The 271,376-nt window shown below is 41.7% G+C and overlaps 7 protein-coding genes, 3 long non-coding RNA genes and 4 pseudogenes across 16 annotated transcripts; 5 read left to right on the top strand and 9 right to left on the bottom strand.

Annotated features, from left to right (window-relative positions):
- Positions 1-9,487: 9,487 nt before the first annotated feature.
- Positions 9,488-27,504, bottom strand: SESN2 (sestrin 2). Its single transcript, XM_033114834.1, has 10 exons — positions 27,027-27,504; positions 20,001-20,063; positions 17,776-17,973; positions 17,202-17,384; positions 16,879-17,091; positions 16,203-16,353; positions 15,578-15,696; positions 15,021-15,211; positions 11,993-12,137; positions 9,488-11,348 (listed from the first exon to the last, which is right to left on the bottom strand). Exons 1-10 carry the CDS (start codon positions 27,123-27,125, stop codon positions 11,262-11,264), a joined length of 1,449 nt encoding a protein of 482 aa, XP_032970725.1. The 5' UTR covers positions 27,126-27,504; the 3' UTR covers positions 9,488-11,261.
- Positions 27,505-27,621: 117 nt separating this feature from the next.
- LOC117027432 (uncharacterized) lies at positions 27,622-37,109 on the top strand. 2 transcript variants are annotated; one of them, XR_004423915.1, is made up of 3 exons: positions 27,622-27,820; positions 32,400-32,505; positions 36,949-37,109. It is a non-coding gene; the product is annotated as an uncharacterized LOC117027432 (long non-coding RNA). The 2 variants fall into 2 exon arrangements; XR_004423916.1 differs by lacking the exon at positions 36,949-37,109 and adding an exon at positions 33,069-33,621.
- A 5,625-nt stretch (positions 37,110-42,734) lies between these two features.
- ATP5IF1 (ATP synthase inhibitory factor subunit 1) lies at positions 42,735-44,753 on the bottom strand. The gene is made up of 3 exons (XM_033113281.1): positions 44,575-44,753; positions 44,390-44,481; positions 42,735-42,999 (listed from the first exon to the last, which is right to left on the bottom strand). Exons 1-3 carry the CDS (start codon positions 44,659-44,661, stop codon positions 42,852-42,854), a joined length of 327 nt encoding a protein of 108 aa, XP_032969172.1. The 5' UTR covers positions 44,662-44,753; the 3' UTR covers positions 42,735-42,851.
- Positions 44,754-47,022: 2,269 nt separating this feature from the next.
- Positions 47,023-71,020, top strand: DNAJC8 (DnaJ heat shock protein family (Hsp40) member C8). The gene is made up of 9 exons (XM_033115559.1): positions 47,023-47,131; positions 49,761-49,862; positions 57,736-57,792; positions 61,350-61,416; positions 61,936-62,030; positions 63,587-63,658; positions 67,093-67,184; positions 68,159-68,234; positions 70,201-71,020. The coding sequence occupies exons 1-9, from the start codon at positions 47,054-47,056 to the stop codon at positions 70,321-70,323; spliced, it is 762 nt and encodes a 253-aa protein (XP_032971450.1). The 5' UTR covers positions 47,023-47,053; the 3' UTR covers positions 70,324-71,020.
- A 3,912-nt stretch (positions 71,021-74,932) lies between these two features.
- On the top strand, positions 74,933-111,715 carry PTAFR (platelet activating factor receptor). Of its 4 annotated transcripts, XR_004423971.1 has the most exons (4): positions 74,933-75,006; positions 75,867-75,974; positions 104,339-105,771; positions 111,585-111,715. XR_004423971.1 is itself a non-coding variant. In XM_033115964.1 (3 exons), the coding sequence occupies exons 2-3, from the start codon at positions 75,901-75,903 to the stop codon at positions 105,411-105,413; spliced, it is 1,149 nt and encodes a 382-aa protein (XP_032971855.1). In that variant the 5' UTR covers positions 74,933-75,006; positions 75,867-75,900; the 3' UTR covers positions 105,414-107,439. The 4 variants fall into 4 exon arrangements, 3 of the variants coding, with proteins under 3 accessions (XP_032971855.1, XP_032971856.1, XP_032971857.1); XM_033115964.1 differs by lacking the exon at positions 111,585-111,715 and having other exon boundaries at positions 104,339-107,439; XM_033115965.1 differs by lacking the exons at positions 74,933-75,006; positions 75,867-75,974; positions 111,585-111,715 and adding an exon at positions 85,717-86,338 and having other exon boundaries at positions 104,339-107,439.
- A 2,795-nt stretch (positions 111,716-114,510) lies between these two features.
- Positions 114,511-115,122, bottom strand: LOC117026784 (60S ribosomal protein L15-like; annotated as a pseudogene).
- Positions 115,123-125,840: 10,718 nt separating this feature from the next.
- Positions 125,841-126,604, bottom strand: LOC117027703 (60S ribosomal protein L7a-like; annotated as a pseudogene).
- A 20,174-nt stretch (positions 126,605-146,778) lies between these two features.
- Positions 146,779-236,050, top strand: EYA3 (EYA transcriptional coactivator and phosphatase 3). Of its 2 annotated transcripts, XM_033113237.1 has the most exons (18): positions 146,779-146,940; positions 174,726-174,826; positions 181,424-181,467; positions 185,559-185,638; positions 190,306-190,372; positions 192,878-193,014; positions 199,338-199,475; positions 205,034-205,119; positions 208,076-208,259; positions 210,471-210,610; positions 215,357-215,440; positions 216,719-216,808; positions 219,050-219,108; positions 221,358-221,518; positions 223,592-223,706; positions 224,709-224,830; positions 228,875-228,975; positions 232,311-236,050. In XM_033113237.1, exons 2-18 carry the CDS (start codon positions 174,794-174,796, stop codon positions 232,389-232,391), a joined length of 1,722 nt encoding a protein of 573 aa, XP_032969128.1. In that variant the 5' UTR covers positions 146,779-146,940; positions 174,726-174,793; the 3' UTR covers positions 232,392-236,050. The 2 variants fall into 2 exon arrangements, with proteins under 2 accessions (XP_032969128.1, XP_032969129.1); XM_033113238.1 differs by lacking the exon at positions 199,338-199,475 and having other exon boundaries at positions 146,781-146,940.
- Positions 153,483-154,497, bottom strand: LOC117026783 (centromere protein N-like; annotated as a pseudogene).
- Positions 179,465-180,167, bottom strand: LOC117026485 (proteasome activator complex subunit 2-like; annotated as a pseudogene).
- LOC117026487 (uncharacterized) lies at positions 201,842-221,352 on the bottom strand. The gene is made up of 3 exons (XR_004423784.1): positions 221,255-221,352; positions 219,015-219,165; positions 201,842-201,888 (listed from the first exon to the last, which is right to left on the bottom strand). It is a non-coding gene; the product is annotated as an uncharacterized LOC117026487 (long non-coding RNA).
- On the bottom strand, positions 221,379-245,737 carry XKR8 (XK related 8). Of its 2 annotated transcripts, XR_004423782.1 has the most exons (5): positions 245,347-245,737; positions 242,212-242,408; positions 239,059-239,917; positions 222,219-222,322; positions 221,379-221,468 (listed from the first exon to the last, which is right to left on the bottom strand). XR_004423782.1 is itself a non-coding variant. In XM_033113240.1 (3 exons), the coding sequence occupies exons 1-3, from the start codon at positions 245,637-245,639 to the stop codon at positions 239,229-239,231; spliced, it is 1,179 nt and encodes a 392-aa protein (XP_032969131.1). In that variant the 5' UTR covers positions 245,640-245,737; the 3' UTR covers positions 238,390-239,228. The 2 variants fall into 2 exon arrangements, 1 of the variants encoding a protein (XP_032969131.1); XM_033113240.1 differs by lacking the exons at positions 221,379-221,468; positions 222,219-222,322 and having other exon boundaries at positions 238,390-239,917.
- Positions 245,738-246,284: 547 nt separating this feature from the next.
- SMPDL3B (sphingomyelin phosphodiesterase acid like 3B) lies at positions 246,285-265,373 on the bottom strand. Its single transcript, XM_033113239.1, has 8 exons — positions 265,143-265,373; positions 258,770-258,983; positions 255,415-255,512; positions 252,023-252,166; positions 250,845-251,011; positions 249,548-249,728; positions 249,329-249,462; positions 246,285-246,875 (listed from the first exon to the last, which is right to left on the bottom strand). Exons 1-8 carry the CDS (start codon positions 265,219-265,221, stop codon positions 246,510-246,512), a joined length of 1,383 nt encoding a protein of 460 aa, XP_032969130.1. The 5' UTR covers positions 265,222-265,373; the 3' UTR covers positions 246,285-246,509.
- On the top strand, positions 246,727-263,027 carry LOC117026486 (uncharacterized). Its single transcript, XR_004423783.1, has 3 exons — positions 246,727-246,860; positions 254,925-255,087; positions 262,259-263,027. It is a non-coding gene; the product is annotated as an uncharacterized LOC117026486 (long non-coding RNA).
- Positions 265,374-271,376: the final 6,003 nt, after the last annotated feature.

Raw genomic sequence — 271,376 nt, 5'->3', positions numbered from 1 at the left:
TTTAATTGAATATACTTCACAACATACTGTGGATGGGTAAAACAGATTGTAAAACGGACTGTTTAATATGTTGCCATTTTGTTAGCATATTTAAGCGTAGAAGGAAGATCTAGAAGGTAAATTTTACAAAAAATAAATGAGTACTCTCTAGGGGTGGATTATTAGCAACTTTTATTTTTATTTTCTTCTTTCTACTTAGCTATATTTTCTGATTTTTCTATAATGAACAGAAAACATCTCTGTTTTTTTCCTGTCTGGTTAGACAAAGGAATGGAATTTACTTACAGGAAATACATGCAATAAAATAAGAAGCAATACATTAAAAATTTAAATATTAGGGACAGCATGGAACAGATTAAAGAAATCAGAAATAAACTCACACTGTTTAGTTGATTGATTTTCAACCAGGGTAACAAAACAAATGGAGAAAGGGTAGTCTTTTCAATAGACGGTACTAGAACAACTGAATATTTGAAGGAGAAAAATGAACCTCTATTATTACCTCGCACCATACACAAAACTTAACGTGAAATGAATCATGGATCTAAATTAAATTAAAATTTTTTGCGGACAAAAACCCACAAGAGGACATACCGGTATCTATACCTTGAGTTAGGCAAGATTTCTTAGAACACAAAAAACCTGAACTACAAAACAATTGATATATTGAACTCCATCAAAATTAAAATCTTCTGCTCTTCTAGAGAATGAAAAGGCAAGCCATAGTCTAGGAGAAAATGTTTGCAAGGATAAATCCAGAATATCTAGAATACATAAATAACTCACTACTTAATAATAAGGAAACAACCCAATAAAGAAAGTCAGCAGAAGATTTATAAAGACCATTTCAACAGATATACAAACTATACAAATGGCCAACAAGTGCATGAAAAGATAGTCAAGATCATTAGTCATCACAGAAATACAAATTAAAAATCACGAGGTACCGCTACATACCCGTGACAACGGCTAAAGGAAAAAGGATGACAATACCATATACTAAGAAGGATACAAAGCAACTGGAACTCCTACCGTGTTTCCCCGAAAATAAGACCTAGCCGGACAATCAGCTCTAATGCGTCTTTTGGAGCAAAAGTTAATATAAGAGCGGGTCTAATATTAAATTTTGCTCCAAAAGATGCATTAAAGCTGATTGTCCGGCTAGGTCTTATTTTTGGGGAAACAGGGCATGTGTTGCTGATGGAACTGCAAAATGATACAGCCACTTTGGAAAACGACTTGGAAATTTTTTGTAAAATTAAATATACACTTACCACATGTCCCAATAATTTCACTCTTATGTTTTTGCTTAAGAGAAAGGAAAACCTATGTTCACACAAATAGCAGCTTTATTCATAATAGCCAAAATTGCAAACAACTCAAATGTCCATCAACTGGAGAGTTGATGTACCCACACAATAATATTCTACTCAGTAATAAAAAGGAGTGAAATACTGATACACTCAACATGATGAATCTCAAAAGCATTATGCTAACTGGAAGAAGCCAGCCACAAAAGATTTCACAATGCATACTTCCATTTATATGAAATTCTAGCAAAGTCAAAACTACAGTGACAAAGCAGATCAGTGGTTGCTAGAGAATGGTGTTGGGGGAAGGAACGGACAGTAAAGACGCCCAAGAAAATTTTGAGGGAGATTAAAATATTCCATATCATGATTGTGGTGATTGTTACATGACTCTATACATTGGTCAAAACTCAATGAACTGTACACTTAAAATGGGTAAATTTTACTGTATGCAAATTATACCTCAATAAGGCTCACTGTAAATTTTTTGATGCCACAGCAAGCCTATTAGAATGGTAAAATGAAAAAGACCAACTGTATCAAGTGTTGAAGAGGATGTCGAGCAACTGGTGCTCCCACATATTGTTGGTGAGAGTGTAAAATGGTACAACTACTTTAGAAAACCGTTTGGCAATTTTTTTGCAAAGTTGCACATACATGTCATTCAACCCAACAATTCCACTTCTAGGTATCTACCCAAGAGAAATGCAAATATATGTCCTCAAAAACACTTATAACTGAATATTCATAGCAGCTTAATTTAAATAGCACCAAACCAGAAATAAGCCAAATGTTAACTAACTGGTGAACACAGCAACAACTTGTGATATATTCACACAATGAAATAGCTAGTACTTTGTCACTGTGTGAGGGATATAAATGATAAATGTCTAACTATTACATTGTTTTGTGCACCTGAAACTAATAAAAAAAAATAAAAGAAAGAAAAAAGAAATAGCTAGTACTCAGCTACAAAAAGAAGGACCTAGTGATCTAGGGAACTCATGAATAAACTTTTAAAACTTTATATTGAGCAAAAGAAACCATACACAAAAAGTACATACTTGGGTCAATATATGGTGATGGAAAGAGAACTGACTGGGTAGTGAGCACACAATGTGATATATAGATGATATATTACAGAATTTTACACTTGAAACCTATATAATTTTACTAACCATTGTAACCCCAATAAATTTTAATTCTAAAAAAGTGCATACTTTATAATTCTATTTATAGAATTATAGAACAGGCAATTCTAATCTGTACTTGATTGAATGCAAAATGAAAAGAAATGGCAAAATTGATACATCAAAGATATTTAAGCAGGAGAATTACATATACATGACTGTGTTTGAGGAGATGACTTAAAACTTGTTTGAAAAAAACCAAACAAAAACAAAAACAAAAAAAACCCCAAAACTTGTTTGATATGAATTAAAACAATGAGAAGATGATTTTGTTTTCTTTCTCATATAATTTGTTGATTTTTTGCATTTAAAAAAGTGCTTAAAAAGTTGCTGTAATTTAGCCCAATAAGATGGTCTAGGTATTGTTTCAGCATTAACTATCTTAAATTTAGACTAAGCAGTTTTCTGCTGGTTTATTATTTCTTTGTTTGATATAATGATTGTGTTACTATTCAACAAGAGACCCCAAAACAGAACTTTATCATTTCCCCCCATTTCTTCCTTAAGATGACATCTCTTTGAAATTTCAGAATCATTTTTAATTTGTGTATCATGAAATTAAAAGAAGAAATCAGAAAAATTGGATGACTATTGATCCCTAATTCTTTCTTTTCAAATGCCTTTTCTTTAGAAATACTTAAATTAGATAAAAATATCGCCTTATATATGTCATCATCTCGCAAGAAACAATCAGGTTATCACGTACCAAACTCTCTTCAAGAAATGAACAAATGATTATTATTCTTTTCTTCAATTAGTTGTCAATTTATTTGATGACTGCTGTATTCATTAGTAAATGCCCTAGAACGAAAATATTGTCTAAAGCCTAGTTAAGTAACACATTTCGTTGCATTTGTTTTTGTTCTGATTTTTAAATGCAAAACTTTGTGATTTGCTAATAAATAAATGAGTGATTAACAACAACAACAACAAACTAACCTGTCGTGACAAAGCAGAGAGCTTTGTCTGGGGGACACAGAAAGGAGGCTTGGGGGTTCACTGCAAAGAGCTATCAGGGAATTTGGAGTCCAGGTGGTGGTTGCTTAGGTATGTACTTCTGTCAAAACTCATAGAACTGTGTGCATTTAAAACACATGCTTTTTTGTTGTATGAAAATTATTTTTCAATTAGACTGATTTGAAAACAAAAATAAATCAGGGCAGGGAAAGGCACATTAGAGGAGAATATCTACTTCAGGGGGAAGAAAGTAAAACTCAGAGAGGCTGGAGGGTCCTGTGTTGATTGGTTTGTAACTTTGTCTCTGAGCTTCGTTTCCCCCAAATCTGCCCTCTCTTTAAGGCCTACCTGAAATGCCACCGCTTCTAGGAAACTTCCCTGGCTTCCCCAGCTCGCAACAATTTGTCTTTGAAGTCAATGTTAATTCTGTATATTAAATTAAAAATCCTCCATAAACAAATATAGTGCTTTCAGTTTATTACATGCTTTCAGTCTATTATTTCAGCTGACTCTTGCCTTACCCACCAGTCAGCACAAGGATTACTCTTCCCACTTTAGAGATGAAGAAACTAAGGCTCAGGAAAGGAAGTAACTTACCTAAATCTTACAGCCACAAGTTGGAACAGAGCCTGCATGAGTACCCGAGCCTCCAGGGCTCCTTCCCCTGGACTACAGCAGAGGGGTATGTGGAAATAGTACTGGCCAAAGAATTCAGAGCCCTGCTAATTCGCTTGGGGAATTCCTGGGCAATATTAATATTGCTAGACCTCAGCTGCCACAGGTATAAAATGGGTAAACCCTGCCCTGCCTATGTCCCTGGGTTGCAGTTAGGATTGCCTGGAATAGTCTCTGCTTGATAAATAAGTGACCAATTAATATTTAGTGTAACTAACAAGTATTTATTGAGCTCTTACCCGCACTATGGTAGACACTGTGGATACAACAGTAAACAAGGAGACAGGCAAGAAACAAATAAAGGTTAGGAAAGGTGCTAAATAGAAAAGAAATGGGAAGGGATGGAACTAGGTTGAAAACCAGGGATCAGGTCAGAACTCTAATGAGATGAATTAAAGGTGAGAAACTGAAGGTTTAGAAGGAGCTAGTCTCACACAGGTCTTGGAGAAGAGCATTCCAGGTGGTGGGTGTTCTATATGTTATTTTTCATTTCACAACTCCCATTTCACCAATGTGGAAACTGAGGCTGTTAGTCTAAGGAAATGACATTTCCCCAATCCCTGTCTTCCGCCAAAGGGAGGAACTAAATTAAGTAAACAGGCACTCTAAGCATTTTCTCATTTGATTCTGACAACAATAATTTTTGATGGTAATGCTCCCATTTTATAGATGAGTAAATTAAAGACAGTTATCAAAGGTCATATAGATACTTGATTCTGTTTATTTATACTCTGCCTCATTCCAGATGGACTTGCACTTGGATTTGAGCCTCGGATGTCTGGTTCCAAAGTCCAAGCTCTTTCCCTGACACCAGACTGACGACACCAGACTGACGCAGAGCATCTGAGAGCTGGCGACGTAACACCCAGCCAGCCAGGGAAAGACAGCCAGAGCAGAGGCCGAATCCAAACGGTGGGGAGTCCGCTGCTTCGGGGACACCACCACCTTGACCCAGCACTAGACCAGGCATCCTGTGGATACAAACATATATCCCACGCTTATTTTATTTAATCAGCCCCTACTACATGCCAGGTCATGCTGTAGGCTCTAGAGATAAAGCAGTGAACACGCTTTATCTAGAGACAAAAACCTCTGCCTTCGGGAGCTTGGAATCGAATGGAAAGATGAGTGAGCCACACAAATGATTATGCTGTTAGACAAAAACTGCCTTGGAAAAACAAAAATACTTGGTAAACTTTAGGTCAAAGGAGGAAGAAGTATGCTCAGGGTGGGGGTGGGGAGCTGGAGGACATTTTTTGGATGAGAGATTTTTTGAGTCCAGGTTAAATAAATTATGCCCACCTATCAAAGGGAGGTAACAGCAGGCTCTACTATGTACATGGGGCTGTTGTCAGGATTAAATGAGGTCATGAGGTCATGCCTGTGACGAACTTAGTGGAGTATCTGGCACGTAGGAAGTCCTAAGTAAGTCCTACTACCGTCTCCACTCCTAATAAACAGTATCTGTTGTCTTAGTCAGCTTGGGCTGCTATAACAAAAGTATCTTAGACTGAGTGGCTTAAACAACAGAAATTTATTTCTCACAGTTCTGGAGGCTGGGAAGTCCAAGATCAAGGAACCAGCTAATTCAGTTCCTGATGACAGCCCTTATCTTGGTTATGTCCTCACATGGCGGGGGTGGGGGTGGGGGTTGGTGGGGGGGAGAGACAGCGCACGCTCTCTTCTGTCTCTTCTTATAAGGGCACTAATCCCATCATGAGGGCACCACGATTATGACCTAATCACCTCCCAAAGGCCTTGTCTCCAAATACCATCACACTGGGAATTAGGGTTTCAACACATGAACTTGAGGGGGATACAAATACTCAGTCCATAGCATCTATTTTGTAATAAACAACAAGATCTTTGAAGACGTCTCACTGCCTATGGGATAAAGTCCAATGTTCTTCAGATGTCCTGCAAGGCTGTGCCAGATCTGCCCTGGGCTTCCTTCTTAGCCCCACCCTTCTTCACATTCTCCCTCTGTCCCTACCAGGCTGCCTTCTCCTTCCTGCTTCGAATCTCCCATGCTGTTTCCTCTACCACAAATCTTTGTTCCACACTCTTTAGTCCCCTTCCAGCCTTGATCAATCCTTTACATCCGGGGTATTTCTCTGGAAACTCTGAAAGTAAGTGTGGGCGTCCCCTGCTGCACTTGCATAAAAAACTCCCTGTGCTTTTTATTCCCCCCAGGACTCATCACAAGTAGTTGTGTGATGTTCGTCTTTTCCACTGAACTTTAAGGCCCATGAGGGCCAGAACTGTGTCTGTCTCCTTCACTGCTGTACTGTTAGCATCTAGCAGTGTCTGCGACAAAGTAAGCGCTTGATAATGATGATGTTAACAAAGAAAACTCTTTGAAACATCAAAAATGTGAAATGTGAGTTTCAATACTCAGAATGGGGACAGAAGCTCAAGGCTTCCCACAACGGGAACCAGCAGTGTGGTCAGAGATGATTCAGACATGAGGGGAAAGAATTTCTGGTGCTATAACCAGCTGAGATAAGGTTTTTCTGACGACCAGGGTCATCACACGCAGGCTGAATTGAGAGGAGATGGAGCACTCAGGCGGTGTACTTAAGTGATTCGCCCAAGGTCCCTAGCCATGGGAGTGAGAACCTCTCCTGGCCCTTTCAGCCTTGCAGCTGTTGCTTCCAACCTCAGGAAGAAACAGTCGAGACAGGAAGCTATAGGACTCAAGGAGGTGACAAACTATGAAAGGAATCTGAACGTTCAGGCTTGTGAGACCTCAAGCAAGTCATTTCCCCTCTCTGGTCTTTATTTTCTCCATCTGTAATAAGAGAGTGTCTTGGGTCAAGTACCTTGGTAAGCAGACTCTGGGATGGGAGTTTGCATACAGGAGGTTGATTGGGGATCAATATCACAGGACAGTAAGCGCACGGCTGGGCAGAAGAAATTGGGCTGCAATGCTGGCCTCGGCTGATCCGAAAGGGAGAACTAGAGCTGGGAAAATCCTTTAGAGTTGTTTCAAATGGAGGCAAAGGGGCCAGGCCTTTGTACACTCCTGTCCCATTAACCAGTCATTGGAGGTAGACTGCCTGCAATGGGTGTAACCATGAGCTAGGTAGCTGCCTTCCACCCAGGGAGGGACTCAGCTGAGATCTTTCCCAGTTGAGTGGGGGTGTGGGGAGGAATAAGAGCCACAGTCTGGATTACACACCACAGCATTCATGACAGAGGAATGTAGACAAGCAGTGTTCTAACTGATCCATGGAGCCCTTGGGCTCCAAGGTGTTCAGTGGGTGGGAAACTGTTCTTCTTGTGTTTAAGTTTCTGCAAAAGTCCAACATATGTATTTCCTGGGAAGAAAAAGCTCTGCTGCTCGGTTGTAAACACTTTTACAGCACCTCCTATTTCTCCTTTGAGGTGCCGATCACAATTACAATTTAAATAATTAGTTGTGTAGTGACCTAATGTCTGTCTCCTCCACTAAATAATAAATGCTAAGAGGGCGGAACCATGCCTGGCTTGTTCACTGCTGTGTCCAAGGCATTTATGTATTAGGTGCACATCTGGTGCGTGAAAGCATGGCCTTCGCATCAGAACCAGGGAAGCCGTTAAAGGTGCAAATTTCTGAGCTCTGCCCCCAACCACTGGTCCTCTAGGAGATTCTAAGGCACAGAAAGTTTGTGAGCCACCTCTTCCTTCCACCTGTCCTAGGACTCTGGTGAAACTTGCTGGAAGAGACTCACCCAGCTTGTTTCTACCCATTCTCAGAAGTCCTCAATCCAAGCATGGCTTCAAAAGCCAAACAAAGAATCTAGCCAGCAGCAACCTTCTGCAAACTCCAACCTGGGTAGATGTGCAAAGGACCTGGATTGCGGGCTGCAGAAATCTAAAACAGATTCATTAGATCCAAGCTGGAGCCACGAGTTTTCAATTCCACGTGCGAATTGACTAACAGGATAAGGGAAAAAAAAAAGCAGACTGAGGGCCTAGGGAGTTTGAGGACAAAAGCAGTGCTCGGAAATCTGACTCACAATCATTCAAACCCTGTTTCTTGATGTCGGGCAGATATCTATATACTGAATGGCTCACTAGTGCTAGATGCTAGGTACCTGAATTGTGCCAAGTGCTTTTCATGTATTAATCTGCACAACCCTCCTCTAACCCTAGGTAGTAATTCCATTACATAGAGAAGGAAATTGAGAACGGATAATTAAAGTAACTTGCTTATGGTCACACACATTAAATGTCAAAGCTGTAATTTGAACCCAAGTCTCTTGAGTTGGTGTCCCTAGACTCCACTGAGGTTCCTTTCAACATCTATTAAATGGGACCACTCCCTTCTCACAGGCTTGTTGTGAAGATTATGAGTTTAAATTTGAAAATTTGGCAACAGTTACTCAATAATGCTACCTAGAAAGGAAATGAAAACATTTTGCCTGTTTCTGCGGGAGAGGAAACTCAAGGCACTGTGATGGTGAGTCAGGACCAGAATCCAAGTTTTGTACTCTAAGGGTCTGATTTCTCTCACACCCTCTCAAATGACTCTAGAAGAAGGGACAAATGTATTGGGAATACTGCAAAAATGAAGAGGGTAGAGGTTAAAGGGGACATGGAGTCAGTCAGAGGTGGCTTCCTGGAAGAGGCTGTTTTCATTTTGTGACGGCAGTTAGAGCAAGCAGGGAATCACAAAAGGGCTTAGCTTACTCATGATGTGGTTTTCCTATGCTTACTAGAGTTCTTGGTGCCCAGAGAAGTTCAGAAGCTTGACCAAGATCACACAGCTACTAAATGGACAGGCATATGGGCGTTGGGGTAGGGGGGTCACATCTAACTAGCCAGTCCTTATGACTGGTCTGTCTCCTTGATACTAGAAAGGGAAGGATGAGAAGCAGGCAAGCATAATGTGGTGGGGCAGTGGATGAGGGTGGTCTCCCCAGATTCTCAGACTCTGCCACAGGGGGAGCCCAGTAGTGGGAAGACCAACCAAGGCTTCAGGGTCAAGCAGACCAGCTGGAATCCTGACTCCAACTATTATATGGCCTCAGCAATGTCACTTTACCTCTGAGTTTCCATTCTCTTGCAGGATTGCTGCACATTCAGAGAAATGGCTTCCAAATAGACTCCAGAGCCAGGCTTAGTGAGAAAAATAACATGGCCATTATTTTTCAGTAGTGCCTGGCCTGCCACAAATGGGTGAAGGGGCTGGATACCAAGGGATAGAAGTAGAATTTCAATGCCAACCACTCCCAATCCTGCAGGCACTAGGCACAAGTGCCCAGGACTGGAGCTAGCAGGTCAGGTCCATGATGCAATCACAGCTTCCTGCTTATGCTAAGAGGTGAACCATGACCCTTAGGAAATGGAAAAACAGCCCATTAACAAAAGTACAAAACAAAACCTCGGTGAACCTTTATTTCTCATCATACGGAACTGATAGCAAAGCCAAAGACTTATGCACTTGAACACTGAATACCTCCCACCCCCGGGACATTTACAGAGGCATCATGTCCCCTCTAGAATCCAAATCCCAAGGCTGGGGCCTCTTTCCTCCAGCCTAGTTTCATTGCAGGGAGGGCTTTGAGGCCTGAGGGGGTGCCAGTGGCTTCCCCATGCCTGCATGGGTATGAAATGTGACACACTGACCAGGCTCCTCTTCTGCCCCACCCCAGAGGAGGGTTAGAAGCAAGCAGCATCTTGGCTCTTGCCTTTCTTCAGTCACCTCCAAACTGGTCAGAGAGGAGGCACATACTGCTGGAAGAAGGGAAGTCATAATTCACAGCTTGTTTGCTATAGAAAGTGCCTGGGATCAGTCCTTGGCTGCTTCTGCCTCTAAACAATCCACCTAAAGTAGAGGAGAGGAGACAGAAACTGGATGGTCCTTGGAAGGTAGCCAGGAGAGACCAACTGCAAGTGGCGGGACGGGGGTGTGTGTGGGGGGTGGAGAGTGGGGTGGGTGTCCCCAGAGGTCTTCAAGATCCCACAGATTTGCAATTCACAGCTGGCAGGTTGGCCTGAGAAACCCAGGGTGAAGACTCAGATGTCAGAAACTTAGCCCCGCCCCTCAGGCTGCAAATGCGGAAATAGAGGTCAACGAGGTTTGGCAAAGCAACCATGGACACCTGGCCAGTGGAATGGCCCAAACAAGAACCCTGGGGTCTCCTGCCTCGCCCACTGGGCCACATGCCACCTAGAAAGGCTCAACATTTAGACAAACATCTGCAGTAGCCATGGGAGACAGCAGGGTGGGGTGCTGGGCAGGTGCAGCTCTGGAGAGAACAGACTGCTTCCTGTCTCCTCCCCCTCCAAGGCATTGACTGTGGCTCTGGGGGGGAGGTCCTGAAGAGGTTTGAACTTCACCCATGAAGGACCGAAATACAGAGAATTTATAATCTAATACTCCCTACTCTTTAGAAGGCAAAGCGTTCAACAGACCCAAATTCTGTAGAGATAATCTACTTTTTTTGATGTGCTTGGTCCTGTCTTTCCTGGGATCTCATACCACCAGGAATGGGGCAAACGGGTAAGAGGACAAAAGAGGTCCCAGAAAGTGAAGTAGGATTGGGGCAATTAGAAAACAAGGCTGCCTGACAGAACAAGTGTTGGGAGAGCTGGATGCACAGACCAGCTGTGACCCTGATTTTCACATTGATGGGTGAATGGCAGGTGAGAGGTAATGAAATCGGAATGAGGGAGGAGCAAAGGAAAGCTGCTTGGAGTGTCAGTCCCTGGAGGTGTTTGCCCCTCTTCCTGGGGGGCCAGCCAGGGACCTTCCCAGCCCAGGAAGGCCACAGTATTTGTGGTGCCTGGGGCCCAGCCTGCTGGCACACAAGTCCAAGCTCAGCGCATTTTCCTTCCTGTGTCCTCTGCGCCTCTGGGATCAGGGGCAGGAAGGGCATGGCTCGTGGGAATCTGTTAGTCCTCTTCTAATTTCCAGGGGCAAAGCTGAGATCCTAGAGATCCTCTCCATTCCAGTAAGAAAAAGGAGAGTGTGACTTGGGGTGTAGGGGGCTGCACATCACACAAAAGCCCACCCCCAGAGTGCGGTGAGTGGGCGTTGAGACAGAAAGGGGATCGGGTCTGTCTCCAGACAGAAAAGTCCTTGCAGGGAAGGAGGATGTCTCCAGGGTCAGCTGCTCCAGGCCCAGGTCCTATGCAGGAGTCAGGTCATGTAGCGGGTGATGGCACGCAGGGCGTAGAGCAGGGCCGCTTGCATGCGGGCCTCCAGGAGCAGCAAGTTCACGTGGACCTGGGGCACAGATGAGGGCTTGTTGGCATCTGATGTCAGTCCTCGACATCCCCATCCCTCCCAGACTGCCACCATCCCTGACCACTCACCTCACCCTTTCTCTTCCCTATACAGATGCCCTGCCCTTTCCTGAGGCTCTGTCTGAGTAGTCAGGTACAAAGAGTGCTGAAGAATTTCAAGCACATTCATCCCAATCATGACTAATCTCTTTATCCCCCAAAGCTAAAAATAAGAGCTACCACTGGGCACCTGTGTGGGATCAGAGATTTACCTTCATGTTCTCACTTCATCTTCCCAGCAACCTTGAAATGCAGGCAATATTTACTTCCATTGTAAAGTTAAAAAGCTCAGGGAGGCAAAATGCCTCGCCCAAGGTCACACTGCTATTGAGTTATAGTGTTATGATTTGAACCCAGGTCTTCCTGGCTGCCACTGAGGACCCTGGGAAGCACATTTCCGTTTTATCAGTGAGTAAATTGAGTCTGACATCCCACAGTGGACCCAGGACAACATGCCCAGGTGTCCCACCTGACAGCACAGACTCAGTCTGGGCTACCTCATCATTGGGTCCTGAGCCCTTGGCGCCTTCCACTGGCCAGGCTTGTCTAGTTCCACCCTTTCCCTACCCACCCCCTGGGACTTACCTTCTCTGAGTGGCGGAAGTGCCTCCAGAAGAGGCTGTACATTCTTCGGGTGGTCTTCTCTGGGTAGCAGGCCACCGTCTTGATATAGACCTTGAGGTTCCGCTCTAGGAGCTGGTTTACCTCTCCGTAGTCATAGTCGTCATATCTGGATGGAAAGGCCCCCAAGGCATTACTCACCCTCAGCTCCCAGAAGTAGCTCTTCTCCCCCAGCCCCACCCTATAGGAGGAGGAACAGAGGGGCAAGAAAAGGCAGAAAGTAGGAAGCAACTAAAAGCTCGGTTCTTCTTAGAAAAATAGCTGATGTCATATGTCACAGGCCACCGGGGACCATGCCAAGGGACGCAGAGAACAAGCATGCTTTACTGAGTACCAACTGCACACCCTGTGAACATGTACTCACGGAACCTTAGAACTCCTAGTACACTACTGCAGACAAAACCATAGTATACAGTACACTGTCATACCGCAGCCTCATTTTAAAGATGAAACTGAGATTCAGAGAAGTGAAGTCACTTGCCCTAGGTCACACAGCTGGGAAGGGGATGCAAAGCCTGGCTCCAAGGTCACATTCACTACTTAAAGTCAAGGCTGTGGAAGATGGAGCAGGAGGTCAGTGCAAATATTTACCCTGGAGAAGGAAGAGGGAAAGGGCAAAAAGGAACTGGTACTCATTTTACAGATGGGCAAACTGCGGCAATTAGCTTGTTCAAAGTCAAACACCAAGTTGGTGACCAGCACAGAAGCTACTTTGTGACTCCCCAGTCTAGAGAGCCAGTGAGTGATCACAGATCAGCGTGGATGGGGAAGACTGGTTGAAACCTGGGGGACAGACTTGGTAGACAAAGGCATAGGATGAAGGACCATGTTGGAGAGTGGAGGAGCCTGGACCTGAGAGCTGGCCAGGAACTAGCTGCTGTCTAACATGCCCATCCATCCTCACTCAGCCTCCCCTGCATTAGAAACCTGCCAATGACCAGCAAGATGGTAGTCCATTAAGTACAGTTCAGTCCACCCAGTGAAATATGGCTTATAACTAGTAATGCACTGAAATACACATTTGTACCTTTTTAAAAATTAGGGGATTTTTTTTTTGATGCTTGGAATAAACTGTTAAATGAGAAAAGCAAGAAAAAAATCAAGTGTTCACGAAAATATGTTCACGTTTGATTACATGAGTAAAATATGTGAAATGAGTAGGCAAGAAAATCTTGTTTTTGTAAAATTATTTGTTTTGATTATTTGTGATGGAAAAAAACAGGAAAGAAATACTTGACAATAATAAGAGCTGGTGGAATCATGGAAATTTTGATTTCCTTCTTTTTGTTATCTGTTGTTTCTTTTCAACTTTTATTTATTTTTAAGTGTTTTTCCAGGACCCATCAGCTCCAAGTCAAGTAGTTGTTTCACTCTAGTTGTGGAGGGCGCAGCTCACAGTGGCCCACGTGGGGATCAAACTGGCAACCTTGCTGTTAAGAGAACCGCGCTCTAACCAACTGAGCTCACCGGCCGCCCCAAATAGTTTGAAAAACATTTACGAAAAAGTATTTTCATAAATACTTTTTCAAAATTTACGAAAAATCAAGCTGTTTCTCTTTATAGACATCAAACATATTGTTTAAATGAAATAATCATTATAATTTCAACTATGCAAAAGCAACTAGATAAGAAAGAAAAAAAAAGTACTGGAGAAAAATGCTACAGGATGTGGATGTGGTTGTAGAGTCAGAGGATTTGGGGAAATCGTTTTTTTCTTAATTCTTTGAATTTCCCACAATGTTATCACAGTGAGATATTTTTTAAATTAAAAAATAATTGTTCTGTATATATCCTTGAGAAGTCATTTCACAACGAGGACTTATATATGAGGACTTAGGTGAAAGACTAGTCAGCACACACGGTGTGTAGTAGTGAAACTGCAAACTACTTAAATATCCAACAAGAGGGAAGTGATTGAATAATTGTGCTACATCCAAAACAGAACACCATGCAATGGATTCAGCAGTTAAAAAAGCATAAAAGATCTGTTGATATTGACAAGGAAGGCAGTAGAATATTAGGTGAAAAAAAGCAATTCGCAGAAATATTGCGTATGATCCCATCAATTAAAAAAAAAACAAAACACTACTCCAAAAAAATAAAAAAATCAGAAAGTACTTAGGTAACAAGATGAAACTATAATTCATCACTCTACAGAGACAACCATTACTAAATAACAATTTAGTACATTTTCCATGCCTGCACACACTTTTAGTAAAAAAAGAGGAAGGAAAAAAAAAAGGAACAAACAGAAGATTCTAGTAGGTGACCAGCTCTCTCAATACATTTTGAACATTTTTGCATGGCAATATCAATAGATCATTATTGTAATTTTTAATAGTTGCATAATACTTCATTAAATAGACACATCGATTATCTAAAGTACCCTGCTGATGGGCATTTATGTTGCCTTTATTTATTATGAGAAAAGAACTGCTATTTGGAATGGAAATATGAGCATAACTAAATCTCTCTCTCTGATAACTATGGATATATATATATATATATATATATACACCGTGTTTCCCCGAAAATAAGACCTAGCCAGACAATCAGCTCTAATGCGTCTTTTGGAGCAAAAATTAATATAAGACCCGGTCTTATTTTACTATAATATAAGACTGGGTCTTGAATAGAATAGAATACAGTAGACTAGACTAGACTAGACTAGAATACTGGGTCTTATATAAGACCCGGTCTTATATAATATAAGACTGATATTAATTTTTGCTCCAAAAGACACATTAGAGCTGATTGTCCAGTGAGGTCTTATTTTCGGGGAAACACTCCAAGGGGTGGGACTAAAGAGTTTCATTTACAAGGCTGAAGGAGTGAGCACATCTGTTATCTTTTATAATCAGCAAAGAAATTTGCTTTGAAAAACAGCACAAGCAGGAAGAAAGGAAAAGGAAAAACAAAGAGAAAAAGGACACTGACTCTGATCAAGGATTTGCAGTGCACCCATGCCCTGGAAGAGGGGACATGTGCTCACCTGATGCCAAAGATGCAGTGGATGTAGTTCCAGATGGCCCTGCGGAGCATGGAGGTGTCCACTCCACTGTGCATGGCGATGGTGTTGTACGTGAGGCTATAGGCTGCCTGGAACTTCTCGTCCAGCAGCTGTCCACCCTCAGGGTACAGACGCTGGATCAATGAGTAGCCATGGTCTTCCCAGGTATAATCCTGAGACACGTGGGAAGGAGCAGTGAGCGGAATCTTTGGGGCCCAAGCCTGGCCAGAGACATCATCCTCTGGAGCACACCCTGGCTCTCCATAATGCCCTCCCCACCCCACAAATCTAACCCACTACTTGGTCTGGGCCTGAGAAGCTGAGGGGAATGCCATTTGGCGATGACCCTATGATCAGGTTCCCCTGAGCTTAAGGCGCACATGGGTCCCTTCGTGATCCTGGGTCTCCTTCTTCCCTCATGGAATCTTGAGGGAGAGAATGTGCCCAACTCTAACCATTCAAACCATCTATCCCGCCCCTCCCCCGCCCTGATTGTTTGAAAATTCAGAGCAATGCCAAGACTAGTGGGGAGAGCCTACCTGGGCACGGAAGGTGGGGGGCGCCTGAGTCCCTCGCCGGGTGAAGTCCTCATATCCAAAGGTGGGGTCTTCTACAAAGCACAGCATGTCTGGGTGTGGAGAGGGCTCCATGATGTCAGCTGAGGATATCACAAATCGGTCACAGTGAGGCCAAGGCACGGAGCACAGAGGCCTCTACTGTTGATTAATCGTCAATAGGGGGCCAGGCAACAGAGTAGAGGGCCAGAGAAAGCCCCTCAATGTGGTGAGTGGCAGGGCTCCAGCTGGAGCCAGGGGAGGGGGTGAATCAGACCCAAGGACCTGGGGAAGAGGCCCAGTAATAACAGCAATCCTAACAGTAGGAGTTCTTTACGGAGCCTCTTACTCTGAGCCTGGCTCTGTGCTAAGAGCTCTGCTTCTCTTGTTCCATTTACCCTACACGTCAATCCTTCATGTGGGAGGAGACTGAGGCCTCGAGGCAGGAAGTGACTTATCAGTGGTCAGACTGCCAGAAAAGCTAACAGGCCCGATTCAAACCCAGGTCTGACCCAAAATATAAGAGGTGCAGTGCAGGGAGGTGCCTACTCCTCAGCAGAGATGGTGTAAGAAGGGGGTACCTGGAACCTGGACACCTGTGATCCTGTACCTGAGGGGGTTACCAGCAGGCTCTCCGACTTCTCCAGCTCAAAGCGGCTCTCCATCTCCTCCTGGGAGGCTCCCTCCTCCCGCAACAGGCTCTCCTGCAGCTGCCTCATGCGTTCCATCAAAGCCTCCACGTCTCGGGCTGCCTCAAAGCCCTGGAGGAGGGACCCAGTGACAATCATCTACTCCTCCCCGCCACCCCGGAAACTCCAGACATCTTTCCCACATGCCAGGCAGTCCCGAATGGGCAGCTCACATGGTCTGTCCTTCCCCAAGTGAAGTTTAAGAAGCTACCCAACAGACATGTCTTCTCTGAGCATCAACTTCCCTCACAGGTAAGGGATTTTTAAAGTTATCTGTATTTTTCTATTAAAACAAACAAGGCCATCTTATAAAATAAGAGGCAAACTTTGTATTCTGCAAGTGCTAAAAAACAGGAGACTTTACACCTAGGGGGCTGCACGCTGAGAGGCCAGTCACATGGTTATTTCATTTAATCCTCACAACCCACTATGAAGTGAGGGTCTTCATTCTTATTTTATAGATGAGGAAACGGAGCTTCCACGTCCAATAACTATTCTAAGGCCTCTCAATGTGAGATAGGGAAGCAGTGCTTTCTACCCAGGGATGAGAGGCCATGCCAGCTTCCTCTCCCATCAAGACCCTGGCCAGTGACTTACCCCCGAGTTGTTCAATGAGTCCCTGGTGGGGGGGCTGCTCTGCTCACTGGGCGGTGAAGGTGCCTGGGGGGTAGGGCTGCCCTCCAGGTCCCCTTCAGGGAGGATGCCACAGCCAAACACGAAGGAGGCCAGCGAGTGACAGTGAGTGAGCAGGACCAGGGCCTGGATGAGCTCAGCCAGAGACCAGCTGTGCTCGCCTGTCTTCAGCAAGGCCTGGAGAGGAAAGAAGGCCAGACTTGCTCAGCGCCTGCCTCTGCGCTGTCTGCCATGCCCCAGCCTGGCCTCTGAACTCCCTCGGGGACCTGCCTCTCTGCCCACTGCACCTGGATGTGCTCCTTGGTGATGAGCCACGGTCGATGTGCCAGCAACTTGTTGATCTCATTGAGCTTGCGCAGCTTCTCAGGGGCACGGTGGAGGCCAAGCAGCCACTCAGGGTCACCGCCAGTGTGCAGAAACTCGGCCATGTGGGAACCCACCAGGTAGGAACACTGGTGGCGGGCGGCCGCCTGTGGAGGTGGTGGAAAGAACGTAGGTCACTCTGTTCTTTCTGTGCCCTGCTCAGGGTGGGTACCCCATGGAGGCTGACATCACAGGCTTCACTGTTGCTTGAGAGGCAGAAAATTTAGGTCCTAACCCCAGCTCTGCCACTGGTTCATTGTCCTACTTTGGGCAGGTCATCTACCCCTTTATGCCTCAGTTTTCCAATCTGTAAAGTAGGCATTCAAGAGGCCACTCTTCAAAATCTAAAATTCTATGGATAGTCAGATAAAGCCCGGGCTTTCCTCTGCTTCTCTTCCTCATCTATGGAATCAGTTCAGGAAGTCCCCAGCAAAGAGATTTGAGGACTGAACCCCCCATGTGGCCGCCCCCACAAGAGTCCGGCTCAGACAGGCTCACCATGATGGCAATATAGTGGCGCCAGGAGCTGGCCAGGGGTCCATCTGTGTGCAGTAGCAGGTAATGTAGGCGCCAGAATCTGCTAAGGTAGTCAGGGTGCAGGCCCATCACCACTGCCAGGTGGTCCACCCGTCCTGAGGACATCAGAGCCTCCAGCCCCAGGTGCTGCTCGAGGCTCTCAGCTCCCTCCTGAAGGACCTGCCAAGCAGAGGTGAGGAGAGGATGGGTTCCCATCCTACCTTCCCACCAAAGAGACCAACATATTCACTGCAGTGGGGTTATAATCGCAAGAAACTGAAAACCACCACCATGTGCAACAACAGGAGAATAGGGGAGGAAAAGATATTTTATTAAGGGGCCAGCCCAGTGGCTCAGGTGGTTGGAGCTCCGTGCTCCTAACTCCGAAGGCTGCCGGTTCGATTCCCACATGGGCCAGTAGGCTCTCAACCACAAGGTTGCCCGTTGGACTCCCCCAAGGGATGGTGGGCTGCGCCCCCTGCAACTAGCAATAGCAACTGGACCTGGAGCTGAGCTGCGCCCTCCACAACTAAGACTGGAAGGACAACAACTTGAAGCTGAATGGCACCCTCCACAACTAAGACTGAAAGGACAACAACTTGACTTGGAAAAAAGTACTGGAAGTACACACTGTTCCCCAATAAAGTCCTGTTCCCCTTCACCTATTTAAAAAAAAAAGATATTTTATTAAGTGATTAAACTAAATACTTATTAGACCCCTTATATAATATTAGCCAGTACTTATATAACACTCACTATGTGTCAAACACTTTATCCTTATTTGCTCATTTAATCCTCACAACTATGCCATTAGAATTCTATTTTCTCCATTTTTAGACAGGAAAACTCAGGCACACAGATTAAAGTACAGTTTCTCCTGCCTTTATGGAGCTTTTATTCCAGCAGCGCAAATCCATACAGCCATGGGAGGTGGGTGCAAAATTGGTCACATTTCCTGAGTGCTTCCTCCACCCCAGAGCTGAGTTTGGCGCTACCCCTGCATTATCTCATGAATCTTCCCAGGTATCTTGAGAGGTGAACACTATTTTTCCCATTAACAGACGAGGAAATCAAGGCCCAGAGAAGTTTCATTCCTTGCTCAGGGTTACAGATCTAGTACATGACAGAACCAGGATTCAACTGTACATGAACCCCCAAAGCCTATTTATTTCCAGTATTATCAAAGAAGAGTGGTGATTTGTAAATGAAAAAAGAAAATACAAGAACAATAACCTGAGCTTAAAATTCTGGGCTACAGACATGAATAATCAGGGGGTGGTTGTCTGCTTTCCATTCACAAGGAGTGGAGGGAACTGGGGGAAGTTCAGTGGTTTGTTAACAGCTCATTAACTACTTGGCCTACACATTTAAGAGAGCCAAGACGACAAGGAAACAAAACTTTTGTCTTTGTTCCTTGAAGGTCAAAGAAAAAGAAGGGACTTTTCTGTGCCAGCGCTTTGAGGGCATCCCCACCATCACGCCAACCCCGCTCTAGAATGTCAACTCCATGATGGCAAGGATTTGTGCCTGTCTTGTTCTCTGCCATGTCCTCAGAGCTTAGAACAGCGCCTGACAGATGAATCTTTCAATAGATATTTGTTACATAAATGAATCTGACTCTGTAGATGAAAGAGGTCTCTGTTACATTAAGTGAAAAACAAAACAACACATTGACACACCCCCACCCCCCAAAAAAAACATGTAAATTATGACGATGGTTCTGTACGAAAAAAGTCCGGAAAACAGTGGCAAATGGATAAGTGACACTGATTACACACCTCTGTGGGGAGTGGGATTACAAGAGACGAGAGCTTCTGAAACATGGGAAAAAATTTTTTAAATAATGTACAAATATTACTTTTGAAGTTGAAAAAAAACTTTAATATATGCAAAGTTAAGGATGTGAAGCTAAACATGATAGCTTTATCTTCTTAAGGAAAAGCAGGCCTTGTCCTGGGAATTAAAAGTTTGTTCATTATCTGGCTGTGTTATCATCACTTTATCTCTTTGAGCCTATTTCTTCCCAGCAGAATGAGGTTGACAGGCCTGCTTCACAGAGCTGTTTTGTAGATTACATGAGTCAGGAACCTGAAGGGGTAGTTTCAGAGCTTCTATTTCAAGAGGCTTTAGGACAAGACCCCCACCCGTCCAATGTCCACATCCCTTTTTCCAACGAAGTCACAGTTCCTAACCCCTTCCCATCCTACCTCCTCTACTGGGATGAAAGCGCTGGGCCCAGGGCCTCGCGGAGCCCGGCTCTCCCTCTGCTCCTAGAAGGAAACAGTCACGGTAAGTTGGAGGTAAAAGGGAAGATGAAAAGGATAGTTCTCTCTCCAGTTTTCTCCTACTATTCAAGGGGCCACAGTGAACTTTTAAAACCCCCTTTCCGGTGTAAACTGCATGGAGGAGCCAGGTGAGAAATACACACCTGTTCTGTAGGTAGAGAGAGGGTAAGCAAGAGAGAGGGCTCACCCCACAGGCTGAGTGCTTCAGGAACTGGGCAGGGACCTGGGAGGCCAGGACTGGGTAGGAGGGGCCTGAGACAGGAAATATACAGCCACCGTGTTGCACATCTCTAGGAGGCCACCTTCTTGAGCCCTGGAGGATCCATACAAGAACTTTCTCATTCACATCCTGAATCCAGGTTACAAGTATCCTAGATTCTTATGATGTCATCTCTCTCAAGTTGTCATTTCTTCATCCCTCTCGCCATCACCCCCTCACAGATCTCATCTGGACCACCACCCACAGCCTCACCTATGGTCCTCCCGCCCTCTCCTTTCCTCTCCATCCTCTACCAAACTGAGAAAACAAATGAATACATAAAACATCCCCCCTGAGCTCCACCTCTAGGACTAGGAGCAGACTTAGTGAGTGCATGACCCCAGTGGTTTCTATAATAAAAGAGGGCAAATTTTCTGCAGCCAGAGCAAAATTTCTCAAGTGCAAATCTGATCATCTGGATTAAAACCCTGCCTCTACCTCCCATGGCCTTTGAGATAAATTAATGGCTCAGGCCCACTACCCTGCCATGGGTCACTCCTCTTGCAGAGCTAACTCTTACAATCTTCCAGGGCTTGGGAACCTTCTTTGGACCCTCATCTGTGACCCCACAATTCCCAGTGCTTTTGCTTCTGAAAACATTGTCCTCTGGTTGTCTGATTTAGGTCTCTCTACTACCAGATCATTTTGTGGAGATGAGCCAGATCATCCACATTAGCCTGTGAATGAATGAAGAACACAGAGAAAGCAGAGAGGCGTCCAGGGAATCAGGGCAGGGCGCACACGGCTGACAGTAGCAGCTTTTCTGGCGAGCATGTATTGCAGCTCTTTGGAAACCAGCAATTATGTACTCACTAAATCTGCGTCTAGTCAGAGAGGTGAGGTTCAGGGAGGATGTTTTACTTATTCATTTGTTTTAATAACTGGGAGGGGGGCTCCCAGCACTGGCCTTGGAAAGAGTTTACCCAAACCAGAGTTGTGCCCTCAACAGACAGAGACAGTGTTCCCCTAACTCTCCCCAACTCATTAAAGCCCAGACTTAGTACTGATAGACCCAGGTGTCCAGGGACTAAAGATTATAGTTGAACCTTCTCAGATGGCCGAAAGACCCCTGAGGAAAACAGAGCTTTGGGGCTCTGAAAGACAACAAAGGAAAGAACAACAGGACCTGGAAGTCCTGGGTGTGAATAACAACTTGCCACTAACTTGCTGTGAGACTCCGAAAAAGTAACCAAGACTCTCTGGGCCTTAATCTTGGACAATAAAAAAGGCAGGTAGTTGGGCTGATTGCTTGGGCCTCTTTCAGCCCACACTTCTGGGAGTTATCAGGCCAGGCTGGTCCAAGTCCAGCATAGAAACCACCACAAGCCCCAAGCATTCCCATTTCAGCTTCCCTCCTCCCTCACCAAAGAGAAAAAGCCTCACAGCTCTGTGTAGGAGATAAGAATTGCTGACTCCACAAAGAGGGCCTCCCCCTCAGGGGACCTGAGGACAAAGAGAAAACCACAGCCAGGTGGGGTGGGGAAGGGCAGGGCAGAACTGGGGTTTGGAGGCGGGGAGGCAGGGAGGGCCCATCAGGGTGCTAGCAAGGTACAGGGAACAGTGTTGGGTGTCCCTTTTCACTCTCAAAATCTGCCCCAAGAGCTGTCAAAGGAAGGACTTGGTACCTGTGTGTCTTTAAATGATAGGTCTGGATCCACCAACATTTTCAGCTCTAATAATGATGATGATGGTGATGATAGTTAAAAGACAGGGGCTCTTGACAACAACTGCCTGGGCTCAAATGACATCTCCACCACCACCTGCTACCTATGTCAGCCTCAGTTTCCTCACCAAATCATAATGCTAACAGTACTACTTTCACCGGGTAGTCATGAGGATTTAATGAGATAATGCCCTGACCTCAGTACCTCTATCGCAGTAAGCACTTAGTACAAGTCAGCTACCATTAACCTCATTGTTATTTCAAATAATGGCTTCTCAACCCAAGCAGTACTTTAGAATCCCTTTGAGAAGCTTTTTAAAAAATACCAATGCCAAGGTCCCACCTCCAGCAATTTTAACTGGGTGGGGCCCAGCATAATTTACAGTCCAGGCGGAGGGCCATTGTTTCTCTCCATTTATTGATCACTTTCTCAAGTGTAAGGCACTATGCTAAGTGCCTTCCAGGTGGAACCAAAATTAATCTGTTCATTGGACAAATACTTTAATGACTACATTGCAGACAGCAAGAGCACAGGATTGAAAAGACAAAGTTTCATCCTTCACAGGATTTACAATCTAATGGAGAATGACAAACAAACAAATGATGAATAGGATTTCCAGGCGTAGATTAAATGAAGTAAATGAAATAGAGCAATGAGAGTGTATGTTGGGGTGGGGGTGTGTGCAATATTTTAGTTTGAATAGACAGGGAAAGCCACTGAGGAGATAGAGAACCTTTGAGATGATTCTCTAAATATCAAATAGCTAAATGAGTCGATGAGAAGGCAGCAGGGCCTGTAAAGATCTAGGGGACCAGCATCCCAGCCAAAGGGAACAGAAAGCGCAAAGCTCTGGAGGCAAAACCAAGTACATTCTAATGTCGAGGTTCAATACCCTGAGTGATTCCGTGACCTTGACACCCAGAACTTCAGGGGGAGCAGACGGGGCAGGGAATCACAGCCAAGAGATGAGGCCTGCAAACCAACCTTCCCCTTTTCCAGGGGGTAAGAAGTCAACAATAACGATAGGTGATAACCGGGATTACGAGTGGCTAAGCATTTATTTCACAGGCACTTTAAGGCAGGAACTACTACTACAACGGTCCCTATTTGACAGATGAGCAATAAGGCTCAGAGACATTAAGTCAATTCTGGTCACTCAGCCAGGAAAGAGGCAACCGAGCTGGGATACAAACCAGGTTTCTGCAACTGCAGAAACTGGTCCCATTCTCTAAATTTTTCCATCTCTTAGTAGTCCCAAAGCTTTGCATCTGGGGTTCACCCGGAGTGAGAAGCTCCTCCTTCCTGCCGACATTCCTGGAAATCCACCTGCCCCCAATCACAGCACTGGTCACACTGTGTTGTTTCTTATGTTGAGGGTGCACATTGGATCTAGTTCCCTGTTGTCACTCGTATCCAGCGCAGAGCAGTCCAATAGGACTTCCTGCAATGATGGGATCTTCTATATCTGCATGTCCAATAAAGATGGAAGCCTCTAGCCATGGTGGCTGAGCATTTGAAATGTGACTACTGCAACTAAAAAACTGAATTTTTAATTTTTAAAAAAATTACCAAAATTTAAATACCCACATGTGGCTAAGGGCTACCATAATGAAGAGTGCAGGTTCAGTACACCTGATAAAGGTAAGATCCCCACCCCCATTTTACAGATGAAGAAAGGGAAACCAGAGGGGACAGGTGACCAGCCAAGGTAACAAAGTGTGGGCAGAGGGAAAGCCAATGGTTGCTGTTTCTATTGTTCCAATTGAAGGGATATCACAGGGCAGCAGAAACACTGAAGTCACATAGCCCTCTTGGTGGTGGCCACTCAAGGAGAGCCATTCAACAAAGATAATCACCTCAGAGCTCAGTGCCTGGCTCCTAATTTAAGGGCTTACTAATTGTTAATTTTTAATATTAGCTCAGGTACTTGTACACAAGTTTCCTTATCTTCATCAGTTTTGGGGTGGGGGTCTCTATTTTGCACTTGAGGAAAGATTAAGGTTCCAAAGGTTAAGTGCCAGCTGGTAAGTGGCCAATGTGGGATTTGAACTCAGCTCAGTCTGACTTCCAAGGGTTCTGTCCACTACCCACATCAGCCTCTTAAGAGAAGCCACAGCCTCTATTCTTAGTATCCTATCCAGAGCCTGCAACCCCCAGGACTCAGCTACAGACACCTGTGAAGCCCCTCTGCCAGCTGGGAAGGGGCAGATTCCCCCACCCCCACCCCATGGGCAGTTGTGGTCTGCTGAACTCAAATATTTGCCAGGGTTTACACCTGAGAGGAAGACAGCCCAAGCAGCCTCTGACCAGCCTTGTGGGGAGGTGGTATGTGAGTGCTGCCACAAACTCATGCCCACCGTGGGCTGGACACTAGGCTAAGTGCTTTATACATGTGATCTGGCCAGGTTCTCGCAACCACTTGGAGGAAAATAAGTTTTATTATCCCTTCTTCAGAGACAACTCATTGAAGCTCTTTCTGAGTTCTGTTCCAGAAAGGCACAGCTCAGATCTGACTTCAAAGCCTGCACAATTCACAAGGGTCAGCTAAGTCAAAAGGGGCAAATAGTAACAAGCACTTATTAGGTGCTAAGAACAGTGCTGGGGATGTGACCTACAGAGTGTTTCTAGTCCAGCAAGGGAAATAGAAAAGAAATGCCTGATTATACAACTGTTACACTATAATTAGGATAAAAGTTCCTACAAGGGAAAAGGGGGACTGGAAGAGGGTATGCAGAGAGGACTTATCTGGTGGGGAAGGAAAGGCTTCCCTGAGGAAGTGATGTTTGAGGAAGCAAGTCTAAGAGACTAATAGAGTTCTGAAAACATACCAATACTAGAACGAAGCATCTGAAGGCCTTGACCCACTGAAAGGGAGTGTGGTGAAGTGGTGGGAGTTGAGGGGATTGTACAAGTGGGTCTTCCCCCTTGGGCCTTGGACTACCAGCACCCTGCTGTCTTCTAAGGATTCCACTTTAAGCAGACATCTTCCCAAAGTCCTCTTTTCTTGAGAGAATTTGTAGCAAGTGTTCAGACATTACCAGCTTTCCCCCTTGCAGACACGTGGCTTCCATCTAAAGGCCACTCCCTCAGAGCCGGCCCTGACCACTTCCCAGGCATTGTCCCAGAGAAGGATGGACCAACTCTCACCTCAGGCAGGAGGGACAGGCTCAGGCACACCCTTGTGAGACACCGGGAAAAGAGAAATGTGTGATAGCCACATTCTAACAATAGCTAGCATGTTTGACAGTTACTAGTTCCTTGCACTGTGGTTTGGCCTTTGCTTGTATTCTCAGTGAATTCTCCCAATAATCCGTCAGAGATACTATCAAATCTCCATGGGAAGAGGTTGTGGATCAGAGATGTGATCATTTGGCCAAGGTCACACAGCAGTTGAGTAGGAGAGCTAGTACATGAACCTGGAGCTCTTCAGGCTATAGTGACCAGGTGCTCTTAATAAATAACATTACAGCAGGTCCTCAAATAACATTTCATTCAGTGTTGTTTGTTTATATCAATTGGCCTATGGTAAGATTGGTTTCCTTATTCATCATTTCCCTTAAAGTCACAGACCCTATCGACGATGTAAAGTGAGAACTTACTGTATTTCCATTTTTTTCCCAAAGGAGGAAACCGACTCAGAGAGTAGAGTGACTTGGTCAAAGTCACCCAGCTGATGGTGAACACATAATGCAATATATAGATGATGTATTACAGAATTTTACACTTGAAGCCTATGTAGTTTTGTTGACCATTGTCACCCCAATACATTTTAATTAACAAAAAAAGGTCACCCAACTGAGAAACAGCAGGAACAAGCAGGTTTTCTTCTTCCACGTGGTGCTTCTAAACTATGGTGGGAAAGGGTAAATAAGCTAACAGAAAACTCAGGACACAAACTATCTACTGCTGGAGGTAGGATCCGCCAGAAACCATGCTGCTCAGAGAAGCCCAGAGATTTTCCCAGGGTCAGAGTTTAGGACTAGCTCTTGTCTGACTCTCAACTTCAGTAATACACTTGCACTACTCTCCAGGCCTGGAAACTATAAAGAAACAAGCAAAACTCCCTGTACTGCCAAGCACATTCGGAAATCCTGGTGGTACCCAGGCCAGAGAATGAGCTGCTCTGTGGGGTTAGTGAAGGAAGCATCTCCATAGCCCCTCCTGGACCTCAGTGTTCTCATCCTGTAAAATGGGGCTATAGTATAGCTTATATGTTGCTAGTTTATTCCTGAGGGCTCACAGAAAAGGCAAAACCCAAGCCTGGCATCTAGTAGGTGCCTGATAAATGACAAGATGTCCATTGTCGAGGGTGGGGGTGACGGGGGAGGGGAATTGTTAAATTAGGCCCAGCCTTACTCCTATCCTCACTGCAAAGGGGAGTCCCTGCGAAACTTCTGAGACGTCAGACTCCTTGGTACCGCAGTCTAACGGCTCGTCGTTTAGAAGCTGCGGCCAGGGTTTTCTCCCTCTCCCCCTAGCTTTGGCCGCCGCGGAGTCCCTGGCAGCCAGCCAAGGCCCAGAAGCGCCGGCGCCCCCTTCCAAATCCGGGGTGCAGGTGGGGGCGGCGGACGAGGTCGACCTTTGCTGGCTAGTCCCAGGTGCCCCATTTTCCACAGCGGGGGATTGGAGCAGGGTCGTATCCTACCTAGAAAGAGTCTTCTGCCCGCCAGCCCCAGCCCAAGGGAAGGGGGCGGGGAGGAGGAGTGGTCGGGCCCCTGCGGCGGGATTTGCCTGGACTTGACGACTCTCTCTACGAGAGCCCAAACGCAAGGAAACCTGGAGAAAGCTGTCTCCTCTCCTAGGCTAGGAGTCCGAGGACGCTCTGGAGGGTTCCATAGCCCCGAGGAAGAAGGAGGGGGCGGAGAGGGCCGAGGCTGCCAGTTGATGCAACCCCACTCCTGGGTTACGCGCTCCACTCCCTCTCCCCGAGCCCGGGGGGGCGCACCGACTCTGCTTAGGCCAGCCAGAAGCTCGGACGCGGCTCGGGGTTCAAGGTAAAAGTGGCGTCGCTCGGCCGCTGCTTACCTCTCCGGCCCCGGGGCCGCTGCCGCCACCGCCGCCGCCTCGGGCGAACGGCAGGTAGCTCTTAAGCTCCGCGCGGCACTCGGAGTCCGCAACCATCATGGTGTGCGCCAGGACCCAGCAGCGGCTCGCCGAGGACCCGTTCCCCGGAGGGGGTTGTGGACCGATGCACGCAGGAAGCCGGGACTGGGGGCCGCTGGGGAGGTTCTAGAGCCCCGGGGTGTCTCTCAGGGTTCCCGAACGCTCAGAAAGCCCAGAATCCAGGAACGGCCGCTGCCTCGCTGGACTCTCCTCTCGTCCGGCTCCTGGAGCGGTGAATGGCCTCGGGAGCCTGGGATTGCCCGCGGCGCACGGGTTTTCACGGCCCGGGGTGTCTCGGAAGTCCGCAGTGGCCAGGGCTGCTCGCAGACCAAGCGCTCCTCAGCATCCCCGCCGCGGAACTGGCAGCGCTCACCCAGCTCTGACACCAGCAGCTTGGCTCAGCCGGCTGCGGTCCCTGGGGGAGGGCGGGGACACAAAAGCCCCGCGCCGCAGCCAATCAGATGCCTGTTTCCTGGGGAGGCGTGGCGACACCGCCCACAGGAGCCAACTGCTCAGCCAGTCAGCACCGGGAAGCTCCGGGAACTCTGGGAGCTGTAGTCAGCCCCGGACGAATGCTGCAAACTTTTGCAAAAGGGTTTTAGTCAGATTGTTGGCAATACCAGACGAGAGTGACAACCCGGAGAGTCATTAGAGCTGCGTGATGAAACGGGAGTTCACCGGGCTAGGCCCGAGAGCGGGAATGAAATCCCTCCCAAGTAAGTTCTTCAGCTTTTTCAGTTCCTGGAGGGACTGGTTAGGGTTAGGAGAGGTGGTTCTAATTATAGAGCTGAACGCCAGATTCCGGCACAGCCCTGTTCCCCTGGCCTCCGGGAGGGCTCTACCTAAAAATGTGGCAGACACAGGGAATCCACTTGATTTAGGGAGTTTCTGGAAATGCCTTCATTCATTGAAATGCCCTTGGCAACCTAAAGTCTAAACCCCCTTATACTCCCTTGGGGCCTCCAGTCCTGTCTTCCATCCCTGCGACCCGTTTCTAGAAATTTCCATCCCTGCCACCCCTTTCTAGAAATTTGTGACAAGGCTCTCTACTGGGTCTTTTCTCACTTCTCTCTCTGGCCACTCCCTCTCTGACTCCTCTTTCTCCTCCCACCCCCTGGAACGTGGGTGTTTCCCTAGTTTCTGTTTTCATCCCTCGTCTCTCCAGACATACTCTCCCTCCCTGATCTCGTTCATTTCCTGGCCCAACTCTCTGTTGGGAGTCGCTTCCACCAGTCCATCAGCACCCAGAAGCTGAATTCATCCTCTCCTGTCCCCTTCCCACAGTTCCTCTCCCTTCAGTTTTTCTTCAGAGCTCCAGTTTTTTGTTTCAATTTTAAAGTCATTGTTAACTTTGGATAGAGAGTCTTGGCTGGAGGGAAGGTGAACTAGATGACCTCCAAGGTCCCCTCTGAGACTTTGAGTCTAGGCTTGTCATTCCAAAGATGACCCTCTGACTTTGTCACCTGCCTCCAACTTCTTGGGAGAAGGAAAGTAATCTCACCCTCTGTTGAGATCCCAAGGCACTTGAGCAAGGTCTCTTTTATGTATAACACCGTGTTTCCCCGAAAATAAGACCTAGCTGGACAATCAGCTCTAATGCATCTTTTGGAACAAAAATTAATGTAAGACCCAGTCTTATATTATATCATATTATGTTATATTATAGACCCGGTCTTATAGTAAAATAAGACTGGGTCTTATATTAATTTTTTTCTCCAAAAGATACATTAGACCTGATGGTCCGGCTAAGTCTTATTTTTGAGGAAACACGGCACTTATCACATTCTACCTTGTATTTTAATTTTCTGTGTACATGTCTTATCTGACCCTTTTAATTATAAGCTCCTTGAGGGCAGGGTCCACATGTTGACATCTTTGTCTTTTGCCCTATGCCACCTAGCACAGTTTTCTGCCAATAACATGTCCTTGGTGATTGCATCTTCCTTTGAATTGAATTCCCCCAAATCACCCTATGTCAGATTCAGCATTCATTTTAAAAATCTACTCTGTAATTCAATGTTTAGATCAAAAAGCTTTATTGGTATTTCATGAGCTACAGAATAAAGGTCAAACCCCTAGATTGACAGTCAATATCTGCCAAGATCTGTTTCAATTTACCTTTCCAGTCTTAATCACTTGCCACTCCATGTTTCTTGTTTGGTCTTTAAGCCTTTCCTCCCTTAGTTCCCTCTGCAGATAACTGCCCACTGAAATCCTACGCAGCATTCAGTGCCTTTAGTCATGTTTGTGGCCTTAATGAAGCCTTCAAATTGCCACTTCCTACAGAGTGCGTTGCTTCTCAGCTCAGCTGAAAGTCCTCTCTCCCACTCTTCAACTCAGCATGTTTCTACCTCTACCACTGGTCTTCAAGCTTGATGCAGCCTTGTCAGCATGTCTACCTACATATCTTACCACTTCCCGCTAACAGTGGAATATATGTTATTGACCACTTTTGCAAAGGGAGGAAACTTGAGCTTACATAGAAAGGTAAAACTTCATGTCAGGGTCATATAAGAACTTCTTATCACTGCACCAGGCTGTGGTCAGAGCTCCTTTGAAGCAGTAACTATATCTAATTATCTCTGTATCCCCTACTAGCATGTAGTGAATCCTCAGTAAAGTTTTGAATGTGTGAATATGAATTACTCTCCTCTGTAGAATAACCCTTTAGAATCTTCAAGGAAGAGACTAAATCATGCCCAAGGTTTCACTTACAAAGTTAGTGATTTTGTGAAAAGGCAAAGCAAGAAATACTGATATTCTAAATTGGATGAGCTTTGTGACCCAGTCTCCAAGGAAGGGAAGCTTGAAAGAGGCACAGATACTACCATTTGCTGAAATGTCCAACAACAGTCCAGGATACGTCTGATATCTCATGTAACTCACCACAACTTCGTAACGTAGGCATTATGCCTCTTTTTGACAGGTGAGGAAACTGAGGCTCAAGAGGTGTGTTGGCCATGGTCAGACAGCTTAGTAATCTGTTAAGGATTCAAACCCAGGCAGGAACAACTCCAAAGCAGAAACCCCACTGCACCACTGATGAGAGAAGGACCCGAATATGTAAGATGCAGGCTGGCATAAGGAACTAATGTGTAAAGCAGAATTCCAATATATTAATTGGGAGTGAGAAACACAATTTTCAAGTGGTCTATAATGAATGGGCCAGCACATTCCTCTTTATAGGAAAGCCTCCATGAAAAGCTGTTACTGTATTATCTGAAGGTGGTTAGGACAGCTAGAATTTGAGCAAAAGGAACCAGTGAAAAGATGAATAATTGAACCGGCTCTACGCAGAGCAAACCTGCTGCTGCTCAGTGCTCTGGCTCCTTCCCTCTTTCATTCAGTAAATATTTACTGACCATCTAGTATGTACCAGGCACTGTGCTGGGCTCTGGAAATCCAGCCAGTAAAGCCTCCAGCCCCGCGGAGAATGGCCCGGTTACCTAGGCTGGATTTACTCCTCCCCTCCCCTATGCCTAGTATTTTTGGCTCAGTAAAGATCTCCACCTTCTGTTACCATACTCTCTGACTCTTGCATCAGCTATGCTGAGGCTACTGATTGGCCAAAGCTTTTATTATTCCTCAATCACATTCCAGTCTCGAGGAAACGTCGATTGGGTTTGAAATGTTTTTGCTTTCCTCAGCTTCAGACCCTCTCTCAGATTTTAACCCTAATGGAATTCATTCTTTCTGCATTAATATTCTAATCCCAAATAGTGGGATCAGTTTGCTATAATGACCTTGCCTCCCACACCTGGGGCTGTGGTTTATCACCCAGATATAATTTTCTGAGCTCTTCTTATTGTTCTCACCGTACTCCCTCCTCCCATCTCAGAATACAATTCCTGCCTTGGGGGAGCTTTCAGGAGAGAAGCCAACTCCAACAGGTTTAATAAAGCCACTCACCCTCCGTGGCTCATTCGCACATTCACCCATTCAATCACTCATTAAGCAGCCATTGTGCTACATGCTGAAGGAGGTCCTTCCGGGCTGACAGGTGCGGAGCTGTGAAGCTACACAATTAAAATTGAAATTGTCCCCTGGAGTTGTGCATCAGGGGGCAGAACAACCACAGCCTCAGAAACAGAGCCTACTATCTCTTAAAAGCACCGCCCAGAAGTCCTAGTTTTTAGCTATGTGACCCAAAGAATTTTTTTTCAGTTCTTAGGATCCGGTTCCTCATCTGTAAAACAAAGGAGTTGGAAATTAGCTGTAATCCCCTAGAGCCACTGTGGAGATGACTGGTGTGGGGCAATGCAAATAATTCAGTTTCATTGATTTTATACTGAGAACAGACACCAGGTTTCAAAAAACTCGGCCCTCTTCATAAAAATAAAATACAAAAACTGGCCAGTTGGGTGCTTTTGGATAATTCACTGAACCTTCCAGTTCGGTTATGTAGGCTGAGTGGGCCCTCAGCGCCCCCTGCAGGCATGACCCTGCTACAGCTCAGAATAGACTAGAAAAAGGATGGCCGCCCTCAAACATTTTGAGTTTATAGCATTGGCAGCTCCCAATGATGTCACTTGCCTGAAGGTCCTGAAAAGAGGCCAGGCAACAGCTAAGTAAAGGTCGTGTGGTTGCTGAAGATTTCCCTGCTGTCAGTAGGGACAAGACTCCCCAAAGATCTCCCAGCCTGAATGCACTTCCCATTGTTTTGTCTTACTCCTGCATCGTACAGGCAGGAAGCCTGAGGTCCAGAGAATAAACCATTTGCATAAGGTCCCCAGAATGTTGGTCACAGAGCGGAGACTACAACCCTGGGGTCCAGGCCCCCCAGCCTAGGGCCACTCGCACCGAAAGAAGCTGCCCCCAGTAGCGTCATACTTCCAGAAAGAATAATTCTTTTTACTCCTGGTATCCTCCTCTATTTCCCCCTCTCCTCCACTCCTAGAGGCCCTATATTCCATTCTCAGTCAAATACTCTGAGGCTGTTCCTGGAGCAGCGCCCGTCCTGTTACCATCCTGGCCCACCTCTTCCTATTCTTAAGACTTCTGTATTCCTACAAGGTTCCCCACCCAACCCCCCAAAAAATTTTACTTGTAATAGGATATCGGAGTCGAAGTTTTCAGTTCTAACCTTTTCTAGCTGTGTGTGTGTGTCACTTCACCTCTCTGAACCTGTTTCCTGCTGTATAAAATGGGGCGATCAAGTTTACCTCCACTGGGGTTGTTGTGAGGATGAGAGCTAATGCATACAAGTCCTTTCAAAAGGCGTGAAGCAGATTAAGTGCTCAATAAGCTGTAATTATTATTATTTATGTTATTGTTATTTTAAAACATCGAATTCAGTGACAGGCAGATACTGCGTGTTCAAGAAAGGCGGTTATAACCATTAATATTTAAAATCTGAAGCACGGAGCCTGGCATTCAGCAGGAACCGAAGACGTAAACTGTGGTTAGTATTCTTGCTTTTTTGACCAAAGGGTTCCCAGTATCTTTGCAGTACTAACGCCTCTTCTGAGCAAAACCTGCACCACTTCGTCCTGCTCAGCAACAGGCTCCTATTACGTAAACCACGGCGGCCAATGAGCAGGAAGATGGGCGGGGTTATCTAGCAGCCAATTGCAGCCCGCAGCGGCGCGCAGGACTAGCTCAGTCCGGTTTCCAGGGTGGTTAGAAAAGCTAACCCCTGAGGCTGTTTTGGGGGTGGGGAGTGTCACCAAATTCTCCCGGCTCTGCCTATCAACCAGGCTATGATTGGTGCAGACCTTGGCAGCCCACCCCTTCCTCCGCCCGGCCCCGCCTTCGTGGGGGAGGGTGCTGGGACTACCCCTTCTGCTTTTCGGTTTTCTCTTTTTTCTTCTGTCCTTTTCTTCTTTTTAATGAACTTTTGGTTGTAGTTTAAGTTTTTCCCTTCCAAATTATATGATACGTATTATTGCAGAAAATTTAAAATATACAGAAAAGTATAAAGGTAAAACAATATTTTCCCCCTTTGTGTTTTTTAATGTTTTTCAGGCTTTCTGTCTTAAGCTGGTATTATACTTGTTCGTTGTTTTATTGTTGTAAAAGCATAAACCTGGAAGTGGCCAAAATGTCCATCAAAGGGGCCTGGTTAAAATAATAAGCATATTCGTCCACACAATGAAACATCACGCAGCAACGAAACGGAAGGAGTTAGATCTCCGTGCTTTACATAGGTGCTCTACATGAAATGAAAACTTGTGCAGGATTTAATATTAGGTTAAAACAAAAAATAAGTTGCACAATGATATATATGGAATGATCTCAAAAATATGTATGTACATAATTATACAGAGGCCACAACAGTCTGGAAAGATGGGCAGTTTCCAATAAACTGTTAGCATCCTGTTACCTCTAGGGTAGAGGCGAGTATCAGTATAGAGATTATAAGACTTTTCATGTACTTCAATATTAGTGGGTTTTTTTTTTTAATTCCAAGATGTATCACGTTATAACTTTTAAAAGAGGGGGAAAAACTTCAAAATCCTAATCCCACTACCAAGAGAGAACCAATGATGTAACATGTTAGTTTTTATTCTTTGCATTTACCGGGAGTGCCAAAAAAATGTATACACATGACTTGTATTCATCTTTCGTTATCAGTATATATTGAATATTGCAATTTTAATACAGTTTTTTCCTTTCTTAAAATGTGTATACTTTTTTCTGGCACCCTCTGTATTTATTTATCATATATATTACTGTTATATGTTTATTGTCTTTAATTTATGCTTATGTTTATAGTATATAAATAATCTATAGTTGGGTAGCCTGCTTTTTCCACTTACTGCATTTCATGGTAATTTTCACAATATTAAATATTCCTTAAACATAATATTTAATGGTTGCAAAATGTTCATGTGTGATATAATTCGTTCATTAATCCCTATTGCTGGAAATTTAGGGTTTTCTTTCCAATTTTTCATTATAATATGTCAAGATGAGATAAAACTCTTAACATAAAAAATAATACATTATAGCCCTGATTATTTCCTTAAGTTAAATTTCTAGACACAAATTCATGAGTCGAAGGCTATGAACAAATAAGACTCTTTATGCTCATTGTAAAACTTTTTTTTTTAATTGTAAAACTTTTAAAAGTTTGTCTCTGTGAACACTGTTGATGCCTGTCTTAGCTCTAGCTGCCATAGCAAAATACCATTGACTGGGTAGCCTAAACAACAGAAATTTATTTTGTCACAGTTCTGGAGGTTGGGAAGTCTTAGATTTGGGTGAGAGCATATCTCGAGTTCCGGTGAGAGCTCTCTTCCTGGCTGGCAGGTGGCTGCCTTCTTGCTGTGTCCTCACCTGGCAGAAAGCTAGCAAGGAAGTTCTGTGGAGTCTCTTCTTAAAAGGGCATTAAGCCCATCGTGAGGGCTCACTCTCATGCCCTCATCTAAACCTAATTACCTCTCAAAGACCCTATCTCCAAATACTATCACATTGGGGCTTAGTGCTTCAACACATGAATGTTGGGGGGACACAACTCAATCCACAACAATGCCTAAGATGAGCCAGGTGCTATGCTTAGGATGGGGTAGAGGGCTGAATAATATCCCAAATTTGGCTGCCAGGATCAAACCGGTGAGAAAGAGAAGCAAATATAAGTCACTTAGCTAAGCAAACACACCTGTAAATAGTCTGATCAAGTCTCTACTGGACGTAAAACTCTTCATGGCTCCCATTGTCCAGTTGTGTTTGTACATTCCATGGGTCAGAGATGGTCTGTGGATATATACTGTTCTGTCCTTTGGGTTTTTTAAAAAATTGAATAAGTTGCTAAGATTGAAAAATTAGGAGATTTCACACAAAATTCCCAATTTATGAATTTTCTTAGAAAAGAAGATGTATCAGCACTGAGCCTGCATTCCTGGGGCCATTGGTGGGACTAAGTAGCTGGGCTTGTCTTTTCTAGTTCTCCCTTCCCATAACAATAACATGCAGACCACTTGATCATTTATATTACTTGCTTGGCCTCTGTAGGAACCTGAGTTTGAAACCACTGGATGGGGTCAAGATTCTTTAACTTGGCATTTAAAGCCTCCGTGATGTGCCTTCCCTTTCACATTTACTTCCTTATACTCTTGCTCAAACACACCCTTGCTCAAGGTCAAAGTGTAAGGCAGTGGCAGAATAGGAATTAGAACCAGGGTTTCTCAACTCACTATCTAGGCACTTTTAATGATCTCAATTTGTTCTTCACTCATTAACTTGAGGTGTTTATTTTTCTTGATAAGGCCAGGCCAAAGTCAGCCATTTTGCATAAAACCAAATGGAATGGAACGTCCAGAGGTGGAAATTTTTCTACCGGATGTGCAGTTTCATATGTGGCTCTTACCAGCTTCTCACTCTCCTTGCTCACTGTGCTCCAGCTTCCTGGCTGCTTTGCTGTCCATTGACCATGTTAAGCTGCTCATCTCAGGGCCTCTGCCCCTGCTGTTAGACTTCAGTTTCGAATGCTCTGTATCTTCATAGCTCATATTATTACATTTTTTAGGTCTTTCCCTATCAGCTCACTCTATAAGGTGACAACTTTATCAGCTCACACTATACGAAATAGTTCACCTTCAGCCACTTCATGTCCCCTTCCTCTGCTTTATCTTCCCCCACCTAACATATATGCTTGCTCATTTTTTGTCTTTCTCACATTATGGAAGCTCCATGAGGGTAGGACTTTATTTGGTTTTCAGTTGTATTCCCAGCACCTAGCACAGTCCTGGCACACAGTAGGCATTCAGTAAATAGGTATTGGTTCATGGGCCAATGGTTTAGCTGGATGATCAGGGACTTGAAAGGAACATGACTGAAAAATTGGTGACAAGAAAATGTGGGGAAGAGTCATGAGGATAGACTTCTCTAAATGGGCAAAAAATGTGAAGATATTTGTGTCCCATGTGAATGCTCACCAAAGAATGACCTAAGCAGAGGAAATATTAGTAATCAAGTGGACAGGATGACCTATTATGTGGATACCAGTCAACCTCTTTCCACAGTCACCGCTGTCATCGCTCAAGGTGATGTTAATGGGTTCATCAACAAAGTGGCCTTAGGAGCAGGAAGGGAGGTTATTTCCTGGTCTCAGCAACATGGATTTCCACTCACCAAGGCCAACCTGGCTATGCTACTGCTGAGTGCCCAATCTGCCAGCAGTAAAGACCAACACTGAACCCCTGATTTGGCACCATTCCCAGGGTGATCAGCCAGCAACTGGTGGTGGGTTAATTACATTGGACCACATCCATCAAGGAAGGGGCAGAGTTTGGTTCTTACTGGAAGAGATTCCCTGGATACAAATTTGCCTTCCTTGCATACAATGCTTTTGTTAAAACCACCACCCGTGGATTGCCGAATGCATTATGCACTGTTATAGTATTCCACACAACATTGCTTCTGATCAATAAACTCAAAGCAAGTGAGGTGTAGCAACGGTCCCATGCTCACGGAGTTCACTGGTCTTACCATGTTCCCTACCAACCGAAAGCAGCTGGCTTGATACAATGGTGGAATGGCTTTTGAAGACTCAGTTACAGTGCCAGCTGGGTGTCAATAACTTTCAGGGCTGGAGCTTGGTTCTTCAGAGGGCTATATATGCTCTGAATCAGCATCTAATATATGGTGCTGTTTCTCTCATAGCCAGGATTCACAGGTCCAGGAATCAAAGGGTGGAAACAGTAATGGCATCACTCACCATTACCCCTAGTGACCCACTAGCAAAATTTTGCTTCTAGTTCCTGTGAACTTATGCTCTGCTGGCTGAAAGATCTTAGTTCCAAAGGGAGGAATGCTTCTACCAGGAGACACAGTGATTCCATTGAAGTGGAAGCTAAGACTGCTGCCTGACTATTTTTGACTTCTCATGGGTATGAATCAACAGGCAAAGAAGTGAGTTTACCGTGCTGGCTTGGGTGATTGATCTTGACTATCAAGGGGAAATTGGACCACTACTCACAATGAAGGTAAAAAATAGAATGTCTGGAATACAGGAGATCCTTAGGGTGTCTCCTAGCATTACCAGGCCCTGTGTTAAGGTCAAAGAAAAACTACAACAACTCAATCCAGGCAGGACTACTTATGGTCCAGACCCTTTAGGAATGAGGCTTGGGTCACCTCACCAGGTAAAGAGCCACAACCAGCTGAAGGTTTCCCTTTGAAGGTAAAGAAAATAAAGAATGGGTAGTGGAAGAAGGTGGTTATAAATACCAGCTACAACCGTGTGACCAGTCACAGAAATTAGGACTGTAATTGGCATGAGTATTTCCTCCTTATTTTGTTATGAACATATTTGTGTGTCTGGTGTACACAGATACACACCTACACCACACACACACATTTATATATAGCCAACATCTTTTGTAGCAAATAGCGTTGTATAGATATACAGCAACTTTCATATATATAAATGATATTTTATATATAGTAACTATTATTATTATTTTGCAATTTTCAGAAAGCACAGAGGCTAAGTCTGCAGACAGATCTAGGGCTCAGACTATATAAAGAATTCTTAAAACTCAACAACAAAAAGACAAACAATCCAATTCAAAATAGGCAAAAGATTTGAATAGATATCTCTTAGAAGAAGATACATGAATGACCAATGAGCACATAAAAAGATGCAGTATCATTAGCCATCAGTGAAATGCAAATCAAAACCACCATGAGATACCACTTTACAACCACTAGGATAGCAAGAATCAGAAAGTCAAATATAACAAGTATCGGCAAGGATGTGGAAAAGCTGGAACTCTTATACATTGTTGATGGGAATGCAAAATGCTGCAGCTGCCATGGACAAATAGTTTGGCAGTTCGTCAATAAGTTAAACATAGAATTACCATATGACTCAGCAATTCCACTCCGAGGCATGGATCCAAAAGAACTGAAAACAGGTGTCCAAACAAATACTTGTACATGAATGTTTTTAGCAGCACTATGTATAATAGCCAAAAAATGGAAACAAGACAAATGTCCATCAACTGATGAATCAATAACCAAAAGTATATCCATACAATGGAATATTAGCCTGATATAAAAAAGGAATGACGTACTAAAACATGCTACATCGATAAACCTTGAAAACATCATACTAAGTGAAAGAAGCCAGATATAAAGGTCACATGTTGTGTGATTCAATTTGTATGAAATATTCAGAAGAGGCAAGTCTATAGAGACTGAAAGCAACTAGTAGTTGGGGCGGGGAGAATGGAGAGTGACTGCTTAACGGATATGGAATTTTGGGGATGATGAAAATGTATCAAACTACTAGAGGTGATGTTCGCACAACATAGTGAATATACTAAATGCCACTGAATTTTAAACTTTAAATGGTTAATGATTAATTTTATGTTATGTGAATTTTACCTCAATTGAAAAAGAATGGTGAGCAAGGAGGAATCTGTGAAATCTGCTAATTGTGAGGTTGTGCCAGGTGGCACCAAGTGAAGCAGTGGCGTATGTATCCCCCTCTTTGTTCTTTTGCCTGCTTCCAAGCTTTTTGTTCCTTTCCAGTGCTTGACGTTAAAGATCCTTGAAGTAGGGTACAAATGGTTTAGGTGTTTTCTGCACTAATATAGGACTATACATAAAAAGAAAAGAGAAAGGAGGAAGAGAGGGAGAGAAGATGGAAAGAAGTAAGGAGGAAGGAAGAACTGAGGGATGGGACACAATGATTATGTTTACAAGTGGCCAATACGGCCCTTGGAAGATTGGTGGGAACTCCAACCAGATTACCTCCTCCTTCCCCGTCATTCCCCTGCACGCTCCAGATGGACAGGCTGAACTATTGTCAATTCCCCAGTAACCCATGGTCTGTCTCAGTGCCAGCTTCTTCCAATGCTGTCATTCAGCCTTGAATGCCATCCCCTCCCTAGCTGCTGTTATATCTCTTCCACCATGAGGTCCCTTCAAGCCCCAGGTCTGGGTGGTGCATATCCAGTGTCCTCCCGTAGCATTCTGCACTCGCCCCCATCAGAATACTTCCCACACTGTTGTTTAGCCATTTTTCTTTCTCAATCGGCTCTAGGTTCCACAAGGACAGGAGCTGTGATTATTTTGTAGTTGTATTCCCAGTGTAGACGAAGTGCCCAACATATAGTTCATGCTAAATATAATTTTTAATGCATACGAGGTTGGACAATTAAGTTCATGAACTCATCCTAGAAAAAGTGCTACATACCTTATTGCTGAATATCACGATGGTCACCTTTGAAGCACTCCCCTTGGGAAGCTATGTATCAATGCCAGCACCTAGTCCACCCTTCAAAGCAATTTGGGAACTCTTTTTCTGGAACAGTCATTGGAGCTGTCGTCGTATTACCCTTAATGTCCTGGATGTCATTAAAATGTCTTCCTTTCAATATTTCCTTTATCTTCCGGTAAAGAAAGAAGTCATTGGGGGCCAGATCAGGTGAGTAGGGAGGGTGTTCCAATACAGTTATTTGTTTACTGGCTGAAAACTCCCTCACAGTTGGTGCATTGTCGTGATGCAAGAGCCATGAATTGTTGGCGAAAAGTTCAGGTCGTCTGACTTTTTCACGCAGCCTTTTCAGCACTTCCAAATAGTAAACTTGGTTAACTGTTTGTCCAGTTGGTACAAATTCATAATGAATAATCCCTGTGATATCAAAAAAGGTTAGCAATAGCATTGCAACAAGTTCGCGAACTTAATTGTCAGACCTCGTCCATTTTAAAAACTGAAAATGGAATATGTAGGCTATGCAGAAATGCATATTCACCAATAGTGGAATGACTCCGAGTCCTCTTTGTGAGAATCAGACAAAAGGTGACTCTTTTTCAGAACAGATGTCACCTTAGTACACTGCTTGGTGAGCACAGTGTGGGCTGAATTTCAGTCCTCCCCAGCCCCTTTACTTAGGTGTCTTTATGCAATGAACAACTTACAGCACATACCACATACAGCAGATCTGGAAGGATCCTTAACACCAGTGATTCTCAACTCTGGCCACATATTGGAAAAACCTGGGGAGCTTTTTGAAAATACCCGTGCCCGGGCCTCAATCTTAAAGATTTACATTTAATTGGTTCTGGATTAATTTTAAAGCTTCCCAAATATTTCAATAGGCAGCACGGGTTGAGATTTACAACTTGATTTATAGTGTGACAATGTCAAAGTAGGCTCTATTGCAAATGTGTGTTTGCACCATATAGGCATGCATCGACATGCTGATAGAATGTATGTCACAGCCCAAAGCTAAGGCCAATGCCAAACACTGGCACTTCCACATTTACTGCTAGGAACCTTTGCCTTTACCATCCACCCCTAGATGTCCAGGCAAACCCCCGCACTTATCTCACTAAGAGGAGGGAACTAACAGGCAGCTGAACCACTACACAGGAACTGCAACTCGAGACCAGGAGCTCTGCAGTAAAGTCCATGCTCAGCACAAACCTGGTTGGGTGACCTTGAGAAAGTTTACTCCACAGTTCCCTGCATTCGTTACTTTGGTTATAAAATTAAACTATTGGTATGGACATATTTGCAGAAATATCATGAGATTTAATGAGCAAAATAATTGGAAAGTACTCCATAAATATAAATTGTTAAGTAAGTCCATTGTGTAAAATTCCACTGAAATTAATGAGTTCACGTGTCAGTTCTCAATGACTCTGACACGGATGGTTAGGAAGCCACTTAGATTTTCTCCTGCAGTTCTCAGAGCTACTCTGTTCCCTGCCTTTCCGGAATTTTGTTCGTTTTCTTGAGATTCATAGACAATAGCTCATTCTTTCCATAAATCAGTTTTTCTCCTCCGTAAGCCAGCCACTGCTGGTTTCTGTTACTTGTAAACAAAAAGGATTTTAACTAATGCAATAAACCAGCTGAGCACGTTCCAAATTGTATTCTGTGAAATGCTATGTCCTAAAATGTTAGTATTTTGTACAAGAATAATGCTTAATATATTTTTAAATCCTCAAATAGCATTCATATCAAGAGCTGTATTAAATATGTGTAGTTATTCTTATTATACTTGATAATCTGCCTTTACAATAAAGTATTTTATGGCCAAGAATATCAGCAAATTTCATGAGAAACTATTGTTACTTATAGTACAGTGGTCCTCAGACTTCAGTGTACATCAGAATCACCTGGGACATCTTGTTAAAACAGATTGCTAAAAAAAAAAAAAAAAAGATTGCTGGGTCCCACCTCAGTTCTAGCAGGTCTGTGATGGGGCCTGAGAATTTGCATTTCTAGGAAGTGCCCAGGTGCTGCTGATATTGCTAGCTCATGGACACTTGGTAGTCTTAAGTTAGGCTGCTCCAAAAACTACTCATTTCACCTTTTAAAGAATTTAAGCTGATGATTCTTCTTCAAAGTTTCAATTTTTTTGCTTGCTTTACTCAATCATCATTAGACTGACTTTTATTTATAAAATGTCAAGGGCAGATGGTACACCCCTATTAAGGAATCAACTCAGGAATATCACTCCTAATAAGGCAATTGTTGATTATAAGACGTCACAAAAACACTATCACCTACAAACTTAGGGAATTTTGTATGCCTTGTTTTGGTCACAAAAATGCAAAATGGAAGATGTTTATTTCTTGTTCCTTAACTGATTTTTAAACTTTTTAAATTTTGTACTGTTGGAAAGATAAAAAAAAAGGCATATGACTTAACATGATCATTTCTTGCACTTCATCTTTGAGGTCATTTTGTTGCTGGCCACTTGAATCTCAGCACTCACACCGCAGGACTGTCTATAATAAACTTTCCACCAGCAGCGTCATAGACAGTGTTTTGGAAACAGCCAGTGTCTTGTCTGCAAGGGCAGTCAATGACTTGTCCAAGCTTTATCATTCAGTGGCCCTAAAGGCCTTTGTGTACAGGTAGTAGGGTCTTCCAACAAATGATTCCTTGTAATTCTGGGGCAAATGACCTATTGATCTGTTGAATTAAAAATTGTGTTGTTAATGGCCCAAAATGTCACCTCTATTTTTTTTAAAGATTTTTTTACTGTTGTATAGTGATATTTTATTTTACTAATTTATTTTTAAGGAGGGTGCAGCTCAGTTGCCCATGCGGGGATTGAACTGGCAACCTTGGTGTTATTAGCACCACGCTCTAACCAACTGAGCTAACCAGCCACCCCTCACCTCTCTTCTTTTGCCTAGAGGAGTTACACAACTAGTTTGTATAATAATTTACTTAAACAGGGCCTTACTTGGCAAAACAAAATAAAACCTAAGAAATCATTCTGATTGTTATTAAGACATAGGAGTCAAAAACCCTGAATATCAAATCTCAACTCCAATTTACTAACCACAGGCAATACGTAATTTCTAATTCTAGTTCTCTCAATCTGCACAAGGATAATTAGAACAAGGGTAACCAGTTCCTATGAAGAGTTCTCTAATCCATTTTGTAAATGCAAAATGGATTGGTGGTACCTGGAATTGTATCTTTTAAAGCAATTATTCCTTGAATTGGGGTTTATCCTTCAAGCTTTCTCTGAACCTCTAATGTCAGACAGGCCTTTCTTTGTGTCATGCCTGCCTCCCCCAACTACCCCCAAGGGGCACAGCATTTATGCTGTGCTTCATCTTCAAGCTCCCTATTGCAGGTACTGTCTGACTCATTTTAGCAGTCCAGTAGTCTCTCTTTACCCCTCTCCAGATAGTAAAAGACATTAGACACAGTTCAACGATGACAATTTATTATAATTTGTTGGCAGCACAGTTCGATATGAGACCAGAACTATGTCTCCATAGAAGTGGGCGATGATATGCAGCCATTATATGGGGAACTGTGTGCACTTAATCCTCATGATTCTGTTTCAGTTTATTGATGGCCTGCTTGTGCCGCTCAATTTCTTTCTGCAGACGTTCCATCTCCTTTTTATGATGAATGATCTCATCTTCATGGTGTTTCTTCAAGGCTGCCAGTTGTTCTTTAGTCCGAGCTCTACAAGTACACAATGGCTCTGGGTTTAATCCTAATCCTTCACCCCAAAGAGATTTCTAAGCATAACCTGCAATACCCAAGGCAAAGGAGTCCCAATCCCCTGGGAGTCTGGCTCATCATCCTCTTCTATCCCCTCAAGCCCCACTAGGGAAAGAATACTCCACCTTAAGATGCATCCATCCTTAGGAGATGACCGAAATGATTCCATTTTGCTGGTACTAGTGACTGAAATTCCATCAGTCATGAGCTATGCCTCTCAGATTCCTCTTTAGAGTAGAAAACTCCAGAGAGGTGTGAAATAAGTCCCTTATAACTTATTAGAGAAACAACCAAGAAAACAGAATCCCTTTTTGGGGGAAAAAGAGCAAAACGAGGGGGGAATAGACAAAGGGGTGTAGTTAAAGGACAACTTTATGGGACCTATCCTAATTTATCTAGGGCTTTCTTTGCATGGGCCACTCTAAAAGCCATGAGGGCCAGTATTTGGTAGACAAACTTAGGTCTCAGCAAGAAATGATTCAAACGTTGGTTTGGCCACGTTTGGGCCTCAGTTTTTCTTAACTGTAAAATGTAGTGGCCCAATTAGATGGTCTCTAAGGGCTGTGCTTTGGCTTTCTGGTATGGCAGGTACCATGGTGATAATTTTTAAGAGTGAGCAAAAGAGGACAGAAGTGAAAAGATAGGCCAAAGGAGAAGCAGGCGCGAGATTAGTTCTATGCTGCTCTCTACTGTGGAGAGAAGTCAGTAAAAGATAACCCAGAGTTGGAAAAAAAACGTAGATAGGGGCCAGCCCACTCCACACTCCTAAAGGTAAGAGAAATCTACCCAGCTGGGCGGAGCCAGGCGAAAGTCTCCAGGAAGTGGGAGGGGGAGTTCCAACCAGGAAAAGCTGTACCCAGCTCGTAAGACCAGCTCACTCTGGAGGAACTGGAAACCCTTTGCAGGTCTATAAACTGTTGAGAGGGCCTGAAGAGTCAGGGAATCCATCCATGCCGGACCTAGCAAAGCTAAGGCGTGTGGAAAAGAGCGTAGAGGGGTGGTGGGTGGGTGAGGGCCGAGGGAGTCAGGTTCAGAGGATCTACAAGTATTGGGTGGGCGGATCTTGACACTGCGAAGAATCAGGGGAGCGTTTCGCACCACCCGGGAGAATTCCAAGGGTGGGGTTGGTAAATGATTCTGGAAGAGTTGAGCCTTGGTTTGAGAGTCCTGGAGACCCGCAAGTGGACATGGCTTGGGTTTTAGGGCCCTGGAAGCGAGGGTGCAATGGATTCCGGGACCCGGGAGTTTCATTGGGATATGGGGCGCCCCAGGTCAACGGAAAGGGATGGGCGGGGAGACTCTAAGAAGGCTTGTTAAGATTTAGGGCTGGACTCGGGATCCCGTGCCTCACCTGAAGTATCGTTCCTCTTCGGCCTGCTCTCTTTTTCCGAAGGCTCCACCAGCCTCCCGGACCGACCCCGCGCTGGAGCCGACACTCCCTGACTGCGGAGAGAGACACGGACTTTGGTAAAGGTGTGGAGGAGGTGACGGCATCCGCGCTCAGCGCTGGGGCAGCGGACACTACAGTGGGCATACCCGTTCCGAGTTGAAGTTTCGGGCTTGCATGGCCCTCACGCCCCACACACCGAGCCGCATCCGCACTGCCGACGCCGTGACTGCCATGGTTGTCAATGCCGCACCTCACAGTTGCAGACGATGCAGACTGTCTGTAGGCGCTAACGTCGCAGATGGCCAGGCAGCCAATCTTTTCCATGGGGAGGCGGGATTAACCCAGGAGCAGCGAATCATGAAAGGCAGTAGGCAGGGTTTTTATAGTTCGCAGCGAATCCTGAGCAGGAGTCAGGCCTATTCTTAGCCAATCCCTAGCAAGGTCTCCAGGACCAAGCGATTGAAAAATAATGGAGGAGATTGGAGAGGAGCCGCAAGAGGAACCGAAGTCATCAGAATGAGTCATGGCGTCCGCTCCACTCCACGATGGCAATCCTAAAGTTGTTATTAAACACACAAAGAAAGCCTTCCCTTTCCTGGATCACTAGCATCAATAAGATGCTATAAGATTAATAAAACCAAAGAGATTAATAAGATGCTATGAGGGATTGTGGTGGAGGATGTCTGCGTCCAGGATGCCGACGTCTAGGATGCCCCAACTTAGTTGGGTTGTGGGCAAAAATATTGTATGTGTAGATATATATAGTCTCTTAAGAGGTGTCAATATTCTTTTGTTACGTTTACATTTCACTCTCAAGTCTCAGCTTAAGTGTCACTTCAAAGAAACCTTCCCTCACCTTAGTCATTCTATCATAGCTCTCTGTTTTGTTCTTTTCCTCTCTGTACTTTTCACCCTCGAGAGTTTTCAGAGCCTTGATCAAGTAGGCACTGAATTAATATTCGTATTTGTAAAATGCATTAATATGTATGTTATCGAATGGGCTTGATAACTGGACTTTTACCACTGCGGTGCAATGAAGTGGAGAATAGCATAAATAGCAGTCTAGGGAAGGCTTTGCCTTAACTTTCTTTCAGCCATCTAACAAATGTGAACAAGAAAATAGTAATTTATAGCCTTTGCCTATGTCATTTTCTCTCTCTGGGCCCAGTTTTTTCTCCTTTAGATGAGAGGATTGGGCCAGATTATCTATCTTATTCATGATTATAAAACTACCTTTTTTGCAAATATATGGTGATGGAAGGAGAGCTGACTCTGGGTGGTGAACACACAATGGGATTTATAGATGATGTAATACAGAATTGTACGCCTGAAATCTATGTAACTTTACTAACAACTGTCACCCCAATAAACTTTAATTAAAAAAACAAAACCAAAAAAACTAGCTTTTTTTCTGTCTATGGAATTGTAGAACAGTTTTAATTAATCATCTTTTGGTTGGAAAAGTATCAGACCAGGTTTGTGTGACTTAGATGGGAGGAAATGCCTGCGGGCACATTTTCAAATGTTCCTTGCAGAAAACTTGGAAAAACACAAGAGCAGAAGGATAGATATGATAATCATTTATAAGCCCACTATCTTGTGAGAATAATTTGGTGTGTTTCTAGATGATATTTAAGGGCCATTTCAGTTGCAGAAGCTCTGTTTCTAGTTCTCAGGTAGTGCTGTTTCTTGATTATGTCCTAAGCTGAGCAACTAGTGGAGAGTCTTATTGTGCAAAAAATCGACCTAGGCACTAAGATGGCTGTAATTAAAAAAATGGAAAATAATAAGTGTTGGTGAGGATATGGAGAAATTATAACCCTCGTACATTGCTGGTGAGACTGTAAAATGGTTCAGCTGCTGTGGAAAACAGCTTGGCAGTTGCTCAAAAAGTTAAATATAGAATTCCCATATGACTCAACAATTTCACTTCAGGTATTTGTTGTATACCCCCTAAAATTGAAAACGCATCGTACTCAAACAAATACTTGCACGTTCATAACACCACTATTATCACAATAGCCAAAAGAGGGAAACAACAGAAATGTCTATCAACTAATGAATGAATAAACAAATTGTGGTCTATACATACAGAACAGTGGAATATTATTCACCCATAAAAAGTGACAAAGTCGTGATATATGCAATACCTTAAATGAACCTTGAAAATATTATGCTAAGTGAAAGAAGGCAGACACAAAATGTCACATATTATGTATGATTACATTTATATGAAATGTCCAGAATAGGTGTATCCATAGAGGCAGAACACAGATTGGTTGTTAGGGGTTGAGAAGTAGGGGAAGGGGGTGTGAAGAACTGCTTAATTGGTGCAAGATATCCTTTTGGATTAATGAAAATGTTTTGGAACTAGATAGAGATGGTGGTGGCACAACATTGTGAATATACCAAAGGCCACTGAATTGTTCACTTTATAATAGTTAATTATATGTCATGTGTATTTCACCTCAATTTTAAAAAGAGTGCTTAGATTAGAGGTACCTGGCTGGGCTGGGAGCCCTTTAAGGGTCACAAGGAAGGAGGCGGGGCTAGAGAGGCGGGCCTGTAAGAATCTTGTGAGACAGCGCCTGCGCAGGAGTGTCACATGGTGGCTGGGCCGGGGAAATGGCGGCTCCGGGAGAGAGTGGGGCTTCGGGTGGCGGAGGCAGTACAGAAGAGGCATTTATGACCTTCTACAGTGAGGTGAACCACGAGTGAGGAGTAGTGGCACCGGGGCGACCCCGCCTGGGCCTATTCTCCCAGCGGGCGAAGGCAGTGGTCCTCCTGGCCTGGACCGTTGGGCGGCTCCTCCAGTCTGGCCTTTGGGACCGCGGGGGGCTGGGTGTGTGTGTGTGTGTGTGTGTGTCTCCCTGATAGCTCCTGGGGGATCCCCTGGGCAACGAAAAAGGGGCCCGGGTCCGACGTCTGCGGGTAGACGACGACTGTGGCTAACGAAGTACCTGGGTGCGCGGAGAGTTCCCCAAGTCCGATGAGTCGGGGGCTAGCAGAGGCTGGCCTTCCTGGGGGCCACTTAACTGTCTTGGCCCCCGTTTTTATTTTAAACGGAAGTAGTTTCTATTTAGTCCTCTGTAATGAGTTGTATTAGTGGTTATTTCTGCCATTCACGAATGCCAGACACTATGCATCATGCCAGGTAGGCATTATCTCCATCTTACAGATGACAAACCTGAGGTTTAGGTAGGTGAAATAATTTGTTCTGGGTCTTACAGCAGGAACAGCTTGGTATATCGTGTTAGGAAGGGAGTAAGTTTGGTCTGAGCTTCTTTTAACGATCGCATTTCCAGCGGCTACTACATAGTGGTTACTCAGTAAATATTTGTTGAATACATTAATAAATGAATAAATGAAAGGAAAGCATGCCATTTGGAGTCAGGGGACCCCACATTGGATTGGTGTAAGGCAGTTAACTTGACCGTGATTGAATTCTTTCAAGGCATTGATGTTGCAGATCTTCAGTTTCCACGTCTGTAAAACGAGAGTTAATATTAAAACGAGTTTTTATGAGGGTTAATGGAGTTAATGTATAAGAAAGGGTTTCATAAGCAGAAGCATCTTTCTAAGACTTAAGGCTGAAGATGGAGCTCTTTAAGTTGGCATGGATTTGAGGAATGAAGTTGTTCCCCGCCAGGCTGTGAGCTACTCAAAGTGAAGCACTACATCATGTTCATCTTTTATCTCTGGTGTTTGTAATAGTGCTTGTTACATAGTAGTTTCTCCAAAGCATTAAACTTAAAAATTGAAATTAGCACATCCTTTTGCTAATAGTCTGTCCTTTTGAAATGCTTAATTCTCTTGAAAGTGTTGATGCACTGGTACCAAAGTTTATTGACCTCTAAGGACTACTCAGCAAGTACAGTGGAACTTGATTCACTTACCAACTCTTAGTTAAAAAAATAAATAAATTAAATTAAATTAAAAGGAATCCTGGTTTGTTTGAATTGGTTGAGAGAAAGTCCCTAAAGGAGGACTCTTCAACCAATGTTTATTGAGCACCTGACATCTACTAGTGTACTGTTTAGGTACTGGAGATATGGTAATGAACAACAGAGAAAAAATCCTATCTTTATTGCATAGAGCTTGCCTTCTATAGAGAAGGATAAACAATAAAAAGATGTACAATATAATGTCAAGTAGTGATTTAAGTGTTATGAGGAAAAATAAGTCTGGGAAAGAAGATAGAAAGTATAGGGGTGGGGCAGGGAGTGGCACGCCATTTACAAGAGTGAAGGGGGAAGATGCTGAGAAGGAATGACTTTTTATGTTACTGAAATTCTTCCCAAACTCATTTGGCCAGAAGGATAAAGATGTTAAATAACATACCAGACTTTCATTCCAGTTAGCATTCTAACTCTGACAGTGGCACCAAGAATGTTTTCCTGGGACTACCTATCCGGTGCCTGTTGTCCTTAGCATTGTCTTCAGGTCAGGAATTTTTCTCTTAGAGTTAGGCAGAGTTATTTGCTCTCTCCCATGTACTTTGTTAATGTTGCTTTTAGTATATATTTCAGTGTAACTGTATTTTTTTCCTTAAAAAAACGTAAATTAAGTATGAACAAGTACGTCTTCCATCATTAGAGTGGAAGTTCTTTGAAGGTGGTGGCTGTGACTTAATATTTATTTTTGAATCCTCTTCATGCCTGCACTAGAATCAAACTGTTTGGGTTAAAATTCTGGTTTACAAGTTGGGTAATTGGGAACAAGTCAATTAACCTCTCTAAGTCTCAGTTTTCTTACCTGTGAAATGGGGATAATAATAGTATTTACTATGTCGGATTGTTGAGAGGAATAAATATGTGTAAAGTTTTTACATTAAAATTCAGTAAATGGTAGCTGTTGTAATTATTCCTCAAAGTGGTTAGCAAAATAGCTTGCACACAGACACACTGACATTGCTGAGCATGTCAGTGAGTAACTTGTTAAGATGACAATTCAGAATTTATTTTTATTTTTTTATTTTTTTAAAGATTTTATTGGGGAAGAGGAACAGGACTTTATTGGGGAACAGTGTATACTTCCAGGCCTTTTTTCCAAGTCAAGTTGTTGTCCTTTCAGTCTTAGTTGTGGAGGATGCAGCTCAGCTCCAGGTCCAGTTGCCGTTTTCTAGTTGCAGGGGCTCAGCCCGCCATCCCTTGCGGGACTCAAGGAGTTGAACCGGCAACCTTGTGGTTGAGAGCCCACTGGCCCATGTGGGAATCGAACCGGCAGCCTTCGAAGTTAGGCGCATGGAGTTCTAACCGCCTGAGCCACCAGGCCGGCTCCCAGAATTTATTTTTGAGCTTTACTAATAAAGTTTTTATCCCCTTTATTTTAGGTAAAACAAATAGAGAAGAGAGACTCAGTTCTAACTTCCAAAAATCAAATTGAAAGACTGACCCGTCCTGGTTCCTCCTACTTCAATTTGAACCCATTTGAGGTGAGCAGTGTTATGTTGCTGTGGCTTCGTGATGGGGAGCTTTGTATAGTTACAGCAGACTTACATCAGAACACACACCTAATTTGTATTGTAGCTGAAATTGAACTTGGGTGGTCTTATTGTGAGCAGAGCTGGAGAGGTAGGATGTTATGGAAAGTGAGATGATATTTGCCCTATCAAATATTCTCCATCTTTTAGCAACCTAAATATATGCGGATTTATTTTCAGATGTGAAGAGATAGCTGGCCTTGATAAATTTAGGATCTTATATTTAATTTACTTGTTAAATCTTTTCTGTTTCATCACAATAAAAAAAAGTGAAGAAACCAACAACCAAAAAGTGATCACAAAATTATAGATAAGCAAATATACTTTTTGTGCTTTCTTAGCTTTATAACTTTAAACTTTTCCTGATTATAAAAGTAAGTCATATTTCTTAGTAAAATTTGGAATGTAAAGAAAGTAAGGATAATCATGTATAATCTGACCTATGAGAAATAACCACTCTTAACTGTTTACACTCAAACTGTTTTATTTAAAAGTTTTATTTAAAAATAAGAAGGATCATATACTTCATGCTATTTTAAATGCTACATTGTTGCATAAAATATTTTTTACATTTTTTAAAGCCTCTATAATTGTTATTTAAACAATTCCTTTATTGTAGGATATTTAAACTAGCTTCTAATTGTTCACAATTATAAGTAATTTGAAATAAATATTGTTACATCTTATAAAAATAACAGTTACTGAGCACTTGTAGAAAAACCTGTTTTTATTGTGGTAAAATATATATAACATATAGTTAACCATTTTATCCAGTTGTAGGTATAGAATTCGGTGACATTAAGTACATTCACAATATTGTCCAACCATCACCACTATGCATGTCCAGAACTTATTCATCATTCCAAATGGAAACTCCAAACCCATTAAATTACAACTCCCCATTCCCTTAGGCCCTGGTAACCTCTGTTCTGCTTTCTGTCTATTACGAATTTGCCTGTGCTAGGTAGCTCATATAAGTGGAATCATATAATATTTATTCTTTTGTATCTGGCTTATTTTACTTAGCATAATATTTTCAAGATTCATTCATTGTTTCTGTTTTTTGAAGAATAATTTTTCAAGAATGTTTTTCATTTTAAAATAATCTCAGATTTGCAGAAAGATTGCAAGTGTACTAGAAGACTTTCTTGAACTACTTGAGACCAAGTTGTCAATATGATGCCCCATCACCCTGAAATACTTTGTGTTTTTCCTACAAATATTATTCTCCTACTGAACTACCATATAACCATCAAAATCAGGAAATAAACATTGATACATTGTTGCTAATCCTCAGATCCCATTCAAAGTCGCTTGTTTTGATAATGACCTATATAACAAAAGGATACAATCCAGAATCTCCTGTTACATTTAGTTGTCATGTCTCTTTAGTCTTCTTTAATCTGGAACAGTTAGTTCCTCACTCGTTCCTTGACTTTCATGATCTTGACATTTTTGAACATTGTAGGCCATTTATTTTACAGCATATCTCTCAACTTGTGTTTATCTGATGATTCTTCATGTTAGAATTGCTTTATGCAATGTTGGCAGGAATCTCACAGAAGTGACGCTGCATTCTTCTCTTTGCAATCTATGAAGTGGTACATGATTTTGATGTATCCCATTACTAATGATGTTAACTTGATCATTTTTAAAGAGGTGCCTGCTAGGCTTGTTCATGAAGTTACTTTTTTTCCCTTTTGTAATTAGTTAAGTATTTTATGGGGAGGTACTTTATGACTGTAAATATCCTGTCTTTATCAAAGTTTCAATTTATTCATTTATTTGTCAGTATGGAATTGGGGTTTCCTAATTTATTCAGTGGGTTATATTTAGATGCTCAAATTGTCCCAAATTTGGCCAGTAGCTTACCTTTCAAGACAGCTCCTATCTTTTTGATGTCTTCATCATTCTTTGATTACTCGGGCCTCTGGTACTTTACCTGACCCAGCCTGGAATCAATTATTTCACTGAGGAGCTCTGGTTCCTTTTAGTGAAGAATGGTATTTAAAATCAATATTTGGGTACTAGGTGTACTCATTGCTATTGCGATGTCACTACTTCCAGATTCTGTTGGTAGATAGAGCTAAGGGAGGGTGGGGGAAGACTGTCTGTGTCTGTGTGTGTACATATACACTCATATTGACATCCAATTTTAACACCACAGGGTTTATTCTAGTTTTTTTTTCCTTTCCATCTTCATTGCTCCCTTCTCTAGTGAGAAATTCACTCTTTTTTTTTAAATTTTTTATTGGGGAATATTGGGGAACAGTGTGTTTTTCCAGGACCCATCAGCTCTAAGTCAAGTCATTGTTTTCAGTATAGTTGTGGAGGGCACAGCTCACTGGCCCATGTGGGAATCGAACCGGCAACCTTGTGGTGTTATGAGCTCTGCGCTCTAACCAACTGAGCCAACCGGTCGCCCCAAGAAATTTACTTAATTGAGCCTCCTATATGCAACTGATTTCGCATTGTCATTCCTTCCCTCATGTGAATGCCCTGACCCCCACTTTACTCTGACACCAACACCAGGCTGCCTCACTGTAAAAACCCTTCTCTCCACACCTGAGCTCAAAACTCCCCTGCCGGGTCACCTTTCTCTGTGGGTGTGCTCCTCACCTGGCTCTGGTTACTTGCACCTGCCCTCCCTCCCCCAGGGGGCTTTTTTCATTCCGCTTGGGCTCCAGCATCCTCCCCACCAGGCAGGCGCCCTTCCTACCCTGCTCTGGCTTTGGCACCCTGTGTCAGGCTGCCTTTCTCTGTGAACACTCTCTTCATCTTACTTGGGCTTTATTCCACACCCCTCTGCATGGAGGCCTTCTTCGCTCAGCTCAGCTTTCAACTCTCTGCCAGCTATACTTCACACAAATACTCTCTATACCCTGCTAGGGCTCCGACACCTTGCATTGGGCTGCCCTCTTACATTGGATGCCCACCTGCATGGGCACCCACCTTACCATGCAAAAGCTTCCATACTCTGTGCTAGGCCACTCTTTTGTGGAGATAGCCTTGCTTGGGCTCCTGTACCCTGTACCCTGTGTCCTTATGGACACTCTCCTTCCCCTGCTTGGTTTCAAACACCCCATGTTGGGCTGTGCTTCCAATGGGGATGCCTTCCTCATTCCTCTTGGACTCTCACACCCTGCACTGGGCTACCGTCCCATGTTGACAGTCTCACCCTGCTTAGGTTCTAACACCTATGCCAGGTTGCCTGTCTAACACTCTGTGCCAGGATGCCCTCCTTAACCCACTTTTGGCACTCCATGTTGGGCTACCCTTCCATGTGGATGCTCTTCTCACCCAGTTTGGGCTCCGGCACTGTGTGACTAGCCACCACTCCCAGTGGTCACTGTCTTCTCTTCATTCCAGATCGGCTGTGATACTCTGTTCTGGGCCATCTTCACCCGCCACGGGGAGTAGATGTCCACTTTGCTGGGCTCCATGGAATGTATTTGGATTGCATTGCTCAGAAAGAGAAGGGGAAGATGAAAAGCGGAAAGAGTACTTTCGATATGATTTTGGGGAAGACATAGGGGGAGATAACTTGTTTGAGCAGTAATAAAGAATTTGGTGGTATGTTTCTATTTTTTTAGCCATAGTTTTAAATAAATTGAGCATAAAAAGGGGCTAAGTAATCATATAACTTAGCCATTTATTTAAGGTAGTGTTTCTGTGGAGATCTGATTGACGAGAAGTGACAGATAGTTGGGACCAGTATGAAGACGAGGCCCTACCAATTACTGTGGTTCTGGAAGTGGGACTCACTGCCGCATAGCTCCTGTCCTGACGATAGAAAGTATTTGATGTGTAAAGATATGGTGAGATTGGCACACTCAGAAGGTGTGAGATTGTGTCTGAGTGGGCAGGACTCGGACAGTCCATTACAGCTTTTGTCTCTTCTATTTCATACAAATGTGCTGGCCACTTTAAAGGGTGGGTATCATCTTATAAAGTTGCTTTTGACTCTAAGTCAGAATTAGGTATTCCTAAGCAATTTAGGAAATCAGTGACTCCTGTTTTTCATGGAACAACTATTGAGACATCCAAATGAGTTGAATTTTTCTACAGAGGTCCTTTTCTAGTAAGGAGAAGTAATGCAGTAATAGCTCTCATCTCAGCTATAAGTTGCAATGTGTGCAGTCTTTCTGTACGCCACCTTACTGAGCGGCAGGTAGAAAAGGGAGAAATTAGAGTGGGAATCTGAGGGCTCTTATTACTGGAATCCATTTCCAGGGTGCTTTTTTTTTTCCTGCCTGCCATTTCTACAGCTGTCTATTTGGACACATTTCCAAACCTTCAGCCGTTATGTGATATCTTTCTTACACATTCTATGATGATTCTAGGTTAGGGGCCCTCCCCCTCTTCCTTCATAAGTGTAGATGAACCTGTGCCCCTGCCCTGCCCTTTTCGTGTTCTTTCTTTTGATTTGACTTTACGGCCTCAGCAGGAAGTACCACAGACTTTTATTTTTTGTTCATCTTGTTCAGTACCTTGGAAAAAAGGTATTTATCTCACAGGACTCTGGAACTTGTACATTATTAGCATGTTAGAGAATTCAGGTGTGACATAAGACTGGATTCCTCGTTTAAGCAGAAGATCCCAAAGGAGACTATTATAGTTTATTTGAGTTTGGGAACTTACATAAATTTTTGTTGCTGTGTAATGACTAATTAACTCTTTGTGTTCCAAGGCTGTGGGTTTTCCACTGCAGTATCCCCAAAGCCTGAGGCACAGTAGCAATTTTGGAAAAACCTTCCAAGAATCTGAACATCCTGTGGGCTTCCTTAGAGCCATATTGGTACAATGGCATTAATCATTTTTGTAATTACTTGTTACTTTTTTATTCCTTCCCTGCTGGACCTTAAATATCATGAAAACAATAGTGAGCACGGTATCTAACAATCCTAGGTGCCCTAAAAGTTGGTACTCGGCGTATAAAGCTGGCTTCAAGGAGGTTTGGGCTGCAGGTTTGAAGACGCCCATTGTCTTCACTGTTTCACTGTGTTCCATGGCCATCTCCGACTCTTAAAGATAGAAAAGGAGTTGGATTAGCTTTGAAGGCACTCAGTAAATATTTGTTGCCAGTTTCAGTGTACATGTGATATAACTCTTGGAAAAATAACGTGTGTGTGTATTTATGTATGTATACATACACTTTTTGCCAAATCATCTGAAAGTAAACTGCAGACATTGTGATGCCTAAATACTTTAGCATGCAGCTCCTGAAAACAAAGACACATTTCCACGTAACCGCAACACCATTCCCACTTCTAGGCAAAACAACATTGATTCAATAACGTCATCCAGCGTAGAGTCCACATGCAAATGGCCCCAGTTGTCCCCCCAAAATCTCAATTATAGCTATTTTAGTTTTTTTTAACTTGGAACCCAGTCAAGGTTTATGAATTATATTTAGCATCATTAGTTCTAGGCTAGCTTTATTTGAGGATTGTGTGTGTGTGTGTGTGTGTGTGTGTGTGAAAGTGGGAGGTTTTCCATCTTGTCTCATTCATTTTGGACACCTGGGGTGTGTTGGACTTTGATTTGCTCTAATACATCCCTTTTCCCCAGAATCAAGGTAAAGTAAGGCTCTCCTCTGAATATTTGTGTATGTACAGTTATCTCCCTTGATCTATAAATCTTACATGGCTGCATTCTTTCTCTTGAGTGACTTTTTCCCAAGTCCTTTCTCCCTTGGGAAGGTATGAGGGGGCACGCTGACGTGAAAATGCTTTGTTTTAAAGTTTTTCTCACCCCCAATTTGTATGCCTAGCATTTAGGAATGGGTATGCTCTCGTTATAACCTTAGCGTCTATTAAATGCAGTGGTGATTCAGCTTCATTGCCAACCCCTAACTCTGTTGCTATAGGTGGGCTGTTTGAACGTTTTGAAAGCTTGCATAAATCTTGACATTACCATGCTGCCAGGTTTTTCTAAGACCCTCTAAGCACCTGACTAAACTTGGAAGATTACTTTTCAGTTTTAATTTCTCTGGTATGTATTTTTCATTTCAGCATTCATTTTCATTTTTTTCTCTTTGCCCCCCTGAATAACTGATCCTCAGTTCTTCTAACTCTGAAGGCACTTATTTCTAACCTCCATCATCATTTCTTATCAGTGCTTCTCAAACTTTTTATTCCCCTCTCCCATTTCTTTGCCTCCCCCCCACTCCGGTTCAAGCTGTTGTTTCTCATGTTCAAGCTGTTGTTTCTCAGTGTAGTTGTGTAGGACACAGCTCCCTGGCCCACGGCGATATTATGAGCCTTGCGCTCCCCCGCTAAGGCAGTCGGTCGGCGGTCGTTTGTTGGCCACTCACAGGAGCTCATGGCAGCTCTCGACAGCTGCCGGCCACTCACGCTGGCCACCGGCCGCTCATGGCAACACATAGTAGCCCATGGCAACACAGTAGCCCATGGCGGCACAGCAGCCCGCTGCAGCCCACGGCAGCCACGCCAACCACGCCAACCTCCGGCCGCTCACGGTAGCCCAGTTCCAGGGAGAGCCATTGTTCACAATCTTAGCTGTAGAGGGCGCAGCTCACTGGCCCATGTGGAAATGGAACCGGTGACCTCGGCATTAGGAGCACAGTTCTCCAACCACCTGAGCCACCATGCCGGCCCCTCAAACTTTTAATGTGATTCAGAGCACTTAGGGATCTTACTAAAGTGATGATTTTGGATGTAGTTGCACTGAGGTGGGGCCCTGCTCTTCTGAGTTTCTGTTCTTTCTTTTTTTTTTTTTTTTTTAGGATTTTTGTAACATTTTTTAAAATTAAAATTTATTGAGGTGACAATGGTTAATAAAATTACATAGGTTTCAAATATACAATTTTATAATACGTCATCTACATATTTCATTCTGTGTTCAGCACCCAGACTCAGTTCTCATTCCATCACTATTTCTGAATTTTTCACAAACCCTTCTCAACCTCTTCTCTGCCCTTTCCTCTGGCCTGAATACCAAGTAAATATAATAGGTGCTGTGTTGAGTCCTACACTGTGAAATCATCTGCTTTAATTGTATATCTTACAACTTTCCCTTCCTAAAAAAGTACTTATTATATGGTAATTAAAAAATATTTATTTTCCTATTTATTTTCAGTAAATAGCAGTGTGTTCAGCAGGTAGTAGCTACTATATAAATGTTTGAATGAATGTATGTGTTTGTGGTGATGAGGTTAGAATCTTTGATGAGGAATGTTAACACCAGGACACCCAGGCTTGGAGAAGAATGATTAAATTTATTTTTTTAAGACAGCATTACTCAAAAAAATACAGATGTCTCTGCCATTTGGAATCAGAATGCCCTAGGCATTGATCAGGTTTCCAGGCATTGATTCTGGTGTTCACTCTAGGCTGAGAACCATTGGTCCATGTAAAGTAGAGCCAAGTGGACATTTCTGGATTGAGGTGAAAATCAAGTAGCCAGCCTAACTTTTTCCCTATAGGGTTCTTTGCTTTCTCCACATTTGCAAAGATAAGAAAAGGTCAGGGAGTGGGCACTTTTCTTAACGACTGAAGGAGAAATGCAACATTTCGTCTTGGTCTGGAACCATGTCTCTGGGTATGAGGTAAATTATTGTTTTTCTGATGGACTAAAAGTAACTACTGTATTAATTGAGAACCCTAAAATAGTATAGCTACTATTTTATTATTGATTTGCTCCTTTATATTTCTTGAGCGTTTTTTTAGAACTGTGTGCCAGGCATTGCACTAGAATAATGAGGGCTATTCTAGGTGTTGATTATAATATGTATAATTATTGGGTATCTCTTAAATTTATAAATTCTTTTAATCTCTTTTAGTTTTGATTTTGATTCTTTCAGGTTCTTCAGATAGATCCTGAAGTGACAGATGAAGAAATAAAAAAGAGGTTTCGGCAGGTATGTTACTATTTCCCTGTAATGGATAAAGTTGGAATCTTTTTTTTTTTAAGATTTTATTGGGGAACAGTGTGTACTTCCAGGAGTTTTCCAAGTCAAGTTGTTGTCCTTTCAATCTTAGTTGTGGAGGGCGCACCTCAGCTCCAGGTCCAGTTGCTGCTGTTAGTTGCAAGGGGCGCAGTCCACCATCCCTTGCGGGAGTCGAACCGGCAACTTTGTGGCTGAGAGCTCACGCTCCAACCAACTGAGCCATCTGGCCACCCAGGAGCTGAGCGGCAGCTCATTGACTTCATTCTAATTGCGGAGGGTGCAGCTCGCTGGCCCGTGTGAGAATTGAACCGACAGCCCCGTTGCCCAGAGCTCGCGCTCTAACCAACTGAGCCACCCGTCCACCTCGAAGTTGGAATCTTTTGAAAATGCAAGCACATGGTGATTCTCTTAGGACTTGCTATTAAGATTTTTGTGCCAAAATATAAACTTTTTTGTTTTTTTTTAAATGGAAGGCTATAACTCTTAGATAAAACCCTCATAGTGACATAAAATATTAATTCAATTACCATAGCTTACCTCTGAGTAGAATGAATTTTATATCCAAATAGAATCTCTCCAGTTCTTTAAGAGGGAGAAATACAAGGTAAATAAATAGTAGAGCTTACATGGAGTTATACTTAGTAAATCCCCTGGCTTTCAGGAGAGAACATGTTAAATGATTTATAACAGTTACTTTATTTTATTTTTAAGACCGTATTCTTCAATAATTTTATCTTTTGTAAACTTAAATGACTATCCAAGAGATAATTGGTTTAATATGAGGAGTACTTTCTGGAAATTCTCCAGGAAAGGAGATCTACAACCTCTGATTCTTTTTCATTCTAATGTTTAGTAACTCGAGCTACAAAGTTTTAGAGTAGCCCTTTTTTTTTTTTTTTTTTTTTTTTAAAGGAGGGCACAGCTCACAGTGGCCCATGTGGGGATCAGACCGGCAACCTTGGTGTTATTAGCACCACGCTCTAACCAACTGAGCTAACAGGCCACCCCCATATAGTAGCCTTTTTAAAGACCCTTCCAGTTTTGACAGCTGAGTAACCCCCCAGCGTTTCCTTCTGTGAGGTGAACAATCAGACTCGCTGTAACCTGTCTTTACAAATTGGATTTTCTGTATATTTCATGTCTTTTTTTGTACTTTCTCCAACTTTGTAGTATCTCTTATGTACTATAATACATATTTAAAAGGGCTTGACCAGAGCTGAATATTATTCTCAGCTCTACATGGCGTACCTGTTGATATCCAATGTTAAGCTAACTTCTTCAGTACAGTAATTGCCCCCACATTGCTGACTCATAATCGTTGTATGATCTGCATTTAAGCCAAGATGTTTTTTGTCTTTGCCTACTCAATCATTTCCCATTATATAACTTTATAGTGTTTTTTCTTTCTGAGTTCTCCTCTGCACTTGCAGAACCCAGCTTTTTTCCCTTTTGTTGGAATCTCAGGTTTCCTAATGTAATGTAATGTATTAGCAGTCTTTCCCAATTTAATAATCAAGCAGAGAAATCCATAGTCAAAACAACTTTTTATGGAGCTACGCAAAGAACTCAATAAGAATTCTTATTTAGTCATTAATATGACCTAATAGTTAATATGACCTGGAGCTGTATGACTTGAGTTTAGTCTTGGATGTACCTCTTACAAGCTTTTTGAACTTGGGGAAATTACTTTCAGCCTTTCTGTGCCTGTTACTGTATTTTTCTGGGGATAATGCGCTCCCATGTATAATGCGCACCCATGTTTTTGGCCCAAACTTTCAGGGAAAACAATCTTTTGTTTTAATTTTTTAATTCAAATTTTATTTGTTTACAATCAGGTACTTGTTTTTTTGCATTATAAAGGAATTTTAGCATTTAGTTTTTAACATATTATGGTACAAGAAATTTTACGTAATAAATAATTACAAAACACAAGAACAGATTCTAGGTATAAGAAATTTTATGTACCGGTAACAAATTTACGATATTTATGCATCATAGAAGGACAAGAACTCGTCGTTGCAAGTTCTCATTACAAGTTCTTCATAAGTTCAACAAAACCGATTATTGTTTTCCAGGGTATTATTTTGCATACAGATATCATTATTGATTTCCAAAGTTATACTTTTAACTCATAAGCATAAATAAAAGAATTAAAAACATTTATATAGATATGGAATTACTACTACCCATGTATAATGTGCATCCTTATTATTTTTCCCTCACAAATTGAGCAAAAAATGTGTATATTATACACGGCAAAATACGGTACCTCAATTGTGAAATGCACGTAATAATGGTGTCTACCCTGTGGGGTTGTTAGAAGAATTTAAATGGAGTAATACACATCGAGCACTTAGAATAGGTCTTGGCATGTAGTATGTCCTCTCTGTATGCTAACTATTGTCAGTGTGTGTTAGACACTATGCTAAGCTCTTTACGTGCGTTATTTCATCTCATCCTTAAAATAACCCAGTGAGATGTAGGTATCTAGTATTGTCCACCTTACAGAGGAGGAAGCTGAGGCGGAGATAGGTTAAGTGAATTGCTCAAGGTCTCACAGCTGGTAGGTGATTGAAGTTGGAATTAGACCCTAGGATTCTGTCTCCAGTAATGCAGGATTTGGCATTAGATTCCTACTTATTATCATCCCCCAACATTGCCCCTCTGTTCCAACTAGTTGGTTTCTGTCTGTTGATGACAATAGGTCAGTGGCTCTTAACTCTAGGTGTCTCAGAGAATCACCTGTGGCGCTTTTCGTGTTTTATTTTAATATAAAAAATGTTTAATTATATGTACTTTAAAAAGAAATAATAGAGCAATGAGCACCCATATACTCACCATCTATATGGAACAGTTCACTTCATTAACTGTATATTTTTGGCTAAATTGTTGAAAAGTAAATTATAGACACTATGATATTTTACCCCTAAATACTTAAGCATGAATTCCCACCCCCAAACAAAAATATATTTTTTGTATAACTGCCTGTCACACCTAACAAAATTAACACTAATTCCTTACTATCATCTGATTTCTAGTCTAGTAGAGGTTTAACAAGTACAGAGTGCCAGAGACTGATTCAGAAGTTCTAAGGGTGGAAAGTAGAAACTTCACAGGACTGGAACACAGCCGAACTGAGAACCATGGCTTTATGTTAGAATTTCTTTTAGGAAAGAGACGATGTCTCATACCTGTTTTATCTTCCTTAGTGCTCAGAATAAGGTACTCAGTACTTTTTCAGTGTCCCTCTCTCCTCCAGATCATCACATTTTCATAATGTCAGGCTTACATTTATTCTCAACTTTGTGCTTAAAACTCTAAATGTTTCCCAGTTGTGCATTTACCTTTTGGTGCTTGAATTTTGTTTAAAACCAGTATTTCTGAGCATTTTATGATATTAATTTTTAAAATATGCTTCTGGCTAAGTCTTTTTTGCCATAATACCTTAGAACTTTAGGCTGTAAGGAGTGCAGGCAAAGAGTAAATGTTCCTTTTATTGACAAACCTAACCTTTTCTCTTATTATAGTTATCCATATTGGTGCATCCTGACAAAAATCAAGATGATGCTGACAGAGCACAAAAGGCTTTTGAAGGTATTTGTAAATTTACCTGCTTCTGAATAAATATATTGTCAATATTAGGGACTAACTGTTCCTTGTCCTGGATCAAGAAAAGAATGTTATAGTTCTGCCTTCTGGTCACGAAGAAGCTGTGGTGTTCAGTAGAACGGTTGTCATTCCAAAGCAAAATGTTGCTGTTTAAAAAATAGACCTTAACTTTGCTTTGTTAAAACTTTTATGTGCCAACAAAGACTGTTTTTGCATAGGATCATTTTTTTTCTTTGAACATAAAATATAATTGGCAGTATTTTGTCACTGAATTAAATTTAGATGTGGTGTATTTAGCCTTGAGTGTATATTTAATTTTCTCCAAGGCTCTCAAGGAAAGTCATTGCTATAGTTGTGTGTTTTTAATTAGTTTAACAACAGTAAAATAATTGAACAAAGTAGGGAATGCTTTTAGACAACACAAGTCCATTTACACTGCCTGAGTATAGTTCAGACTTGCAGAGGGTGTTTGCAGAAACAGTTAATTTCAATGTTTTGCATTAGCTGTGGACAAAGCTTACAAGTTGCTACTGGATCAGGAACAAAAGAAGAGGGCCCTGGATGTAATTCAGGCAGGAAAAGAATACGTGGAACACACTGTAAGTATTTATAGTGCTGCTGTGTTTATAGGAAGTATTAGCAAGCTGTGGGCACCTTGTAGGAGGGTAAATGTTGACATAGCAATGCCTCCTGGCGTAACTGTGACTGTTTATGTGGTCTCCACCATTTTGCTGTGGTGGTCGTGAATAGTGTGTGCCAAAAGCTATAATTCACCCCTGGAGCTCAGGATGAGGAGTGGCCAGGACACTGCTCCGACCTCTTTCCTTACCAGTCCTGTGTTGTGGAGAGAGGGCTTTTCTTGTCCTCTCTTTACATTCATATTACCCCTTCACGAGCGTGGAAAAGGGGAATAGCCATGGTGACACTTGACCCTTAATTTTTATGCTTGTCTGTGAAGGGGTTGGAACATGGGCTTGAGATAGGCTGGCAAGGGGATATGAGTAAATTTTTTAAAAAAATCGGAGGAACCTACATGTCTGTATTAATAAGAGGGAAGGACTCAATTGAAATAAATTCAGTTAGAGCTGGTATTATTTTTTTTGCATTACCTAAATCTGAGTGGTGGGAAATGATAAGTGGCTTGCTTGAAGTAAGAAAGGTCTTCGTTTTAACTTTTTACTTGCTGGGGCAAGAATCTTGAGGCCATTTATAAGAGCTGAGTGAATATGGATGTGACTTTCTCTTTGAAAAGCTTTGAAATCTGAAACAGAACTTTATAACCAGTAATAATAATGAGTCTGATTTAGATGAGGAAAATGAGTAAAAAGAGGCGACAGATGGCCATAGCTATATCATAGCTATGTCCTGCTGGTCATGTGTTGGAAATGGTACCTGTAGGCCCATTCTAGTAAAAATCAGAAAAGTACCTGACAATTTGACCTGGAATGATTGGTGATAGTTATAGTTACCCTTCCTCTGTGTTTTGCATGTAAAGGAGCCATCCTTGGTCTTTCTCACCACAAGGTGGCAGTGGGACCTTCAAGAGCTTGGAACACACGTGGCTTATGCTGGTGTAACACCCTGAACGATTGTTTAATGGAGTAGTGTCCTACTTGTGTGAATGGGTGTATTTAATTTTTTTGGATCTCGGTGGTTGCCAAAGTGATAAAAATAGTTAACACTATATGAAAATTATTGGGTTAAAGGGGTTTCACAGTGAAAATGATCAAGAATGCAGTTGTAGAAATGCCAGGAAAACAATACTTAAAATATTCTGTAGCTTCTTCTAAAACTTGACAAGTGTATTTTCTTTGCTATAAACATGTAACTACAAGCTGTGAAAAATAAATGGGTTATGTGTTGAATTTATCAAAGGCTCTTTGGATCTGGCCTAGGATTTGATAAGTTGGGGACCGCTCCCTCACGGCCCCCTTTCATGCTTCCAGGTAAATTGGATTTTACATGAGGTTAGAAAAGGAACCCAGGCGCATAGTTTTCCGTGATTGCATTGCTGTTTTGGTGGGGAGGGGAGAGGCTCATCTTTTTCAGTGCAGACTTTTGTTACACCCATAGAAAAGTGCACATCATGTGTGCAGCTTAACAATGTTCTCAAAGTATGAGTGCTCATTGTTTGATGAAAAAAAATTCTTTTTAGGTGAAAGAGCGAAAAAAGCAATTAAAGAAGGAAGGCAAACCTACCAATGTGGAGGAGGATGACCCAGAGCTGGTGAGTTAAATATGGGAAAAGCCACCTCATCTTGTGGGCTTGGGCTCACTGATTGGTGGATTAAAGAGAGGGAAGCCCAAAGAATGATGCATATGTGCTATGAACATTTTATTTTAACTTTAAGTATTAAATGTACGTTCATTCACCCTTTTAAAAAATTCACCTTTTGTTTGACATAGGGCTTGGCCTTTTCTTTGAGTGTGTCGGCTGATTGGAGTTTGTAGTTGACTTGATTTTATGAATCACATGAAACATTATCCATAGTTTCTATACTTTCTTTTGATGTACATTAAAAACTTAGGTATTGGTGAAACAAACCAAGAGGAAAATCCTAGATATTTATGATTTTTTTCTAGTCTTTCCCAGCAGTTATTTTTAGGGTCTCAAGTTTATTGAATCTTTCTAAAGCATTCTACTTAGTTTTAAAAGAAGCAACAAACATTTAGTTTTATAACCACATCCATCAATTTCTGTGATATTTATATCACGTAAGTACACGGGTCATTGCAACTGGCACAGGCAGCTTTGGGAGGAACCACGAATGACTCTTAACTGGCTGTGTACTGGCCAGGAGTTCTCTGTGCTCCGGGTAATAACTTACAGAGATACGGAGAGCATGGCGCATCCAATGGGTTGTTCAGTGGAGATTGATGAAGACCAAGATTCTACTTAAATATTTGTGTCGGATTGCCTCCCTAGCCTGTAAAATTTAAAGTCATCTTAGTCTTGCCTCAATTTAGGTCACAGTGAAACTTACCCACATACCTGCTTTGCCTTGGAATATTTATGGAGGAAAGGCTGTCTTGCTAGGGAAACTTCCTTGCAACTCCTCTTGCTTCAGTGGTTTTGCTAACAGCATCTGGTTCCATCTTCTATGTGGTAACATTTCTTGTGAACTGTTAGGCCATGTTGTCTACATGTTGTCCACCTGCTTTGGGTTTACTCTATTCCAGTATTTTAGTTTTTTTCTTCTCAGTCTTATTTTCCCTTCCCTTTAATTTTCTGTTCTGGTCTTTTCTGAAGACCCTTTTACACATACTCCTTGGTTCTTCTAAGTTGTTAAGAATCCTAACTTTTTAGTTGTCTTTTTTTTTCTGATTATAAAGGAACACACATGCTAATGACAGGAAATTTGGAAAAAGCAGAAAAACATAAAAAATTAAAAATCATCAGTAACTGTTCATCCAGGACAGTTTAGAGCTTTTAAAGATAGTAAAATATTCATTAAAGACGCTTTTAGTCCTCTAATATTTGTCCTTATTAGGCACTGGGGTTTGTCAGCATTGCTTTCATTGAGTGATGGCTAACAGGATAACAGTATTAAAAGAAATGAGAAATTTTGGGACTCCTTTACTTTTTTCTTAACGCGTCAGTCTTTGCTCCAGTGTCTCTGATTTTAGGATACAGGCCCTATGAAATCTGGATGATGGGTTATTTCCTATATTTCTTTGTATATTTAAATACTTTATATTTGGGGGAAAAGTTTTAAAGATAGAGTTCTGTTTTCTACCTAATGTGTTATCTATTTCTGTCAGTGTGTCAGTTGGAATATAAATTCAGCTGCATACAACTGAGACCCAAAATGATGATGGTTTGAACAAGCTAGCAATTTGTTTTCTTTGGGAAGAAGAAGGCGTTGGGAGAGCAGCCCTGGACCACGTGTCATCCCAGGACTCAGTCTCCTCCTTCCTGTGACTCTGCCAACAAGGACGTTGCCCCCATCCTCACAGTCCAGAATAGAGGAATGGGGCAAGAAGGAATAAGTCTGCTTCTTCTAAGAACATTCCAGGAAGTTGCTACATTACCTTTTCTAATACCCCATTGGCTGAAGCTTAAGTTACATGGCCACACCTAGCTACAAGGAAGCCTAGGAAACAGAGGCTTTTATGTTGGGTGGCCCTGCACCTTAAGATAGGGATTTTATTTTATTTTATTATTTTTTTAAATAAATTTTTTTATTGGGGAATGTTGGGGAACAGTATGTTTCTCCAGGGCCCATCAGCTCCAAGTGTTTGTCTTTCAATCTAGTTGTGGAGGGCGCGGCTCAGCTCTAAGTCCAGTCGCCGTTTTCAATCTTAGTTGCAGGGGGCACAGCCCACCATCCCATATGGGAACTGAACCGGCAACCTTGTTGTTGAGAGCTCGCGCTCTAACCAACTGAGCCATCGGCTGCCCCTCCGGTAGCTCAGCTGCAGCTCGTTGTCTTCAATCCAGTAGTAGAGGGTGCAGCCCACTGGCCCATGTGGGAATCGAACTGGCAGCCCTGTTGTTCAGAGCTGGCACTCTAACCAACTGAGCCCTCCGGCCGCCCCAAGATAAGGGATTTTAGATGGAGGGAGAACAGAGAATGAGGTGAGATTGGGAGGACAACCAGTACCCTTGCCACAGTCCTTAGACCTCTAGGACTGGTCTGCTTGATAGCAACTTCATATCTCAGTGAAGCACTTTGTTCGGTGCCTAGCTCAGAGTAATTGTAAAATATTTGTGAGAAGAAAGAATGAAAGGTATTTTTGGAAGGTCTTTGGAGGAAAGGGCCCTCCAAAATCTCGAATAGTTGTGAGAATTTTTTTCTTTATCGGTGCCTTTTCCTAGAGCAAGTTTCCTATGTATCATCTGTGTGGTGAAAGTGGCAGGCAGATCTTACAGGCAGATGGTTACTTATCTCCTAGGAGAACATCTTTAAGTGGTTCTCTTTGAAGAATCTTTTGTCCTTGCTGGGTTCTAATCTGCTTTTGTCTTGGGCTCCATCAAAAGTACTTGATTCAAGTTGCTGGAAAAATATTTACTTAATGCTCCCTCCACAACTAGATTGAAACAACTGCTTGACTTGGAGCTGATGGGTCCTGGAAAAACACACTTAAAACAAACAAATAAATAAATAAATAAAGACATAGGGCTGAATGGATAAGAAAATAAAACCCTTACATGTGCTGCCTACAAGCAGCTCCAGATGGAAAGACACACAGAGACAGAAAACAAAGGGATGGAAAAAGATATTTCATGAAAATGGAAACAAACAAACAAAAAAAGCTGTGGTAGCAGTATATATACCAGACAAAATAGACATTAAAACAAAAACTATCTCAGGAGACAAAGAGGGACCCAGTAATCCTACTTCTGAATATTTACCCGCAGGGAACGTGTGCATCCGTATGCTCATCGCAGCATTGTTTACAATGGCCAAGATGTGGAGGCAGCCTGGGTGTCTGTTGATGGATGAATGGATAAAGAGAAGGTTGTCCATATATACAAAAGAATGTTGCTTGGCCATAGGTTCTTGCCATCTGTGGGGGGCATGGATGGACCTGGAAGGTATTGTGCTAAGTGGAGTGTACGAGAAAGATGCAATGTGATTTCACTTATATGTGGAATCTAAATAACAAAATAAACCAAACAGAAACAAACAAACAGTTTTGTTCTTAATTTTTTTATAGTTCAAACAAGCAGTATACAAACAGACCATGAAACTCTTTGCTGAGCTGGAAATTAAAAGGAAGGAGAGAGAAGCCAAAGAGATGCATGAAAGGTATATCAGCATATTCATTTAAACCATTTCTAACTACCTGGATTAACCAACATTGCTCTTTGAGGATTTTCCCAATAAAGGTATTATGTAGTATGTATTTTAAGAGACTTGTCTAAAATAGTTATCTGAAACAGCCAAACTTTTGAATTACCAGGCTACAAAATTCTGACTTTTGGGAAGTACTGAATAGACCTGTCCTTTGGGAGTTTATAATCACAAGTGCTGTGTGTTTTCTTCCTGATTTCCTGGAGTAAAATAGGCAGTTATTGAGGCCATTGTTACTGAGGCCAAAACCTTGTCTGTGACTAGTGGCTGTTGCTTTGGTGAGTGTGTCACATGTACAGTGTAATCAGTGTTTATTGTTCTAAAGTACGGTTTCCCTGGCTCATCAGAAATCTGGAGGTTAATTTAGTTTATGTATTTTGTGTTGTTGATTGGTGTTTAGCAATAATGAAATTTTGCTCGTTGAGATTATGTGAAATGTCCTTATTTTAGGATAGGGTTTTTTTTTTTTTTTTTTTAAACCGTAAGTTTTATTACTTTTTTTCCAATTTTTTATTTTTTTAGTTTCTGGGATAGGGTTTTGTGCAGAGTTCCTCTCGCGTTAGAACCTCTGCTGTTGAATAGTGATTCTACTGAAGTAAGGTGGCCTAGGTTCTCGAGGTAGCTTTGTCAGTGGCTGAGCCCAGAACCTTCCATTAGTGTTGGCCGGGCTTTGATGATCTTATCTGTCTGTCTGTGTAACAGGGGAATTTATCTCTTGCCCCACAGCCCTGCTCACAGTCTCATCTGCATGTTTTAGAATAAGACATTCATGAAAGTACTTTGAGCCCTTTCTAGACAGTCATCTTTGGAGAACCCTAGGGAACTGATTTCCTTTATATGCTTGCTTCTGTGGGGAGCTGCCTTAACTTACATGGTTAACACGATCTCTTAAGTATCATATAAATACTATGGTCTGGTTTTCCCCCTAGGAAGCGACAAAGGGAAGAAGAGATTGAAGCTCAAGAAAAAGCCAAACGGGAAAGGGAGTGGCAGAAAAACTTTGAGGTAAATTTCCACGGTGGCCAGGGATTCTTATTCCAGAGTAAGAAAACTTCCCAGCATAGAACCATGGTTCTCAGGGCATTCCCAGGACTGACTGGGGTAGACATGGCAATGGGACGGGACATGTGGGGAAGAGCGGAAGCTTTGGAGCATGAGTCTGTCCTGGCTCAGCCACGTGTAAGCTCTGTAGCCTTGTCGAGGGCAGTGAGGACCCCTGAGTGGTGGGTGGTTTAGAGACTGTGGTAGGCACAGCTGCTGAGTGGGCTCAAGAAGAGTGGTTTGCACATTTAATTTAGGAAGTGAATATGGAGTTGTGTCCTACTTAGAGGTCTCAGTAGAAACTGAGCTTCCTTCTCCACCCCTACTTCCAGCTCTTAGAAGACTCAGGGATTTCTGAAAGTGGATCTGAGACCAGACTGGCTCGAGAGATTACAAATGACTAATAAATAAAAGAAATATTGTTTAACTCCCCCCCCAAAAAAAAGAAACAAACAAACAAACAGAGCTTCTTGTGACCCCGGTGTCCTGTCTGCAGAGAAATTTACGGCTTTTGAACTTGACTTCTTTTTAACACTCTAGTTACATCCTTCAGGTACTTAACTAGTAGTCTGAATTGAGCAACATTTGGTCTTCTACATTTAGGTCTCAGTAGGGATTGGCTAAGCAGAGTTGATGCCTTTGTTTCTGTCTCCTGCATGTATGAAAAGAGAGAATGAATAGGCCCCTTGATAAGGAGGAAGAGATCCTAGTGGTCCCCTCAGCACAGCTGGCTAGGCATTGTGCTGGCTTGGAGCCTCCACCCACGTTTTGGTCAGAAGAAGGAAAGGTGCAGTGGAAAGAGTGGCTGTACCACCAGCCAGCTGTATAGCTTTGAGAAAATGACTCAACCGCTCTGAGCTTGGTGTTGTCATTTGTGAAATGCTGGTGGCACTATGCACACCGCAGGCAGCTTTTTGTGAGGTTTAGAAATAGCATATGCTAAATGTCTAGCCCAGAAGTCCCCAGCAAATGGTGGCCTCCGTGTGATGAGTATTACTCATGTTGTCCTCTTCTTCCCACCTGTGGCTGGCTTCTGCCAGGGGTGGTATGACACTTTCCTGGGCCCATGGACATGGGCAGAAAGCTCTGCTCTGCTCTACTCTTGGATTATTCCTGAGGGCTGAGCTGGGCTACAGGGGGATGGCAGAGCACCTTCTGGCCCTGTCTCTCATTAACTACCGTATTTTGCCATGTATAAGGTGCTCCCGTGTATCATGCACACCCACGTTTTTTGGACCAAATTCCCAGGAAAAAAAAGCTTTCGTTTTAATTTTTTTTTTAAACTTTTATTTATTTGTGTTTTTCCAGGACCCATCAGCTCCAAGTCAGGTAGTTGTTTCAATCTAGTTGTGGAGGGCGTAGCTCACAGTGGCCCATGTGGGGATCGAACCGGCAATCTTGTTAAGAGCACCGCGCTCTAACCAACTGAGCTCACCGGCCACCCCTCATTTTAATTTTTTAATTCAAATTTTTATTTGTTTACATTTAGTTACTTGTTTTTTGTATTTTAAAGGAATTTTAGCATTTATTTTTTAACATATTATGGTACAAGACATTTTATGTAACAAATAATTATAAAACACAAGAACAGAGATACAAGGTACAAGACATTTTATGTACCCGTAACAAATTTACAATATTTACCCATCATAGAAGGCCAAGAATTCTTCATCGTTGCAAGTTCAACAAAACCTATTATCGTATTCCAGGGTATTATTTTGCATATGGATATCGTTATTGATTTCTAGAGCTACACTTTTAACTCATAAGCATAAATAAAAGAATTAAAAACATTTATATAGATACGGAATTAGTACTACCCATGTATAATGCGCTTTCTTATTTTTCCCTCACAATTTGGGCAAAAAAGTGTGCATTATACACGGGAAAACATGGTGGTTTTCTCACTGCAGACCTCTTTTGTGATTAGGAAAGTCGAGATGGTCGTGTAGACAGCTGGCGAAACTTCCAAGCAAACACAAAGGGGAAAAAAGAAAAGAAAAATCGGACCTTCCTGAGACCACCAAAAGTAAAGATGGAGCAGCGCGAGTGACCGCCTGGGGTCACAACCACAGAACCTTCCCCCAGCTGTCTCCCCTCCTGCTTTGAAGGACTCATTCTTTCCTCCCATTTCCACCCCAACATAGAGTAGTATTTGCTTTTTAGTCCATTTTGTTTTCAATACGATTTAATATCAATCAGAGTAATTCTTTTGTACATTGAAATAAGGGGCTCGGTTCAAAAAGAAACCTTCCCCCACCCCCTACCCCCAGGCCAACAGGATTGGAAGATGCCACCATTGGTGCTGCCTTCTCTTCCCTCAGCCTGTAACTTAATGTTTTGTACTTCACTGACTTGTGATGGTTAGAAACTTCGTGTATAGTTTGTGGAAATCACCCAATTAAACATATTGCTTAAAATGGTGTTGCCTTGACTTCAGAGACAAGCCTGGGCCACCTTCGGAAGCCCCTTTGCTTCAGTGTCTTGCTTCTGGGTGTGGCATCCTTTGAAGCCCCACATCAGACAGGGAAGGCACAGAGCAGTCGCTCCATGCCCCGACTCCCCGTGGCGTTTGGCATGTGCTCTTCCATCTGACTGACCAGTCTGCGTGGCATGAAGCTCCGAGCCACCCAAACCTATTCACTTTCCAAAGAGCTAGCCGTCCTCCATCCAGTAGTACCCTGTGTCCTAGCCTGTCTGCATTCATTAGTGGTAATATTCTGTATGTGTAATAAATTTTTATACCCTAACATTTGATTTTGTCTTCTTCAGGTATTGTTCCAAGGTGGGTCCCTTGCCTGGCTTGGCCCAGCCCTGAAATTCTTTGGAGTTCTGGCTCCCTACCATGTATTTGCTAAACTTTGTGTATCTATGAACTGGGAGTATTGGTTACTCTGGACGTTTTTACGGAGCAGTAGCCATGGCACATAGAAGGTAGCTAGCTCCACAGTGCTTGGTGTTGCCAATATGATTTGTGTGTTAAATGAAGATACTGATTATTTTGAGTTTTAAATGAATTGATGTTTGAAAGGACACAGCTTATCTTATATATTCAAATGTCCTGCTGGCCATGAGAGACAGGATCAGCCCTGGGGAGGGACGTAAGATGAGAAATAGAAAGATGACACTTAAAATGTGAAGATAGGAGAAATTGGGTGACTTGAAACTAGACTTTTTAAGTGTTTTATAGATGAGTAAAGAGGAACAATAATCACAAGGCACAATGTCTTGTAGTGCCAAGAGGTACTGCAACTTTGATTTGCTTCCTTAGGGGAGGGGACAGAAGCTTGGGTGTCTTACTGTCCTTCCAATTGCAGCTGAGCGTATCCAAACTACAGATGAATTAGAGCCCAGGGGTGGCTTCGGGTGGCTCTACTTAAAACTGGACCAACGCAGAGAGAGGGAACTGTTTTGTCGCCCTGCAGAGTGCTGCTGTGTGTCCCGAGGTCATGCAGACTCCTGTGCCAGGAGCAGCAGCTATGTCTTCTAGCCAGGCAAAGTGACACCCACCTCTCTTCCTTAGAGGTCATGTGGCGGTCCCACTTCAGCTGTCTGCAAGCTCGTGATGGCCAGGCCCTGTCTTTGCCCTCAAGGAGGTTGTGCCAGCAATTAGTTGGCACATTCAACAAATACGCTGGTTTAGGAATAAAGTGGTGAATCCCATGGAGGCCCCTGCTGGGGTACACGGATACGTGAACAGGTGCAGAGATCATGAAAGACACAGCGTGCCCACTGCTCTGAGGAGAGGGCCCTTGATCCCATTCTTAGCAGCTAGGGACTGTTTCCTGGAGGACATGACCTTTTTAAAGTTGGAAACCAGAGGCTGATGTCTCTGTGAGGAATCCCTAGCATAAACAAATCGCGGAGTATTTGCTCACGTAAGAAGTCTGGTGGCAGGCACTTTCAGGTATTGTTCCTGGGCTCAACAGCACCACCAGGGAACCTGGCTCTTGCCGCGCTTCCCCTGCATCCTCTCCGAAGGTCTTGTTATCTTACAGTTGATAGAAGATCGTGGCAGGGTCACACCTCATGCCAGTTGCCAAGCAGAACTCATTCAGGAAGCCAGAATTTTCCCCAAAGTTGTCATTGGCCAGAAAATGGTCACATGGCCACCTCTAACCGTAAATTTGGGAAAACAGCGAAGGAGAACGGCAGGCTATAGAGTAGGGCTTGCCCTGGAGCTGGGCATCTACTGTTTTCCAGTTAAGTTTTGTTGGCAAGGAAGTAAGAAAGGGAGATTGCTGCGGATGAGTAAGTGTGGCAAGATGTTTCAATCAGAGGAAACGGCACGCGCAAAGACCCAGAGGTAAGAGCACAGCGCATTTGTGGAACTGAATACCCTTTTTCATGCCTGGAACATCGAAGTGGGTTGGGGTGAGACCAGGGAGATCAGAAAGTCATATTAAGGAATTTGGGGTTCAGTTATGACATCCTATTTTCCCAGATGGATCAAAGCCTTTCCATTTCCTTTCTGGCACATTTTAGCCAGACCTACTCAGAAGGTCAGCAGTGGTCCCAGCCCATTCTCAGTCCTGCTCAGAGCAATCTTTTCAGTGATGGCTTGGAATTGAGGCAGCTGCAATCAAGATGCCTCCGGGGCGGAGCTGTCCTGGTGGCTGTGGCAGCTTCTGCAGCCACTACATTTGTGAATAGGTTAAGGGGCTCTTTGGGCAGGACAGGTTTGCTGTAGGAGTGCCAGGGCCCAGAGAGACTGAAGGGCTTAATGAGTCACTTCACTCCTCTTCCTGTGGTTTACTGGGAATAATAGCAGATAGCCAGACCCTGATACCTCCCACTGGGCAGCCTGCTGCTGCCTGTGGGGCCACCTCAGGCACAGGTATAGTGGAAGATAGGTAGAGTTAGAATGCTGGCATTTGGGCCAGAGACTTCAACCCTGAGCCTCTACTTCCTTGTGTGTAAAGGGAATTAATCACCTAAAGCATCAGTCATGGCCCTTGGCAGCCCAGTCATCCAAACCTCACCAACCCGCACTACCCCGCCCCCGCCCCCACCCCCATCCCGTGACTAGTCTCAGCAGCTGCCAGGAGCAGCCACAGCCAGGCCCCACCTTCTCACCCTTCCTGCTTCCTTGGAACTCCAGTGGAAGTAGGAGTAAGTGCTCTGGAGGCTACAGAGAGTCTGACCCTGCCCTGACGGTGGAACCTCATTGAAGCAAGATCCGCCCCTCTCCATTTCCTTCTTTTTCTCCCCCCCACCCTTGTGCGCCCCCATAGCCATCCTAGCACATCTGGTTCATCTGCCCCCTTGCTGAACGTTATCAAGCGCTTCTCACCATTGGAATCGGGAATTGTGGGGATATCTGACCCTGAGTATAGTGGAACGGGCACAGAAGGACTTGCAGTCCCCTTACTGAGAATGTGCTGTGCCACTCACTAGCACTCACTAGCTTTATAATCCTGGCAAGTCATTTCCCCTCTGTGGGCTTTAGCTTCCGCCTCTTGTAAAAGGAGGGTAAAAGGACCTCCTCTGTCCTTGTTCTGTGAACTCTAGGGAGATTCTGTTGATTGTGAAAAGCACAAACCTTGCAAATGGAGGCACTCAGCCTGCGTTTGAGGTCAGACAGACTGCAGTCTTGAAACTTCTGTGAGCCTCAGCTTCCTCATCTCTTACAGAGGTCAGGAAACCAGGTGCCCTGTGCAGCCGTTGCCTAGTGAGTACCCTGCCCTGCCCCTCTTCTGCATGGTGGTCCCTGTTCCAAGAATCGGGTGCAAGATCAGAGGATTGAGGACACCTGGTAAACTTGTTAAAAAATTCTCTGCAGGCCTTGAAGATTTGGATTCAGGGGTCAGGGTGGGGTGTGTGTGTGGTGGGGAGACAGACAGTTGGGTCTTTCCCAAGCTCCCAGATTAACTTAGCTAGCACTGTAACATCAGTTAAGGACAGCCGGTCCTGCACGAGGTGGGGGGTGGTAGAGCTTGGGGTTCTGTCAGAGATGCGAGTATCCTCCCCCCACCTTGTGGCTCAGTGGGCAGTCCTTATTTAAGGTGAGGGGTAGATAAGCGGAACTAGAAAGAGCCCTTAGGTAATTGACCTCTCTTCCCTAGTTGCTGGCTTCCTCTGGAGTCCCTTCAATCCTGCTCTGCTCCATGGGCCACCTACCTTGGAATCCCCTGGGTGCTTGTTAAAAATTCATTTAACTGGTGGCCCCCACCACCAGCACTGCTGGATCAGAATCTCTCAAAGTAGACTCTGAGAAAATGCTTTTTATTAACTTTGATTTTTTTTTTTTAAATTTTTATTGGGGAACAGTGTGTTTCTCTAGGGCCCATCAGCTCCAAGTCGTTGTCCTTCAATCTAGTCGTGGAGGGCGCAGCTCAGCTTCAAGTCCAGTCGCCGTTTTCAGTCTTAGTTGCAGGGGGCGCAGCCCACCATCCCACAGGGCAATCGAACCGGCAACCTTGTTGTTGAGAGCCGGCGCTCCAACCAGCTGAGCCATCCGGCTGCCCCTGAATGTTGATTTTTAACAAGTTCTCCAACAGATGTGGAGAAAGCATCTGACTCCCCTAATTCTGGGACACTAGACAGGAACTTGGGTAAATAAAGTGATTTTCATTTACTGAGTTCCTGTTATGTGCCAGGCATCATACTTTGTGTAACGTAGGGAGGCCGTGTCGCGGTTACTGACCCAGGAACCAGAGGCTCATACATGCTCAATGGAGGGATCAAGCTGAAGACCAGCGGTGGCAGTCAAACCATGGTCCAGTGGATTCTTTGAGTTGGTATTTGAGAAGGTCCACCTATGCTATGGCCCAGTTTGCTTTCCTCTGTGGCCTTACACCTTTGCTTCCGGCTAAACCCAATCTGGGGGTGGAGGTGGAGCTAAGGAGTAACTTTCAGCACAGAACACCCAAAGGTGGATACCCCAGAGCAGTCCTAGACAAGGATTTGTCTTCTCTCTCAGACTGGGAGCTCATGAGGGCAGGGATGGTTGCATCCCCCCTCAGATGAAGGTGACATCAGAAGGCATAATTTTGTTGCCCAGCAGATTGGGCATCCCTGAAGGCAGGACTGTCTCTTCCTTGGTTGGGAGCACCTGTGGGCAGGTTGTGTCACCCATTGGATGGTGGCCTCCTGTGAGCAAGACTGGCTGTGTGTCCCGTCAGACGGGGTATCTTCTGAAAGCAGCTTTGGGTCCTTTCCATGAGCTTGGGGCTCACTGGTGTCGTTACTGCACCCATTGAAGCTTGGGCTCCTGAAGATAGGCCTGTCCTTTGCTAGGTCAGAGCCCATCTTCCCCATCAGACAAGGGGTCCGGTTCCTCCTTCCTCTGCCAGCCCAGGCCCAACCCTTCCTTCTAGAGGGGATACACATTGGATTGGACCAGCCCTGTTGGCTGAGCTGATATGCAGAGGGACTCCCTGGCTGGATGTGAGTATCCCCTGTGACCTTGGGGTTGGGGGCCCGCCCCAGGAGCTGGCTTCCTGGCTCGTGCCCTGCTGACCCAGCAGAGCCAGTAGGCAGGCCTCCCCTAATTCTTCGTCCTGCTGCTGCTGAAGTGGCTTTGGAGCATAGAGGAAAATGAGTCACACACTTAGGTCTGGCCCTGCCTTCTGCCTCCTCCCCATTCCTTGCCAGCTTCCTGAGTTTCCTGAGAAGCTTCCCAGGAAACATGCTCTCTGCGGCCCTCACCGTCCCCTCAGCTTCTTTGTCACCTTCTAGACCACTGTCCCTGCTGTTTCTCAGGTAAGAGGCTGGTGGCCTGGGTGAGAGGGTCAGGTTTGGCTGCTTTGTCTAGCTGCCCTGCAGAATCCTCGAGGCTAGTCAAGCTCTAGGGGGGAAAGGGGGTGGGGACCGAAGACTTGGGTTATGTCTGACTTCCCTGCTCCTGAACGACAATCCCCCTTCGTCACTCACAGACATAGCACACACCTTTTCACCCCTCAAAGACATGTAGCACACACAATCACCAACAGATACAGCATTGCCTCACCTCGCACAAATACACCCTTATGCATCGACACAGTTCATGGCCCTTCACAAACACGTGACACACAACAGACCCTTGACATCCACTGAAACAACCCATGGCCCTCACTACACACAATGCACAAACTGTCACAACGGACACAATCCCTTCACATGATGCATATCATTACCCACAGGATGAAACACACATTTTTATAGACACGTAACATGTAACAGCGCTGCCAGATGCAAGTCATGGAAGACTCTCCCCTCACTCACTGCAAACAAATCTACACCACAAACACACACACACACACACACACACACCCCTAAGGCAGCCACCTGTATACATCACAGGAACACCCCTCACCCCCAAACAGGTCCCCAAGATCCTTGGGTGCTAATCCTCAGCCCGGGCAGGCGCAGGCTGCACCCCCACTGTCACCCACGTCGGGCCCTGCTTGTGCGTTGGGGGGCAGCCAGGAGCAGAACCCGGGGTCCTGGCCACACGACAGGAGGGACTTTTATGCTGCTTCCTATGCCCGGGGACTAAGCACAGGCTGATAAGACAAAAAGCTAGCTAACGTTTGTCACACGCCTTCTGTGGGTCAGATGTCATGCTCAATGGTTTTACAAGCAGGATCTTATTTAATTATACAGTACCTGTGTGAAGTAGACACTCAGCCTCATTTTATAGCTATGTTGCGATACAGGCTCAGAGAGGTTAACCGGCCCAATCTGCCGCGGCTGGGAAGCAGGAATGGGATTTAGATAGGCATAAGTCTGCCACCAGAGTCCAAAATAGTAATTTGAACTATTTTTAATTACTTTTATTTTTTAAAGAGGTAACCAATGTGCACACTGAAAGTTCAATAGATATAAAAGAATACACAGGGAAAAGATACCTTCTTATTGTTCTCCAGCCACCCAATTTCGCTCTCTGGAGGAAACCCAAGTTACCTCTTGGAGAGAACTGCTATAGGGTGTTCTAGCCACAAGGGTTCCAAGAACAGTGCCCAGACTCTGGGGGCTTTCCCCTGCCCTCCCCCTGCCCAGGCACACAGACAGCTGCCTCTGTCTGCCTGGGTGGGGAGCAGGGCCAGAAGCTCGAGGGCTCCTTCCAACTTAAGTCCTTAGGGCGCCCCCACCTTTGAGTCCCCTGGGCCTGGATCTTCCTCACCGCACCTCCCCAAGGCCCTGGCCATACCCCTGACACTTCCCTTCAGGATCCAGTACACGATGAGGTGACCCCTCTTATAAGCTGGGGGTTTCTCCCCTCAGCAGTTTTCACTTTGCTGTCAAAGGTGTGTCCAGGCTGGACAGGGAGATCAGGTGGGACTCCGCCCTGGCCAGAGGAGGGAAAGGATGAGAGAGAAGAAGAGGAAGAGGAGAGAGGAGACGAAGGACTAGCTGCCAGGCACTGTTCTTTACTACAGACCTAATCCCATTGTGAGATGGGTGGTGCCATCCCCACCTGATGGATGAAAAATCTCAGGTTCCGGTGGCCCGGGTTTTAAGTGCATGAGTTGGGATTCAAACTCCCAAAGTTTGAGGGAGGATGAGTAATTGAAGGAGGGAGGGAGGGAAGGAAGAAGGGAAAGAGGAAGGGAAGGAGGGAGGGAAGGAGGGAGGGAGGGAGAGAGAGTGCCCTGGAGTCAGAAACTGAGATTATGTCAGTGAGGAAGAAGAGAGGATTCAGGGCTGGGCGTCCCAGAAAAACCTTCTCAGAAGAAACTGACTGCTCAGGTGACCTTTGGGTTCTCAGGGATCTCTGGTTTTGTAGTAATCCGTCTCCTCCAGTGACTCTCTATTCTGTTCATTTGCACTATTTGTCTATCCTTTTCTTGATTACTGTAACTTTATAGTAGATCTTGATATATGATGCAGCATGTTTCTTGACTTCTCATTCTCCAAATTGTCTTGGCTAGACACGTACCTGTGTACCCACTGCTGAGTTAAATAGAATGTTACAGGTATAAGAGAAGCCTCCTGCCTCCTCCCTCTCTCCCCAGAGGGAGTCATATCCTGAATTTGTCATTATATATGGATGCGTGTGTATTGTATCCATGGCAGTAATAATGTTTTAAGTTTTGAGAAATAGTATCATACTAAATTTTCCTCTGTGTTTATTGTCCATGTTATTACATGCAGCTCTGTTCATTTTAACATGTGTACAGGATGTTTGTATAGAAACATACAAATATATATGTCCTTGTACACAAGGAAATATTAGTCTTGCCAGTGTACCTGGAAAGGATGTGCATATTTTTAACTTTATTTTGAAATTAATTTCCAAAATGATGGTGCCATCTGTAGGCTCTTTTAAGCACTATTTTGAGAGTTTCCATTGTTTTACATCCTCCCCCATACTTGGAACTGGTAGACTTTAATTTTTTCCAGTCTGGTGGTTGCTTGTTTACATTTGAACTCCTGCTTTCCTGAAACATTGATCATAATTTATCTTTCTTAGCCTTTAGGCTTTTTCTTTTATAAATTGCCTACTCCTTCTTTGACCCATTTTTCTATTGGGCTTGTCTTTGAGTTATTAATTTGTATGAATTTACATTATATTATGCCTGAAAATTCTTTGATATATGTGTTGCAAGTATCTTCTCCTGGTCTGTGACTTGCCTCTTCACTATTTTTGTAGTATCTTTTGAAATACGGTTTCAAACTTTTTTTTTTTTTTTTTAGTTTCAAACTTTATGTGGTCAGATTTATTCAACTTTTCTTTGTTATTTGTAATTTCTATGTCTTAATTTAAGAAAAATTTTCCCATCCTTAGATCATAAATATATTCTCCCCTATTTTCTTCCAAAACTTTTTATATTTTGCTTTTCATTGTCAGGTTCTTATTGCCAGTTGGAATTTAATTCTGGATATGGTGTGAGGTTGGGACTTAGTTTTCTTATTATTTTTTTCCCCTAATGGATAGCTAATGATTTGCACCAATATCTACTCTTCTCTTACTGATCTCTTATGACAACTCTGTCATATGTATCAAGTCTCCGTGTGAGCTATTTTTGGGATCTCTATTCTGTTTCTTTGGACTATTTGTTTATCCATTTGTTAATACCACCCTGTCTCAATACTATAACTTTATGATAAGATGATAAATGATAGGAAAAACATCCTATGATGTGTCCTTATTGCTCATATGTCCTGTTGCTCTTAAAAAATGTCTTGGGTAGACTTGAATCTTTGCATTTTCATTTGGAATTTCAGGATCACCTTATAAAATTCTTTGAAGAACTCTATTGGGATTTTCTTCAAGTGCTTTACTTATGTGGTTTTTTTTTTTTTTCTCCCAGGCTTATTAACATCTATTGGGGTAAAGTAGGGGGAGCAAGAAGTAGGAGATAAGGTCAGGTTTTGTGGGCATTTTAAAGGATTTTGGCTTTTCCTCTAAGTGAGATGGAAGCCACTAGGGGGATTTTGATTGAACTAGCACTGAGCTCATAGATTAAATTGGGAAGAATTTATATCTTTATGATTTTGACAGTCTCATGCACAAATATATTACACTTATCTATTCATCTAGTTCTTGTTTAATTATTTTCAGTGATTTTTATAATTTCCTCCATCAAGAGGAAATTGCACATCTTGGCTTCCAAAAAAATTATTTGCCAGGATAGTTTTCTTGCTGTTATAAATTGTGTCTTCTTAAAAACGAGGCATTTCTGTTTATTACTTTTTTATAGAAACATCATTGATTATTATATATTGATAGTACATCCAGAAATCTTGCTGAAGTTTTTGTTGGTTCTAATCTAATCATTTGTCCATGGACTTGCTTTATGTTTTCTATGTAAATAATCATAATGCCTGTGAAAATGACAGTTGTGCTTTTCCCCCCCAATCTTAATAACATTTTTTTGGTCTCATATTCTTTGCAACAGAATGAGGTACTTGTGATTATTCCCAGTTTGCAGATTAAGAAACTAAGGCTCAAAGAGGTAGATTGATTTTTTCAAATTCAGTGTTGCCACAGAGTTGGTGGCAGTTAAGATTTGAATTTAAGTTTCTGGTTTTAATACCCATGCTCTTTCTCTAGGGTATTCTTCCTCCCACATTATCCTCCATCTATAGATGAGAAAAGGACTGCTCACAGAAGTGAAGTGTCCACATCACTTGTCTGAATGAAGGAAAGATTGAGAGCAAAAGGAAGTTAACAAAGCCTTTGTAACAGTTATGCAGGACTGAAATGGGGTTTAGGGTATCTGGGTCCTAATTCCAGTTCTGCCACCTACCAGCTATGTTACCTTGGACAAGTCATTTCCTCTCTCTAGCCTCGCTCATTCATTCAATAATAAGCTTTATGGAGGAGCATCTACAATGTGCCAGGCAATGTTCTAGATGATGGGATACAGTAATAAGCAAACAAACAAATCCCTACTCTCGGGGAACTTACAATACAGTTGGGGAGACAGATAATGAGCAAAGTAAAGAAGTAAAATATATGGTACATTAGATGTGATAAATGCTTTGGAGAAAAATAAAGCAGTATAGGGACCTAGGGCATGCCAGGGATGGTTGCAGTTTTGTAGGGTTATCAAGAAAGTCCTCACTGAGAAGGTAGCATTTGAGTAAAGACATGAGAAAAGCTTGAGGCAGGAATGTGCCTGGTGTGTTGAGGAAAACAGGAAGCCAGTGGGACTAGAGTGGGGGGAGCACAAAGTGGAAGATGAGGTCAGGTTTTGTGGGTATTTTAAAGGCCTTTGGCTTTTCCTCTAAGTGAGATGGAAGCCACTAGAGGGTTTTGAGTGGAAGGATGATGTGATTTGACTGATGTTTAATAGGCTCAACTGCGCTGCTGTGTTGAGAACAGACTGAAAGGGGATGCTGGGTGAAAGCAGGGAGACCAGTGAGGGGATTACATCCCGGTGAGAGATGATGGAGGCTTGAACAGGACCATAGCTGTGGAGATGGTGAAAAGTGTCAAATTTATCTATCTATCTATCATCTATCGTCATTTGAAGTTGAAAGTAAATTATTTAGTTTAAAATTAAAAGTAAGTTTATTTGATGACGGAAACTTTAAAATATCTTATACACCCAAACATAAGGTAACTCCTTAAATAACCAATCTTCTATTTTTCTGATGATAAGATCCCAAAAAAGTTTTTTAGGCCAACTTGAATATGTAAACTCTCAGGAATAGAGATGATATCGTCCGGAGTTTCTCAACCTTAGCACTATGAACATTTAGAGCCAAATAAATTTTTGTTGTAGAGACTGTTTTGTGCATTGTAGGATATTTAGCAGCATGGCTGGCCTCTATCTACCAGATGGCAGCCGCCCCTGACACCCCTCCCGACCCTCGCCAGTTTTGACAACCAAAAATGTGTCCAGACATTGACAAATGTCCCTGGAGGGCAAAACAGCCCCTGTTGAGAACCACTGATAGAGTCAAATGCCTACTTATAATATTTCGTTTATTTCTTTATTTACTCACATACTTAAATATTTTGGGCAATAATTTATTATTTTATATATAATGCTTTTTTACATTCTCAAATTTCATGAAACAAATTTATTCCAACGCTTTACGTGCATTGTTCATGTCAGATCTTCATTGTTGCTGTTCTTGTCTGTCCTTTAACAGAGTTTTCCAGGTTGCATTTTCACTTCCATCTATACTGTATGAAATACAGCACCTAACATTATATATGCTGTTCTATAATAAAAGGCTGTCACAAGAAAATGACATTCCAAGACACAATTATCCATTATGTAACATCAGGACGTTTTCTTTTTCACTGTCGCTCTGATCTCTAAACTCTAAAGAAGTCCTACACTACTTTAAAAAACAAACAATAAAAAACCCCTTTCTTATTATAAAAAATTGAAAGCACACACAAGAGTGCACTTAATGGTGTAATGGATCCCCATGTGCCGTCAGCCAGCTTCAACAATTATCAACCCATTTTTTCAATTGAGGAATGCCCCATGTTATTTTGAAGCAGATTCCAAATATAAAATTTTATCTGCAAACATTTTGTATGTATCTCTAAAATATAAGAATTCTTTATAATTGAATATCCAGTAAATATTTAAATTTCTGATAAAAATGCGTCTCTCTCTCTTCCCCCACTCCTTTATTTCTACAGTTTGTTTAAATCAAGATCCAAAAAAGGCTTACATGCAGCAATTCATTGCTAGATGTCTTACTTCTCATTTAACCTATAGGTTCTCCCTTCATCTCTTTTCCCCTTATCATTTATTTATTGTTTGTTCTGCACATTCACTATGTACTGAGTTTGCTGAGTGTTCCTATGATCTGTTCCTCTTTTATATTTCCTGTAAACTGGTGAGCTTGCAGATTCTGTTCTATTTCTTTGGCAAGACTATTTCATAGGTAGTGTAATGAATTGGGCATGCACAAACACAACTTTGTAAGAAAAGTTTTAGAGAGGACGAGTGTAATAAATCCCTATATACCTGTATAAGTTGCCTATAGCTGCTGTAACAAATTACTGCAAATATGGCAGTGTAAAACAATACACATTTATTTTCTTACAGTTCTGGAGGCCAGAAGTCCGAAATCAGTATCAATGGACAAGGAGTCGTCAGGGCCATGCGCCTTCCAGAGGCTCTAGGGCAGACTCTGTTCCCTGGCTCTTCCAGGTTCTGGTGGCTGCTGGCATTCCTGGCCTGCGTCTTTGTCACTCTGCCTCTGTGGCCACATTGCCTTCTCCTCTTCTGTCTGTAATCAAATTTCCCTTGGCTTCTCTCTTAGACCGACTACTTGTGATTGCATTAAGTCTCACTTGGCTAATCTAGAATAATCTCCCCATCGGAAGAGCAGTAATTTCATCACACCTGCAAAATCTCTGCCATTAAGGTAACATGTACAGGTTCCAGGGATCAGGACCTCATATCTTTGAGGGCCATTATTCAGCCACTACAATACCCATACCCTGGATTCATTATTTTGCCTCCCTCCCTCCCTCCCTTCCTCCCTTTTTTCCTTTTCCCTTCCCTTCCTTCCTCCTTCCTCTCTCTCTCTAGGTATTCTATATATATCGACATTTTCTTATATAACCACACCACCATGATCATTTAATAAAACTTATGATTCCTTAGAATCATCTAAAATCTTGTCCATATTAAATTCTCCCTGATTTTCTCAAATATGTCTGTCCTGGGTATCTTCTGTTTTCTTCTCAGAATCTACTCTCCATCCTTCTCCACCCCACTCTGTGCCCCTGGAGACTGATCTATACGGACTACATTATCCATTTCCATTGCTTCTGGTTTGGCTCAGCCAATGGGGCACTGGTAAGACATCAGACGGTGGCAGAAGAGAGAGGTTCGGATATTTATTGCCTGGTTCCCTCCCTGCCAGGTCACAGACGTTCAGCTGCAACTTTCTACCCAAGGCCTCAGCTCTCATGAGACAGCCCTCTCCAAACAGCTACCTTCTTTGGCTTGCAGTAAGTGCTCCCTCTCCTCAGTCTTTCAGATGATAAGGGCTCCCTACTCTTGGCGGCCTTGGAGTCCTACACTATTCCTTTCGGTTCTCTTTTGTTCCTGTCTGTATCTCTTTAAGGTCCCTTCAACCACAGGGTTTCCACTTCAAGTGTGCCAGCTCTTCCCAGGACCCTAAATGATACGTCTGTCTTTTTTGACGTATTTGATTTGATTTGATTTTGACACAGTTGGTTTGAATGCTCCAAGTTCCAAACAAGATCCACAGGTTGCATCTCTTAAGTCTCTTTCAATCCAGAACCGTGTCCTCCCCATGTGGTTGGTCTGTTGAGGGAAGCAGATCAGTTGTCCCGTAGAATGTCTTTGTTCCACATTCTGGATTTGGCTGATTGCTTTTTTGCAAGGTCCTTTAATTTGTTCCTCTGACCCCTGTGTTTACTACAAACTGAAGGTTAGACCTAAAGTCTTGATTAGATTCCGAGTTGAATATATATATATATATATATATGCATATTCAAATATTTTATTGGGGAAGGGGGGGCAGGACTTTATTGGGGAACAGTGTGTACTTCCATGACTGAGTTGAATATATTTTAAAGTAGAATTAATAGAATTTGATAACTGGATGGATGTGGGTGTGAGAGAAAGGAGAAGTCAACTTAAGTTTGCTTCTCTGTAAAATGTTGATAATAATCTCTGCCTACCTACCCTGCTGATTGATAATCTCAAAAGGGGTACCAAAATGCAACTACTATGTGAACACATGTAAGGGACTATTGAAAAACAGGCTGAACTGAACAGTCCTGGGTTTGAGCCAGGCATTCTGGAGACTGTGGCCAAATGTGTGCTGGTTGATCCTGGGCGTCGCTTCTTGGTTTGATGCCCCTCCTGAAGTGTGGCGGCTAAAGGACAGCCGAGAAGGTGAAGCCAATTTTTGGAAAGAGGATCCAGGTTGGGGAGCAGAGCGAGGGTTGGGGAGCAGAGCGAGCGAGGGTCTTAGCTTTCAGGTGATCAGTTTGTGTGAAGGTTAAACCCCATGAACAGACCATGTCCTCTTGTGTCTCAGGGCACTCAACCCTTAAAAGGCCTCTAAGGGAGATGAGGAGGGACGACCACACTGGGCCTTCTCAAAGTCCCTAATGGGAGGCCTGGGCCACTGGGGGAGCGTGGAGCACTGTGGGTAAATGAGCATGAGGAAGGAGGTGACTCTGGGCAGGTGTGAGGAGGTGATAGATGTGGGCACCTGAGTGTGCATATGAGGGAAGGGACGTAATTGTGAGAGAATGTCTGCATGACACTATGTACTGAAAGAACATGTGTATGCAAGGGGTATGTGCATAAGTGGTTTGATGGTTTGAGCATGTCTGCTGGTGGGCGACGGGGGCAGAGCTGGGGGAGAGTTCTAGTTCTTAGGTCTGAGGCACTTGTAAAGGTGGTTTGTCCTTTGAGATCCATTTTTGGCTTTCATAAGGGACAGCAGTGGGTTCCTAGTTAGCAGGGGGAGGCTAGCCCCCAGATGGAGCTGAGGCTGGACCCTGCCCGGGGAGTCAGGAGCCTGCACGCCTGGCTCTGCTTTGCACCTGCCTCCCTGTGGGACTCTCGTTCTGTGCAGACCTGTTTCCCTCTCTGTGCAGGAGGGTGCTGGACTGACTGATATCTGAGGGACTTGCTTCCTTAGACAGTGTCCCCTACAGTGCCTGGTGCCTGGGGGTGCTCGATAAATGTTGGTTGAATGAATGAGTGGGTAAATGGCCTGGAACCCGAGGCAGGGGAGCTCTGGTTTATCCCTTACTTATTTACACACAAAACTCCACCCATCTGACTTTTACACACTCACACACACATGCACTCCCTGTTGTTCACCCCTCAGTTGTCCACACCTATTCACCCTCTCTAACTCTTCTGCAGCTAAACTTCTGCTCAGGGTGTCATGACACTTCCTCTCTCGCCTGGGTCTCTAGCGCTCTGTCCCCAGGAGTTCCTGGGGCTCCTTGGTCACTCGGGATGTCCAGCCCTGTCATGCTTCTGACCACAACAGCAAGTCTGAGCTCCTCCCTTCTCGTCCTTTTTAATAATCCAGCTGTCTCTCCCTTTCCTCCTTTCTCCCTTTCTTTCATTTCTTTTCTCTCACACCCATACACAGACCGGCAGACATGCATACACACTCTCAGGCGCACACTCACTGTCTGTCTCATCCTTTTGTGTTTTAACTGCCTGGTATCTCCTCCTTCATCTCAGGCGCTCTCTCTGTATTTACATTTGTCTTTCTCCCTCCATCTCTCATTTTATCCTGACTCCCTCTCTCCCTCTCTTACTCTGTTTTTCTCGGTCACTCAGTTACTCGTGTCTCCTCTGTCTTTGTCACTCTCATGCTCAGTTTCTCTCTGTCTGGAGTGCATACTCTTTCATTTCTTGCTTTCTCTGGCATTTTTCTCTCTCTCACCTCAGCTCCCTGGCATGGTGGCCACTGCCCCCTCCCCCACTGCTCTGCGAGACACCTCTGAGCAGTGCCCAGGGCTTGGGTGACCCAACTTGGAAGTTCCTGTGGCATCTGTTGGATGGTCCCTACGGTCACAGCATTTCCTCCTCGGGGGTGACTGGGCAGTGGTGTGCTCTGTTTCCTCACTTCTGCAATTTCCAGACAGCACAGAGGCTGGGTCTGCAGACAGAGACACTCAGCTCCTGCAGCTGTAGCCGCTGCCCCTGGAACAGGTAAGGGGGGTCCCAGCTCTGGCTGGGCAAGGGGGAGGCATAGAAAAATGTCCTTAGGAGACCAGGTCTTGTCCCTAGACTAAGCAAATGGTGATTTTGTTTGTAAGGGACTGTTTTGGCATCTTCCTCAGGCCCTGAGTGTCATGTTTACAAAGAATTCCTTGTGACTAAACTTTTCCAGGGATTCCAGCTCCCCTCTTTCGCTCTCTGAGGCAAAGGCAGAGCTGACATGAACTCAGAGACCTCCCTGGCAGGTGATGATGGTGATGAGAGGGGAGCTCAATGCCATCTATGTTTCTAGCTGTGTGACCTTGGACAAGTTGCACACCCTTTCTGCACCTCAGTTTCCGAAACTGTCACATGAGGATTATGCCATCTCTCCAGCAGGCTTCTTGGAAGAGGTGAAGGATCTGGTACAGGGCTGGGTACTTGGGAACTCACCAGATGTTAGGTTTTCCTGGAGGACGATGACAATAACCAGATGACTGGTACAAAGGGCCTGGCCCACAACCAGTTTCCCCATCAGGTCCCAGGTGGTAGGGACAGGGCACAGGCTGGTACCGGCCCCCTCCCCCCCCATCCTTCTCTGGCAGGAGCTCAGACATGGGCTTGGTGCACCGGGGCTGCTGCTTAGACACTCGCTCACTTGGGAAGAACGATGGAACCAGCAGAGTCTCTCTGCAAGCTTCAGGCAGCTCTAATTTAGATCTGACTGAATGTGCAGCTGTGTTCCAAGTGTGTGTGTGTGTGTGTGTGTGTGTGTTGTTGTTGTTGTTGTTGTTGAGGGGAGTTGAAGGGTGGTAGGAAGCAAAAGAAAAAGATGTGCCTGCCATTAGGTACTGAAAACACAGCCAAGGGAAGAAGTCCGCTCTGGAGGTGAAGAGATGGCCCTGGGTCTGAGGGGGGCACCAGGGTTTTCATTTCAGCTCCTGTTTCCCACCTGGGTCCTTGGGCAATGCAGGAGCCGCGCTTTCCTCTTTTGCAAATTGGGGTTTAAAGTCCTGACCTTATGGGTTTGTGGGGAGGATAAAGTAAGAGGCTGGGTGGGAAAGTGCTTTGTTAATCGTAAGATGCTGTATAAATGTGAGCCAATGTGTTACTATTAATACTGACCCTGCAATTATTATTATTATTATTATTATTATTATTATTTTCTGACCCTGTGATTCTTACTGTAAATGCCTTAAGGATGAGGAATTTGTTTTGTCATGGTTTTATCCTTACTCAGCACAGAGCTTGGCACGTAGTCTAATGAATTGAATAGATGAGCAATAAAGTAGTATGTTATAGTTAGAAGGAATGGACAGCAAGCCAGGGGCCCAGCATCTGGTCCCAGCTCTGCCCCTGACACTGTTGTCACCTTGGGCAAATCCGTTCTTTTCCCTGGGCCTCAATTTCCCCATCTGTCCAAAGAAGGTTTTGGTAAGGGTTTCACAGTCTATGGCATTAATGACAAAATATGTCTCCAGGCCTGAGTTTCTGCTTCCGATTGGTATGGTGGGGGTGGGGGTGTGATGAGAGGCTGGGATCCTGTTTATCCTTCTGTAGGGTGACCTTCACAGAGAGACCTCCCCCCTTCCAGGCCTGTGAGCAAGGCCTTGTTGAGGAGAGGGGCTGGTCCTCTTTTTCAGTGGCAGCCCTTCCTTTCCCACATTTGTTTCCCACATGTGGGCCCAGGAGGACGCAATAGCCTGGGAGTACGCCCTGACCTGTCCTGGGGGAGTGTGGCTGGGTTAGGAGGGGAGCCAGTTCCCAGAAGGGGAAATGCTGGGCCCTCAGCACAGCCATCTCTCTCACCAGCCACAGTTAGGTCCCTTGGCATAGTGGGAGAGCAGAGAAGCCTCTGGTGTATGCATGTGTGTTTGTGGTTGTGTGGGGTACACTGGGAAGTTGGCTCTGGCTGTATCCACATGTGCCTGGAGCATGTCCAACTTTCAGGTGGGCCTGGTACAGGCAGCAGTTCCCAGAAGCAGGATAGTTACATAATCAGCTGAGAGGTTGATGCAGTCTGTTTCTTTCTTCTTTTGTGTCTTTGGCCAAAGGGAATCCAGAGCCAGAGTGTGTGTGTGTGTGTGTGTGTGTGTGTGTGACAGAGAGAGAGAGAGAGAGAGAGAGAGAGAGAGAGAGAGACATACGGGGGAATGAGAATATGGGGGAGGACCACCACTCAACAGCCTCTCCCCAGCCCCTTAGTTCTGCAGGAGGGGGACCTTCAGGGTCTGGGTTTGGAGGTGAGCTCAGCTGGCTGATGGGAGAAGCATGTCAAAGATTTATAGGGGTCCCTTTACAGTTTATTAAGTCCATTTCAATTTACCAAGTGCTTTACTATTTGCCTTTTATCACTCCTAAATCTTGCTTCCTTTCCACAACAATGCTTGAGGTGGGTGTGGCACTCTATTTTGCAGATAAGATCCCAAGGCTCAGAGCTGGAGTAAATAGAGTCACCCAGGATGGGGGGTGGCACTGCTGAGGCCAGAACTCAGATCCCCTGACCCCAATTCCTACAATTTCTCTTCAGTTGCCCTGGTGGCTGCTTTCAAAGGAGGAGATGTGACTGGTATGGTGAATGGCTGATTTGTTTGTTTATTTATTCACTCATTCATTCAACAAACATTTTCGGAGGTGTGGGGAAGAGGAGAGGAACTCACAGCCATTGAGCAATAACCACCATTGCATAAATTGCTTCATTTCACTCATAGCTACCTGGTGAGGAAGGTTGTTTCATTATCACCATTTTGCAAATTAAGAAAGGGAGGCTTTGAGAGCCAAACATCAGATAGGAAAGAGCAGAGCGAGGTACAGATCTGGGTCTGAGCGACTCACGTGGTCCTGGCCCTAGGTACCCCCATGAGGGTACCAGTGGGCCTCAGGAGCAACTAGGCTGGGAAGACATCAGTGTGATTCCTGGTATCACAGAGGGGTGTGCCCAGTGCTGGGGAATCCCAAAGGAGGAAGGGCCTCCCCACGCCCTCCTCCCTGCCCGGCTGGACTTCCAGGAAGCAAGGAGGGGGCAGCTGACTCACAGAGAGATACCATCTGGGTAACTGGGCCCAAAAGGAGAAACACAGGCCAGGCTCTGGGGGTGCCCTAAGTCAGCTAAGGGGAGACTGAATCTCATTAACGTGATATACATACCTCATGAGTCAGAGTGGGCCCCCAGTGAGAGGGAAAATGGGGAAACTCTGGTACCCAGGCCACCCCCATCTCTGGGGCCCTAGACCCTGTCCCTGACCTCTCCCCAGACAAGGAGCTCCATTCATCCACCAAAAAATGTACCCAGCATGGCGCTAGACTCCTTGTACTGGAAACCGGTGGGGGGAGGGGGCCTGGTGCAGAATTCATCAGAGGTCAGGATACTCGCTCCCTTTACTCGCCCCTTAAATCCCTCTGCTTCTTGGAGAAATGGGGATGAAACCACTCCGTGAGGGGACTCTTCAGCGGGTATGGCCAGCATGGCCAGGCCAGGGCACACGGGGTAAGCAACAGGGGAGGTCAACATAGAAGGTAACTCATGTATTGAGCACCTACTGTATGCCATGCCCTTCAGAGGTTTATCTGCCTCCAACCTCAGAGCTATCCTGTGAGGTTAATGTTGACTCGATTCTCATTTTACTGAGGAGAAGATTCAGACTCACAGAAGGGAAATGATTAAACTGTGGTGCTTTAGTGGTCCCAGGGAACCTAAGGGCTGGGAGTGGCTGAGGATGGCACGTGAGGGTTTGGAAGTGAAAGATGTGGGACAGTGTGAGTGTGTGTGTGTGTGTGTGTGTGTGTGTGTGTGTGTGTCTATTTAGTAACTATTTCTTGAGTGTTTGCTGTGTAGGAGGCCCTGTTATGCATTTTGTTGAAATGCCAGAAGCCTTGCGCCCAGGGAATCACCAACCCAGAAGGAAAGAAGGAAAGAGAAATCAGCAGCCGTTACAGTGCAGTGTGATATGTCATGTTATGGGAATCAGAGGCGTCACCTCTGTCTCTGTCTGGGGTAGAGAAGTGAGACTCAGTAGCCAACATTCACTGAGCTCTTATTATGGATCAGGCATTTTGTTCTGAATCCTTACAACAGCCCCACGAGGTAGAGCCTATTATTACTATTATTGCTTTTACAGATGAGTAAACAGAGGCTCATGGAGGTTAAATTAATTGTCTCAGGCAAGAAGTGGCTCATAGCATTTTGCCAATTGTCCCCAGCTGCCATCAAAAGATATGACCGGTTCCCAGAAGCTTTTAGAGTTAATGATATATCTGAAAGCCTGATATAAGTGGCTTCAAGCCGGGGTAAGTTTGGTGTGAGCAGTCAGAAGGACAGGGGCATACTATTTTGAGAAACACTTGATTTGATCTAGTCAGAAGATTGTCTGGATTTCCTGTAGATACAGCTTTTTAGAGCTGTTGATGGTGAATTCCTTAAATTGTGCTAAGCACTTTACATACGGAACTCAATGAATCTTCACACCACTCTGGGGAGACAGTGCTTGAAATATTATCAGCTCCATTTATAGAGGAAGGACTTGAGGCTCAGAGAGTGATGTGCTTGTCCATGGTCATGAAGCTAGGACAGGACAGTGACAGGATTTGAATCCAGAGTCGGTGGTCTTAACCACTGTCCTTTCCAAACACTTTCTATCCTTTATCTCTCTGGATGTTCACAGAAGTTTTATAAGGTACATGTGTTATTGTCCCCATTTTACAGATAAGGCCCAGAGAGGGGAAGCAGTTTTACCAAAGGTTGCACAGCTATTAAGTCATAATGCTGAGCCATATGATTCTAAGTTAAAAATACACAGTGTATTTGCAAATCTGCCATCTCTTGGGCCTGCTTTTAAAATTTATTTATTTATTTTTAATTTTTTTTTTGTTGGGGAATATTGGGGAACAGTGTGTTTTTCCAGGACCCATCAGCTCCAAGTCAAGTCGTTGTCTTCAATCTAATTGTGGAGGGCACAGCTCACTGACTCATATGGGAATCGAACCGGCAATCCTGTTGTTCAGATCTTGCAATCTAACCAACTGAGCCATCTGGCTGCCCCTAAAATTTATTTATTTTATTGTGGTAAAAAACACATAAGGTAGATTTACCCTCTTAACTTTTAAGTGTGCATTACATTATTGTTAACTATATACACAGCGTTGTACAACGGGTCTCTAAAACTCTTTCATCTTGTATGACTGAGACTCTGAACCCATTGAATAACAACTCCGTGTCTCCCTTCCTCCAGCCCCCGGCAACCACCATTCTACTTTCTATGAGTTTGAATACTTTATACCTCATATAAGTGGGACCATTCAGTATTTGTCTTTTTGTAATTGGCTTATTTCACTTAATAATATCTTCAAGTTCCGCCCATGTTGTTGCATATCACAGGATTTCTTTCTTTTTAAAGACTGCATTGTAGTTCACTATACATATATGTCACACTTTGTTTATCTATTCATCTGTTGATGGACATTTGGGTTGCTTTCACCTCTTGGATATTGTGATGTGTTGCGATAAACATGGGTGTGTAACTATCTCTTCTAGATCCTGTTTTCAATTCTTTTGGAGATATACCCTGAAGTACGATTTCTGGGTCATATGAGAGTTCTATTTTAATTTTTTGAGGAACCTCCTTACTGTTTTCCACAGTGACTGCACCATTTTATATTCCCACCAGCGGTGCACAAGGTTCCAGTTTTTCTACATCCTCACCAACGCTTGTTATGTTCTGCTTTTTTGATAGCGGTCATCCTAATAGATCTGATGTGGTGATATGTCATTGTGGTTTTGATTTCCATTTCCTTGATGGTTAGTGATGTTGAGCATCTTTTCATATGTCGATTGGCTATTTGTATATCTTCTTTGGAGGAATGTCTATTCAAATCCTTTGTCCATTTTAAAATTATTTATTTATTTACTTATTTACTCATTTATTTATTGTTATTGAGTTTTAAGAATTCTTTATATATTCTAGATATTAACCCCTTATCCAATATAGGGTCTACAGATGTTTTCTCCCATTCTGTTGTTTGCCTTTCTACTCTGTTGATGGTTGTTTTGGTACACAGAAGTTTTTAAGTTTGATATAGTCCCATATGTCTAATTTTACTTTTGTTACTTGTGCTTCCGGTGTCATACCCAAGTAATCGTAGCCAATTCCAATGTCATGAAGATTTCCCCCTATGTCTTCTTCTAGGAGTTCTGCAGTTTCAGGGCCTATGTTTAGGTCCTTAATCCATTTTGAGTTCATTTTTGTACATGGTGTAAAATAAGGGTTCATCCTCACTCTTTTACATGTGGATATCCAGTTACCTCCTCACCATTTGTTGAGAGACTATCCTTTCCCCATTGTGTAGTCTTGGCACCCTTGTCAAAGATTATTTGGCCATATATGTAAGGGTTTATTTCTGGACTCTCTATTCTGTTCCACTGATCTATATGTCTATCTGATAGCATACTGTTTTGATTATTGTACTTTGTAGTATGTTTTGAAACCAGGAAGTTCGAGGCCTCTAGCTCTTCTTTCTCAAGATCGGTTTTTTTGAGATAAGATTCCATATGAATTTTAGAATGTTTTTTTCTATTTCTGCAAAAAATGATATTGGGGCTTTGATAGGGCATTGAATCTGTAGATTTCTTTGGGTAGTATGGACATTTTAACAATATTAAGTCTTCCAGTTCACGAACACAGCGTGTTTTCCATTTATTTGTATCTTCAATTTCTTTCATCAATATTTTATAATTTCCAGTGTGCAAGACTTTTGCCTCCTTGGTTAAGTTTATTCGTAAGTATTTTATTATTTTTGATGCTGTTATAAATGGGACTGTTTTCATAATTTCTTTTTCTCTTAGGCTCATTTTAAGTCTACATTTTACCAATGAGAAAATAGGGAAGCATAGTCCTGGGGTGAGTGTAGTGTTTGAACCAGGATTTGAGTCCAGTTCTAGCACTGCCTGGCAGCAGTGAGATGGATACAAAGTAGACCTTTACCTCTGTTGACACCCCCAATTCAAATCCTAACTTTGGGGAACAAAGATAAAAGCAGGGCCCCAGGTCAAATGTATCTCTTCCTGGGGCCTTGCGGCATCTGAAGCTCCTGTTCTCAGGCTGTAGAACAGTTGTGTGAGTGGCCGAGTTGGCCAAGGAGTGGTTTGCTTCCAGCAGGGCTACAGCTTGGCTTAGGAGAGATAGAATGGGCCTTGGAGTTCAAAATCCTGTCTGCCACTGTCTGTGGACCTGTGGACAGGTGGACAGGTCTGTAGCCAGGTCTGTTTCCCTCTCTGATCTCATTTTCTTCCCTGGAAAAATGAGCATTTTGTAAAGCTGACCTTGCAAGGCTGATTTGAGGAGGCAACGTGGCCATGGGTGGGACGAGTGTCTGTACCTTTAACTAGTAAATGATGCCCAGGGCCCTGAGCTTAGGTGGGCTGACTCTGGTTCCCCTCCAGGCATGCCCTCCCCACAGAGCGAGGAGTCCTTGGGTCCATGTGGGGCTGCCCACTTGGAGCCTGTGTCCCTCCCATGCCTGCTTCTTGCCCATGCTCTGCTGAAGAATGAACCCCCAGGCTTGCGGAGCTGCGAGGAGCTGCTGGTGCACAGGATGTGCATGAACTTGGACATGATGGATTTATAGTTTATAAATATTTAGACATTTGTACTCTTGACCCCATATGGCCCCACAAATATTAGAGGCCAGTCTGAATGGTAAACTCAACTTCCCAACCCACATTTTGCACTGGGGAAGTAACCAGCACATACTTCCTCCTGCTCAGATCCCCTCTGACTGTCCAGCTTTCTTCGGGTTCCCTAGGGGCTGGGAATGTTAGACAGGACGGGAATGGTAGGCAGAGTAGGGGGTGGGGCTGAACGCTCTGCAGGGCAGAGGGTGGGAGATCCAGATGGCAGAATTTTTCTTGTCCCCGTGAATAGTTATGCCCACCCACAGCTGAGTGCTGGGCCTGGGCCTGCTACCCAGCCTGGATGCATCAGGCCACTGTGCCCGCATGTTGAGTGGTCTGACCTGCCTTCTCCTTCTCCCTCCAAATGGTCATTCCCTTCCAGAGCTGTTGAAAGCTTTGCTGGCATTAGTCTAAAGCCCTGTTTGGAGTGGCAGAAAAGCCAGTGGTGGGTTAGAGCCCCTGCGGTCAGTGGTGACCCATGGTCCCCTCCCCGGGCTCCAAGGCACTGGGCCAATAGAAAGAGGGAGGCCTGGCTATTTGTGGCCACTTTGCATGCTCATCTTTGGAACTATTGTTAGAATCGTAAGATTTTGCAGATGAAGAAACGGAGGCTCAGAGAGATGAAGTCACTTGCAAAAGGTCACGCAGCAAGATAATGGCAGAACCAGGAATGAACTCAGGTCTTTTCTGACTGCAGAGGCCTTATTTTCCCCACCTTACTATGCTTCTCCCAGAGAGACTAGCTACCTTTCCTTCATGCTAGTTTCCTATTAATAGTCATCTGGGGCTTGCTCATTCATTCAGTCATTCAGTCCCCAGTGTCTGGGGACAAAGAGATGAAAAAAGATCTAGTCCCTGCCCTCAAGAATCTCCCAGCCTGGTGAGAAAATGGCCACAGAAGTCAATTCTTACAACATATTGTGTCAGGCGCTGCACTGAGGAATGTCCGCAGTACCATGATGACCCAGAGAGGAAGGCAACTCTTTCTGCCCGGGACAATCAAGGAAGGCGTCCCAGAGGAAGCACCTTTTAGATTAGGTCTTAAAGGATGAGTAAGATTTTCCTAGGTAATGCAACAGGCAAAAGACATGCTCAGTAGGGGCCACAGCATGTACAAAGGCACAGAGGTTTGAGGAGAAATGGAGTTTTTAAAGAAGCAGCAAGAAGTTCATTGTGGCTGGAGTGGAGGGCAAATAGCAGTAGAGGCTGGTGGGAGATGAGGTGGGAAAGGAGCTTGGACTTGATCCTGGGCAGTGGGGAACCATGGAATGTGTTAGATCAGGCTGGCAGAGGCACAGCACCTCTCAAACTTCAGTGGGCACATGAATCAACTGGGAATCTTATTAAAATACACATTCTGATACAGCAGGTCTGGGGTGGAGTCCGAGATTCTGCATGTGTGAGGAGCTCACAGGTGATGCTGATGCTGCTGGTCCAAGGACCCGTTTGAGTAGTGGGGTTGTAGAGGGCTCACTCTGCCTTGTGTGGAGGCTGCTCTGGGGAGAAGGCAGCCGCTGGTTCTCTCAGATCACAGGATAGATAAAACCTCTACCATTTTCTTGGGTCAGCCCTTTTGCAACTCTCACAAAGGGATCAGTCTTGTCAGTTGCTAGGTGTTTGTTCATTTGACAAATGTTTACCAAGTTCCTGCTCTGACTAAGCTTGCGCTGCTGGGCGCTGGGGATAAAGAGCAATCGGAAATGCCACTTTTTTGTCCATGTCATCACCCTCTCTTGCCTCCAAAGTGATCTCTCTGCTTCTAAACTCCTTACGTGGCTTAGGAGTGATGTGGGGCCTGCTGCCCTCTGAATTCATCACACTCTTCCCATTTCTCAGATATCTAGGGTCACACTGACCTTTCAGTTCCTTGAACATGACAATTTTTTTCCTGTCTGAGTATATGTATAGGCCCTTTGCACGATACCCTTTTCCTGGAATAATTCCAGATTTTTCTCTTGCTTTTTCCTTCTCACTTTTTAAATTTCAGCCAAGACAAGATATAGGTTTTGCTGGGCCCTAAAGCTTATATAATTTGGGGGGGCCCTCTTTGAAGAATAGAAACCACATTACAAATACATAATTAACTAAAGGCCTAGGAGGGGGCCTTGAAGCTCAAGCTTTATTGGCTTCATGGTAAATCTGCCTCTGGTTTTGTTTACATGTCACCTCTTCCGAGAAGCCTTCCATGGTCTCCCTATTTAAAGCAGTGCCCTACCCAATCTTCATCATGTCACTATTTTTATTTCTTGTATTGAATTCATCACAATTTGAAATTCTCTTGTTTATTTTTCTCTCTACTTATTTTTATCTGTTTCCCTGACTAGAATGTAAGCTCCTCAAGAGCAGGAATCTTGCCTATTGTATTCCTGCAATATTCCCAACTCAACGCAGGGCACCAACAGGATGTCAATAACTGTTGGGTGAATGAGTGGGTGTAGTCTCTGCCCTCCAGGAGCTACAATCCAGTGTGAGAGGAGGACACACACAGGCAATTTCAGTGGGATAAGAAGCTGTGGGCTACGGGAGCCCAGAGGATGGGCATTTAACCAGGCTGGGGGCAGAGGGCAGGGTGTGAAAGAAGCTTAGGAAAAAACACCTGGGGGAAAGGAGGCCTGGGCAGTCTTGAAGGTTGATCAGTAGTTGTCCAGGCAGAGAGAGGGAGCATGAATAGAGAGAGGCACGAGGGTATGAGCCCCCAGATCCAGAGGAGACTTGGCTGATTAAGTTTCGGGCGATTTCAAGGGTTCCATTGATGCAAAGGGACAGCTGGGAACTAAGTTTGGGAGTGAGAGTCACATGGGGACCAGGACCTGGGACTGGATAGAAGGTCACAGAAGTAGGAAGAGCCAGAGAGACAGGTACTGGGGGCACCAAGAGCGAGGCTTTGGGCAAAGGCCACAGGAGACCCAGGGGTAGGACTCTTCCTTCTAGACACAGGACCAGAATCAGTGGGAGAGTCTTGGGCAGAACCCTGCCTTTGCCCAAAGCCTTGCACTTGGTTCCCCCAGTACCTATCTCCCTGGCTCTTCCTACTTCTGTGACCTTCTATCTAGTCCCAGGTCCTGGTCCCCATGTGGCTCTCACTCCCAAACTTGGTTCCCAGCCGTCCCTTTGTATCAATGGAACCCTTGAAATCAGACAGCCCGGAGTACTATATTCACAGGTTGGGTTCCTGTGAAGCTCACTCTGGGATGGAGATTAGCATGCAGGCACGTTTTTCCTGGAAAATTTTAAAGCAAAACCCAGATATTGTATAATTCCATTTATAAATACTGCAGTACGTGTATCTAATAGATAAGGAATTTAAAAATATATAATCATATCATTATCACTCTTCACAAAATTAGCATGAACTTCCTAATTCCATCTATTAGTCTGTGTTTGACTTTTCCCAATTGTCTAGTACACATTTTTTACAGTTAGTTTGTTTGAATCAGAATACAAACAAGGTCCACACACAGCATTTAGTTGCATAGCTAAGCTACTTGAACTAGAATTTGACATTCTACTTACTTGTTTCTCATTCACTCCTCAACTCATGCTTCGAAAACTGCTCTCCCTCTACTCATGTGAGATAGATTTCCATGTTGCCACCTCCAATATTTGCTTTTGCTGTCTGCATTGTACTTGATTTCCCTGTGACTCTTCACCCTGCTGGCCACTTGCTCTGATGCTCTTGAAACTTTCTTCCATTTGGTCTCCAGCATGGCACTCCCCTGGTTCACCTCCTACCTCTCTGAACGTCCTGTCTTTGCCTCCTTCATAGGTTTCTGCTCCTCCTCCGACTTCTTTTTTAATGTTGGGCTCTTCAGAGTTTAACATTGGATCCTCCTAATGTGTCTCAGGCACTCCAAGTATGATGTGTCCCCAACTGAAGTCATCCTCCCCACCCCCGCGCTGTTCCTCCTCAGTGTCATCACACTGAGCGTCATGCCCTCAGTGTCATGCCCTACCCCCCATCGTCCCAGCCCCATCATCGGGTCAGAAACCTGGCAGTCCTTGACTCCTCTCTGTACCCCACCCATCACCAAGTTCTGTCCCTTTGATCTTCCAAATAACTCTCACACCCTCCATTTCCCTCCGTCAGCTCTGCCATGGTCCAAGCCTCCTTCGGCCCTGCAACCAATGGCTGTTATCTCTTTGCTGTCTCCCTGCCTCTGGTCTGAAACCCCTCCAGTTCATTCTGTATGCAGCAGTCAAAGCCATCTTCCCCAAACACAGGTCCAGCCGGTCCCTCCCGTACTCTGTATCCTTTGGTGACTCCTCATTTCCTGCAGAGTCAAGTACAAACTTCTTAGCCTAATACTCAAGACCCTTCTTAAGTTGATTGATACTGACTTTGTAGGCCCTGTCTCTCGTCACCCCACCCTCCTAAGCTGTAGCCAAACCTAATGTCTCCAGTTCCCTGAGAACAAGGTACATCCTCTCCTATTCTTCCAGGTCTCTGCGCATGCTATGTCTGCCCCGTGGTCCTCATCAGGCTAACTCCTCTTCCTTCAGCATAGGCAGGAGGTCGTTTCTGATCCTTAGGACCAGGGGCACCGTTGCAGAATTACCCTGACATCTGGAATCTCCAGTATCATAACACCTCTCACTTGTTTGTCTATTTCTGAATGTCTCACATGCAAAATGGTCTGTGAGCTGCTGAAGGGCAGAGACTGGCTCTGTTCTCTGAGGCCTCCGGACTCTGCCCAGAGTCTGGAGCAGGGAGTGCTTGTCCAATGAATGCATGAACGAGTGACTGAATGGGTGAGTTGGGCTAACCTGTGTGTGTGCCCCATTCACACAGTGAGATGATTAAAAAAAAAAATCAATGAACACAGAAAAAAGTCCATCAACAAAATACCATTAAAAAAACCTGAGGTAACATTGGTTAATAACATTATGTAAGTTTCAGGTATACAGCATTATAATTCGATAGCTGTATACACTCTATTGTGCTCACCACCAAAAGTCTAGTTTCTATCTATCACCGTATGTTTGACCCCCTTTCCCCATTTTGCCCTCCTCCTACCCCCTTTCACCTCTGGTAACCATCAATGTGTTGTCTATATCTATGAGTTTGTCAAAAACCAAAATGTTACCCAAAGACAGGATGGTAACAGTGGGCAGGCAGAGCCATATTATGGCCGGGCAGAGCCATGTTAGAGCCTGAGGCAAAAGGAAGACTCAGTAATACCGATTTTGATTTTTTAAACTATTGCATTAAAATATTATTTATCTTGATTACTGAAGTTTTTGGTGCCCCCCTTACATTTAGTACCAAAGAGGGCACCTCATCAGCTTTACCCTGCCTAGTCCTGGTCCTGGTGGGAGGACTTTCTCAATAGGCCTTGGCAGGCATGGCACAGTGGCCAGGGCCCAGGAGGATGTCCTGGGCTGAGTCCTCTGCTTGGAGAGGGACAGTTTCTGGAGGAGAGTTGCCTCCACCCCATTGAGCTGGAGCCTAAACCCAAGGAGAGGAAGAGATGGACTTAGGGATGGGGGTGGGGGTGAGGTGGGGGATGGGTAGGGATGTGACTTCCTCAAAGACCCAGAGTGAGGAGCTCCACCAACTCCCAGCTGTGGGCTGCCTCCTTGCCTCTCTCAGGCCCCAGGAACAGGGTCCCCCAAGGCATGGGGGCCTAGCAGGAGAAAAAAGCAAGGTCAGTCCCAGATGAACAGCATCTGGGCTTCAGGTAGAGGGAGCGGGGCCTGAGGTAGTAGAGCATCAATTTTCAAATTTCTGGTCTCGGGAACTTCTTATATCCCTAAAAATGTTTGAAGCCCCCAGGGAACTTTTGTGTACCTGGGTTATAGCTCTCAATGTTCAAAGTTAAAGCCAAGACATTCTAAAACCTTGTGTGTTTAAATATAAAAACCAATAAGAAACTCATTCCATGTTGACACAAATAACATTTTTAGTGAAAAATAACTAGAGTTTTCAAAACAAACAATTTAAGGAGAAGACTCCCATTGATTTACATTTTTTTGCAAATCTTTTTAATGTTGGGTTTAATAGAAGACAGCTGGATTCTCGTATCTGCTTCTGCATTCAATCTGTGAGGCTATGTTGTTTTGGTTGAAATACATGAAGAAAATCTGCCCTCACACAGACAGGTATTTGTAAAGGGAGGGATATTTTAGTATCTTTTTCAGATAATTGGTGATCCTCTTCTTTGATATTACATCAAAGCTTCACAAATGGTAGTTTCTTAAAGGTTAGTTGCAATGTGAAACCTGGATCGGATTAATGAACTTTTTGTAATCTGTTACCCTGTGATATATTGGTCTATATTACCCTTTGAATCTTTTACCTATGCATAATTTTGAAACATTGTGCCTTCCTCATTTGGCAAATATCGGTTCACTGAGTTATACAGGTCTTCCAAATACTGACCTTTCATTATAAGACATCAAAAAATTGCATTCATTAATATCCCCATCAATCTCATCAGAAAATGCTTTAAGTGTTGGAAAGCTGTCAAGCTCCTGCTGACAGATACAATTTTTCCAAAAATTTGAATTTTCTCTTGAAACTTGAATTTTGTCATTGGCAATAAACACTGTTTTCCTTGAAGTGACATGCTCACTCATTCATGTCTGAGAAAATGTCTGCTAGATACTCAAGTCTGAAAATCCTTAGTTTGTCATTTTTTCGAGTGATAATTGTGATCATCAAAAAAGTTCAGCTTACAACTCAAACAATTGCGTTAAGTGCTTTCCCCGAAGACAACCACTGTATTTCAGTTTGCAGCAGAAGTGGTTCATGCAGATTTCCCATTTTGACACAGAATATTTAAAAAGATGTGTACTCAAGATTTAATAAAAGCAGTAATTTCCTTGCTTCATCAAGGACGTTTTAAAGTGAAATTGGCTTTTTTTGGGGGGGGGCAGGGGTTCATTATTTATTTATTCTTTTTCTTTTTTTTTTTTTTACATTGTGTGCATGGCTGTGGAGAATGTGACTCCTGCTACAGTTTGTGCTGCTGCCTTGGTTTGTGCTAAGGAGCCAGCAGTTTTGCTCACCATTTTGTACCATCAGCACAAATGTCAACACAGTGAAAAAGGCAAATAATGTCTTGGTATTATTATGACCATAGTTTTGATCTCATGATCCCCTGAAAGGTCTCAAAGAGATCCCTCTTTCCTCCCTCGTTTCCAGGGAACCCCCCTTTGAGAACTATTATCTTAGAGCTTCGGGATCAGATGGCAGGGCTACCTTTAACAGTGGAAAAGTCCCAGCAGAGTAGAAGCTAGCATTTTTGGGGATGCAGCATAAAACTGTGTAATTCAAATCAACTATGTAATTCACAGTGTGACCTGAGGGTGAATTTTTGGGTTTTTTTTTTTTTAAAGGAATCACAATGATTTATTGGAATAATGGAAGCTACATTTATTTAGTTTATCATAGACAAATCACTACCACACTAAATGAAACAAAGCACAAAAATTTTCTCAACAAAATTCCATTTAGAGCCAGATCTTTCTTTCTTTCTTTCTCTCTCTCTCTCTCTCTCTCTCTCTCTCTCTCTCTCTCTCTCTCTCCCTCTCCCTCTCCCTTCCCTCCCTCCCTCCCTCCCTCCCTTCCTTCCTTTCTTGTTTTTTCTTTTCAGTTGTTTCTTTAAACTCACCTATAAGTATCTATCAGCTTTTTCAAGTGTTTTCATTGTCATTGCTCTGGGCTCCCTAAGGGATGAGTGTAATTAACAAGGCTTATCACCCGTTCCTTCATTATTGGTTCATGGTGCTAGGAATAGGTGTTGACTAGGTAGACAAGGTCCTTGTTCTCCTGGGGCTCAAAGTCAAGTGGGAGAGTGTTAAACAATCACACAAATACAAATACGATTACAATTGCACTAATATTTACAAAGAAATACAGGAAGCCAAGACCTGACTTGGCCCCGGGGTCAGTGAAAACGTTCCTGAAGAAGTGAAATTCAGCTAAGGTCTGAAGCATGGGTTGGAATGGCCAGGTGGAAGTATGCTGGTAGGGAAGAACGTTCGAGGCAATGGTATGGTATGCAATGAGGTTCAAGTAGAAAATATCTGAGCAGGTTTGAAGACCCACCTGGAAAGTCCCTTTTGGCTGGAGCTTGGTAGAAAGGTGGCACAAAATGAGGATGGAGTAGCAGTGGGAGGTCAAGGCAAGGATCATCAGATGGCCTTTTTTTAGTTCTTGGAACCAATCGAGCTCTTTCCTGCCTTGGTCCTGGACCCAAGCAGATCTCTCTGTCTTTCTCTGCTCCTCATTCAGGCCTCAACTGAAATGTCACCTCCTTTCTAAGTAGACCTCTTTTTAAAAATCTCCATGTCAGCACCCCATTTTCTTTGTATAGCAACTGTATTTGTTTACATTGCTTTTATCTCCCCTGTGCGCCTGTGAGTTTCCTGAGTGAAGGGCTCTGTTCGTTGTGTTCGCCCTGTCTCTCCTGTGCTTCGCAGAGAGCCTGGCATGCTACTGGTGCTCAGAAATATTTGTTGGATGAATGTGTGAACAAACAAATGAATACAGAACTGAATTTGAGATCCTGGCTCCCGCCCTTAACAGCTGTGTGGCCTTGGACAAGTCACACAACTACTCTCTACTCAGTTGCCTATTCTGTAAAATGGGGATTTTACCTCTGCTCTCAAAGGGCTTTTGTGAGAGTCAAGTGAGATAGTGCATGTGGATGCACCGAGCAGGCTACTTGGCTCCAAAAGAGGTGCTCCTGAGCGTTATCTTCCTTGCTTCTCATTTCTCAGTTCTGTGCTCTTTTCACTGCACGATAACGATAAGCTGTGATGTGCCTCAGGCCCACTTAATCCCATCTGAGTCTCAGGCCATGCCTTCTGCCAGAGCTGCTTCCCTGAGTCTGTCCACAGCAACAAACATCATCAGAGGGGCGTCCAGGCTCATGAAATGGCAACATACTGGGTGGAACAAGAGGGGAGGGCAGGGGAGGGAGCAACTGGTTCTGATGCAGAGTGGGGTGGGGGAAGGGACTGTTGAAAAATGGACCAGACTTTGGGTACTGGGATTATGGCTAGTTTTAATCTTTTTTTAATATACTTAAAAAACTTTATATTTTGAAATAATTTTAGGCCTTCAAAAAAGTCGCAAAACAGTACAAAGAGTTCCTGTATGCCCTTCACTCAACATTCTGTAATTTTAACAATTTACAAGAGCATAATACAATGATCAAAACCAGGAAATGAATGTTGATACAATATTAATTAAATTATAGATCTTATTTGAACTTCACCAGTTTTCCCCTTAATGATCTTTTCTGTTCCAGGATACAATCCAGGATCCCACATTACATTTAGTTGTCATGTCTCCTTAGTCTTCCTTTAATCTTTGACAGTTCTTGAATCTTTCCTTGTCTTTTATAACCTTGACACTTTTGATCAGTACTGACGAGTCATTTTTGTAGAATGTCTCATAATTTGGGTTTAAATGATGTTTTCTCATGACTAAATTGAGATGCTGCATTTTGGCAAGAACACCGCAGAAGTGATGTTGTGTCCTTTTCAGTACATCATATCAGAGGTCCATGATACGTCTTATTGACTATGACGATGCTAATCTTGATCACTTGGTTACAATATTGTCGTCTGGGTTTCTCCACTGTATACTTTTCTTTTTAAATTATATTTAAAAAATTTTAATGATTAAAGTAATAAGAACACCTTAAAAGTAAAAACAAACATTAAGTATAAAGTAAATAAACTTCCTTTTGACTACTGTCAACTCTTTGAGGTGTACCTTCTAGATCCTTTTTCATTTGTTTTCACATATATAATGGGTCACAAAAACTTTTTTGTGTTTTGTTTTACTTCACAATATTATCCTGGGACAACGTTCCATATCAGGACAGTCAGTTCTAACTTGTTCTCTCTAATGACTGGCTAGTATTTCATTCCCTGGATGACCCTCATATTCTGTATTTTCCAGATTTTTTATGAGCACATCAATTCTTTTTAAATATAGGACATTTACCGTCAACATTTTTATTTCAAATTTCATTAAAAGAAAAATATTCAAATTTTGTCAGAATATTAACAATTTATATTATATATTTTATGCCTAGAAATAGATTATCTAAAACTTTAGGTCAAAATAAGCCAAAGAATACAAAGGTATATTTTAAAAAGAACAAGAGAAAAGAAACTGAATTGCCATTGATTTTATTGAATCGCAGATGGCATTCATTTTAGAAACACACCTTTATTTTATGTAGAAAGAAAAAAAATGCTGCCAAATAGTTGGAAGATGCCACTGATTTTAGAGCTTTAAAAATGTACAAAATGAGTCTTGGAAGTGATGAAATAAGATAGTCCCTTGTCAGCCCTTCCTTAACCAGAATTCCTGTGTGGTCTTCCAGGCATAGGCAGGACACAGTAAACAGCTACCGCTTGCAGCCCCGAGCGATGGCGACAAATGACTCCTCTCGTGTGGACTCCGAGTTCCGATACACCCTCTTCCCGATTGCTTATAGCATCATCTTCGTGCTGGGAGTCATCGCCAATAGCTACGTGCTGTGGGTGTTTGTCCGCCTTTACCCTTCCAAGAAACTCAATGAGATAAAGATCTTCATGGTGAATCTCACCATGGCCGACCTGCTCTTCTTGGTCACCCTGCCCCTGTGGATTGTCTACTACTACCATAAGGGAGACTGGATTCTCCCTAAATTCCTGTGCAATATGACTGGCTGCTTTTTCTTCATCAACACCTACTGCTCAGTGGCCTTCCTGGCCGTCATCACTTACAACCGCTTCCAGGCGGTGACACGGCCAATCAAGACGGCTCAGGCCACCACCCGCAAGCGTGGCATCTATTTGTCCCTGGTCATCTGGGTGGCCATTGTAGGTGCTGCATCCTACTTCTTTGTCCTGGACTCCACCAACGTAGTGCCCAACAAGGCGGGCTCAGGCAACATCACCCGCTGCTTTGAGCATTATGAGAAGGGCAGCATGCCAGTCCTCATCATTCACATCTTCCTTGTGGTTAGCTTCTTCGTCGTCTTCCTCATCATCTTCATCTGCAACCTGGTCATCATTCGCACGCTGCTCATGCAACCCACGCAGCTGCAGCGCAACGCGGAAGTCAAGCGCCGGGCACTGTGGATGGTCTGCATGGTCTTGGCCGTGTTCATCATATGCTTTGTGCCTCACCACATGGTACAGCTGCCCTGGACCCTGGCCGAGCTGGGCTTCCAGGACAGCGCCTTCCACCAGGCTATTAACGATGCTCATCAGATCACCCTCTGCCTTCTTAGCACCAACTGTGTCTTGGACCCCATCATCTACTGTTTCCTAACCAAGAAGTTCCGCAAGCACCTCACCGAGAAGTTCCACAGCCTGCGCAGCAGCCGGAAATGCCCTCTGGCCACCACGGAGACTGGCACCGAAGTGGTCATGCCGCTGAACCATATCCCTGTCAATTCCCTCAAAAATTAGTCTCTGATTGTTGGGGCCCGGTCCAGAGGCTTCTCTTTCATGGACATCACTACTGATGTGGGGGAAAGAGGGGTATCTGCTGTGGTCTGGGCACCTCCTCCCTGGGCACTGGGGGCCCACTAGATATAGAGACTACCTCCTCAAGATGGGGATGATGGCAGAGCCAGACTGCTGGAAAATCCAGAACTTGAATGAACCCCTTTAGCACCTTTGGAATCTTCCATAGTAACCTTGGCTGATGACCTCATCCTGGGTGCCTGAATGTGATAGATAGCTCTGGGAGAAAAGTCAGGGCCAGGGGCAAACCTTGGGGGAAGACTGAGCCACCCAGTTCGCCTGAGCAGGGCAGCAGCCCCAAGTGAGTATGGCCTAAAGTTTTGTGCAATCATTCCCTTTATTACTATAAAGGTAGAGAGGGGGTTTTGGGAAAGAGACACTCCCTGGGCGGCGTGGCAGTATCTTTGGGGCAGACTTTTGAGCTAGGATGGTGCTACCTTGTCTCCATCCATGGAAAAAGGTCTCTGTGACACTGCTTCAGGGAAATAGTTCAGTGGAAACTTCTCCCCACTCACCCGACCGCCTGTCCTGAATGGTCGTGACCAGAGAAGATAAAACATGCATAGACCAAACACGAGGACAGAGAGCTTGTTTCCCGAGGCTGATATGACTCTCTGCACAGGCCTTACCCCAGGCCAGGGTCAGCTCTTGTGGAGTGGGAGAGACACAAGCGCCACATCCATCCATCTGTCTCAATAACAGACCCTGATGAAGTACCTCCTATAGGGCAGCCACCCGCGGTGGGGGTGGGCAAAGGCCCCTCAAAGCCAAACTCGGGCTGTCTAGGGCACCGTGATGCTCAGAGGCTTCCATGACAACAGGAGCTTAGGCTGGGAAGCGCCTGTGTGTGTGGGAGGCTCCAAGAGTAAAAGGAGCCTATCAGTTCTCCCTGCCTCGCTTCCTAGAGGGCCCTTCCTAATTTAGATTCCAGGAGGTGGGAGGAAGAGTTATGGTCTTAAGGGCCAGCAGACACTTGAATTCTGGGTGCAGAAGAGAAGTGCCAACTTCTTGAGGATCTCTAAATGCCTGCCTGTGATATTCAGCAAATATTTTCAAATGAGCCTCCTGTCACACCCTGAGCTGGGTATCCGCAGTATGAACCTGGAAGCCCCAGACCCAGGGCTTGGAGGAGACTTCTCTGATTTCCAGAGTCCTGAAGGCCATCTGAGAAATTTTCCTCCCTTCCAGCTAGCTTCTGCATGAAGTTGGGATCCTTGTTCCCTGTCTACTGGGCAAGCACTGGATTGATGATTTTTATAACTGTCTCCCAAAGGGCCAGTAACCTGCTTGGGTCTGGGATGGTAGCTGTAGGCTGGACTTATGCTGGTGACCAGATAGATAGCATACTAGAGCTTTGGTGTCACACAGACCCGGGTGCACGTCTTGGCTTTGTCACTTCCTGTTGATGGATGGCGAGCTGAATTTCCTACCTCATAGGGTTGTTATGAGCAGTGAATTAAGTTGTGGAGGCAGATACCTCTTGATCAGGGTGACTGTTCCACCCAGATTCTACCTTTTTCTGAGAATTTGTTCCCCTCAATCCTCCTATAGAAGCTGAATGGATAAGAAGTGAGTATCTGGCTCAGGTTGGGCCAGTCAGGTTCCCTCTCTCAGGAATAAGTTGCAAGATTCAGGGATCCTTTTCCAGGCTCTGTAGGTCACCCACCTGAAGATTTATAAACTCTGGAGCTGTGAGTGTGTGTGTTTCCACATGTGTGTATCTATCTATATGTATATGAGGGGAGTTGGGAGGGTAGTGGAGGGCGGCCACATACATGAGTGTACTAGAGAAACTGGCTCTGCTCCGAGAGAAGATGAAGATGTGTAAAGCAAGGCAGAGACGAGAAGGAGACCCCAGGAGCCTGGAGAGAGGAGGGGGTGGTGCTTCCAGGGGCCTGCTGACTCTCCTCCTCCAGGCTAAGCCCTTCTTGAGACACAGCTGCACTTTTTCCTTTGGGGCCTGTGAGACTCCCTTCCTTTGGGGCCTGTGAGACTCCCTTGTTAGGACACATTCTCTCATTTTGCTTAAGCTGATTTGAGTTATCTATTACTTGCAACCAAAAGAGCTCTGAATGAGATAAATGCTTGTATGCTAAAGCACAGTGTTTCTTGAATTTCATTGATTCATCTACCCCTTTCTCAATTTTTGCGTACCAGCTGTATGTTTACTTAATAAATGTTTTTTCTTTAAATCGACTCACTTTTTAAAACTTAAATTTTTAAAAAGGATACTTTGTAACTAAATTGTAAACAAAAACAAATGCTACCTGCCAAACATGGAAGGTAAGCATAAACATAAAGCATAATTATGAAAGTAATTATTTTGTTCTTGGTATTCTGTCTGAAGTCACCTCATATGCCCCACGGACTTAGATAGCGCACTTCAGGAAACACTGCTATAATATGTATATAAGGTGTACAAGGTCTGCCTGCAGGAAGTGCTCAACAAAGAATAAGTCTGACAGTTCCGAGATGGTAACTTGTGAGCACCCCTGCTTCTCCCAGAATGTTGCCGCAACGCACGGGCCGAGGTCTCACTTACACCTCGGGCCCATGGGGGTGGGGGGACAATTGTACTTTGTAGCCCATGCTACAGCCTTGCTGATCCCCTCACCACCTGAATACAGCCACCTTTCCACCCCCTGTGACCTCTACCTGGTTCTGACCTCCTCAGCTGCTCTCTCTTCTTTTTGACCCAGAATACCTCCCACAGGTAGCCTTCCTGAAGTCCTCCAGGCAGGGTCATTGGCTTCCTTCTAGCAGCATTTTGGGCTGGAAGGGTTCCAACTTTTTAAACCTTAACCTCTGGTTTAAAACCTAAACCTCTGGTTACTGAAGTTTTTCCACTTCAGTGTCTGTCCTCCCTACCCTGGGGCAGGAACTGAACCTTAATCATCAGTGGATCTACAGTTTCCCACGGAAGGGCTAGAATTGAGACATGTCTCCAAAGCTTACTGCTTTCCCAGGATGTAGCATAAACAGACATATTGACATATACATGCACTTATTGTGAAAGGGTTTAAGAGACCCTTCAGGAACAGTTAGGGAAGGCATTTAATTCATATCCTTCCAAAGTTCTATGTCCCCATTTTAAAAACAGATGTCAGGGATTTTTCAGAGGATCAGAACATTTTGGAGTTGCAGGGGTCCAATTCCTTTATCTTACCAAGGGGAACATGGGACTCAGAGGGGCTAAGGGATTGCAGACAGCACACAGAATGAAACTGCCCTGAACACAGAATTGGCTGCTAATCTATGTCTCTCACTTCTTGCAATGGTGACAGGGATGATAGGAAAAGCTAAGTTGTAATTCTTTCAAAGAAATATCACCAATCAGGATTTCCAAGCTATCTTGTACATCAAGAAGGCCTCATCCTGCATTTTCCCTGATCTCAGCCTTCACCCCAGAGAACTACCAGTGATGTCAGTTAGCGAATGTTGGTGCACACAACCCCCTGCTCCTCACCTCATCGAGAAGAATCATAGGCACAAGAGCGGTACGTGTACGTCATAGCTGACTAGAACTGAGCATGTTTATGCCTGTTTTTACTCATCTATGTTACACCTGTGCTTGAGACCTAAGGTCACAAATAGTTATAATAAAACCCTCTTGTAAAACAACTGGTTTTTGTGCAGACTTGTATTTCTGTAATACAAATTATGTTTCCCCTGACATCCTGCCAGCAAGCCATTCTTCCACAACCCAGTCATGCATCCATCCAGCCATCCAGGTATCTAACAAACACCTATGAAGTACCTATTTTGGTCCAGTAACTATGCTAAGCACAGTTTTTTTCCGTTGTCTCACTGCAATCTTATACCCTCCTTGATTCCATCCCCACAGAAATAAAATAAATAAGGACCCAAACTGACTGAATAAGACAGTGGCTGCCTCCCAGGTACTTGGTACAGAAGGAAAGGGGCCTACTTTTTGTTGAGCCCCAGATATTTGCCACTTTCACAAATCTTGTCTCAGGAAGTCCTCACAACCACTGTGCAGAATTGACATTTTCATTCCCATTCTACAGATAGGGAAATCGAAGTTCAGAGGGGTTCCATGATTTGTGAAGGTAAAAGAGCTAGTAAGTGGCAGAATAATATTCCAACCCAGATCTGCCATAGTAAATATGGGTCCCTTCCCTTCTCTCCTGTGCTCTCACTCAAGTCCCTCTAGGCTCTGTCCTAGCTTTGGTGAGTGCTGGGGTAGGAGTCTCTAGAGGGGAATAGCAGCTGGCGAGGGCCCCTGCCTCACTGTTTCTAGCTTCCTGTTGGAGAGCTCTTGTGCACCCCATGCAGGCTGAAGCCCCAGCAGCAGTGACTTCTTTCTCGGCTGGGGCTCCTGTGGTCCGTTAGAGAGGGCACTCCTGCAGGTGGATGGTGTACGTGAACACAGTGTTTCAAAGAAGTTCCGAAGCCAGAGTGTCACTGTCACTGAAGCTGGAAGGTACATTACGTGGTCACCTGGATCCTGACATCTATGTAAGAGGAAGGAAAGGGGTGAACACTCAACAGCTACTGACCGCTTATTGTGTCCCAGGCACTGTGAGGGGAACTTCACATCATTCATTACCTATAGGTAGAAATGACTCTTCCCTCTGCCTAAATTACTTTTCCCCCCAGATATCCATATGGCGCCCTCCCTCCCCTCCTTCAAGGTTTTTCTCAAATGTCCCCTTCTTAGCAACCCCTGCCTTGACCACCTCATTTACGACAAAAACTTAGAGAGTGAAGTGATTCCTCAAGGCCACAGAGTGAACGGCTGGGTCTGTCTGGCTCCTTGCACTTTCCATTCTACATTGACTTCCTTTGTAGACATCCTTCATGACACAAGTTGTAAAGGCCCATATCTTCCATCTTCCAAACAAGAAAAACAAGTATCAAAAAGGTGAAATGACTTATCCAGGGTCACACAGCAATAACTTGATAGAACTGGGATGCATAGATCTTTTATCTCCATTTTGCAAGACACTTCTCTTGTACACTTTTCTGTGTGAATGCATGTTGTTTTCTTTCATCACCATCCTCTAGTCTCATCCCCCACAACAGTTCTAGAGTATTCAATAAATATCTTTGACTTTGTATGTATCCTTCGAAAATGTAGAGTTATTTTCTGTGTATTCATTTTAAATTTACATAAAAGTAAAGATTTACATATATTGGGCTATGAACCACGATCCGTGTCTCTCCCCCACATCCCCCATCAGCATTGTTTTTACAATTTGACCGTGTTAAAGTGCATACAGCTGGTTCACTGATGCAAATCTTTGCCATCCTGTGCATCTACATTTTACTTACCTATTCCCCTGGCAATGGACACTTAGGTTGCCTTCAACTCCCTTTTCTATAAACAATGCTGTAAGGAGATCCTTCTCAATGTTCCCCTCTGCACCAATGTAAGAATTTCTCTGGGATGTATACCCAGGAGTGACATTCTCAGGTCATAGTCTACACTCATACTTAACTGGATGAAGAACTGCCAGATCACTTCTAGAATGGCTGTACCAGTCTACACTCCCACCCATAGTTAACATGAGAGTTTCTATTTCTCTAATTCCCCACCCACCCTTGGTATTATCCAATTTTCAAATTGCTGGTAGGTGTGAAGTAAAATCTTGTTTTCAGTTTGAATTTCTCTCAGATTGCTAATGGGTTTGTAGTCATGTATTCATTAGTCATTTGAAATCAGATAATTCTGACCCCAGAGCTTGCACAGGGTCACGTAGTGATCCATAAAGTGTCCTCTGGACCATGTTGTTCGGGTTCAATTTCTGGCGCCACCTAGTTTGTGATTTGGGGCAGACTAGTTAACCTCTCCGGGCTTCTATTTCTTCATCTGTAAAATGCAAATTGTTTTACTGTTGATATAATAGCATAGTTTTGAGGATTTAAAATTGCTTAAAACAGTGTCTGGCAAGAAATAAGTACTTAGTAAATGTTATGTTTTGTCGTGATAGATGTTATGTTTTGTCATTCTCCAGGCAGCCTCCCTTTTCACTCTAGCCCACAATCCCGTTTCCCCTGCCCTTTTTCTGAATTTTCCTTAGAAATGTGAAACTGTAAAAGAGAGGAATAGAGCATGACTAGTCTGACTTTCTTTTTAATTTAACTTCCTAGATCATTCTAAAATACGTGCAGGGGGCAGGCCCGGTGGCTCAGGCGGTTAGAGCTCCATGCTCCTAACTCCGAAGGCTGCTGGTTCGATTCCCACATGGGCCAGTAGTCTCTCAACCACAAGGTTGCCAGTTTGACTCCCGCAAGGGATGGTGGGCTGTGTCCCCTGCAACTAGCAATGGCAACTGGACCTGGAGCTGAGCTGCACCCGACACAACTAAAACTGAAAGGACAACAACTTGAAGCTGAATGGCACCCTCCACAACTAAGATTGAAAGGATAACAACTTGACTTGGAAAACAGGCCTGGAAGTACACACTGTTCCCCAATAAAGTCTTGTTCCCCTTCCCCAATAAAATCTTTAAAAATAAAATAAAATAAAATAAAATAAAATACGTGCAGGGAGTGTTTTAAGAAGAATTGCCATATGCATGAGTCAGGGGATTTTCTATTTTGTTGGTTTGTTTTTTGAAGATGAGCTACTTTTAATAGGATGACAATTAAAAACAACTGAATGTCTAAGAGGAGACAGTTCAATTCATTCGTGCTACAGACATTTGTGAGTGCCAGCTATGTCCCAGACACAGCGCTAATTACTGGTATGACAACAAAGATAGTCTCTGTTCTTGCACACACATATGTCACATCCTATTAAAGGTGACAGATTAAGTGGGAGAGTAATATAAGCGTCCTTCATACATCCAACTACTATTTATGGTGTGCCTGTCATGGTCCCTAATCCCAGGAAGTTTATAGTCTGAAAGGAGAGGTGCATAAGCAAACAAACAAAAAACGAAACAAAAGAATAAATAATAATCTCTATTGAATGTCTGAGGCAAACAAATGGAATGTTGTGCTAGATATGTTTTAAGTAGATTTTTGTTTAAGAGAGACTGAAAGAGATAGTGATAAGGGGATAGATAGGTAGAGAAATAGATTGAGAATGAACAGAGTACACAGTACAATGGTTAAAAGTATGAGTCAGGGGATTTTGGCTTCAGAAGGAAATGATGAATCAGTTCCTTAAAAGAAAGGAGGGGGCATCAAAGGACACTGAACAGAGAGAAAAGGCCACCCACTGAATGGGAGAAATTATTTGCAAATCATGTATCTGAGAAGGGATTGATATGAAGAGTATAAAAAGAACCCCTACAACTCAACAGAAAAAAAAACTCGTTTAAAAAATGGGCAAAAGACTTGAATAGACATTTCTCCAAGGAAGATCTGCAAAAGGACAAAGGCACACGAAAAGATGCTCAACATCACTAATAATTAGGGAAATGCAAATCAAAACCACAATGAGATAAAACCAGAAAATAACAGCAGTTGACTAGGCTATGGAGAAATGGAACACTTGTGCATTGCTGGTGGGAATGTAAAGTGGAGCAGCTGTTGTGGAAAACAGTAAGCAGTTCCTCAAAAACTCAAACATAGAGTTACCTTATGACCCAGTAATGCCACTTCTGGATATACACAAGAAAGAGTGAAAACAAGAACTTGAACACCAAGGTTCATAGAAGCAATATTCACAATAGCCAAAGATGGGAGCGACCCAAGTCCATCAAGGGATGTATGGCTAAACAAAATGTGGTGTATATATACCATGGAATCTTATTCAGCCTTAAAAAGGAAGGAAATTGTGACATATGCTATAACAAGGATGAACCTTGAAGACATTATGCTCAGTGAAATAAACCAGACACAAAAGGACAAATATTTTTTGATTCCAATTATATGAGGTACCCGGAGTACTCAAATTCACAGAGACAGAAAGTAGAATGGCGGTTACCAGCAGCTGGGGGACAGGGAAACGGAGAGTCGTTTAATGAGTATGAAGTTTGGGAAGATAAAAAGTTTTAGAGATGGTTGTACAACAATGTGAATATACTTAATGCTGATGAATTGTACACTTAAAAATGGTTAAAATGTAATTTTATGTCACCACATATTCAAAAAAAACTTTTTTAAAAGAGGGAGGATGGGGTAGGAAGAAGTGAGGTGAGGAGGGAGAAGTTCAGGCTTTCAAAGGAGCCTTTCTCATAGTGCGTCCATCATATTCAAGGTGGTGTCTGCTTGAGTTACTGTGTGTGAAAGAGCTGAGTCAATAAAATTCTATACACGTGATGTTGTTGGTAGGCGTGGCTGTGTGAAGTAGCATGGCCTAGGGAGAAGAGAATGGATGTCCTTCCCTCATTCCGCCAGTGTTCCTATCAACCACAGGCAGCACTCTGCCATATGCTGTGAGGACAAGTAAAAAAAGATGAAGTCTCTGCCCTTGCACTCCAGCAAATGGCAGGCATGTGTTAAAAATGCAATAGTTTTGTGTTTGCTATTCAATGATCTGCTTGTGAGAGTCCATCGTGAGCGTCTCTTTCCAACTCTGTTTAGAGATGTCATGTTAGTTAGTTTTAAATCAGCCTCGTTGGGAATATTTACACCACAGAAATTAGCAAGTGCTACAAGTTTTTTTTAATCTCAGGCTCTGTCACTGGCTGTGTGATCCTGGGCAAATCATTTCACCTTCTCAGCCAGTTTCCTAATTTGTAAAATGGGTATAATAAATGTTAGGTCTTTTCTCTTCTCTCTCCTAGGAAGAGGATAATTTGATACTTGGGGAGGGGCTTTGGTTGTTCTTTGATGATAGGAAGCCTGTCTTTCCTGAGATAACTGCTGATAACCCTCCCTCATTTCCTCAGTTGGCACCATTGTTGCCCCAGGCTGAGGGCTGTCCAGAGACAGCAGTGGCCCAAAGTAACTCCACACACACTTATTATGTACCCTGTGGGTACTGCGGAGAGAGAAGGGAGGACTAGAAAGGAAGGAGATGAATATTGCTCTCCATAGTTCATTGTTCATTGTTTATACTTGATCTTTTTTTTTTATGATTCTAAATTGTTTATTAGGTAAGATTTTACAAACATTACTCATATTAGCAGTAATGGTGGAGCTGGAGAGTATTGTGCCTTCCCCAAGCTGCAGGGCAAGAACCACCCATAGTATGGTGAGACTGTGGCCCTTTCCAAGGCCACGATTCTTGCAGCCTGCAGATGTCAGCCATCGCATTTCCCTGTGCTTGTGGACTGGTTTGGTGATCCACTGAGTGTCAGGATTCCATTTGATAGTTTTATGGACTGGATCCATGAGGATAACCTCAAAGAATTTGTACATGGAATCTTCATCAACCCAGTAAGAATTCAGGACTCTCAGAGCCCCAAAGTGGCGCCCAGCTCACTCCTTGGCAAGAGACTGAAGGCTTTGAGCAAACTTTAACTGGTTAACACTGTGATGGACAGGCTTGCCATAGATTGCACCCTTAGGAACTGGGTGTTTGCGGCCCCCATGGCACACATGAATCTGATATGACATAATCTTGCTTGGCCTTGTAACCCAGCCTGAGCGCTTTATTGGGCTGGGTGGGGTGGGGGCACCTGTGGAGCGTAGAGAGCTGGTGGTACTGCCAGCAGCGCACCCTGAGAAGAAACCGCATTACTCTGGACTGCTTCTTCCTCCATAGCTCCTGGATGTACTTGTAAATACCCATCTTGGCTTACCTGATGGCTGTGGCCAGACAGAAAGGCTATACTTGATCTTATGGCCTGATAATGGCTCAAAACATTGTGGGTGTTTCATAACAAATGAATTTGAACTACAGCAGCAGCCAAAAATTAGTTCAGTAAGGCGAGATGGGGAATGGGGAAGAACTTAGGCTTTGGAGTTAGATCTAGATTTGGCCGTAGGTGTCGACTGGCCAAAACACGTCTCCAAAAAAATCTACCAAAAGAGCAGTTTATTTGGGAAAAGAAAAAGAAACGAGGTCACCCCAGTAGTGTGCAAATGCACACTTCTGACTGGTGCTCCAACCAGCCACACACGTGCGAAAAGCCCTGATTCCAACATGGCTTCTCTATTTATTAGCATCCCTCCCCCGGAAGGTACCACAAAGTTTAACAAGAAGTCAGGACTAGAGAGTTAACAAGGGGGCCCAGCTCCACCCATAGTCCTCCCAGCTCTATGGTTAGGCATCTTAAGATGCCAGTTCACTTTTATCATAGGTAACTGATTGCCTAACTGAGCCTGAGTTTCATCCGTTGTAAAATGGAGATGATGACAACGGCTGCACAATATGTTAGAAGGCTTAGGAGAGATCATGGAGAGGAAATCATTTTGTAATCTGTCCAGCACTGTTACATGTGCCATGGAACGTCAGCAGTTAACTGTAGCAACATTGTTGGTTGCCTGAGATCTATTCTCTCCCTCTTCTAAAATAGAAGAACCCCTATTTTACTTGAAATAACCAGTGTTTTGTTTTGTTTTGGGGAGGCAGCAAAGTTGTACTCAGAGACTCATTCTGCCTTTGCCAGCAATTTATTTAGCACAAGTTCGTTGTGGGAATTATAATATCACAAGTCAATAACTTACAGGGTCATATCTCCTTAATAAGCCAGGTAAAGACATAACATACTCCAAACAAATGACAGATTAGTCATACTATTGCTCCAGGCAAGGGGAAGTGAAAGGAATAAAATCCAAATTTAATATGAAGTGTATCTTTTTAAACGAGGAGGCACTCAAGAGAGGCTGCAACCAACCAAGTGGTGGCATCTAGCTGCCAGGGCAAAAGTAAAACACCCTGTTGCTAGGGAGCGGAGACGCCGCTGTTAGCAGGGAGGCTGGCTTCCTTTGTGGGGCCCCTGTATGGCTTTTTGACACTGCTGGTAAGAGAGTAGCCCTTTTCACAGCAGGAGTGAATACCCAAGGGTCTTTGGGGAGTTTTTAGGTTAGTGAAGCCATGCCTCACCCAAACTGAAACTCTCAAATAGTCCTCACAAAGTCAGTATTTATAGTCTAAATGTTCCCTTGTCATTGTTGCTTCTCCACTTGTTGTTATAGATAAGCCCCCAGAGGGGTCCCTTGATACGTAAGCAACTGGGCTGCTGACTGCTTATCAATGGTAACAGATGAAGAATGATGACATCCTGACACAGTTTCATACTTATATCAAAGCAATTTTTTCTCTTTTCTTGTCTTTGTCCTAAACAAGTGGATTAAAACAACTTCATGTAAGTCGCAGACAAGTGGATTTGAAGTCATATTAAACCAATACACAACACAATGCATATAGCTTAAAGGCTACATTTCCTTACAGCTAAGGGTAGTGTTGTGACTAAGTTCTGGCCAAGGAGACATAAGTGAACAAGTTGCTAGGCCTTCTGGAAATGCTGTTTCAAGGGAGTTGACTCAGCTAAGTGAGCCCCTTCTACTTGTCCCTTCTTCTTTTTTTTTTTTTTCCTGAAATTTGGTGCTCCAGCAGTCATCTTTGGCCTTGAAGTGACCTTGAAAATGAAAGCTGCTTGCCAGGTAGACAGAATTGCTGGAGTGCTATTCTTGGGCCCATGATATTGGTGGAGTACTATTCCTGCCTTCTACTACCTACCTCTGGACCACTTTTACGTGTGAGAGAAGTAAAATTCTCTCGTTTAAGTCTCTGTTATTCTGGGTTTTCTGTTATATGCAGCTAAAACTAACCTATATTAATATTGCTGGATGGAGCTGTGGGAGATGTAAGGGGAGGGGAGCTTCCTTTTATTGAGCACATGGTACAGGTTCATATGGTTTACACTTTTACATGCTTTCAGTCTTCTTACTTGACTTCTCAGCTGCATTTGACTCTGTTGACCATTCCCTTCTTCTTAAAACTCTCTCATTGACTGGTTTCTGTGATTTCACATTTTCCTGTTTGTGGGGTTTCTTTTGATTACCAAGTGACAGAAATCTTGACTTATACTGGCTTAGACAACAAAAAAAGAATGTATTGTCTTAAGTAACTCCATCATCATCATCATCATCACCATCATCCAGGGGTAGATGTTTGGACCCAGTTGAATAGAGGGATTCAAATAACAGTATTAGGACAGGAGTAACATTCAAAATATTTAGCAATTGGCATTGCATTGTCACTGACCCATCAGAAAAAATTCAGAAGGGGTGACCTGGAAGTCCCCTGTTCCTCTTGGCATTAACTCTTTAGTTACTGGATGATGGGGGAAGTCCAGGGATTCCAGAAGAAGGGTGGCTGGGAGGCAGTGGGGAAATCACTCCTGTTCTCAGAGGGTTCTGGACAGCATTTACTTAACAACAGAAATATTTCAATAACCATCAGCCATCCCAGTGTGCACAAGATGAATAACAGCCTTGTGTTAGAATCTAGTTACACTTTTTTTCTCTCAGCTGTGCCATTCAGTGTTGACTCCATTCTCAGATAGTTTTTCTCCCATAGTTGCAAGATGGCTGCCAGTGACTCCCAGGCATACAGTGTTTTTCATTCACATTCAGCAAAGAGGAGTGAGGTTCTTTTTCCCGGCAGCTGTAGCATAAATCCTGAGATTTGCTCCGATTGTGCTGGCTGAGATCATATGTCCAATACTGATTGATCAATGTGGCTGGGGGGTGGAATGAGGAGACTGGCTTAGGCTAGGTCACCTCCCCCACCATTGGAGCCCCAGGTTGCAGTCGGGTTCACTGGAGTACATAGGCTTAGAGTGGGGCTGCTTTCCCCAAAGCAAAATTGGGCTACTACTGTCAAAAGAAGACGGGGCATGTATTAGTTTCCTACTGCTTCTGTAACAAATTACCACAAACATAGTGGCTTCAAACAACACATTCTATTCTTACAGTTCTGAAGGTCAGAAGTCTGAAATGGATCTTATGGGGCTAAAAATCAATGTTTTGGCAGAGTTGTGGTTCTACAGGAGAATTCATTCCCTTGCCTTTTCCAGCTGGTAGAGGTTACCTACGTTTCTTGGTTCATGGCCACATCACTCCAACTTCTCATTCTGTTGTTACATTTATTTCTCTAACTCTGACCCTCCTTCCTTCCTTTTATAAGGACCCTGTGATTACATTGAGCCTACCTGGATAATCCAGGGTAATCTTCCCATTTTAAGATTCTTGGCTTAGTCATAGCTGCAAGGTTCCTTTTACCATGTAAGGTAACATAGTCACAGACTTCAGGAATTAGAACATGGACATCTTTGAGTGGGGGAGGTGTCGTTCTGCTTAGCACAGAGCAGATGCTGGATGGCAAAAGCAACAAATGTCTATTATCTCTGCTTTGCTTCCCACCCCTCTGGCTACTCTTATGTATCTTGTGCAGATTCATCTTTCTTTACCTGACTTTAAATACTGGCTTTCTCAAGTTTCAGCTTTAGACCTCTTCGATCTTCATTCTATACTCTCTCCCCAGGCAAGCTCACGGAGTCCAAGGCATAATTACCAACTATAGTCACATATCTATATCTCCAGCCCAGATATCTCTGAGTCCACACCAATTTATCTAAATGCCTACTTGACATCTCCATTTGGCTATCTCAGTGGCCCTCCAAATTCAAGATGCCTAAAACCTTCTGTCCAAACCCAGTCCTAACTCAATAAATGGCACCACAATCCCTCCAGTTATAGGAATCAGAAACCTAAATAATCATCCTTAATGTCTATTCTCTCCTTCCCCCCAATCCAATCCTTGACCAAATTTTTTCAATTTTATCTCCTTGATCTTAAATACATCTGTTTTTCTCAATCTATTCACTTTCCACTCCAAGCCACCACTGTGGTCTAAACTGATAACTCTTTGTGGGGATAGAGTCCCAGAGAACAGTTTCCAGGCTCTCAGCCTCACGCAGAAAGGTGCTGGCTCGGTTATTAGATGGCCATCAGCTGTAATCAGATGGCCATCCGATGGCCATCAGCAGCTGTAACCAGTTAGCCATTAGCCACTAATATAACTGTCGTGGTTATGCTGGAAAGCGCGGATTACGGCTGGCAGGTTGGTGGTTGGCAGACAAGCGGCCGGCAGATTGCAGCTAGCAAGTGGGGTTAGCAAGCGTGGATGGCGGATTGCGGATCATGTGGATCCTACTTCCTGTGTCTCGCCCAGCCGCCAGTGAGACCAGGGTGCAGGAAGGCCCCTCGTTGAGGTACAGGGGGATGTTTGCTTTTGTGTCTCGACCAGCCGCCATGAGAATATAGTGGTATGACTCCCCTACCCTATCTATGGCTCCGTTGTTGTTCCTTTTCGGCCTCACATATCCTGTGTTCTTGTGTGGGGAGTGGGAGCCGAGTCCCTGCAGGACACTCTTCTTGCCTGGACCTCTGCCCTGGCCATCTAAACTGGTCTCCTGGTTTCATTCTGCCTTACCTTCAGTTTGTTCTCTATACAATAACCAGGTTATTTTTCCAAAGTGCAAATCTGATTCTGTAACTCACCCACTCATAACACTACACTGGTTTCCTATTGTTCTTAGGAGAGAGATCAAAAACTCTTCCTGTGGCCTCTAAGACTTTTCAGGGAGGGTCTTCTCCCTATCTATTTCTCTTGTTTGGCCTTCATCATGTTTCTGTTGGTTTTTCTACCTTTTTTCTTTTCCTCAAACTTGCCATTTTCTGTCTCATCATTTAACCATGACATACTCTGTGCAGGCTGCCAGATTACCTCTAACTCAGCCTTCATATCCCCCATGGACCTTTCCTCAACCTGCAGGACTAGATCAAATTTTCCCATGACAAACTCTCATTGTATTCCATTATAGACATTATATACTGTGCATTTCACCTAGACAGTGCTAACGTAATTTTAATTTTCTGTTTACTTGTGTCCTCATTTGATTAATACATGTTCTCCCCAACACAACCACTACTAGCCTATAAACCTCAGGGGAGCAAGGGCTTTGTCTGTGTCTGTTCATCATGAAATCCCCAGCACCTCGTTCTACAGGCACTACATGTCTCTTAAAAACAAGGATGTGGGCCAGCCCGGTGGCTCAGGTGGTTGGAGCGCCATGCTCCTAATGCTGAGGTCGCCAGTTCGATTCCCACATGGGCCAGTGAGCTGCGCCCTCTACAGCTAAGATTGTGAACAATGGCTCTCCCTGGAGCTGGGCTACCGTGGGCTGCCATGAGGGGGGAAAAAACAACAACAAAAAACTAGGATGCACAAGGTCATTTTCAGATCAGGACACAGGTTTCTTCCAAGGTCATATAACCAGCGGGGGTGAACCCCCCAAATCTGACTCTAAACCCTGCCTTTTCTTGTGTTCTGCTATCCTCTGAAATGGGAATGGTCGGGAATGGTTGGGATTTTGTCATTTCTGGGTGTGCAGTCCTAGAAACTCCATCTGCTTCCTGAAGCCTTTGGAAATGGATCTGAAAAGGCTAACAGGTTTACCTGAACTTTCAAGGGGGGGAGAAAATTCCTCCTTTTCCTTTTCTTCCATTTACATTTTTCTGTCTTTCATCCCTTCCTCTGTCTTTCTCCCTCCTTTTCTTTATTCCTTCTTACTTTCCAAAACATGCACAAAATTCCTATACATTACTAGACGCTGTTTGTGGGGATGGTGACATGGAGATGAATCAAATATAGTCCCTGCCCTTAAAGAGCTCAAAAATCCAATCTGTTAGAGGTCAGTAAATAAGTTCCAACCCAGTACGGTTTTCTCCTCTGTAAAATGGACATCATCCTTACTACACCAGTCAAAATTTTTGGATGCAAGAACTAAAACTGATTCTAGAATGGAATCTATTCGAAGGATATTGAGTGGATCGTAGGATTGAAAGAAAAGCAGGAGAACCAACCTAAGGAAACAGGAGGGTGGGCAGTTAATGGAGCCAAATCCACACTCTAGGAACTAGCTGGTGAGGACAACGCCACTGCACTGGCACTGTCACTGTCCTATGACTACTCCAATTGTCCCCGTCTTTGAGACTGTCCCTGAAGATTCAAAGACCCAGGTGGGGGCATCCCATTAACCAAGCATGGATGATCTGGCTAGACTCCAGTTGCCTAAATGCAGGGAGAGATAACTGCCTCCTTTCTGGGCAAAATGGGAGTTGGCATAATGGCAAAGGCATGAGAGGGAACTAACCCTATCACACAAGTGGTTTTTAAACCCTAGCTTGCATCACATTTGCTTATGTCTGATTGGCCACAGCAAGTCACATGACTAAGACCAGCATCAGAGTGAGAGAGCACTGCAACATTTTGTGGCAAAGGGTGTGGATATAGGGAAAAGAATCGGTCCCATTTTTGCAACCCATAGGGGGAATGGTGTGTGCCACTAAAAGGAACCAATGTTTATGACAGACATCCAAGTTCAAGTTCTTTCCATGTTCCACAGCACCTGGGGCCACAGCCAAAGGAGCATTTCTCCAGGATGGATCTCTGTCCTTATTCAATGGTATCACTAGAATGTCAGTTCCATCAGAGCAGGGATTTTTGTCTGTTGTGTTTACCATGTAACCCCCCCTACCTGAATAGTGCCTGACACATTACAGGTGCTTAACAAAACGTGGTTGAATGAAAATTATCTTGTGAACTTACCTTGTGCATCTAACCAAAGTTTTTTATTTTTGTGGGGAGACTACATGCTATGGAGGAAAGGGCTTAGACTTAGAGACAAACCAACCTGGGTTAGAATCTGGGTTTTATCATTTACTGCTGGATGACCTTGGACAAATCATCCAGTCATCGGAGCTCCAGTTGCCAGTAATGGAAACCTTTTGGAGTTACTACTCAGTGCAATCTCCCCAGTTTGGGGTAATTGCCCCTCCAATTTTCACATATTTAATGTGATGGGGCTTTTAGTATTATGTGACCCTGTCCCCTTCCCCAATCCTATCTCGATTGATTGGACCAGGGGCATGGATCTGACCCAAAATTAGCCAATTAGAGTCTATTCTTCAGGAATCTGGAATTCCAGTCTTAGTCTGGCTGGCCTCTTAAATGGAGGAGATAGGAACTCAGGAGCTGGCTAAGACCATTATCCACCAGAGAGAATTGGTCTGCAGCAAGAGAGAAGAATAAATTTCTCATTCCAGATTATTTCTGAGGCCCAGCTTCCTCTCAAACAGCTAGGTAGGTAGTTAGCTAACCATTGGTGTCATGAGTAGCCTCTGGTTCCAGACCACCTTGGTGGATGCATCCAAGGTCACAGTTACTAACTGTGTGACCCTGGCTATGTCATTTAACTTCTCTGTGCCCTAGTTTTCATCTGGAAAGTGGGAATGATATTAATGTCTATTTTATTGGGTTGCCATAATGATTAAGTAAAAGTGCATAGAACAATACCTAATACATGTGAGTGCTAAGTAAGCACTACCTGTTATTATTATTCATGTTTATGGATTCCAGGCCACACCCTTTGATCCTTAAAATGAATACCCCTTCTCCGATCCCACTCCCTTTTTTAGAAAAAGTTCACTTCAGTGGATTGTTGATTGCAATGCAAAGGATCTGAACTAATACTTTCCTTCACCTGTGAAATAGGGAAAGTTAAGAATCTTGAGGTCTTAAAGTGGTAGTGAGGGCTAAATGAGATGAGTAAAACTGTTTCCACTCGACTTGGCCAGGCTGGAGCCAAATGTGGGAGATGGTGCTTCAGGTGTGGATGGTCTTGCCCTCAGCTTGGTTTGGCCTCTTTCCAAGGTGAGTCTGATCTTTTCTGATAAGGTTGCTAGAACCACATACCTTGATTATGCACTCAGAGTGAATCATAGGTCCTGAGGTGCCTTTCCCTAGGAAGACTTCGTATCTTCCTTGGATCCCAACCCTGGGGCTGCCTGACTTCCTGTCTAGAATGTGCCACAAGAGCTGGGTCAGTGTGTCCTAGACCCATCCACCAAACATCCCTTCTGCCTGGCCCAACATTCCCCATTCCTGAGTCAACTATAGTAATTATATTTTATATTATTATATTTTGAGTCTTTGTCAGAGAGCCAGCCTGGGGTAGTGGCAAGAATGAGACACTCTGGGCTAGGACACTGGGACCATTAACATTTAATTGTGTGACCTTGAACTAGTCATCTCCCCTCTCTGAGTCTCAGTTTCCACACCTGTCAAAGAGGCTAATGATCCCCTACCTTGGAATTGGGAGGATTCAATGAGAGGACTTACCTATAGTTCCTAGTTCATTGTGCCTTCTCCACACACCACCGTAGAAGGAAAAGGAGCTCTGTACCGGGTATGGGAGGAGGAGACTGCACCGGCGCAGCCAGTCACTGAGGACAGAGGCAGCGTGTGAGTGTGTGACACTGGAAGCCGACTGTTTAGGTTCAAATCCCAGCTCTAACTCTATTGAGTTAAGAATTAACTACAGTATTTCCCATAGCCTCAGTCTTCCCATTTGGTTTATGAGGGGTAAAATAGCATATACCGCCTAGAATTGTTTTGAGGATTAAATGAAATAAGCTGTGTTGGCTGCATTAACACGGAATCTGCCACAAAGTACACACTCAAAACACTTTTGGTACATAGGCCATTTCCAAGTTTTTGCTAGTTTATTTATTTTTCTTCTTCATGTAATTTAATTAGGGTAATTTTCCAGGAGAGGAATTACTGCCTCCTAAAATATTTTGCCAAATGGTTTTTAAAACAGTTGTGCCGGTTATCATGTCACAAGCAAATTGTGTAAATATTGGTTTTGTCATATACTTGCCAGTACTGACCATTATAATAATTTTAAGTTTCTACTAACATATAGTTGCCTCATAGTTGATTTAGTTTTTGTCTCTTTCACAGCAAAGGTGAACAGAGTGTGCCAGTAAGTTTGTTGGAACTAGGAGGTAAAATTTCTTTGAAGAGGGAACTCAGAAAGAAACATACGTGCACTTGGTAAATATTTTGAAAATTGAGGATGTTGTTCTTCCTCTCAACTGCTGCTACTTCTCTTTTCTGAAATGTTCATTTCTATATAGCTTGTTTAGTTCCCTTGGCTTTGACACTTGTCGATCTGGAATGTGGAAGTGCCCTGAAGTGATGGCAATTTAACAGTTTGAGATAAACTTTTGATGAAACTTCAGATTGATTTCTCTGTCCCTTTGAACCTGTATCTTATCATCACAACTTTCCAATTCAGAGGAGAGACATAAATTTCTCTAGAAAAATACTGAAGGAGATGAGACTCAGTTTCTCCATCTGTAAAATGGGAGAGGGGGATTGGGATGAGGTAATCTCCACAGGGCCCTATGTTTGAAAAAGAGCAGCTTCACAGGACTGCAAGGACCTGCAAGGACTTGAGGAATTAAGCTAAGACCAAGAAACATCGTGATTCTCAATGTCTAATTTTTTCATCCCAGGAACCTATAGGATGACAGAGAATTAAGAATCTAAGAAAAAGAAATTGGAGCCCGAGTAGACCAGAAGCCACAGATTCACAGTCCCCCACCCTTAACCTATCTTTAGAGATATTGGCACGGATTCTGAGTTTTCCATTCCCCAGAGTCTGGGAGTTTAAGCCAATTTTATTTAACTTCCTAAGTATTACCAGTTTTATTTAGCTTCCCAAGAATTACTGTTTTCTCCATCTTAGCAGCCCCTTCCTTTTCTTCCTTCACTGAAATTATCACTTTCATGATTTTGCATTCTTCTTGGGCATTTTTACTTGTTACTGTCTGTTGCCTTTATATAAATTCCATGAAGGCAGGGAATACATGTGTCTCACTCATTGTTGTATCTTCAGTTTCCGGAAGATGCTAGGTGTTCAAGAAATATTAATGGAGTGAAAGGTGACTCTAGTGGGTTAGAGATGTGAGGATCATGCAGGCTGCCAATGCTTGAGTTACATATGTTCATTTCCTTTATAAAAATGGTCCTGTACCATATGTAATTGGTAGAGGTGGGATTTGATAAAGGCAGGCTGACTCCAGAGTCCGTGTGCTTACCCATGCGGTTTTGCAGCTGTGCAAAGGAAAACTTAAATCCATGAGGCAGAAGAATATTGACGTGGAAAAATATTCACAATATGTCAGCGAGTGAATACGTCAGGTTTCAATAGATATCATTCACCATACAGGGTTATTGGAAGAATTAAATTAATTAATGTGTGTAAAGCACATAGGACTGTGTCTAGCACATGGAAAGTTCTTGATAAGTGTTGCCAAAGTAGTTGGTGAGCCATCTCTCATCTTTAGGATTTCTTAGGGAGGAGTCAGCTCTTGGGCCACAGTGTGGAGAGATACCCGGTCATTGAAGAACTGCCTCCCTGGGCTTGATATAATATAGGCAACATCTCTCCATCTCTTTCCCTTCCCATCCTGGGGATGAGAATAACAGTACAGACAACAGCTCTGTCCAAAGATATCTCTTCATTAAATCGTCTCCCCCTTTTTTTCGCAACAAGGCAAATCACATTCAGCCCCAAATGCCCTATTGACACTGGCTGAAGGAGAATTTTTGTAACTTTTATGTACAGAAAAATCAACAGTGTACATTCAGCCCAGTGTGGCCAGTTCTTTAGCCTCTGCCTTTTCCAGCTTGGCAATGCGAGCCATCGATTCTGAGCCCAGGACGTTGCCTCCCCAGTGATAGTAGATCTCATTGCATCTGTCATTGTAATTGGTCCTTCTGGCTTTCACCAGCTTACCCAGAGCTCCTTTGTCTTCTGAGTTAACCTCTGTGAAGGCGATGGAGGTACAGGTCTTCCTGTGGCCTAGGCAACCCAGCCTGGCCTTCCCCTTGATGATGCAGTAGGGGAACCCCATCTTACGGCACAGGGCAGGCAGGAAGACAACTATGGGGTCCAGAGCATGTGCAATCACTACCTGCTGAGCCTTCTTGTTCCTCACCAAAACAGTGACAGTATTAACCCCTGCTCGAGGACAGGTGGCCTCTTGGTGGGGACATCCCCTTTGCTGGCAGTTTTTTTCTCAGCACGAGCCAACGATCTATGGTCAGTATTTGTGGGCCAGCTTACGCAGCTAAGCAGCTGTTTGGTGGTCCAAGCCTGGGTGAACTGGTTAATCGCAGGAGGCACTTTCAAGCACTTATAAGAATAGTCCTTTGCCCCTGCAGCTGAATGTAGCGGGGCCATTTGACAAAGCGGTGAGGTCCCCTTGGGTTGGATGTCCTGCCCAATGTCAAAATTCTTGGACCTTTTCTCAAACAAGGGATTTACCATCTTCTTGGCTTCCTGCTTCTTCACGACAGCAGGGGCCAGTGCTACCTTCTTCCCGTTAGCCTTCTTCCCTTTTGGCATGTTGGGCAGAGGGAGGAGAGAGCTCTGACCACCTTTTAAGTAGCTTTGATCTGGGTGAGACATCCAAGAGTGGTAAAACTGGTTCTGCAGTTTTCTTTTTTAACTTCTGCATAGGAGGTGGCCTCACATTCACTTTGGGATCTGATATCCATGTACTGGCATCTCTTTAGAAACAGAAACAGGGGAAGGTCCCAATTGCAACATCTTATTACATTATTGCCTGGGGTTCCGGGAGACCCCTGTGTTCTCATAATAAATTCTTCCCTCTTACCAGTTTGAGTGGGTTTCTTCTACTTACAAACAAGTGATTGCTGATCAAAGCACAGGTCCTAACATCCTGAGCTTGGATGGGGTGTTCCTCCTGAAGTGGGCAGGAGTCAGAAGAAACAGAGCAGAGACTCTGAGTCAAAATCCTCCACATGCTCAAAGGCCTGAAGTGGGGCAGGAAATGGAAGACAGGTTTAAGGGTCGGGACCAGGGTCACGGAGCTGAACTCCAGTTGCGGGGGAGGAGGTTGGATTCGGAGTGAGGTAGTGTCCTGGGCCAAGGCCCACTCCTGCTTTTCACCATTTTGCTTTTTGGACTCCACAGCCTGTGATGCGCAATTGACTTAAAGGGAGGGCTGCCACCAATATCTCCAGGCCTCTGGCCCATGGTTTTCAGTGGATTGTTTTTGGAATGGGATTATAGAGCCAGAAGATTTGACTCTTGGTATCAGCCACCAATAGCTTTGTCCAAAATGGTGCCAATTAGCCATGTGTGAGCACTGCTGAGAGTATGAAGGTGCAGAGTTACAGGAAAAGGAGTGCCCAGGATGTCCCCGGCAACTTTAAGAGAAGGAACAGCTGAAGGAGGAGAAGCTGACAAAGCATTCATCCTCCAGCGGTCCAGATGTTCCTTTGGGTTCGCTGTGCTGTGGATTCCTGATTCCCACTTCTTGATTGTCCCCAGTTCCTGGGCTATGTCCTTTATAGGTTAGACTTTTTCTAATCTCATCCCTTTTCCCTCTTACGTGTTGGTCAGTTCTGCATAAGGAAAGGGTCACTGGTTCCTGCTCGTCTCTGCCTTTTCAGACTGGAGTGGCTCCCTTGAGCTCCTGAGCCCACTCTGCAAGGCCTGCTGGACTCTACTTAAAGGTGGTGTCTGGCCAGGGCATCCCAGGCCTTCATGTGTTCTCTTAACTCTTAGGGAGGCAGTACAGCAGAATGGTGAAGAGCACAGGACCTGGAGTCACCTGCTTGGGTTCAAATGCTGACTTCCCCCAGTATGAGCTGGGTAATTCAGGGCAAGCCTTTTAACTTCCTTGGGTCTCAGTTTCTTCTTCTGTAAAATGGGAATAAGGATAATGACACCTAACTCATAGGGTTGCGGAGAGGATTAAACTGAGTTAATACATGTAAAGCCATGGATACTAAACTAACCATAATGAGTAAGATGGACCTGTACAACAATCATCTCTCCCAGAATGCCATTAGTGCTCCTACTTGAGAAAAACTGGCTAAGAGTATGGAGCCTGAATGCCTGGGATGAATCACAGATCTACCATTGACTAGTTCTGTGACCTTAGACACTGAATCTTTCTGGGCCCCAGTTTCCTCATCTGTAAAACGGTAGCAATGATATGAACTATAAAATAAGAGCAATACCTCATAGGGTTACTCTGAGGCTTAAATGAGTTAATATGTACATTTTATATATTTTATAAAATATATATTTCACGTATTTATATTTATATTAAATGTTTTAAGTATTTTAACTATATCTTAGGACAAGGCCTGGCATATAATAAGTGACACATTTTAGCAACTGTTACTTTTACCTGTGTCCTTTATCTGAGGCTATAGGCATAACTGAAGGTGGTATAGGATCTGTCATAAGCATTTTTCCCACATCATAAAATAAATCGTTGACAGCTTCCTTTGAAAGTTCTCCAGAGAAAAGTTTCTCTCAGGAGGTTGGTATTTCCTATACATATTACTCACAAGAGAAAACACTTTCTATTATACAGGGAAAATGAAATCGGTCATGTCCTAGATAGTGGTAAATTATTCCAGCCTGAAAAGCCAAGGTATCTTAGGGATAGTTCAATGCAAATAACAGAATCCTTCTCACATAGTAGCCTAAGTAATAAAGACATTTTGGGGTAAGGAAAAGGGGGAAATCTGGATGAACTCAGGGGCAGGAAGTAGACAGGTCTCATGAGGAACTAGAACCAGGAACTGGAAAGTTCAAAATAGATCCAGACTCCCACTCTTCCTCACCACTCCCTCCACCGCCACCGTAGGCCTAGCCATCATCATCTTTTGCTTGGACTGTTGCAACATCCTCTCTGTTTCTCTCCTTATCCCCATCACAACCCGTTCTTCACATAGCAGCCATTTTTAGAATGTAATAAGATTGTGTTGTTTTCCTACATAAAGCCTTTCAGGGGTTTTCCATTATACTCAAGGAGGGTAGGGGTTCCCCCGCCCCTTGTTCACTGTTGTATCCCTAGATGTGGCACATAGTAGGTACTCAATAAATTTGTTGAATGACTGAATGGAAATGCACCAAGATTCAAAGTAGAACCACTCTCTCCTTCCCCCGCTGAGGCTACAGGGTTTCTTCTCATTTTTTGTGAGTCTGTGCTGTGGTTTCTCTCTGGCTTCTCGGCACTCTCATTCACATGGCACAACACGACTGCCCTAACCTGGAGCTGGGTTACCTCTCAGCTCCAGCACCATCTGCTAACACGTCTCAGAGACCTAATTCCAAATTTCCAGGAGAGAGAAGTTGACTAGTCCAGCTTGGATGAAGGGGCCCATCCCTGTCAGTTCAGTTATGGCTGAGGACTGCTGAAGCCCACTTCTGTGGGAAAGGCATTTTCAGAGCATGGCTGGCAGGCCATCCCCCAAATTGTGTACTCCCTTGGGGGCAGGGCTCAGGTTTGGGGAATCCTCAGTTCTCAGGGTGTCCAGTACTAGGTTTGCGTGGGCAGTTATGAGGATCCCAAATAAAATCCAGGATATGAAATAGCTATTCTTTTTATTGAACTATTGAACCACATGCTAGGCACCGTTTTAAGAACTTTATAGGTATCGACCCAATCTTCCCAACAATGCTATGATGTAGATACTATCATACCCATTAAAGAGATGAGGAAGTGGAGGCACAGAGAGATTGTCAGTCATAGAGCCAGAATTCTGACCTAGCATTCCAACCCTAAGTTGTACCTGTTCCTTAACCACCTAAACATGATAAGCATTTCCCTCTTACAATGAGGAAAATGAGAGGTAAAGTGGAAAAAAAAAAAAAGTACTAAGGTCACCTGGCTATAAAGTAGCAAATCTTTGATTGCAACAGCTTTTCAGCCCTTAGGCAGAACTCCCCCATCACCTAGCACACTACAATGAAAACAAACAAACAAACAACAGCTTTTTGAGATATAATTCACATACCCTATAACTCACCTATTTGAAGTGTATAATTCAGTGGTTTCTAACATAGTCACATATACGTACAATCACAGTCATTTGCCCACTGCAGTTTTATGGATAAAATAACTCCATCCCAAAGAGGGGAAGTGATTAGCCAATAGTCACACACAGAGTAGCTGGCAGAATGCAGGTCACTGTCCCAACAACTGTGAGAATGCTTCTGGAAACCCCCAAGTGAGTGTGTCAAAAACACGATGGCTTGTCATGGTGCAACAGCATGGAGCAGAGCTGGGAGGAGACAGCATAGGAAAGTCCCCACTCCATGGAGACAGTGATCAACCAAAACTAAAACTCTGGTCTTCATGGTCTCCCCTGCCTACACAGACAATTACTTGTCTTGCTTTTCTCCTTTCCTCCTTTGACAAACAACTACAGTCCTTTAAACCTCAGTTCAAATATGTCCTCCAAAAAGGCTTCCCTTGTTCATACTCCCAGGCTGGGCTGAGTGCTCTGCCTTGGTACCTGCTGGATATCTTTCTCTACCTGCTGGATATCTTTCTCACCACAATACTACAGCTCCTCTCTGTCTTGGCCCCTCTGCCTTTGCTCAGTTCCCCAGTGCTAAGTGCATGGACTTTGGAACTAAAAAAGGCCTGGATTGAAATCCTGCTTCTGCCATGTCCTAACTGTGTGACCTTGGGAAAGCACAAAGTAGGCCTTCCAAAAATTCCAGTTCCTTTCACTCCTTCCTTTTGGCATAGTTCTAAGAAGGTGCCTATTAAGCCTCAGTTTGCACTGAGGTATCATGTCCTATATCCTTCTGGGATGCAGCAGACTCACGGATGAGGAACATGAGAGTTACTCAGCCTGTCTTCCTATGGGAAATCATTCCTCCTCTCCCAAATTCATCTCAGTCCTTGGGGTTTGGGTGGGCCTGACCCCAAGTCCCAGGGTAGGCAGAAGACCCAAGGCCTACATTCTTTGTCTCCAGTGATTAGTCCAGGGATGGGCTTATGACTTAATCAGAATCTCTTCATGAAATTCGTCATATGGGCGTTAGAAAAAAGTCTCTCTCTCTCTCTCTCTCTCTCTCTCTCTCTCTCTCTCTCTCTCTCTCTCTCTCTCTCTCTCTCTCTCCCTCTCATCATGATTTACATGGTCTGAAAGTGAAGCTAGGCAGAATCAAATAAACCTGAAAGATGGAAACAGAGATCTGATGCCCTCTTGGATGTAGACATGCCTGACATCCCTGTGGACTCTTATTTTCCTTAAACCAGTCTAGGTTGGATTTCCAACATTTGCAACCAAAAGAATTCTGACCAATGCATGGGTTCACATTAATATGCAAACAGGGTGGCTGGATTTATGGTGTCCTGAAGACAAGCTGACAAGCTGCAGATAGTAGATGGCACCATTAAGCTGCTAAATTAACCAACCCTAGAACCCATCTAATTTAGGACTTCTTGTAGGTGAAATAATAAATCTCCCTGTTGGTTAAGTAATTTTGATTTTTTTTTTATTGCATATAACCCAAACCATCCTTAACTTGGTCTTCTGCCCCTAATTCCTGTGATTTTGCCAAGGGGTAGAGTGAAGGTGGGGAAGCATCCCGTTGGCTAGCCCAAGGAACAGTTTATTTCTCATAGTTACTCTTGTTCCTTTGACCATTTTTTTTTTTCTTGCAGGCCCTTTCAAGCCCTTCTGGACATATTCCTAATGTCTTCTTTCCCCCAAGTGTCCCTGACACTCAGTAGGTTCTGCTGAGGTTTAGGGGAAACAGAGGGAGAAGTTCAGGACCATATAGGCACTAATTTAAAATGACATACAAGACGTCGCTGTCTTAAAATTTCATGGGCCATTATTGCCAGAAGGAATTTCTTTCTGGGTCCATCCCTCCTTGGGAATCAGCTTGCTACCGTCTCCTCCAGCCTCCCTCTGGCCCCATTCTCATTTCCAGCAGTCTACTCCAAAGCTCCTCTTACTATCTAATACAAAGTATTTTCCTCTCTGTCCTAGACCCCAGGCTAAGTTTCAGGCTGAAACTGGTCTACTGAACCCTCATGAAAGTGCCCTTTGAAATAAAGGGCCAAGTACATTTGAAAATTACAGGGGAATTTTCTTTAACAAAATTAAATACTTAGGCTGAATTCCCTTTAACACCAGTTTTTGGGAAGCTAAAGGGAATATTACAACAAATAATTCTCCTCTGTCCCAAGCAAGCTTCTAGCTATACAGAAGCACAAGTTACCCCTGTGTAAACATGCATATTGTAAATAGCAGTTTTATTTGACATATAGTTCCTATACCATAAAACTCACCATTTTAAAGTATACAATTCAGTGGGTTTTAGTATATTCACTTACAGCGTTGTGCAACCATGGCTACTACCTAATTTCAGAACATTTTCAGCACCCCAAAAAAAAATCCAGAACCCGTTATCAGTCACTTCCTATTTCCCCCTCCCCCAGCTCCTGGCAACTACTGATCTTAACAACTGATCTTAAGGGAAAACATTCAGTTTTTCACTATCAAGTATGATATTAACTGGGGGTTTTTTGCAGGTGCCCTTTATTAGGTAGAGAAAATTTCCTTTTATTCCTAGTTTGTTGAGTGTTTTTACCGTAAAAGAATGCCACATGTTGTCAAATATTTTGTATGCATCTATTGAGGTAATCATGTGTTTTTGTTCTTTATTCTAGTAATACAGTATGACATTGATTGCTGTGTAAATATTAACATGATGTTTTTAACACTCTTCATGTTGCTATGTTAAATCATCATATTGGTTTATAAGCTCAGGTGGGCCTCATTTCAAGAAAATTTGATAGATGACAATCCAGGCTTACACAACTATAGGCATGGTTTGTTAACAAAGGTTTTTTTTTCTTCTCTACAAAGTTTTCCTGAAGGAGAAAATTCATTGTAAGCATGTAAAATGTGATGCAAAATGAGAATTTAGGCTTTTTAGGAACTATCTGTTAGTGGCAGTCTCTCTGAGGCTGAAAAAAGCAACAGCATGCACGATGACCTGTTGTCCTGTCCTGGGCTGTGGCCTAACTGGTCAAAATGGGCCCCAGTGCAGTCTATTATTGCCTCCTCAGGCTTCTGTAGTCACCAAGGCAGCTGTGGAATTGATCTCTGGCCTCTAAGGGACAGGAGTCTCCTCTCTTGGGCGGGAAAATAGAATGAGGTTTGAATAGAGACAATGGTCCTTAGGAGTCCACCTACTCCCTCCATTAAAAAAAAAAAAAAAAAATTCTCTCTTCTGAAACTTTTTGTCCTGAGAAGAGAAATTGCTGCCACAAATCTTGCTCCAGAGGGAGAGAGTTGTGCATTCAGCTTGGCCAATTATACTTTAAGACATCTGTTTTTGTGTGTCCAGCATTCCTTCGTTTGGGGAACTTCCCTCCCACTACCAGCGCTGCCAATCACAGGAGTCTACCTCCCTAACCACAGCAGTGATTCAACTCAGAGGCAACTAGACTTTCCCAGGACTTTGGAACCCTGAGTAGAGAAATGTAGGAATAAAAGGTAGTTGGAGCTGAGTCATTTGATGTGTTTACTGTAGAGCAGTGGTTCTCCTATGTGGTCTCTGGACCAGCAGCCTCAGCATCTAGAAACTTGTTAGAAATATACATTCCTGGGCCCCACCATCCACCTACTGGATCAGAAATTCTTGGGGTAGACCCCAGCAATCTGTGTTTTAACAAGCCTTGCAGGTGATTCTACCTTAGAGAACTAGAAGTTTCCGCTAGTGAGATTCCCAGAGCTGACCCGAATCTTGTCCTTTCTTGGGACTTGGTTGTTGCGATCTTCCTTAGATTCTTTGATCTCCTCAGCGTCCCTCTAATAAATTCTCTTTTGGTTTTGTTTTATTTGAGAGAGTCAGAGTTGCTTTATGTTGCAACCTATAGACTCTGATTAATAGCCCTCTCATTTAATTCATAGTTGCATAGATCCTTCTTGAACCATGGGCCTTTGTATCATACACAGGATGCACTGATTCAGCTTTACCCTGGTCACTGGATTTATTTAGCTCCAGCCCCAACCATATTGACTCCATTTTAGACCAGGGCATTTGGCAGGGCTTCTGACCAAGGTCCGTCCACGTCCTGCCGCTTAATAGTTCAGGTGCCTCCCCCAGTAACACAGGCCTTTGTGTCTTCCAAAACCTCTTTATTAAAACATCTCCTATTCCTGCATCTGTTTGACTCCTCTCTTTTCTCATCTTAGCTCCTAGCACCTCTTTTAACTATTAGCAACAACGGTTAGCATGATGCAGTTTATTTTCTATACAAGGGAACGGAATAAGCTATTTTAATAAAGAGTACAAAATACAAGATACATTTTTAAAAAAGTCTCTTGTTTAATAGTTGTTCTTGTTTTATCTCTTTAAGCATATGAGTGGTTCAGAGTGAGTTGAGAGGTGAGTAAGAGGTTCTGCTCCAGGTAGCCATTTAAGGACACAGGTTCCTATCTATCTTGCTGTTCTGCCTTCTCCTAGGACATAGTTGAAGCAAACTCTCCACCACTACACCTAAATCCCCAGCCTGTGGGAAAGAGGAAAAAGAGGAAGTAGATGGCTAACAATTTTTTTTTAAAGAAATGATGTAGAAGTGATGTTCATATGAATTCTAGTCATTTTCCAATGATGAGTACTTAGCTGCAAAGGAGGCAGGGAAATATGGTCTTGAGCTGGGCAGCCATACATCCTGCTACATCTTGGGGTGAGGGTTACTTTTTACTAGAAGAGAGAAGGAAATAATGGATAATGGAGGACAGCTAGCAATTTTTCACTCTTTTTAACCCCGAGGTTTATATTCATGTATTGAAAGCTCAGATGCCTTCAGAAGCTAATGGTGATTAACTGAGTAAAGCAATCTGGGTGTAAGACTAGAAGGAATAAGGTAATTATGACAAAGTGGGCAGCAGTACCATGTCCTGTCTAAGGGGGCGATAGCTAGTTGCCTACCCAATGTCCCTTCTCCCTTCTTTGCTAACAGACCTCCAGGTTTGTTTGGGTGGTAGTGTAACCAGGGTATAAATCATGATTTTTCTAAGCCAATTATGAAATTTCTGTTTTTTGTGTCCCAGCCTCCCTTGTAGCTTGGAGTTTCCATGTGACTTAGCCAATGAGAGAGTTGGGAAAATCTAGTCAGGGACTTCTGGGAAAGCTTTTGCTTTCCTAGTAAAGAGTTAGCCATGACTGGAGCTTCCCCTTATCTGCTCTTCCTGCTTTGAACGTGGGTGTAATGCCTCCAGCTGGGGTAGTCATCTTGTGACTGTGGGATAACAAGCAGGAGAAGAAGGCAAGAACTCTGGTGATACTGAGCCAGAATGTACCAAGGCTAGAGGCTATCTACCTCTGGACATCTTGTTACAAAGATGAAAGAAAAAACAAAGAAAAAAGCAAAAATCAAAAACACCTGTTTGTTTAGGCAATTTTAAATTGGTTTATCTGAACCTCATGGCCGTTCAAAACTGGTTAAATCCTTCCAGACTTTTTCTATCTGTATATTTATTTTGTAAAAATATTGAACACATACACTCTTTGTAACTTGCTTTCCAAATGTATAATAAATAATGTGCAATATTATACAATATTAAAATAACATACAACACGGTAAGAATCTTTCCCTGTTATTTACTATTGTTCAATATTTTTATTTTAATGATTGCAAAATATCCATCATATGACTGTAGTATAGTGCATTTAATTAATTCTTTACCATGCACATTCAGGTAGTTTACATGTTAGTTATTTTTGTCTTTGAGGGGGACGTTTGCTCTTATAAACAATTTGTCCTTGCAACTAACTTGTAAACATCTGAACATATCTTTGTAATTGCATTCATGTAACAAGCCCAGAGGCCTGTGCTGGGCACTTAGGGGCACTAAAAGGTGAGTAAAATGTGGTCACAATGGAACGGTAGAGACAGATAGGACAGATAGGATAAGATGGAGTAGAAGAAGTGACAGTTGTGGTAGGCAGTTTCTGACATGGTTCCAGGTGGTCCCTGTTTCCTGGTATTCATGCCCTTGTGTAATTCCCTACCTGTGAGTGTGGGTTGGATCTAGTGGGTTACTTCTAATGAATGGAATATGACAAAAGTGATGTCACTTCTGTGACTAGGTTACAAAGGACTGTGAACATCTGCCTTGCTAGCACTCTCTTGCCTTCTCATTTGCTCACTCTGATGAAGCCAGTAGCCACGCTTGCTTGCTAGAGAAGCCTACATGACAAGGAATTGAGGGAAGCCTCCGGCCAGCAGCTCTTGAGGAACTGAATCCTACCACCAATCATGTGAGCCAGGAAACAGATCTTTTTCAGTTGAGCCTTAAAGATGACCGAGGCTTCAGCTAAACCATGCCTGCATGCCTGATTCACAGAAACTGTGAGACAATGTATGTGTGTTATTGTAAGTGGCTACATTTTGGAGACACTTGTTGTGCAGCAATAGATAACTAATACAGAAATGGAGTGGTACAAATAAGCACAGTGTGTGATGAGTGCACACGTGAAGGTGAGGCACCAAACCGTTATAGAGGGGAAGGGCTGCATCTGGTAAGACTTTTGAAAGGAGGGCAGGCTTGCATTGCGTTTTGCTGGCTAAAAAGGCATTAGGGGGAGAAGGGAGAGAAGGTGTTTCCAGGCAGAGTCTGCAGAACAATCAAGTTTTGTGACCATTTCCCAAACCTATTACCAGCTTACTTGTCACACCCTTGATTAGAGGTGAATTTATTGTGCAATCAACAGAGCTTAAGCTTCAGGCCCCCTGACCTGCATTGCACAGAACGCTTCCAAAGCCCAGGAAGGGCCCAGCAGTTTTGTGCTGATAATTTTGTACTCTTTTTCTCGAAGCAATCCCCCAACTTCAGGCCCCTGTCTCAGTGGACCTGCCAGGATCCTTCCACTGCCTTGCCACTCACCTCTCCTAATGTACAGCACAGACTTACCAGTGTAGTTTTTGTATTTTATTTGGCTCTGCCTCTTTGAAAACTGTTTCTCAGCAGCCCAGCCTTCCCCTCCTGACTTCACTTCCTTAAGCTAAACAATCTACGTTCTGTAGCCTTTCCTCACAGGTCCTATTTTCTAACTCTTTAATCATTTTTACTGATATTTTCGAAGCCTCTCAGAGTTTTCCTTTCGGAAGTGATGCCCAGACGGATGTATTTTTCTAAACAGCAAGTCTGGCTTCTGACCAAATGGCATCTGAGCAGGGCCACTTCGGGGCTGGCTGAGTCCTGGGAACAGCCTCTTTGCCCTGTGTCACCCCACTCCCAACTTCAGAATGACAAAGGTGAGAGAAATAAAAGAAAGAGTGACAAGGGAGAGGTAGAAGGGGTGCTAGGAGAGGGGGAGCCTTGTTATTTCCTTAGGGGTGGGACCTCTCTTTTAAGGTGCTGGTGGCAATATTTTTAAGATAGTGATGGTCTGCTAGAGGGAAAGAACATGACATTATCCAAGGCTACTCTGCACCAGGCACATGGGCTTTCCAGCCATTATTTCATGGAATTCTCACTACATCCCTGAGAGTTAAGAGCAAGTCTCCCCATTTTATAGTTGGGAAAACTGAGGTTCAGAGATGCCTTATAGCCAGCAAGGACAGGGCGCGGCCCGGCTGACTTGAGAGCCCGCCCCATCTCATGACACCCTTTCCTTTACTTTTTTCTCTCAGAAGTATATCACCTACATTCAAGTTCTAGGTGAAAATTGGTGGGCATGCAGCAAAACTCCACCTAGAAATAAGTGTAATAAGGAAAAAGTCAGGCAGACTGTATTTTTTATTCGTTAAGATCTAAATGAACAGGACCTACCAGTGAGCAGGGAACCCTCCCAGGCTTGGTATTCACTTCCAGAGATTTAAAAAAAAATTGACGAGAAGGCAGGAGATTTGGGCCCCAAACCAGAAAACTGGGGTTCAGAGGCTGGACAGACTATAGTGAGGGGATAACAGTGAAAATAATGAAAATAAACTACTGTGTATTCAGTGCTTACGAAGTGCCATGCACTGTGCTAGATGCTTGCTAGTTGGTGCATCTTATCCTCACAATAAGCCGACTAAAAAGGTAGGGTTATCGTTCCTGTTTTTCGGAATGAGAGCCTGAAGATGAAGAAACTTACACACAGATAGGCAGGCAGTGGTGATGCAGGGATTTGCACCTACATGCGTCTGGCTCTAAAGCCATTGCTTTTAATCATCAGGCTTTACTAAGTCAAGGAGAATGGGAGAGGGAGAAATCTAGTTTCTATGGATGAAGTTAACATGGCAAAGCGGATGTTACCAAGAGCCATAACTTGGGTTGTTGTGGCATAGAGGTGGCTAGGGTTCTCCAGACCTCTCCAGACCCAGTTCTTATGGGTCAGCAGAGGTGAATCAGGGAACTCTCTGAGGCTAGCAGTTGAGTGCTATGGCCGGTGTTTGAAAAGGAAGCTCTTGGGTCCAGAGTGGGTGGAGAGATGCAGTCTCACAATATCCATTGACCTCTGTCGTGTGGGGAATCATGCGGGAGACCCTGCTCACTGCGCCATGTGTCATGCGAGGCGGCCTGCTCGGTCTCTGCTCCCACTCCCCACATAAGAAAGTAGGACATGGTGAGGCCAAAAAGGAAGACCCATGGAGCCATAGGTAGGGGAGTCATACCACTATACTCTCGCTGGCAGCGGGGTTGGAGACACAGGAAGCAGGAGCCACACTGTTCACAACCCTCACTGCGCCGCTTCCTTCTTGGTGAGCCACCACCTTCTTGCTAGCCCCCATTTTGCTGCTAGTGTAGCCACAGCGGTTATATTAGTGGCCAATGGCTCACTGGTTACAGCTGACGGCCGACTAGCCACAGCTGATGGCCATCCAATCACAGTTGATGGCCATTTACTACCTGAGCCACCACTCCTGGCTCTGTCCCCACAACCTCTCTCTGGATTGGCTCAGGAGTTTGAGGGGGTGGGACTTAGGCCTCATGGATGCTGAAATGAGGCTGGGCCAGGAAGCTGGATCTGGCTGGCCCTCCTGGTGCTACCACCCCAGAACGCTGGGGTCTCACACCTGTGTTTGGATCCTGCCCCTCCTCCTTCTGGAACTTTGGTTTAGTGATTTAACAACCTTGAACCCCAGTTTTCTGAAAGTGGGGATAATCAGAGTAGTATATATAGCCAAATAATAGATAATAATTGTGCTGTTGGGAGAATTCAGTGAGTTGATGAATACGAAGGACTAACGCAGTGCCTGGGCCAGTTGGTGCCTGGCAAATGGCAGACATATTATTGCTGGGTTCCATCCTCAGCAGAGAGGGTGAAGCCTTTTCTGCTTTCCACTTACTTTCACTCCCATTGCCTACTTTGGCAGGAAAGTGAAACTGTATCCAGGGAGGGAGTAAATTGAATGCCTTTCTCACCTTTCATTTGTTCAAACTCTGAATGATTTTTATTGGCTTATATGGCTCATAGCTCCTTCCACAATTGTGATTTACCTCTTGCCTGTCATATAAAAGTAATAGATTTTTCCTGCTAGGAATTTTGTCTATGCCATTTTTCTATGTCTTTTGTAGACAAAACATTGTATCTATCTCCTATGCTTCATTGGTTAAAAACATCAGTGACCAATTCTGGTCTTAATGACAACAGCAAAGGTGTATTGTTGGAGAGATAACAGAGCTCACTGAAGTAAATACCTGAACCTCAAGACTCAGAAAAAGCACACAGAGTACTTCCAGACATCTAGGTAGCAGAAAGTGATGAGTCATCTCTCCAGGCATTATCAGATGTGTATTATGCTAATCTACCCAAGGGGAAAATTCTTACCAGGGAGCCTTTGATTGACTTGACTTTGGTTATGCACCTACCCACCTTGTTCAGGGAAGGAGAGGGCACCTTGGTTGAAATTCATAAGAGAGCATACCCTGGGCGAGAGTAATTCCCAGAAGGTAAATAGAGATGCTGTTACCTGAAGAGTGGCATGTAGGCTGGGTGAGCGCGAAAAGTATTTATTTGTGTCCTCTGCAAATACTTTCCTCTCTGTATTGAAACATCAAGAGTGTGAGTCTTTCAAGTGTTCTCAAATAAGCAGAATAACTGAAAGAATAAAACAATACACACTTATATACTCTTCATCTAAATCAACAACTGCTAAAATTTTGTACATGTGCTTTAATTTCTCTGTGTACTTTTTTATTTGGTGAACTACTTGATAGCTGCAGACAGCATGGCCTTTTACCCTTTAAATATTCCATGTATTTTCTGAGGATAACAACACTCTCCTACATACCGTGTTTCCCCGAAAATAAGACCTACCCTCAAAATAAGCCCCAGTTAAGATCATCAGCCAGACGGATGCATTTAGTACATTATGACGATGTTCCAGAAGAAGATGACATGACTGTATTTAAATAAATGTAGATTGTTGTACATGAAAAAATAAGACATCCCCTGAAAATACACCCTAATGTGTCTTTTGGAGCAAAAATTAATATAAGACCCAGTATTATATTTGGGGAAATATGGTAACTGCAATACCATTACCACATTGAAGAAAGTTAATAAATATTCCGTAATATCTTCTAATAGTGATTTTTAAAATTTTTTATTGGGGACTATTGGGAAACAGTGTGTTTCTCCAGGGCCCATAAGTTCCAAGCCGTTGGACTTCAATCTAGTTGTGGAGGGCACAGCTCACTGGCCCATGTGGGAATCAAATAGGCGACCCTGTTGTTCAGAGCTCACACTCTAACCAACTGAGCCATCTGGCCGCCCCTTAGAATAGTTATTTTATATTTAAATTTCCTCAATTGATTCAAGAATGTATTTTATAGATTTTCTTTTTTTCTTTCTTTCTTTTTTTGTCAAATCAGGATTGAATCAAAGGTTACTCATTGCACTTGGTTGTTGGGTCTCTTTATTCTCTTTTAATTCCCCTAAATTTTTGAATTTTTCATGAAATTGACATTTCAAAGAGTCCAGGTTAATCGTTTTGTAGAAAATTTTATGTTGTTTCCTTTGCATGATTTTTTGTATAGATTTTTTTTTATTGTGACAAAACATGCATAACATAAAATTTGCCATTTTAACCACTTTAAATATATAGTTCAGTGACATTAAGTACATTGGCATGTCGTTCAACCATCAGTATTACCTATTTCCAGAACTTTTTCATCATCCCAAACAGAAACTCTGTACCAATAAACAGCTTCATATTTCCCTTTCCCCAGCTTCTCAATTTCACTTTCTGTCTCTATGAATTTGCCTATTCTAGGTATCTCATCAAGTGGAATCTTACCATATTTATCCTTTTATGTTTGCTAAATAAATAGGTTGATACACATCAAAATGAATGTTTCCTCAGGAGCTCTTTCGGTGAATATCAAACAGATAACACTAGTGGCAACAGGTCTAAGTTACTCTGACAATGCCCAGGGTCTACATTGCCTCTAGGTGAACTCCTTGACAGCTGTTACCAACAGACTTGGATGGAAATGATGCTGTGTCAGTTTTCCAGGCTGGCCTTAAGAGAACGGCAGCTTGCAAAACCTGTCTCTATGGAGCCTGAGCTGCCATCTAAAAAGTGCAACTATCATGTTGGAGACAACATGTGGAGAGGCTCTGAGACTCCATGGAGAGAGGGCCAGCTGAACCCAGTCTTTCAGCCATCCCCATTTAGTGCCAGGCACATAAGAAGGTTGTGTTGGGCCTTGCAGACTAGTTTAGCTGATAGTTATACTATTACCAACTGACTCTGGTCGATTGCATATGGAAGAGAGGAATCACTTAGCTGAGTCTTGGCCAAATTCCTGACTCAAAAGTTGTGAGATATAATACAGTGCTTGTTTTAAGCCACTGAGTTTTGGGGTAGTTTGTTACGTAACAATAGATAATCAGAATACACTCCAAGTGAGGTCTTAGTGAATACAAAGTTGACTGTGTTAAGGATACAGAAAATGTGCCATTTACATTTCATGTAAATTTCCATACTGTAGTTTTAATCATGTGTGTACTTATGTCAGGTGGTCCCTAAACACCTGAACCATACTCTATAAAGCAAGAGATCTTGGATGGTGCCAAATGATACTGATTTGTTGGGGGGGGGGGGGAAATATGAACAATAATAGTGACCATCTGGAAAAGATGTTTGTGGTTAAATGAAGATAATGTACTCAGGAGACTGGAAATGCTTAGCTCTAAAGACAATAGTTACTGCAAATCTTGAAAATGTGAATTTATTCCACTCCAAAGACTTCTTGCTGGTGGAAATTTGGACAAAACTGTGAAAAAGATTCTAATAATCTCTATGCAGGGCCAAGTAGGCATAAAGTGACCCACATCCTGCTTACTGCAATGACTAGATTGCTATAGACTGCTTTTTAAAAATTAATTAATTATTGTGGTAGTTTATACATAAAACTTACCATCTTAATCAGTATACAGTTCAGTGTATATTTAACAATAGTGTTAAGTATATTTACATTGTTACAAATCAGAGTTCCAGAATCTTTTTATCTTGCAAAACTAAAACTCTATATTCATTAAACAACAATTCTTCTTTGCTCCCTTCTTCCAGCCCCTCGTAACCAACATTCTACTTTCTATGTTTATAAATCTGATTACATTAGATGACTCAAATAAGTGGAATCATACAGTATTTGTCCTTTTCTGACTTACTTATTTAGCCTAGAATAATGTTATCAAGTTTCACTCATGTTGTAGCATGTGATAAGATTTCTTTCCTTTTTTTTGTTTTTATGTATTTGCTATTTTTTAAATTAAAGTTTATTGGGGGGCTGGCCCAGTGGCTCAGGTGGTTAGAGCTCCATGCTCCTAACTCCAAAGGCTGCTGATTCGATTCCCACATGGGCCAGTAGGCTCTCAACCACAAGGTTGCCAGTTCGATTCCTCGACTCCCTCAAGGGATGGTGGGCTCCGCCCCCTGCAACTAAGATCGAACAAGGCACCTTGAGCTGAGCTGCCTCCCGGATGGCTCAGTTGGTTGGAGCATGGGCTCTCAACCACAAGGTTGCCACCACAAGGTTGCTGGTTGGACTCCCGCAAGGGATGGTGGCTGTGACCCCTGCAACTAGCAATGGCAACTGGACCTGGAGCTGAGCTGCGCCCTCCACAACTAAGACTGAAAGGACAACAACTTGACTTGGAAAAAAAAAAAAAAGGCCTGGAAGTACACACTATTCCCCAATAAAGTCCTATTCCCCTTCCCCAATAAAATCTTAAAAAAAAAAAAAAAAGAGGTTTATTGGGGTGACAATTGTTAGTAAAGTTACATAGGTTTCAGGTGTACAATTCTATAATACATCATCTATATGTCACATTGTGTATTTATCACACTGAGTCAGTTCTCCTTCCATCACCATATAGTTAAAGATTTCCTTCCTTTTTAAGGCTGCGTAGTAATCCACTGTGTATATATACCACATTTTGTTTTCCCTTCATCCATTGATAGACATTTGGGTTGCTTCCACCTCTTGGCTATTGTGAATAGCTCTGCTATGAACAAGGGTGTGCAAATATTTCTTTGAGACTCTGTTATCATTTCTTTTGGATATATACTACTTAGAAGTGGGATTGCTAGATTATATAGTAGTTCTATTTTTAATTTTTTGAGGAACTGCCATACTGTTTTCCATAGTGGTTGCAACATTTTACAATCCTACCAACTACAGGTTGCTTTTAGAGTTTCAACTGTCATGTATATAATAAGATATTGTCTTAAGTGCAACAGAGAACATCAACAGAAGTAAAACCCAGACCACTGTATTTCAGATATGTCAATCAGGAGAGTTAAAGTTGATAACTGTTACAAAACATGCATAATACATTCATTATGTTTTTTTTTTTAATGGAAACATAATTCAAAAGCCTTATTTTTAAACATTTTTTAGTGTAACTAGTCTTGTGGTTTGATTTACATTTTGGCTTTTGTTTAGAAAGATCTGGCTATAATATTTTTGGACTATTTTAATAGCCTTTCTTTTGTGGTAAATTTTGAATGAAACATTTCAGATCTGCAGAAAAGAACAGGAAATAATGTAACAAATATCTAGGTACTTACAACCCAGCTTGAACAAAACCATATTTTTGCCATATTTCTTTAGATCTGTCACCAGGAGTGGTGCAGGAAAACCCCCCAATACACATTTCCACTCCTGCTGACCATGACAGTAAGCATAAACGCATGAAATCAGAGAAAAGAAATTAGTAAGTAAATATATTCATAGTTGGCTACCTGTTGCTCTTCCTGTAATTTAAGAGCAACATGGTCCAGTAGTTAAAATCATGGGCTTTGAAGTCATACAGACTTGATTCAAGTCCTAGGTTTGTTTCTTGCTAGTTGTCTGACCTCGAGCAAGTTGCTTAACTTATCCCTGCCTCAGTTTCCTCATTATAAAATGGAGATAATCATAATACTTCCCAAGGTGTTTGAAAAGATCAAAAGAAAAATATGAGCTCTTATGTATTTACTACGTACAGCCAGTGACACATAGTAAAGCTTCAATAAATATTAGTAATTATTTGTTTTGTTTATTGAGCAGCTACTATATGCTAATCTTTCTGCTAATGCTAAGAATTCAGCAGTGAACAAGAGAGATAAAGACCCTCATGGGTCTAGTGATGAGACAATGAACAAACAAAGCAATTTCAGATAGCAGTAGGGACCATGAAGAAAAGATAAAGTATAGGAAGGGAGTGTGGGAACCAGTTTAGACAAGAGACAGGAGGTCATAGGAGGCCTGTGAGAAGTCTTTAGAGGTGAAATTTAACTGAGAGTAGCAGGAGGAATCATTCATTGGGAGGTTTGGGGAAGAGTGTTCGAGAGAGAGGGAATAGTATGTGTTTAGGTCCTGAGGCAAGAAAGCTTGGTTTGTGCAAGAAGAAGAAAGAAAGACAGGATGGCTTAAGCTCATTTTGTGAGGGGAAGGGAGGTTGGACATGACATCTGAGTTAGGAAGGTCAGGCCATAGGAAAAAGCTTGGACTTTATTCTCAAGGAACTGTGAAGACATTGGAGGGTTTTTATTCCTAGTAAGTACAGCACTCTTTGCTCCAGGGAGGAATTTGTGTGCCTTCCTGTAGCTCTGTTTTAGAATTATGAGTATTGTATGTGCTTTAGGAGTTAACTTCTGGGGATACCACATTGGTTACTCGTGTGCTCCCCCTAGTGGAGTTGGTGGCTCAGCTTGCATGGTTTCAGACAGCAAAAGCCAAGTTATGAGCAGTTTATCCTTTCATTCAACAAACACGTATTGGGCACCTGCAATGTGTCAGAGGCTCTGTTCTGGTGCTGAAATATATCCATGAACAAAACAAACATTTGTGCTCTCATGGAGCTTACATTCTGGTGTGTGTGGGTGTGGGGAGAGAGACATTAAACCTAACTCAGTAGCAAATTGTTGGATGGGTAAATATTATAAGAGAAAAATTAAGAGAACTGGGTTAGGAAGTGCAGGGAAGATGGTGGTACTTCAATTTTAAATACAGTGTCAGGGAAGAGCTCATTGAGAGGGTGACATTTGAACAAAGATGTAAAGGAGGTAACAGGGTGAATGATGCTGTTATCTGGGTGAAGAGCATTCCAGGCCGAGGGATCAGCAAACACAAAGGCCCTGAGTCTCTGTGAAGGTTTGGGGAACAACATACAGACCAATGTGCCTTGAGTAAAGGAATAATGGAGAGAACAGGAGATGAGGTTAGTTGTACTTGGGGGAGGGTTGGGGGAGGGGGGTGGTCCTGTAGGCCAATGTAAGAATTTTTGTTTTCACTTTGAAATAGGAATCCGTTGGAGGTTCAACATGATCTGATGAAGGTTTTAACTGAAGCCCACTGCTGCTGTGTTAATATATTGTGGGAAGGTAGGGTCAAAAAAGGCAGAGTCACACATTGACTGACGCAGTAAATGCTCTGATTCTGGACAAATTTTGAAGGCAGATCCTGTAGAACTTGTTGATGAATTAGTTGTAGGGTGTGAGAGAGAGGAGTCAAAGATCTTAGTACAAAACAAATTACTTAGTAAATTGTTGTCATAGGAAGAGGTAATGAAAGACTACAGCCAAAAGATTTACAAAAAAATGTATTTTAGCGATGTATCAGGTAATTCGTAACTGTTAGTGTGTAATTCTCCTGAATTTTGTGTTATTGTAAAAAATTTTTTAATTTGTAATTTTTTAATTTGAATTTTCTTAAAGAGGACCTGAAAATTGAATAAATTTCAGGCTCACACAAAATCTGCATTCAACCCTGCTCCTTAACCATATTTGAGTAGTAATTTAACCAAAGAACTTAAAATTTTTGTTTCTGACAAAATTATTACATAAAATAATGTGCACGAAATAGAAGTTAATTGTAAGCTCAATACAATATGAGTTATAAACTAATATTGGGGATAAAAACACCTTGGGCTAGCCTCCCCCAAGTGTCTTCCAAAACTTCCCACCCGTTCTTCCTTCCACAGTTTTTCTAAATCTACCAAATGCATCCAGCATTTCTCCTCATGTTCGTTTTAGGGAGGCAGGGATTACACACATTTTAAAAGCCTTTCTAGAAAAATGAGTGTTGAAGAATTTTTTCCGGGGCTGTTTGTGCTCACGGGTACCAGGGCCTGAGCAACAAGAACCAGCCTATCCGCTCGAGGCACCAATGGAGGCGCCGAGGGGGGCGTAACCAAGGGCGGGGCTCCCCTGGCCGGCCGAGTGGGCGTGGTCTAAGCGCTTTCCTTCCCCGCCGGGTGAAGCCTAACACATGCGCCCAGAGGCTTCTAGTGGAACGAGTTGTAGACTGTGAGGTGACTCTGGCCGGTGACTTCCGGTTCCTAGGGGTGCGCATCCGGGTCACACTAACGCCGCGGTTTCCTCCACCCGCTTGGTTCTACTGTGGGTCTGGACCGGTCCCCATGTCCTGCTGTGGACCCTCTGCAGCTTTTGGGTGAGTCTCCGCCGCCGACAGGGTCTGAGTGCGGCCGGACGACTACAGCCTGTAGGGGGACGGGTCAAGATTTCTCTCCCGGTCCCTGTGGGTGGGGGTTCTCTTTGCCTGTCCCTTGTCCCTGCAGTGCTTCCCTCACTTCAGCCCTTTGCCTCACGCCGGCCTCGCCCCTTTCACCTCAGCCCAGCCTTTCTCGTCGTCGCTCACCGCTCGCCTCGCCCTTTTCCCTCAGCCTCACCCGCCCCTTACAAGCCCCGGCTTCTTGCCTTTTGCTTCAGCGCTTCCGTCAGCGACTGCCTCTCCGCTTCCCCTCTCCTCTCAGTGTAGCACCTCTCTTCCCCGACCCGTGGTCCGGGGATCTCGCTGTTCTTTCACTTTGCAGGACGACCCCCCGCCTTATTGTGCTCACCCTCCTCAACTGCGGAACCGGGCAGGGTCCTAGGTCCTTGTCCCTCAACTTTCCTCACCTTTGACCCCCTACCTCCTCCCGGGACTAGTAGGTGACACTTGCGCTTCGCCAGGGGTTCTCCCGCCTTTTCTTAGCTAGCGGGAGGTTGTGCTAAAGCCCCAGTCTGGGCACATTTATCCGGCCTGCGGGCAGTTTTGCCTTGAGGCTCTGGGTTGGACTGAACTCTGGTAGCTTCCGTAGTTAGGGAACAACTAAGGCGTTCCCAGGTCTTCGCTGGAGCAGTTTGGGGGCTCTCTCTAGAACAGGCGAACAGGTGGCAGGCACATGGAACTGCTAGCGATTGGGCTTGTGGGATCTTGTACATTGACCGGTCATGAGGACCATCGTGTCATTTTGGTGTTCTCTGTTCCGTGAGAGCAGAGACGTGCACAGCGGAGGCAGAAATGCGATGTTCTGGACCGATCAGCTCTGTTTTCTGCATGGGATTGCCTTACAGGACAGTTGTTATGACAAAAGACAGAGTTTCTTGGGCGATTATTAGCCCCAGTTCTATACATTTATTACCAAAAATGTTACCGAAACGTTTTCTGCTGAAGAGTTCACTATGGTAATACCAAAGTACATTTTCTTTACTGGAAGTCAGTGTGGGTATGTAACTTTATCCTTGCCACTTATACATTGTTTCTTCATTTTTACTGTATTGACAAGTTTTCTGTTTTCCTGTTTCTTCATGAGCCAGACATGACTGTACTTTATTTCTGAGGATATTCTTCTAATTTTTATTTTCTCGTTATTGTTTCCACCTTAGTCTTAAGACCATCTTTTTCTCATTTTGAGACGTAAGTTTCTCTTAAATTTCTTATATTTCTCTGGAGGCTTTTAGTCATCTCTAAAATGAAGGGATTAGCTTTAATAATGGTTAGTTTCCTGTTACCCAAATTTTGTGTTCTGAGGTATATTTTGTACAATTTTTATTTTTTCGATCTTTATGGTGTATTTGTAGCGTTTGACTGCAGCTGTTTTTGTGTGATCAGTTTCTGAATCGTAAATTGTGCTCTAAAATTTAGTACTTCAGTGAACAGAATAAATAACAGCTTTTACCATCTGCTTCTCTTTTGACTAATGAGTTAATGAAAAGTCTCCCTTTGTATATGATACATATATGAGCATAGCGTAGACCTTGGCATATCCCAAAATTGAGCTGCTCCCTTTAGCTATTTTTAGCAAAAGACTTTGTAGCTTGGCCATATTAGTCCTAGAAGCCACAGAAAAGGACCCCTTTGGTTGGCTTTAAGGACTTACCTAACTGATGAGGGAAGCCCCTTTGAAAGCTCCTTCCCAGTACCTCCTCTCCAGCACTCCACTGGAAACTCCAGCTTCCGTTCCCTCTGGCCTCATCATTTCCCATCCTTTAAAACTAACTCCGATGAGTATGGGCTGACTCTGACACCTTTCTTACCTCCAGGTTTCATTTCTGAGCTTTTATTTCTTGAGCATCTCTAAATCGAAACCTAGATAGATTTATACAGTTTACCACAGGAGGGGGCCATCATTAAAAAAAAAGAAAATCAGAGCTTAAAGAATTGGTGATGATTTTTCCAAGGTCGTTCTTTTTTTTTTTTTTTTTGAACAAATAAAGAAGTCCTGTACACACCCACAGAGAAGTGGGTTTTAGTTCCATCAAAGCTGTAGGCTGGAGAGCCCAATAGAGTGTTTAGTGGTTTATTTCAATAAATTTATGTCACAGGAATGAAAGTTTTAGGGTAAGAAATCTATGACACAGATGTTTAATTCGAGGCTGAAGTCATTCTTGCCCTCAAAGCGGGACTCTAGAAAGAAACTGTTGTGCGGAAGTAGAAGTTGAAAAATCCTAGATAGTCTCTTTCTCTTTTCCTCTAAAATCACTTTGGCCTATTATGATATAAATTCTGCATAAAGGCCCTTACATGAAATGAGCATCCTGTGGTCTCATTGGAGCGGTTGTGTTCATGTGCCTGGCCTTTGTAAAGTACATGATAGATTTTCTAATCACTGAAAAGCCTGCACCTCTTACCTAGCTGCCAAACAAACAAACAAAATTACTAGAGACAGCGTAGTGTGTACAGTCAGTTATCACTTAACGTCATCGATAGGTTCTGCAACTTTAAGCAAAATGACGTATAACAAAACCAATTTTACTATAGGCTAATAGATATAAACAACAGTTAAGTTCCTACAGCATCTCATCAATGTTATAATAAAATGAAGTTATTTGAGGACCTGCTGTATATGTTTTTAAAGCTCAGGAGAAGAATCACTGTTGGGTTTTCTATAAAATTTCTCCTTTAGTTTGGCAAAGTCTTAGTTGGTAACCCTGAGGGCTCAATTTAAAATATATTTCTGCATATTAGTTTTATGCCTACTAGTCAGTCATTGTTTTTGTTTTTATTTGATTTGATTTTTTTTATTGTTATTTTTTGTCATTTTACTTGCTTCTGTACTTTGTTTTACATGTTTTAATTTTTATCATTGAGCCCTAGGATATGTCTTAAGGAAAATGTAGTTTTAAAAATTTAGGAAACAAATTATACCTCCACCACGTCCTTACCCTTTGAGGTATGATGGTTTCTGTGGTCTGCCTAAGCCACTTCACTGCTCCATTCTCTTTGTTTTGCTTACAGTTAAAAGGCTCATAGAACATCTTTTTTGGTAGTTGTTTGTCTAAAAGATTTTTGTGTTCTGCATATAAAAACAGGATATTTTAACTTGTGATTTAAATGGAGGAAGAATAGTTCAAAATAATTCAACATAGAATAGTTCAACATAGATAGTTCAAAATATATTTAAGAATATTAGGAATAGTTTATTCTTCCCATACATTTACTTAATTGGTTTATACCAAGGGATTGAATTATCATATTAATAGTAAAATGGAAAATAGGTGGGCTTTCTATCTGCTGATTAACTTAAAAATACAAGTGCATGTTCTTGTACAGAATATACGGTTTAAGCTATAAACTGCCTTATATGTTTTATTGGCAGAGACATAAACCTAAGTCCTGGAGTATCTAATTATTAAATGTAGAAATAATTAGGGTATTTTCTCTGTTATTTATAGTGTATTAAAACATATATTTGAAGTATGGGCTTCATATAATTTCTTTACTATTTTCCCCTTCTAAATATGTAGTAGTATTTTAAATCAGCAAAGGAGATGTGTAAATAGTGTTGACTTATTGTAAGTTAACAGATCACCCTAAGGCAGTCAGTACTTTATATGTTAAGAATCTTAGTACAGATTGTGTTGGATGCACTTCAACTTACTAGCTTGCTAGTTAATATTTGTATTAGTTAGATTTCTTTTAATTCACCCTAGAAAATAGCAGGAATTTTTGTAATACATTTCTTTTGGATACCTACTATGTACAATTATAATAATACATAAGTAGTAGGCTGTTCATGTAAACTAGGTGACATTATACAGGACTGACATTTACACTTAAATTCTGAATTTGATTTCATTTGTACATGTCTAAATTAAACTATAAGACTTAACATAACCTGCATTTCCAGGGTGTAGTAAAGAGACAACATAATTAGAATTTAAAAAGCTTTAATCCTAAAAAAGTGTTGCTTCTTATTAGTGACAATGGTATATGATATTTTAGACAATTTATGGTTTTCTTTTGTTTTCAAAACACTCAGTGATTTCTCATTATTTGAGTTTAAGATTCTTGGACTACTGTGCATCACAGCTTAACTAATAGAAAATCATGTTCTTTATAAATACAATTAAATAATTTTTGTTTGGGAATCTTTCACAACTGAACTGTAAAGTTTGTAATGATAAACAATAAAAATAAAAGCCAGCTTTACATAGCACTTATTATGTGCCAGGAACTATTCTGGTTTACATACATTAACTCTTTAATCCTTGTGATCCTATGAAGTACTATTCTTATTTCCATTTTACAAATGAGAAAAGAAATGCACAGAAGTTACATAACTTGCCCAAAGTAACAAAGCTAGTTGGCAGGAGAGCTGGATTTTGAACTTAGTCTTTCTTGGCTCCAGAGTTCATGACCTTTTTGTAGAAAGTTCTACCAATTTAGTGATTACTTCCTTTATAGGTTACGGTTAAAAATTCATTTTCTCTGAAACACAAAGAATACTGCTTTTGGTTGGAAATGTTAAAGGGGTGTTTTACCTGCTCTTTTTATTAATGCTGGTTTAAGGCGAATTGCAAATCCTTTACTACCTATGTTTCTTAGACGGCAAAAACCACATATTAAGAAAGCAAAACAGGACCAGATCCTTCCCTCTTAAAAAAAAATTATCTTACGGAAGTTAATTACTTTTGAGTTATTTGAAGAAGAGGCAATATAAATAAAATGTATTCTATATTACAAAAATGTCTTACCCCGTTGCATTAATTTTTTTCCCTTTCTTTGATCTGTAAAGTATTAAATAAATTTATGTACTAGTTTTAAACTCTAAAATCTTAATGTTTCCAATATGAATTTAACAACTGAAATATAAAACAGAAGACTAAAAACTGAAATTTTTGCCTTACCTCCATTCTCATTTCCAAATTTGAAGATTTGTGCAGAATTAAGTACATTAATCTCTTTAGGATTACCATGTTTAGAATAATATATTTAATAATTAGTGTTTTTATTTTTACTTTAGAAAAGAGGAGGGGAACTTTCACAAACCAATTCCTTTTTTTAATTAAAAATGCAAATAGTCATTTAGCATATTATTTATCATGTTAATATTTTTTTCTGTTTTTATTATTCCCAGATTAAAAAATAATTTTGTTGCATCTCTAAGGGAAGCAGATGATTTAACATTAGTTGAGGATGCAGCTTAATGCAAGAGTCAGATGTGATGAGAAGTTATTTTTCTGAGTATTTGAAAACAATTGAGAATCACAGAATCAGGTTAACAGAAAAAAAAAACTGATTATTTCTGGTAAGAAATGACACTTGATTAGGGATACTACTTATTTTAATTTTTATATATTAACTCCCTTTATTAATTCAGACATTAAGTACACTGTTTTTTATAGTAGCCTTTGTCTTTATTTTTATTTTTTTCTCTTTGGTGGGAAAAGTATTGTTTTGGAGCTGAAAATTGTAAGCTTTGCTATAATGATTTTCTTGCTGTTATTTAGAATGTTCTTTACTTTGATTTAAACATGAAATTTTTGTTTCAAAAGCAACTCTCTATATGTGGGTTTGATAATCAGTTTATCTTGTAAAATTTTGATAGTTTCCTTTCACCTGAAATTTAATAATGTGGCAATAACTGAATTTAGGAGAATTGGCAGGTTGTTGCTATCAGCACTGTTACTATGGGAATAAATTAGAATGATTAGTCTTAGGTGGAACTGAACTTTATTCCTTAGTTTCCATAGTAGTTGAAAAAGATTTAGGTCAGATTCACTAATTGTTCTTCCTTTTTTCAAAATAAGAGGAAATTTTAATTTAGCATAATGATGTTAATTTTTCCTATTAAATTGATGGTCATCTCTACCAACAGCATAATCCAAAATATATGTGTATGATTTTTTTCTTAGAATATTTCAGGATTTAGAGAACATTATAAGATAAAAAAAAAGTACATTTGTCTTATTAAAAAATGCCATACTAATCAGTGTTATTACTTCACAGAATTCTCCAAATGTGCTGTTCCTTTTCACCAGGTCTTACTTTACTATAGATTAGGAAGCAGTGATTAGATAACATTGATGAATAAATGTTCTTGAGAGTCAGAACGAGAACTTTTGCAAGGAGAATAGTCATTTCGTATTGGTGTGGTATTAGAAATAGCTAGTTTAACTGAAAAATCTTAGCTTTATCTCATTTCTGTGTATCCCTTGATAGTATATATTTATTTAGTTTCAATGCCTCACATTCTGTGAAATTGGTAATTTGCAGTAACCCTGTTAACATTTTTCTTTTTTTTTGTTCTTTTTCAGAGGCTTGCCTTTAAAAAAACTGTAATTTAGAGAAACACCAAAACTGCAAATATTATTTCACACATAGTTTGAAGTGAATATTTCCCTCCTTTTTGACTGGCCCTTTTTTTTTTTTTAATCTTCTTTGTAAGTGGTTTTCAAACTTTTTTTGCTTGCAAAACCACATACATCTTATTTATCTTTAATTTTAAAATAATTCATTCCTTTGTGGGTATGCAAGTGAGCAATGGAGAAAGTGGTGCATCTGCAATATCAGCTGGTTCTAAGGATTTCAGTGCTTCCAGAAGATGCGGGCTAGAGAACTTTACTAGGCACTGGAGGGGTTCTTCTCTTTCAGCCAAGATGCCCCCATTTAAGTCACTTTTGAATTTTGTTTCAAGTCTTGGTTGAGGATAGTCTCCAAAAATTTCTTGAGTCACTCTTTGGACTCTGTCTTTTTCTATTCTGTTTTTATGACTGATCCTTGAATCCATATTTCTACTTAGCTCAAGTCTTCTTTCTTGTAGAAGTGTAGTAGAATTGTGAGTTTCAAAGTTCTGATTATACTGTTTAAAAACAATAGCCTTAAGAGAGTCCAGATAACGACTTCTGAGGTCCATTTTCACAATCTGATGGTGTTTGCTAGCAATTGTCAGTGCCTGACACAGAAGGGGTATATTGCTTCTCAGCCGGGAGAAAGAAATGAAGGCATATGGAGTCTGGGAATAATACATCACATAAGCAGGTTTGTACTGGTTTGGTTTTCTCTACTATGTTTCCCAGGCAATTCGAATCCATACTGCATTCTCTCCATGTCTCTGAAAGTGACTGTCACATTTTTTAATACCCTCTGAAGAACTTTCTTAAATGAACTTTTGAACTGTTCCATATTGGAAAGGTCAGTGTCTTCACCTGGCTCTTTAGCCATCTGAAAAACACCCCAAACTCTCTGGTGCTGATGAAATTGAGTATAAATGATGTCTACAAGGGCTGCTTCATTGAGACTCACACAATTCTCCTCACAAAGCAGAACCAAGTCCTGAGCAAGAGATTCCTTTCTCTTCGGGAAGTTTACGGTCTGCAGTTGATTTTCAGAGAAAAAATCCCAGGCTTTTAGGATTGTCATCATTTTAGTCATTGGGATTTTCAAGACTGTCCTTTTGATAAACTCGGCAACAGTTTCATCCGTCTCTGGCACAGCCCACATCGCCAGCTGTCTCACTCCTCAGCAGATGTTCCCGCCTGCTGCCCAAACTTTTTTGATTACAGCATTTTTCATTGTTACCTACCCAGGGTTTATACACATATATGTACATTTTAATATTTAAAATTAAAACAGAAGTTTTAGGAAATAAAATTTATCTTTATTACTGGTGATGCATTGTAACATTTTCTATTTTGTTTTCTTGTATTTCATTCAAAACAAACTGTTGGTCTCCACTAAATTGATATGATAACTTATTAATGCATTGTACCCACAGCTTAAAAAATTCTAGTGACTGCTAGGTTTTTTCCCAATATTGTCTTTTTGGAATTGAAAATGTTTGAGTTTGCTAGTGTCCTCCTTTAAAATGTATCTTGATTTTGTTAAGCTTTTAACCTAAGTAATTGCACAGAACAATTAAGAGTGGGATACCCTATTGCCCTGATGATCGTCGCTGTCATCTCTGTTCTTTACTGTGTCTGGGCACATCATTTTTAAAACTGCAATAGTACAGAATCATGAGGTTGAAAATTGTTCATTTGCAGAGCTTCTATCATTAGAATCCTTTGCTTGTTTCCATCTGACAGTCAGTTTAGGTAGATTAACTTGCTTTTCACAAACTTTGCTTCTGCTCTTGGCAACTGGTCAAAAGGTTACAAAGCTGCTTTATTCTACTTTCTTCTGTCCCCAGTCCAGTCTTTGTAAGCCAAGAAAAGAGAACTGAGGAATAGAGTAGTTTGCTCCTGTGTATATGGTCAGGTGAAGGTGCCAGGTTAAAGAGTTATTTGGGTTTTTGTTATAGTGGACTGCATTTATTGATTGTTCTGATTCATTTCCTATAATCATAAAGGGGGAAAGATGGTAGAGATAACAACAGTTCCTATATATGGTAGCCAATAGAGTGAGGCAGGGTCAGTAGGCATACTCTACTATTTTTACCACCACCGCTTCTTAACACTTAATAAGCACTTACTATGTGCCAGGCGCTATTTAAAACATTTCACTTGTATTAACTCATATTTACTTGGGAGGCTTAGGAGAAGAATGAGAATGAGAGAGGATAAAGACGAAAACTTGAGTTCTTAGTATCTTCTCATTTACTTGGCTTGTGAATTTCGGCTGTTGATGACTGTAGCATGGCATGGCATACATTTTTATTTAGCTTGGTCTGCTTTTTAAAAACATCAGTCCTGTCTGTGACATTCCATATTGAGGCACGTAGCTGTGGTTTGAGACTGCAGGCTTTGAAGCTAGGCTGTCTGGGCTTAAGTTCCAGGTTGGTGACTTATTAGGTATATAACCTTGGGCAAATTATTCCCTATGCTTTAGTTTTCTCATCTATAAAATGGTGATAATAAATAGTACCTATCTTATAGACTTATTGAGAGGATTAAATGAGTTGATATGTATAAAGTACTTAGAACAGTGCCTGACCCATAAAAAACATTCCATAAATGTTAGCTATTAATAGCTCATAACCCACAGTAGGATCTCCTGAAAGTATTTGTGACCATGATGAGTTCTGCATATTTGCTAAGTAACAGAAGGTGATTGACATTCAATGTTATATTGCCCAGAAGCTTGAAAACAGCTTTCCTTGAGGACTTGTAGGGAAAGTTCTTGTGTAGAGTATTTGGAATCAAAGCCAGTGACAAAAGGTATCAGGGCTACAGGCCCAACTTGTTTAATCTCTCATAGGAATCTCTTGTTATTTGGACCTTACCCTTAATAATTTTAATATTTTGCCCTTTGAAAAACCAAGAGGGACTAGTTTAATGAATTGATTTTCACTCAAGACCAGATTTCTTTCCTGAGACTGTTTATCTTATGTCTGAGGTACTTATTTATTTTATTTTTCTTTAACAAACAGTCATATCATGCTTACTATGTGTTAGGCACTATTATTCTAAGCTTTACAGATATTAACTCATTCAAACCATAGGACAGCCTTATGAGAAAGACACTTATTATTCCCATTTTACCTATGAAGTACCTCAGGTCCAGGAAGTTAAATAACTGTCTAAGCTCCCATACCAGTCTTCAGTGTCAGAGCTGGGATTTGAACCTAAGTAGTCTAGCTCCAGAGTTAATGCTTCAGGCTTGCCAAACCTGCCTCTTACCAAGATGAATTATGTTGAAAAGGGTAAAATAACAAGTGTTAAAATTTACTTTACTAGTCTTCACTCTTTGCTGAAAAGACAGCACTGAAATTATGGGTGATGGATTTTTGAAGGAATAAGTATAAGTTCGGGGAAATGAAAAGAATTGAACCTAGATTTTATAGTTCTTTTGACAGCTAGATATAACATTTCCAAAGACTTAATTTTGACTTTATAAAATGGATGAAATAGGATACAAATTTTTCTATATAACCTGAAGCAACACGTTTCTAGAGTATTCATGTTGAAGTATATACCATGTGTCACAGGCTTATAGCACCTACAGAAAAAATTGTGATTCTCTTAGAAATGTTAACTTCACAGATTAAAGGAGGATGAAGATAAAGTTTTAGAGGCTGTCAGTTCTGTGAGGTATGAATCTCCACACATTAGAGAAATTCTTATGCTTTGTGACTGACAAATTACTAAAAACTGAAGAGAGATCCAAGGAGGGTTAGAAGGAATGTAGGAGAACTGTTGGATTATTATTATTATTATTTTTTGTTGTTGTTGGATTATTATTATTAAAACTACTTTGACATATTTAATTCAGATTAACTAATTCCTTCTCAATATTTTTTACTGTGGTTTTGCAATTTCTCCTGTGGAGCATATCTCCATATTTTATCGGAAGCTTGTATTATTATTTTTGAATTATTGTTAGAGATTGTTTTATAGACAACTTCAAAGAGTAATTTTACAAGAAGTAATATTAGAAATTGTACAAACAATTCTTCTAGAGAATCTATTCCTGATAAACTATTTTTCCTAGTAGGATTTGGTACAGCCTAAGTGTATTTTTAAAAAAATTCTTTCTCAGTAAGTTCTGATAGTATTCTGTTAAGTGTAAAGTTACTATAAATATTCCTACAGCTGACAATGCCATGATATGTTATCAGTCATGCCTCCCAAATAAAGAAGCCAGAAGAATTCATCAACTTTACCACAGTCATTTGGGCTGTTTATTTATGGAAGGAGTTGACCAGCATGGTGATGGCTTTTGTTTGTCTGTAGAAAGTACAGCAGGGGAGGTATAGTTGGTTGCAATTTTTTTGGCCACAGAGATGTGATTTGTGATCATGCCTGAATTATGAGAGATAAAAGGTTTTCAAAAGAGCCTTAAGGGAGGTCAGCTGAATGTAGGTGTGCTGGATATTTGTATCTATTTCAGCAGGACTCTTGAGGACAAAGGACTCTGAATAGATATGTTAGATGTTTTTTTAAAAGGTAGTAAATTAAGAAATTTCAGAAAGATAGGAAACATAAGATTGGATCAATAGAGAAACTAGGAGTAGAAATCACAGCTGGAAGTATATATAAAAGTTTCAGAAATGTACTAAACTCCAAGTAAACAAATATGAAGAATGGAAGGGTGCCTGAAACATTCATCAGTTTCCTGGCCCTTGCTCTCAATTTTGAGTATCTGGTATTTGTCCCCTGGAGAAGACCCAGAGAAATGCTTTCCAAACACATTGTATAATCTGCCTGGGGAGGGCATATATTTCTTTATAGTCTATTCTACCCATAGCAGTTAAATCAAATCATGTCATTTTCTTGCTTGAAGTACCCATTGCCTTCCTAAACTCTGTTTTGTATGTTACAAGACCATGTGTGATCTGACTGTTTGCCTGCATCTCAGGCCTCATTAATTAATACTTATTCACTTGCTACCATGTTTCCCCGAAAATAAGACCTAACCAGAAAATAAGCCCTAGCATGATTTTTTAGGATGACAGCCTCTGAACATAAGCCCTAATGTGTCTTTTGGAGAAAAAATTAATATAAGACCCGGTCACATTTTCGGGGAAACACGGTAACATTGGCCTTTTTGCTATTTTTCAAATATGCCAAGATGTTATCCTTTCGGTTTCTTTACACTTGTTTTCTTCTGAAATCCCTCATTCACGTCTTATAACTCTCCTCTCCTTTTCATTATTCAGATCTCTGATGGAATGTTACCACCTCAGAGAAATTATTATCACAATATCTCAACTGCCCAGTAGTCACTCTCTAGTCTTTGTTTCATTTTCCACAATACTTTCTACTTCGTGAAATTATATTACCTTGTGTATTGGTTTATCTTCCTGTTAGAATATGAGTTCCCTTGAGGCTGGGGACTGTGTTCATCACCGAATTCTCCACTAAAGTAGTGCCTGGCACATAATAGACACTCAGTAAATATTTTATAAATGAATGGATGAATTTTTGAGGTTGGAGAAAGAAGCAAGAACAGATTAAAGCAACTAGAGACGGCTGTAACAAAAGTAGAGGAAGCAAAAAGCAAAGTGAGTTGCTAACTCCAGTGTTTCTTTCCAGGATAAGGCAATGATAGCTACTCTCTAAAGTCTGAATCCTGGCGTAAGAGACCAGATATATCCTTAATAATTTATGTGATGTTCAGAAGAGACAGAGATTCATACCCAGAAATCAAGTTATCTGCAGATACTGCCTAACTGCACATTCCATCCCTCTTCCATAGTCATTAGAAGTGGATGCATATAATCAGAACCTGCATATAACAACAGATGAACAAAGATTCTCATCCACCATAAGGAAAAACTTTAGTTGATACTCCCAACTACAAATATGAACTGATTACCTAGATTTACCAGTCATTTGAGGAAAATTGATGCTATGAAAGAGAGGTACTAAATGCAACCAACATTAAAGGAAATAGTGAATAGTATAAACTGAAGGAGATTTTAAGATAAGCATTATTAGTAATTTCAGAGGAAATAAGAAAATGTAAATATTGAAATTTTAAAAATAAAAAATGGACTGAGTAACAAATTAATAAATATAAAAATCAAGCTGAAGGAGTTTCTCAATTCAAATGCAGAGGATGTCAACAATGATGGCAGAGTAAGAACCTTTGAAAATTCTCTCCTTCATAAAAGCAATGAGAACACTGGCAAAAATAGTCAGAATCAACTTTTTCAGAATTCTGAAAATAACCACAGGCTTACAGCAATCCAGGAGCATTTACTCAAGAAAGATGGCTGAATCTTGGCAAAGCCAGTGTGAACTTTGTAGAGTTTCAACTTGCTTTGTTCCCATTGCCCCTCTCTCCAGCTCCATGGTAGTCTTGAAAACTAACTATCCTCAGTCATGGTGAAAGCTAACAGTCCAGAAGCCACTGGAAGAGGCAGAACAAGATTGGAGCTCCTTCAAAGCCCTATTCCCAGAAAATTGTCATTATTTGACCTGTCTGGTGGTTCCTTGAAAGACCTCATTCACAAGACTGTCTATTTGACCTGACTTGGAGCTCATCCTGTACAAACAGCCTTTTCCCCATCAGGGTATTCATTAAAAACAATTAGTGGCAATTGTTGAGCATCTTGGCGGCCTGTGGCAGTGAATAACAGTTGGGAAAAACAACAGGCTAAACAAAAAGCTTGAAAGGAAAAGCTAAGGAATGAGACGTCCGTAATGGGATCTGTATAGTTCTGATATATTTCTGGGAACCTAGAATGCTGTGGGGCTGTGTGCATGTTTAGGAAAGACCTGAGCAGGCCCGAAGCTCTCAGTTCTTGAACTCTCATCTTGAGGCTCTGTGCAGGCAGGTAGTGAAGGCTAAGGCAGAGTTGTAAATTGACTCGCTGAGTGTTAAAGTTGTTAAAGGTGTACCCTAATATGTATATGGAGCCCGTCAGTTCAGACCGAAGATTTATTGGTGCCTAGGAAACCTAAGGTGTCTAAGGAAATCTGTGTTTAATCATTAGCTGGCTATGAAACTAACAGCAGAGACTTTTGGCCACATATGACAAAGAACCCAAACTCTACATAATTTGTTTCTCTATTTCCTTGACCTATTTTATTTTTCTTACCACTGCTTGAATAATAATTTGCTTATATGTCTCTTCCTTCTGTTTAGAATAGCAGGGACTCTGTCTTTTTTGCACAATGCTTTATCTCCAGTGCTTAGAACAATGCCTAGTACATAAAATATTTCTTGAAATGAGTAAATGAATGACTCAGACATCAACCTCTTTCCACTTTCTGTCTTCTAAAAATTTGTTGAGTCTTTCCCCCCCCGAAAACACTATTTGTGTATTATTTGTTGTTGCATATTTTATCTATCTCCTTCTTTTACTGTTATTTTTATGGGGTGGATCTCTGGAGAGAGAGGATATAAATGGGTATGCTTTGTCAGCTCTCTTGAACCAGAATGTTCTGATTCTTGATTTTGATCAGCAGGAAGTTCATTGAGAGTAAACTGATTTTGTTGAAGTTTGGAAGGTTATATTGTAGAATTCAGCATTCTAAAGAAGAGAATGAAATAACCACACATACATATGAGTAAAATCCTGTACAAATGAACTTGACAATCTGGATGAAGTGACTCTTTTAGAAAAATACTACCAAACTTGATCTCAGAGGAAAGAAATTGAAGAGGCCAGTAACAATGAAGGGAATTAATAAAGTTGTCAAAGGACTGCTGCACAAAAACCTTTAGACCCAAATGTTTTCATAAGTATGTTATTTCAAATAGCTAAGGAACAGGTAATTATGTCTGCTCCAGAGCATGGATAAAGAAGGAAAGCTTACAGGAAAACAGGGAAAAATCTTACAGATATCGATGTAAATATCTTAAATTCAATACTAGAAAATCAAATTTAACAGTACATTAAAATAATATTCTACTACCCAAGGTTTCTCCTTTGTAATAAATTCATATGTGGTTCAGTATTAGACAATCTATTAACCTGCATTATATTAATAGATGAGAGAAAAACCATATGGTCATATTTTTGGATGCCAAAAAAGCATTTGACCTAATTAACATCCATTCCTGATAAGCATTCTCTGTATAATTAAAATTGATGAATTCTTATTTAACATGATTAAAAAAAACTTATTTCAAACCAAACCACTATCATGTTTAGTAGTGGTATGCTATTATAGAAGTATTCTCGTTAATGTGAGGAACAAGAAAAGGATGCCCAACAGTTAGCACATTTACTTAACACTGTAGTGGAGGTGTAAGCCAATGTCATTAGGCAAGAAGAAGAAATAAAGAGGTTAATATTGGAGAGAGAGGAAGCAAACTGTTTTTATGCAGCAAGGGAAAATATATACATGAAACTCAGGAATCAACCATCTTACTGATCTTGTTATTAGAACAATAAGAGACTTTGGCCATTTACAAAATTAATGTACCAGTATCAACAGCTTTCCTATATATGAAAAGCAACTTCTTTAGAAAATATGACGACAAATACAAAAAACAAAAAGATAAAATAGCTACATAAATAAATGGAGAGGATTTACTAAGATATTAAAAAAAGATTAACTGGAAATACGTACTGTGCTCTTAGATAGGAGAACTTGATATTGTAAACTTACTGCTTTTCCCTAAATTTCCCTTGTGGGTGAAGAGGGCAATTTTCAGGTACCCTAAAAGGAATATAGTACAGATGGGGCAGTCAGCATCATCAAATCCTGCAGAAAATACGAATAAGATGGGGACTAAGGGAAGACCATTAGTGAAAACTCAATTTTGACTTCCATAGAAAACATTTTACAGTGGTGTAGAAATCAGAATATAAATTAAAGGATTGAAGTTTTTAATTTTGATGAAGTCAAATTTATCCCTTTTTTTTTTCTTTTATGGATTTGCTGTGGTGTCATAGCTGAGAAATCCACTGGACTGTGAATGCCTTATGGAAATGGTCCTGCCTTATTCATTTATTCTTCCACTCTCAATGCATAGCAAGACACTTATGAATGCAAAGGGGACTAACATTTTTAGGGTACCTATACTATGTGTCAGGCATTGTGCATTGTGCTAGACTCTTCCTAAGTATTAATTGATTGAATTTTAGAATGAATCTATATTTACAAGATAAACCAACCTGTCCAAGTTCTTATGGCTGGTAGGTAACAGCTGAGTGCTTTTGACCCCAAATCTCCTCTCTTTCCCTTGTACTAATTGGCCTTATTAAATAGTAAGCCTACAGTGCACATGGAATGATTGACTTTATGAAAACTTGATCACAAACTTCTTAGAAACATCTGTCTCATAAAGCAAGCCTGCTTAACAAGTTTTTGCACCTTTTGGTATTATGCCTGTAAGCCCTTTAAATATTTTTTAAAGAAGACAATGCTGTTCGATGTTAACCATAATAACTCCAGTAAATGATGTGGACTTTTATGTGAACTTTCTCTTTCAAAACTTAAACTACAGGATTCTCTTTGGGAATTCTTTTTTCCTCTTTGTCAGGTACACATTTTCATGGTATGGGGTTTGCAAAGTATTTTGCTGTAGAATAATTCTTCTGGCTGATAACTGTGTATTTGTTTTGCAGAGAGATCTTTTACATGGTTCATTGCCTGTGTCTTAAGTTTTTCTTTTCCTCCCTCCCTCCCTCCCCCCTCTCTTTCCTCCTCTTTTCTCTGTTTTTGTCTTTCAATAAATAACAGCTAATTTAGGTGTAATTACTTCTGAATGATTGTATATTGTATAGCTCTACCTTTAGTAGCTTAGCATAGGGGTAGAATTCTTCCACCACTCCCATATAGGTAGGGAAGGTAGTCTGAAGGTGGTCGCATTTAAAACAAACGGAAAAAGAATTTATTTGTCCTTATTTAAGTCACCTATCTTAATGGAAAAAAACTGTTCTGTTATGATGATATCAAGTAATATAGCAACATTTCAAATCTTGGTACTCATAAATAAAATGTTGATCCAACTATGTTTATTATTTTATTAGCCAACATTTCAAATCTCTGTACTCATAAACTGTTTATCCAACTGTTTATAATTTGTTTATATTATAATTATAGTCAGAATTTTATTCAACTTCACATGTGATTAATTTTCTTTCTAAAAATCTAAACAGATCCTATTATAATTTTTTGAGGTATAATTTACATACGGTAAATTCATCTTTTTAAGTGTACAATTCTGTGAGTTTTACAAATGCATACAATCATGTAACTACCAATACAATGAAGATATAGAATAGTTCCATCACCCCAATAAAGTTCCCTCATGCCCCTTTGTAGCCAGTCCTTTTCCCATTCTGCAGCATCTGGCAAACACTGGTTTATTTTCTGTTCTTATAGTTATGTAAAGAATGACATATAAATGGAGTTATACAGTATGTAGACTTTTGAGCCTGGCTTCTTCCATTTAGCATAGTGCATTTGAGATTTGTCCATGTCGCATAAATTGCTGTGTAGTATACTGTTGTATAGATGTACAACAGTTTATCCATTCACCAGTTTGAGGGACATTTGAGTTTTTTCCAGTCTTTGGTGTTTATATGAAAAAGGTACTATACACATTCATGTACAGATTTTTGTGTAAACATAAGTTTATATTTCACTTAGATTGATACTTCAGAGTGGGAGTGCTGGGTCGTACGTTAAGTGTATGTTTAGCTTTATAAGACCAAACTGTTTTCCTTAATGGATGTGCTGTATGTTTTTGTATTCACACCAGCAATGTCTGAGAGTTCTAGTTGCTCCGCATCTTTACGAAGTCGGTATGGCCAGTTTTCTTTTGTTTATTTTAACCATTTTAGTAAGCGTGTAATGATACCTCATTTTTTAAGGTAAGGCTTTTATTTTGGAATAATTATTTTGGAATAATTTTAATTTGGGGATAATATAATAATATTCTGGAATAGATTTCCATAAGTGTTTCAAAGATAGTACAGACAGTTCCCATATACCCCTCATCTAGTTTCCCCTCTTGTTAATGTCTTACGTACCTATAATCATTTGTCAAAACTAGTAATTGGTGCATTACTATGAACTAAACTCCAGACTTTATTCAGATTTCACTATTTTTTCTACTAATGTACTTTTTCTATTCCAGGATCCATTCCAGAATACCATATTGCATTCAGTATAACTTTAATTTTATTTCTGGCTCTAACATGTTATAACCAATTTATAAGATGCCACAACTAGTCTTGGTTATACTTATTGCAAGAATATTTTTTTCAGTTCATATCTATCCCATAATGCTATATATGTCATATACTTTTCTTTTGGTGAATGAGTTTAATTTGTGCATAGTTCCTTTTGAGTTGCAGTTAGAGGAGATTCCAACATTTGAGACTGCTGGCCTCTGTAGATTTGATCCCTTCCTTTCAGACCAACCAGAAAATTATACAGAGAACCTCTGGGAAAATTGTTTCAATTAAGAGTCTTTAACAAGAAAAGGAGTAAGTTCCTAAAATTTACTCTTCTCATTTACTTTGTTGCTTGAAGTTAGCATTAAGAGCTTCTATTGGTTAAATTAGCTAAGCCTACATAATTTTTTATTCTCTTAAATCTATACATTTTAGTGTTTAAGTTAAATGGCATTTTCAACACTGACATAAATTTTTGATAGACAGTAGCCAAAACACACTAAATATGATTTCTTTCAGAATGTATCTTTAATACCTAACATATTCTACTCTGTATTTTATTTTAGTAGTTTTCTTCTGGTTTGAGATATTCTGTGAATATTTAGTGTTCAGAAAAAATGTTAAGGCTCTATTTAAGTTATACACAAAAGAAAGCCCCAAAGAAACACATGAAAAAAAAATCATTTGCTGAGTTAGAACTCACATTTTTTTAATGACAAAAATTTCTGATTACTACCATACTATATGATCTATTTATTAATGCTCTTATACAGTGCTTAGCGTAGTGTTACAAAATTTAAAATAAAACATTTAGTAAAATGCTTTTATGGAGAAGCATAATCCTCTATAAATATCACAAATTGACTTCATGAAAGAAATATAAGATACGAACTTCAATCAAAATAGAAAAATATGAGCTTCAATCTTGAGGCACAGTTTGCCTAAGATTGTCATTTAAGATCAACTGGAAAGGAAGACCTGTGCATCTTTTCAGATTTACCTCTAGCAGTAATTTTTTTTCCTAAGCAAAACACAGGAGAGAGCAGAGTATAGTGATTGTATGCTGATTTTAAGTGCTGCCTAACAGACACTAGTACAGATGTTCCTCAGCTTACGATGTGGTTACCTGATAAACCCATTATAAGTTGAAAATATCCTAAGTCAAAAATGCATTTAATGCACCTAACCCACTGAACATCACAGCTAAGCCTAGCTTGCCTTAAATGTACTTAGAACACAATATCCAGAAAACACTGGCAAGATAGTACCGTGTAGAGTATTGCTTATCTTCAGGCCCACTTGCCTGAGTGGAAGCTGTGGCTCACTGCTGCTGCCCACATCAGGAGAGAGTTTTGTACTGCATATCGCTAGCCCTGGAAAAAATCAAAAATCAAAATTGAAAATTTGAAGTACACTTTCTATTGAATGTGTCTACCATCATAAAGTTGAAAAATCGTAAGTTGAACCATCAGAAGTCAGGGGCGATCTGTACTTGAGTTTGTTCTCAAGACAGTAAATCAGTAAGGCTTCTCAAGATCCATGAAACACTGGGACCACCAATGTGACTGTTAGCTGGGAATTTCTTCTGTAAATTTAGGGTTTGGCCCAGAGTGAAAACATAAGAATGCTAACTTTGTAGTAATGTGACAGTTCTATTAGGCAAACTGTCCAATTATTTGAAAAGTTCTTGAGTTTTGTTTTTTCTTTTTTAAATACAGAACGCTTCACTAATTTGCGTGCGTCATCCTTATTCAGGGATGTTTTATCGTTTCAATTTTAGTGTATGTGCTGCCGAAGCAAGCACAGTTTTTGTGTTTTTTGTTTACCCTGTTCTTCTTAATGTTTAAAAGCATTTTTGCAGCTGTATGTACAGTCATGTTCTGTTACCTTATTTACATACTTTTCTTCATTCCCCACCTTTGTTTTCAGCTTGTGTATTTCATTCAGTGGCCAGATGGCCAACAAACCCAAGTAGAGAGGTCATACTAGCAAAAACAAATGAAAAACAAAATAAACTTTGCTATTTGTATTAGTTTCCTGTGACTGCCATAAAAAATTACCTCAAATTTGGAGGCTTGAAACAACAGAAATTTATTCTCTCACAGTTTGGGAGGCCAGACATCTGAAATGAAGGTGTGGGCAGGCTGCACTTCCTCCATAGGCTCTAGGGGGAGAATCTGTTCCTTGTCTCTTCCAGCTTCTGGTGGCTGCTGGCAGCCTTTGGGCGGTATCACTGCAATCTCTGCCTTTGTCTTTATATAGCCTTCTCTGTGTATGTGTTAAATTTCCCTCTGCCTTTTTCATATGAGGACATGATATGGCATTTATGGCCAACCTAGATAATCGAGAATAATCTTATTATAAAACCCTTAATTTAATTACATCTGCAGACTCTTCCAAAGAAAGTAACATTTACTGGTTCTGGGAATTAGGATGTTGGTCCTTCCTTCCTTCCTTCCTTCCTTCCTTCCTTCCTTCCTTTCCCTTCCCTTCCCTTCCCTTCCCTTCCCTTCCCTTCCCTTCCCTTCCCTTCCTTCCTTTTCTTTCTTTTTAACTTAAAACTTTAGCCCATTAAAGGAGAGAAACCTAAGGGCTCCTAATCTCTAAAATAGTACCTGTGCTGTGATCCCTCTTTACAGATATAATTAAAATTTGATTTAAAGTATATCATTACTTGCTTTTTTTTGAAGGGAGCTTTTCAGTTAACACAAACTGTAAAGTGATGTTTTTCAAATCGGTTAACAAAACCTTGTAAAGAATTAAACTTGTGATTTTAGACATCTCTAGTGAGAAATGGGAAAAGTGAAGATTTTAATTTTTTGTGCCTACGTATATTGAAAGTTCTTAATGAACTGGTTTAAGTAAGTATTTTGAGGAATCAAGAGTCTGGAAATTGTGCTTGATTGAACAAATATTTGTTGAATGCCCACTGTCTGCTATCAGATACTAAAAAGAAGAAAGTAGAATTTAGGATCAAGATTCCACAGGAACCTTAGAACCAAAGGAAAATTAATAGTTTTCACAGAATTAACTGTCATGTGTACAGACCACAATAGAAGTCAGAAGTTTTGAAGAATTCTTAGTTATTAACTAATAATGAAGCAGGGAACATTTTCACTAATAACTGAGTTTTTAGTAGGTTGGGAGATATTTTGTTTTTCTGAAATGATGCTTATATCTGACTAGAAATATACCTTGTAATTAAAATTACCTGTAAAATTTTTTTCATTGACAGTAAAAAGTCTGTACATTGCAAATTAAAGACTTAAGGTTTGTAAAGAGAAATGAAATTGTTATTTTTGCTAGACTGTACAAAAAGTTAAAAAGTAGCATTAAAAAAAAATCTCATTTTAGGATTTTTAGGAGGTCCTTAAAGTGCCAGATAACACATTAACAAAAGAAATTTTAAGTTTATAAATTTAAAACATTTATTTAAATGTTTTAAACTTATAAACTTAAAACTTTTAGGAACATACTATTATACCATGAGGTCAAAGTAATATAACAGAATAGTTAGAGAATTAATGAAGGAAAAGAAATAAATAGCCTAAGGTAATAGTAGGAATGTAATTTTAAAAGGGAAGGTTGTATGCTCAATTCTGCATGAAGGGGAATAAAAGGCTTCAGACAAGGGGGTTCAGACTCTTGGGTTCCACTACTGGTTCTGCTACTTAGAGACTTTATGAACCAATGCCTCCACGTGTTGGTTTTAATTTACTCGACCCTAAAATAGGGATTACCTCTAACAATTAATACTCTATATTCCTTGTAGCATCATATTATAAATTTTATTGCATTCACAGAGTAGTTTCTGTCCAAAAAGGTAAAACCAAATGTGAAATGTCTTCTGATGTCAAATTCTTTAATTATTGGAAGTTGAATGCTTTTGCTCAGAACCATAAAATGAACCAACCCTGGATTTGTGTGCAGGGTCTAACTTGACTTTTTATGAAATAGATGACAGAGCAAGAAAAGTAAATGAGTCTTTCTGCCCGTAGTGTTTTCATGAACTTATTTAAAATTTGGGGTTAAGGGAGTATCACTGCAGTTTAAATTGCTTTTCCCTCAAAGTTGAAGTTTTTTCCTGAGGAAAAAGGGTGAGCCAGAATGTAGAATTTATATCCAATTTTAGCTTAATGTCTTGAGGAACATTTTTATAGAAGCATTTTTAAAATAATGTACCTAAATATTTTTAAACACAAATCTTAAAGGATCCAGTATTTTATTCCTTTTGTATCTACTTTTGATCTTACCAAATTATATTTAAGCTATTATTATGCAATAATTCATGTAAAATCTTACATTTTTTTTCACGTTTTAAATGAGCTTGCATTGAAATAGGTTAGTTTTCATTTTAATATAGAATGTTCAATTGTAGAAATACAGCATAGGTATTTCTCCACATGTTGGTTGTTTCTAATTTTTCATTTCTATGAACAACAGACTTTCTCTTTTTTAAATAGAGTTAACTTCTGACCCCTCTATTTAATTTTTGGGAGAAAAAAAAACCACAAGGAAAATTATTCAGACCATGGGCAATTTTATGATTTTTTTTATACTCTAACTGGAGAACAGTCTGATTTTATAGCTGTACCTGAATATTTCTTATCTTCTTAGAGCCCAGATAACTCTAGGTTTTGATGTTTAGATTTAGTTTAGGTAGTTTAATAAGTATGAAGTGGTATCTTAAAATGTTAAAATTTATTCAGTTATTAGTGAGAATCTTTTTTTCCAAATGCTGATTCTATCTTAAACTGTATCCTTTAGTGGATGTATATGTTAGGCATTGTTTGCTGCATAACAGATGATCGATAAATGTTGAATTGGTTAGATTTATATTGAAGACATTAAGCTTTATCATAGTTATTGCAGGTATTGCTTCCATTTATTATATCCTTTTAATATTAGATTTGTTATTTTTTCATTGCATGAAGGTCTATTTTATGTAACCAGATCTATTAATTAGTAATTGCTTATGCTTTCTTCTATTGCTGAAAAATTTATCTCTTTTCCACAGATGAGATAAATATGCTTTTCTGTTTCGTTCAATATTTTTTGAATGCTACTAGTTCTTCCTATATTTAGAATTAATCATAGTATATGATGTGGATATGTTTTTTCTCCACGTTGATACTCAGTTTTTCTGACAATACATTTTAAATATTGATTTTTCTACTATTAAAAATACTTTTTTTGATTATTGTTTTGGTATTTCTAGTCTCATGGGTCTTTTTGTATTTTTTCTTATTGTGGTAAATATATGTATATATGTAAAAATTAATGATTTTAACCATTTTAAAGTATACCATTCAGTGGCATTAAATATATGCACAATGTTGTGCAGCTATCACCACTACCCTCTAGACTCTTTACCTTAACCTGAAACATTATTGCTAGTATCTCAGGCAAATTGTTTAAATCTCTAAATCCCAGTTGTCCTGTCCATAGAATAAGAATGATACCACCTGTGTCTTAGGATAGTTGTGGAGATAAAATTAGGTAAGACAACAAATGTAGCAATACTTGCTGTATTATAAATGCTCTGTAAATGATAGCTCTCTTATCCTTCCCACGATAATTGGTTTTAAATTAAAGACGGGTGTAGGGCAGCTCTTCCTCAAATGCTTCTATTCTCCTCTCCTCCAAAATATTCTCCTCTCCTCCAAGATATTGTTCTTTTTGCCTAATTTTCAGTAAGAAATTTGTAGGTGTTGGAATAAACCTTTGTTTACTTCTCATCTGAAACCTAATGTATATGTTCTATAGATTACAAATCCCAAATTACTGGTTAGTATCATCCCCATCAACACTGACTGCTGGTAAGCACTGTTCTGCAAGAGACCACAGAAATGTTTTAAAACTATTTTCTTGACATGTTTTCTGATTTTGCCTTATAAGCCTCCTATTTTATGAATTAGGATTTATTTTTAAGAGATACATTTAGGCTTTATGTTTGGTACTTTGGGTGTTAGAACACTTGTTTCTCAATTCATTGATAGATCTCCTTTAGAATATATCAGCTATTGTTGAATAACAATACTTGAAGCAGTCATCTTAAAGCAATTTAGAAGAAGGTATTTTGCTTTTTGTTTTCGTTCTTCAAGGCATACACATATTTATATTTGAGAATACCATGGTAAACATTTGCTAGTTTCTTTTTTCTTTTAAGTCCTAAAGTAATCCACATATTATTAAAAATCTTAAGTGGTGATAGATCACTTTTTAAATACTTTTTTAGGCTACTATTGTTTATAATTATTATTGCTGAGATATATTTAATTTTGGGAAGGATGCTGTTAATTTTCTGTAGGGAAATTTCTGTAGCCTTTTCTTTGGTGTGCTCTAAAAGTACATATAAGGCTCTGGAGCGGGTAGTAAGTAGCCAGTGATCAAATTTAGAACGACCTGTTTTCTACTTAGAACTGTATCAAAGATATTCAGTTAATACCTAAATATCTCTGTGCATACTTAGCCGCATGCAAGTTCCCCTGCAAGGACCTATAATCAGACTGTTCTGCTCTACTTAGATATCTCTCGTGATGTAATTAATAGTGATGTATACTTTGTTTTCATTGTAAAAAAATTATTCTTTGCTTTAAAATGTTCATATATATGTTTCAATTTTCTTTCCTGTATTTAAGAGCTATAACAACACATTGAAGTAACCTAAGTTCTTGCTTAGATGGCCATTTATAACTACAAGATAAATAATGTGTTGAACTTGGTGCAAAACAGAAATTATGAGGCAGGAATCTAATTAGAATTTTGAAATAAAATATTTGTTACTAATTATTTCCCATTAATTTCTAAGGATTAAAAATTATGGCTGTCATATTACAAAAATATCTTGCTTTTATTTATTAGTATGTGAAATGACAGTATTTAAAATTGTGTGACCTTTTTGAATCAAACCAAAGTTCCTATTTTTTCATTGTTAGCATCTTCAGGTAGGGAAATGTGAAGTCTTAGGCAATGCTATTTCTGTTCTCAATGGTAGATTTTCCCAGGTTTCTGTCCATGAAGGCAAATAGATTTTGACAAACTCTAAAAACGGTGATGAAACAGTTGTATTTAGAAACCAATTGTAAGAATTGAAACTAGAAAATTATGAAAATACATTACTATTCAAATGCTGTAAAGGTACTTTATACATAAGATGAATTCAGAGCGTGTTTTGTAATTTCATCGGATGTTTGGCTAAGTTATAATTATATTCATTTAAATTACATTAAGAATCTACCTTCCACTATTATGTCAAGCTGTTATATTACTGGATAATTAAAAGATGAATCTTATTGAATGTAGAATAATGTCAGGTTATATTAATAGTAAAAAAAAAAACCAAGACCCAACAACCCAGCCCCCCAAAAAAACATACAATTAAATTAAACTCTAAAACTAGTACGTGGAAATGAGAAAACTAAGATTTGTATAGTAATTCTGTACTTTTTTTTATTATCAAGTACTGGATCACTGTGTCTGTGTTATATAACAGTTTCATCTGGTAGCTAATAAACGTGACTTTTGATTGTAAGTACATGCCACTGGAGAAAATGGTGTGAGATCTTAAAAGTTTCAGCACACGGATAAATACTAGGAATGCGATAAATACGTGCATTCTTGTATGTTCTTATATTTCAGCTCTTTCAAATTACAAATTTTTGGAAGGAAGAAAGAATACTGTGTTGATGGAAAGGAGTATCTTAGATGCAGTCTGTGATGGAATTATGTAATTTATAGTAATTATTAATATATTTTTATACACAAATGTACCAGAATATATGTTTGCAAACTTCACACATATCACATGTTGCCAGTAGAATTCCAGACGATTCTGTAATAAGTCATATACTTTCCTTGTAGATTACTCTTTTTGTTTTAAAATGATAAAATTACTAGTGATTATTAACCAATTACTTGATTTTTAAAGTTTTTTTGATACAGAAATTATCTATGTCCATTTTGCTCCACTAAGTTTAAAAGCTGAGAAAATAAAGGCAATTTTAAAGACAGAAACAACAAAGCCTGCTTATTTTCATAGAAGAAATAGAGATAGAAAGAAATGTCTTCTAATTTTTCTCTTAAAGGTTTTCTTGCAATTTACTGTAGAATTTATTTCAAGAAAAATAAAAAATTAGTCCATTTCCATTATAAAATCACTAATATTTTTAGAAATATTTTATATTTCTAAAAAGCAAAATTCAAGATTTTAACATTTAGTTTTGTGTGACTTGACAATTTATTTCCCCTCTATTAAGAGTAGTTTTTCTTGCCTTTTAAAACCCATAATCCCTTTTGATCAATAAAAATCTATGTTCTTCTTTAATGTTCATATTTTAAAAATAAATTAGTTCTGTGTTTAAAACCAAATTAAAGCACATGTTATTAAGTATCCTTTAAAAAAAACAAACAAAAAAAAAAACAATTTTGTTACCTTCCTCTTGCCCAGAGATAGATTTTATAACCCTTCCCCAATGAGAAGGAATATCCCCTCCCTCTCCCTTTCGGAGAATCTACTAAACAGAGATAGCAATTATTACAGTTATCACCTTGAATTAAGTAAAACATGGAATATTATCACTTTTTGTTTAGGTGAGAGCTGGTCACATAAAAGTTCAACAAATGAGACATTATATTTTCCTAATGATTTTGCTCTTATGGGATGAAATCATAGATGAACATTATGTACATTTAGACAGTATTAAAATCCCTTAAAGTAAAGACATTTCAATTTAAAACTAAGATATAAGTTGGTGAAACATAAAAATGTTTCATCTTTCAAAATTGTAAGTCAGTTTCACGTCATATTGATTATGCTCTTCTGAGTAAAACAAAACAAGTACAGGAAGATAACTCCTGTGAGCTTTAGTTATTGCGCTCTGTAATTCTGCAGCGCTAGTTACCTACGTCAGGTAGTATGAGAACTTAGCTTTTGAGGCTGTATGAGCTACACGTGAGTGCGTTGAGAATCCAGTGCTTCTGACCTTTAAACTTTTTTTTCTTTTGACATTCTAGGTCAGGGCAGGGAGTAAAGAGTCAGAGTTGGACATTTTTGTATCCCTTACACATGTTTTCTCTCCTTTTCCCATTCTGGAGTGTGGCTCTAAAAGTGTGTTGTACTGCGCCAAGGGAGAGCAGTAGACGTGGAGTGGTGGTATACTGGCATAACTGAAGTTTTTCATTCCCCTTTGCATGTTATTTATCTATTTTCATTACTTCTGCAGTAAGACTCTATACTCTCTTTATCTTTATACGTTAAGTTGGTTACAATGGTTGGGAGAAGTGACAACAGGTGTGACCTTAATTAAAAGCATAAGCAATCACATTTTTCGGAGAAGTGCTGGTTTCATTTTTGTTAAATAGTAATGGGGTTTTTAGTTTTTATAATGTATTTCAGTTTTCTATTGTCTGTGTCTTTGTCTTGCCAGAAGGGCAGGTGTTCTTACCAGTAAATGTGGGGCTTAGAGTCCTATTTTTCTTTTTTAATTTGAAAATCAAGACAGGAAGAGCAGGATCTGAGGAGAAAAAGATTTTGCTTAAATAATTGACTAGGAAGCATATTTAGTGGAGCTTATTATTTCAGAATAACATTGGGTCCCAGCTTTAGATGATTATTTTTCCTTAATTCTAAAATTCAGAGTTTCACTTTACTTATTTATTTGCATTATTACAATAGATCCAGAATAATTGAGTTTTCCTTTAAATCGATTACATGTATACAAATAGTTGGTTATGAAAGTAATTGATATTCCAGTTTGTCCTGTTTAAAGTGATTCTGTGTGTCTGTTAAAGAGTTATATAAATGTTCTACATTAAAGCAGGGTAGATGTTATCATAACTTACTGACTTGCTAGGCTAGTTTTTATCATTAAAAATGTAACTCTAATCCTAAAAAAAAATTGTTCTAGTTATCAGCATATGGCTGTCATTGTAAAATGTTGAATGCATTAGGCGCTATAGTAACCATGTTAAGTACAGCAGTGGTTCCACGTGCTGGCTTTTGCAAGGTATTATAAAAATCATACCTATCTTGACTTGGTGCAGCGTGTCAATTTTAAAAAGCCACGTGCAAGTTTGAGATTTGGAGATTTAGAACTCACGTGGAAAGCTTGGGGTAACAAAATATTAAAAAATTATTTTCTGATGGCCTGAATGATAATGCTTTCAGAGCATATAAAGCTTTGAATTCCCCCTCTTTTTTATCCAGACTGTGAAGACTGCTGAGAGACACTTCCGATCCAGTCACATAAGCCTGATAAAGAAATATTGGTCCTCATGGAAGAAGAACAAGATTTACCAGAGCAACCGGTAAGTATTTCCTTTAAAAATTTCAAGTTGATTATAGAAAAGCTAATCTTAAGAGATTTTAAATATTATTCAGTTATACTAGATTCCAAATTACAAATAAAAATAAGGAAAAGACTCCTTTTCTTCTCAGGAAACAATGTCATATGTTTTTAAATTCATATTTTGCTAACAATGCTAAGGAGTCTGCTTAGAAAATTCAGCATTACAAAGTTAGTATATTATTTAGAAATGTCATTTAAAAAAAATCAGTGACTCTTCTTATAGTTTTTAGAAGATAAAAGGACATCTGTTTACCAAACAGTATATACTATTTCTGCCAGAAAATTCAGTTTTATCTTAACCTAAATTTCCCTAACTGATCTAATTTTTTAAAAAATTGTAGTAATTTAAAGAAAGTATAATCTGACCACTAGCTAATTCTTAAAAACAGATGAGACCCTATAAACTAGGTTGAATTCTTAATTTCTTTTAAATATTTAATATAAATAAAATTTTAAATGTCCCCAAGTGATAATGTATTTATTGCCTTGCCATGGCTGCTGCTTCTCCTTTTTTGTTTTTTTTTTGGGCCCTTAGTATTTAAAAAATGAAAACAATAAAAATCATTCTCTTACAATAGTTTTATGTTAAAGGGTCTTTTCCTTTTGTCTTGAGCTTCTTTTTCTGAAGTTAGGTAAATACTGATTTCAATTTGTTATCCTGAGTGAACGTCTTGCATTTCATATTGAAAGAAAATATAGAGTGGTACTTGTTTACCTTTCTTTATGAAAATCCATAGAAAATTTTGAATTTTGAAAGCAGATAATAGGATATGTTTTTCATGTTCTAGATGTATTCTTTACATCATAGAAGGATGGACACCAGCTTTATTTAAGTATTGACGTTCTTTATTATGTTTTTAATATTTTTCTTTAAGCTGAGAAATGTATACTGATGATTACTTTGCCATTATTTTTTAACCCTCTCACTTACAGTAAGTATAAAATGAGGAAGACATAAGCAATTAGTAAAACAGCCCTTTGAAACATTTGAAATGTCATTCCCTGTTCTTGGTGAGACATTAATAATCAGGGAGATGGTAAGGTTAAAAATCAACTTCAGCAGTATGTCTACTGTGTTTCCCCGAAAATAAGACCTCGCCAGACCATCAGCTCTAATGCGTCTTTTGGAGCAAAAATTAATATAAGATCCGGTCTTATTTTACTATAAGACCCGGTCTTATATAATATAATACAATATAAGACCAGGTGTTATTTTATTATAATGTAAGACTGGGTCTTACATTAATTTTTGCTCCCAAAGATGCGTTAGACCTGATGGTCCAGCTAGGTCTTATTTTTGGGGAAACATGGTAGGATATACACTATAAGAACAAATAGCTGAATTAGAGACACTAAATGTACCAAGGAAAATTAAGTCATTGAGTTTTTAATGTAGTAAAAGCTCTAGTCATAGTTTCAGGAGACTTACATATATAAGTTGTTGATATGGGTATTGTTGTTAGTTACTCCTTACCTGTTTACGGTAATGAGAATTGTGAGGCTGACCTGCTGGCAGGTCATCTTTTCTGCACTGCTGCATTTCCTTACCATACTATTCAATTGCTATAACATAAGGTATAAAACCTGATTGTTATTACTTCAGAGGAAGGTGAGAAATTAAAGCACTTTAAAAACAAATTTTCTGCTGACTATAAATTGTGATTGTCATGGGATATCATTTTCTTACTGACTTGTGTCTGGGTCTTAATTTATAAAGGTGACTGAATGACAACACTGAGAGCTCATTGCCATAGAAAGAAAAGTCCAATGTCACTCACAGTTCCCGTAGAAATGCAAGGCATGGCACTTCACACAGGGCTACAGGGAAGCACCAGTTTTGGTCAGGAGGCAGAAAGGAGCTAGGGGAATGCATAGACCACAGCCTTTCTTAGGTTCCCAACACAGGCAAGGCGAGGGAGGCAAAGCAAGGCAGGGTAAACAACTTAGGATCGGCTACATTGAATAATTTCAGGGGGTTTTGGGGTATGAGGGCTGCCACTAGGTAGGTGTCTGGTATCTGGCCCTGGGTTGATTTAGATCAGGGGAAATACTGACTTGGTGAGTTTGAGTTGGATAAAGGAGGTGGTTCGGAGCATGGACTCTGGATCACAGGGGAAATATAAACAGCTTTGGCCCTGTGATTAATGGATGCCAAATAAACAGAATCTAAGAAAACACAGAACACTTACTAACTGTTAAAAATAATTAGAATAGGAAAAGTAAATGTCAGACTTTGAGGAGAAAAGGGCTGTAGTAGAGATCTAAAATATGAGGGGAAATAATGGTCTTGTTTCAAGTTACAAAGCTAAGAGTTGTAACCGTACTTTTTACCTGTATATAGAGGGAGATGTTACTGATGGGCATTAGCATTAGAGTTATTTTAATCCCGTCGTCTCTTCCTGTCTCTTACTGTATTATCCCTCTCTTGTTTCTCTACTTCTCACTTGCTCTATCTTAAGATTTGTTCAGGTCCATGTTCACAGTGCAACATAAATCCTAGCCTCAGGCCCTATCTTTTACTTTTCCTTATCGCCAGTCAATGCTCAATCCTCTGCAATCAGAAATGGTTTCCCTGTAGTCACCATCCCCCATTTTTATCCCCCAGTCTTCATCTTTTTTATCTACTCTGAAGCAGTTCATATTATTGTCCAAACTGGAACTCTTTTAAGAATGAAAGAGGAGCACTAACAGACTTGGTTTTTGCACAAGAGGTATAAACCAAAACTGTTTCTGGCAAACTGGAGGCACCTGAAAAACTCCTTTATGGCTATCAGGAGTGCTTTGTGAACTCAAGTTTTAGAACGACATTATGTGCATAGGAAACATTTTTGGAAGAATATACATACCAAACTCAATACTAATTATTTCATCGTATGGTTTTATTTATCATTCATCCTTTTATTTATTAATCACTATTTTATTTATTTTATTTTATGTATTTATCTGTTCATGGATACTGGGGTTGTTTTCACTTTTTGGCTGTTTTGAATCATGCTGTTATGAACATTCACGTACAAGTTTTTATGTGAACATATAAGTTTTCATTTCTCTTGGTTATGTCACTAGGAGTAGAATTGCTGGATTATATGGTAATTCTATGTTTAACCTTTTGAGGTTTCTGAATTATATTGCTTGAACCTGTACTTTTGTAATCCAGTCAGATATGTCTGTGTTCATTGTTAGTTTACCTGCCTCTCGTGCTAAGGTAGCACATGCTTCCTGTCGCTGACTTACATGGGGACAATAATTACCCAAATCAAGACAAACAGTGGGCCATTAAAGGTGAAAAATTAGCTGATAACACATTTTCCTCTCCCAGACTTTTTTCTTTGGTAGACATTACTTTAGGTACATTTTCTTTATTTCTGTTTATAATTGCTTACTCTTTATACTGGGTTGGCACTGTAATAAAAAAGTGAGAAAGCAGTTTTTACTTGAAAGGCACTTATGGTATCTTTTAAATTTTTGCTCCAAGATCTTTTTTTGGAGGGGAGGGGATTCATTCGCTAAATTTGTTATTCCGTGGCTCTACTAAAATTAAGCCTAAGATAAGTTAGATTCTTCAATCTAGTTTTCTTTGTATGTATTACTGTTTGAAGACTCTAGACTGTTTTCATTACTTAACCAACTAGCTCATAAGTACATTTCTTTGATCACAAAGAGGGTCTGTGGGTGAGCTAAGCATAAATTCATCCCTATTATTGGAAAATTATATTATTATCTGACCTATGTAAATAATGTCATCTTCAGGTGGGAAGGACAGCACATTTTATAACAAGAGCCTCTATTTTGTCATTTGTGAAATTTGGTGGGCATATAAACTAGACAGTTTAATTTTTCTTGTCTTTAGACTTACAGTTTCCAGTCAGAACAGTTTTCCTTAAGTAAGCTCATTTTTTTTTTTTAAAGATTTTTATTGGGGAAGGGGAACAGGACTTTATTGGGGAACAGTGTGTACTTCCAGGACTTTTTTTCCAAATCAAGGCAACCTTGGTGGTTGAGAGGACGCACTCTAACCAACTGAGCCATCTGGGAGCTCAGCTGCTCAAGGTGCCATGCTCAATCTTTAGTTGCAGGGGGCGCTGCCCACCATCCCTTGCGGGACTCGAGGAATCCACCTGGCAACCCTGTGGTTGAGAGCCCACTGGCCCATGTGGGAATCGAACCGGCTGCCTTCTGAATTAGGAGTAGGCAGCTCTAACCGCCTGAGCCACCGGGCCGGCTCCCCCTGAGCCACCGGGCCGGTTCCCCCTCCATGCCCCTTTTGATGAAGCTATGTCATACATTTGTAATACAGGTCAGTTCCTTTGTCACAGTCTGTGTGTCTTCTTGGGATCCCTTGACCTCCTGGTTGGTTTTAGGTATCTTATCATACAGAGGTTTTGCATTTTTGTATAATCAGTGTGTTTTCGTCTTTTGAATTTAATATGCTTAGTAAGGGTTTATCTACCTCAAGGAGTTTTGTTTTTGTTATTTTTGTTTTGTTTTTTTCTTTATTTTCTCCTGTAATTTTGTTTTTTAATTTAGAGGTCATTTTGGTTTTTGTGTTTTTTAATCCACATAGTATCGGTTATTTATTTCCCTTCCAGCCCTGGACTCAGTACATAGATGCCTTCTCTTCACCCTTTGAGTTGACAGTTTTCTCCAGGTTGCTGCTGCTGATGATGATGATAGGATAAAGCTCAGCATAGAAGGCCCCACACCATGGCTCCCCATGGACCGCCTGTCTCGCTCATGCACTCGGTCATCCAGTACATGGGTCTCCTTAGAGGCTTGGCCACAGCATCCCCGCGTTCTGAGAAGTGCTTGGAAGTGGTTGTCTGGAAGGCTTCTATTTTGGTCTTGGCTGTATTCACCCTCTCCAGCATCTTCTCCTGGATTGCCACCCCAGAGTCATTTCCATCCTCAATCTTGGGGATCAGGTGCTAGATCCATGTGATCACTGGAATGCATTTTTCTTTGCGAGTTCAAATTTCTGGCTTATCCACGGCAAGTAGGGCCAGGACCTTCTCATTCCCAGGAAGAAAGCCACATTTAGGGACTTCTTTCTTCTGCTTATCTGTTTCCGTTTCACGGTCCTTGGGTGGGGGTCTGGAATAGGGATGTCCAGTGGGGCCCGGAGAGAGGTCAGGTTAGCTACGTTGAGGGAGTCCTCTTGCAAGAGCTGATTCAGGTGTATGATTTTTTTGTGGCAAGAATCTGTGGAGGAATTCCTCAGCCTCCTGGAAAAGATTTTGTCAGAAGACATCCACCTGTTTACGGGCTTCCCCACTCAGGCGCATCCCACAAGGCTTGGCCATGCTGCTCCAGCTGCTAGATCTTTGGTCTCCTGGCTCACCTAGAGGGTGTTTTGTAATGATCCTTTTTTCTTTGTTTTATCTTTAAACAGCATAAAATATAATATCTATTGATATGCTATAAGCAAGGAACCAAGATTAGTTGATTGTATTTTGTTGTGTTTTCTCATGACAGATAAATGTCTGTGAGAAAATTTATGGGCCTTGTATTTATCTTGTTTATTATTTATGTTGCCTGAGGAACTGCTAGACTATTTTCCAAAGTAGCTACACTACTTTACATTCTGTTTCTGGATTGTGTTGTTTGAACCCATAGTTTTATAATCCAGTGAAATATGTCTGTATCCTTTGAGTTAGTTTACCTGCCTCTACTGCCAAGGTAGCACATGCTTCCTATACCCGACTTATAGGGGGAAATAATTGCCCAAAATAAAGCAAACAATGTCTGAAATGTTAAATTTAATCATATTAAATACCTATATTCCTATGTTATGTTTGTTTACAATTATTTAGCAGAGTTTCTGCCTTCTTTTGTTAGCTTGAAATACTTTTAAGTATTTATAATTTGTATAGCTAAGCATACTAAGCATGTTTCTACTATAACTAGTTATTCTAACCAGAGAGCTCTAAAATCAGATTCTTCTGGAATATGAAAGCAGGAAAATACATTAGGAATGTTAAACATTGATTTTTCATTTGTGTATTAAACTGTTTCAGTGTAAATGCTTTCACCTCAGAAGGAATTAGAAAAGATGAAAATGTGTTGGGGGGAAACAATAGTATGAAGAATATTTTTAAAATTACTGGTAACCTAATAAGAATTTATCTTTATTTTTGGTACATAGGCAATTTAAGTATAAAGACATTTCTGGTAAATAAATGAGTAGATGATATCAAGATTGCCATATTTACTGTTTGATGATATAATTATGTGTCTGTTAAAATTTAAAACCAATTAGTTTGTATCCAAGTTTGATATTTCATCCTGATGAACATTTTATCTTGAGTAAAAATCTTAGTAAACATTTCACTTTGAATCTGAAAAAGACTTTTTCGTTAAAGAAAAAGGAGCTCTATGTGAAAAACAAAGAAGTCCATCTCTAACTCTAAAATATAGTAAGGGTTACTTAAATCTAAGCATGACAAGATGAAACAGTTACCTTGAAGTTTATTAGTTAATGTTAGCCTGACATTTGAGTAGCCAGATAATTTCAAAAACAGATCACTACATTGATTCCTTTGCCTATTTGTTTTTGCAGGTTAAAAAAGCCAAGATGCAAGAATCAGGAGAGCAAACTTTAAGGTATGTAAAATTGAATTTCTCTTTAATGATCTACCTATAATTTTTTTTCACATGCCGATTATGGGCATGATTTGGGTTGACTGCCTTTTTGGTTTTTAACATGAATCTTTACATTTTGAAAGTACTTTGTTTAAGATGTTCTTAAAACATGTAAGTGCTGATTTCTTTTTCTCATTCATTCATTATTTACTTAACAATAGTACCAAACTCATGTTATCTAGTAGAGCCTGTGATACATGGAGGAAATGTGATGGTGAATATTCTTCAGTCTGATGTACAGTATACAAAAATAGGAAGAATAAGCAGAAGTCAAGGAAATCCAAGGGCTTTGGCATTAATTACCAAATGGATATGGAGTGCCTTAGTCATTAGCCCCACTCTGCTTGTAGAAAAGAAACAGCTTCTTTGCACCTTATGCTCTGGCCTCCACAGCACCATGGAGTTTAGCTTTTCACAATTCTCATTTCCTGTCGTTTGTCCACCAGCCATGTGAACCTGTAACTGCATCGCTTCTAATATCTTAATTTCCAGAATCCCACTCTTTTACTACTACACATTACATTCCAGCTCATTTATTCTCCTGCCACACATCCATATGGTGTCTTACTGTACACTTCCAATTAAATGATTTGTCATATTTTCACTATCAACCATTGACCTTTTCCTCAGAAAATACTTCGCTATTTATCTTATGCTGCTAAAATGATAAGATCTGTTACTTTAATTAGTCCCTTACAAATAGTCTTAACTTCCTCCCCCTTTCCTCTGTGTCATACTTCCCTAGCAAAATCACAATCCTGGGTAAACCCAACTGTCTACCTATTCCATACTTATTTCCAATCACCTGAACATTGTGAGAGAAAAACATAAAACTGTGCTGACTGGTCTCAGTTTTCATTCATTATTATATCTCAAAAGGCTCTTAAACACTTTTGGTGGCCTAACCACCTTTCCTGGTGTGTTTTATTTCCCAGTTTTTATAATTCTCTTCCCTCCTTCCCTTTCTCCCTGTCTTCCTCCCTCCCTCCCTCCTTATCTGTTGCTTTTTCCATTTCCCCTTCTCTCCACTCTACTCCCATTCACCCAGCTGGGGCTCTTGTTCTTTAATTCAAAGGCAAATTAGAAACAGATAGGAACTACTTCCTTTCTCTATCATCAAATATATCCATTTATCTGCTTCTCTACAATATTTTCTGCTGCCTTTTCTTCTGAAGTTAATTCCCCTGCTCTTACCTAAGGCTGACTTCTCCAGTTGTACTAAGGAAGCTATCGCCTTTGTCTGTCCTGCAATTATCCCTTGTCTCCCTTCAGCAACTTCTTTATTATGATAAAATATACAGAACATAAAATTCATCATTTCTGTCATTTTTGAGTGTATAATTCAGTGGCATTAAGTACATTTACATTGTTGTGCAACCATCACCACCATCCATCTCCAGAACTTTTTTCATCTTCCCAGACTGAAACTATGTTTATGAAACAGTAACACTCCATTTCCCCCTTTCTCCCAGCTTTTGGCAACCACCATTCTACTTTCTGTCTCTCTGATTTTGACTAGTCTAAGTACCTCACATTAGTGGAATTCATACAGTATTTGTCTTGCTGTGACTGGCTTGTTTCCTTAGCAAAAGTTTTCAAGTTTCATTCATGTTGTAGCATGTATCAGAACTTCATTCCATTTTAAGGTTGAATAATATTCCATTGTATATCTACACCACATTTTGTCTATCCATTTGTTGGTGATTTTGTTGATTATTGACAAGAGTTCTGTTGAATGAAAATGAGGTACTTGTGATGCTATTTGGAGTTTGGGTATTTTTGCTAAGGGGTAAAAGTCACTTGAGAGCATTTTTTCATCAGACACACATTATTAAGCAAAATTTATGTTTATATAACTGAAAACAATTATATTTTGAGACTGTGTAATTTTTCTAGATATATTTTAAATATTTAACATATATAGATATATATCTATCCATATAGATACATATATATCTATATATGTATATATGTATATAGATAGATATATAGATATATATCTACATATAGATAGATAGATTTTAAATATTTTAAATATTTAACAAAGTACCAGAGTTAACTATCTTAGCACTGTTGTATTATATCTATTTAATTTCTTGACACTCAGTTGAATATGTAGGGGATTTTGCTCTAACATAAAATTTTAGGACCATGAGATTTTAGGAACTGGTTCATTGTATACCAGACCATATAAATATACCTTCTAAGATATAGGGTCTAGAAGTAGTTTTTCAATTGTGGGTATAACAGTGAACCCCAGATTTTTTCAGATACATATGGAAAACAAACCAGTCATTGTAGTCAGAAATGTGTAATTCTTGTCCAGTTCTATAACTTTACCTGGGAATCCTATTTAATTAGTCATGAGATGGGGGCCAGAACTCTGTATTTTTACCAGTCACGTAATTATAATAGAGCAGTTTGAGAAGCACTGATATAACTATTTAGTATGCTTTCTTACCCTTAACCTTCAATTTTTCATAGTCACGTCTTAGTACCTTAAATACTATTCTAAAAATACAGGCATTTGAGTAAATAGATAAAAATAAACTTCATCTGGGGTTTAGCTTTAAAAATTAATTACACCTGAGCACAAATTTTTTGAACATTCACAATATTTGAAGGGAAAAAACTTTGTTGATATTATACTTGAATATTAGAGGTTTGTTTAGAAATCTCAAAGAGGTTTAAGAATTTTGGTGCTGTGCACTTTTTATATAAATAACACTTCGTTTAAAAATTTTGCTGTGTAGAAACTACTCTTAAGTCATTCTACCTTTCCACATATATATGGAGCCTTTGGTATGGTGTCCTCCCTTTCTCTCTAGAGTATAGAATAGCACAGCAGATTTCTTTCTAGGGAATATGGGAAGGATGCCTAGACTGGAGAGAAGTTGTAATATAATAATACTAGACGGTTCTATTGTACTTACTCTGTTCTAGTCTCTACTCTAAGTACTATTTATATATTAACTCATTAATCCCTACAGCAACTCTATGAGGTAAATTCTATTATTATGTCTCATTGACAGTTGAAGAACCAGGCACAAAGAAGTCCAGTGCCTTGCCTAAAGTCATAAAGCTACCGTGTTTCCCCGAAAATAAGACCTAGCCGGACAATCAGCTGTAATGTGTCTTTTGGAGCAAAAATTAATATAAGACCCGGTATTATATTAATTTTTGCTCCAAAAGACACATTAGAGCTGATTGTCCGGCTAGGTCTTATTTTTGGGGAAACACGGTAGTTTTGGCAGAGTGGAATATGAATTCAAGCAAGCTGGCTCTAGAATCTGTACTCTTAACCACTATACTATGCTGGTAGTTGAGGGACTAGTTGGAGAGTGGAAAGTAAGGTAGAAGAAGAGGGAGGATGTTGTGAGGGATGAAAATTAGTGTTATCTCCATTTCAGAATTTCAGTGAGAATCTTCCCACAATGATTTGTCTTTCCAGTTTACATAATTTACCTTTCACTATTTCTCTTAATTTTCTTTATAAGTTAAATAAGAAAAAAAATGTATTGCTCAATCTTGGGTATAATATTAATAACAACTTAAAAATTGTTTTGGTTTTTCTTTAATTGGGGGAGAAGAGAAATACAGTGGAATGAACCATTTTAAGGTTCAGAACCCCTTGTCCTGCAAGCATGTATAATTTAACTTCTCAAGTGATTATGAGAACCGCTGTCTGAAATTGGGCATCTCCCTACTTTCCTGTGATACTTTGGAAACAAAGTGACAGCAGTTTTAAGTGTTGTGGAATTTTTCTTTTACTATAATTGTCTTTAGAGAAAAATGTGACTTAGCTGGAATTTTTGAGTGATATAAAAACTGAAGAGGTCTTGGGATAAGAGAAAGAACAATAGAAGGTTGTGGGTACTAACCCTGGCCTTGGCTCTTCAGGTAACTCTTAAAAACCAAGAATAAGGATATCATGAAGAAGACCTACTTTGCCTCTTACTTGTATAGATTTGGAAGAAATGGGTTTGATTTTATCACTTTTAACAAGGCAGCACATCAATCAGAGTCTAATATATTAATTTTGGTTTTTCTAGTCAAGTAAGCAACCCCGAAGTCAGTGATCAGAAACCTGAAACTTCAAGCCTTGCTTCAAATCTTACCATGTCGGAGGAAAGTAAGTACCATATTCTGTGATGGAAGAAGTATTTCTCTAACCAGGTGATGCTATTCTTTTATAGTCGGTTTTCATTGATTGCCTTGTTTGTCCCAGAATATCCAGAAGCCTTTCCTTTCCTTGTGTGTGTGTGTTCATACTTGTGCTTTCCTATAAGCTTTATTGACATACCAGCTGAGGAACAAAAAATTACATGGAATCCACTCACCCAAGGAAGTCACACCTCGTGATTTTATTTTTGCTTTGATGTTGGATGTTCTCAAAATCAGAAAAGTGTATGGGCCAACCTCTGACTGCTCCTCCAGAGGACTTGACCTTTTTATACCTTTCTAATAATCAAATAATTCTATCTATCAATGTAGGCCAAAAAAAAACCAACGAATCCTCTGGGCCCTGAGGGAGATCCAGCTCAATAAGATACACCCTCTACTTACCTACCCTCGCTCTTCTGTAGAATAGTTATATTCATGCATTGTAGTGTTTTTTTTCCTTGTGCAAACATAAGCTTTTTCTCTCATACTCATTTACTCCCACAAATTGCCTTTATAGGGCAAATAGTCCTCCCTGAAATTAAATAGCTATGTCCTTCCATATTTTACCATACAGTTTAAAAGAATAAATTTGTATAAGACACTTTTTTTAAAAAAGACACTTCTTTTGGGGGATATTTCTTCTTTTAAGATGATTCACCTTATATACTTCTCATGTATTAAAAAATGGTATGACTTTTAAAAAAAAAAATCAGGGATGTCTTGAGTTGTATATGTTATTTCCTCAGAGGTACTGTTTTAGGGGTTCTCAAGCTTTTACCAGACCTAAGAATCATCCAGAGTACTTGTTTGTAATACAGAATTTCAGCCTCATCTTCAGAGATTATCATTCAGTAGATCTGATATGGATGGAAATCTGCATTTTCTTTTTTTTGTTTTTTTAATTTATTGGGGTGACAATTGTTAGTAAAATTACATATATTTCAGGTGTAAAATTCTGTATTACATCATCTATAAATCCCATTGTGTGTTCACCACCCAGAGTCAGTTCTCCTTCCATCACCATATATTGGCTCCCCCTTACCCTCATCTCCCACCCCCCACCCCCTTACCCTCTGGTAACCACTAAACTATTGTCTGTGTCTATGAGTTCTTGTGGAATCTGCATTTTCAGGCAGATAGCTGGTGATTCTGATACATATGGGAAGCTCTCCATACTGTGGGAAACGGCTCTAATCAGTGCAGTGTCTCCTCTGATTGTTTGAATGTCTCACTCATCCCCACATACTTTAGGGTTAGGAGGTAAGTTGAGTCTTTTTGTTCCTTTCAAGTCATTTCTCTTTCCTTTCTTCCTTCAAAAACTCCAGTTCCCTTGAAGTCTGCATTTTCACCTCCCTTTACCTTTGTATTTACCTCAGACTGAACTCCTAGTCATTTTGCTATTTAAAGATTAGATCTTCTTTGTTTTCTTCTCCATCTAGACTGTTACTCTTGGTCATTTCAATATCCATCATATTCCTCTTGTCTTCTTGTCCCTCTTACTCAACATAGAGTCTATGGTTCTTTATTATAATTATAAATACCTTCAATACCTTTGACTCTTGTTCTTACCTTGCTAAACCCCAGTCCTAATTTAATCCAACTCTCTACTTTTTCTCTAAGTGCATTCAAATAGCTAAACACTGAATAAATTGTATACTTGCTGACTGTTTACTCACAGGACCTCAAGTGGGCACCCAACATGCTTGGAAATCCTATTACATTTCTCTAATGAGTTTAACCTTTCACACCACTTCTTTTCCTCTCAAGCACCCATACTCACTAACCTTTTCTCATTCTTAACTGATGACTTTTTCTCAATTAGAAGCTGTCAGACAGGAAACTTCCTTCCTATCCCACCACCACCAAATCTTCAAACCTACCTGTGTTTGTACCTATGTTTTCTTGCATCATTCTTGTCAGAATGAAATAGTATTCTTCCTCCTGACAAAGGTAAGGCTTTATATTTGTGCTTGATCTCCTATCCCTTCACACCTTCCCCTAGGACTTTGGTACTTTAGTTATCTTAACACCACTCCTGCATCAGCACGTTCTTCTCTTCTTAATCCTTCCTGTTGGTAAAGGGACATGATCCAGTATCTACCATCTTCATACAAACAAAACCTTCCTTTGGCTCCACATACCCCACTAGTTACAGACCTCTTCTTTGTTCCGTGACCCATAGGAACCTCTGGAAAGAGTTGCCCTCACTTGCTTTCTCACCTCCCATTCACGCTTCAGCCCTCTCAAATTTAGCTTCCATCACACTCTTCCAATGAAATTGCTCCTGTCCAGGTCATCAGTTATTATCAGTAACTGAAAGAACTAGTTCTAATGAACATTTCTCTCTTCTCATATCCTGCCTCTCACCACTTTTCCTCCCACCTTTCTCCTTTGCTGGCCTTTCTCTATCTGAACTCTGAATGTTGGTGGGTCTCAGGATTCGTTTCTAGTCCACCATCTTTTCTCTTTCTGCATCCTCATCCATTACATTACTTTAAATAGTTTATAGACTATTAGTGAATTCCAAATGTGTATTTCCAGTTCGACTTCTCCCTGGATTTCGTTTGTGTATCCAATTGCCTATTTGAAATCTCCACTTAGATCTGAAAGGAAGGTCATACTTTAAATATGTGAAAACTTTTTATTTCTTTAGCCCCCATCAAATCTGTTCTTTTTCCCAAACTTTCCCATCTTAGGAAGTGGTTTCATTATCCCTCCAGTTGCTCCAACTTCAAATCTAGAAATTATCCTGTTTTTCTCATTCCTTACATACAAATCCATCATAATATCCTGTTAGTTTTACCTTCAGAATATATGTCAAGGTTTTGCCTCATCTCCACTGCTTTTACTCTATATTAATAGAAGATTATACCTTGACTCTTTAGAACTCTTTCATATTTCTCAAGTACTGCAAAGATCAAGTCTCATTTATTCTCTAGAAAAGTAAAAATTGGCCTAAATCTCCCAGGAAATTTTGTTGATCTCTTCTAGAATTAAATTAAATCAGAGGAGGAGAAGGGTTTAGGTTTTTTTATATACTTGTCAGCTGTGAAGGAACCATCGTGCAGAATTCAAATGAACTTACATTTTCTGTGGTGGATGGTAAGAACTTGAGATCTAATTGAGATTTCCTTCATTTCTGTCAAAATGATTATGGATGAGTGTGATCTATAAATTTCCAGTAATTGTTAAAGACTGCAATAATGGCAATGGACTCACAGATGTTGATTTGTCTTACTGCTGGGCATGAATATTCCCCTCATCTGCTCTTGACCAGAGTTCCCTTTTTGGGTCAGACAGTCAGGGAACCCAGCTAGACATAAACTTAGTAGGTTCACTGTTAGTCCCCATTTATAGTAGAGCAACCTCCTTTATAGATGTCGGAGGAAGTTCTTGAACCGTCCAGGTTAGTCCAGGAGTCTGGTATAAGCTGTTTATCATATAACTGTCTACCACATGGACTGGAATAGTGCCTAATGAGTAGGATTTTGCTGCCGATCAAACTTGAGCTGAAGATTTATAGCATTTATCCAAGAGAAAATCATGAGGGTCAAGCTATCACAGCAGCAGTTCTATATGAAGTCATGGGGGTCAAGAAAACACTAGCTGTGAAAGTCGCTTTACTTAATGGTTCATCAGAGCATCACGTCAGTTCCTCAGGTCTGTCTCTGCTTTGTCAAACTTAAAGGTTTTACTACGAGGCCGAAAAAATAGTGGCAGAGAAGCATGCTTGCATCTTGTCTACTGTTGATTGTATATAGCAGTACCAACAGATTTCTAATGAAATTAGACACTATCCCCAAGTCTTCTTCCTGCAAGTCATTTATATGGCCTTTTACCTAGAATAGAGAGTGAGCACCCAGAGAATGAATAAGCTGAAGTATAATGTGGTTTCCCAGATAGGCATCTTGCTTTTTCTTTTTCTTTTTTTTTTAAATTGGGGAATACTGGGGACAACAGTGTGTTTCTCCAGGGCCCATCAGCTCCAAGTCATTGTCCTTCAATCTAGTTGTGGAGGGCGCAGCTCAGTTCCAAGTCAAGTTCCTGTTTTCCATCTTTAGTTGCAGGGGGTGCAGCCCACCATACCATGCGGGAATTGGGAATTGAACCAGCAGCCTTGTTGTTAAGGGCTCGCGCTCTAACCAGCTGAGCCATCTGGCTGCCCCTCCGGAAACTCAGCGGAAGCTCATGGTCTTCAATCTAGTTGTGGAGGGCACAGCTCACTGGCTCATGTGGGAATTGAACTGGCAACCCTGTTGTTCAGAGCTCGTGCTCTAACTGCCTGAGCCATCTGGCCACCCCGGGATCTTGCTTTTTAAGTTTGCCTGTGAGCACAGCCGAGAGCTTTGGGGGTTGCTCTATTTGTGGTTTTAGATCAGTGCTGGACGAAGATATTAATATTAACCTTCAGTTCTTTTATGTACCCCCCACATTCTAGCTTCTTGTATTGTCTCTGAAAGTCTCTAAACCCATTATTAGAAGAGTGAGGTATTTTCTATTACATAGTCTTTCTAAATTTCTGATGTCCAAATTCTACTTTTTTATTTAATTTGAAGAAGTATACAGTGAGATATGCAATTTTCCCATTTCATTTTTGAAATGTTCTAACTTTACCTGATGATATCTTTCTTTCAGTTATGACATGCACCGATTATATTCCTCGCTCATCCAATGATTATACCTCACAAATGTATTCTGCAAAGTAAGTTGAATAATTATTTCAAAATCTGTATGCTTTTTCTCAAGGTTCATTGCAAAATGTAACTTGATATTTAACTTATTGACATTTAATTTATTTTCACCTCTCTTGTTCTCTCTGTGCCTACTCCAATTTTTTTATTACCCCTAAATATAGAATCTATGTAACATCCTTTAAAAAGGTCAGTGGTTGCCTGGAATAGACCACTGTTACCTGGAAGCTCGCTGTAAATGAATGAACACTACTGTTAGTAATTAAAACATATCACTGATTGAGCTCTGATCTTTTGCTTCCCTCTACCTTGATAGATAAAAACAGCTCAAGCCAGCCTCATACTGGGACTTCTCAGCCTAATCTATGTTTTAGGAATGTCCTCAAATAGAACTGGACTTGAAGTTAGACATGTTTAGTGGGCTGAAGTCACTAAGAGGTGATATTTTTGGCCTTCCTGGTGGGTCAGATCAGCATTTAAGATCCGCCAAGTTAATCATCTCCCAGATGAGTAGTTGCAGAACAGTATGTATGCCAGGCTACCAGTTGTGCATTGATAGTGAGCCTATGCATACATAAATACATACAAATGAGTTTATTAAACTAGGATATATTCTTATGTGCTTACATATGCAGGATACATAAAGAAATTGATAACAGAGGTTAAGAGTTGCCTATGGGGCTGTTATAAAAAGAAAACGAATTTTTTTTCCTTTTTGTGCCCATTTGTACCTTTTGATTTTGCATCAGTTAAAAAATATGCTAATTTAAAAAATCAACTCAATGAGTTCTCCAAATTCTAATCTGGTATTAACACTAATAGCATTTTGGGCCAATCATGTTCATGTGGTTTTCTTCTGTGAAATGACTGATCCTATTCTCTGAGATCATTATTAAGGAGATAACAAAATACTTTTTATAAAGACACTGTATGAAAAAGGATATAATCTTTACTATATCTAGAGATGGGTCACTAAGATTTAAAATACTTCCCACGCAACTTGCTCAACAACTGTAATCAGAGCTATTTTCTGGTCTCAGATCTGGCTAAGAGGAATAGAAATTTTCAAATTCAGTTTCTTAGAATCTACTGAGCTGTGAGGTTATATATTCCAAATTCATTCATTCATTCATTCTTGTAAAAAAGATTTATGTAGCTGCTGTATTCCAGGCACCTTATTAGTTATGCCTTCTCTCTTAATTCAGACCTCTTTACCACTTACCTGAAACATTACATTACAACTTTTTTAACTTGACCTCTATTTCCAGTTTGTCTCCCTTCTAATCCATTTTATAAAGCAATGTCAAACTAATATTTATTAAAGAACAGCTATGATCTTGTCACTCTTTGCTCTACAATTTCAGTGACTCTCACTTGTTTCAAATTTGTCTGAACTCTTTTAGCCTGGTACTCAAGGTCTTGGCTATCTTTCTCTCGCTACTTCCCTTCCTTTTATATACTTCCCTTAATACAAGCTGAAGGCTGAAGCCCTTGCTTTTCTTCCTCTGTACCTTTACCAGAGTTTTTCTCTTCCTAGAACACCCTTTCTCTGCTATTCTATCTGCACATCCTATCTGCTCAGCTCACATGCAACTTCTTCATAGCTTTCTTCCATTATCCTCTCCCCCAAAGCTGAAAACAATCTTTTTGCCTTCTGTATTTTATCATTCCTTTCCTCCAGTATTTTATCATTATGACTTACATGGTATGTGCAACACTTTTTGTTGCATTGTAAGTACAGCATAACTCACCAAATAATATAATTTGTATCTAAAAATTCAGTGCATAAAATTTGGGGTCATCTAGCTAGTCTAAAGTCTCAGAATATTCTCTGCTGAATTCAGATTCCCTAGCTCAACCTGATGTGGTTGGCACCAACTAGTGGCAGTATACGCTGGCTTAAATAACAGTGGGGAAATGCTGAGTCCTGTCTGGGACTTCCCCGATTTTATTAGTTACCTGGCTACTGTTTCGTAGGCTTGATCTGGTGATATTGAGGCCCACTCCTACTCCCTGTTTTCTGATGTGGTTGCTTGCCTTTTCTCTACCTCACCCTCTTTTCCAAGTCCCACTGTTCCTCTTAGAACTTCAGTTTGGCCCAGAGGGCTGAGTGGAGAACAAGAGCCAGTTGCGAATTCTGTTCTATCCAATTTTCTGTTATTTTAGGGTTTTATTCTGTATGTAGACATAAGGGCATAAACAAGTTTAATCCACCCATGTATCACATAGAGCCATACACGTGGCATACCACAGATATTTGTAGCATAGTAATTGGACCTTGGGAGGATATTTTAAAACTATTAAATGTTCCATAAAATTGTTTCTTAGGTAAGCTAGAGTAAAACCTGGAAAGGAAATATTAGCTGTACTTTCTGACCACAGTAAGAAACACTTTATTTGGAAGGTTAGTCTCCTCGTTGCTGATTCTTTGCATTTGGTAGTGTCACCTATTTCCCCTGTTTTTCATTACTCAAATAAAGCACACATGACAGTTTTGTTTTCTTGAACTTTTCTAGACCTTATGCACATATCCTCTCAGTTCCTGTTTCGGAAAATGCTTATCCTGGGCAGACTCAGTACCAGACATTACAGCAGTCTCAACCGTATGCTGTCTACCCTCAGGCAACCCAAACGTATGGACTACCTCCTTTTGGTAAGGCACCCTATTATAAACAGTTTCTAAGAATGTTGATTTTTATCCCTCAGAAACTTCAGTCTTTCCCCAAAAAACAAGCCTAACTGATGAGGAAGCTGAGAGATGGGTTGTTCTTTGCAGGGCACCTACTCAGAGGTGTGATAGAAATTAGGTGTGCAACTTTCCAGTAGTATATGTGACGATGTAACATGCAATCATAACTTTTCAGTACTCATCTGTTTGCCTACCAAAATTTAGCTACCAAAATTTCCAAGGTACTAAGTCTTACCTGTAAAGCTTAGAATCTTTAGGTGTTTGGAAAACTCTTTGAGGAATTACTGTTGATTTGACTCACTTTACATAAAACATGGTAACTTGGTTAGGTAAGCATAATAAACATATTTTGAGGTGGCCTTTTTCTTGCTAAATAAAGCCAGGTAATCTAAATATACAGATAGAATGTGCCTTATAGTTTACTCTTCTTTTTTTTTTTTTGGTCAATTTTTTCTTCTTTTTCCTTCCCCTTCCCCAAAACTGATCAATTATTGCTCTGGTGACCCAAAGTCATCTTAGAATGGGGAAAATCCCCAATTTTGTACAACCTTATCATGTGCATAGAGAGTTTTGTTCTTTGTGTTTATATCTTGGACATGAATTGTAAATTAGAATGATTTACTAGAAGTCAGTTTGAGATTTTTTTGGGCACTAAATATCTACTGATTTTTCTCTGTGTGTAAGTTGATAGATCTATTCAGTGTGCTTTATTGCCTCTTTCCTGTTTTCCTAGAACTGGTGTCAGAAAATTGAGAGATTACTGTATTATTATAAAATATGCAATATATTAATAAAATACTATCTCTGTACCCTTTACTGAAACTAGCTGGGAATTAGAAAAATCTTCCAAACAGATCACCACAGATTATGGGTGTATTAGTGTTGCCTGCTTTTGGTTTCTACATTCCTGCTTTTTCTGGTCCATTTGGCTAGTCTTTTATGATAGTGGCAGCTTTCTGACTTTTTAGTCTTGTTAGCATTCCTTGGCTCCTGATAACTGCTATTAATAGAAACAAAAATTGGAGGGTTTGTTTAACGTTAGTGGTAGTTGATGACTTCATGAGAGAAGAGAAACAGAAATGCTCTTGTTTTCCTGTGTGTAGTCCGTGCCTCCATCCTTGTCAGTTTCAGCCAGGATACTCAGCGCTCACAATTGTGATATGTTTAGGCAAGACTGAACAATCCTTTTGGAAGCAGAACTCTGTGAATATGTTTGTGTTTGTTTCTTTTTGTGTATAGTAAAGCTGATTTTTGAACAGCTACTTAATAATAGGCCAGTAAGTATAAAGTATTATCACATTGTTTTTTTACTCTCTGTTTTGATTTATTATAAATTTATTATTAGCAAGCCCAAAGCCCTTTGTGACACTATTGAACAGTTGATCATTCTTGCTGTTCACGGTTAAATAAAACTCCTATTATATCTCTGAACTCAGATTATGGAATACTTAGCATAGTGCCATGTGCATGTAGGTCCTAGATATTATGGTATCTTTTGTGATCACAGCATGTCACTTTGCATTAAAGAAAGAAAGAAAATTCTGTAAAATAGATCAATCACTGTTTAAAAACTTTGTGAAGAAATATTGGTTATAGCGGGCTCTTTTATTAATCTGTTTTTGTTTAATATTTGGGGGCAAGGGGGACTAGTTTTATAAATTCATCTATCTAATTCAGAGAGAGGTAATCATTAGTTTAATTTGACTTTAAGTAATATATGAGACTTTTGGGGAGCAATTTAGGTTGGGGTAATGTGAATGATAGATGTAGCATGTTTTCATAATTTATAAAAGATATTATAAAGAGATATATTATAAAAAGATATTAAAGCAACTTTTTAAAAGGAAGTTCCTTATGTTTTAACATGTGGCTTTTTTAAAAATGTGTTCAATCAATTATAAAATACTTCATGTATTTCTTCTTGTGAGGATTTTGGAAATTTTGTCATCTTAATACTGCCTGGTAGCACTAAAACTAGATTAGCCCATCTGTTATTTTATTTCAGATATAAACAAGGCTTTCGAAAATATCACTGTAATAATATTGTCTAATATTTATTGAATGCTTACTATACCAAGCAGTATGTTAAGAATAAGTACTTCACACTTTGCATTATTATCTTAAACTCAGTTCTCTGAGCAGTCCTAAGAAGCAAGTAGTAGCATTATCCCTTTTTATAGATGAGGAAATAGGCCCAGAAGGATTAAGTGACTAGCCTGAGGTCATACAGTTAGTAAATGCGTAGGATTAGAATTGAACCCAGGTCTGTTTAATTCCAGAAGTGTTCATATTTTAGATCTGTATGAAAAAGGTAGTCTCAGAGTTAAGTTTGAAATTTTAAGTTTCCTCTTCTTGGAGAGAAGAAAGGAGAAAAGACCAGAGGAAATCTAGGAAGTCTTTGAGTAATCTTGAAAAGTAAAGGAATACGGTGCAGCTGGTTGTCTCAGTAGGTTAGAACACAGTGCTCTTCTAGCAAGGTTGCAGGTTAGAACAGTGTTCTTCTAGCAAGGTTGCAGGTTAGATCCCCACATGGGCACTGTGAGCTGCGCTCTCCACAACGAGATTGAAACAACTACTTGACTTGGAGCTGATAGGTCCTGGAAAAACACACTTAAAAAAAAATAACAGTAAAGGAATAGTGGTCATATTCTTTTCAGAGCTGAATAGGAATGTGGTGTGATGGCAGAAAGAGGATTAGAGGTTTAACTTTCAATGAATATGTGTGAAGAAAAGGGTACTCATCTGTTTTTTGCGGCTCATAAAAGATTGCCTTTGTTACCACTGTTCTAACTTCTTTTAAAAGAACATTGATGTGAGATGGAGTTTTCATAATATGTATTAAGAGCCTGAAGAATGTTTATGTCATTTCCGTCAGTAATTTCATTTCTAGGAATTTATCCTATGGAACTAATTAGAGATACCCACAAAAATTTACTAACCAAGATATTCATTGCAGCATTTATTTATAATAGCAAAAGATTGGAAACACCATACATACTATTGAATCTAAAGGTTCATGTTAAATTGCAGTGTATCCGTAAAATGGAAAACTATGTAGCTGTTACAAATCATATTCTTAAAGAATATTTAGCGCCTTGAGAAAACAGTTTATTACTAATTGGAAAAAGCAATATGTAAAACTGAAAATGTAGCATAGTATATACCGAGTTAGTATTTTAAAAAAATATTACATAAAGAATAATTTGGAAGAAAAAAATGTGGAATTAACGGGACAGGCACTATACAGATTTGATCTCAGTTACCACAGAACCATGCAAAGCAAAGACACAATTCCAGTGTGCACAGGTTTCAGTTAACAGTCCTGTGCAAAAGCGAGAACTGCCTGTGTTTTTTCCTGTGTTGAGACTATGAGATTTTTTTCCCTTACACTCTGTATTTTCCTAATTTTCTGTAATATACACCTACTTATTTTATAATTAGGATAAGTACTCAGATTAAATTACTTAGTATTTATAATAACTCATCCCAGTGAGCTACTGAATCAACAAACCAAGATTTTCTTTCGTGTGTTTTTCTCTCACATTTACAGGTACTTCAATTCCTAACCAAATAATCTTCTCTAAAGATCCACTACTCTTGATACGTGTTACTATAAACTGAACTGCTCAGATTAGTTTTATTATTGACTAACCAATAGTGACATATTTGTGCTGAGAAACTTCGGTAGAGTTTGTGGTAAGACCCCAGCGTGGGGCAGCAGGAGGGTAGTGCTCAGAGGCAGACTTCCTTTCCCATCATTGTTAGGCCAGCTGTGGCTCCACATCAGGCTCTTGGTGCTTAACACGACTTGAGAAGCTTTGTAGCTCGTAGGCATAGAGCAGTGCACTAGTTAGTAGTCAGGAATCAAGAGTTTGGTTTCATCGTTTGCTATGGGCGGTATAGCGCTCTACTGTCAAACTTTTGGTCATACTGCCTATTGGAATTCTTGGAAGGGTGCTTGTAATGGGAGATGCTTAAAGAGCAGGCCGCAGTGATGCTGGAGGCAGGGTCCGTATTGTCTTTTATTCCTCTAGTTCTCATAAAGTAATTGTATATTAAATATCTGCTTCATGATTCTGGCCAAAACCATTCAAAACTATTCCCCTACTTGTCTTAGACATTTTGCCCTATCTTTTGACCTTATAAGAAGGGCCAGTTTGTAGACATTTCACATTTGAAGCTTAAAAAAATACACTGAATAATGAGACTAGCAAAACTGCTTCAGTTAATAAATACTGTTTTTGCTAATAAGATGGTAGTTTAGTACAGTGTAATTATAAAAAATGAACTTGTTTTACTATAGTGTAATAATGAACATGTTCACAAATCCAACACCTCAGGTTCAGAACCTATTTAGAAAAAAATCACATTGATTACAATAAATCTCAGTTATTGTGACATTGAAATAGCAATTTGCTAAAAATTACTATACCAAGAATCATGGCACTAATATTCAAATTTCACATCATATATTTTTAAAAAATAACATTCTCAAATATTTTTATTGTTGAAAATCAGATATAGAAAGCAAGGACTTTAGCTTTTGCTAACCTAGATAAGACTTTTGAAATGATCATGAACTAAGGGTGGGGTAGGGGGCCAGCCCTCCTAATTCATGCTAGAGATGATGATATTCCCCAGTCTCCTCAATTAGTTATGTGTTTAATAGGTGAGAAAAAATACGACTTTTTTTAAATGTTTTGAGTTAGGGCCCATTGTCAACCTTTTAAGATTTTCACATTTCCCTTTACTATTCTAATATTTACTTTTCAACAAATTTTACACATCCGAGTTGCACTAAGACATCTCAGTGCCCTGGTGAAGCAGAGGGTCTTATTATTAAAGCATTATATTTCTATAAATTCTATCAGATTAAGAGTAAATGAAATGATTTAATGTTGAATTTGAAGCTGTGGCTGACATTGGTATTGATTTCTTATCTGGAATGTGTTTGATTGATGAACTTTATTGGACCTAATTATCAGCTTCAACTATACTGATCCAGCAACCATACCTAGTCACAACACAGTGAACAACCAGACAGTAAGGTTTTTTTTTATTAATAGACTTTTGCATAGCTACAGGTATCACAAAAACTATTCACTTGTAAAGGACAACCTTATGCTCTCATGTAGAAGCAAAGCTTTGTTTATGGTTTCCTAGTTTACTGCAAATGAAAAGGGAGATACAATCAGAGACAGAATATTGTCAAATGACAGATCACAGAGAAAAGACAAAGTGATACAAGAACCTAAAAATCATAGAACTGTAATTGCGTTCTATTTAGTCCTAAGCATATGTCTTCACATATCATTCTAGCCTCTGTCTCTGTAATATATATGTATATATCAGCACAGTATTTAGTCTTTGTAACAATAATTCCGAGAAAATCTAAAGGTATGCTCACTATTTCCTCCTGCTAAGGAGGCAGGAAAGGATATAAATGTATCTTAGAAAGATTGTCACTCAGGAGCATTGTGATAAAAATAAAAGTGAACAGCTGTGATGTCTCAGTATGAGATAGATTTATATGTTCTGACATTGAAAGATGTCTCTTAGAGGTATTATGTGGAAAAACAAATTATGAACAGTATGTATAAGATCCCATTTTTATTAAAAAGGAGAAAAAAAGATTAGTAAATACCTAGAAAAAATCCGAGTGACTCATCTGCAAACTTAATAGTAGTTAAGTCTGGATGATGGGATTACATATGACTGTTTTTTCTAAGTTACATATTTCTATAATGTTTTTAATTTATAAAAATAAGCAGGTATGTCTTTCTTAATCAGAAGAAGCAAAGGTAACAAAATAACCAGCTTAAGAAGGCAGAGAAGTATTTAACACATTTTAGAAAAATTTGGTGCTTGTTTAATGGGTAAGTGAATTTTAAATTTATGTGGAATGTCTCCCACCTTGACAATGCAGATAAATGATTTATTGCTGTACATGAACATCAGGCACTCTTTACAACAAATACTCTGGTTGGGTATCAGTAGCTCCTTTTCTGAACCCTAGTCAATTTCCCCCAACCACTGAAATGAACTTACATATGTCACTATTGGTGGTTTGACAAGATTTTTGTTTCTGTGGCCCTACTCCCCAGTTCTTTGAAATTGTATTTGCTTGTGGTACATAATAAGTGGGAGAATCAGTAATTTTCTCTTACAAGCAAATTTATTTTTCTTTTAAGACTTAGATTTTAAACTACTGGCTGATACTTGAAAGCATAACCATGCTCCTCAGTCCCAGTGTATTGTTTGTAATTGGTCCAATTTATCTGATTCAGGTGCATTGTGGCCAGGTATGAAACCTGAAAGTGGTTTAATTCAGACTCCATCTCCAAGTCAACACAGTGTTCTTACCTGCACGACAGGGTTAACCACAAGCCAGCCAAGCCCAGCACATTATTCTTATCCCATTCAAGGTAAATAGGCATGGTCGTGTGTGTGTGTTTTTTATTATTACTGTTTTTGTTTTTAATTTACCTGTATCTCCAAATAAATTGGATAATACAGGAGCTCTATCCTCTAAAACAGAAGGGGGTGATATGTGCATTTGTGCATGCTTTTTGTGTTGGGCAAACCAGAACCTAGGAGTGTGGTTTGTAAGTAGTTTAGCCTTTGAATGTGAACTGCTTAGTAAATTGAAGCTTTCCCTTTTGCATGTTGGTCTCCAGAAAACCTATCTGTTCTCAGTGGCATTTTGTGCTATAAATGAGCAGAAGACTTCACGGGTTAGAACTTTGCTGACTTCTCTTATATGAAGTCCAAATAGAGTGGAGTGTGAGATGAGTACAGCTTTGTAAGATGTATGCTGCCTTTCTGCTGTGGTTTTGTCCTACCTCTACCCCCATTTACCATTTCTTGCTGAGAATATTTTTCTTGCTCGAAAAGTTCAGTCTTCTTTCTATTTTGTGATGAAAAGCATAGCATTAAAGTTTGAACTCTAGACATCTCTGTCTTCCTGAATTTTTCCTCTAAAAGATTAGAAGTACTATAGGACTATTGGGATGAAGACAAAGAAACTCAAAAGGCACCGTGGAATTAATTCCCTATGCTTCCAAATCCAGTGCAGGCAATTTGTCATTGATCAACATTGCGAATTGTGTCCATGGACCTGCCCTCTCATCTGCCTCTTTTCTCCTGATTTCTCCTAGCTTTTACATTTTATTTCTTATAAAACGGGTGCCCAAGGGGTGAGGGCGGGACAGCAAAAACCAGTCTGAGAGGTACTCTTAAGATGGGAAATTTGGTAATGAAAGAATGATGTTTTGACATAGATTATACTAAACAAAATATTTTGATTTTTAAGTTTTAACTGTTTTCTGTGAAATGACTGAGAACTGCTTGCTCTATTGGGAACAGAACTGGTCACTACATTCTAAGACCTTGCTCAAAGCTATCTTTACCACCTATTGTTTACGAGTCTCCTCTTGTCTTATTTGTCCTTTCTTTGTCCCCTCCCCCTTATTTTTTTCTAAAATTAGAACAAACCAGGAGGAAAAAACTGAAGAAGCAAGACTTTGTCTTCTATTCCCTTTCATTCTTATAAAGTATTTCTCTAGGTTGGTAGGCCTTTTGGATCCAACTACGGGTAACTAGACTTTCCTTTTCCTAAAAAGAAAAGCAAGGGGTTCTCTTTTTTTACGTAAATAACCCTCTCCCAAGGTATAGGACCACTACTTCTCTGTAGTTGTATCTTGAATTTGAGGGACCTAATAGCTGTGATTATTTCTCCCTCCTTGTAAAACAAGGGGAACCACCTTTTAGGGTCTTTTAGGTCTCATTCTTTAAAAGGGTCATGAAAATATCCTTTAAACTCCATTAACCACCATCCTAACTTATCTGTTAGTACATTTTTTTCCCTTTTGGTATATTAACCTGATGTCCCCTCATTTTGCTAATAATGATTATTGCTGGTGTTTATTAAGTGCTCACTATGTTGTTAGCATTGTTTGCAGCAATAGATAGGTGTTACTTATATAATCTTTACAACACGTCTGTGAGGGAAGTACTGTTATTAACTCCATTTTAAAGAAGGGTAACATAAGACACAGAAAAGCAAAGTGACTTGTTCAAGGTCACAGAGTTAGTAAATAATTAAGTCAGGATGTAAGCTGAGCAGTCTGACCCCAGAGCAGTCTGACAATATTTATGATTGTCAATATTGAAGTCATGGTATAAATATCAATCGTTCCACATCTGAGAACCTAGACTGGCAAATACATAAATTAATTTTTCTTCCCTTTTTCTGGTTAACCTATTAGTCCATTTTGTTGTTCATTAGAACTTTGGCACAGAGTAGAAATTAAGGCAGAAGTTCACCAAACTGAATGTCAACTGTAATTGAAAACAAAATTTTTTTAAAGAAGTTCGCCATTATTATGCTAAGTGAAATAAGTCAGACAGCAAAAGTAGAGAACCATATGATTTCACTGATATGTGGGATATAAAACTGAAAACAACAAAGGAACAAGACAAATAAAGAAACAAAAATTCATAGACACAGACACTAGTTTAGTGGTTACCAGAGGGTAAAGGAGAAGGGGTGGTAGATGAGGGTAAAAGGGATCAAATATATGGTGATGGAAAGAGAACTGACTCTGGGTGGTGAACACACAATGTGATATGTAGACGATGTATTACAGAATTATACACCTGAATCCTATGTAACTTTACTAACTGTTGTCACCCCAATAAACTTTAATTAAAAAAAAAATCACTGCACCCGCCTTTCAGCAAGCCGCCCCTCCTATTAAACACCCTCCACGCCCCATTTGAGCTTCCACACCTCCCCTAGGCTGCTCTTTCATGGATATTTTCATCACTCCACTTGAGCTAAAAAAAAAAAAAAAAAAGTTCATTAAATTGATGAATTATTATTATTATTATTATTATTATTATTTTGCCATTTATTCTGAAGAAAAAATTAGTAGAAAACAAGTTGAAACAATGGCTAAAATGAAATGTGAGTGTTATTGGCATTTTTAAATCACCTGGATTCTCCATTTTGAAGATTCTCCTCCACCCCACTTTTCATTTCCTTTAGCCCAGACAAATAATATTCGCTGCCCAGGGCTTGTTCTTCCTTCCCACTATGTAACTACCCAGTCATTCAACAATAAAAACAAAGAGCATTGTATCAGTTTTTTTTTTTAAGTGGTCAACACAGCCATGTCCCCCTCAGCCCACCCCAAAGCATTCTTCAAATGACAACAGCCTATCTTCCTTGGGAAAGTTAGGGAAATTATCTCACAAACCAAATTGCACAGTCTTAATCAACCCTGATCAGAACCTTTAATTTATACCTCAGTGCTCATAAAAACCCTTTGATTAAGTGGGTCTGACTTTTTTATATCAGTCTTTTCCTAGAGTGTCTGTAAGTATGTGACCCATTCTCTGGTTATTTTCTTCAGTTGAGATGGTTTAAATTATTAATAATCAAGTGGCAAAATTAATTACAGAAATTTCAAAATTAATTGTAACTCAGTCTTGACTTTTAATGAATGTTTTTGGTAATGCACAATAGTCTTTCGTTAACCAGATTTGTTTTTTTATAGACTTCATCTTTTAAAATAGTTTTAGAAGTGCTCGCTTCGGCAGCACATATACTAAAATAGTTTTAGATGTATAGAAAAATTGAGCAGATAATAGTTATATATATATCCCCCACCTTGCACACAGTTTCCCATTATTAACATCTTCCGTTAAAATGGAACATTTGTTACAATTAATGAACCAATATTAGTACATTATTATTAACTAAGTCCATAGTTTATTCAAATTTCCTTAGTTTTTACCTGATGTTCTTTTTCTATTCCAGAATCCCATCTAGGACACCGCATTTCACTTAATTGTCATGTCTCCTTAGGCTCCTCTTGACTGTGCAGTTTTTTTAGCCTTTCCTTGTTTTCAATGACCTCGACATGCTATACATGAATTCTACAAATTATACATATACACAAGATGTAACTGAATCCCACCAGTCATTATTGAGCATCGCCTACTATAGGCCAGAATAAGATGGAACTTACAGACTAGTGGAGGAGATAGAAAACAAGCAAGTAAATAAATAAATAGATATTGAAAAGTGCTCTGAGAGGAAAAAGGAATAGATTGCTAGATTGGGAAACAAGAAAGGAGTTAGTTTTAATAGAGGGGTCAGAGAGACTGTCTCTGAGAAGGAGGAGCCAGCACGCTAGGAGGATGAGAAGGACAGGCCAGGGAGAACAATCCAGGCAGAGAGCAATATTGCAAAAATCCTCCAGTGAGAAAGAACCTCTCTTGTTTTGAGTAACTCAAAAGCCAGGGTGAGCAAGGGTGGTGGCGAGACATATAAAATTAAAGGAGTGGGTAGAAACTAAATCTTGCACCAACTTTTATGTGCCATTAACTCTCAGGTTAAGCCTCCAGCTTTGGGGCAATGTCATCTAATTCAACTGTGCCTCTCAATTCTATGACCACAGCCTTCGAGCTCTCTCTATTGACTATGTTACGTGGACCGCTAGTGGGGCATGGTTCTCAGAGAAACTTTGTCTTTCTATGATTTCACGCTCCATTGTCAGAACAGGAGTGGAGACTATGAAAAACAATTGGCTATGCCATTAGCATTTGGAGAGCTAATAGCCTTTAGATATATAACAATAGAAGCTACCACTTGAGTTTTATTTGATCCTCTAAATTTGTACCTTTTGTTACGTATTTTACTGCTGCTGCTTTTATTTTTAAATCTGCAACTGATAAAGAATTGGCAGAGCCCAGATTTGTCATCTTGACTCTACCACTAGCTCTGTGACTGTAGACACATTACTTTAACTCTACTTTGTCCCCATGTTTTCATCTCAAAGCTGGCATTGCAGCAGTAACTGTTCCTTATATCTAATTTGCTTTAATCTCTTCTAAACTTGCTTCTAAGCAGAGTACCCTTGAGGAAAGGAATTTTTAAAATCCCTCTGATTTTGACCAGTACTCTGAAGTTTCTGCTGCTTTGTTCACCTGCCCTGTTGTTAGTGGAGATTTTCCTATTAACTTTCCATCTAGAGGACTTTGTTGTTAATGGACTTAAGTAGTCAGATAGGTCTACCTGATGCTGAACCCTTACAGTGTTTGTGACTGCAGTGGGAACCGTGTCTAAGTCTGCTTATGATACGTGAGCGAGAGGAATTCAGGACCATTACTTCAATTTTAGATAAATTGTCCACCTGAAAAAAGTCTCTGTGGCAAATACTAGTCACTGAGGATTTGATTAAAACCTTGGTGGAATTGTGATAGAAGGGTGTGAAAAACTTAACCCAAATCAAACAGCCTAATTGCTTAGAGAGTACATTTTCACCTGGCCAGAATAATATTTAATATTTTCTGAGTTTTTCCAGGCTCATTAGTAAAATCATTAAATGCTAGATTATGGTTGGGTTTTTTTTTAATCTACATTAATAATCCATTATTTGAGTAGTGCCCAAGAAGCAACTCCAAGCACTTTAGAATTTGGAGGACCAGCTCTCTTTCTCAAAGTAATTATGTTGCATCAGGAAAGGCATAATTTGGGGCAAGTGACAATAAATATCACAGTGTAGGATTTACATGGGGATTTACCAGAGCTCTTGTTTCTACTGATTGTCAGTAGGCCACGTTGCAGGTGAGTCATTTTTCAACTGCCGCAAGAAGATGGACTACAGTCATTTGGTTTATTTTCTGATTTCATTGGTATCATTAGTATGAACCAGAGCATTGTATATGTGTCCTTCTAAGACTTTAGTAGGAATATTGAAGACTCAAGTCAAAACTGGAAAATGTTTGAACTGTTGTATTGAATCAAGTCTAAATGATGGTGTAGCATACAAAAGAGCAAAACAAGTATTTGTTTCTTTTGCTAATGTTCTTTATATCCTTGTAGATGTATTTACTTAGGATGCAATATATTTTTAATTTTTTCTAGCCTTTTACATTATGGCTTTAATATCTCTTAACACTCTCAATCCTATAGCTTCAAGCACAAATGCCAGCCTGATATCCACTTCTTCTACAGTTGCCAATATTCCAGCAGCAGCAGTTTCCAGCATCTCAAACCAGGTACAGTGCTACTTTTGTTCATCCTATTTGATATCGTTCATCTAGCTAGCTCTTCTGTCTTCTTTCCATGGTCAGTTTGCCAATCTAAGAAACAACCAGTGTGAGCTGTGGAGAGACCCTTCTTTGGATGCCCTGAGAACCACGACCCTCGATAGTTTCTCAGGTTACCATCCAGTTTCTCTTATTTCTCTGCTAAGCCTCTCAGTTATACGGTTCTATCTGCTCCTTTATCTACTGTGTGTGTCTCTACCTCCTACCTTGGCCCTTCTAGTAAGCTCCATGAGGATAGGGATTTATTTTTCTATTTCATTCACTTATATATTCCTACAGTTCAGGAAAATGCACTCACATTAAAGGCACATAATAAATATTTGTAGAATGAATAAATATTGCTTCCACTTTTTTATTTAGCCACTCATTCCCTTGTGATCTTGTCTTGATCACTGTTCTGTTAACTCTTTATGCTTAGATCACTGATAACATTTTCAGTGTTTTAAGGTTTTTTTGTTTTTGTTATGTTTTATTTGTTGTTTCTCTGCCACAATTAGTATTATCAACTACTGTCTCCATGGATTTTTGTGTGTGTGGCTACAATTAACATACTACTATCCTGGTTCATTTTTTATGTTTGACTGTTCTTGCATTTGTTCATTCTTTTAATTCACAAATACCGAGTTCCTACTATGTACCTGGCACTCTTCAGAAGATGTCTCTCTCCCCTACTTTCTTAGCTTTTCTTTTTGATCCTGTCTTCTATCATGGACGGCCTCTGTTTGGTTTTCCACATGTTTTTTCATCACCAGGAATATTTAACCATGTTCACAATATCCATTTGCAACCTTTGAAATAAAGATCTAGTCCTAACCTTATGATAGCTATAGGCTTCCTGCTGATTGATGGACATTTTCTCTGTAATGTCCTATTTCCTTAAGTTTACCATATCTAAAACCAGCCTTTCATTTCACCCTTTCTTCTGTCTCCTTATCCTCCAAAAGTAAAACCACTTTTTCCTATGACTTCTCAATTCTTGTCAATGACGCCATTTTTAAATAAACTTAGGCCTAAAATCAGACCAGCTATCTTTGGGTTTTTTCCTCACCCCTCCCTAATCTAGCCATTTCTGGAATTCTTTCTTTTTCATTTTTACTGTCATTTCCCACATTTTGGGTTTTTTTCTTCTTTAATCCTGATTTACTATGTTTAACTGTTCATCTCATCTCCCATTTTTTGCTGTTTCTCTACCCATTTTCTAAAACATTATCTGATTTTCTCCAAATGCCACTTTTTATCCTGTCACTCACTTGCTCTAATCTTTTTGTATTTTTATTTGTTGGTTTGAATTTCATAGTCCCCATTTCCTGCCCCCCCCTTAAGCTATATACCAATTGCCTAAAGAATCCAAGTCATATTCCTTAACCAGTTATTCAAGCCTACAGAGATCCTTTCTTTCAACCAGACTCAACATCTCTGGCCCCTTGATAGAACCTTTTCAGAGCCTATTCATGTTCTTATCCTCTCTGCCTATTTACCTCAGAAAGCTCCCTGACTACCACAATCTCTCATGATAGTTGTCATCCTCTGTATTTCATTCATTTGACATATAATTTATTGCCAACTTGTTAGAAAATTTTTTTTCTTCTCTCCTGCTAAATTTTTAACTCTCTTGAGTGCAGCTAGTATGACATTCTTTTCTTTAATGTTCCCTTTTCCCATCTATACCCACACACTCACCACACTGTGAATTATATTTGGCTTATGATAGATCAGTATGCTTTATAAATAATTGGTCTGATCAGTTAGCCCCTTCCTACTTGTCACATCAGTATCAGTGGGGTTCTTTTTAAGGTGTGTTTATGAGCTGAGCATTATACCCATTTTTTACTGCTTTATTAAGGTATAATTGAAATACAGTAAACTGCACAGATTTAAATGGTACAATTTGATAAGTTTTGACATGTATGTGCCTTTAAAACCACCAAAGTTCCCTCAGAATATTTTTTAAAAACTTCATTGTTAAAGAAAAATTGATTATTTTAAAAAGAAAGAGATAACTCAGTTTTTAAAGTGGAAACTTTATTTTATTTTTTTATTTTTTAAAGATTTTATTGGGGAAGGAGAACAAGACTTTATTGGGGAACAGTTTGTACTTCCAGGTCTTTTCCAAGTCAAGTTGTTGTCCTTTCAATCTTAGTTGTGGAGGGCGCAGCTCAACTCCAGGTCCAGTTGCTGTTGTTAGTTGCAGGGGGCGGAGCCCACCATCCCTTGCAGGAGTCGAGGAGTCGAACTGGCAACCTTGTGGTTGAGAGCCCTCGCTCCAACCAACTGAGCCATCTGGCCACCTGGGAACTGAGCGGCAGCTCATTGACTTCATTCTAGTTGTGGAAGGCACAGCTCGCTGGCCCATGGGGGAATCGAACCAGCAGCCCCGTTGCCCAGAGCTCATGCTCTAATCAACTGAGCCATCCGTCCGCCCCTAAACTGGAAACTTTAATGTAGGATATGTGACTTTTTTTGTTTAAGCTCTTATGTTCTTAGAAGCACTACCATCTAGTGCAGTGGTTTATAAACTTCTTAAAGATTAGAATCTTTCGTACAGGAATTCCATGTAGAGATTTATCCAGAAATTCAGTAAATAAATAGAAAAATAAAAAAAGAGCTGCTATAGTAGAAAAAGGGACACTGTGTATAGAGTGCCTGGGACCCTTCCCTCTCAGCCTTCCCCTCAGCCCAAAGACAGCCCCTGAGGCATATCCTCTTGACTCTTAGTTTTCCAACAGAATGTATTTTGAACATTATTTGTTTAGGTAGAAGATATAGATAGGTAAATGAGAAGTCAAATTAATATTTTAGAAAAATAATTATAAATAAGAGGGACCTGAAACTCTCTTGTGTTGAAATTAATGTTATGCTTCTTCTAAGAGTCTCGTTTTCCTCCCTTACTCCCCTTGGCCCACAGGACTATCCCACCTATACTATCCTTGGTCAGAGTCATTACCAGGCCTGCTACCCCAGCTCCAGCTTTGGAGTCACAGGCCAAACTAACAGTGATGCTGAGAGTACCACGTTAGCAGCAACCACATACCAAACAGAGAAGCCTAGTGTCATGGTACCTACACCTGCAGCACAGAGACTTTCCTCTGGTAAGCATCACAGCTCTAAAAACTTTGGCTTGACGGCACTTCATCCAACAGGTGATGGTGAAGATTATTTTCTTCTGGTCTAAGTCACTGTTACCAGGCTACTGGCTTTCCCTCTCAGAAGAATTTAAACATTGGAACTGGACAACAATGTGTCATTGACAGGCGGAATGTAATACCTGATGCTGTGAACAGAAAAGTTCCAAGAATGAAAAGACTATGTATGACTCCCACTCCGCCCTCCTTATACCTTTCACATGATTGTCACAGGGAACTTCAGAATCATGGCACATTTTATAAAAGTTGGAGGACTCGGCTTTAGTCTGTGCATATTACGTACTTAGCCTCAGAGCAGTAGTTCTTAACTTTTTCTGTGTCATGGATCCCTTTAAGATTTTGAGGAAAGCTATAGCCCTTTTCCCCCAAAGAAATACATAAAATTTAACCTACAAATTTAAATCTGTATATTTAGCTTTGAAATGTATCAATGAATTATGTCAAAATTAAAAATAAAAAACCCCGACATAAAGGTTTTATACACACATTCAATAAACATATGCACATACTTTTTATTTATTTCTATTTTTAATGAGAATTTGGTGGTTTGCTGTCATTACATGTAACTTGAAGAAGGACTGTTTATTGTTATTAGTACTGATGCATTTTTAAAAACTGCTTTTTATCAACTAAAGCAGTTTTCTGTGCATCTTGTCTTTACCAGTCTTCTGAGTAAATGGACATACAGATGGTCACTGCTTCAAACTTACATAACTTTGAAATAATTACATGTACTGATGCCTTAGTTTTGAATTCATTTTTCTAAATATCTTTGTTCTTCATAACAATTTTAACTTAAAATAATGGAAAATTTCAAACATAGACAGAAGTTGTCAGAATAGTATAATGAACCCTTATAATTCCATCATCCATTTTCAACAGTTAACAACTCATAGGCAATATTATTTCAGCTATACTTCATCCAATTTCCTTCCCAAATTCCAGGCATCATATCTTTAAAAGATAAATACCCGTTAATATAACCCGCAATGCATCTAAAATAATCCAACAATAATTCTTTAGTATCTATCATAAAATGCCAAAGGGTGTTCATATTTCCAATTTTCTCATAAATATTAGTTTTGTTTTTCTTTTTACATTTTGTTTAAATTAGGATCCATGTAAGCTCCGTATATTGTGATTGGTAGATATGTACTTTGTGTCTCTTTTAACCTATAAATCGCCCCATCTCTTTTTTAAATTTCCCCTTGTTGAAGAAACCAGATTGTTTATTCCGTACCATTTCCCAGTCTGAATTTTGCTGATTACATTCTTACAGAATAGTGTAACATGTTCTTCTGTCTTCTGTATGTTATTGTAAATTGGTAAGTGGATCTAGAGCAATCTTTTTCAACTAGAGGTGATTTTGCACTGTACGCACACGTGTGCTCGCACATACATACACACACACCCTTAGACATTTGGCAATGTATGGAAACATTTTTGGTTGTCACACTGGGTGGGGTTGCTACTGGCATCTAGTGGGTAGAAGCCAAGGATGTTGCCTAACCAGTATCCTACAATGTGCAGGATAGCCCCACACAATAAAAATTATCTGGTCCAAAATGTCAATTGTGCCAAGTTGAGAAACTTTGATCTAGAAACTTGATCAGATTCAGGTTCGGTTCTTTTTTTTTGGGGGGGAGGGGTGGTGCAAAACAACTTATGTGCTCATTCGTGGGGAGGCAGGTATATAAATTCTAACTCTTTGTGATGTTAGGACCTGTTAATGCTCAGTGCCTAGGTCTACATTCCCAAGTTGTTTAGATAAAGTTTGGTTTTCCATTCTTTATCCCTGCAATATGATTTTTTTTAAATTAAAGTTTATTGGAGTGACAATTGTTAGTAAAGTTACATAGATTTCAGCTGTACAATTCTGTAATACATCATCTATATCTCACATTATGTGTTCACCACCCAGAGTCAGTTCTCTTTCCATCACCATATATTTCACCCTGTTTACACTCTTCTAGAACCTTCCCTCTCCCCTTTACCCTCTGGCAACCACTAGACTATTGTCTAGGCCTATGAGTTTTTGTTTCTTCATTTGTTTGTCATGCAATGTGATTCTTAAGGGCAGAGAACCTGCTGACCTTCCTGCTCTGGTTCATACAGCCTGTGACTACGGGCAATAAATGTCTTGCTTTTACTTTCCAGGAGACCCTTCTACAAGTCCATCTTTGTCCCAGACTACACCAAGTAAAGATGCGGATGACCAGTCCAGGAAAAACATGACTGGCAAGAACCGGGGCAAAAGGAAAGCTGATGCCAGCTCTTCCCAGGACAGTGAATTGGAAGTATGGGAAGAAACTCATTTGAGTTACCTACTTTGGTTTTGTTTTTCTCATTTCTTAAGTTTATCAAACTTATATCTGAAATTCATGGGATAATATGGTACTGTGATTTGCATTTCCTTAATGACTAATGTTGAACCTCTTTTAATGTGTTTGTGGTTTTATGTTGTGTGCCCTTTAATTCCTGAGCAATAGGAACTGAACTGGCCACATGAGCCAAGCTGCTGCTGAGCTCCCAGATGGCTCAGTTGGTTGGAGCGCAGGCTCTTAACCACAAGGTTGCCGGTTCGATTCTTCAACTCCCACAAGGGATGGTGGGCTACACCCCCTGCAACTAACAACAACAACTGGACCTGGAGCTGAGCTGCACCCTCCACAACCAAGATTGAAAGGACAACAACTTGACTTGGAAAAAGTCCTGGAAGTACACACTGTTCTCCAATAAAGTCCTGTTCCCTTCCCCAATAAAATCTTTTTAAAAAAGAAAAGAAAAAACTGAACTGGCCAAGTGAAAAGAGAAATGCAAAACACTTTTCTATATGCCCATAACTTACCATATCATTTCAGATGCTTTTACCAAAAGCATCAAAAAAGCTTTTCTAAAAAACTTTTTAAGGGAAAGAACAAACTGTTCTCTGTATTCCAGAGGAGAACAGAAAGAACAATATGTCATATTTAGAAAGGAGAGAGTGTCACAAGTAATGTCATACTGTTCTCCATTTAAAAATCTCAAAGTAAAATGAGAGGACTAGAGTGCTTTAGCCCAAGTTTCTGTGAAACATGGAACCAGATCTGATAACTTATTGAGATTTCCATTCACTTCTGTGGTTAAGCATTTTAGGAATTTACTGTGGACAAACATTTGGCTTCTTATTAAAAAGACTAGATAGTTATACAAAATACTAATAATAGTGAAGTTTTGATATTAATCCTTTTTTCTTTTTTTCAATTTTTCTATAATATAATCATTTAATAAGGGGGAAAAGCTATATTTAAAAATGAGGCCACTGATAGGTGTGTTCTTAAGACATAGGTAATTTGAGGCTGTATTTGGAGTCTCTCTTTCCCTTTGTTCTTGGGGAAAGAGAAAGGGAAGGGGAGAGGGAAGGGAAATATAAAGTTCTGATATATTTCATGGGAAAACTGAGACCTCACTCATTTTTTTAAATTGTGGTAACATAATATTTACCATCTTGAAGTGTGTAATTCAGTGGCATGAAATATATTTACAGTGTTGTTTAATTGTTACCACTGTCTACTTCCAGAACTTTTTCATGATCCTAAACAAAAACTCTACCCATTAAACAATAACTCCATTCTGTCCTCGCACTAGCCCCTAGTAACCTTTATTCTACTTTCTGTCCTTTGAATTTGCATATTCTAGATATCTCATAAAAATGGACTCATACAATATATATCCTTTTGTGTCAGGCTTATTTCACTTAGCATAATGTTTTCAAAGTTCATCATGTTGTAGCATGCATCAGAACTTCATTCCTTTTTATGGCTGAAGAATATTCTGTTGTATGTAATATACCACATTTTGTTTTTCCATCTGTTGATGGACACTTGGGGTTTTTTCACCTTTGAGATATTGTGAATAATTCTGCTATGAACACTGCTATACAGGTTATCTCTTTGAGTCCCTCTATTCACTTATTTTGGGTGTAATCGTAGGAGTAGATTTGCTGGATCATATGGTAATACTATGTTTAACTTTTTGAGGAACCACCAAAATGTTTCCATAATGGCCACACCATTTTACATTCCCACCAGCAATGCATGAGGGTTCCAATTTCTCCACATCCTCATCAACACTTATTTCCCATATTTTTGATAATAGCCTTCCTGATGAAGGTGAAGTGGTATCTCATTGTGGTTTTGATTTGCATTTCCTTAATGACTAATAATGTTGAATATCTTTTCATGTGTTTATCAGCCATTTGTATATTTTCTTTGGAGAAATTTCTGTTCAAATCCATTGCCCATTTTTTAATTGGATTTTTGTTGTTGTTGAGTTTTAGGAATTCTTTATATGTTCTAGATACTAATCTTTAAACAGATATATGATATGCAAATATTTTCTCCCATTCTGTGGGTTGTCTTTTCACTGTCTTGATGATATCCTTTGATGCACAAAAGTTTTAAATTTTGATTAAGTTCTATTTTTCTTTTATTGCTTCTGCTTATTATAACTAAGAATACAAGATTCTTAATATATTCACCTATGTTTTCTGTTAAGAGTTTTATTGTTTTAGCTCTTAAATTTAGGTCTTTGATCTGTATTGAGTTAATTGTGTATGCTGTAAAGGAAGGCTCTAATTTTACTCTTTTGCACATGGATATCTAATTTTCCCAACACCTGTTGTTGGAAAGAATTTCCTTTACCCAGAGAATGGTCTTGGTACCCTTGTCAAAAAAATTGATTGAGCAGATATGGCAGGGTTAATTTCTGGGCTCTCTCTTCTATGTCATTGGCTTATGTGTCTATCCTTATGCTACCATGTTTCCCGAAAATAAGACCTAGCCGAACAATCAGCTGTAAAGCGTCTTTTGGAGCAAAAATTAGTATAAGACGCAGTCTTATTTTACTATAATATAAGACCAGGTCTGATATGATATGATATGATATAATATGGTATGATATGATACCAGGTCTTATATTAATTTTTGCTCCAAAAGAAGCATTAGAGCTGATTGTCCGGCTAGGTCTTATTTTCGGGAAAACAGGGTAGTACCACATTGTTTCGATTACTGTAGCTTTGTAGTAAGTTTTGAAATCAGGAAGTGTGAGTCTTCCAAGTTTGTTCCTTTTCGAGATCATTTTGGCTATTTGGGAACCCTTGAGGTTCCATTTGAATTTTAGGATGCGTTTTGCTATTTCTTTAAAACACACTGTTGTAATTTTGATAGGGGTTGCTTAGATTTTGTATTAGGTTGGTGCAAAAGTAATTGCAGTTTTTACAATAGTTTTTAACCTTTTAAACTGCAATTACTTTTGCACCAACCTAATAGATTCCTTTGGGTAGTATTGTCATCTTAATGCTAAGTCTTCTCTCCATGAACATGGGATGTTCCATTTGTTTAGGTCAGTCTTCTTTCATTACCATCAGCAGTGTTTTATAGTTTTCAGTGTACAAGTCTTTCACCTCCTCAGTTAGATTTATCATCAGTAAGTATTTTATTACTTTTGATGCTATTGTAAATAAAACTGTTTTTCAAATTCCTGTTAGGATTGTTTATTGCAAGTGTATAGAAATACAACTGATTTCTGAATTCATTTATTAGCTCTAACAACTTTTTTGTGGGTTCTTTAGTATTTTTTATGTATAAGACCATGTCATCTGCAAACAGATGATTTTACTTCTTCCTTTCCAATTTGGGTACCTTTTTTCCCTTTTCTTGCCAAATTATTCTGGCTAGAATTTCCAGTACCGTGTTGAATAGAAGTGGTGAAAATGGGCATTGTAGCCCTGATCTCAGGGGTAAAACTTTCAGTCTTTCACCGTTAAATACGATGTTAGCTGTGGGTTTTTTCATGTGTGGCCTTTAGTTAATGTTGAGAAAGTTCTTTCTATTTCTAGTTTATTGAGTGTTTTTATCATGAAAGTGTGTTGAATTTTGTCAGGTGCTTTTTCTACATCAATTGAGATGACCATGTGGGTTTTTTCCCTCTATTTTATTACTGCACTTTATTACATTGATTTATTTTTGTATGTTGATCCATCCTTGCATTCTGAAAACAAATCCCACTTGGTCATGATGTATAATTCTTTTAATGTGCTGCTGAATTTTGTTTGCTAGTATTTTGTTGAGGATTTTTGCATCAGTGTTCATAAGTATGTTGGTCTGCAGTTTTCTTTTCTTGTAGTGTCTTTATCTGACTTTGGTATCAGGGTAGTGCTGGCTTCATAGACTGAGTTAGGAAGTGTTCTTCCCTCCTCTTCAACTTTTTGGAAGAGCTTAGGAAGGATTGGTTAATTCTTCTTTAAATGTTTGGTAGAATTTACCAGTGAAGACTTCTGGTCGTGGGCTTTTCTTTTTGGGATGTTTTTGATTAACAATCCAACTACCTTACCAGTTAAAGGTCTATTCAGAATTTCTATTTCTTCTTGAGTCAGTTTTGACATTTTGTGTATTTCGAGGAATTTGTCCATTTCATCTAGGTTATTTGTTGGTGTACAACTGTGCGTAGTATTCTCTTATATTCCTTTTTATTTCTGTAAAATTAGTAATAATGTTTATTTCTGATTTTAATAATTTGAATCTTCTCTTTTTTCTTAGTCAATCTGGCTAAAAATTGTCAATTTGATAGACCTTTTCAAAGAACCAACTTTTAGTTTTATTGACTTTTCTCTATTATTTTTCTACTTTCTGCTTTATCTCCATTCTAACTTGTATTATTTCCTTCCTGCTGGCCTTTTCTAGTTTCTTAAATTGTACAGTTAGGTTATTGATTGAGATCTTACTTCCTTTTTTTAAGATATATACTTACAGCTATGAATTTCCCTCTTAGCACTGTTTTTGCTGCATGCCATACATTTTGTTGTGTTTTTATTTTCATTCATCTCAAGGTATTTTCTAATTTCATTTGTGATTTCCCCTTTGAGCTTTGGTTAAAGATTGTGTTGCTTAATTTTCACGTTTGTGAATTTTTCCAGTTTTCCTTCTGTTACTGATTTCTTGTTTCCTTCCATTGTAGACTGGAAAAGATGTTCACTCATTACTTTTTGTATTTTCCTTCCTCAGCGGGTATTTCTGTGGGACTTGGATGAAACCATCATCATCTTCCACTCCCTTCTTACTGGATCCTATGCCCAGAAGTATGGAAAGGTAATTTGAGTCTTTCTTCCTTTGTTACAACTGTCCCTCTCCTGCTATATGGGCAGGTATCCCAGATCACTTTTGCTGCTACCTCTGTCTTACCCTGTTGACCTTTCACTTTCCATCTTAAACTTTACCTGATGGCTTGTACCAGGCAGGCCACATGGTCAGGGATAAAGCTAGAGACTAGACCTAGGAGGAGAGCTAAAAGCCGAAGTTGTTTGAGAGTGGTGTTTTGTATAGACAAAGTATGGAAATGATGCTCAAAACAGAGTGGAGTCTCAAGATTTTATATTCCAAAGTCTGATCTATTACCCCTTAAGTCACTTTTAACAGCCTAAAATGAGCATTTCATCTAGCTGATCATATGCCACATATGTAAATTAAAAATATAGATAAAATATATTTCTAAAATAGATTACATACCTTCTTAAACTAAATATACCAAGCAGAAGTTAACGTGTTTAGTCATCAATATCAACATTAATTTTAATAGTGGGATGAACTGTTTTTGAGCTATTGCCTATATATTTCTATACTAAATTACCTCCAGGCTCTTATTTTCCAGTTTCTATTAATAAATTTTATGAAAATATCGACTTCCTTTGCTGTCTTACTACCAGTTGTTTCTTATTGTCTCTAATATTTCTGTTAGAAGTATTTTCCACAGGCTTTTAGTATATACACTGGCAAGCTCATACGCTATATAGCTAGGCTCTTTATAAAATATATAAATAAGAGCATACAACCTCTAAATGAAGACCTCCTTCGTTATTCATTTTAAAGCTAAATGCATTGGAAAAAATAAAAAAACTAAGTGCATTGTTTTTCCTGCAAATATTTTGACTCTTCAGCCTTTGTTTACTTATTTCCTAGTTGTTGAGATGGTCAGATAACTGACTTCTGATGTTATCGTGTGTGTGTGTGTGTGTGTGTAGGTGTACATGTGCACAGGTACACACATGAAGAAAAGATAATGAGAGTTACAATGGCAATCTTTTAGCAATAGAAATTCTCCTGAAACAGGGTATTTCCCAAAAAAAATAAGTGGGTTTTCTAAGTTTTCTTTTAAGTGGGTTTAGTTTTGTAGAAACTAAAGTCCTGAAATTTTTAACTTTTCACAATCCCACATTCTTATAGTTGTGAAATTGCATCAGTAATAGTTAGAAGCACTTGTGTGGGTCTGTGGTGTTTTGGCCATGACCCAAAATAATGTTGAAATATTTAAAGATCAGAACCAGTGCTGTGAGTTCCAAGTCAAGCAAATTTTTCTCTTACTGTTTTCAGGACCCAACAGTAGTGATTGGCTCAGGTTTAACAATGGAAGAAATGATTTTTGAAGTGGCTGATACACATCTATTTTTCAATGACTTAGAGGTAAGCATCTTAAATTGTTTCTGTGCTTCAGTGAAACATTTTGCTCAATGACTATATATCAAGCTTGTGCTTATTGTATTTAGAGGCAGTGTGGTTAGACTGGGTGGGCATGGAGAGGCCAGCTGGCCACTTGAACCTACAAGTCTTGTAGGAATAGTTCCTTAGTTAGATCACCACAGCCTTGGTCTGGCCCTCATTTTTATTGTCTCAAAAATTTGATTTTTGTTATGGAAGTGATCTAGCTCTAGGGGAAATGCCAACCCGTTAGGCAAAACACAGATGCCTAAACCAACATTCCAATTTATTCATATATACTAAAAATGTATGTATGAGGTGGGTTTGATTATTTGTACTCTTAATTACACTTGACTGTTCAATTTTACCTTCTTAAAAGATAATCTCTTGATTTGTCAGATCTATAAATGGCTGCTTTAACTCATTGTATTTTATGCATGCTTACTTTCCATGTATAGGTTAGCCTTGATATCCAGAATCATTTTATACTTAAGTAGAAAGAAAACCAGGAAAGACTGAGAGCTTCTTGGTGAATTTTTTTGGCTTTGACATTTGAGTTCACCTTTGAGGTGAATATGGTGTAGTGGAGAGAACACAGAACTGGGAGTCCGAAAGCCAGAGTATGAGTCCCAAGTTAAGCATGTTATCTCCCCATGCTGGGCCCCAGTTACGCAGTTATCCTACACAAGAAACTAATAACTGTTTCTGGGGAGGGGAATGCGTTGCCAGGACACAGGTTCGGGAAGGAGCAGATTTGTCACTTCATGTCCTTTTGAATTTTGAACCATGTACCACATATCTTACCTAGTTTTTGAAATAGTGAAAATTTTAAAGTAAAATAAAATAGCATTTTATAACATAAAGTAATCCTACTCCTTTTAAAATACAATCTAGTTCTACTCAACAGACCATTCTCCAACAAATTAATAGGGCTTTAAATTCCAATACCTTTATGTAAGCTCCACAGTGCTTTATTTTTTTCCTCAACTTCACACGTTGATAAGTTAGGACATCAAAGTTTTTATTCAGCAAACATTTATTGAAAACCTACTATGTGCCAATAATTATTGCCAAATTGTATTTGTAATGATTTTCTAGACATAGTCCTCACTCAGGACTGAAAGTTCTGTGAAGAATTTGACCTGAATGTGTTCCTGCCCCCCAGGTCAGTGGTTCTCAACTTTAGGGGGCATAAGAATCACCTGGGGACCTTGTTAAAAATGAAGATTCTAGGACTTCATTCCCAGAAATTCTGTTCAAATAGGTCTGGGGTGGACCCAAGAATATGCATTTTTAAAAAACTTCCCCAGAGGATTCTGATGCAGGTGGACATTACACCACTGCCCTCTGTGGTGTCAGAGGAGTCAATCTGTTACAGTTAGGCAGTGGGTGGCATTTTGTATCAGTAGCAGCATGAGCTTGGTGGAAAGAACCTTGGATTTGAATTAGAAGACCCAGGCTCTTTCTAGTTTCTTTCTACCACTCACTAATTGTATGACCTTGGGTAAATCTTTTCATCTCACTTTTAGAACATGAGGAGATTGACTTAGATGACCTCTTCTGAGTACCAAGTTTGAATTTATCGTGTTTCCCCAAAAATAAGACCTCACCGGAAAATAAGCCCTAGCATGATTTTTCAGGATGACATCCCCTGAACATAAGCCCTAATGTGTCTTTTGGAGCAAGAATTAATATAAGACCCGGTCTTATTTTTCAGGGAAACATGGTGTAAATTTCTGTTTCATTCTCAATTTTGATACCACACTCTACCAGCATCTGTTTCATCTGCAAAAATGTATTGGTACATGCTGCATCAGGGTACTGGACTAGACTAGAGGGGTACAAAGGAGATGTAAGATATGGGTCATGCCATAAGAAGCCTACAGGTAAATGGAACTTTCAGTCTAATGGAGAATATAGACATACCCAGCACTATAAGGAGCCTGTGCTTATACCCATGAGCTATTAGAAAAATGAACTGTTGAGATAAGAGCATAACTGAGGGTTGGGATAATAAGGAAGATTTCATGAAGACCATGGGACGTGACTTAGGTCATAAAAGAAGTTGGACAGCAAAGAGGGTGAGAGCGACCCTCCTCACATAAGAGAGACAGACCATAAGGTATTTCATCATCCCACTGTTTGTGATATTTGTGCCACATATCATGGTGGTAATAGTACTTTTACTCACTGGATTGAATAGTGCGTGGTTTTGTCTTTTAACAGGAGTGTGACCAGGTGCATGTGGAAGATGTGGCTTCTGATGACAATGGCCAAGACTTGAGGTGATAAAAACAATGATGTCTTAAACATCCGTGCACCTGTTCTGCACAAGACACTGTCTAGGTTAGAGGAAAACAAAGATGAAAAAGACAGCCTTAAAAGAGCTCACAATCTGTTAGAGGACACAGAAACAAACATAGTTAACGATGACATGCGGTATAAGAAGGTGACAATAGAAAATGTGATGGAGCACAGAAAAGAAAGCAATTTTGTGGATTTGGGGAGCAGATGGTTGCTACATTGGAGCGGCCTTCTCAATGCAATAGAATTTGAGTATGACCTTGAAGAACCGGTAGCAATGATGGGATAAGGAAAAAAGCCTTCCAAAGTAAGGAATACACTAGTTTCTGTTCGGCTAGATTTTCAGTCAGGAGGAGTGTGCTTACAGACTGTTTAGTTTTAGATACAAATAAGCACCAGGAATTTCACCAAGGAAATTAATCAAGGGGGTCTGATGCTGTCAGGAATAGCCCTATGGAAGACAGTCCTAAACATTATATAACAGTGAATGCCAAAGGAGGTCTCAGTGGCAACATACTTGCTCAGTGTCCTCATTTGTCTCTTGGCTACTCTACTGTCTTCCAACTCAGTAATCTTAGCTAAGAACAATCCAAAAATTTATCTAGCTTATATTTAAAGCCTTTTAGAAAAAAGACTGGCACGTATCTTTTCGTGTTAATTTGTTTTGATGTTCATCCCTTTTAATAGGCAAAAAGTTCTTCCCTGTGTCTACCCTAAAATTGGTCCGTCCATGAACTCTCAAATCTAGAGGAGAACTCAACATATCACTTAGTAAGGACCTAATCCTGTAGTGCTGACAAGTATTGAAAGGTGTTGCCTCAGGCATAGGGTCCAGTGGTGCACAGCCATGGAAAGCACCTTTCATTCTTATGCGAGTTTGCTGGTGTTTTAAGTAAAAGGCCTGGTTTTTTAAGGAAAAGGCCTGGTCTAAAGCAGTTTATGATTCACTCAGAACCCTAGTTTTTTATTGTTTTTTTTTCTCTCTTACTTGTGTGGCTAACCAATAATTATCTACCTAATGTTTTGACATTTATTTTCTTAAATATAGAATCTCACACTTATTGAACTCTATTTTGACTTTTGATTGAACTTAGTTGTCTCTAGTTCTGTTAGTCATTTTTAAATCTTTACTTAGGAAAGTAACTATACAGGCATACCTCATTTTATTGCACTTCACTTTACTGTGCTTCTTAGAAGTGTTTTTACACATTGATCACGACTCATTTTATTGCAACATTCACTTTATTGCAGTGGTCTGGAACTAAAACCACAATATCTCCAAAGTATGGCTGTATTGGTTATCTATTGCTGTATAACAAATTACCCCAAAACTTAGTAGCTCAAAACAATAAACATTTATCATCTTATAGTTTCTGGGAGTCAGAAACTTGAAAGTGATTTAACTAGGTAGTTAGTTCTGAATCAGTGTCTCTTGAGATTAAAATCACGATGTTGGCTGAAGCTAAAATCATCTGAGGGCATGATTGGAGCTGGAGGACCTGCTTCTCACCTCTCTCACATGTGGCTGACAACAGGAGGCCTCAGTTCGCATTATGTGTGCCTCTGAGTGTTATGTGACAGCTGGCTTCTTTCAGAGCAAGTGCTCCAAGAGGGAGCAGGAGAAGCCTAGTCTCTGATTCTCACACCATCGCTTCCACTACGTTCTATTTACTTTCAAATACAGTCCATACCCAAAGGGAGCAGAATTAGAAGAGAGGAATATTAAAGAATTTGTGGACATATTTTAAGGCCACCACAGTGACCCACGAACTTAATAAACTAGCCAACAAATCACTGAAGAAGAACATGCCCATTACCTTACTTTTATTAGTATTTTGGGTTATTTCCTTCCTTTTTTTTTTACATAGTTGCAGTCATTGTGTGTGTATGTGTGTTTGTGTGCCCAAAAAAGTATATTCTGGGTTTTTTTCACTGTAAGCTATTCCATCATTAATGAAATGATGCTCTATCCCAAGCCAGCCTCTAGGAGCTGCTGGTGCTTGAATTGTACCTGCCTCTCTTTCCCTCCTCTCCATCCTTTCTTTTATAGAAGTAATGGGGTGAGATAGAAGATTGGTGAGAAACTGACATACAAAGATGAAGGGAAAAGATCATTGAAGCCATTACCTTTAATGTCAGATGTCAGGAATAGGACAGAGAGTCCCAGATGGCATTCATCCAAAAACTCCTTGCGGTAGAGGTTTTAATTTTCATTATCCTCTCTCTGCAGCAACTACAGTTTCTCAACAGACGGTTTCAGTGGTTCAGGAGGCAGTGGCAGCCATGGTTCCTCTGTGGGTGTCCAAGGAGGTGTGGACTGGATGAGGAAACTGGCTTTCCGCTACCGAAAAGTGAGAGAAATCTATGATAAGCATAAAAGCAACGTGGGTGGTAAGTGTGGTGTACAACCAGTCTAACGATTTCCTGTTTTCTTTTCCAGGGATTCCTTAGAACTCCCTGGTAACTCCTTATGAATTTGTGCCACAGTAACATTTTAACTTGTGTAAAAAAACATGGTGGTTTGATTGAAACCCTTTGGGGAGAAAGCTCTGCATTTTGCATGGACTTCTCTTAGCATAACTTTTCAAAGTTCTCTTGTTCTTTTTAGATAAATGCCTTTTTAAAGGAAATGTGTTCCATAGATTATGTTTGATGACATATGTTTTATTCTGGAGTCCTAACTACTATCAATACTAGTTAATAGGTTACCATATATTTCTTTTTACTTATTTATGTAACCATCAGGACAAGTCAGCTAGAACTAGTGACTAAGTTTATAGTAGATGGTTTGTAGTTTTCCATTTGTGATTTGAAGAACCTTGGAAATCCTTTCTGCCCAGAAATATATCAAATGTCAGGTGCCACTAGGCCTAAAATTCTATTTTGTGGAGTTAATTAATTAGCCATAGGTTGTTCAAATTAGAAGAGACCTTAGAGTTCATCTAAATCCCTTATTTTGCATTAAAGAAAATTGATGTTCACCGTGAGGGTAATGAGGGCCGCAGCCATAGCAAGATAGTGAGCATGCCAGGGCTGGGACTGGGCATCACCCATGCTCCCCTTTCCCAGATGGGGTTTCGGTTTTAGTTACCCTGCCAAGAGGAGCAAAATTTGGACTTGGTAGAAAAGACTGCACATCGTTCACATCCTGGACTTGGAGTCTTTAATATGACTGAGACTTCGGAATTGTCTCTCCTAGAAAGACAACAGGAAACATGTTATTTATTTATGGAAGAAGAAGGGTGTATAGAGATAGCAGGTGGTCTGAAGAGCAGACACTAGTAAAGACTGATGATTTGTACCCAGTATATTCTATAACGGTAAAACTCTTTTATCTAATCACATGGCCACCTGAACTAAAAGCTACATTTTTCAACCTTCCGACAATTCAGTACATGGTCTTCAAGTCACGACTAAATTTTGACCAAGAGGATGTAGATAAAAGAAATACACATACGCGCGCGCGCACACACAGACACTCACACTCACCTTATGTGTACATCATATATGACATACAGGTATTGGTTTTGTTTTATCAGAAACATTGAGAGATGCGCATCTAATTCTAGGGTTGTATTGTGAAAACATCAATCTGAAAACATCATACACAGTTCTAGTCCTCGTAAAAATGCCGTTTGTTTTTATGGAGCATTGGTAATAGACTACAGGATTTCTCTTTTTACCTTCACTATAGAAAATTCAGGGCCAGATTTATTATTTGAATAGTATAACTCAAGTGTCTGATAACATTTTCTCATCAGGTGAATTCTGTTTTGTTATATGCTTAATTGTTTTATGCTTAATTGATCTTAAACAGTGTTTTAGTCTCTTATCAGCTGGAGTTGTTTCAGAAGTAAGTACAATACAAATAAATGACATTCAGAGAGTTGGTCATTCAACCTAGAATCTCAGGTTGATGTGTCCTGAAAAGTGGGAAAGCACAGTCACCATGGGAGCAGTATATGGTAGTGGAAAGACTTCTGAGACCAAAACCCACTAACTTGCTGTGTAATCTTAGGCAGCACCCCTTTCCTCCCTGGGCTAAGGTTTCTCTAGAAAGAGATTGGAAATGCTGCAGACTCTTCCAGCTCTAACACTTATTTTTTCCCCCTTTGGTTCTTACTATCACGTCTAAAGCAGTGCTACTCAAGGTATGGTCCACCAGTCTGCCAATTATGTTACTGATTAGTGATGAAAGAGCTTGTGCCAGAATCTAATCACAATGTTTTATCAGCTATTTTGTTGCTGTGGGTGTGCCCCCAGCAAAACATTCTGATGAAGAAAGTCAAAAAGGCATTTTGAGCAGGCTATGCTAGGGTTTTACCAAGAAGAGGAGAAATATATTAGCTCTGTAGAATATTTCAGTGACTCACACTATTTCTGAATTGAATTTAGAAGTTGTTTCCTCGATGTCAGCAAGGATATGTTGTCAAATGATAAATGTGTCTGCTTTTATTCCCAAAGGCCTCCTCAGTCCACAGAGAAAGGAAGCACTGCAGAGACTAAGAGCAGAAATCGAAGTTTTAACAGATTCCTGGTTGGGAACTGCATTAAAGTCCTTACTTCTCATCCAGTCCAGGTATGGAAATGGTTCTTGGAAGTCTCATCCTCTCAGAGACACACTCTTTCCTACACCAGTCCAGGACAGGCCAGTCCCTAAAATAAGGTTTGGGATAGGGTTTAGAGGAGTTTAAATGAAGCAGGGAAGTATAGAGGTTAGGTGGGAGGCGAAATCATTTTATACTAACAGCACACCTTAGAGTTTTAAGATAATATTTATATATGAAAGCCTTTTTCTTTCCCCTTTTGTTCACAAAATTAAAACTCAGTAACCAATAATCTCCAGCCCAGGAGATGGGCCTGGTGAAATCAAAGAATACATGTAGGAGACATATCTCAAATATCCTAAGTACAGGAAGCTCCAAAGAAATGTATCAAAACCTACTCAGAAAGGCAGGATTCAAAAGAAAAGGGTACATTAAGGAGATTTCAGCTTGAAGCTTACAATGGGAAATAAATACAGTCATATTTGCAGCAATATCCTTATTGCTTCTTTCCTCAAATAGGTATTCCAGATCTATAACCTAATGGAGCAGATAATAAAATTGACACAAAGGGTATTTGGTGAAGTTTATAAAGGACATGTCTGGAATCTGTGTTGCTATTGTGTGAAGAGCAGAGAGGACTTAAATCATATCTCATTTAAGGGCTGAATTGCATTCAGATGGAATAGCACTGTAACTGAAAGTCTTTGTCATTTGTTTTCTAGAGAGTGGTGTCAATGACATGAGTTGGTGGTAATTGCTAACAAGTGCAGTGAGCTAGAATGGTCCGTAGGGAAATGAGGGAAGAATCAAATTGCTGCTCTGTGTCCACCATAGAATCTCTGTCCTTTGATATGGGAAGTAAAAAAACCTGAGATGAGTAGAGCAATAACCGAGCACTGGCACTGAACAAATATCATACCAGGCATTTTGAGGTTATTTTTCATAATTAGATCCTAAAAAGAAGATCCATTTGAATTCTTGCTCCTGGGTTGGTTTGGTTTCACCTTTTTCTTTTCTTCCTGTCTCCCTTCTAGAAAGAATTGTGTGAATGTTCTGATCACTACAACCCAATTGGTTCCAGCTCTGGCCAAGGTTCTCCTATATGGGCTTGGAGAAATATTTCCTATTGAAAACATCTATAGTGCTACCAAAATTGGTATGGTTTCTGTTCTGTTTCTTGTCACTGGCCTTATAATAATATTTCCTACCTATGGTGCACTTATTATTTACCAGTCCCTCTGTTAGACACTTGACACACACACACACACACACACACACACCTCACAGCAATCTTCTCTTGGTATTACTGATGAGGCTTAACAGTTATGTAGCTTGTTCAAGGCTTCACAGCTAGTAAGTTACATAAACAGGATTCAAATCCAGGTCTGTTGGACTTAAAATAGTGATGCTCTTTTATAATATTTGAAAGAACATAGTATAATACCTAGTTTACAAATCTACTTTTGCTTCATTTCAGATTTCTCTTTCACAGAGAGAATGCTGCAGTATAGTAGTATAATAGAAAAAGCACTAGGTTAAAAATCAAGGACTAAGCTGTATATTTAAAAATGATTAAACCCCTCACACCCATTAGGATGGTTGCTACCAAAAAAACAGAAAATAACAAGTGTTGGTGAGGATGTAGACAAATTGGAACTCCTGTGCACTTTCGGTGGGATTGTAAAATGATGGGACGGCTATGGAAAACAGTATGACAGTTCTTCAAAAAATTAAAAATAGAACTACCATATGATCCAGCAATCCCACTTCTGGGTATATATACAAAAGAATTAAAGGCAGGTTGTCAAAGAAATATTTGTACGCTGTGTTCATAATAGCAGTATTCACAATAATCCAAATTGTCGCTAAACATGATAAATTCCTTAACCTCACTAATTAAGGATCTGCAGATTAAGGAAATGCAAATTAAAATGTGATGTATTTCCCATTTATCAGATTGACAGAAATTTAAGTCTGACATTGTCAGACTTTGTCAAGGAAATGCAAACACTTATTCTGCAGATGGGATTGAAAATGGATATAACCATATAACCATTCTTGGAGAATGTTTGTCATTGTCTAGTAAAGTTTAAGATGTGCAGTAACCCAAGCAATTCCACTTTTAGATATATATACTTTAGTGCAGACTATAACCTACATTCCAAATTCTGCCCACTGCCTGTTTTTGTAAAGTTTTATTGAAATGTAGTCATGCCCCAATCATTTCCATAGCTACAGTCATACTACAGTAACAGAGTTGAATAATTGCAACAGATCATGTGACATGCACAAGAGATATGCATGGATTTTTTTATGCAGCCTCATTCATAATAGAAAATAATTGGAAATAGCCTATCTGTGAACCTGTCAGTGAAAAGAATTGGATAAATAGATGTATTCAAACAAGGGAATAGTATATAGCAGTTAAAATTGAATGAACTAAAACTACATATATCCATAAGGGTTAAAATGAAAAACAATGCTGAACACAGAAAACCACATTGCAGACAGATATGCACAGTACGTAACATTTATATAAAGGTAAGAAATGTTCACAACAATACCATACATTTTTTATGGATATATACTCACAGAGAGAAAGGAGGGAGAGGAATAACATTCAGTATGGGTACATAGGAAACTTCATATACATCTGTAATATCTCATTCTTATATTTTTTTTTTAATTTAAAGCGACTATAAACTATTAAGATTTGACAAAACCAGGTTGGTGGTAGGTATACAGATATTTTTATTATTCTCCTTTTTTGAATGGTTGAATTACTTCATTTACAAGAGATACGGAGTTGGGAGGGATATATCTGAAAACTGCCCCCCTCCAGATTTGCTACTGTTGCCACTACTTTACTTTGCATTTCATAAGAACCCAGGGCATTCACTGAACCTACCACATCTGAAAGATAGATTTTGTGTAATGCTTGTTCTACTGAGTCCTGGCACCCAAAATCTTAATCAAACTAATGGAAATAATTTTATTCTCTCTGACAGTAATTGTGTTTATTTGGTGATTTTCCTGGTCCCATTTCATCGAGAGCTGTAGTGGTACCTGGCACCATGGTAAACATAGTGAGAGGCATAAGGCTTTCCTTCACAGCCCTGGGGAATTGGAGCAAGGAGAGGAAATACTTGTTCGGTGCCTCTGAAATGACTTCAGAATTGTAGTTTTCTTAATGGCCACTCTGTGATCTTAGACATTAAAGATAATTTTCAAAATCATTTCTGAAACTGTCAGAAGTGTTTCTGGTAGGTGAAACCCAGGAACCTAGTATTCTCCAAAGGTTTGGTTGGTCTTGCCGTTATAGCTTCAATTGCTTGACATTTGGTGAGCTGACCAGTCATTCATTCATTGGCTTCATCCTCCCGAACAGGATTGTTTTGAGAGTATATAATGAAGAGGTATATTTACCAATTATATTGGAGTCATTTTTTCATGTAGCTACTTCTTTATTTTGAGCTCTTATGAACTCTCTCAAGTCTCTTAATCCTTTTAGAGGAAACATACCTAAATGTATGAGTATTTCATCCTTGATCATTGTCTGCCAGGACCATGAAAACATCTGTGTTCTTGTCCTCTAAATATGAGACATTCCCTTCGTTGGGTCTTAGGGGAAAAGTCTAAAATCCTTACTTAAAAGTTGTTTTCTATGGACAGATCGTAAATTAGACTGTGAATCTTGCAAAGGTTGGCTCAGGTTGTAAGGGTCTAATGGTTGGAATGCAGTTAGACGAAGAATTCTTCAACACTTTGAACATAATAATTCATTATCTTTAAAGTTATTTAATGTTTAAATTGGGGCTGAAGACATAGACTATAGTCATGCACTGAATCAATTGTGAGATTAATATGCATTTACTCAGCAAACGTTGATTGAATGCCTGATAGGATGTAAGGCCTGACAATGCTATTGTAAAATGTTAGCACTGAAAGGGACCTAAGTGTAACTAAGCCAAGCTTTGTACTAGAAGTAGGAGACTGAAGCCCAAAGTGGTCCAGATGACTGACTTGTCAACCTGGTTTGAGGTGCCACTTGGGCTAGGGGTGTCAGAGACTTGTGGTTACTCAGATGTACCAAGCAGGACTTCTGAGTGGTGTGTAGGGTGTTGTCAGTTGTGACATGGTCATCTTTTGTTTGTGTATTTGTGAGCTTTTTACAACAATTTTCCAGCAGATGGCAGTCAAGTACCTTGAGGAAGAGGTACCTTTTTATTAACATAGGAACCCTGGTGTTAAGTCACTGGATCTGGCAAAAAGAAAGGATGAGAAGGTTAATGGAGCAGGATGAAGAAGGAAGCAGAGTTAGGACCTTGCCTAATTGAAGAAGGTGGCAGAACAGGGAAATAAAGTGAAGGAAAAGAAAGGGAAATAATTTCCTTTTTATTTATTTAGGCAAATAAAGTGTCTTTCCCAAGAAGTATCATCTGTGCATGTTTTAGGTGTTGGTTCCTGATGGGATTTGAATTTTGCTATATTGCCATGTGTCTAAAAACTGTCTGCAGTGGATTCAAATCACTCATTTCCCAAGGTCAATTTCAATGTTACAGTATCTTAGTTGCAGTTGCAAAGTATAATAGTAAGGAAATTCCAGAGGTGATAAATGTTGCTGCTCTATTCATTGGTGCTTTGGGGCTCCTCCCCCATTGAAAGACCCATGTCTAGGACTGTTTCTGGAAAATGAAGAATTGGAGTGAAATGGCTGTCTATTACTTATTGCTAACAAGACATCAGGGCTGTATGCCTCCACTTCTTTTTCCTACACTAAAACAGTTTTCCCTCAGAAATGTCCTTTCATCATGTTACAATGTCCAGAGCCTGGACTTGGAGCCAGGAGCCCAAAGTCTAGTTATAAGCTAGTTTGTGATCTAGAACAAGTTGCTAATTCTTTGGTCCCATTTACATCTGTCAAAATAGGGGATGGTACCCATCTCACTGGATTGTTTTGAGAATTAAATAACTTGAAAACTGCTTTGTAAGCTGTAAAGTACAGGAGTTGGGGGAAGGGAAGTGGTGTGCACAGTTCTTGCTCTGCCGGGCCACTTAGCCTCACATTTATAGATCTGGGGGCCTAGTGGATCTCTAGCTGCCACCCAACTCCCCACCAAGCAAACTACGGGGGCTGCACTTACTTTGTCTAAGCACAGGCAGGTGAACCTAACAGCAGCCCGTTTCTTTTTTTAATCAGGTAAAGAGAGCTGCTTTGAGAGAATTGTGTCAAGGTTTGGAAAGAAAGTCACATATGTAGTGATTGGAGATGGACGAGATGAAGAAATAGCAGCCAAACAGGTAAGCATGGTAAAGAAAATAGTCTATGTGAGAATGCACCAAGCATTTAGAAAAATGGTAAAAGTCAGAAATCTTAGCAATCTGTTGTGCGTTTACAGTGTTTTCCCTTCTTCTTCCCCTCCCATTTTTCTTCAAGAAAGAGAAAGGAGGTCATTTTTTCCCCAGATGGAGTTTTCCCTATAAGTTGTTAAATCCGCTCCTTCCCCCCTCCTCTCTGCCGCTCAAAAATCTTAAGCTCTTTGAGCCCTGCTACACAGACCCCCATCGTTAAATTTGATGTGGGCCCTGTCTTCCATCTTCACCTTAGGGGTAGTGCTGCCTTTTTTTTTTTTTTTTTAAATAATCACTTTATTTTTGAAATAGATATAAATACATCATCTATAAAAATTCTTATATCTCTACACTTGGAGACAGATTTTCCTAACTTATTTTACAGTCATCATTTTAAAATGAAACACTTCAGTGAGATTCAAACACTTTTTTTTAAAAAACTTTTGTTTGTTTAAGTGTGTTTTTCCAGGACCCATCAGGTCCAAGTCAAATAGTAGTTTCAATCGAGTTGTGGAGGGCGCAGCTCACAGTGGCCCATGTGTGGATTGAACCGGCAACCCTGGTGTTAAGAATACCGTGTTCTAGGGGCCTGCCCGGCCCGGTGGCTCAGGCGGTTGGAGCTCCGTGCTCCTAACTCCAAAGGCTGCCAGTTCGGTTCCCACGTGGGCCAGTGGGCTCTCAACCACAAGGTTGCCAGTTCAATTCCTCGAGTCCTGCAAGGGATGGTGGGCTCCGCCCCCTGCAACTAAGATTGAACATGGCACCTTGAGCTGAGCTGCCGCTGAGCTCCCGGATGGCTCAGTTGGTTGGAGTGCGGGCTCTCAACCACAAAGTTGCCAGTTCGATTCCTGGACGTCTGCAAGGGATGGTGGGTTGCGCCCCCTGCAACTAGCAATGGCAACTGGACCTGAAGCTGAGCTGCGCCCTCCACAACTAAGACTGAAAGGACAACAACTTGAAGCTGAACGGCACCCTCCACAACAAAGATTGAAAGGACAACAACTTGACTTGGAAAAAAGTCCTGGAAATACACACTGTTCCCCAATAAAGTCCTGTTCCCATGCCGCAATAAAATCTTAAAAAAAAAAAAAAAAGAGTACCGTGCTGTAACCAACTGAGCTAACCAGCCACCCCACACTTTTTTTTTTTAATTTGAAATAATACCTTCCAATTACTTGTCAAGAACAGTTAATTGACAGTAGAAAAGGTGGAAACTTACTGATTTTCCATAAAAACTTTTGACTAAGTGGATAGAATTGAAAAATAAGTATTGGATCTATATATCTTGGTGAGTTTTTGGGTTTTTTTTAAATAACGAAATATCAAAATAAGCTGAACTTCCAACTCAGCTCTTGGATTGCTGTATCAAAAAGGAACCCAAGATTTTTAAAAATAATTATGCATATTCACTTAGCACTCACTAAAAATATTAATAGTAAAAGCAAAAAGGATTTTTGTACCATTAATAAAAAAATAAAATGATTTTTAAATTATTTCTTTATATAAAATGTTGTCTATATTTTAGAATATTTATAAGTGTATAAATATATAATAATTAGATATATCCTTGAACATATTACTCAGTCTCTCTGGGTTCCTGTATTCTCATCTGTAAAATGAGGGATTTTGATTACGTAATCTGCTCAGTTTGCTTGAAAATCTTTGATTTTATAATTCTATGCCTAGAGATCCCTTTTTTGGCCTGTATGTCTAATTTTTTAAATTCTATCATTAAGTTTCCTTCACATGTTTACAAACATGTAAAACTACATTTTCTTTCAAATTCAGACAGTTCATATTCATCATTGGCTATGGAATCTAAAATCACACAGGTTCAAATCTCAATCACTTATTAGCTGTGTGACTTTGGACAATTTTCTTACCTCTTTGAATTCTTCATCTGCTAAATGGATCTACAGAAGTCCTTTCCCTTCCACCCCAGTTTTCTTCTCTGTTTCTTAGACTTAGAGGCAGTGGGTTGCCAATTAGGTCCTCTGTCCTAATGTTCTTCATTCAGTTAACATACAAACTTTCAGCAACCATTAATGAACTATGAGGTTGGTGGTAATCGGTTGTCATTATTACCTCATTATGTTTTCATTTGCCACTTTATGTAGCAATTCAAGGACCTTTATTTTTTTCATGTGTCATCTTTGGAGCTTTGATCCTAAAGTGCTTATTGCCCTCTGGGAAAGATACTAGTAGTGAGTGTAGGTATCAGTGCTTCTTGGTGTGAAGAAGGGAGTGGGGAGAAAAAGTACACCTCAGTCATTGGCAAACTTGGTGTCTCTAGGCTGATGCCTGTACCCATCTACCATAGAATACCCCCACTGGAAAATGCCTTAGAGCTCTACCCGGTTCAGCCTCCACCGTGTGAGGGATCTTTTCTGCAGCCTCTTTGACAGAATACTTTCTAGTCTTTGTTTGAACACAGCCCGGAGTAAGGAGGCTGCCTCCCAGGGATCCTGTTCTGCTGTGGACTCCTTCACACTGTTAGGATGTTCCACCTTCGTTTGAACTTAAATTTAGCTCTCTAACGTTCACATCTTGGTCCTCGTCTGGCACTTCTGAGCACAACATAACAAGCCCGTTTCCTCTTCTGTGTATTAAATCCTTTTAAATACTTGTGTAAGCAGCAGGCTTGAGAAAAACTACACGCCAAAAGAACTGTTTTAGACTTCAGTATTCTGGGTAACTTGTAACAGTTTAAACAAGACAGTCAGTATAGCTCTTCCCCTTGAGCTTCATAGGACATGGTTTCCAACATTTGCATTTCTCAAAGCTCGTTAAAAAGGCTTCCAGAACAGCACACGGTATTCTGGGCATAATTCTAACCACATAATATAATGGGCTTATTATTTCCTAGGTCTGTATGTTCTGCATCTTGGTCATGGACAAGATTTGGGCCTTGTACCTGTAACTTACAGGAAATTGAAGAAAATCTAATATTTCTTCAATGTAAGAAAATGTAGTATTAACACTAATTCTTATGTGGATATTTCATTTGATCCTGAAGATCCTATATGATAGCTAGAATAAATATACCTCTCATAAAAGCACAGAGTTACCACTGAAACCGAATAAAACTCTCTCACATTTGTAAAGTGTCCTATAGTGTACAAAGTCCTTATACATATGATTTATTTGATCCTTCTGATAGCCTCATGAGGTGGGCAGGAGTAGAGAGGGTTACCAAGTACCTTGGAAGAGGTCTGTGGAGAAAGGGGTTTGGATAAAAACCCCAAAAGAAGTTGGGTTAACCAGCTGTTCCTGCTCTCTTCTAGCACAACATGCCTTTCTGGAGGATCACAAACCATGGAGACCTAGTGTCCCTTCACCAGGCTTTGGAGCTTGATTTTCTCTAAGAACTGAAATGAAGAGCCTTCCCCATGAGCTCCTTTTCACTCCTGAAGGGAACTGGAGACCGGAACCAACTGGGATCTCTCTCTCTCTCTCTCTCTGTTTCTCTCTCTCTCTCTCTCTCTCTCTCTCTGTCTCTCTCTCTCTCTTTCTCTCTTTCTCTCTCTCTTTCTCCCCCTCCCCCCCCCCGCACCGTCTTTCTCCATGGAATACTGGCGAGAACACAATCAGAACCAACAGCTGCAAGGGACGAAGCTTATTTTTGCTAAGAGTGAGCTGCAGCCCGTGTTCATCCTCGTGCAGAAGCGGGAGACAGTTGGGTTGAGAGAACCAGTAGACTCACTGCAGCTACAGTGCTTTTAATTCTTCTGGTTTTTGTTTTGTTTTATTTCAAAAAATGAAGACAAAGGAAAGGAAATTCTTGGGGCAGAGTTGCACTCTTAGTCCGTGACCTAATTGAGAACTGCTATTAACTTGTGATAGGATAAATGTGGCAGACCTGTAATAACATCTCTTGCAGTCTATAATCTCCTTAGCTGTAGAGCATATTCCCAGTGAATGTATATGTAATTTTTTATAGGTAAGGGTCTGGTCTCTGAAGCAGGTTTTCCCTCCTTTCTTTTTCTAGCAAGAAAGGGGTATGTAAAGTTTTCTTGGAAAATAGTAATTGAAATATCTAAAATACCTCTCTGTGACAATAGCACCTCTTTAGCTGCTCCAGTGGTCTGCTCTCTAGGGTGGTTTCGCTCCTGTTCTTCCATCTCCTAGTTTGCTGAACTGTGGGGCACTGGACACTGATTAACTTCAGACTTCACTATTTCCCATCCTAGAAGCCTTAGTTCCCTTTCCAATCCCTCTTCCCCTTTAATCAGATGGCACAATCCTGGAAACACCTCTTAGACAGTAAACGCTATGCCTTCAGCTTGACTCTTTTATTCAAAACTACACCCGGGGACTTACCTCCAAACTGGAGAGAAGCGACTAAGGCTTCTTGTGAATTTCCGCTTCTTTGGCTCTTGAAACAGGAAGATTCCACATTTTCCTCCTACAGAGAAGCACTCTTCTCTCAACAGATGCTCACCCCTACAGCCTTCTCTTCCTTCTTAGTCATCAGTGCTAGGCTTTTTCCTGCTGCTCTCGGTACCCCACAGCCACCTCCATACAGCTCTAGCCAATCCCTGGGCTTTGGACCCAAGAAGTCAGAGCACGTCTAAGAACAGGCTCATAACTATATTTTGGCCAAAACTACCAATGTAGTTGACTTCCTTTGAAGCTCTCACGCCATATAAAGGCTATTCTGGGGCATATATTTACCCAGATCTCTGAAACTGAAAAGGAGATTGGTGTGATCAGAACCCAATTTTCCCATGGTACAACCTTCCACTTCTTAAATCTCATTCTAAAATGGGAAGCCAGAGGCTAGAAAGACTTTCCTGTTTTAAATGAGGGTACTGGACCCCCTACTCCATGCCTAGAAACTTAATCCTGGGCCAAATGCAGGAACATCTCTCAGCCTGACTTCTAGGAAGATTGGTGGGTGCCGGGCGCTAGTCCCAGCCTACCAGCCCAACTGTGTTTGTGGGTGTTCCCTTGAAGACCAACCTGGACATGTGCTCAGGCAGGATAAACTTCCCTAACACTGAGGGAGTTCAGCCTCTCCCAGGCTGCAGAAAAGGGTGATTATCTAAGCACCTCAGAGAGATGTAGTCTGGGTCCTCAGGAAGAGGTATGCTTGACCAACCCCAGCTGTAATTGTCCCCAGAAATTCTGCATATCCCTATCCTTGCAGCACAAAGAGACCAGACTCCTCCCAAGGCCACTCAGCGGATAAAAGCTGTTCTACACATTCCTCAGAACGGATTGAGAAACTGCTTTGGGCCTCACAGTTTTAGGGAACAGGTCTTTGGAGAATTGCTGAAGTCAATGCTCATTATTTCGCTGTCTCTTTGGCCTTGTTTCCATCGGCAGGTGGAGGGTATGCAGTCTGAAGCAGACCTTGCTTTGGTCTGAGTTTAACAGTTGCCCAGATGCTGCTCTGCCTTGCTCGATAATTGATCTTAGAAAGATGTAGGGTGGGTCTTTTCTTCCAGGCCCCAAGCCCTCTGCCTACTGGCAGTAACTGGGTTTCCTGCCCTGTTGGGGACATAGGCCACCCTGTCAGTGCTGTGCTTCAGGTTTGTGAGGCTGTGGAGTGGCACCCCATCGTGCACAAACGCCTCCCTCTCCCTGCCCTTTGGGAGCAGCTTTTCCTAAAATATGACTTGGACTCCTTTTTCAATGGCCTTTTCCCTTTTGCCCCGACTGCCCAGCCTAGGTTTTTGCAAAAAGAACTTGAAATTGGCCAAAAGAGGTGAGGAAGCTCTCTGAACAGAGTGGCCTTTGCTCTTTTCGGGTTGTTGCTGCCCTCATGTAGAGGGCGGGCAGAAGATGGGACCTGGGTCCTCCTGGCCACAATGAATTGTCCAGGGAACACAGTGTTCTTCTTTTAACTTGTGTTTTCCTCCTCCCCAGCACAAAGACCCGGAAAGGAAAATGAGTGGGCAGCACCAAGAGCTCTTGGAAGCTCAGGGGCCAAGGACACTGGGGTCCTTGCATTAGCGGGGAGCCCTTTACTAGAGAGTCCCCGTGAACTTAGCCACATGATGCGTCCTTCCCCTCGCTGGGCACTGTGGTTCTATAAGATGGGCCTGCACATCTCATGGTGAGGACCATGTCTAGTAGGGGATCTGGAGTTGTCAGGTGTCCTAGGTTTTAGAGGTAGCTTGACTTTCGAATGTAAAACTGACTGTGCCTTAGCATCACCCTGTCCAGTGCCCCTGGGGCAGCTGGTGGTGTCCAGGAGAATGGATGCCTGCTCCACATTTAGATGCTTTTGTTTGGTTTAGGGTGTTTCCTGTCTTCTGCTCTACAAGTTGGGGTGGGGGGGGCAAAGCTAGTGTCCCAGGAGACTTTTGCCACAGGTTGTTCGCAGTTTACACAAAGTCAGCTTTAAAGCTCCCAGGTAGAATCTGATTGGCAAACTCCAGCTGCAGCATGCGGAGTTTCTAGATGGTCACTCCCTTGAATGGGTGTCAGTGCCACTGAGCACGGGGGAGAGGAGTAGAGGGGCAGAGCTGCACTCCCTCTGCCCGGGAGAGTGGTGGTCTAAGCCAGGGGGTGGTGAACTTGGGCGTTCCTCTCCTCGCCCCCGCAGAAGGGGGCAAGTAGGGCCCCTCAAGCAAGCTTCTATTTCTTACTGCTAAATTGGTTTCCTTTTTCATCCAAAAGTTGGAACTCCCCAGATAGTCACACTGTACAATCCAAATCCTAATTCTGAGATTCTAAAATATCTTAAATCACAAGAGAAAATCTAGTTCTGTCCCCTCCCTGACGAGCAGGCCCTCCGTCCCTTCCTCTCCTTGGAGTCATACAGCTCCAGCAAGCAAGGCTCACTGGCTAGTTCCTAATGCACTGACGGGAGCCATCCCATTAAGGACGATTTCTACTCAAATCTGACCCTCTGGATTACAGATGCCTCGTTTTAGCAGGAAAAGGCTTTGATTGGATTGGATATATTTATGTGACTGCGGGCATTCGTGGCTGTAGAGTCCTTGACCATAATGTTATATGTAATGGGAACTATCTTGTAAACTTGAAAAAAAAAATAAAGTTTTTATTTTCTATACAGTTTGTTCCCGTGTCTTTTCTGAATAGGATCAGCCCAGTTGCCCAGCTGAGTTGGCTCCTAAGTAGGGCTTTGTAAGAAAATCTGACAAACTCATTAGAAAGATAAGCACCCTTTAATAACTGAGTCATTAATTTCACCAAAAAAGTAAAAACAAAACTATTTGGTGTAAACAAATGTACATGGGAAAATAAATCATTTGCAAGGGAAAGTTTAGTTTCTAAAATATATTGCTTTTTAAAGTTTAGGACTGGTATGATAAGAGATTTCATTTGCTGTCAAATGTGCTGAAATTATTAGAGACTACCTTGCTGAGCTTAAAACACAAAAGCAATAAAACTGACAAACTGATATCAAACCTTGTTTGATTTGGCCTAATTTCATGTCACATTAACTTTTTCTCATTTCATTTCTTCCGATTTGAGTCTGACTGTTTATTGCTAGTCTGGAAAAGTCAAGAATTCTTTTGCCTTTTATTCCAGTGAAGATCAGAATTTCTGTTCTAATTTCCAAGTACCATACATGTCAGACCACAAGATGTATTTTTCCCCAAATTGCCCCCGAAAGGGGGGTTGCCATGTATTCTAGGCATTAAATCTTTTCACAGAAAGCGCATCTTTGGACCACACTAGTTGAAGTAAACTTGGTTGTTGCTGTGTCCTTACTTGGTTGTAAGTACAAATATTAGAATACTGATTGCTTCTCAAACCCGAAGAGTAAACATCTCCCTCTCTCCCTACAGTAAGTATAACATCTGTACATTTCTCAAAACAACTTTTGGTGGCAAGCAATTCAGGTTTTTATTCTACAAGTTGACATTTAAAAAGGAATGATGGGACTCTTCAAAGGGAATTTTTAATGGCATGTAATGTCACTGTCTTTTGAAAGTTCTTGATTCTGTAAACTTTTAAGTGTATATTCAAACGAAGCTTTTTCTACAGCTTTTTAGGTAGTACACAATACATTGTCTGGAGTTAGTAATTGTGTACACATATTACCATCATTTGACAATTTCATCTACAGTATGGATCAAAACTTACCGCAAAATAATTAAAAACTTATTTTGGGATTTTCTCAGGAAAACAGGGAATTGCCTAAAACATTGCATCTTCTGTCAACATATTTGGCTTCTCCCCTGAGCCTAGTCTTCTCCACGTTACGACAGGAAGAAATGTGGAAAAGTAAATGGAGCAAGTATTTGTTTTAGTGAAACAGGACCTAGGTGTCCTAAGGTTGGGCACTGAGCCAGCCCACTGTCGGGTCTCCACCCTTGATAATTCCTTATGAGTTGAGAAAAATGATAGAGTTTACTTTTTGTGTGTGATTAAATATATTCAATTAAAAGAAGGGTCCTCTTCCTGAGGTTGTCATATCCTTTCTTTTAGAGATGATGAAGATAATAGATGGTGGTAGTTTTCACTGCCTTTTTTTTGTTGTTGTTAAAATTAAGTTGGTGATCATCTTGGCCATTTTACTGATCCAGGAAATTCAGAAGTCTGGAAATCTGTTCTGCCCCCACTATTCTATATATGTAAAAAAGCACCAGTATTATCTTCCCAGAGCCTCTCCCTCATCTCTGTGTGATCGTTGAAGCCACTACAAGCCCTCCTTCATTCAGTCCCTGCTGACTGGGTGTCTGGGATACAATCCATGTGCATGGCTCTCCATCTCCTTTAGTAAGGCTTAGCTTCTCAGGGAGGCCTTCCCTGGCCATTCTGTGTAAAACCAACTCCCACATAACACCAAAACAAACACACACTCTCCCTGTCCCCTTCCCCACTTTTAGCACTTAACACTATCTGATACACTGTTTTACTTAGCCTGTTTATGTCTCCACTAGAATGAATGAATGAGTAATGGAACTGAGACTCTCCTGAGTCCCACCACAGTGGGGACTGCAACCTTTTCTTCTGTCTCCAGCGCCTGTTTCCTGTTCTTGTTTCTCGAAACCACAGACCTGCCAAGAGCAACAAAAGGTCCCACCTCCCTGGTGACATTGCCCACTTCCACATCCCCTGAGTCACCTCATCACTTAGACCCTCCCTGAGCTTTCTTCCCCTGGGCTCTCATATTCACTTCCTGGTGCAAAGGGTGTGGCTACTCCTGCCAGGCCCAGCAGCACACACTAGAGTCAGTCCAGATCTGGGTTCTGATGCCCACCTGAACGATCAACCGCACACTGGCTCATTAGCTCCCGAAACGTGGAAAACAAGCCAGCCCTCTTCTCTGTCCCAGGGCCTTTACCAGTTTTGAGCAGTGGACGACTTGGTATCCCTGATCCCCTTCTTTCCTGGCAGCTTTGAATTCTGTAAATTTAGTTTAATGACACAACTAGGTTGGAGGATTCCATGAGGTTTTAATAAAAACCTAATAATACTGTTCAAAAAAAAAATTGTGTCACTCACTTGCAGAGACACACAGGCACACACATTCTCTTCCTCTCACATAGACTGAGGTAGAAAGTACACCGAAGTACAGGAAAAGTACTCAGTGGGCTGAGCCATGAACCTGACCACAGGTTCACAAGGCACTTGGTTGAGAGCAAGGGCAGAGGTTGGCCCAGCTGCACTCGGGCCTTGGAGGGGTTGACGTGGGCCAGCCAGCTGGGCATCTCTGGCTTCCAGCATGAGCCCACACAGGAGCGGCTGGAGAGGGTAGGGGTGGCAGCTGATCTTGTTCCAGGTTCCAAGGATAGAATGATGTTCCTGGCACATAAAATGCTCTCAGGAAACACTTGGTGAATGCACTGAATGACAGGTGGGACACGGGAGGAAGAATTCTAGAGAACACATCCTGGAGGTCTTAGGGCCATTCTAGCCCTAGATAGGGGAACCAAGGGGTGGGACAGCACCCCCACCGATTATTTTGGAGGTGGAAATGCCAATACTGAGAAGCTTTGGGGCATAAGCTATACTGGTTGGGAGGAAGAGAAAAGGGGGTGGAGGGGTCTCTTCTTTCCTCTCAAAGTGTTTTGTACATAATTGGGTCCCTTCTCATCTTGTTCTTACCCTTGAAGGCAGGCCTCTTATTCAACTCTGGTCTTCAGTGCCTGGCAAGATGAGGCATCAAGTGCTTGTTGAGTGAATCAAGGCCTATAGCAGCATTATTAGCTTATCTTCTGCATTCTACCAATTGATTCCATCTGTCCTTCTGTCCCCTGGCTGGGTCTGATCCTGCCTCAAAGGACTCCGTTCCCGTCTCCCTCCCATGTCTTGGGAAAAAAGTTCCACGCCAACCTGATCATGCGTGTGTTCTGAGGCAGCTGGCACCACTCAGGGGAGTGGAGGGCCCGAGTCCCATCCACCTCAGCAGGCTCCCGGTGGCAGCTAGGGTGCAGCCAATGGTGGTAGACAAGCCGTAGAACCAGACCCAAAAGGAAGCTGACGCCTCCCACAGGCAGCAAGATCTGCAACGGGATCCCACTAGGCAGCCAGGCACTGTGAGTCAGCCAGGTGACCACCATAAGGACGCTGTCACTCAGGAGAAACACCAGGTGGATGGTGGCGCGGCCTCGAGAGTGACCCTCAGCCACATTGAACCAGGAGAAATAAAGGATGCTGGCCACTGTCGCCCGGTACAGCCACTCAGAACAGGGATCTGGCATAAAGTCGGTGCCCTGAAGCCAGACCCAGAACAGCAGCACCAGCCACAGGCCCAAGAAGTGCAGAGCCACGTAGCGGGGGAAGAGGGCTGAGAACAGGGCTACAGCCAGGACTCGGGGCCACAGCAGCAGCAGATTCCACAGGAAGTAGATCACAGAGGAGACCAGCCGGAGGTGGCGCTTGGAGGGGAGGCAGGTGCGCAAGGCCTGGTGGTAGTCAAGCAGTGCCCATGAGATACCCACGAAGGCCGTGCAGATAACAACCCCTGCGAGAGGAAGAGGAAACAACTGAGCCCAGTGGGCAGCCTGCCTAGTGCCCCCAAAGCTCACTGATTCTGGGGGCCCTCAAAACCACTCTAAGGTGAGTACTAAAACCCCCAGTTTGTGGAAGGAAAAACTACAGCTGGGGAACATAAATAAGTTCTCACAACCCAAAACAGACCTGGGATTCCAATAGAGTGTCTGCCCTTCACAATAAAGCTTTGCTTTTCAGGTGCCACTTCTCAGGTGCATGGTGAGAGTTTTACCAGGATGAGAGGGTGTGTGAGGCATACACCCTCATCTCCACCGCTGGGCCCTGGCCACGCCCTGGTCATCTTACAGAGCCCAAGCCTTTCCTGGATCTGAAAATCAGCAGCCCAGTTCTCCCTCTCTTAGTCACAGAAAGGGAAGCCGGTAACCCCCTGATGCCAACCTGCTGGAAGGACAGAACCTCCCTCACGCCCCTCCCCTCCACCCTCACACTGGGCCCTGGTCTTGATTTTTCAAGACTGGAAGTTTACGGTGGGAATGCTATCCCACTTCCTGGTTGCCCACCGTGGACGAGAAGCACCCGAGCTTCTGGGGAGGGAGGGAAGCAGCACTGGAATGTCTAGAATGCTTCCTCCCCTGCCCCCTTCGCACTACATCCATTCAACGATGGCCTGGGAAGCTGTTTTGGGCCAGGAACCCACGCCCAGCCTGGAATCAGATCTGTGGCCATCGTCCTTTCTAGTTACCCCACACTCTAGTCTCAGCAGGGCCCAACACCCCACATTCTCTAACCTGGACAAGCTGTGCCCACGATGGTCGGTAGGCCAGGAGCACACGCCCCCTTTCACCTGGCCTAAGTTCCAGCCTGAATATCCCCTAGAGTCACCCATCTGGACCCCACCCAACCCACACCACAGTGGTTATCCTGTAACACTCTACCCACTTCTGTCTGGAGTAATTATTTCCTCATCTCTGAGCTCTGCAGGAAATCGATTCTGCAACCCTAGGATCCATCCCCAGGACCTGGCTCATAACATCAGCGAAATAAAAGTTTGCTAAATAAAAAGTTGGGAAAATCTGTCTCATCTCTTGCTCCTCCCCACTCCCATCCGCCCTCCATCCACATACGGTGTAGACTATCTTCATTTGGCCCTGGTCCTAGACACCAATTGCCCTCAGACAAAGAAAACTGTGCCCAGTGAGTGCTGCATGCCCCAGGGCCAATCACTTCACCTTTCTGCACCTCCTTCCTCTTGTGGAAAATGAAGATAACCATAGCACCAACCTATAGGGCTATAAATGTGAGTGCTGACAACGAAGCACTTTTACACAGTGCCCAGTTGTGACAGCAGCTATCACTGTTTTGTTTTGTTTTCAATTAATACTACAGACTCAAGTTAGCGAGCTGAAAGGGCCCTTGGAGATCAAGTCCAACCCCATCTTGTACAGCCATGGAAACTGAGGCTAGAGGCGGCAGACTCTGCAGGTCACACAGTGAGTGATGGCAGAGTGGAGAGTGGCTCCTTGGAGGCTGTGGCATTTCCAGCAGGGGGGCCTTGAGGTGAGCAGGGGTGTGACGGAGAAGGGGAAGCCCTGGACCCTGAATCAGACGAGAGTTGGAGTCCTAGCTTGGCCCCCAGCTGGTCTGTGCCCTTGGGCACATTACTTCCCTTTCACAGGAGAAAACCTTCCCAAAGCTCCTCAGTGTACAAACTTCTCCCATGGCTTAGAAGGCCACCTGCCTCTTCCTTTTTAGATCACTCAGCACACTTTACTGTAACTACCTGCTTTACAGTCTATCATCCCAGCAGAGCAGGGGCCCTGTCCTCGTTCACTGAGGTGTCCCGAGCACAGGGACAGGACAAAGGTGCTCAATGAAAACGTAAGTGTGTGAAGGTGCCCAATAAACAGTGTATTGACTAACAAGTGGCCTATTATGGGTCAGGCATCCTACATACTTCATTCGTTTTCTTCAAAACAGTAAAAATTACAATTAGGATTTATTAGGCACTAGGCTATATATGCATCGCCTCACTTATTCCTTTTATCAATCCTATGAGGTAGGATCATTTGTTATGTCCATTTTACAGATGAAAACAACCATACTCAGAGAGGTTGAGTCATTTGTCCAAATTCCTACAGCTAGAGTTTGGATTTGACTTTGGATTTGAACCCAGACCTGCCTGACTAAAGGACGTTCTCATTTTCTAAGCAGCCCTTATAAAAGAGTGAAAGCATTTCTAATATTTGCAGGAAACTTTCTCCAGCCATAAAAGGAGGGCTGGCTGCTGGTAGTACCACTACTCACACTGGTAGGGCTCGGCCTGGCCACTCTGCAGCAGGATGGCCAGGATAAGCGTGAGCTGTGGCGTCTTCTCCAGGAAGGTCTCAAAGAGCCGCAGCATGCTGATGTCCAGGGAGAGGAAGTCGGCATAGGCCAAGTCAAACTCGGAGGGCACTTCCTGCTGCCACACCAACAGCGCCTGCTGCAGGCCTTGCTTGCACCTAGGCATATACGGATGCCACAAGGGGTCAGGTTAGTGTCCTGAGGCATTCCTCCTTTCCCTACATATCAGGTAGATGCAGACAGGCTCCCAACCTAGCTCATCACTAACATGCTGTGGGGCCGTGGGCAAAAAACTTAACCTCACTGAACTTGTTTCTTCATCTGTAAAATGGGGATAAATACAACTACTGCTGCTCCTGCTGGCCAGGCACTGTCCCAAGCTCATCACAAACCTCATCTCATTTATGTCTTATAATATCCCCATTTTACAGATGGGAAAACAGAGCTAGTAAACAGTGGAATTAGGATTTAGGCCCAAAGCTGTTTGAATTTCAAAGGCATACAATGAAATTGCCTAAGGGGATAGTTCTTAAATTTTAGCATCGTAATAATTTCTTAGGATCCTGTGGGGGGTGGGGAACCACTGAGAGCTTCTGAGCACAGGTGAGACAGGTCAGATTGTGCCTTAGAAGGAACTCCCAGGCTGTGGAGAGGAGGAAGGGTGGGAGGGGCTAGACTGGAAGCAGTGATCCATTTAAGAGGCTGTGTAAGAGTCCAGGAAGAAAGGACGAGAGCCTTAGAGTGGTGGGGCTGGAGACTGGGGTGGAGTTAAGAGGGTCCAGAGGTTAGACAGACAGGCCTGGGTGGCCCATTGGCATGAGGGAGGAGCGGAAGATGCACCAAGCCCCCCCCCCCCCACCACCACCACCACCACAACTGGTGTCAGTTTGCTACTATGAGGTGAGCCCATTCATTCACTTCAAATTCATTCATCAGACATGTACTGTTACTTCCCCTGGATGGACTTGAAAGCACATTAAGGGAGTAAGTGGGCAGGCCCAGGCTGGGGCTCTCCCTCAGCAGGAGCCTCTGCCTCTGGTCCCCCAGTGCCATGGCAGGGCTCTGCCTCAGCCTGGTCACAGGCAGGTACAGAGACCCCATTTTCAAAAACAAAGCTCAGTGCATTCTATATGCCTCACACTCAGAAGAAATAGGAGAAGGGAAGATGCATGATGTAGTTACAGATTCAGGCCCCATCGAGGCCTACCTGGATGGTAATAAGTGTGCCCCTTCATGCCCACCTTGGGTTTTACTGATGCCTGCACAGTCCCCTCGGGCAAAACTGCAACATTCAAAGCTTCTCTCACCCACTCCTGGAAACGCAGTGCAGCTTTGTCAAGGCAAGATCTGGAGAGAATCTATAAAAATGGATTCAAGAGCAGATCCTGGCTCCAGCCACCTCATCCCAACCCAGACCCCACGGAGTCCTGAGTTTATTGCATGACTCTGACCCTTTAGTGTCAGTTTCCCCATCACTAGAGGGCCCTGCCAGTTCTGGAAAGGAGCAACACCCATGCCGATTTTCCAGGATTCAGCCTGTGACCAGACCTGGCTGGCTCTGGAGACATGGGTAAGTCAGACTCCCATCTCTGCCCTCTTGCTCAGTCAGGGTGTGGGGAGGAGTCAGGGTGGGGGAGAAAGAAAGGATGAGAGACACTCAGCGGTGAGGGCACAAGCACTGCTCTAGGGGCCAGGGCTGTTGAAACTCCCAGTATGAGCCAGGTAATTATGAAGCTAGCTGATATCTGCACTCAATTCACAGGTCTCATTTCATTTAATCCCTACCAGAGGCAGGCACTATGACCATCCTCGCTGAAACAAGGAGTAAACTGAGACCTGGAGAGGTCCAGTGACTTGCCCAAGGCCCCTTCTGCAGCTAAAAGGAACACACTGGACTGTCTGCAAGTCTTTGCCATTACAGTGCACCAGGAGCCAAGCACTGTGCTCTTTTCTTCACTCCTCACAACAGGCCTGCCTGCCAGACCTATCTCTACATTACTACCTGTTGTCACACAACAGCCTAGCAGACTGCCCCCCCCACCCCCGTGTCTTTCCTTAAGGAAAGAATAGTCTGTGAGACCGTGCATCTCTGGGACTGTATATTTCTCTCTATTTAGTCTCCAAAAGAGGGTTTGCGGACAATGACGAGTAAGATTCCCCATGGTGGGGGCAACTCAAACCAGGCGGAACCCCATGGAGACCGCCATGAGCTGCCTTAAAAAGATTTGGGAAGGGGCCTTGTCTCCTCTTCCCCCTGCCTGGGAAAAGCAGCTGCTGGCTCTGACTTTTCCCTCTCACCTAATTGGGAGAAAAGTCTTGAGAGTGATAAGATTAAGCTCTGCTCAGCTCTGTGAAACAATTTTGACATGTGATATACGTCCCTTAAAAGAGTTGCATACCTCACCTCAAGGACTTTCTGCTTCAGCTGTGATCAACTGTGATCAACTATGATCAACATAATTGGTTTGGGTTGTTTCTATAACGTGATAAGTGAGTCCCACAGAGCATGCCAAAAACACTGCTACCCCCTTGTATACTTATCAATAAAAACCTCCAGTCGGCGTTGTTCTGGGCTCCAGTCTTTCAGGACTGTGAGACCCCTGGCCTTCTGAGATTTAACTGCATTAAGTCTCTGTATGTTTCTTTCTTAAAAACTTAACCCAAAGCTGCCCCTTCTCGCACCCTCACTGCCCGTGTTGCGCTGGAAGCGACAACTACCTCCTTTTAACAGAGGAGGAAACAGATTCAGAGAAAGGCAGAAACCAGGTCACAGGTGGTAAAGCCAGAATCCCAGAGAGTTCTGACTCCATATCATGCACCTCCCTGTTTTTTCTGGGCCTCAGTTTCTTCACCTGTGCCAGGAAGGGTAGGGCTAGATGAGTTCCGAGGACTGTCAGCCAGAGTTCTCTTTAAGGGACCGGAAGCTCACCTGCAAGTGGAGATGCCCACGGAGGCTTAATTTTCTCTCCTGTGTTCCAGTCCTCTCCTCTCTACCCGCTTTCCGTGTCAGGGCTCTCACCTGTACTAGCAGCTCAGCTCCAGGAGGTACCGCTGGGCTCTGTTCCCCCTCCCTCCTCCCGAGGGCGGGGCGCTCACCTGTACAGGTATCCCAGCTGCAGGAGATGCAGCAGCGCCAGACAGCGGCCCGGAGGCTGCGACTCGTGCAAGCCAGGCGGGTCGGCGCGCAGCCAGACCCAGCTGAAGACCTGCAGTGCAACCGAGGAGAGGCCCAGCAGCGTCAGCACCAGTGCGGCCCACACATAACGACCATTGAGCACATACTGGCTGGCGGCCCACAGGTTGGCGCCCAGGTTGATCAGGAAGGCAGCGGTTCCCCAGATGACCAGGATCAGGTCCGTAAGGAGCTTGGCACGCAGTGACCAGGGCATGACGCGCCAGCCCCTCTCCCTCCTTCCCTCTGGGCTGGGAACCGCCCTCCAGGCAGGGATATGCAGCGGCAGGAAGGAGGCGGGCACAGCCCTCGGAGCCGCCCAGGGCCCGGGCCGGCTGGGTGGGACTTCCCTGTCCCGCCTAGTCCTGGGAGGAGCGAGGACCGCGGCCTGCCCCCAAGGCCCTTCCTCGCAAGGCCGCAGGCCCTGTCTGCAGCTTTCCCCGGAATCCTCCACCCAGCCCCGCTGAGCCCCGAGGACCGCTAGGTCCGAAGACGGGCCGTCCAAGGTGTACTGCCCTTAGTTTAGCAGGCTTCTGATTCTCTTGCTTTGCACTTGAGGCTCCTGGAGGCCTAAGACGGCCCAAATGGCCCAGAGATTAGCGCCCGGGCTAGAACTGCGGCGTAAAAAAACCCAGAAAGGCCTGTTCTGACCGCAGATCGCTGGACTTCGCGAACTAATTGTGCTTCGAGTTCGGGCAGTGTGTTGGGGAGACGGAGAGCACAGGATCATCGAGGCGCATCTTCCTGGCTCATTTTATTCTGAAGATCCGTATGGAGGGACAGGAGGACGTTCAGTGACTGTGTAAAGGAGTTGCTTTAAACATTATTTACAAATTGAAAGGAATAATACGCAGAATAAGATGCACGATGAGCGTTCCCCCCTCCCCCATAAAAGGTGAAACTTGGAAGAAATGTCCGTCGTGGGGGGAGGGGGTCTTTGAGCTTCATTTCCTGATCTGACTGTCCCATCCCACTTATCTCTGGACGCGGGGGTAAATGATGTAAAATTCCAGTTCTCAATAGGTGACGCTGGCCCCAATTCACCAGGAGGAAGACAACACAGCTAGCGGGCAGGCGGCGCTCAACGTCACCGCGGGAGCAGTGCGCACAGGCCGAGCAGCGCGGCCAGCAGGAGCGCGAGCACGGGCGCGGGACCAGAGCCGGGGGCGCGCAGGCAGGCGGCGTACGCGTCGAAGGCCACCTCGCGCAGCGCGCACACGTGCTCCGCGCGGCAGACCTCGCCGCAGGCTCGCGTGTCGTAGCTGACAGAGTTGTAGACGTAGTAGCGCTGCATCGTGTCCTGGTCGGTGGCGATGCGGCCCAGTGCAGCGTGCATGGAGCGGGCACCTGCGTCGGGCACCCCGTAGGCCTCCGTCACCCTGTACTCGAGCTCCCAGCGCGCCTCTCCGCGCGCGTTCGCCTGGCTCAGGTTCATGAAGTAAGTCATCATATTCTGCAAAGAGGTCACGGTCAGGCAGGCCATGAGCAGCTGTCTACTTCCACCCCTAATCCCTCATTTTGCCTTTGTCCCCAGATTCTTTATATCCATAATAATGACCTCTGTTTGTTATTATTTACTACTTACCAGGTGTGCGTGGCAGACATCCTCTAATGGAATCTGATGTGGTAACTGTGCTTATTACCCCTATTTCACAGATTTGAACACTGAGTCCTAAAGAGGTTAATTCCTTTGGCCAGGGTCCCATAGGTGTTCAGTGGCAAAGGCAGGAGTGGAACCAGGTGGTTTATCCCATGGCCTGTGCATTTCCTGTCTCAGCAAGCTCTCAGGTATATAGGAGATGCTCAGTAAATATTTACAAAATAAATGGATAAAAAGCAACATAGAAGTAGGATGGAGTGCCTGGCTGAGAGAGGTTATAGAATTATGGTTGATTGGAGGACTCGGGTGTAATCACCCCCTAGGGCTCAGGTGCATCTTCAGGACTAGAATCTGGAGGGGTTTATCTGTCCAACACTTTCCACTTAAATTTGTAGACCTGCTTCAGATAACTAGCGGTGGGGTAAGAGGAGTTGTCATGTATGGATGGCAACTTCCTGCCTCCCATTTTACAGATAAAGCAAGGGAGGCCCAATAAGGTTAAAAAACCTCATGAGTGATGCAGCCAGGATTCAAACCCAGGTCTGTCTGACTCCCTCCCAGAGAAGGATTAAGGCGAGGGCTAGGGCTGGAGCTGGGAGGAGGGTCCGAAGGGAGGAGGGAGTCCCAGCCTGTGATTCCTCTTGCTAAGGCCCTGATTACCCATGTGGACAACAGGCCATACTCTTAAAAACCCTCAGATCTTCTCTGTCTCCATTTACTCCAGAATCAAAGACCTAGGTTGTTTCATCCAGTCCCTGGTTTTAAAGGTCCTTTCTCCCAGGTTAAATCTCTGTACCCACCTCTTCCTGGAAGTCCAACTTGAACACCCTGCTGCCTCCTCCCTTGGCATTTTCACTTGGACACCTTTCAGACATCCCAAAATTAACAGGTCCCAAACCAGATTTCTGATCTTCCCTCAAAACCTGCTTTTCCTGCAGTGGTCCCAATTCAGTCAATGGCGACTTCATCCGTCCAGGTTTTCAGGCCAAAACTTTGGAGTCCTCTTTAATTCCTCTCTTTCTCTCATACCCCTCATCCAATCCACCAACAAAGCCTGTCTGCTCTGCCTTCAAGATAACATTCAGGATCTGGCACTTCTTACCACCCCTGTGTTCTTTCCCTGGCCCATCACCTCTCAGTGATTTTTATGGTCAACTCATTCTCCTGTTTCTGCCCTGGCCTCTACAGCCTGTTCTCTGCATAGCAGACATGGTGATTTTGTGAAATGGTTAAATCAGGTAAGGTTCTCCAAACCTTCCAAATCCAGGGTCCTACTCATGGCCTACATGATCTAACCTCATCTCTCCCACGCTCCCTTTGTGCCTTCAACTGCGGCCACACTGGCCTCCACGCTCTTCTTCTAACACACCAGGCACATCCCACCCCTGGGCCTTTGACTTGCTCGTCCTCTTCCTTGCCCGGATGCTAACATGGTTCATTCCCTCAATTTATTCAGAATTCAAATGCCACTCTATCAGTGACACTTCCCTGCCCCAACTGTCTAACAGCACACACACATACCCTATAACCATCCCACCTGCCTCTTCCCTCTGTTTTCTTTTCTCCTTAGCACTTGTCTCATGCCATACTTTACTTATTTGTTTATTGGTTGTCTCCTGTAAGAATGTCAACTCCAGGAGAGCAGTGACTTTGTTTTTGTTCTCTTATGTATCTCCTGAGCTAGCACAGGGCCTGGCACATGGCAGATGTTTAATTTGTTGAATAAACTAAGAAGTAATATTTCTGTGTCATTTTAGCAATCACAGGCACATCCCAGGAAGTGAGGGATTGCTTGATGAGTTGGAGACCTACTTTGGCTGCAGCATAATCAGTGTAGAGAAGACGTGGGCCAGGGTCCTGAGGTCACATTTGAATACCAAGCCAAAGAGAGCCAACTTATCTTGGGGATACTAGGGAGCCATTCAAGGTTTTTGAGCAGCAGAGAGACCGGAAGTGCTTTAGAAAGAGTAATACCTTATGTAGTATGTTGCAGATGAGCTAAAGCAAGGCAGTGCTAGAGGCCGGGAGACCAAGTAGGAGGCCGTGACAATGATCCAGGGCAAAGGGACATTTGGGGGAAAAGAAATGACCTAATTTGGTGGCAAGATTTGGAGGTATTAATAGCTCTGGGGTTCTGATCCTGAGCTCTAGAAGTGTGGAAGTAACTTGACCTTCCTGAGGCTCAGTGGTTCCTAGAGCGTGGATTAGCTGGGAGAGAGTTAGGGAAGGTGGTAGTGTGTTCAGGTCCCTCCCCTTCCCTCTCCCTTCCTTCCTCCCCTGGCCCCGGCAGACCCAGGGCTCCTGACCTGGAGGTTCAGTGTGGCTCGGTCATATTCGAACACTCGGATGCCTGGATTGTTGGCCCCGTTGACCACTCCAGGTAATGTGGTTTTCCACGGGGTGACCCCAGGTGTAAGGAACATGACACCGATGGGAGTACCTGTCAGGAGAGAGACAACGGGACTAAGAGAGGCTGGTGAGAGAAGGAGGGAAGTGGGCTGGCAAGTACCCTCCAGCTTGAGTACCTGCATCATCATAGAACATCCGAAAGCTGTCGGTGTGGTGATGCCCGAAGAACTGCCCGGCGATGACTCGATGGTGCTTCTGGACCACCTTAAGATACTTCTCGTTGAAGCCCTCCCAGAACCACGCTTTGTTCTGAGTCTTCTCAAAGAACCCCGGGGGCACGTGGCCAATAATGTACACCTACAAGGAAAGGGTACCCAGGAGGGGCTCAGAGATAACTTCCCCAGCGCTTCATTGCCACCTCTCAAAACCTGCCATCTCCCCAAAGGCAAGGAGTCAGGCTCAAATGTACCATCTCCCAAAGTTTTCTGCTTTTCCGAGCAGATTCCAGCATTCTCTGTATGCAGTGATGAATGTATCACATTCTTCCCCAACTCTATGCCTTTGCCCATGCTGTACCTACCACATGGAGTAACCCTATTGTCATTTCTGTAAATCCTACTCAAACTTCAAAACCCAGTTGAAAGGGCATCTATTCGTGAAATCTTCCTGATCCTTTAGAGACTGGTATCCTCCTTGGAGAACTCTGGCGCTATAACTAAACTTTCCTTGCATGACCGTGCAGCAAGCACAGGCTAGGTGTTAGTGTGTGATCATGTCTTACGTTCCTTAAGTCACTCAGCCGACAGTACCTGGGCCCTTGGCCACCACAGCACGAGGTAGAGTGGGGGCGGGGCATAAGGGAGAGGGCAGTTAAGAACATGAACTTGGAATCAAGTGTGTCACCTCTTTGAACTTAAGTTTTCTCATTGGGAATAGCATCTAACTTGTGGAGGGAGCTTTGAGTTAAATGAGATAATCCATAGTGAGTGCTCAGAAGCACCAACCATGAGATCCTGCTGGGAGGTGCTGTTCAGTCCAGGGACTCAGGCAAATGAGACAACAGGGCCAGTCCTCAGGGAGCTGCCAGCCCTGCAGGCCAGATGGACACAAGGGCAGGGCACCCCCTTGAGATCTAGTACACAGTGTGGGCTGCAGCTATGGTGTGTGACGACACTGGAAAGAGCGCTGGACTTGGAGTCTGGAGACCGGGGTGGGTCTAGTCTCGGCTCCACCACTTACTGTGTGACATGGGACCATCACCACCCCTCGGGAGCCTCATATCTGCAATGGGTTTCAGGGTCCCAGCCTCACAGGATGTTCTGAGGATGGAAGAAGAAGCCCCCTCTTCATGCCAAGCTGATGAAGGACTCTTTGATGTGGGCATCTCGAGAGAGTGGATGAGTTTGTGCTGAGGTGGGAGACTTGTTCAGGAAGTGATCCCAGAGAGGGAGAGGAGGAGGCAGGGGCCCTTACCATTTCCCCAGCTCGGGACGCATTGGTCAGCACATCTTCCAGCCACTGGAACTGCTGGCCAGGGTCGGCCATGCTGGCTGTCTGCTCATTTTGGCTATAGTACAGGTTGGTGTTGAGGACCACGATTCGCCCAGTCGGCCCTGGCAACTTCTCAGAATAGAAGGCACCTAGGCCATCACAGCCAGAGAAAACATGAAGAGAGCTCTTGTTTCTAACAAGATACACCTGTGCCCCCCTCTCCTCACTCTCCCACCTCCCTTCCCATCTTTCCCATAACAGGAGCCTCATGGGTAAGACCAAAGGCTACCTAGTTTCAAGTTCTGGCTCTATCACTTATTAGCTGTGCGGCTTAGGAAAGTTACTGAACCTCTCTGTCTCAGTTTCTTCATCTGTATAATGGAATAACAATGAAGTGTGTTTGCCCCTCCAGATCCATTGTCAACCCTTCTCCACGCATCCCTCTGCCCCAGGAGCTGATCTATGTGAAGTACGTCAATGGGCTCCTGTGACACAAGCTTCTGGTTAGATGTGACCAGTGGCGGGCGGGGATCCCCAGCATCACGGTACTGAAGAAAGGGAAGAGAGTAGGTCAAGGTCACCTTGGGCTGGCTGTGTCTTTGGATCAGTTGTTCTCAACTAGGTGATTTTGTCCCTCAGAGAACATTTGGCAACATCTAGAGACATTTTTGGCTATCGAAACGGGGTATTACTGGCATCTGGCGGTTAGAGGGCAGGGATGCTGCTATACATCCTACAGTGCACAGGTCAGCTTCCACATCAGACTCATCTGGCCCAAAAGGTCAATCGTGACAAGGTTGAGGAACCCTGCTTGAACTGATGGTCACTGCCCCTTCCTAGGGTTTTTGCGAGGAATCTGGTAACATGCTGAAGGTAGTGCCTGGCACACAGTAAATGCTCTATAAAAATTCAGTCTGCTCTTCGTTAGTGCCAGGGGCTTACGCGCATGGGCACTGGAGTCAGCCCTGGATTCTGCTTCCAAGTCTACGTCCTCTAAGCTGGATGACTGGCCAAGTGACTTGGTGTCTTTAAACCTCAATCTCCTTATCTGTAAAATGGGGGGAAATCAGTACTGATTTCATGGGGATATTGTGACGACGAATGAGATCAGACCTTGGCGCACAATAAGGGCGGACAGTAGTAGCAAATGGTATTAGTACCTTCTTTGAAGAGAGAGATGGATTCATTACTGAGCCAGGGTCTCCACAGTTCTGCTACCTGATTGTAGATATTGTTGCTCCCTGCTGGGAACTGGTTTTTGGGGTGAAAGTCATGATTTCCCAAAGCAGCGTAGACTTTAGTGTCTGAGAGAAAAAGGAGAATTATAAAAATATATACGTGAAAGCGCTTGGTGGAGTTACTCATTTTCATTCGGTCACTGGCCATTAGAGTTGATGGGGAAGAGCGATGAGGAAAAATTGACAGATGAGGAAAACACAAAGATGGAAAACACATTTAATACAGTGTAGCTGCACTTTGCTCAGAAGGGCAGTGATGCGAGGGAGAAAGCTAGAAGGTCTAAATAATCTTCAGCTCCAGTGTCAGCCACTTGATAATTTAGTGTTCCTTGTTGTCAATTCGAGAGCCGTCTTACTGTTAGGGAAAGGGTCTGGTTCACTCTGCAAAGTCTTAGGAGTTTCACTCATCCACAATTCAACAGTATTTACTGAACACCTAGTTTATGCCAGCACAGAGACCTGGGAACCAGGCACCCAGTCCCAATGCCAGAGGTCTAGCAGTGCGGTAGGGTTGACAGGTATTGAGTAATGAGAGGTGTGAGGGCTGTCACAAAGAGAAGAGTCACTTGCTATGGGAGTATATAACAGGTGGGAGAGGGGCCAGGAGAGGCCTCCCTGAGGAAGTGGCCTGTGAATGAGCCCAGAACGGGGAGAGGAGCCTGTCAGATTCTTCTCCTTCTCGTGATTAGCCTCACATCTGCTTTCATTTCTCTTCTGTGTCTGGCATGTAGTAGTTGCTCAATAAATATTTAATGACAAACGAAAACTCCTTTGAGCTCAGGACAGAGCTCTGCCCTCATAGGGGCTTGACTCACCCCAGGAAGTGACCGAACCAATGAGGGAGGCTGGAGTCTCCAATTCCCACTTGGGAAAATGTCTAACAAATCCTTTGTCTTCGATAGCCTGCATGGTCTGGAAATGCTGAGAGCTCTGCCAGAGGAGGAGGTTGTAGAATTCCCACCAGGAATTGTTCGCAACGCTGGGAGCCATCAGTGTAACTACCTGGAAAAACCTCTCCTCTCCAGCATAAATGCTGGCAGCCATTAAGGATCTATTTATGAAAAAACACACAAATTCCTGGAATCTCAAGTGCAGATGAGAAGGGAGAGAATCTCCCCCTTTTTGCTTCTTCTATGTGCCAGGCACTGTTAGAAGCTCCTTACAAGGTCCAGGAGGGCACAATCTGGCATCTTGTTCACCACCAATCCTTTACACCTAGACTGTGTCTCTTCCATAGTAGTAGATGCTCAATAAATTATTTGTTGACTGACTACATGAGTGAACAGATTGCCTTATTTATCCTCACAACAACCCTCTGGGCAGATACCAGTATTCTCCTTATTTTAGAAGAGAAATATCTACAGGGAGAAAAGTGTCTTGATGAGATCGCCCAGCTAGAACATGGCAGAGCCTAAACTGGGGCCTGGATCGATTTGCCTTGCAAATCTTTGTTCACCACTTGGCAGTGCCCAGAGGTGGGAGGCCAGTGTGCCCAGCAAGTCTCATGGGGAACACAGGTGGCATGTGGCAGAAAGAACACATTACTTGAAACCCAAATCTTGAATTTCGGTCCCATCCTCCTGTCTAAGTTGCTTAAGCTTAAAAATCTACAAAATAGGGAGTGTTCTGCTTGACCTCGCCTGCACTTCAGCAGAATTATAATTCTCAAATAAGATAAAGCCTCATTTCATCTCTTCCAATTTGTTCTCATTTTCACACCTCTACAAGTGAGGTGTGTCTTACCACTGAGGCCATGAGAAAGCGCCGTGTCATGTTTTACGTGACAGCATTTCTTTTCTTAGCGATACATAAAATAATGACGCATCTTATAGTTGATGGCATCTTGGATATTAGGAAATTCAGTAAATGTGCAAGTGTATTATGAACTAGGAAAACTTCTAATTGCATTTGTATTTGAAATCATAGTTAATAAGGCATTTTCTTACCTATTACTTGACTTTTATTCCAGAAGCCCCATGTGGAGCAGAGGAAAGGTTGCTCAAAGTTGGAACTGAGTTTGAATTTCTCCCTAGGAACTGACTAGCTTTGAGAATAGTAATATCTATTGTTGGTGGGGAGGAGTGTCCAGATTTGACACTAAGTAGTGACTTCTGGAAGATGAACAGTCCAGGCATGTCTGAATTGGGTTGGGCTGGCTTGAATTGCATAGACTCCAGGCAGCTTTTTGCATACGTTGATTTATGTTGAGGAAGAAAGGTAGCAGAAAGAAGGTTGCCTAAAGGATGGATGTGTGACGGTGACAGCAGCTCTGGCCTCTCCTGGGAGTTGCAGTGGGAGTGGTGGGTAAGAGCAATGCTCAAACCAGGATTTGCCTGTCCCCTCCCCCAAACCCCTTTGCCACATGACCTTGACCAATTTATTTGACCAAGGCTCGCATTTCTCATCAGTAAAACTGAGATAGTAACAGCATCTCTCTCTAGGATTATTAAGACAATGAATGAGCTAAGATATATGGATTGTATTCTTAGAGGAGTACCTGACACTTAGCACTTGATACATAGATACATATAATTATCGCTGCTGCTATTATTTTTTTTTATTATCATTTCATATCTGGGTCCTGGGGACCCATGACTAACACCTTTAGAGGAAGCAGCTGTACCAGAATGGCTAGTGGGCTGCTCTCACAGGTCCCAGATGGCAACCTGAGAGCCTGATTCAGCCTCCAGAACCTTACGTTTGGCACAGCCTGCTTTAAAACATTTTTAAGGGCTATTAGGTAGGACATGCAGATCCCACTCTCCCTGACATGTCCGGTAGGGCTACTGCCATAATCACTCACAGTCTCTGCCTATTCTCCCAGGTTCTGAAGGAAGGTCTTGGAAGCATAAAGAAACAGCACCTTGGCTGGAAGTCAGCTCACCCAGAAGTGCCAACAGCCACGTTGGTTTGAGAGGGGTGTATGGCAACTGCAGGGCCACAGAAGGACACAGAGCTGTGTGCGAGCCCACATGAGACTTACCCAGGTACGATGCCTGGGTGTGACTGTAGCTGCCTTGAGAAGCGGCTTTAAGTATGGTGTTGTACAGGCAGGGCAGAAGGCAGTGAAATGTCAGGCATTTCTATTAATAGGTTCTGTGTGTATCCACAGGCTGACAAGCTCACAGGTTCCTTGCGGGGTTGTTGGAAGGTAAGAAATGATGGCTGTGAAGAGCCTGGCACAGAACCTGGCCCACAGCCTCATTGTTAATGGATGAAAGTTGTCTCTCTCCATCTTGCTGCTGTGGTCCCATGGTGCCAGGCACCACCTGGGGTTCAGGGAATGCTGTGGGGGACCAATAGCAGGGTCTTACCTGGAAAGACTTCTCTGATGAGCTTGGTCAAGCGTTCCACAATTGCCAACACAGCTGCTTCTCCCAGCCTCTCATTGGGCACATGAGGCGTGTCATCACTGCAAAACACCACTGAGTCAGTTTGGTGTGGGCAGCTCAGGATGGAGAACGAAAAAAGGAAGGAGAGGGGCTCTGCTGTGAGAAAAGAGGCTGTGGAACTGGACCTCAGATGTCCACTGAGAAGTATGACCATGCTGCAGATGGGGGTCACACGGGACAGAGCTCAGACTTGGGCTCTGCCATTGACCTGCTGTGGGTCCCTGGGCTGGTTATTTAACCTCTCTGAGCCCCTAGTAGCTCCTTTATAAAATAGGGATAATAATGGTATTTACTCATAGAATATTTGTGAGACTTCAATAAAGGGTAAAATTATATAAATGTAAAATGTAGGATAGTAACTGCTAGATGGTAATTAATATTATTTAGAGAAGGAAGTTTTGGGATGCCAGTCCGATCTGCAAGCGCCCAGAGAGCTTCGGATAGAGAAGTTGTCTCTGAGTTGTGCTCCTTTCTCCAAGGTTTCTAAGAGGTCTGGAGCTGGCTTCAGAATATAGAGTTCAGATCTACTCTATGGCAGGTCCTGGACCTATGCTAGGACCATTTAGTCGTGTGCCCCACCCTTCTCCTTCCCTGTTTGACTGACCTAAATTCTACACCTGAGAATTGTGTAACAAGGTGGGAGAGCAGGGCAGGAGAATGGGGAAAGGTGAATTTTGGGGTAGGAGCCCCTGAAACCAAAGGTCCTTATGACTTTGATTAAATTCAGCTTTAAATCCTAGCTCTAGAAATCATATATATATATATATCCACACACACACACACACATATATATATATATATATATATATATATATATATACACACACACACACACATATATATATACACACACACATATATATATATGACCGAGGGCTTCCCTGGATACTCAGCAACCCCGAGGCAGCAGAAGACAGTAGCCCGGACCTGACTGATAGTCACACAGTTCTGACCTATAGCAGCTGAAGATAACATCATGACCTAAGTTATGTTTCAGCTCCTGAATCCTAAGGTGAAACAACCCCCTGGCTACTTTCCCATGAGAGCAGACTGAGGGACATGCTGGAACAGACCTCAGAACTGTCCTCAAGACCTGAAGAAATGATTAATTACCCTTACCTCACTGCCAACCAATCAGCTCCCAGCGTGACCTTGAACCCGTAACCCAGGATGTCTTCTGATTTTTGTCCTATATAATCTATAGTCTACATACTATCGGGAATTCAGACTTTTGATTATTAGCTTCCCATTCTCCTGGGTGGTGCAGTTCAGAAAAAAATAGCCAGTTTTCGCCACTGCAATTCTTGTTGTGTAGTGTTTGACTCTGGTAGTGTCGGGTGAATGAACTCTTTCTGTTCGGTGACACCCCAACAATCTAAAGCCTGAGGACTGCTGGGGCCCATGGGGCAAGGCAGCTGCTGCCCAGCTATTCCCCAGGGAAGTTAATTAGCTTAATAGATCTGATACGGCTGCTAGCAGCTCACACCGGCCTACTTTGTGCCCGGTAACCATATCCACTAATTTGTTCTTCATAATAACCCCACAGCACAGGTTCTATTGTTAGTCCCATTTAACAGATAAGAAAACCAAGGCCCAGAAAGGTGAGGAATTCTGCCTAAGTGTATACAACGAGAGTGGTGGAGCCAGGGTTTGAACCCAGTCAGCTTCAGAGCCTCTGCTCACACCCATTGCTGTGTCTCTGATACCCTCATTAGGGCAGCAAGGGAAGCCTTTTTTAGCCCCGTCGTCACTGGGGACAAGCCAAAAATCTAAAAGTATTGGAACAAAATTCCTTTTTTTTCTCTAGTTTAAAGGATCTAATTCTGTCTGATAGAAAACACATCCAATTTCTATAGGTTATTCTCCCCAAGGGATTGCAACTCTCCCTGGGAAGTCAAATTTCTTAGAATATGAAGAATTATAAAAAGATCCTAGAGGTCATCTCATCCAATGCCATACACTTCTGCAAAGTCCCAGAGATTTCCCAGAAAAATCATGCTACTTTGAAAGGATCATGAATTTCCCAAAGCGGTCACCTTTCCCAGAGGGATTCACGTCTTTCAGAATGTTACATCTCTCTCCAAGGGCCCCTCCTCAGAGAATTCAGAAGAACCCTCTCAGGAACAGGAGTCCGTGGTCATGACCTAAAGCTCACTCTCTTCTAAGATTGATTACTGAGCCCAGGGGGAGCCAGAGCTGTCCAGGCCCCTCCGGAGACTCTGTCACATTTCTTAAGTGTCCAGCTTTGCCCCTCCCCCTGCCAACCACAGGGTCCATCTGATGGTCAGTCCCAATCAATCCCACATTACACTGAGGGACAGCTGGGGGCATCGTGGGCTTAATCCTTCCTTTTGAAGTGTCCACTGAGGCTGGAAGAGGTAGCAAGAAGTCAGAGTTCCTGCGGACCTTCTTCACCAGCTCCCTGGCTCACCACTTCCTGAAGGAAATCCTCCCCCAGTCCTGCCAGACGGAGCAGGTACTCTGGGAAGCTCCCACAGCCCCCAGGAACCCTCTCTTGTCACTGAGATATAAGGGCCAGTGGGCTTGTCTGCATGACCCACAAGACCGTCAGCTTCTTAAAGACGACTTGGGGTCTCCGTCATCTCAGTTCTCCATTGTCTACCCTGGGCTGAGCACAGGACAGGCTGACCTACCAAGGGAGGGAGGAAAGGAGTCAGTGTGTGAGGGGAGACCTCCAGTGATGAGGACAGCGAGTGCTGAAGACAGTTGGAAGACTTACAGCAGCTTCCTTGGATGAGAAACAGAAATGGAGTCTCTGTGGCCACGTGGAAATCACCCCTCACGTTTTCTTCACACAGAGCAGTGATCTGACCAGTGAGAATCTCCCCTCCCCCACCAGGGCTAGGGCAGCCCATGCGTGGCCAGCAGCTAACCAGGACATGTGGTCCCAATGCCGGATCACTTTCAGCCCTCCTACCTTCTCCTATCCTTGCATTTGGATCTCTAGGGCTTGCAGTCCTGAAACCCCAGTGGGGTGTTCATCCCCCAACTTAAAATCCATATGCCCAGACGTGCCATGACCTTGTCCCGGCCTCAGTGAGAGCTGCATTCTGCTGAGTGGGGAGATACAGAGGTCGAGGGCACCGACGTTGGAATCAGCCAGGCCCAGGGTCCCCTGGACAAACTGCGTAACTCCTTGGTCCTCTCTAAAACAGGGCTGGCATGATAACGAAAGGAGATAGTGTAGGAAGGTGCCAGGTGGCAGATGGCACACACCAGGGGCCCAGTGAAGTGTAGCTGTCATGACTGCTCTCACCCCGTCCAGAGGATGAAGTCCGGCTCTGGCTCGATCTCCTTCATGGCGTAGACAGAGGAGTTGATGAGGACCCAGGGAGAATCACAGAGGTAGTCACCCCAGGGGCCCGCGTTGGACACTGGCTGGGAGCCGGCTGATGGGCACACTTGGAGGGGGTCTGTGGACACCTTGTAGTCAGGGTCCAGGTGCAGGTCAGAGATGTGCCAGAACTTCCCTGCAGGGGAAAGAAGACCCTCGTCAATGTGCGGCCCTCCCTGAGCCCAGATTGGGGAGGCCGTCCAGGAGAACCCTGGGCGGAGGGAGCGGAGGTTGCACAGGTGAAAGGAAGTTTTCTCTGAACTCAGGGTCCAGAGAAAATGGGCCACAGGCTTTGCCCAGGGAGGCATTGCGTGGAGCAGAGAACAGGCTTAGCTCTGTCCCTGACCTGTGACCTTTGACAAGGCCCTTTCCATCTCCCCACCTCAGCGTCCCCATCAGCAGCATGAGGGATTGGTTTGTGCGACCCTAAGAATGCTTTGGGAGTTCTAAGCAGAGTGCTTGTCTTAAAGCACAGGTGGGAGAAGGTCAGGGTTAAACACTCAGGCTCGGGAGCCACATACAAGCGGTGTGATTTTGAGCAAGTTGCTTTACCTCTCTGAGCCCATAATTAGAGCCAGATCTTACCATGCGCCAGGGAAGTACATACAAAAATCTGGTGTGGGGACAGAGTCCCAGAGAGCCAGTTTCCAGGCTCTCGGCCTCATGTGGAAAGGTGCTGGCTCGGGTAGTAGATGGCCATCTGCTGTGGCCATCAGCTGTTACCGGTTAGCCTTTAGCCAGATATAACTGCCGTGGCTAAGCCAGCAAGGCAGATTGCAGTTAGCAAGGGGTTGGTTGGTTGGCAGAGAAGTGGACGGCGGATTGTGGATCGTGTGGATCCTGCTTCCTGTGTCTCTACCCCGCGGCCAGCGAGACTATAGTGATATGACTCCCCTATCTGTGGCTCCGTTGATGTTCCTTTTGGGCCTCACCCTATCCTGTGTTCTTGTGCGGGGAGCGGGAGCAGAGACCCTGCATGACATCTGACCTGGGAGAAGGCTTACACACCAGATGGGTTGTTTTGCTGATTAATAACAGCAAAAACCTGGAGAATAGGTGTGGAAATGGAGTTTAAGAGTGCTAGACCAGAAAAGAAGGACCATAATTTCAGACTGGACCGCATTTCTTCTGTGGGTGTGCGTGTTAGTGATTCTAGATGCAGGGAGGCAGCTCACGCAGCTGGGAGTGGTCCTGTTTGCTGAAGTGCTTGACTGAAACCTGGTCTCAACTCCAAACCAAGGGAGACTGAAATGCCAAAAATCTCAGTATGATACAGAGAAGGGAATCCAAAGAAACAGGCCACATGGAGTAGATTTATCATCTGTACCCAGCACTGAGCCATTGAAACTAGAAGTAGTTTCAATGATGATTATTAAAGAGAGTTGAACAGGTGTAGCCTCTGCTCTAAATTCTGCATTTTTGACTAACACAGGGTAGGGCCTGGGATTTCCTTATCCTCCACCATTACTGTCACTTCCTCTTCCATTTCCTGTGTCACTCAGAGCCAACAGCCAATACTTACCCAACCTCCGGAAACTGGGCCTGGGCCTGAGAGTCTGGCTTGTGTTGCTTTCAGGGTCGGATGGTCAGGGCACCACCCAAGCCACGGTGTGGCTCTGGCAAGGGCCGGGTCAAGTCAGGCCCCTGATCCACACTTCTTGACTTTTTCTCCCAGAGGCCTCTGAGCTTTTTGCCCACCTCTCCAGATCTAAACCTGGTCTCAGGAAAGGGTCAGAAACTTGTTCACACTAAGGTGCAAACGACTGACTAAGCAAATCCTTCTCCCTCCCATGGTCATTATGCAGTCCTGCTTATCACATACCTAGAAGTTTGTTCATTTATCCCTATTTTGCGGATAAGGAAACTAAGCTTCAGACGCTGAGGTGCTGAGATCACATGGAAAATGGTTGGGGGGAGGGGATCCTGTGGAAATCATATCCTTTCTCAGGAAGATGTGATTGCTAAGGGGGGAACACCAGTGCCTTCTTACTTTAAAGATGTCTTTTTGTAGACACTCTACGCCTGCATTTTTAATTTTTAACCAAACTGAGAGTCTTTGTTTATAATGGGAAGAATTTAAACTTTCCATACAAATTGTGATCACTAATATATTTATATTACTTACAAAAAAAAAAATGGTCCCTTAAACTTTTACAGAACTGTACCATGTTTGTGCGTGACTTCACTTAACTGTCACATTGAATCTCTCCTCTGCTATGACTATTTTATAGATAGTGAAATAGAGGCTCAAGTTCACATAGATTTTAAAAGGTAAGATCTAGGTTTTCTGGCTTGAGGCAGTGGGTTGTTTTGAGAGGGTGTGCATGAAATTTGGAATCAGGAAAATCTTGTTTTGAATCCTGGCTCCTCTACACAGGCAATGGCAATAGATTGCCTCAGCTGAGCCTCAGTTTCCTTATTTTAAAATGTGGACAACGATATCAGTAGCAAAGGGGTAGATGTGTGGATGAAAGGAGAAATCTCATGTGCAGTACCTGGTGGCAGGGTAGACAAGCCAGCCAAGGGTTTATTCCCTTCGCCACTCTGACCCTCAAGCCTCTGTTTCCACAAGTGTAAGATAACAGTATAACAAAGGTCATCTGGAGGCCCTGCTAGTTCTCATGCTCTGCGATTCCATGACTTTTGTCTGTTATTGTGTATAACTCACACTGCCAACCATTCTCGGTCCTTATTTCAGTCCTTTGCTTTTGACTAAGCAATAACCTCAAACACTTCCATTGTTATTCCTCCTCTGTAAACTAAGGCCCTCCAAGACACAGAGGGTTCACTTGTTAAAACCAGCCTTTACTGACCCCCTGCATCAAGGATGAGGATTGCGTTCTCCTCACAAGAGCCCTGTGAGGTAGGCTTACCATTTTGAGGGAAATGTTTTCCTACCATGCTGACCCACACTGAAAGAACTTGTCTATTTCCGTGCAACTAAAAGCAGAAGGATAATGCAGTGTTGCATAGGTTATGTGTGGGAGGAGAGAAGGAGCCAGCAAGTTGGTGACAAACTCCAGCTCTTGGCTAGGGAAGATGGAGGTAGAAGAAACCCCACAGTTTTATGCAAAGCAGGGATGATTGCTGTCTGATTGGACTTCATGCACTTCATGAAGAGACTCAGATTCTGTAAAGACTTAGAAGTGCTGTGGAATTCTTTTTCAATTGAATTTTGTTTTTAAATTATAAATGTATACATTCCAGAAAGTTTGGAGAAAAGAGAAAAAAACAATACCTATAAAGCCCACTATTCCAAGAGAACCCATCAAAGGACATGATGCGTGAGGCAGCTGAGTGTTGTGAAGATTAATTTAAATTGGAGTAGGGGGCACTCTCACACCCTTAGTCACTCACCATTAATTACCCTAAAACACGAAGAGATTTACCAGTACTTTCCATCCCCAACAGGAAGATGTTTTTCTATTCTGTTACTCCAGCAGGAAGAAGGAAGATATTTTTCTTGTCTGGCAACCACTCAGCCAATGAAAGACTGTTATAACTCATCCAATGAAAAGCCACTGTACTTTGAACTACCAGTTTCCTCCAATGGACTTTTTGTTTACAAAAGCCCCTCTGAACTTCCCCTTTCCTCTATAAAAGCATGTTACATACTTTGTTCTCTGGATTTGCTGTGGTTAACCATTAGACCACATATTCTGAATTGTAATTCTTTTGTTGTTCCTGAATAAACCCATTTTGCTGGAGAAATATCTGGCTATTTGTTTAAGGTCAATAGTACAAACATGGTCCTGCCACTTCCTAGGTGTGGAATCTTGGGCAAATGTATGTCCCTCTGCGTTTCATTTTCCTCAGCCACAAAATGGATATTATGATAATAGTACCCACTTTACAGGGACTATAAAAATCAAATGTATTTTTGTATTTCACGTTTCAAATGGGCATGTATCAAGCACCTTGCACAAGCATGGCCCATCATAAGTGCTCAATAAATAAATGTTAGCTCTTCTTGGCTATTTTCCTTAATGTTTGTTTGTTTTTATATAGCATTATTTTAAAAGAGATTGAAATTGTTCAGTGTGGGTGCAGGTCCAGAATCATATATTAACTAGATGTGTAACCTTGGGTTAGTTACTTAACTTCTCTAAGGCTCAATTTCCTTGATAATCCCTATGTCACAAGACTATTGTGAGGGCATTATGTAATAATTTCAGCAATGTATAGCACATAATAAGTTGTTAATAAATGTTATTTATTGTTTTCAATTTTGCTATATTGTCTTGAAACTTTTTTACCTGGACGTTTTACCATAATCTATTCAGCTATTCCATTATTGATAGCATTTCTCATTAGTATTATAACATGCGATGATATCTTAGTGCATTTGTGAGGAGGAGAGATTCTTTTTAACCACTAAGGGCTGGGGGTTTGCCAATTGGCATTTGTATTTTTAAGAAAACATATTTAAAAGTGAAAGAGTGAGGGAATGGAAATTCTTTCAATCATTCCCCTCCCAAACCTCCAGTAAGACTCGCAGGTCTGAGTCTCCCAGATGGGAGCTGGGTATCTGCCTTCAATTGGAAGGAGGACTGCCACTCTCAGCCTTCTCCCAAGCAGATCACTCCCACACATCCTCCCAGGGCTTGTACCAGAGATAGTTCCACCTATAAGTCACAGCTTTTGGATCTGAGTCCTTTCCAGGCATTTTGCTCTGGTCTCATCTCCCCCAAGATCCTCTTCACTGGCCTCTGAGATTCCCAACCACATTGGCAGAGCACTTTGCCAAGACTCCCAGCTGCCCCTGGGTAGGATCTGAGGAAGTAGACTGACCAGAACTGAGCGCCATAGGGGCAAGCAACGAGCAGAGCCCTGAGCCAGTACTTCCCCTCTCAGCCTCTCTTTTTGTAGCTGCAGAAAGGGTGCTGGATCATCTCTAAGGTTCCATTCAAAGGACTACAGAAAAGAGCAATCTAGAATCCTAAGGAAAACTATAGTTCCAACCCTCCCACTGACTCTCCTCTAACTGCATGGAAATCTAACAGGCATCTCGAATTGGATGTATCCCAAATCAAACTGCCATCTCAGCAAATGACATAATATAGCATCTCAGCAAACGACGACTATGTCCTTCCAGTTGTGAGACAAAAATCTTGGAGTCACCCTTGAGTCCTCCTTTCACAGCCACCATCTGTCAGCAAGTCTTGTCCAGAATCAGATCATCTTCCACCACCCCCACTCTTACCACCCCGGGCCAAGCCACCATCCTTTCTCACTGGATGATGACAGTAGCTTTCCCACTGGTTTGGCTGCTTCTCCTTTACTAGGGTAAACTACCATCCCAGTTTGCCCAGGACTGCAGGAGTGTCCAGGGCCCCAAACTTAAAGTGCTATGACAAGGAAAATCTCAGGCAAACCAAGATGAATCGGTCCCCTGCCTTTATGGCATTACAGCCTCTTCCAATACAACAGCCTGAGGGTCCTTTTAAATATACACAAGTCAGCACAGTTCTGCCTAAAACCTCTAATGCTGTCCCATTTCACTCTGAGTCCTTAAATTGTCTACAAGTTTATACATGAGCTGGCGCCAGCCGCCCACTCCCATGCCCGTGGTTCCCTGGCCTCCATCACCCCTCTTGCCCACTCTGCTCCAGCTACGCTGGCTTCCTTGCTCGTCCTCACACGCATCACCTGTGCATCCAGCTCATGGCCTGTGCATGTTCCAATCTCTCTTACTGGAATGGCCTTCTCCAGATGACCACATGGCTCTTTCCTTCACTGCCCCGGGTGTCTGCTCAAATGTCACGTTTTTAGGCAGCTCTTCTCTGGCCATCCCATAAGTATTTCTTCCCCAGAATAGCCCTGTATTCTGCTTTATTATTCTCCACAACACTTGTTATCTCTTGGAATACTAGGTATTTACTTGTTCATACGTCTTTTCGTTTGTTTCTCCCCATGTGAAGGAATATTCCATGAGGCTTTGTTTTTTTTCTTTTCTGGTTCCTAGAAGGCACATGGTACATAGCAGGCCGTCAACCAATATTTGTTGAATGAATTCATGAATCTTCCTGCCACCTTCTACCTCTACCAGCTGGCTGGCTCTTACATATAAACACCTCTTAGCAAAGTCAGAGTCCCTCCCCTGGCCAGTTGTCCCTCCCCCTAAAATCTGCAGGCTCAAACAGCAGCCCTACTGCCTTCTAACCCTCTCACCCAGCCTCCTTATCTTACCTTCCTCCTTTGCTATTTTTAGCAGCTTTCTGTGAGCAGCTTCGGGCAGCCCCCATCCTGAGTACATAGTACAAAACAGAGATGTGACAGGCGTTGCAGCGCCTACCTGGCTCAGCCCTGGCAACTCCCCAGTGGGCCAGGAAAATCAGCAGCTTAAGCAGCCTCATCCTTGGGGCTCGAGACATGGGGTTCTCCAGGAGCTATTGCTCACGCCACAGGCTTCCTAGGTAGATGTTGGTGGTCACTTGCCTGAGTTGAACTTCCTGTCCTGTTACTTGGTGTTCCCAGCCGTCCAAGACGTCTGGCTCCTCCTCCTCCTTTGCCCAGCAGAGTGTGAGCTGGGTTTTCCCGAGGAGAGGCACCAGCCAGAACTTTGGACTCTGAAGTAGAAAGCAGCACCTGTCCTGCCAGTTTCTCAGAGCATGTCAGTCCAGCCAGCAACTGGATTCTCCAGGAAACTTACTCATCCAACCCGTCCCTGAGAGGCAAATGTCATCCACTCTCAGCGTTTTCATGTTGCCCCACCCAAAAAAACCTGTATAAAATGGCTGGCCTTTGCCATCAAAGGAACTTGACTGTTGGTTGGGGGTGGAGCTGCTTCACCACAAATGAACCAAGACTTAGAGTCATCCATTCATTCATGCTGGGAACCATGTCCCAGGGAGATGGATGGGATCCAGGGCAGTCCCTGCCATCAACAGGGGAAGGTAAACCGCTGCGCTGTAGTTCAGCATGCTAGATGGCTTGGCAAGCCCAGAGGAGGGATATAGCTCAGATGAAGGAAAGTAAGAGGGCTTCCGGGAGGAGGTGACACAGGATTAATCTCTTCTTTTATTATTGACATTGTCAAATATAAACTATAGGGAGAATAGTGTAATAAACCCCAGAGTACCCATCCTTCAGCTACAGCAGTTATGAATTTATGGCCAATCTTACTTCATCTACCCCAACCCCGACTTCATTGGATTCTTTTAAAGCAAATTCCAGAGATCATATCATTTTGCCCATAAACACTTTAGTATGTATCTCTAAAAGATAAGGACTCTTTTTTCCTAACACAATGATAATACCATGATCAAACTTAAAAAACTAATAGTAATTACTATCACCAGGTAGATATTTGGTCAATGTTTAAATTTCCCTAATTACCTCATAATTATTTTTTTTAAAGATTTTATTGGGGAAGGGGAACAGGACTTTATTGGGGAACAGTGTGTACTTCCAGGCCTTTTTTTCAAGTCAAGTTGTTGTCCCTTCAATCTTAGTTGTGGAGGGTGCAGTTCAGCTTCAAGTTGTTGTCCTTTCAGTCTTAGTTGTGGAGGGCGCAGCTCAGCTCCAGGTCCAGTTGCCGTTGCTAGTTGCAGGGGGCACAGCCCACCATCCCTTGCGGGACTCGAAGAATTGAACTGGCAACCTTGTGGGAATGGCCCATGTGGGAATCAAACTGGCAGCCTTCAGAGTTAGGAGCCTGGAGCTCTAACTGCCTGAGCCACCGGGCCGGCCCCATCTCATAATTATTTTTAAAGTTGGTTTATTCAAATCAGGATCCAAACCGGGTCCACACATTGCATTTGGTTGGTGTGTCTCTTAAGTCTCTCTTAATTTGTAGATCTCTCTCCCATCCTCCCACCTTTTTCTCTTGTTCTTTGTCAAAGAAACCAAGTCGTTCATCCTGTGAAATTTCCCACATTCTGGAGGATTTGGCTGATACCTTCTTGGTGGTGTCATTTAGTTCCTCTGTCCCCTCTATTTCCTCTAAACTGGTAGTTAGGTCTAGAGGTTTGGTAATATTCACGTTTGATTTTTTGGCACAAAGGATTCTCAGGTGGCCTCATGCCCTTCCTGTTACAGTACATCACAAGGCATGTAATTGTATGGTTGTCCCACCAGCTTAATCTTAATGTACAAGTAAGAGTTTCCTAGAAGAAGGGGGAAATGGGCAGAAGGGGGGACCCTGCTAAGACAGAGATGCTGAAACATCCCAGGGAGCTGCGTTGGGTGATATTGGGGTTTGGGGTCCTGAGCCAGGGAAGCAGGCCTGAGGCAGGCTCTGCTGGGTTGTTGAGCTGAGAGCTGTAGGGAGCCAAGGAAGAGTCTTAAGTAGGGGAGAGACACAACTCAATTAGCATCTTAGAAAGATGACACTGACTGCGTGGAAGATGGATTTGGGGGGAGACCAGGAAGGAGGCTGAAAAGTGGGGAGGGGCTACACTAGGGAATTAGTAACGAGTAGTAGGGGCGAAGTCAATAGACTGGCTGGGGAATTGGTTGAGGTGTTAATCTGTTCTTGTTGTATTTCTTTTTGAAAACCTTGTTCTAAACAGGTAGCAAAGGTCCCTTTCCTTGGGGGAAGATGTGGCCAGGTAGAAGACAGCCACCTCCAGGCTTTTGTCCCCTGACCTCCGAGAGGGGATAGTGGAGGGGACAGGAGAAGTCTCTATAAGCAAAGACAGACTGGCCCAGCCAGGACAGCAGACTGAGGTTGCTCCGTTCCAAACATGTCCAGGCTGTCCAGGAGGGAGCAGGTGTACAGACATGAAGTCCTTGGACATTTACTTGGATTCAATAAATATTGGTTATGTGTTAACTTCTGGGCTTTGGGGACACAGTGGTGAACAAAAACAAAAACAAAAACAAAGTCTCGGCTCTCACGGAGCTTACGGTACATTCAGCAAAAGAGAATAACAGTTCACGGACAAATCCACAAGGCTCCCAGCCCGGCAAAGCCCCCGGGGTCAGATTTGCAGCAGACGCTCCAGGCCCTCAGAACTATACAAGTTTAGCTGAGGAATATATCAACAGGGCCCACACCCAACCAAACACTAAAGCCCCGTCTGCGTTCAGGGCCCCGGGTCACCCCAAGGAGGAGAAAGGCATCAGAATAATCACCAAAACTGAATGTTCTGCCAAGGCAGAGGGAAAAGGGCTCAGAGACCAACTGGTGTTGATTTAATGAAAACAAGGCAGTGTAACTTTTCTTGCACCAGAGCCTATGGCCTGATTCATAACCACTGGACGGTATCTAGGGCACATCGAGGTACGCTTGGGTAACCCAGGGGACTGGTGAGGAAGGAGGGCAGGCCAGGAGTCTAGGGCAGGCGGTTCCCCGAGGATTGAGCAGGGAGTTGGCAATGACTATGAGATAGGTTAGTTAGTATGATTACTAGGTAGATGGGGGGGGGGGGGGGCGGTCCCTGGTGGAATAAAGGAAAGACAGCCGTATCCTAAAACTTCAGGTTTTGAAATCACTCCTTCGCTCCAGGACATAATGTAACAAGGCCCTGAGATTAATCATAAAATTCCTTTTGGCCGGACAAATGGAGCAGATCTGATAGATAAGATCTGATTTGCTAATTCCTTTAGGATGGGCAAGCAGAACAAACCTGGTAGACGAATTTCATTAGAAGGCGCCAGTTCCCTTCTTCAAACAGTTCCCTTCTCCAAACAGCTCCCCTTCCCCAAACAGGCAAGGGAAGGTATAAAAATAAGAGCTTTTGCTTCAGTCACGGGCACCCCCCATTCGGGACCCTCTCCCGCTCTGGAGCTGCAACCTCTTCTCCTGCTTCTAATAAAGTATCTTCTTTTTTAAAACTTTTTGCCTCTCCCTGGTCCGTGTTTCCATTCTTCGGCTTCACGAGACACGATCCTGGCCCGCACTCAGAAACTGCTGGCAGATCCAACATCACCTACATCAACTAGACTAGAAATTGGAACAAGGGGGCAAGTTCTGAAGGGGTTTAGATGTTCCTTGTATACCCATCGAGGGGTGCTAGAGTCCCACTCTGCTTTTGGCTGGATGTGGCAGCTTCTTTTAAATACCTCAGCGTTTTGGTCAGTGTCCCCAGAAGGCCCTCATCACCATCACCATCACCATCACCACCACTAACACGTAAGTTATGTCTGTGCAAGTAGAAAAAGGCACGCCTCTAGGCCTTTGTGTGAATTAGAAAAAGGTGCCTCCATCCCAGATACACATCTGGGGCTCAGAGTGGAGTTGGGGGCGGATTTCAGCCCCCACTCAGCCCTCTGCCAGGAGCTTACTACCTAAATGACAGTGGCTTCTTCCTGGGCCCAGCCTGACCTTCTGGACCCATCTGTGCTGGGTTTACTGGAAGAGGTGAGGCAGAGAAATCTGAATGGTTGGGACTTTGGCTCCTTAAGTACAAAACAGTCCCTCTTCAAATTGCCCACAGCATTTCTTCGACTCGTGGCAATTATAATCTCCGGACAATCCCCACACTCTTAGAGAAAAGCACTTTGTATAAAAGCTGTAAGAGGCCAGCATTCTTCATGATTTTGCTGTAGCTCTTTCAGTCCTGTCACCTGAGCAGTGCATATGAAACAAACCCCCTGGTAGCAAAGCACAGGGCAGTGTGGGGACAGCCCTCAAGTGCTCGTGACCTTTGTCCATTCCTGGCCTCAGAGCGTCTGGGAAGCCAGGTTGCAGCTATGGTTGGCCTGGGGTTCAAGTCCACAGAGGGCTTAGTCCAAGAAGGTCATGAATGGGGCCACAACAGAATCCATGAATGTCGACATCTAGTCCAGTCACTCTAAGGCGAAGACACATTGATGTTTTGCTTTCGTTCATTCACACATTCATTTAACAAATATTTATGAAGCGACCTCTGTGAGCCAGTTACTGTGCCAGGTGCTGGCAATACAATGGTGAACAAAAATAGAGTTTAGTGAGAGAAATAGGCTTTAGTAAGATTCATACAGATAAATGTAAAATTATGACTGTGCTAGTGCCAGTTTGGAAGCAATTCTAAGGACCTTGAACTTTTTCCTATTGCTCATGGGGAACCACTGAAAGCTTTGGAGCAAGGGAGTGAAAAGATCTTAGAATAATTACTTGAATTTTCCATTTGCAGCAGCAGTGACTGCTCCAAAAGAATGAATATCTAGTGATGAAATCTGAGAAGGCTCAAATTATACCACATATTCTGTGTCTTCTCTAAGCTGGACTGTTTTTAATGGTTGATCCTTAAAGATCCCAGAGAGAAAATCTGAAGCTGGCCACAATGAAAACTCAGCATGGCCATATATGAACTGAAGAAGTCTGCTTCTGCTTTTGAATTCAGGAACTCCTATTTCTCTTTGTCACCTAGATTCAAAACTAGAGTCAGTTCAGAGTTAGTGTAGCTCTTGGCAATTAATAGGCACTAAATATATTTGTTAAACAAATGTAGGTGGAGTAAACAAAACTGACAGGATGAATAAAAAATTAACAAAGACATCTTCAACCTTTCGCTTTCCTTTGACTTCTGTTTTCTTTGTCCCTCTCTTTCCCACTCCCTCTGCCTTGGTCCAGGCCCACATCATCGCAACCTTGATTGTTCCTCCAGCGTCCTGATAGATCACCGTCTCCAGTCCTGGGCAGTCTCTGGCCTGTGCACACTCCCTCCCTCTGGAAGTGATCACGTAACTCGCCTGCTCCCAAACCTTCAGTGGCTCCCCATCGTCGTGGGGAAAAGTCCAGAGTTCTTAGCATGATATCCAGATTGGGCAGTGTCACCTCTTTGTGGGGTATCTCTCTTACCATCTGTCCTCCCAGGCACCTTTCCTCTTCCTGGGGACCTCTTTATAATTGTAAATATTTTTGAGAAAAGTGAGTATATATAAGCCCTTATTACTCCCTCTGTTAGCTTGATGGGACAACAGCACCAAAGTACTGAGTATTTGGGAGTAAAGATGTGCTGACACGGGTGAGGAGATGGGCAAAAAAAGACACAGGGAAGGAAGGACAACGCATCATAGTTAAGAGCTGGACTCGGGAGTCACATCGAGCTGGCTTCAGTCGGGGTCCTCTCTTTACCAGCTCTGTGACCTCAGACTCATTACTCAGTCTCACCCATACTGGCCAAGCACACTGGTGCATCACTGAAAGGTTACAGGAGCAAGGAAATATTCATCCATAACTCAGTCAGGCAGGCTGGGCTTAGGCAGCCAGAGACCCCAATCTGACCCCTCTGAAAGGTGACGAACCTTGGTTTCACTGGGATTGGAGGGGTTCCCAGGACAAAGGACTTTCAATTTTAAAACTGGGAAAGTCCTGATTCCAGTGCTCACCCTGCACCTTTGGCTCCTGTCAGCCTCATGTGCTTAATCCAGTGTGCCATACAAGCATTATTTTCTACATGTGCTTATGAATTGGAGAAGGTTGGGAAGCTCAGTTTCCTCATCTGGAAAATGGGATGACAATAGTGCTTACCTCATTTGGTTGTTGTGAAGATGAAGTGAATAAAGCAGGACTTTTCGATCCTGCCCTCTTGACCTGGAGGCATGCCCAGATCCTATCTATGTCTTTACCAATCGAATGCCCTTTGCTCCAAGGTATTCA

Source organism: Rhinolophus ferrumequinum, chromosome 9 (assembly GCF_004115265.2).
Source record: "Rhinolophus ferrumequinum isolate MPI-CBG mRhiFer1 chromosome 9, mRhiFer1_v1.p, whole genome shotgun sequence".
Lineage (NCBI taxonomy): Eukaryota > Metazoa > Chordata > Mammalia > Chiroptera > Rhinolophidae > Rhinolophus > Rhinolophus ferrumequinum.
This window is presented reverse-complemented; position numbering and strand designations above follow the sequence as displayed.

Bases quoted from the DNA above. Each gene is read 5' to 3' on its own strand.
- ATP5IF1 (XM_033113281.1), bottom strand. From the start codon at position 44,661: ATGGCAGTCACGGCGTCGGCAGTGCGGATGCGGCTCGGTGTGTGGGGC. The intron at 44,482-44,574 runs GTATGCCCACTG...CTCTCTCCGCAG, and splicing joins GAAACTTCAACTCGGAACGG to TCAGGGAGTGTCGGCTCCAG. The intron at 43,000-44,389 runs GTGAGGCACGGG...GTGTACTTGTAG, and splicing joins GAAGAGGAACGATACTTCAG to AGCTCGGACTAAAGAACAAC.
- XKR8 (XM_033113240.1), bottom strand. From the start codon at position 245,639: ATGCCCTGGTCACTGCGTGCCAAGCTCCTTACGGACCTGATCCTGGTC. The intron at 242,409-245,346 runs GTGAGCGCCCCG...GTATATGCCTAG, and splicing joins CAGCTGGGATACCTGTACAG to GTGCAAGCAAGGCCTGCAGC. The intron at 239,918-242,211 runs GTGAGTAGTGGT...TTCCTCTCGCAG, and splicing joins CCAGGCCGAGCCCTACCAGT to GGGTTGTTATCTGCACGGCC.
- PTAFR (XM_033115964.1), top strand. From the start codon at position 75,901: ATGCTCTCTGCGGCCCTCACCGTCCCCTCAGCTTCTTTGTCACCTTCT. The intron at 75,975-104,338 runs GTAAGAGGCTGG...GTGGTCTTCCAG, and splicing joins CTGTCCCTGCTGTTTCTCAG to GCATAGGCAGGACACAGTAA.
- SESN2 (XM_033114834.1), bottom strand. From the start codon at position 27,125: ATGATGGTTGCGGACTCCGAGTGCCGCGCGGAGCTTAAGAGCTACCTG. The intron at 17,092-17,201 runs GTGCAGTGGGCA...TTTCCTCTCCAG, and splicing joins TCACCAAGGAGCACATCCAG to GCCTTGCTGAAGACAGGCGA. The intron at 15,697-16,202 runs GTACAGGATCAC...TGATATCCTCAG, and splicing joins CCTGCTGGTAACCCCCTCAG to CTGACATCATGGAGCCCTCT.
- EYA3 (XM_033113237.1), top strand. From the start codon at position 174,794: ATGGAAGAAGAACAAGATTTACCAGAGCAACCG. The intron at 205,120-208,075 runs GTACAGTGCTAC...CTTGGCCCACAG, and splicing joins TTTCCAGCATCTCAAACCAG to GACTATCCCACCTATACTAT. The intron at 223,707-224,708 runs GTATGGAAATGG...TCTCCCTTCTAG, and splicing joins TTACTTCTCATCCAGTCCAG to AAAGAATTGTGTGAATGTTC.
- SMPDL3B (XM_033113239.1), bottom strand. From the start codon at position 265,221: ATGTCTCGAGCCCCAAGGATGAGGCTGCTTAAGCTGCTGATTTTCCTG. The intron at 258,984-265,142 runs GTAGGCGCTGCA...TTTCCCCTGCAG, and splicing joins AGTTGCCAGGGCTGAGCCAG to GGAAGTTCTGGCACATCTCT. The intron at 249,463-249,547 runs GTACTCAAGCTG...CTCTCCTGACAG, and splicing joins GATGTTCTATGATGATGCAG to GTACTCCCATCGGTGTCATG.
- DNAJC8 (XM_033115559.1), top strand. From the start codon at position 47,054: ATGGCGGCTCCGGGAGAGAGTGGGGCTTCGGGTGGCGGAGGCAGTACA. The intron at 57,793-61,349 runs GTATGTTACTAT...CTCTTATTATAG, and splicing joins TAAAAAAGAGGTTTCGGCAG to TTATCCATATTGGTGCATCC. The intron at 61,417-61,935 runs GTATTTGTAAAT...GTTTTGCATTAG, and splicing joins AGCACAAAAGGCTTTTGAAG to CTGTGGACAAAGCTTACAAG.